The sequence below is a fragment of the Eschrichtius robustus genome, chromosome 8 (assembly GCF_028021215.1).
Source record: "Eschrichtius robustus isolate mEscRob2 chromosome 8, mEscRob2.pri, whole genome shotgun sequence".
Taxonomy (NCBI): Eukaryota; Metazoa; Chordata; class Mammalia; order Artiodactyla; family Eschrichtiidae; genus Eschrichtius; species Eschrichtius robustus.
The window spans coordinates 83,065,788-83,312,853 of NC_090831.1; the positions used below are offsets into that span (position 1 = coordinate 83,065,788).

Here is a 247,066-nt window from a genome sequence, read left to right on the forward strand (position 1 = left end):
TCAAGAAAAAGCCTTCACAGCCATCAAGTACTAAGTATAAAAATATGCTTTCATCCTGGAGTTTGAAAAATCATTCCTGAGATTTCAGCAAGACAGAAGCCCGGTGGCACATGGTCACTCTCAGATTTGTGAGGATAAAACTAGATGGAGAGCAAAGGATGCTGAGGTTAGGGGGAGCACATGGAAGAATTATATCGATGCTTACCTGTAGGAGGTCCTTTTCACTCGAGAGTCTCTAAAATACTTTGCAAAATGGAAGTAGAGAAGTAATATGATCTGAATTATACCAAGTTAGTAAAACAAAGAAATGAGGTTTTGGATCAGAAAGGCCAGGGCTTTTATGCAGCTCTGGTACTCCTGCTGAAACTTAGTAGAAACTACATAACCTCTCTGAGACAAAATTTGGTTTATCTCTACTATGGAAATGTCAGCATCTACCATCGAGTTGTTGAGAGGATTAAATAAAACAGTGTATTATAAGTACTTAGTGCAGTGCTGAATATATATAGGGGGTTCAAAACGTTATGCAGTCAATCCTAATTATTCATGGATTCCACAGTTTGCTAATCACCTACTCTCTAAACTTTATTTGTAACCCCAAAGTCAATAGTCGGAGGTGACTTCACGGTTATTCACAGACACGCACAGGGAGGGGAGAAGCTCGAGTCGCGTCACGCACACGTTCCCAGCTGAGGTTGAACGAGCAGCACTCTGCCTTCTCGTTCCAGCTCTCACGCTGTAAACAAGTGTCCTTTTCATATTCTATTTAGTGCCATGTTTTTCAAATTATTGTGCTTATTGTTGGTGATTTCGCTTCAGTGGCCTCCCCCCCCCCGCCAGATATAGTACTATAGTGCTGCGTAGTGTTCTTGAACACAGGAAGGCTGTGATTTGCCTTATGGAGAAAATGTGTATGTTAGATAAGCTTTGTTCAGGCATGAGTTATAATATTAATGAATCAACAATCTATATTAAACACGGTATCTTTAATCAGAAACACTAATATATAAAACAAAGTTATATATTAATCAGCTGACAAAAATCTTGTGACCAGAGGCTCACATGGGCCTAACCCTTTGTCTCTCCTAGGAGCAATGGTTCAGGTATTTGCTAACGCAGTGTTCATGGCAACTGTAAAGAACTTAGCTACCATGAATAATGAAAATCAGCTCTAAACTTATGGTTACCAGGGAGTAAGGGGGGGAGGGATAAATTGGAAGATTGGGTTGATATATACACACTACTATATATAAAATAGATAACTAATAAGGACCTACTGTATAGCACAGGGAACTCTACTCAATACTCTGTAATGACCTATATGGGAAAAGAATCTAAAAAAGAGTGGATACATGTATTTGTATAACTGATTCATTTGCTGTACACCTGAAACTAACACAACATTGTAAATCAACTATACTCCAATAAAATTTTTAAAAAATTAAAAAATTTGAAAAAAGAAAAAGGAAAAAGAGAATCCGTTCTATTCAATTTAGTTCCATATTAGGTTGGTTAAATATTAGTGGCTATAACAAATTAACTCCAAACTCTCCATGGCTTAACACAGAAGTTTATTTTTCATGAATGTAAAGTCTAATCAGGTGTTTGGCAGATGGCCTTAAAATGGTGAGTCAGGGACCCAGACCCATTACATCTGTGGCTCTGCCCACAGTAGAACCTTTGCTTCCAGCCAGTGGATTGAGGAAGACAGAAAAGTAGTGTATGGAAAGTCTTTATGGGCCAGCCTAGAGATAGAGCGCATCACTTCTGCCTTCATTCTGTTGGCCAGAGCTTAGTCACATGGTCACACCTAACTGTAAAGGAGGCTGGAAAATATGATCTGTGTGCTGAGGGGTTACATGAATAGTTGTGCCACACTTCTCCTTAAAATTATTTCCTACAGTCATTTTTCTTTGGATAAATGGCAAAACCCTTAGGAAAGAGACATTTAAGTTTTGTAAGTTACTCTTCTGAACCCATTACCATTCTGCACCAAGGGAAGCAAGTCTGTCTGCTCTCATGTGTCTTAGTTAAAAGATAAAATCCTTATATAATGAGACCATATTTTTTCTTGTTCTATTAATACTTGAGCCAACCCTTTATTCCCTGCTGTAAATTTTTGACTGAAATTATTTTGCCACTGAATTAAGGATCATATAAAGAATATACCCAACACCTGCTATGAAAGAAAGTGTTAAAATACAAACAACTGATCATTTATATTTGTTTCAACTAATCTGTGGGCTCACATCCAACTTGTTGCTTTAGCATTCAGCCAGTAAAATGACAACTTTGTCTGACCCTATGTTACTGTGTGTATTAGATTATGTAATAAAAGAATACTGATGCTACCTGGAAGAAGTATTTATTGTCCTCTGAGATCTCTGCCCAATTTTACTATGGTTTTATGCTGTGGACTCTGATGAGTATTTTTTTTTTCAGTCTTTCTGTCCTAGTTTTACTATCAAGGAAAGAGGCAGTGACATAGTAATTATCAAGCCCCTTCTTTCAGGGGAATACTTTATAGGACAGTTGTGGTCTTCTATAATGATCAGCTCATGCACCTCTTTGGAACTCTTAGGAAAACTATCATGGACTCTTTCTCCCCAGAATTGAACTTATACATATATTTTATGCCATTCAAAATGTCTATACCATTTTAGGGGATTCTAAAACAGGCCAGTACCGTATGATCCAGCAATTCCATTCCTAGGTGTATGTCCAAACGAATTGAAAGCAGGGTCTTGAAGAGATATTTGTACACCAGTGTTCATAGTAGCATTAGTCAAGATACCCAAAAGGTAGAAACAACCCAAGTGTCCATCGACAGATGAATGGATAAACAAAATGTGGCATATACATATAATTGAGTAATGAGGAATGAAATTCTGGTACATGCTACAACATGAATAAACTATGAAGACATTATGTTAAGAGTAATAAGTCAGATACAAAAGGACAAATGTTGTATGATTCCACTTATTTAAAGTACCTAGAATAAGCAAATTCACAGTAACAGGAAGTAGAGCAGAGGTTACCAGGGTTTGGAGGGAGGAGGAATGGGGAATTATTGTTTAATGGGTACAGAGTTTCTGTTTGGAATGATAAAAAAAAGTTCTGGGAATGGATAGTGGTGATGACTGTACTTGATACCACTGAATTGCATACTTTAAAATTGTTAAAATGATAAATTTTATGTTATGTATATTTTACCATAATTTAAAAAAAAAAATCACTTTGTAAAGAGTCTGGACGTGAGAGCCTGATAAGCCTGGCTGGGTTCCAATCCCAGGTCTACCAGTTACCAGCTGTGTATGACTTTGGGTAAACTACTTAGTGTCTCAGAATGTCATTTTCCCTACCTATAAAGTCGGGAATAAACTACCGACCTTAGAGGATTGTTGTGGAAATTAATGTGATTAGCCTGCCACATAATAGCCACTATTTAAAAAGGTAAAGAAAACTAGTATATATTAAGCAAGCAAAATCCAGTGGACTGTGTTAAGAATAAAGTACCACTTTACATAATTGCTTTTTGCCTCTAGGAGATCAGAATAGTAACACAGAATAATACAGGAGGGCAGCAAGTGAGTCTGTGGAGCCGCCCCAGGAGCCAGAACTGTCACATCCCCTCCTCTTCTACCTCCTGTTGCAAACAGTAAAGGCCCTTCGTACAGTTAAAAAAAAAAAAATAGAATAATACAAATGAAGTAGGATTTTAGCATTGAAGAAACAGAGGTACAGGACTTGCTCCAGCTTTCCAGTGACCAGAAGGACAGAAAGAACACAAAATTACCCTTGCCTAAGTCTGAGGTTTATTTCTGTTTCTGCTTAAATTGTTTTTAGATTCTCTAGGTTTTCCTCATTTTTGTAAACTGTTGGGGATTTTCTGCAGTATAGGTTTTAAGTATTTGCAGTGTGTCTTGATATAGATTTTAAAACACAAATCCATATACAAACCTATGCATACAAGCACACGCTCTACAGAGCAATGCCATATTTATCTGGAGATCAGACATCCTACAATATTAACTCTTTGGGACATAACCATTTTTGCAGAATCATGCCCCAAAGCCCTCCGTGTAGCAAATACCAGATATAAAGTCTTTGCTGAGAAGTGTCATGACCCCACGCAGATGACTGTATAGAAACAACAACAGAAAAACAGCAAGCAAAGTTAAGAGTGACAGCAGAGAAGGAAGCAGGAAAATAGCTAATGCCTGTATAAGCCTGGCTGGAGGCTGGCAACATGAGTAACCGTTGAGCCTGCCACATTCAGAAAAGGTTAAATTTCATTCCATTTGCTCTGCTTAGGAAAATGGGGGTATGTGCAGAATATTTTTAAATTGCATCCAAAATGATAAAAGTTTAATGCTTAAAGAGGTAGACTCTTACTTGCAATACTCATTGGAGTGAAATGTTGCTATTTATATATTAATATGTTCTGTTTATATTGAGACATAAATAGCTAAATTTTATCAGTTTTGTCACCTAATTCTCTCTAAAATCTGGCTATTTCTTTCAGTCTCCAGCACTTGACTGCCTGCCTCACAGTGAGCACTCAGTATTTATTGAAAGAAGAAAGAATGAATGAATGAACAGACAAGTGAAGGAATGAAACTACCTATAACATTTGTGTGCCTGCATGACGTGTATTACCTGTGCGTGAATAAAGACATCCAAGTTTAAACTCACCCTTTTCTCCTTTCCAGAGCAGAGACCATTCTCCTGGGACCATTCCTAAGGAAGAAACACCCACGCTGTGACATATGCCACTGCCACCGCCACTGCCACCTCTGCCTCCACCTCCCCCCAAGCTGGGGCCTCCTCCGCCTCCCCCACCATCAGCGCCCCCGGTAAGACCTGGGTTTTTTTTTTTCAGTCTGGTTTACTTGAATACACTTGAGCAGGTTTTAAGTGTTCAGAATCAGCCACCACCCAGCTCCTCTATGGCAGGCGGCATCTTTGGTAGCTGGCTCTACGGCTCCAGGGTCTAATTCCAAACCAGCCTGGCCAGATATTTTCCTCCCCGTTCCTTGGCAGCTCCCACCCTCTACCTCAGCGTCATCTACATGATTTCTCTTCTAATTCCTGCTGCTCGATACAGGCTTCCCGAGTCTCCCTAATCGACTCTTCCATCTCACGGGAAACCTCAGAGGGGAGGGAGGCCACGATGAAGTGCATAGCCAAGGAGGCGTGCTCAGAGTCAAGTTCCAGTGTGTGATCTGGATGGTGCTAACAGTAGCTTGGGCTTCGGTTGCCAGGTTCTGGGACCAAGTAAGAGGCGTGTCATATGAAATGCCACAACGAAATATAAATCTCTAAATGAAATCTCCCTATCTGCCCAAGACTGAATTCAGTCTATTTCGCTTTGTGTTGTCTCTCTTGGTTTAATAGTTTGGTTTGGGCTTAGGAGAGGCACAGAGAGTGGTTATTTTATTTTACAACAGGGCTTCTCACCCTTAGCACCATTGACACTTGGGGCCAGGAATAGAGCCTCACCCGCTATCCTGCCCCCGGGGTGCACACCTCTCCACAGATGCGTGGCTGACATGACCACGGGAGTATAGGTTATAAAGGGAGGGTCTGAGGCCCTGCTGCACAGTCACCAGCCTTGGTGAGAGCGAGGGTATGCCTGAGGTCATATGTCACCCCCTTGACATTAGCGTGGCACACTGACCATATCTGAAGTGCTGGGGCATACACCTTCCTGAAACTTGGCCCTTGCCCTTGAGGAGAGTGGAAGGAAAGCACATAATGTGAGTTACACCTGAAAGCTCTCTGGCCAATATATAGCAAGAATAGGAATCAATACTGAATTTCCACTGCCGAATTTGACACAAAGAAGGCATGGAGATGAGCAGTTTATAAGTGAAAGAAGCATACATGAAACTATAATGTGGGTCTCACACAGACTTGCTGGGCCTGAAGAAGCACAACTTAAAGTAACTCCCAATACCACAGTATGCCCATAAACTTAGCCAGAATAAATAAACTTATCAAAACCCATATTGTTGGGGACTTGGGGAAATAAACTCTTTTAAACATTGCTGGTGACATACCTGGGACTCAACCTGGGACTCAACAAATGTTGAATGAGTCTTTCCGGAGTGTTCTCTGACAAAAAACAATAAGCCTGAATATATCACCTTTTCCCCTGGTAATCAAGTAGTTTTATTTTTGAGACTGCCTTAAGAATTTAACACTAAAGGAACCAAAAAAGAATTTATACAGGATGTGCACAGCAAAGCTATTTATTCTAGTGAAAAATTAGATCTTAAATGGTTTATGAGAACTAAATGAACTGTATTGTCATGCTGTTAATTAAAAATTGCATTATGTTAAAGTGTTAATTAAAAATTACATTTATAACTGTGCTGATAATGGAAAGTAGATATGGAATGATGAATTAAAAACAATGCATGTTTTGTGCATCATGAAATCAGCTATATACGTAATAAATAGGAAACACCAGAAGAGAATTTTGAATGCTGATAATAAAATTTTAAATTTCATTAGGGAGTCTTTTTCTTTTAATATGCTTAAGTTCATAATAAACCAAAATAATTCTGCATTTGGATAACTCTTGCATTCCCTCCCCCATTCCTAAATTTTTTCTTTTTTTTTTTCTTTTTTTTGCTACCTATCTCATGGAGGAACTGATCAATTTAGGAGGAAAATAACCATGTAAATTTTAATTTTATTTTTTAAAAATTTATTCATTTATTTATTTTTGGCTGCATTGGGTCTTCGTTGCTGCGTGCGGGCTTTCTCTGGTTGTGGCGAGCAGGGGCTACTCTTCGTCGTGGTGCACGGGCTTCTCATTGCGGTGGCTTCTCTTTGTTGCGGAGCATGGGCTCTAGGCACGTGGGCTTCAGTAGTTGTGGCACATGGGCTCAGTAGTTGTGGCTCGTGGGCTCTAGAGTGCAGGCTTAGTAGTTGTGGCTCACGGGGTTTAGTTGCTCCGTAGCATGTGGGATCTTCCCAGACCAGGGCTCGAACCCATGTCCCCTGCATTGGCAGGCGGATTCTTAACCACTGTGCCAGCAGGGAAGTCCTTTAATATTTTTTTAAGACGCATTTTTCTGCAATCTGGGAAAAATATTTACAGTGCATATTATAGGCAAAGAATGAACAACCTGAGCATATAAAGAGCTCTTAGGGATCAATATGGAAAGGATGAGTAGAAAATGGGCCCAGGATATGACCAGGCAGAAGAAATACAAATGTTTCAACCTCACTATAATTGAATAAACACAAATTAAAATAATGAGAAATCATTTTCATCTATCAGTTTTGTGGTGGTACTTTTTAAATGTTGCCTGGAGTGTTAGGAACCAGGCACTTATAACATTTTTTTTTAGTGGTTTATTTATTTATGTACTGCTACAGGCACATCCATTGCCCCCTTTCCATTTACCCACCCCCACTGTACACAAGGTTGGATGATTTGATTCAAGAAGTCTGTGGCATGGTGGATGGGCTTTAGGTTCTTTTGGTTCTAACACTTATTTTCCAGGTGACCTATATAGTCATTTATTATACCAGGCACTTATACCTCTTAATAGGAGCAAATATTGGTACAATCCCCTAAAACACAATTTGTTAATATGGATTAAGTCCCTTTAAAAAGTTGTTGTACTCAATGACCTAGTTTCACTTCAAGTAATTTCCTTTCAGTAACTCATTATAGTGTACAGAAATATTTAGCTATAGATTATTAATGAGAGCATTATTGTGATAGCAATAAAAAAGAAAGAAAGGAAACAATCTAAATATTTAAAACCAGAAGATTCAATAAAAAATGATTATGTAATCCACAAAACAGTATTCTAGGTAGCACTGAAAATCATATCAAAATTATTTTGTACTCCCAGTATAATAATTGATTCAGGCAAGGATCATTGATGAAACCTAAAACCACTTAGGGAAATGTTATAGAGAACAGGATGTTCACAGGATCCCAAGTGTCACCCACAGATTACTTCTAATTACAAAGGGGAAAATGTACCTTTACCAGGGATCAAAGTGTCACCTGTCATAGAATGACCTTTGCACGGCCTTTTGCTGTGATGCAACAAGAAATACATAGCATCACCCTGCAGTGACCTGCCAAAAATTAGTGTTCTTTGAGAAAGCAACTAGGCACATCCAGAATGTGGGACCTTCTGCGACAAAGGTTGGCAAACTAGAGCAGAGCCCACGGTCCAGTTTTGGTACAGCCCTCGAGCTAAGAATGGTTTTTACATTTTCAAGTGATTGAAAAAAATCAAAAGAAAAATAATATTTTGTGCATATGAAAAATATATGAAATTCAAATTTTAGTCCATAAACAAAGTTTTATTGGACCACAGCAATGCTTATTCATTTACATATTGTCTCTGGCTGCTTTTATGTTATAGTGACAGAGCACCAATTAAACAACTTGTCTCCCCCCAAAGAATTCTTTTCATCTCACTAGTTGACCTGTGTTTTAAAAATTATATTCAATTATTATTATTTTGTTTTGAATTTCATCAATAAAAATTTTGTGGAAATTTGTTTTCTTTTTTGCTGTATCGTACTTACAGAACATCCATGATTTTGCCTCTTGGCCCACAAGGCCTAAAATACTTACTATCTGGCCCTTTACGGAAGAGGTTTGCCAACACGTGTCCTACAAGATAGCTGGCTTCATTCAGCCTTCCTTTTGTCACCAGCAGCCAGTGATCTTGGTACACTTGCATCAGATCATGTCCCCTTCCCCATCACTTTTCAAGGACTTCCCATCCCCCTCTTAACTGTAGGCCGCTCCACTTGCATGATCCGGCCCCTGCCTACCTCTCAGACCTCATATGGTGCCCCTCCCCACATGTCTTCTACTTCAGGACTTTAGCATGGCTGTTCCTTCTGCTTGGAAAGCTCTTTCTGCTCAGCTCAGCCCAGATATCCCTTCCTTGAAGCATCATTTCCTCACACCCCACACTGGCATTCATAACATACTTTTAAACCCCTCCTTCATAGCAGTTATCAGTTTTTAAGTTAGTTTTTATTTGACTGGGGTCCACATTTTCTGTTCTGTGGTCTTTTCTGTCCCTAGTGCCTGGCTCACAATAGCTACTCATTGAATGAATGGATGGATGGATGCATGACTGAATGAATATCTGTGTAAATAGCATTAGGAAATGGAGTTAAACTCTTCATAAGCAGTGTTCAGGACTTTAAACATCTACGCTCATGGACCAGCATGGCAGATTTTATTATATGTAATCTTTGCAAGGAGGGGGCATTTTGTGTGATATGTCTGATCAGGCTTCACCTGAGCTCTGGAAGATCTGGGGATTAGACCAAGGCTAAAAGTTTTTTGATTTTTCCCTCCTAACCTCTCACCTTTCCCCTTCCTGCCCCTCCCATCCTCGTCTCCTCCTCTCCCTGATGTGCATCCTTTGGAACCGAGAAAAGGGCTGATGGGCCTTGCTAAAATTCTGAAGCAGGCTCTAAGTGAAAGCCAGACAGCCCTTGTCATGTGGTTTCCCTTCTTTTCTTGCCCCTATTTCCCTGTCTTTTGAGCACTACTCCTTTGTCTCATCCCTTTGAAATCCAGAATCAATATCAAAATTGCCCACATGGTACATTGGTCCACTTATAATGAAATTATTGTTGCTTTGGTTACACGATGTAACTTTTTTTAAAAAAGCTAAAGAAAATACAATGGATTTGATATTTGAAACGCAGCAAAATTTTTACTGAGCTTTTGTTTTCAAATCTACTTTGGCCCCTTGGTAGTGTCCAAGATGTGAGAAGGAGCTCCTTGAGGGCCTGGTGATTTCTCTTTTTTTTTTTTTGCCACAATTGTGTAACATTGTCTACAAAAGAGGAAGGGACTCTATGGGTCTCTGACCAGATGATAAATTCTTTGGAGTTGGGTTGCCTAGGCAAAGCCTAAAAGAAGATTTGTAAAGTTTTATAGCATTATTTTTTAATGTTGCTGTTCAAGCTTAAATATCCCAAGGAGGCAACAGTACTTCTAGGGGAGACCTCTGTCTTATTATTTAAAATCAAAAGGAAAACTGGCTTGATAATCATTTATTTTCCATGATAAGCAAAACTCTAAGTAGAAAGACACCATGGATCCAGGTACTCCTCTGCCTGCCTGTTCCAGGGGTAACATTTAATAAAGTGCTGGAGGGAAATTACAATGAGAAGCATATTGTGGCCCCTCACGGTTCTGTTCCCTCGTTACTCTTTGCCAGAGTCTTTGTTTGCATTCAGGAAACTCAGTGAGATGATTTTTCTCCTTGCAGTGTAAGGATTGCATGATTCATGGGTGAGGTAGACTTCCCAGTGTCAGGAAATACCATCTGAGGCTTACATTGGGAGGTTTTCCCACCATCTCTAGGATGCAGGAGCTCATGTGGTATAAAAAACATGTCAATCTGTGAAAGAAAATGTGGAAAATGAAGTGGTATCTGAAGCCCCATAAGAGCCTCTTTTGGAGTTTTGCGTTTGCTGTGGTTAAAAAAAAAAAAGGCAGGGGTCAGGGGCCGTAGGTGGAAGGGGGCTCAGTAGAATTGCGTATTACCCTATATTCTGGAAACGGTAATTTGCATGTTGACTGGTGCATTTAGAATAATGAGAGGCTTAAAAAATCTTAAATACTGTCACTCAGATTCTCGTGACATTCTGGTGCTTTGATTAGTGTCACTAATGAGGGATTGGGGACGTTTACCCAGGGTTGACAGTGGCCACTGGGACAAGGAAAAGTCTTTTGCATTAGGCCAAGCTATTAGGATAGTACTAAGTTGACATTTGGTCCTTGCTTAAAACAGTTTGCAAAAGTGCATGTTTGTCTTCAAGTAATTTTAAGAACGAGATTCTCCCTTCCTCCTCTGCCGGTTTGTACCCGCAAGCAGTAACAGGGCTTCAGTGAAAAAACGAGGCAGTCTGCAGCAGATTCACTTGGTCTGCAAGAGAGGTGTGTCAGGACCTGCCACTCATACTTCCAAAGGGCCATTCAGCACGGTATTTAAATGTGTTTCTTTTTCACAGCTGTCAGGTAGGAGGGATGGCAGGAAAAAAAGGGGAAGCTTGCAGTGGTGTGCTGGGGGCAGCAATTGTGCCCTCAGAACGCCTGGAACTTGGCAAGAAAAGCCTGCGAGCGCTTGTTAAAGGCCTTTATCAAATTTCATAGGAGCCCAGGAGCCTAAGCCACTCACACAGCGTCTGAGCCGAGGGATATGGCAGGAAGCTGCCATGGGCCAGGAGGCCAAAGGGCAGCCCTTGAAAGCCTCAGCCATCTCGGTAGCCGCAATTACTATCTGGAGCTTTATTTTACACTGGAATCTGCTGGCTCTTTGCCTTTGAAATCTTTTACAATTACAGTGTAACTAACAATTCCTAGAAAAACTGCCGGTGAACCACTTCCCCTACCCAAGGGTTGTCTTTTCATATATGCACGGTTATACTGAGGAGGGCCACCTTGATTTGGAGCCTGCGCTCTTTGGGGCCATGTACCCCTTCCCCCAGACTGCTCTTTCCTTTCTTGCCATAAAAGAGAAAAAATTACCAACATCAGGTTGTTGCTGGCAATCAGATATCCAGCCCTGACCCGGTCAAGAACGCTGCAAGCGAGGGGTGAGGGGTGCTGGGATCTTGGGAGCACGAGCATATCTTTGCAGTGGGGTGTTGGCAGCTAGAAAAAGTCATGTTTCCTAGGATGCTTAATGAAAAGACAGGTAACATGAAGTGGAAAAAGCAGGCTACATATGGGTAATGTGGTCCCAACTCTATAAGACAAAACTCTGTGTACTGCTCATTTGTGTGCTCTCAGATCAAGACAGTAAGGAAATAGTACACATACAATGATAACATTGCTGGTTATCTGGGGGCCATATGCGTGATTTCTGTTTTCTTGTTTGTATGATTCCGCATTTTCTCAAATGTCTACATGGAACATTTATTACTTTTATAAATTGAAGAAAAGGTTTTAAGAAAGAAAAAGGAATGAATGATCACTTACCTACTGATCATGTAATAATGATCTACAATAATAATAACAGGCATCTACTGAACAGCTATTGTATACCAGGTACTGCGCCAGGCACTTAACGAGGATTATCTAAATTCATATTTACAACAATCCAGTGAGGTGGGATGATAGTGCCCTTTTACAGATGAGGAAACGGAGGCACAGAGAGGTTACTAAGGTGCCCAGTGTCATACAGCCAGTAAGTGGTGGAGGCTGGATTCCTCCCCAGGCTCTCTGAGAGCCTTACTGCTCTGTGCTCTACTGCTTCCAAATATATATACAGCTGGAATAAGCAGCACTGATGACCACAGCATCAAACACTTATGTAGTGCTTACTGTATGCTTTGTGTTGTCCTAAGGTGCTTAGCGCATAATTGAATTAATCCTCACAGTAACCCTTTGAGGCAGGTACTATTGTTATTCTCATGGATGAGTTAACTGTGGCATGGAGGGGAAGTGACTTACACTGGATCACACAGCTAGTAACTGGCAGAGCCATGGTTTGCATGCTGGCAGAATGGCTCCAGAGTCCCTGTTCCGAACCACTAAACCAGCTGCCCTTTGATGTAGACCTTCTCAGGGATTACCCCTACCCCTTGAATCTAAGAGCCAGGAAATCAATGGCTTCCCTTTCTCACACCTAGGACAGAGCTCCCAGATTTCTTCCTGTATCCCCAAGCCTCCTCCTAAGATTGCTCTTTTCTTTTTTTTTTTCTTTCCTTTTCTTTATGGTTCCATCATTTCCCCTCACTTGCTTATTGGTTTTTTCTCCTTTTTTTAATAGAAAAAAAACATTTTGCAAGATACCCTCTGAATAAAACCCATGGTTTAAAAGCAGAGAGTCAGCATTAAAGACGCAGTTACAATGCAAAAAATACCTCAGTTTTGTCTTGTCTTTAGTTTACAGCTGGGCTCTTTATGGACTCAAGAAAACAGGCTCTCTGCTAACGGTGCAGGGCACACAGTGGAGACAATAAGTGCCTCTGAGCTCAATGACTGCAGACTGTGTCCTTAAATTTGACCAAACCATCATGCTAATTTACTGAGCTTTTGCTGCATGGAATTACCCAGTCTCTGCCTCTGAAGAGTTTAGAACCTGAATCCAGGGAAGACTGGGCTCAGTCATGGAAGTGCTGAAAGTATAGTTGATTATTCCCAGACCAGAATATTGTCCCTTGCATTGCTTCTTCATTATGTATTTCCTGCATATGGGACCCTTGAAGTCTTAGCTTTAGAGAGCCCTCCTGTCCTCTGAATTAGTCACCTTTCATCTTCCTCAGCTTACTTCTCTGAGCATCGGGGACTAGGTCTTGCTAATGCTTTGGGTTCTCTCCTAAACAGACGAGTCGAGGGATGAGAGGATCTTGGGGCCAGTGAGCAATTAGTGAGTTACTCCGAGACAGGGATTCTGTGCCAAGGTCAGTACTAGGCACATAGTAGGCACCCAGTACCTAGCATGATTTCCTGAACTAGTGAGTTTAGTGAAGATATTGTAATTCACAAAGCAAACCCACTGTGAACTAACCAACCACTACTTTACATCTTCCACCTGTCTAAGCCCTGAAAGCCAGACACATTCTATGTCGTGTCCTGTCAGAACACCATTAACACATTCACGTTTTGCTAAGAATATTAGATCAGAAGTAACACATTCAGGGATAGCAAAAGTTAACACCTGGGTTTTATTTCTAAAGCCATAAAATGTCCTTTGGTACAATCCTCCCCTTTCCAATTTGTTATTGTTTCTAAGAGAATAGACTAATAGACTTTGTACCTTGGCTTTACATAAAGACATTTTAAAAAAACCCAGGGAAAGCAACAGAGTGTACCTGTCTTGTACATGATAACAATAGATTCCCATCTGAATAAGGTCTGTTCACAGTGGAGGAGTGTGAATGTGTTTTCGAGCTGGTGAAAGCAGGATTCCACCTGTACCACATAAAGTATTTAAAACACAAAGGTGAAAAGCATGTCTGTTCTTATGTCACCATCTGTCCGGCACTCAGTGTACCAGGCTGTCGGTTTCAGTAGGGATCACGTAATGATGCAGCGTGGTGTGTTCAAAAACAAAAACAAAGGCATGTGGGCTTTAGAGTCCAACAGACTGGAAACTGAATCCCTGCTGTGCCGTTTATTAGCTCTATGGTGTCAAGCAAATTACCCAGCAACTCTGAGCCTCAGTTTCCTCATCTGCAAATGGGAATAATAACCACCGCTTCCTAGGGCTCTGCCCTAGAGTGGAAGTTCCAGGAAGGGAGGGATTTTTGTCTGTTTTGCTCAGTGTATCCTCAACACCTGAGCAGTGCCTGCATGTAGTAGGCATTCGCCGTGTATGTGTTGAATGCACTGATCACGGGGTTGTTGTGAGAATCTAGTAAGATAACGAGAGAAGCAGTTGTTTGCCCAGTGTCTGCTTAGTCAATGGCAGCTACTCTTATCCCAGGGACCAGGAAACAACCGGGCAAGTAACCAGATATGGGACTAAGTTGAGGGCAAAGACTCCTGCAGTCAGTGCTACAGGAGGTCAGACACCAGAAGTCAAGATCAAGGCTGGGAGCCTGAGTTTTTCAAAGTGGGGAGTCAGGCCAGCAGTCTGAAAATAGTCCCCAAATAGGAGGGCAGAAGTTATCACTTCTAGGCTTCAGGGCTTCCAAGTCCAGGGTACCTGCTCCTATAGCATGATCTGAACAGCTGGGTGGTTTGCCTTTTCTTCTCTCACTGGCTCGCCCTGAGTTGAGTGGCCTGAGTCCATGGGGTACCAGTGGGAGGTACGTGGAGTCAACCACAGATGGGAGTAATGAGCCCTCAGCAGTGGGATCGCAGCTGTGACGGAGGAGTACATGGAGATCCAGAGGTGTCCTTTAGGATCCACTCCAGTGAAATGGCAGCCTGATTCAAATATCTTAAACATTTAGAGGAGGCTCTGTTTTCTCAGCTGCTGTTTGGTTTGTCATTTTACAAGCAGCTTTGACAGTATCAGGCCAAGAGCCTGCCTAGGGAAGGGGTACACATTTCCCTGGAAGTTTTTTTTTTTTTTTTTAACATCTTTATTGGAGTATAATTGCTTTACAGTGTTGTGTTAGTTTCTGCTGTATAACAAAGCGAATCAGCTATGTGTGTACATATATCCCCATATCCCCTCCCTCTTGCGTCTCCCTCCCACCCTCCCTATCCCACCCCTCTAGGTGGTCACAAAGCACCTAGCTGATCTCCCTGTGCTATGCAGCTGCTTCCCACTAGCTATTTATTTTACATTTGGTAGTGTATATATGTCCATGCTACTCTCTCACTTCGCCCTCCCCATGTCCTCAAGTCCATTCTCTACATCTGCGTCTTTATTCCTGTCCTGCCCCTAGGTTCATCAGAACCATTTAATGGTGATGCTTGTGCAAGAATTCTAGATCACCTGGCTCTGAGCCCCTATCTAAAGCAAAGAAAGATGTTCTTTGGGCTTTGGGGAAGCTCGGGGATGCTGAGATTCAAATGCTGTGTCTTGGTCTTTCTCTACCTGGTCCAAACTTTCATTTAAAACTCTACTGTTAGACCAGGGGAATTTGAACACTGATGGGATATTGGTTGATATGAAGAAATTATAGTTAATTTTATTTAATAATATTGCTACATTTTTAAGAGCTCTTTTCTTTGATATCATACAATGTTGCATATCTGTTTTTTAATAAGCAGGGATTTGGAGGGGAAAAGCAGGTCAGGGTAAAGAGAACAAGATTGGCTGTGAGTTGATAATTGTTGAAGCTGGATGATGGTACCTGAGGACTGATTATACTACTCAACTTTTGTCTATGTTAATGTTACATAATAAAAATGTTAATGGACATCAACAACCTCAAAATATGCAAAATAAAGATGATTTAACAGAACCAAGGAGGGAATTATATAGCATGCTGTCACTAATTCAAATGGAGTTTGAGACCAAATAGTACATGCTTTTTAATTTTAAAAAAAGTAAGCCCTATGTAGGCATAGAATGTCTGCTTAAAATTATCTATGTTGCCTCCTTCCCCCACATAATCTAGCTCCTGGTTTTCTAGGGATTAATGTTAAGGTTTTTTGCGCCACTACCAGCAAAGGTGTCATCTCTAATCATTGAGTGGATTTATGGAATTTTTTTTTTCCTCCTAAGACTTAGAATTGCTACAGGTGACTTTGAATCGGAGTGTCACGGAAACTGTAAAGCTGGCGGTCACAATCTCCCTTGCTACTTTTTATTTAAATAAACCTTGAGACCCAGTGCGAACACCAGATAACTAACAATGGTTTGTGAAACTGTTGCACGTACTGTCCTCTGCCTGGGTACAAGGACACCTCCCACTAGCTGGTGTTTTCTCCTCAGACAAAGCACAGAGGACATGGTGGGAATTATTGAAGCAAAACTTTCCCAGCCGGCAACTCTTCTCAACACCAAGGTCACCCAGATATGGAAAAATGTTCACCTTCAGCATTCTTTCCTCTCTAACTAAATGCCTCTTGTGGCTGTTTGCTGAAGGATTGCTGAGGATGGTGAGGGGAAACGACCTTTAAAACCCACTCTGAGGCAAAACCTTTGGCCGTGGAGATAGCTTGGAAAGTGTGTTATGGCTTAAAACAGAAAACAAAAACAAAACAAACTCTTGTGGGTTCCTGAGCAGGTGAACAGCTGTTCTCAAGAGGTCAGATCATAGGCACCCAGGGACTTTTTTAAACCTCGCAACTGTGAAATACAGATTTTTTTTTTAGCCCTTTTGGCATTGCAGACTGTCAGATTTTCTGGAAGATATTATTGGTTTGACTAGCAGAAAAAAATGTACAATAATGCTGAAGCTCAGATCTGTGACAGCAAGGGAGTACAGCCGCCCCTGAAGGCTGGAGACTCAGCACACAGGGCAAAAGGGCCCAGTACTACCCAGTCCTGTAGCTCAGGGGCCCCTTGTGCAAACACAACTGAGGGCTGGTAAATGAGTTGTGCTTTTTTGCCATTAATTCACAACTATTGCTAAAAAATCCTCACTGAAAGCACACTGTTGGATCCAATAGAAAGGATTTTTTGAAAAAAGGAAGCCAGTTGCTAAAGGAGAAAGGCTCACTAGAAATATGGCCTATCTTTGCTCACTTCTGCAAAGGCCACCACGGAGATTTGGACGGACCCAGGGGAGCATGTCACCCTCCTTCCCCACCTTGAGAATCACTGCGGAAACCTAGAGTGGAGATGGGGAAAAGTGGAGAGTCACCACCAATAATAATGGTGATTCCAGGGGGGCAGAGAGGACTGTGCCCAGTCGGCACACCTGTGCCACCCCTGAGCAGTGGGAGGACACCTGAGCTGGTGAGGGAGAGCCACAGGCTTCTGTGTCAGACGGACCTGGATCCAAGCATAGTGGGTACTGGAACCTGGCCAAATCCTTTTAGACCTGTTTCCTCACCTGTGACATGGAAGTAATAATACTCTGTGGGGTGATAAAGTAATTAATTGAAATGATACTTTGAAAACATCAGCCCAGTATGCAGCTCTGTTCGTGGCAGCCCCTCCCCCGTCCCCTGCACCCCGGGATAGAGCACAGGCTCCCTGGGTGTCACACTGTTCTCTCCAGGAGTACACTAAACCCCCCCTGGTCATATCCAGCTATGCCAGGCCCTGCCTTGTCAGTTTCATCCACCTTAGTGGGACTTGATCGAGGAGCCTTCAGTTTCTGTGCCAGGAAAGGCTGCCTCCCGAGGATACTAAGAAAGGGGATGGAGAGACAGAGATGGGCAATTTCCCTTTGCCCTAGAGCTCTCCACAGCAAGATGGGATGGTCATTTCCTGATGTCCAAGATTTTCTCTTTGGCACAATGGTTTTCCCATTTCCATTCCAATAATTTCTCAGCACATGCAAACTCACACTGCAGCCCCTCTTTCCCTTCTTGGGCCCATCCCTTTAGGCCAGCACCCTCCTTTTTTTGACCAAATTATTTCATTGATACAGCTATTCCTGCCCCTCATCTGGAAAAAGCCATGGCTGCTTCTCCTCACCAGGGCCATTCAAGACCACGGCCTCCCTCCACTGACTTATGTTAACATGAATAATATAGTTTTGTGTTCAAGGCACATAGATTTGCCACTAGTAACAGGGCACACTTGGTCTGTTTGGCTTGGATAAGAGCAGTGGTCAAATGATTGACCTGGAAGGCTCAGTAAACTTTGTGAAGTTCAACGGTGTTCCTTCCCGCTGCACTTTGGCACATAGGGGTGCAGTCTGTGGGCAAGACCAGCCACGTGCCCTTGCAGGTTAGGTGGCTCCAAGCAGGAGCCCCAGGAGCTGAGCTTCTTGCACATCTGCCTCACCCCTGCCCTCTGTGTAACCTTGGACTTCTCTGCCCTTCACCTCTCAGGCCGCACAGTTGGGACAGTCCTATAGGGGAGAGAGGTGGGGCCGGTGTGGATTTTATGTCATTTTGCTTTTGCTTTGTTTCATTTTAATTGTTGCTAGGTAATGCCTTAAGAGAAAAGCTCTTCGAAAGGTTTAAACATGTTCTTTAAAGACTGGATTCTCGGGTGCAAAATGGAGGGAGGTCAGGTAGGGGGAGAAAAAGGGACATGACCACACCTCACCAGCCTCCTAGGGAGAATACAAGGAACCAGTGAGATTCCAGATGAAAACTCTAAACTCACACGAAAGCACACGCACCCTTGGTTTAGCTCTTAGGCGAAATGAATGGACATATGGCAGCTGTATTAGGACACATCATTCTGGAATGTGTTACTCTAAGGCCTGGACCCCAGGAAAACCAAGACCAGCAAGAATCGCCCAAGCACCCAATTCCCTAACTCTCTGCTTCGATGTCCAGAGCACTAACCCTCAGCCTCCACCCCGACCCACTGTAACTTTTTGTGTATTGTCACCTTCCAGGTGATGGGTCCCTTACCTTCTTTACTTCAGGAATCAATGCATTTCACCAAACCTCTGGTTCTCTTTGTTGCCAAATATAGTTGCCCACCACCCCATATTTGGGGTTTCTGCCACAGACCCGTGATGATGGCTGAGTTTCAGGTTGGCAGGACAAACCTGGAAAAAAAGAGCGAGTGCATTCAGTCACTTGTTGGCATGGACACTTTTCCACAGTAATTAAAATTGTGCCTGTGTATTATTACTCAAAACAGCTTGACAACTGAACAAACACCTTCCCCTGGAGTCGCATTTGACCTTTCCACACCCTCAGTTAGATGGATCAGATCATTGTCTAATTTGGGATTTCCCTCAAAGTAGACTGGAGACAAGTGGGCCTAAAGTAGTTTATTTGGGAGGTGATTCCCAGAGGCTCTGGCAAGGGAGTGAGGAAGCAAGAGAGTGGAGGGAAGAAAGCCATGAAGAATATGCGGGAAACCAGGCTGCTTCCTGCAGGTGGGCACCCGAGAGCCTGCCTGGAGTTGAGCCACTGAGGGGCGAGGGGCTGGAGGTTTATCTACGGGCTCTTGTTCCTTTCAATACTTCCAGCAGTCCTGCAGGCGCGAGCATTCCCATCTGGGGAACTCCTCTGGCAGAGACCAACAAGCAGTTAGCACGTGTGGGAACTGTGAAGTCAGCCTCTGGGATAGGCTGAGCGGATATGCGCAGGGCACCGGCAGCATCTGCTTGTCGTACTTACCTCCAATTCACAGAGGAAGAATCTGAGGCACAGAGAGGTTAAATCTTTGCTCAGAGTCGCCCAGCTGGTGGTCCTTGGACTCTTTGACCTGCATTCTGTCCCTTGTACCGCATTGCCTCTGAGGCTGCGGTTACGGCAGAGATGGCTGGGGCAGCCCCGAATGGCCTTCTCTGATAGTGCTTCTCACATATTGATTTCTACAGCAGCCTTTGCATGACTGGTGTGGCCCTTCTTTTAGAGGCAACACAGCATAGTGGTTAAGACTTCTGAGCCAGACTTCCTGTGTGTCTTTTTTGGAAATTGTGTGGGCAAATTACTTAAACTTTCTGTGCCTTGGTTTTCTTCTCTGTTAAAATACTATCTACTTCACCGTGTTGATGTGAAGACTAAATGAATTAATAATACACGCCAAGTGCTTAGCAGGGAATAAGAACCGTGGATGTGTTAGTTGTTGGTGGTGTTATTGTGCATATGGATGCTCTTTTTCCTTTTTACTCACATTTCCCTGGCTTTAGAATTCATATGAAGTCATTGCAAAACAAGAGCTCACATTTCATTGCCATATTCATGTCTGGGAAGCATCTCGCCAAGTTTAAACATCATTACACTTCAGATGATTTGTTTATCATCTGTCTTCACTGCCTGTTGATAAACTCCCTAAGGACAGAGATCGCGCCAGCCTTGCCCTTCATGGAATGAGCAGTGCAGAGTGTGGTGCCTGGCCTTGGGCGCCGCTCTGGAAATTCACATTCAGTGAATGAGAGCGCACCCTCCCTGGCGCTCGATGGTGACAGCAAAGCTCATGTTACACAGCCAGGCCACCTGCTGGTGGTGACATCAACATAAAAAGAATTTTAAAAGTTGCACCAGAGATGTGCTCCTCCCAGAATTTTCTCTGTATTTATAGAACACTATTCTAAGGCCCTCAAAAGAATTTTCAGCTGTGGCTCAGTTCTTTAATCCTCAGTGAGATGAAATTGGAAGCTAAAATATGGAGTGTGGCATTCCGATGTGCAGTATTAACGTCTGCCAGTAATTATCAGTATTAATGTTTCATTATGGATAATGCTATGTGACAACAAGTGGGCTAATTTTAACATCTGTTTGACCTTGACACACTGTTATAATGAGTCAGGGACAAATTGGGTGTCCTGTTTTACAAACAAGGAACTCAGACCCACTGAGGCATTAAGAGGACCCTGAAGCAGAACAAGCAACTAAGCCGTGTTGCTTATTTACAGTTACCAAGTTCTTTTTGGTAAATGTCAGAGGCACCCAGTAGTGGGAAGTGGATGATGGTTATACAGCCTTGACACCATGTCATGGACCCAACATGTTATGGGCTGAATTGTGTCCCCCTCCAAACTCATATGTGACTGATACGTCTTTAAAGAGGAAACTAAGGTTAAATAAGGTGATTAGGGTAGGCCTTAATCCAGTATGACCGATGTCTTTATAAGAAGAGATTAGGACACAGACACACACATGGGGAAGACCTTGTGAAGACACAGGGAGGAGATGCTCATCTGCAAGCCAAGGAGAGAAGCCTCAGAAGAAACCAACCCTACCGACCCCCGGATCTTGGACTTCTAGCCTCCAGGACTGTGAGAAAATAAATTTCTGTTGTTTAAGCCACCCAGGCTGTGGTTCTTTCTTATGGCAGCCCTAGCAAACAAATACACAAGGCCTCTATTAGTAGGCAGGGGCAGAAACTGCTCACCAGCTCCCTTGGATCAGTGACACCCCTCCTCTGTCCTCTCTGTTGCTCCACCACCCTGGGAGGAAAGGTCACTTGGGGCAAATCTAGTTCCAGAGTCAGTCCTCCCCAGACAGAATCTGCATCTTGCATCTTCACTCCCTGCTGTGTGTGCACATCCTTTCCCCCAAGGTTTTCCACTTTTTTTTTCTGTTCCGTTCTTACTTGTTCTGTTTTGTCTTATTTTGTCTACTATTTAGAAAATGCAGAATCTCTGATTAGCAGGGGCCTTCTGTCTCTAAGACCTTGTTTAAAGGCCTTTGCTCCTAATGACATAAACTGCTGAGTGTGCTGCACAAGTAATGCATTTCAGAATCAATGAAGAGATAAATTCTATTTCTAGAAGCTTATAGGGAGAACTGTGTCTAATCCTTGCCACCTTAGATGGTTTTAGCATCCATTATAGGTTGGTCTTTCAGCCATCAAAAAGCAAATCGCTCTGCTTGCAGGCCGCACAGCATTTGTTAAATCCCTTCTTGGGACCTTGTTGTTATTGATTCTTGCTGGAATAATGGGGCTTAGTTATGGCTGGAGTGGATGGGTAGAACCAGGGTAAGCCCTGCTGGCTCTTAATAGAAAATGGGATCACACCCTTGGACAGAAGGTAGATGGGGTGGGATTCATATCATGTAAGAACCTCGTGGGCAGTATAAGAAGTTTGAGAAATACTTTTTTTTTTTTTTTTTTACTTCAGTTACGTTTCATTAGTAAATCTTAAAATCCACCAGTCAGTAGGCATATTACTCTAATGTCTGGGGTATTTTTTTCAAATCATTGTGCTAGGCTGTGAGATTCCCAAATCAGTGGAGCCTGTTGGTGTCTACCTTCAGATAAAACACATGAAAAGATAGGAATACAAAGTAATGTGTATCCATTGCAGCAAGGACAAAAGAGTGTAGGTTAACCAGAACTGAGTGATAACAGACCATGATCATTAAAGGATCGTGTTAAAATAGCTGCCTTCCTCACCAAAGTGGAAAACAGTGCAGGTAGCACCCAGGCACTCACTCCAGGCACTTCCATAACCCCCTCAGTTTTGCACCCTGGGAGCCTCTCCCACCCCACTCTTGTCCTGGCTCCATGACGTAGTGCAATTAAACTTTACTTCCTCATAACCTAGCATTTCAGAAGCTAAACCAAGTTGTTTCCTTTTCAAAAATAATCGTGACACCATTTTTCTCAATTATTTGAGAAAAATATAAATAAATGAATTTATTCTTCTTGATTTCTATTTCATTATGCTCCATCTCGCTCCACAAAGAGTTGACACAGCCATCTTTTAAAATTCTGCTTCCGCAAACATTTCCTAAACCCTTTCCACAGTACTTGGCTTCTACAGATATTTTTTCCTGGTTTATCAGGTATTTAATTCATTGGTTAACAAAACAAATCAAAAAGTTCTGTACAGGCATCTGCTAATTCAGTGGTAAAACACACCTTCCAGATCTCCAACTCCTGGGGACCAGCTGTTGCCATTGGTGTCATCTGAGGCATCCACTATTCCTTGACCCCCCTCTAGACCATGACTTTGATGACTAGAGTGCTTTAATATTACGATTTTCTTTAAAATATTCCCATATAAGCACTGGAATGTATCTGTGTGTGTATGTATGTGACTTGATTTTTTTTTTAATAGACTTTTTTTTTTAACATCTTTATTGGAGTATAATTGCTTTACAATGGTGTGTTAGTTTCTGCTGTATAACAAAGTGAATCAGCTATATGTATACATATATCCCCGTATCCCCTCCCTCTTGCGTCTCCCTCCCACCCTCCCTACCCCACCCCTGTAGGTGGACACAAAGCACCAAGCTGATCTCCCTGTGCCATGCGGCTGCTTCCCACTAGCTAGCTATCTGTTTTACATTTGGTAGTGTATATATGTCCATGCCACTCTCTCACTTCGTCCCAGCTTACCCTTCCCCGTCCCCGTGTCCTCAAGTCCATTCTCTGCATCTGCGTCTTTATTCCTATCTTGCCCCTAGGTTCTTCAGAACCTTTTTTTTTTTTTTAGATTCCATGTATATGTGTCAGCATACGGTATTTGTTTTTCTCTTTCTGACTTACTTCACTCTGTATGACAGACTCCAGGTCCATCCACCTCACTACAAATAACTCAGTTTCGTTTATTTTTATGGCTGAGTAATTTAATAGACTATTTTTAAGCAGTCTTAGGTTCTCAGAAAATACAGAGAATTCCCTCGTCCCTCCTGCCCCCCAGACACCCAGCCTCCCCAACTATCAACAGCTGATTTTTCATCAAGATTTAAATTCTGTGTTTCGTCCAATGTTCTTTATCTTGAAAACCATCCCTTTGATAGTGTTGTTACTCAAAATGAACAGAATAAGTACCAAAGATTAGTAGAATTTTAAAAACGTAGTTTACGTGTTAGTTTTTTACTGTCTTACATTCATGTAATGTAGTCATATTTTCTGCCAATAATACCAAGTATTATTGGTTCTTAAGATGGAATTAAATGTCTTAGAGATCAGAGTAGTAGCTGGCACATCAAAGGCAGTTAGTTTTTGTTGACTTCATTGATATTCTGTTCCTTAAAGAGTCTTGTGACTTCTGGATGCTTCATCATCTGAACAGACTTCAGCCTGGAAGAAGAATGGCTGCCATCACTGGTGCCAGTAGCCTGGTGGTCTTTAAATGGCCTTTCCCCAAGCAGGACTGGAGCCCCTTCCTTGGGGTGAGGGGTTGACTTCACTGAGATGCCAAGCAATCCATCAGTGCAAAGGAAGGACAGTAGACGGGGAGATATCTCAGTTTGCAGAAGCAATGGTTGCACCACTCCGACTGCATATAGCCTCAATCAGCAGGCCTAATTTTAGGAGATGTAAAACAAAAACTCAGTTGAGTGAAGTGAACTAAAAATAAACCCCATTTATTCTGTTATAATTCACTTCCTCAGATGATAGGTCTGTTCCATTTAAGCAAAATTCTTTCCCTGTCATAACTGTCATAAAGATGTTTCGATGATTATTAAGAACAATGAAAGCCTACATTTCATCTTGATTCATTGCAGCTGTCGTGACCTTCTATCTATTTCTGCTCTCCTCTAGAGTTGCTGGCATTCAGTGAAACAGATGCTACTGTATTTTTAAGGGAGGGTTTGAGGTGGCCCCATTTTATTAAAAATATACAAGGAGTGTCATTAATAAGAGTATGTTGTATGAGTCACACTTCGGTGCCCTGGCAGGCCCTCCTGTGATTCTCATGACAAAAATACTTGTTTTATTTTAAACTCACAGTGTATTTTCACATTAAATAACTAATTTTATTTTAGTGAATTTTGGGCAGTGTTTATTATATATAAGGTGTTGTGCTGAGCACTGGAAAGGTTAAGACATAATTTCTGCCTCAAGGAACTTACTTGGGGAGGACAGGTGCACATCAAGATGTGAAACATATGATCTCAGCAACTGGCACCAGAATTCTTCTTAAGGAGGGACCTGTCTTTGGGAACATGTCTTTATAAACTATGAAGAGGTGGGGCGGGGCATGGAACTTGAGGGCAGGAATGAAGCAATAACAAGAATGACTAAACGGCACCACACGAAGCAAGGGGAAGAATTTGCTTTGTTCCTAAGAGGTTGAGCAGAGGGAAAAGATAGTTAAGAAGGGAGCGAGAGAGGGGAGCCAGAACACTGGTTTGAGGTGGGTGACTAGGGATGCTGGGCCAAATGAATCCTCCTGTATTGGGATGAGGAGCGGCCATGTGAGGGCCAGGGATGCCCAGCGCTCGATGTGAGGTTGCTGCCGGGAATCTGGAAGCAAGCATGCCCATGACGCATGAAAGCCCTTTAAATTGCAGAAATCTTTGGGAGGGATTGGGATTCCCAAGGGCATCAAGAATGGCTCTGCTCTTAAGGGCTCAGGAAACCTCAGCTGATATCTGCATATCTGGGTTAAACTTCTAAAATGTATGGCGATTATACGATAAGTGGATGAGTTGAAATGCAAAGAATTAATTCTGACTCGGATTAATTTAGGCTTCTCCGGAAGAGGCTTTATAGCTAGGCCTTGGAAGATGCATGTGATTTTAACTGGCAGAGTTGGAGGAAAGGGGCATATCATCCAGAGAGAATGCATGAATCTTGACCTTAAGATACCAAGCGCATGACCAATACAGGGGATGGGGAACTGGGCCAGGTGGGTGGGATATAAAATGTGTGGGGTGGAAGGTGGAAACATGGACTGCGGTCAGATTCTAGAAGACCTTAAACACCATGCCAAGTGAGTTTTATCCTAATTCTGTGGATGTCTCATCTAGATCTAAAGAAGAAAATTGCAGGAAGAACATGAAAGGTTAACCAGAGAGTGGAGATTTTTGAAAGTGAGAGGCATATTGTGAGAGCATTTAAATCCATGACTCTCAGACTTCCTACCCTCACCTGCACACCTGAAGGCTGCTGACGTACTCCCATTGCTACTAAGGGAGCTGTGGTTTAAGTGGTGTGGGGAGAAGTGAAACATGGACACAAAAAGTGGAGGTGGAACGAGAAAGGGTGATAGGAATTTGAGACACACTTTGGAATTAAAGTTGCTAGTAGACAAATTTGACAAATCATAGAGCGTCAAGAGTGTGATACAGAGAGTTCTTGGTTTCGAGGTGGTTAACATGAAGGATATTGCTGAGATCCATATCACAAGAGGAGTAACAGGTGCACAGGTGTGTGTGCATGTGTATGTGTGTGTGTGCGTATGTGTGTGATTTGGGGGATGATATGGGGGAGATAGTGAGTTTGTTTTGGATGTGTTGAGTTTAAGGTGCTAGTGGGACACTTACATGGAGATGTTCAGCAGTCAGTTGGAAACATAAGCCTGGGGCTGCAAACTCAACTCATTTTGAGGTGACCTATGTATGTTGCATAAGTGCCAGCAAGGCCCAAAGGTAGACTGAGTAGATTCCAGGTGTTTCTGCTCTGCTGGCACATTCCTGAACCTTACCCAGCAAGTAATATGTCCAAGTGTCTGGCTTCCGCCTGCTCTGTCCCTGCCCATAGGAGACGTTCAATGAATTTTGCTGTAGAATGCATGAGAGCAACAGTCTCAGTCTGGCAATGCTAGAACTAAGGAGTTATACTTTTCTTGCAAATTATGGCATACAAGTACCTAATTTCCAGTATTTACTTATATTTGATGTTTTGTCCATATATATCTAGATGTAACAAATAGTTTCCTAATAACAAAAATATAACTTTACACAAGAGGTTTAAAAAATACATAGGGAAAAAGGCAGAGAGAAAGGTGAAAGAACCATATAGTCTTAATCCTGCCTTCTTTCTTTTGTTTGTTTCTTTTGACACATTACATAGTATTTTATACTACTTTCTCTGTTATTTATTTATTTATTTATGTTAGATATTGATTGTTTACTGTTTTTTCATTTTGGGGGAGGTGTATTTGACTCTTTACATTTCCACATAATTTTTTTCAAAATTGTAAATTTAAAAAAAGATTTTAATACAATTTTTAACAGTTACTTTCCATTTATAGTTATTACAGAATATTGGCTGTATTTCTCATGTTGTACAGTACATCCTTGAGCCTGTCTTACACCCAATAATTTGTACCTCCCACTCTCCTGCCCCTATCCTGCCCCTCCCCTCCCTCCCCACTGGTAACCACTAATTTGTTCTGTATATCTGGGAGTCCGCTTCTTTTACATTATATTCACTAGTTTGTTGTATTTTTTAGATTCCACATACAAGTGATATTATACAGTATTTATCTTTGTCTGACTTATTTCACTTAGCATAATGCACTGCAGGTCCATCCATGTTGCTGCAAATGGTAAAATTTCATTCTTTTTTATGGCTGAGTAGTATTCCATTGTGTGTGTGTGTGTGTGTGTGTGTGTGTGTGTGTATACATGTATATATATCTCACATCTTCTTTATCCATTCATCTGTTGATGGACACTTAGATTGCTTCCATATCTTGGCAATTATAAATAATGCTGCTATGAACGTTGGGGTGCATGTACCTTTTTGAATTAATGTTTTTGTTTTTTTTCAGATATATACCCAGGAGTGGAATTGCTGGGTCATATGGTAGTTCTAATAATGTTTTACCAGCTATCTGGGAATCCATTAGCCCAGTAAGCTGACACACAAAATTTACCATCACACTGTGTAACTTTAAAGAATACACTTTGAACTCCTGTTGTTTTGGGTCAGCATTTGACATTATGTTTGGGCCCTCTGTTTTGTGAAATGCAGTCATTGGTGCCCATACCATTTGCTCCATCTCTTTTCTATCTTCCACTTCCCAAATTTTCTTAGCTGTATTTTTTATTTTGTTTTTATTTTTTAAATTAGCATATAGTAAGATTGACTTTTTCAGGGAACGGTACCATCCCTGTGAATTACGTATAACACACGTAGAGATTTGTGTAACCACCACCACAATCAGGATACAGTGTGGTTCCATCACCCAAAAACTCCCCAGTGCTACCCCTTTGTAGTCACACCCTCCTCATCCTTTACCCCTGGCAGACACTGATCTGTTCTCTGTCACTATAGTTTTGCCTTTTCTTTGAAATATAAGCATATAAGCATATGGTATGCAATTATATGAGCCTAACTTCTTCACTTGAGAGTCATCCATGTTGTGTATATCAAGTGTTCTTCCTTTTTTTTTCTTTTTTCTTTTTAATTTATTTATTTATTTTTGGCTGCATTGGGTCTTCGTTGCTGCGAGCGGGCTTTCTCTAGTTGCGGCGAGCGGGGGCTCCTCTTTGTTGCGGTGCGCTGGCTTCTCATTGCAGTGGCTTCTCTTGTTGCAGAGCAGGGCTCTAGGTGCGTGGGCTTCAGTAGTTGTGGCACGTAGGCTCAGTAGTTGTGGCTCATGGGCTCTAGAGCACAGGCTCAGTAGTTGTGGCGCACGGGCCCAGCCGCCAGGCAGCATGTGGGATCTTCCCGGACCAGGGCTCGAACCCATGTCCCCCGCACTGGAAGGCAGACTCTTAACCACTGCGCCACCAGGGAAGCCCAAGGGTTCTTCCTTTTTATTTTCTTATTTTTATTCCATTGCTGGGTAGGATTTTATACGTTTAATCCATTCACTCACTGAAGGACATGTGGGTTGTTTTCTGCTCTTGGAGATTGTGAATAAAGCTGATATAAACCTTCAGGTACAAGTTTTTGTATGAACATATGTCTTTGTTTATCTAGGGTAAATACCCGGGAATGAGATTACTGGGTCATATGTTAAGTGTATGTTTAACTTCATATGAAACTGCCAAACTGTTTGCTAGAGTGGCTGTACCATTCCACAATCTTATCAACAATGTATGAGAGTTCCCGTTGTTCTTCATTCTCACCAGCACATAGTACTGTCAGGTTTTTGTTTTGTTTTGCTCTATTTAGCCATTCTAATAGGTGGGAGGTGGTATCTCATCATGGTTTAAATTCCCCCAATGGCTAACGATATTGAACATCTTTTTATGTTTTTATTTGTTTTCTATATATACTCTTTGGTAAAACACCTAAGTTTTTAAACTAGGGTTTTTTTTTCTTACTGTTGAATTTTGGGAGTTCTTTATACATTTGGATGCAAATCCTTTGTTGCATCTTCAATTTGAAAATATTTTCTCTCAATACATAGCTTGTATTTTCATTCTCTTAGTAGTGTCTTTCCCAAAACAAAAGTTTAAAATTTTTGATAGAGTCCAATTTAGTAATTTTTTCTTTTATAGGTTGTGCTTTTGGTGTCTTGCCTAAGAACTCTTTGCCAAACTCCAGGTCACAAAGTTTTCTCTGTTTTCTTCTAAAAATGTTATTGTTTGACATTTTACATTTAGATCTATGATCCATTTTGAACTAATTTAAGTATAAGGTATGAGGCTTAGGTTTAGTTTCATTTCTTTGCGTATAGATGTCCAATTGTTCCAACATCATTTGTTGAAAAGACTAGCCTTTCTCTATTAAATTGCCTTTGCACCTTTGTCAAAAATCAGTTGACCACCATTGTGTGGATCTATTTCTGAATTCTCTATGCTGTTCCATTGATCTATGGATCTACTCCTTTGCCAGTACCATGCCACCTTGACTACAGTGCCTGTAGTAAGTCTAAAAATCCTATAATGGTGAGTCCTCCAACTTTCACTTTGGCAAAATTGCTTTAACTGTTTAGTTCCTTTCCCTTTCTATATAAATTTTAGAATCAGCATGTCTGTATCTATTTTAAAATCTTATTGAGATTTTAATTGGCATTGGAGAATTGAACTATAAATCTATGTGTCTATAAATATCTATAAGTCTCTGGGTCTTTACTATGCGGAGTCTTCCAATTCATGAACACAGTATATCTCTTCATTTATTTAGGTCTTCTTTATTTCATCAGCATTTTAGTGGTATTTAGAATCCATATCCTATGCGTATTTTGTTTGATTTATGCGTAAGTATTTCATTTGCACTTGGACCTATTTTAAGGTATCATGGGTTTTTTTTTTTAAATGCCAGTTTCCAGTTGTTTATGAGTAGTATATAAAAATATGATTAATTTTTGTGTGTTGACTTTGTATCCAATAACCTTGCTAAACTGACTTTCACTTTTTGTGTATTGAAATTTTCTACATAGAAAATCATGTTGCCTATGAATAGGGACAATTTTATTTCTTCCTTTCCAATCTGTATGCCATTTATTTCTTTGCTTTACCTTATTGTACTCACTAGGACTTCCATTTATGATGCTGAATAAGAGTGATGAGAGGGAGTATCCTTGCTTGGTCCTGATCTTAGAGGGAAAATATTTCATCATTAACTACAATGTTAGCTATAGTTTTTTTGTTGATGCCTTTTATCTAGTTGATAAAGTTCCCTTTCATTCCTACTTTGATGAGAGTTTTTGTCATGCATGGATGTTGAATTTTTTCAGATGTTTTTTCTGCTTCAATGTATGTGATCATGTGATTTTTCTTCTTTAGACTGTTAATATGGTGGACTTTATTGATTGATTTTTCTATATTGAACCAGCCTTGCTTTCTCAGACTAAACCCCACGTAGTTGTAGTTTATTATTCTTTTTATATATTACTTGATTCTAGCAACTTCTTCATAGTTAAGGATAATAACATTTGCCTTCTGTTATGTAACCATAATTAAGTATTTCTTGTTTTGTCTCTAGAAGTTGAGGCCTGTAGAGGTACGGTAACTTGCCTAAGTTATGCCACTAATAAATGGTGGATCCAGGATCCCATCCAAGATGAGGGAACTCTAGAACCCTCATTTTTAACTGCAGAAACGTCTGTCTCCCACCGATAGAAGGCTGATGGGCCCCTCCATGGGTGACTCACTCTATCAAGACTGCTTGGCCCATGACAAACTGGACCCAGATGCTTCCGTAAGTGGTAACTCAGCCAGATCAGAATAGTACATTGTAGAACTGACCCTTGAGCCCAGCTCTTTCCACTATATCATACTGCCTTCTTAACAGCTAGCCAGCAAATAGACTTTTGGCAGCCCAACAGCACCAAAAGAAGTGGCCAGGGAAGAACAAATGATGTCAGGAGCATGGACCACAGAGACATCAGGCGGGGTGTAGAGGATCACCTGCAGGCCAAAGAAGGACTCCTTGGGTGCTAAATAGAGAAGGAAGGGCCTGCCACTCTTCATCAATGGGGCCCAGAACTGGAGTGAGGTACAAGGGTGATGACAGAATTATAGAGCACATATGCCGAGCAGACTAGGTCTGTTGACCTAGGGGCCTGACCCAGAGGGGTTTGAAAGCAGGTTCTGTAATGGATGAGAATATCATCGGATCCAGCAGCGAGACCCTTTCAGTGCTGTCCTTGAGCTAAGCTGTAAGTCATTGTTTCTCTAGGGTCCAATCCAAGTCCAGACCCAGAGGCTTCTGTTGGATTCTCCATCCAAAGGACCCAGTAAAGTGACGGTGAGAAAAGAAAGTCTAGATACATTTACATTATCATCTATAATAGGTGAAATACTTTGGAAACATCTTGAGCTTTCTAGAAATTTTGGAATTTCCCATCTTTTGATTATTTTTGTTACCTTTGTCTCCTTTCATATTTGAGCAGTGCTCATAATCTTTATTTCAGAGTCAACAAAGGGAGGCCATATGCTGAAAACCCTGCATTTTTCCCTGCAGCCAGCAAGGAAGTGTGAAAGGAGAGTAGCGGACCTAGGTGGACCAACAGGGTTGGCCCACGCAAGCTTCTGTGTTACCTGAAGAGGGAGTTTCAGATACAGGCTATTTACAGTTGAAGGCATCAGCCTCACAGCGTAGGGTTACTCTAAGCAGTTTCCATTTTAAGTACTCTCAGCCCTCTCCCCTGCCAAGACAGCTGCTGGCTCACGTTTGTTTTTTTTTTTTCTTTTTTTTAAACATCTTTATTGGAGTATAATTGCTTTACAATGGTGTGTTAGTTTCTGCTTTATAACAAAGTGAATCAGTTATACATATACATATGTTCCCATATCTCTTCCCTCTTGCATCTCCCTCCCTCCCACCCTCCCTATCCCACCCCTCTAGGTGGTCACAAAGCACCGAGCTGATCTCCCTGTGCTATGTGGCTGCTTCCCACTAGCTATCTATTTTACATTTGGTAGTGTATATATGTCTATGCCACTCTCTCACCCTGTCACATCTTACCCCTCCCCCTCCCCCATCCTCAAGTCCATTCTCTAGTAGGTCTGTGTCTTTATTCCCGTCTTGCCACTAGGTTCTTCATGACCTTTATTTTCCCTTAGATTCCATATATATGTGTTAGCATACTGTATTTGTTTTTCTCTTTCTGACTTACTTCACTCTGTATGACAGACTCTAACTCCATCCACCTCACTACAAATACCTCCATTTCATTTCTTTTTATGGCTGAGTAATATTCCATTGTATATATGTGCCACATCTTCTTTATCCATTCATCTGATGATAGACACTTAGGTTGCTTCCATGTCCTGGCTATTGTAAATAGAGCTGCAATGAACATTTTGGTACATGACTCTTTTTGAATTATGGTTTTCTCAGGGTATATGCCCAGTAGTGGGATTGCTGGGTCGTATGGTAGTTCTATTTTTAGTTTTTTAAGGAACGTCCATACTGTTCTCCATAGTGGCTGTATCAATTTACATTCCCACCAACAGTGCAAGAGGGTTCCCTTTTCTCCACACCCATCAGACTGTTCTCAGAGTCCATCATTCAGCCTTGGCTGTCCTTTCTGGCCCTGGCAAAGGCCTAGCACTTAGCTCCTTGGGCCCCAGCCTCTCTCTCTCTCTTTCTCTCTCTCTCTGCCCTTCTTTTTCTTCTGATGCCCTTCCCTGCCCCTTCCTTCCTACTCTGGCTGTCACACTCCATGTGAAGCAACATCTGCCATGGTCCTGGGCCCGAAGGCAGTCGGGCCACTCCCCCTACCGAGCTGCAGGCTTGCCATGTATTTCCTGGGTGTTCAACCATCACTATTTTCCTGGATGATGTCATTACTAAGGGGTTAGCATGGTGGTTAAGAGAGCCTGACTTGCCTGGGCTCACCTCTCAGCTCTCCACTTACTAGTGGTAGATAGCCTGCTTCCCCTCTGTGCCTCATCTGTAAACTGGAGATGATACTCATAACTAGTACCTACATCATGAGATTGTCCAAGTGCCCTTTAAATGAATTAATACACATAAAGTGCTTGGAACAGTGCCGGGCACACACAACTGCCTTCCCATTTCTTTGTGTTATTGCTGTTGCTGTCACCCTTTGCATGTTGCAGCTTACCTTACCCAGACTCCAAAGTCACCTGTGTGTGCATAGTAAAGAGAAAGAACCACATCTCAGTGAAAGTTGATTATTTCAAATGAAGGAGAGGAAGGAGTCACAGGTTTCAAGCTTCGATGAATGGGAGAAAGCCTTTGACAGAAATGGTAATGCTGGGAGTGATGAGCTGGAACTAATGACAGTAGGGCTGTCTCACTAGTTTGCAAATTAATCTGCTGGGATGGGAGCATATTTCTTTTTGATAGTACTTTTTGTCTAAAATAAATAGAAGATATGACACCTCAACCAGTTTTTGAGACAGTGTTCCAACTATGTATCATTTCTTAGCAGTTCCTAGCGCCAGGTCCTTGACTACCAATGCTAGGCTCTATTTTGAGTTTACAAGGTTGTTCTTTCCAGGTCCAACATAGGTTTTTAAAGCAGCCTTTCTTATAACTTTAATTTTAGTCTTGAAAGCCTGGGAATGTTGGCATTATCGAATAAGAGAGAATGGTGCTGAATCCCCATTTCTTGGGACAAAGTGACTAAAGGATAAAAGTGTGAAGACAGTTTGAAGAATCAGGCCTGTGGCGTAATCTCAAAGGCAGTGGCTTCTCTTCCCATACCTGCATGTTTTGTTGCAGCAGACAGATGTCAAAAATCTAGGGGCTTAAAGTTTATATAGATTTCACTTCAATAAAATACTGCTCACAGTTTTTTTTTAAAGCTGGATATGCTGGTACTAATAGAGGAATGGCTTATTTTTTGCATGCTAAGAGTTGCCACTCAAAAATAAGAGGAAAAGCAATATGTAAAAGCTATAATATTTGGCAAGATATGAGTAGTGCTATAGAGAATTACAAATGATGTGCTTTGGAGGGGCTGTGGATCATATAAAGAAAAGGCTAGTTGAAGAAGTTTAAAAAAAAAACATCTTGTATAGAAAACTGTTTTTGATGTAGAGCTTAAAGGAGAAGAAAAAGGTTGGGCAGGTACAACAGGGCTGAGGCAGCAGGAGTATTCCCAGAAGAGGCAGAACCATGAGCACAGGATTGGAAGTACAGTTGTAGGTAGGGAGGCATTGCTATACAGTGGAAATGCTTTATTACACTGGTGTGGGTAGAAAAATGTTGGCATTTATAGGTAAACTCTGGGTAGAATACAGAAATACAGTCAAGCCCAGCAGGTGATATTAATGAGGACTTTGACTTTTTTATCCCAAGGGAAATGGAAAACCATTGCAGGTTTTGAGCAGAGTCACTTGATCCGGGTGGCAGGGGCACTACTCAGGGTAAGCACGTTGTTCTAGGAACAAAAAAGGGCTCTTTATCTGGCCTTCCAGGATCAGGAGGCCTCCTGGAAAATAGCCAAGAGACAAGTGTGAAAAGAGCAGAGAGATTAGCTCAAGCTAAGGTCCAGAGGTGAGCTCCAACCTGGAAGGTTCAAGAAGTGGAAGGTCTGGGCTGGTCACTAAGGGCCTTGTGCAACATGACGGGATTTGAACTTGATCCTGAGGGCAGTGGGGCACCAGCAGAGATTTTTATGGAGGGGAGGGACATGGTAAGTGACATGTCCCTTATACTGATCACTCTGATGGCTGTGTGGAAGGGGATGAGACAGGAGGCAGGAAGACCAGGTGAGGGAATCCAGAAGTGCTGGTGGCCTGCATTAAGTCAGCATCACAGAGATGGAGAAAAGGAGCCAGATTCTAGAGTAATCACTCAGGAAAAATCAACAGGAGTTTGTGATGGAGTGGCTGTTTAGAACAAGGAAGAGGGAAGGGTCTGAGATGGCCTCCAGGTCCTTGGGAAAGGAAGTAGCTGCCAGCATATGGTAACCAAAGCGATGCCAGTGGGTGAGATGACTCTGAGGGATGGACTTCCTCATGCGTGTAGAGAATAGGACCAGACTCCCCTATAGTCTATAGCCCCAACGAAAGGGTCCTAACTCTGCTTTACCTCCTGATAAGCAAGTGGCACTCTGTGAGGCAGCTCTGTACTCCAGGTAACAGTCCTGGGTCTGTAGACAGTTGTTTAAGAAGCCAGGCTTTAAAAAAGGAGGATAGAAGGTATTTGGATTTCTGAAAATGAGAAATGAAACTGTTAGATCTCAAAATGCCTCATTCTGGAACAGCCTGGCTTGTGCATATTTGGGGTGCAGGGAACATTGTGTCAGGCCTGACAGGGGAAAGTTCATTTTCTCTGAAAATATTTCCTGTCTCTCTTTTGGATCTCAGGCTCTCTCTTCTCCTACATAAAGACAGTAGCAGCCGGAGGAAGGTAGTGCCAGTTCTGGCTGTCCTTGGGATTCAGATTTAGTAAAGAAATGCAAGTACCCTGGCGACTGATACCTGTCTGCCCCCAAGTTTGGAGGAAGCAGGAGGAGGCTGAGGGCTGGGTTAATGAGCAGGTTGTGTACCTGGAAACCTGAGTACTAACTTGAGGTTTAACAGCCACATTGGAGAAAGCCCCTCTGGGAGACTGCAAGGCTGGCATCGTACTGGAATGATTGGGTTTAGATCATCTTTGAGACAAACAACCTGCTAGATTTGGATCAACCCCCTAGATTTTGATTAGGGTTTCTCACAGAAACCAGGATCAATCAGACAGACGTAGTAATGGCATAGGGTGGCAGGGTCACAAATAGCAGGAGGACATGCATTTCATTCCATTTGGGCTGGACTGCCATCCCCCTCCCCCAAACTATACCGAAACCTGATCAACTGGCTTGTTGGAACGACAAATGGATATGCCAAAGCTTTTATAATTTATCAAGACAGGAGGACATCCTCACCCTTGTCCCAGTTAGTACTGTTTCTAATATTCCTGGTTCACTTCCGTTTTTCAGCCTGTATTTGGCAGGGCGATGGGCTAATTTGCATTACTGTTCTACTATTTTGCCTCTTTTTAGGATCCAGGCTATTCCACTGGAAGCTTGTTTTAGAAGAACTGAGTCAACAAAAGCTTTGTGTGGAACTCAACAAATTGTCACACTCGATAACAATGTTAAGAAAGAACAGGAGCAAACTTTGAAATGTTTTAGTTTTTTGTTTTGTACGTAGGGGGACGGGGAGGCGTGTTTGGTGGATATATTTGCCATGGGAAAAGTGTTCAGGAGTGACTGTCTCTCTCGATTATATTTTTAGTGAAGTTGCCAATAATCAGGATTTACATAGAATAAAAGACCCAGTGAATATTTGAAAATCTTCTCTTTCCTGTTTCTGTATACTGTAACCGCGGTAACAAGACTTCTTAGGCTTGTAGATTTTTAAGAAAGCAAATTACGGATGAATTGTTAATAAATATTGAAGATGGAGTAGAAACAACTGTCACGGTAAAATATGGTCTTCGATGTGCAAATGAATATGTCCTTAGATGTCCTTTTGTACAAAACCAATTAAGCTGTGGTCCCCTTAGCCATGAAGTTATTCGCTCTTTCCTACCTCACAGGAGAGGACTGAAGGATACCATACTAATATCAGGTGAGGGAGAGCCCTCTGGTGGAAAATCATCAGGGCAGACAGTGGCACAGGAAAAAAAGCAGAGAAGTCAAAGAAGGAATGTTAAAGTTAGTCCAGCGAGTTGAACTGCAAAACATAAACATGATGGGACTTGCCATATCTTCCTGCTGATTTGGAAGATATTTATCAACAAGTCTGTCATGTGGAATTGTCAGGAATGTATTGAGGCTTGTGCTAAGTAGGAACTCAAATTAAAATCATTATTCCAAGGATACACAATGTTCTTCATAGGCCTCACCTAAAAAGCTTGGGATGGACAAGGTCAGGGAGTGGGGGGTGCATTTTTGGTAATAAATTTAAAAATCTAAAGTAGATGAGACGAACACCGCCACCCCTACTCAGGGGTTGTTAGAAATAGGGTTCCAGTTGCTTCTTTAAACAGAAGAATGCAATTCATTGTGTTGTTTTTCTTGTAACTAGGAAGACAATTACAAAGCACTTTCACCCCCTAATCCCTGACCATAATACATGCCTGAGATTATAATGCCACATTTTTACAAAAATTTTCATAGTCTCTTGGCTAGGGTCATGATATTTCTGTTGGCCCTTTATTCTTATTACTAATTATTTGTAAATATGAGAGGAGACTTTAAAAATCTTAAAATTTTGCAGTTTAAAATGACTTACTGGCTAACTGTTTATAGAGAGAGATTTAAAAAATCATATTGTGTGGAAAATACCCTGCTGTACATGTGCATTCATACATACATTCCTAAAAAACATATATCGTTAGGGTTGGGGCCCCTGGCTTATAGCTCTGTTATTGACCATCATCCGTGAGCCCCTCTCAAGGGGTCAAAAAGCATGTTTCCAGGCAACAAGAAACTGACTTTGAAGCTTATGCCCTACAAAACCTGTGTAAGATGCATCACCAGTGCAGTAGAGTCGGCCGGTGAAAATGTGGACCCAGCACCTTTTACCTAAAACCACAATTGCCTTCATTTCCAGTCTGTGACACTGGAGAGTCTCTGACTGTCTAGTTGGCAAACCTGGTTTGTCCTTTTCTGACAAATGGCCGTATGGAGAAAATGGCTATAATAGCAAGAGCTTGTAAGTCCTATCTGTCCTTCAAGGACCATCTCAGTAAGGTCTCCTGTCTTCCTTGCAGCCTGAACTCTTGGGGTCTTCCTCTCTGTGAGACTCACATGGGTGCTAAGTCATATACTGCATTGTATGGTGGCTTAACTCCTTGCACGGGTGTCCTGTCTCCCTGGTAGATGCATATGCCCTTGAGGGCAAGGCCAGTGTGTCCTGGGTCTAGTTCATTCACACTCATTCATTCATTCACTCATTCATTCATCCAATAAATAGTTTTTGAGACTATCTGGGGCCAAGTTTTACTCTCTGGAGATGTACTGGTGAACAAAACGAACAAGATCTCTTTCCTGCCTGTGGGAGTGGTGAACCTTCAACTCATACCCACAACTGGAAATTTTCCACAAGGAAAGATAAATATAAATATATACACTGTGATAAAACTTAACAGAGGAAAAAAGAATATAGTGCCATAAGAGAGAAACCTGGGTGGCCTTATTTATGTTGGGGGTCAGAAAACACCACCGAAGTGGAAATGTTTAAGATGAAAACCAAAGACATGGTATTCCCCATGTACTAAAAAGTACTTCTTACTTCGAGAAATGTTTCATCAGCTCTCAGGTCACGTGGTATAATACTGCTAACTGCGGAGGATCCTCCTGCTGTGTCTTCCAGTGCGACCCCACCCTTCCCTTATTTGCCACCAACCAGTGTATGTTCTTTCTGGTGCTCCCTGATTCCGATAGCCCATGGAGACCCTACCGTGTCAGCACAAGCTATAGTGGAAGTGAAACAGTTGGACCTCAGTGTTACTTGCAGAGATAGGACAAAGGTTCTTCTCGTGAACATATTTACAAAGCATTTTAGCAGTCTAGAGAGCAATTATGCTAACCACAGCACCATGCCCTTGATCGCTGTAGTGCTTCAAAATAAAAAGCACGTGGCCTTTGGAATTCAGCAGATCTGGGTTTGAAGCTAGCCCTGTGACCTTGAAGAGATTATTTCATAGTCTGTTTTCTCATCTGTAAAATGAGGGCAAACTCACTTGAAACTCACAAGGTTTTGTGAGGATTAACATAACGCACCCAGACACAGAGGAAAAGGCAGTCACTAAACCTTCATTGCAATCCCCTGTACTTCTTTCTTTCTAGATTTGGTCCGGGAGGGACCTGGGGGCACCAGGCAGCGTAATTATTCAGAACCTGGGAGCAGGAGTCAGGAATACACAGACAGAAGCCCAGATAAGTGGGTGGGGTTCACCTAGGAGGAGAAAGAGGGGCTTTGCATTAGGGCTCCTTAAGACTTATGGGAGTTTGATCACAAGAAAGAGTCTGTTCTAGGTCCCCCAGGAGAGGGATGTGAGCCGGGCAGGAGGTAAGTTTCCCTCAAGACCCGAGACCCATAGGTAACTGCATTGGTGAGATGGGCCTTGGGAGTGGTGCAGGGGAGGGCAAACAGGAAAGGCAGAAAAGTATGGGAGGAGAAACTTACCTCAAATAGGACATACGGCTTGTCTGCAATTGTTATATGTGATTATAATCAGATCCTTCTTAATCCTTTACAGGTAAGTACAGATGCTTCCAGCTTGAGAAAGGCAGATCCCAAAGGTCGGAGTGCACTGTTGGCTGATATCCAGCAAGGAACTCGCCTACGAAAAGTCACGCAGATCAATGACCGCAGTGCCCCGCAAATAGACAGTAAGTGAGCATCTGGGCCAGGGCGGCTGAGAGCCAAGGGCAGGCCATGTGAGGCTCAGCCAGACACGCCTGGCTTGCTCAGGGCAGGAGCCACAAATGCTACCCAGGACATACATCAGGCCATCTTAGACCTGCTCAGTGTACAATTCACATGGGTGAGAGAATCAGAGCTACCCTTCCAGGTCTGCAGAGGGTGTATAGCATGTCTACCATCACTTTTCAAATGCTTAAAAGAAAACTTCATGGTAAGATAATTTTTTAGTTGTGATAAAATACACATAATATAAAACTCACCATTTTAACCATTTTAAAGTATCCAATTCAGTGGCATTTATCCATATATATTCAGAATGTTGTTGCAACCATCACCCCTGTCTAGTTCCAGAACATTTCCACCACCCCAAAAGGAAACCCATACCTATTAGCAATCCCTACCTAATCCCTCTATCTCCCTGAATCCCTGGCAACCACTAAGTCTACTTTCTGTCACTATGGATTTGCCTATTCTGGATATTTCATACAAATGGAATCTTATGACATGTGGCCTTTTGTGACTGGCTCCCTTTACTTCCCATAATGTTTTCAAAGGTCATCCATGTTATAGAATGTATCAGTACTTTACTCCTTTTTATTGTTGAATAAGAGTTGATTGTATGGATGTACCACTTTGTGTTTATCCATTGTGAGACAACATTTAAAGATCACTTACCCTGTGTCAACATAGTCTGCAAATTGAATGAGAGAAAAATTCAAGTCTCAACATTAACAAATGCACACAAATGTCCACAGAGCCTGGCAAAGTTTTTGTTTTTCACAAGGAAAAATATTTCTGCTGAATTCTCTCACAGGATCACATGACTGTATGTTTCTATGTCTTCTAGAGTATGATGGTGTAAAAGGAGCCCTGTGCCTGGGTCAGATGACCATGTTGAGTTCTGATTCTGCTACTGGGCAAATCAGGGAAGCTCTCTGAGGCTCAGTTTGCTCATCTGCAAAATGGGGAGATAATAATACCTGCTCTCTATTTGTCGAGATTGTTGAAGGCTGAAATAACATATGTGGAAATATTTTTCAATGTAAGGTATTATTATGTCTCCATATATTTTGCTATGATACATGATGGTAATTCTCAAAGATAGTCCTAAGATATAATTGTATCTAATATCTGTAATTATATATGTTAATGCACATGGATAGACAAATTATTTTAAGACATATTTTCAACATTGATTACAATAAAAATTAGTTTCTGGCTAGCCCCACTATCTAATTAGTTAAGCCCAATTAACAGATAAATCCATTTTATTGGAACACTCATTTCTTTATCATTCTAGTGAAGAGGTAATGTATAATGTTAATACTTGGAATAATCTGGCCACATTCATCCACCAGTGGGCACTGTGCCCTGATTTCTCTGTGCATATTAGCTTCAGGCTGTGAACATTTTCTGCCAGGAATTCTTGTAATCTTTCTCATTTTATGTAGTTGGTAATCACATACATCTGGAAGGCTGGAATTAGTGACACCTCTCCTCAGGGGCTCATGAGCTTTCTCTTCCATAGAAAAAAACCGGTGCAGGGAAGAACATGGGGCGCGGGGAGTGGGAGCTGGGGAGACAGAGAAGGAAAATGCCAAAGGAAAATTCACTGCAGACCTTCACTTCCTGCTTGCAAGTCCTGGGCCAGGCTCTGTGGACAAGAAGTTAAAATTATCGCCTGAATTAAATCTGTGGGTTTTCTTGGTCTAGTCCTCCCACAAAAACAGGCAAGTGAAAATGGGGTCAGCTCTATACCTACAGTATCTGGGTTTTCTAATTGGAAAGGTACTGCCAGTTCCCCCATTGGCATCTACTAAATGGCAGTATGAGGATGCTTTTTTTTTTTTTTTTTTATCCCTTTTCAGAGTGGTCACTACTGATGGTTCTTTGGTAGCTTGGAGAGGGTGGCAGACAGGCCTGGGCACATGAGTCTATAGGGTATCAAGGCAGGGGGTTCTTGAGAAAGATACTGGGTAGAAGGGTAACACTGGTGGTAGGAGAACAGGACGGCTGCCACAGGCAGTGTTAGACCACAGTCGGGGTGAGAGTTGGCCGCTCAGCTCTGCTCACAGGTCCACATCTACTCACCTCTTCTCTCTAAAGGTTCTAAAGGAACCAACAAAGAAGGAGGAGGTCCTGCAAACTCTCGAGGCGGGAGCACGCCCCCAGCCCTGGGAGATCTGTTTGCTGGTGGCTTTCCAGTGTTACGGCCAGCAGGCCAGAGGGATGCAGCAGGTAAGGAAGAGTTCAGACCGGCTACCCTGTGACCCTTATCTCCTTACCTTGTAGAACCAACAGGACAATCCTCACCTGCCAGTAAGTGACATGTTGAGAGTGAACAGTTATATGGTAGGAGATCACATATTTGGAAGCCTGAGCACTGGAAGTTTCCAAAACACAGAATTGTTTTTAAGGGATCTTTGAAATCCTCATCCTGTTTAAATCATCCCATTGTAATCACTGAAGAATGAGTTGCCATAGTGTAGAGTCTTTAGCAACAGTGTGATCGTGGCCCACACTGCAAAGTATGGATGTAAATCACAGTAGAAGATCTTAGTGGCATCACTGTGGACTCGCTGGCAATGGTGAGTTGTGATGGTTCTCCAGCATTATATCTGTTAGGTGTTGCTGTGTAACAAACCCTAAACCTGAGGGGCTTTGAATAACCATTTATTTAGCTTACAGCTTGGTGGGTTGGCAATTAGGGTGGCCTCAGCTGGGCCCCCTCTAGTATCTACAGGTTGCGTCAGTGGCTTTGCTAATCGTATATTTCTTATGTCTCTGGTGCCCCTGCTGGGACAACTGGCCTGACTGATCCCTCTGGTCTCTCAGGATCTAGCAGACTATTCAGGTTTGTCGTCATGGTGATGGCAGGATGGAGAGGACAGAGTATGTAAAGCCTCTTGAGCCTTAGTCTTTTTTTTTTTTTTTTTAATAAATTTATTTATTTTCTTTATTTATTTTTGGCTGTGTTGGGTCTTCCTTGCTGTGGGCGGGCTTCCTCTAGTTGCAGAGAGCGGGGGCTACTCTTCATTGTGGTGCACGGGCTTCTCATTGCGGTGGCTTCTCTTGTTGTGGAGCACGGGCTCTAGGCGCCCGGGCTTCAGTAGTTGGGGCACACGGGCTCAGTAGTTGTGGCTCGCGGGCTCTAGAGCGCAGGCTCAGTAGTTGTGGCGCACGGGCTTAGTTGCTCCGTGGCACGTGGGATCTTCCCGGACCAGGGATCCAACCCGTGTCCCCTGCATTGGCAGGCAGATTCTTAACCTCTTCGCTAAGGGAAGTCCTGGCTTAGTCTTGGAACTGGCAAAGCATCACTTCCTACCACAGCCTGTCGCCCGAAGCAAGTTGCAGGCCAGCTCAGAGACAAGGGTGGGCAAGAGACTTCAACTCTGATGAAAGGAACTGCGAAATCACATTTCCAATACCGTGGAATCAGGAATGCGTGGTTAATTGAGACCATTTTTGCAACCAGTCTACCGCAGTCGTTTGTGTTTTAACAGGTACCAGATGTTTTGAAAGCACTGAATTAAAATCGGGCAAATATATAATTATTATGTGCAAAAAAAGTGTTTTTCCTATTACTGTGCTCTTTAGTCAGAAAGATATAAAAAATCCAAGAATTTCATTTGTCTAGGGAATATCAAGCCCCAAACATTCCTGGTCTAGAGTCTTCTACCATGTGACTTCACTAACCTCTTCAATGGCCTCTGTGGCTGTTAGATGTTACAGGGTGCATTTGCTGCCGTCACTTACTGATAAAGTCCAGTTTGAACCTTTGGAGCCATTTCATTTCCTCATTTTTGCTGAGACTTTGGCAGATAAGAAGGTGCTGAAGTCCTCCTGAATAAAGAGAGCTGGCATTCCTCAGTGCCCACTTCTTTTTCAAAATTCCTGAGTTGGATCCAAAAACAAGTCCTCTAGGGTATAAAACTTCCACTGGTCTCTCTTCACACAAATAAAGATAGGAGAAATAACCGCCAGTGAGCTTTTAACAGGGACCAGCCAAAGGAAGTCAGCAGTATTCTAACTTGTCTCCAATAGGACACAAGTGTCAGATGTTTGAGCCACTAGGTGAAGACAAGAATTGACCTTTTTGGAGGCAACAAAGTCCATAATGAAGTGACTAATTATGCCTGTTACAGGATAGAAACTCAAGGACAAGCCAATAGGTAGATACACGGACTGGGCGTCATGTCAGAGTAAGACAGACCATGGCTTTCCTCTCTCAGAACTCTCCTATTGGCCCCTTTGTCATTCAGAGAAAAGGACTTCGGCCCTTGCTACCTGTTTCATCTTATTTTCTACCACTTTTGGCAGCCATGCTGCCCTCCTTGCTGTTCTTGCACATACCAGGCATGCTGCTACCACAGGGCCTTTGCACTGACCGCTCCTATGGCCTGAAGCACTCTTCCTAAGGTGTCCACATGGCCCAGTCTCCCTTCCTTCAAGTCTCCGCTCAAGTGGCAGCTGATCAACCTATCAGGGAGGCTTTTACTCATCATCTCATATATTGATAAAATATGAGTCCCACCCTCTCATTCTATATTCCCTCTACCTTGATTTATTTTTCTTATATTAGTTATCACCATCTGACATATTATTTATTAACTGGTTTCTTTCTTTATTTTCTGTCTTATCCCTCTAAATGTAAGCTCCATGAAGGCAGGAGCTGTGTTGTGTTCACTGCCTTACAAATGCCTGGTGCGTAGTGGGTGCTCAGTAAATATTTGTTGAGTGGAATGTGTGAGTGGGTAGTGTGGTTGCTTAGAGCCATCAGGCCCAGAAATCAGTGTCTAGTGCTCACAATACTTTTAGCGGCCTATGAAAATGTTTGAATTTCTTTTAAAATTTAAAAAACGTGAACTTTTAGGGTCAAAAATTATATTTGTCTTTATACCAAAGCAGTCAGGAAACATAATTTTAAAAACATTTTTTAAGGAGGAAGGGGCCCACAGAGGCAAAAGCGCCCAGGGTCTTTGAAAGTCATACATAATGTGGCCCTGGCTTAGAGCTCCGAGGGAGGGATCGTTAAAATAAGATATGATGAGTGAGTGATAAACATCACTGGCTTGTATAGAATGTGTAATGAGACTTCCATGCAATCCAGGTTCTCTTGGAAACATATACAGATGGAAAGAGGAAGCCACAGTTCATCTTTTGATAAACCCCAGGCTCTAAAAGCTGATTCCTTTCACATCAGTGAAGCCCCCTTGATGCTCTTGAGCTGGTCTTTTCCCACCCGCTTCATGGTCTCCTCTCGTGTTTCTAATTGGATATCTAGGGCTAGCATCCATGTTCTGAAGGAAAGCCTTCCTTCCTTCCTTCCCTTGGTGCTTGCTCACTCTTGGAGCCCTCTCTGCTGCCTGGTTTCCTCACCTGCACTGATGCTGATTCCTGTGGGTCTCACCTTGAATTCGTGCTGCCCAGCTCTCTGCTTCATCCTGGAATGGGCATGAACATAAGCTGGGCAAGGATTTGTGCTGTCCTTGTTTCTGCTGCTCACATTATGATAAAAAAAAATGGGTTTGCCCATTTCTCATTAGGTTGGCCACTTAAAAGGTTTTGGAATCTCGAAAAAAAAAAAAAAAAAAAAAGGTTTTGGAATCTCGGATACGTGGTGTTCTCAGACACTTAAGGGGTTGATTCTCTTCCTCAAACTCGTTATCCCTTTAAAGTTCATCTGGCAGATGGGCACAGAGGGAGGCCTTGCCTTGTTTGGAGAGCAGTCTGGGTCCTCCAGACTGGTTCTTCTCTGCGTACTATGGAAACAGGTTCGAGACCTTGGATGCAGGAATCCCTGAGGCTGACACCTATATAAAATGTCTCATGCTGGAGTTGCAGGTGGTAGATCCTGTCCCTGGAAAGGCCAGGTGGGGACCTTCCACTCCTGGTCATGGTCAGTCAGCCATTCTGGAAATGCCCGCCTTAGACCTCCGGTGGCACCAAGTCCGCCAGGGTGGCTGCATAGGTGCAAAGACATTATCTCCTCCACAACCACCGCAAAGAAAATTTCAACAGAGAGTAAGGACACCACCGCCCTGCCTCAAGCACAGCGTTCCACAGTTGAGACTTGTCCTGAGTCATGTTGTCCAGGTGGCTGTCACGTCATAGCCAGAGGAGGGTCATCTGTTTGGAAAGCCAGATACCGCGGTCCTGCTCGCTTAGTTTCAGCCCCAGGATCACCTCTCCCATATCTTGCCTTGATTGGCCTGACTTGCGGCAACAAGTACTTTTTTTTTTTTTTTAAAGGACAGGTGAAAGTAATTTCATTAATTTTTTTTCTTGAGAATAGGTTTACTTATTTATTTATTTATTTTTGGCTGTGTTGGGTCTTCGTTTCTGTGCGAGGGCTTTCTCTATTTGCGGCAAGTGGGGGCCACTCTTCATCGCGGTGTGCGGGCCTCTCATTATCGCGGCCTCTCTTGTTGCGGAGCACAGGCTCTAGACGCGCAGGCTCAGTAATTGTGGCTCACGGGCCCAGTTGCTCCGCGGCATGTGGGATCTTCCCAGACCAGGGCTCGAACCCGTGTCCCCTGCATTGGCAGGCAGATTCTTAACCACTGCGCCACCAGGGAAGCCCTCAAGTACTTTTTAGGCATGATTTAGCACCTGATTGGGTAAACACCCTGGAGACTCATGGGCTGAAAAGCTCAGAACCATCAACAGCTGCTGGCGTTATAATCTGATATGAAAGTTGTGTTTCCTATTCTGCAGCACCGGGAAGTTGGAGGTTTGAGAAGCAAACGTTTTTTTCAAGTGTTTTCCACATGTTTTCATGGAGATTATAAAATATAGGGGTGCTGGAATAGAAAAAATGTATTCCCCAAAATTCCTTTTAGGAAGAGCAGTGTATTTATTCAGAAGAAGTGTCTTAATATGCCTCCTGAGTGGAGAGTGATACTCCAAGGACATATTTAAGCGACTGCAGAACTTCTGTGCAGTAAACAGGGAGAGGAACCTTTTTCTCCTCAGAGCGACAGAGGGGGAAAAAGGGTAAGAAGTGGCAGTAGGGTGAGAAGGTGTGCAAAGAGTGAGGAGGCCCCAACCGGGGAGCGCCCTCCACCCCAGTCGTCCATGAAGTCCACCAAACACAGATGCTTACTGTGAGCAAGTCGTTGTTGCTGTTGCGTTCAAGAGGCATTGGATTTCAAGTTGGAGTTGATGTGGTAAAGGATCTATGGGGTGGGGAAGCCAGGTGACCAGGAGACAGAGAGCCCCTTAGAAATGGGCGCAAGTCTTTGGGAAAGGGAGCTTTGAACTTCCAGAGTGCATGGAACTGGAAGGTTCAAGGTCATTGGACCTGGATCCCCAAGGCAGGGTGTCTTCCCACTGACTTCCGAATCACCTCGTCCATTCAGGGAATCTTGAATCTTCTGCTCTCGATGCAGAAACAGAGTCCTTGCTCACAAAATGCTGGGAGGGGGGAAAACCTCCCTCGTCAGGAGCTTTTGGGTGGTACACCCGCAGATGTGGGCTGACTGGCCTAGTGGGTAACAGGGGATGAGTGTGCCGGTGGCCTTGAGATGAGGAAGGGTGAAGGAGGTCGGGGCAGTCCTGTGTCCTGGGCTGGGAGCCCGGAGCCCTGGGCTGGGAGCCCGGAGCCCTGGGCAGATGAGAGTGGAGGTAGAATGGAACAGGAAGGCTGGCGCCACACAGCAGACAACCTGGTGGCTTGAGCTGGGCCTCTCTCCGAGGAGGGGGACAGCGCGTTTATTCTGGTAAGGACCTTGGGGCTGGTCCAGCTGGCTCTCTTGTGTGATAGCTGCTGCGTGAGGCCTCCAGTGGACCCTCGGGAAGAGAGCATCCACCACGCGGTTCACTGACGTCGTGCTGGACGGCGTCCGTCACTGCTGCCCACACCCTTGGGTTTCTCCCAATTCTACCCGCTGAGCTAACTCAGAACTCGTTTCACTTTCAGGCGGCAAGACAGGGCAGGGCCCTGGCTCCCGAGCGCCTTCTCCCCGGCTTCCCACCAAAACTATCAGCGGCCCGTTCAACCCCCCTGCTTCTCCCAGGCTAGGCGATGTCTCCGAGGCGCATGGCGCGGCCTGGACGGTCCCTCCGCGCCCCAGCATGCCCGCCCCACCTCCCCCGCCCTTACCCCCGGCCCTGCCCCCGTCCTCCCCCGCCAAAGCCCCGCTGGTGTCCCCACCCGGCCCACCGACCAAGGGGAGCCCCCCGGTGCTCGCACCCCCTCTGCCCTGTGCACCGCCTCCTCCACCCCCGCCGCCCCCGGCCTTGGCTCCCAGTGACAAGGCGGTAAGGCCTCAGCTAGCCCGCTTGCACCTACCGCCCATCCCCCCGCCGCTCCCTCTCCTCCCACCTTGCGGGTACCCTGGGCTCAGTGTGGACGCTGCCAGCCCTGCCCAAGATGTGCCGGAGCCTCCCGCCCCGCCGCTCCCGCCGCCCCCACTCCCCGCTTACGCCCCACGCACCCCCAGAGCCTCTCTGCCTGCGCCCCCTTTGCCAGGCGCTAACGACAGCGGTGAAGCCCCACCCCCGCGGCCCCCCAAGTCCCCGTGCTTCCAGGCCCAGCCCGCCGAGCCCAGCGCGAAGGCCTTGCCGGCGCCGCCCGCCCTTCCGGGGTCTCAGACGTTCCCGCAGAAGAAGAGGCCCGGCCGAGGCCCTGGTAAGCACCCCTGTTCTTGTCCAGGATCATCTGGCTGTTGGCAGCAACTGGGGAGGTGCTAGGGACACAGCCAGAGGCCTGCTACTGTGGGCCACTTGGGAGCTCCTCGGGATGTCTTTCTCTTGGGATTTTGTTTTAGAACACGCCTGTTCAGTGCCCCTGTGGAGCACAATGAAAACTTGTTGTGTGGGACTTTATGCTGGAGGTATTCACGTTAGAGACAGGAAACCAAGGGTGAGGGAGGCCGCAAGACTTGTCCGAGATCGTGCAGACAACACGCCGGGGCTTCTGGCCTTCATCACCTTGCCATTACTAGCTGTGTGACCCAGGGCGATCACTTAGCCTCTCTGTGCTTCCTTCTCACCTGTGAAATGGGGATAGCAATAGTTCCCCCTCATGCGGTTGCTGGAACAGTGAGATCCAGAGAAGGGTTGTTTATTTTTACTATCACCATTCAGACCTCAAATCTACTCCCAGGGGTCGAGGTGTCTGTGGGTGCAGTTGTTTCCAGAACCCGCTCTCCTGTTTAATTTTTGCCTAAGTTATTATAGTCTGGAACCCGGCCAGAATCTTCACTGGTCTTTAGTAGATTAGCTTAGCATTTTGCCGTATTTTTAGCAGGTTCTCCAGCTGACTCAGGAAAACGGAGGGTCCATATTTTCAGGCAAACGTTAAAAATAATCCCTTCACGTATCCAGCAGAGATCATTCTGGATTGAATATACAGGCCCTATGACTGTGATATCCATGAAGTGATGAGGCTTCGATCACCTTTGGTGTCCTTCTAAATGGAAAGCACGCTACACATCCACACACACCCGTGTGCACACACACACACACACTCATAAACATATGCACACACTCATGAACACCCACATCCACACACACAGCCCAACACACATCCACAGTTACACATACACACACATACTCTTGGTTTTTTCAGAAAATCTTTTGATTCAGAAAGTTTCTTAAACGTTTACCCTTGAATTAAATATAATAGAAGCTCATTGTAGAGAAAATAGAAAAAAATTGAAATCACGCATAATAACATCACTCAGAAATAAAAACCGTCATCTTTGGATATGTTTCCTTTCTTTTTTTCCTGAATATATCTACATATTTACAGGGTTAATACTATTTTGTATATACTATTTTCTATTCTGTTTTTATTTAGTATTATATTAAAAACAATTTTGATATAATTTGATATTTGTCAAATTGTTAAAATGTATCTATAAGCATGTTAATATGATCATTGATATATACCATATTTCCAGCATTAGATATGTAAGTTGATTCCATTTTTTGTTATTATGAATAATATTGCAGGAAATACATTTATAGTAATTGTAGTCTACATTTTGGATTTTTTTTTTTAAAGACAGGTTCCTGCAAGGGAATTCCTGATACAAAAAGCAAGAATATTTTTAAGGCTTTTGGTCACAAGAGATAAGGTTTTAGTCATTCTCTTTTCAGCTGACTAATCACCATAAGGTCCAGCATTAGTACTCATGCGCCCCTTCTGATGCTTGTGATTCTTAAATGTTCAAGATGTGGTGAAAAAAACAATGCTTTAGATTCAGAGAGATCTGAATTCAAATTCTGCCTTCCCACCCACTCCAGTGTAACCTTAGGCCAGTCTTTTTTAATGCCCTTAGACCTTGCTTTTTTCTAATTTGACAAATGGAAATAATAACAATAAAACACCTTTCACATAGGACTGTTATGAATACTAAGTGAGGAAGTGTGCCTGAAGTGCTTTGCAAGGAGCCGGGGCTCAGCAGCGTGATTTCCTTTCCTTCCCTCTAACCAAGTGGAGGGGCAGCCTTTCACCCAGAAGAGGGGTCAGCAGCCCCTTAGCCTCTATAGTCTGCTTGTGGGAGCAAGTAAATCCTAGTGGATTCTGGTACAGAGGAAGGGAAGACCAGCAAGGGAAAGGAAGGGGACTGGGAAAGGAGAAAGGCAGAGGGCGGAGCTGAGAGGGGAGGTGCTCTGATGGCCTTTGGGGAGAAGAGCTGCAGCGGCCGGGTGCCTTTGCAGGCTCCAGAGCTGCACTCCCGAGGCCAGGAGTGGATGCTCGTCTGGCCCCTTTCACTGTGTCTTTGGACGTGAAACTTGGCTTTCCGTGAACAACATGAGGGTAATTTCTGCTTCAGGCCAACTGCAGGGAAGAGTAAAAGGTTGCAATTGTGAACATCTTGGCACAGATGATAAAGGAGCAGTTGTCATCACTTCAAGAGCGAAGTGAAGAGTCAAGTACCTGGGTTGATGTGCCAAGGCAGCGGGTTATTAATTGCCAGATGGGTCATACAAAAAAGTCTTGGCGAAGGAGAGTGAGCCTCCCACAGAGGTCATCAGGGAAGAATTGATGAAGTAGGTGAGATTTGAGTTGGGCCCTGGTGGGCAGGTAGGGTTTAGATTCACTGGAAGGAGAAACGAGGGTCTGCAGTGCAGGGAAACAAGCGTGAGCAGACCCAGGGGCAGGAGCAAGCCCCCGACACATTGTTCATCTAGCCCCCCTCTGAGCCTCACCTGCAGACAGTCCTTCCCTTGCATAGGACTCTGCAGTGGTTCCACTTCTTTGGGCTGTACCATCTGATGATGAGGGTTGATATTATCACAGCAGCTAATATTTATTTAATGCTTACTACATGCCACTTGAATTTTTTTTCTTTTTTTATTGGAGTATAGTTGCTTTATAATATTGTGTTAGTTTATACTGTACAGTAAAGTGAATCAGCTATACGTGTACATATATCCCCTCTTTTTTGGATTTCCTTCCCATTTAGTTCACCACAGAGCATGGAGTCGAGTTCCCTGTGCTATACAGTAGGTTCTCATTAGTTATCTATTTTTACATGCGACTTGAATTAAATCATCTCGCTTAACCCTCTCAACAAACCCAGGAGGTATGTATATTATTATTCCCATTTTATAGATGAGGAAACTGAGGCACAAGGAGGTTGTGTTATTATCCCAGCAGGAGAACTGGGGTTCAGTCCCAAGCAGCTTGGCTCCAGAGGCTGCCTTTTTATCACTGTATCATATTATATCCAAAGATCTCAATACCTCACCTCTCACGGAAGGTTATAGCATCCACCATGCCCTATCTGAAGGCCTGTATCTGAATACGCTGTCCTCTTCTCTGTCAGGGACCAGTGGGGGAAAGCTGAACCCACCCCCAGCACCCCCCGCGAGGTCACCCACCACGGAGCTTTCAAGCAGGAGCCAGCAGGCCCCAGCCTGGACCCCGACCCAGCAGCCTGGAGGTCAGCTGCGGAATGGAATCCTGCACATCATCGGTGAGCGGGGCTGTCAGTGAGGAAATGGTTTCCCCTGGCTCAGGGATGGGGGCGCGGTCTCTCAGCCCACAGTGCTGTCATTTCAGGGTGTGTGCTTCACAAGAACAGGGGGTTCACTCTAGCACAGAACAACCTACAGATTGTGTTAAATAGGGTTTCTCTTGAGGCTTTCTGGGAGGTTCTAGAACCCACTCTCCAACCTTCTTGAGACGAGAGAGAGGGAAGAAAACCAACATTTAAGCTGTGTGTGTGTGTGTGTGTGTGTGTGTGTGTGTGTGTGTGTGTGTGTGTGTGTGTGTGTGTGTGTGTGTGTGTGTGTGTGTGTGTGTGTGTGTGTGTGTGTGTGTGTGTGTGTGTGTGTGTGTGTGTGTGTGTGTGTGTGTGTGTGTGTGTCTCTCTCCAGGGAGAAATCAGGCATAAGCCTGAAAGATAGACTGATTTGGACAAGGTAAGAGGATGGATGGAAGGCCCACCAGCAGAGGAACAATGAAAGCAAAAATATGGAGATAGGAAGGAAAGTCATCTGGGGTCAGGTGTGACCAAAAGTGTTTGGATCCCTTTGTGGGGTGAGCTACTGTCACACGCAAAGCCTAGATCACAGAGCAGGGACTCAACTCATGAAAGGGCCACAAGACCCCTCTCCTCTTGCCATCAGGAGCTCAGGGCGGAACCCATTTGCTTTAGGAAGCCCAGGTCCCCAACTGCACACAGGCTGTGCTCCTTCCCACTAGCCAGGCTGAGGACTCCTGTTCTGTCCACCTCTCCCTGCCAGAGTCCTCCCCAGGAACACAAGAGGGGCTTCAGGCCACAGGGACTTTGCTGGTCCCTTGTTGCTGCCAGTTTCCCCATCTCTGACTCTGGAGCCTGGATAGGCCTGGGGCACTTCTGCGCCCTTTAGAAGTTTCCTTAAGATGCTGGTTGAAGTAAGTTGAGGTGGATGATGGGGAGAGTCTATGATTTCACTTTTCCTGATTCCACCTTGCCCCAGCTAAATAGTAAAAATTAAGAGGTGAATGATGTCTTAGGGGGGAATAGCTCTGCCATTAGAACCTTGCACTGGGCAGGCAAACCTGTATGCTCCTGGAAATGATCAAAACTTGGGTCCTCATAGTAACCAGAGTAATTTTGGCATTTCCGTGTGTGCAGATGACTTTGAGTCTAAATTCACGTTCCATTCTATGGAAGATTTTCCTCCTCCGGATGAGTATAAACCATGCCAGAAGATTTACCCCAGCAAGATCCCCAGAAGTAAGTACCACCTTGATAAGACTCCTGGTTTTCCCTGACCCTCCGGAATTAGGTGCTTGGGTGCGCTGACTGGCCACAGGCTGTGTAAAGTGTGACATCAGGATTTCACTGTACTATTGCAGGGATGCAGTGACGTTCATACTTCTGGAAGTTTCTGGACATTTATTTGCTCTAATCTCCAAGGGTTCACTTAGAGGTTTTTTACAGAACACCAAGTTTAGTTATTTGGCATCGGATTTGGATGCCTAAATTTACCACTGGTCCCTCCCCTCCCTGGGGCTTTTGACTGGGGAGCTAAACGCCCCAAGACAACAGCAAAATGGGATTCAGGAGCTTTGCATTAATAGTTGGGGAAGAACCCTAAAAACCCCCAATTCAAAACTCTGGCAGACTCTGAAATAGAGAATGCCTTAGGTCAATGGTTCCTACCTTAGCAATGCATTAGAATGACCTAGACAACTTTTAAAAATCTGAAGGCCAGGCTGCACCTAGCGCAGGTAAATCAGAATATCCAGGGTAGGACACAGATGTCAGTATTTTTGAAAATTGCCACGTGATTCCAATGTCCATCTAAGGCTGAAAACCTCAATCCAGTGAGAGCCTTCCTCCTCCCGATCTCATCGTGCGGCCAGGCTCCAAGAGAGGCCTTCACTTGGCTTACCTGCCCAGCCCTAAGAATCGAGGAAGACTGGCCGGCCTGCCCTTCATGGCCCAGCGGGCAGGGAGGCAGTACTTCGGGAGCATAGGAAGCAAAGAAAAGCACAGTAGGTGCTGACCACACAGTGATGCTGCCTGTTAACGTAATTAACGTAATTAACCTGATGCTGCCTGTTAACGTAATTCTTGTCCAGTGCTGATCCAAAGCAAGCGGGCAGGAGCTGGTAAGAGGGAGGCAGAACCAGCAACATGGGGTGAGGGTCCAATGTGTTTTCCACCCCACAACCCGAGTAAGGCCCCCAGCCCCAGACATCTGTAGACCAGCATGGAAAATCATCAGTATCCAGGCTTAGCCCCAGACCGGGAACCTGGCTCTTCGACCGTGTCCTTTCAGAGGGGCCTTGGTGAAGTCCCTTCCCCAGGGTTCAGCTTCCTGAAGGGCAGACCAAGGAGCACCAGCCTGCTCTCTGCTCAGGTGAGAGGTCCTCTCGGGATCAGCCTGGGCAGAGCTTTCTCTGCGGGCCTGTGGATTGCACATTTAGAGAGAAGTGACTTGTGTGTTTTTTTAATAATATGTAAATACCGTTGACCCTTGAACAATGCAGGGCTTCATATGCGTATGACTTATAGTTGGCCCTCCACATCCTTGGATGCGGAGGATTCAACCAACCACAGACTGTCGTACTGTAGTTTTACTACTGAAAAACATCCTCGTATAAGTGGACCCATGCAGTTCAAACCCATGTTGTTTCAGGGTCAACTGTACTCCTTCTCTGAATTGAGAGAGAGAGAGGAAGAGAGAGGAGCAGAATAAAGATTGATGAAGGGAAATCACCCCACCTGGGGTTTAAATAGACCATGGAGACGTGATGGTGGAGGAGACGGGTGCTGGGTCAGGCTCCCATTCTTGCTCAGTTCGAGCTCAGCAGATGGGCATGAATTGCCCACTGTACACTTGGCACCATACTGGCACCAGAGACTATGAGGTGTAAGAAACAAGGTCCCTACCATCAGGCCGCCAGCGTGCACACTTCCGAGATAGAAGTGTGAGACATTAACTAGATCACAATGGAGTGTCTTAATCACTGATTGTTTAAAGTGCAGAGGGCACCACAGTGGGCATGAGGGTGTAGGTGGAGATTGGGGACTTGAAGGCGTAGAGAGAGGTAACATTTCCACTGGGTGGAAAGGCATTCCAGGCTGAGCACGGCACACCCCCAGGAGAGAGGCACGATAGTGTTTGGGCCATTTAAGAATGACAAGCAAATCCTACATGGTGTGTAAGGGCACACAATGCCTGGAGAGGACCGCACAGGCTGCCAGAGATGTTAGGCTTCGTGGGGCAGAGGGTCAATAAATAACACTTCTTTTCCCGTCATATGAAATGTTCACAGGCCAGACGGATGAAGATCTAAGTGCTTTTATTGGAAGACACAGCTTAGGTAACAGCAAACTCTAATACTGCACCCCAGAAAGAGGCTTGCTGACTCCCCCAGGCCAGGGGATTTACAGGTGAGGGGACTGAGGCTGGCCTCCCCCTGCAGCCACAGAGCAGCCTCACAGAGCTTTCCACATGGCCAGGAGGGCAGGACGGAATAGTCCTTAATACACAGGCAGCCAGATTTCAAAGAGGGAACCTAGAAGGGGCCAGGCTGCACATGGCTAGTTCCCTCTGTTCAACTCACCAGAAAAAGAGGGCAGAGAGAGCCCTAGGCGTGTTACTTACCCTACAGGAGGTGCCCACCCACAAAGAGGACAAGGAGATGTGTTCCCTCCTAATGTGAAGGATGTTTTATCCCTTCTAAGGGATATAAGCAGAACCCATAAGCAAAGAACTGTCAGTGAAATACTAACCACCACCAATACAGTAAGTGATCCTGTCGTAGACCTGCTCAGATGTGCCTGGCATGGTTCTAGGTGCTTTGCAGACCTTATCATAAGTCCTTAATGTAGAAAGTTTTCACGTAGGGGAAAGGAGGTCCAGACAGGCCAAGTGACTTGCCTAAGGCCTCACAGCAAGTTAGAGGCAGAGCCAGGAATTTCAGACCCAGGGGTGTCTGAGCCACGCAGCCATGGTGAACTCTGAGAAGGGATGTGATTAGGTCTAGGTTGAGTCTGATAACTGGTGGTTTGATCAGAGGAGGTAGAGACCAAGGTCAGGAAACCTGTGGCTTTGAGAAGGGTCCATGCGAGGGAGGATGGTTGGGGGTGAGGGTTGCCAGGGCTTGGGGATGCAGGCCATGAGAGGAACAAGAGAAGTGGAGGAGGAGCCAAGGGCCTCTGAGTACCAACCTGGGCCTGGATGGATGGCGTGGCACCAAGAAGAAGGAGCAGGAGAGGAGCGGGTTTCAGGAGGAGACGAAGTGATGGATCAGGGCGAGTGGAGGTGCCTGGAGGGCTGCAAGGGGGAGATGACCCGGGGCAGGTGGAGCAGGGAGTACACAGGTCTTAGGCTGAGGGGTAAGGTCGGGAAGGGGAACTAGCCTTGTGGGTCATTAGTTTGGAGCCCTACCCTAAACCAGGGCTCAGCAAACATTTTCTTTAAAGGGCCAGAGAGGACATATTGAAGTTCTGCCTGCCATCTGGACTCTGTCACAACTACTCAGCTCTGCTGTGTTGACATGAAAGCAGCCACAGACAACACGTAAAGAAGTGGGCATGGCTGTCTTCCAGTAAAACTTTATTTGTGAAAGCAGCTGCTGGCTGAATTTGGTCTGCTGGCTGTATTTTGCTGATCTCTGCCCTAAACCACTTCAGAAAAACAGAGTCTTAAAAATCTCTTTGTTATACAGCCTTTCTCAGTAATGTGCTGTGGAGTCCTTCAATCTTCAGACTCAGTAAATTCTAAGTTACCTGCATTTGGAGCCCGTGGTGCCTAGCCTCATCTCTGAGAACAGAAGAAAAGCTTCACCCCATACAGCTCACCAGGAGGGCAGAGGTGGCAGTCTGTGCTGTGTTCCTCTCCTTTCAGAGAAATGTTCAAATCAGTGCCCACACCAAAATAAATAATCTCCTGAGGATCAAGAAGGAGCAGTTAAAAAAAAAACCCGAACGTACTAATGAATTGACATCCTGCACACCAGAAAGGGCATTTGCCATTTCAAAAAGAAGATATAGTTTTAGATTGATGTGGCATTGGTGGACATAAAATACTTCAGTAGCCTCCTAGCACAGTTAAATGAGCATGTTCCTGCCGTTCCTGCGAGCCGTGGGGGGAGAACCTTGTTAATTATGTGGGTGTAGGTCATGCCTATCTGATGACATTTCTTCTTACAGTTTTTCTCTTGCATTCTGCCATTGACCTGTAACCCAAGATTAGAGTTCTTCATGGTGTGGGAGACTGCGTTGGTTCCGTCAGATGAGGGTGTCTCCGTGCTCTTTTGTAGCAGTTCTGGAGCTCTTTCTCCACCTGCTTGCCTGCTTTCTCTCTGTCCTTTCGAGACACGCGCGCGCGCGCGCGCGCGCGCGCACACACACACACACACACACACACACACACACACACACACACACACACACACACACACACACACACACACACACACACGGCACACAAATACCCTAAGGCTTAGCTCTTCCGGTGCCATCCTCCCTGTCTCCAGTCTGCAAGTATAAGCCATGTTCTTTCTTTGGTAGATGATTTTGTCCAATTTTTAAGTGTTTTTAAAATGCATTGGGTTCCTCAATAAGGTAAACAGAATTACCGTATGACCTAGCAATTCCACTCCTGGGTGTATACCCCAAAGAATTGAAAACAGGTGTTCACACAAGAGCTCATAGACAGATATTCACAGCAGCACTATTCACAATAGCCAAAAGGTGACAACCCAAATGCCCATCAACTAGTAAATGGATAAACAAAATGTGGTGTAGTCATGCAATGGAATATTATTGGACAGTAAGAAGGAATGAAGCAGTGGTACATGCTACAACATGGATGAACCTTGAAAACATTATGCTAAGCGAAAGAAGCCAGACATAAAGGCCACATAAGAGTCCATTGATATGAAATATCTAAAATAGGCAAATTCAAAGACACAGAAAGTGAATTTATCAGTTGCCAAGGGCAGTGGGGTATGGAGAATGGGGAGTGACTGCTAATGAGTACGGGTTTCCTTTTGGGCTGATGAAAATGTTATGCAACTAGATAGTGGTGATGGTTACACAACAATGGGAATGTACGAAGTGTCATTAATGGTAAATTTTATATTTTATGTACTTTACCACAATGAAAAGAAAGTGAAAAAACCCTATCACTAAGAATCTTTGGGAAAAAATGAGTAGCTCACAAATATACATTAACACAATGATGGTAGAAAGAGTGAAGTCATCATCATATGGACAGATACTTATTGAGGCCCTCAGCTCTGGAGAGATTTAGATAAATGATCCCCCTGACCTACCCTTGAGAGATTCACATGTTGGTGAAGGAAGGGAGGAGAGAAAGACACCCGAACATTACATTTCAGTCTGGTGTTCCCAGCAAAACCATTCTCATCATGGTCAGTTCAGTGGGAAAGTGGCTGATTAAAAATTTGACCGTTTTCATCGCAACTCCTTTTTTCCTTACTTTTAATTGTGGTTAAAAAAGAACATAACATGGGGACTTCCCTGGTGGCACAGTGGTTAAGAATCCGCCTGCCAGTGCAGGGGACACGGGTTTGAGCCCTGGTCCAGGAAGATCCCACATGCTGCGGAGCAACTAAGCCCATGCGCCACAACTACTGAGCCTGTGCTCTAGAGCCCGCGAGCCACAACTACTGAAGCCCCATGCACCCTAGGGCCTGTGAGCCACAACTACTGAGCCCATGTGCCACAACTATTGAAGCCCGCTCACCTAGAGCCGGTGCTCTGCAACAAGAGAAGCCACTGCAATGAGAAGCCCGCGCACCGCAATAAGAGTAGCCCCCGCTTACCACAACTAGAGAAAGCCCGTGCACAGCAACAAAGACCCAACGCAGCCAAAAAATATATATGTATATACACATAACATGAAACTGACCATCCTAACCATTTTTATGTGTACAGTCCAGTAGTGTGAAATGCATTTACATTGTTGTGCAACCAATTTCCAGAACTCTTTTCATCTCACAAAATTGAAACTCTGTACTCATTAAACAACTCCCCATTCTCCCCTCCCCCAACCCCCTGGTAACCACTGTTCTAGTTTCTAGCTCTGTGGCTCTATGAGTTCGACTACTCTTGGTATATAACTAGAATTGTGCTATACTTGACTTTTTTTTTAATTTTTAAAAAAAATTTATTTATTTTATTTATTTATTTTTGGTTGTGTTGGGTCTACATTGCTGCACGCGGGCTTTCTCTAGTTTCGGCGAGCGGGGACTACTCTTTGTTGAGGTGCGCAGACTTCTCATTGCGGTGGCTTCTCTTGTTTCGGAGCACAGGCTCTAGGCACGTGGGCTTCAGTAGTTGTGGCACGTGGGTTCAGTAGTTGTGGCTCTCAGGCTCTAGAGCTCAGGCTCAGTAGTTGTGGCACACGGGCTTAGTTGCTCCGCGGCATGTGGGATCTTCCCGGACCAGGGCTTGAACCCGTGTCCCCTGCATTGGCAGGTGGATTCTTAACCACTGGGCCACCAGGGAAGCCCTACTTGACTTTTTGAGACTGGCTTATTTCACTTAGCATAATGTCCTCAAGGCTCATCCATGTTGTAGCGTATGTCACAATTTCCTTCCTTTTTAAGGCTGAATAATATTCCATTGTGTGTATTTACCACATTTTGTTTATCTATTCATCCATCAATAGACACTTGGGTTGCTTCCATCTTTTGGCTGTTGTGAACAATGCTGCTATGTACATGAGTGTACCAATAACTGTTTGAGACCCTGCTTTCAATTCTTTTGTGTATACACCCAGAATTGGAATTGCTAAATGATATGGTAATTCTATTTTTAATTCTTTGAGGAACCACCATACTGTTTTCCATTTTACATTCCTACCAACAGTACACAAGTGTTCCAGTTTCTCCACATCCCCTCCAACGCTTGTTATTTTCTGGTCTTGGTGCTTTGTTCTGTTTGTAGCCATCTTGATGGGTGTGAAGTGGTATCTCATTGTGGCCCAACTCCTTTTCTAAAATAGAGTTACTTTACACTTATAGCAAAACTGGCTACCATTACTTCCATTAGCAGAGAAACTTCTCCACCAGGCACTGCAGTAACTTTAACAGTACAGGGTGGTTCACATCATAAAATCAAAGGATTAGATGTTGCCAGACTGAAAGAATCAGAAGACAAAGCCAGTGCCAGAGTCTTTCGCCTTTGTGGCGGGAGGGCAGTTGAGCAGTAAGGACCTCTGTCCTGGCTGACTTATCTTAGCCACGTCTGATTATTACTGGGGACCACAGCCCTCCATAAGCTGTCTTCCAGCATCCCACTCTCTTACCACCTCCTGTCTTTCCAGGGTACTCCTTTATTCCTCTGAACCTGCAAAGATACTGTAATGTCTATAAATAATATCTCCCTTGGGAATTCCCTGGTGGTCCAGTGGTTAGGACTCTGCACTTTCACTGCCAAGGGTACAGGTTCAATACCTGGTCGGAGAACTAAGATCCCGCAAACCACATGGCACAGCCAAAATAATTTTTTTTAAGTCTTACCAGATATTTACATATATAAAAAAAATCTCCCTTGACCTCCCCTGGGCCATTTCTCTGCTCTTCTTACAGGCAACACCATCTCCTCTCCCCGTCCTCTCTGGCCTTCTCCCTTCACACCATAGAAGGAGCCCTTGGCAAGGCTACCAGTGGACCCGAGCATGGCCAGATCCAGGGGTCAGAGGCGTCAGCTGCAGTCCATCACACCCTCCTCCTGAAGCACTTCTTTGCTTAGATTTTCTGGCTGCCCTCTTTCTCCCCTCTCCTCCCACTGCAAGCCCACTGCTCCTCCATTTTTTGTCATACCCAAAACCTTGGAATCGTATTTGGCTTCTTTTTTTCTCTTCTGCTCCCACATCCAATTTCCCAGTAAATTCTGGGACCTCCTCCTTTGAAATGCATCCCCAATCTGATCACATGTCCTCTGTCACTCACCCCTGGCTGAAGCCACTGTCGTTTCTCACCTGGATGCTGCAAGCACCTGCTAACCGGTGTCCCTGCTCCACACGGCAGCCCGAAGTGATTCCTCTAAAGCCCAGTCACGCTGCCCCTGCTTACAATCCTCCAGTGAATTCCCGTTTCCCTCCAGGTCAATCAGAAATTCCTGTCATGGCTTCTAAGACCCACATGAACTGCCCATTGCCGCCACTCTCCCCATCGTCACTTCCCTCCAACAGCATGGACCACCTACAATGTGTAGAACGCTCCAAGCACACCCCCCACCTCTGGGCTCTTTGCACTTGCCCTTCCTTCTATGGGACACTTTCCTCAGATATCCGCGAGACTTACCCCCTGCCTCCTTTAGGTCTTTTATTAAAATAGAGTTACTTTATACCAATAGCACAACTAGCTACCATTATTCCCATTAGCAGAGAAACTTCTCCACCAGGCACTGCAGTAACTTTAACAGCTCTTGGTGGTTCACGCCATAAAATCAAAGGATTAGCTGTCCCAAGACTGAGAGAATCAGAAGACAACGCCAGTGTCTTTCCGCACCTTGTGGAGGGCAGTTAGTCAGTAAGGACCTCTGCCCTGGTGCGCTTACCTTAGCCACGCCTGATTATTACCGGTGACTGCACCCCTTCTTATGGTCTTCCCTGATGACCACTCCAGATAAAATAACAGCACTTCCTTTCCTATCACTTGTGCTCTCTTTATGCTGCCTTATCGTTTTCTTCAAAGCATCTATCACCTCCTGACATGTTATATATTTACCTGTTTTCCCCAGTACAGTATAAGGCCCTGGAGGGCAGAGACAGCATCCATTTTTATTCACTGGTCTATCTTCAGCTCCTGGCCTGGGGCCAGGCACACAGACACTCAATAACCACTTGTTGAATTAATAAATAACAATATCCACACGTATATACATTGCTAAACCATTTACAGAAGAAATTTGAAAACAGCACAAATATCCAACAATCGGGTTAAATAAATTAGTGCAGAGCCACAGGATGGAATGTTCTGCATCTGTTATAATTGTGCTGTTGAATATTTAGTGACATGGGAAAATGCCAATGCTACCTTGAGAAGTCAAAACAAAACAAAAGGAAAAAACCTGGTATACTAAAATTACATTAAATAAAACCTAAATTTAATTTTAAAAAGAAAATATTTCATGAATTTATATGGAGAGGGAAAAGTGGACCAAATAAAGGAAAGAGAGAAGAGGCTAGAAATATATCCAGTACGGTGTTAAGAGTGGTTATCCCTCAATGGTGGAATGCTGGGTGATTTTTATTTTCCTTATGCTTCACTATTTTGTCCAAGTGTTCTATAATAAATATATAGTACTTTTAATAAGCATTAAAACTAATTTTAAAATTCCAAATTATTGAGAGAGAGACTATGATTAGCCCCCCGCCCGGTCTGAGTGCCCCGAGGTGTGTAGGGTGACACTGTAAGTTCTCTACGAGGGGGACGTGGGTCCCTCAGGCCAGCGTCAACTATGGCAGTGACAGCGAGGAAGGAAAGGAAAGGCCAGATATGCAATTTCTAAGGCGTAGCTCTGGCAGATACTAGAATTATCATTGCCAATGAAACCCGTCACTTCTTTTAGTTAGAGACTGTGAGAGGCTTCCAGCATTAGAACAGGGAAGGCCCTATGAGGTTTTCCAGCCCAGCTCCTTCAGGTCGAGCTGAAATAACCGAGGCAGAAGTCGGGTGATCTGCCTCTGGTCACAGCTGGTGGCAAAGCCGGGGCTTGAGGTGAGGTTCTTTGTTCCATGTGACCTAAGAGAACCCCAGGCTTGTTCTTGATGTGGGCAGGCTGCCCAAAATACTGGAACAGCATAGAACCAAACCAAGGGTGTGTTCCACGCCTTCTTGAGTGAGGGGTCTCCATGCAGAGGCCTAGGAAGACCCCACTACGTGCCCTAGGCATACTTGAGAGGAAGGGATGAACTTGACATGAGAAAGGGAGCTACCAACAGAACTCAATGGCTCTGTATTGAAAAGGGAAAATGATGATTCCATGTTCCTTTTTAAAGTTCAAATCAACATCTTTCTGGATAAATATATTTTTTAGCAGAATATTTTTATTATTTTTAAAAGATATAAAAACAACTACTCCCATCAGTAGCAATACAAGGTTTAACATTTTAACCAGATTTTCTCAGGCCTTTTTCAGATACCTTTAGTAGCTAATTATTTTGTCTACCCCTTCTGTAAACAATCATCACACAGCATACAGAACCCTGGGGAAGACTGCTGAGGGCACCCTCACTCTGGCCCAGCCCATGTATTCATCCCCGCGCTGAAATCCGCACTGAAATCACCTAGTAACAATATCCTCCTCTGTTTTGCAACCGTTTCCTGTCTGTTGCGCTGCTTTTGGGATGGGAAGGGAAACAGAAACTACCGTTCCACTTAACGTCTGTGTCATACAGTTAGCGTTGCCAGTGAAATGTTCCCAGTCACAGAGAATTGTGCTTTTGATTCCGTATAACCATCTGCCCTTCTTGTCGTGGTCTGGCCAGCATTCCTTCTCTGCACGTGAGGCCGGTATATGCAGCATCCCATTTGTTTCAGATACACAGCTTGGTTCTCTGCACCATACCTACTACTCTCCACCTTATGCCACGTGGACCCTACCTTAGAGAGAGACCGAGTTGGCCCAGAGATGGTGGTTAGAGGTGCTTCTCCTAGGAGCCCACTTTCTCCTCACCCAGCCCCTGGAATTGTACTCCAAGACTGGGAGGAGTCCTGGGAGACCCAGCTTTGATGGCCAACCAAGTATGTAAATCCTTTCTGGGTGTTTTCCAAGCCCTGCAGTATTCAGCCTCTTGTTGGTTGGCTACAGAACGGATTTTTTTTTTTTTTTTTTTTTGACCTGAAAATATGTCTCTGTCTGAGAAAAGGTACAAGGCTGGCTTGGTTTACAAGTGACAAAAAAGAAAGTTGGAAACCAGCACGGCCCTCAGGCCTCTGCTCCTCCAGCCCAAGCACAGACTTTCTTCTTTTTTTTTTATTATTATTATTAGCAGCTTTAATTATTATTTATTTATTTATTTTTTGGGCTGTGTTGAGTCTTCGTTTCTGTGCGAGGGCTTCCTCTAGCTGCAGCAAGCGGGGGCCACTCTTCATCGCGGTGCGCGGGCCTCTCACTGTCGCAGCCTCTCTTGTTGCGGAGCACAGGCTCCAGACGCGCAGGCTCAGTAGTTGTGGCTCACGGGCCTAGTTGCTCCGCGACATGTGGGATCTTCCCAGACCAGGGCTCGAACCCGTGTCCCCTGCATTGGCAGGCAGATTCTCAACCACTGCACCACCAGGGAAGCCCCCTAATATGTCTTAGAGAGTGAGTTGGATCCTCATGGAACGGGGTCTGAGCTATGTCAGCACACACTTCCACTGCTTTTTTAAGCAACCCTAGCACGACGCCGGCACATCTGGGGCCAGGACACACAAGCGCGTCTGGAGCTGATGCCGTGTTCAGAGCTGAGAAGCTCGCACCTGCATTTAGATGAGAGGCCTTCATCACTTGTTCTCCTCCCAGCTCAGTGGACGTGACGCCTCTGTATCCACAGTGTGTGACATAGAGGCAGTGGGTAGAAACGCACAGTCTAGGGCCAGGAGCCTGAGGGTTTCAGGTTGACCGACTTAACATTACCCTTGGTTCCTGTACCATTGCCCTAAGTGCCGGTTTAGCCAGACGTTCTCCGTGAAGCACATAGCCGGCCCTGGGCCAGCAGATGGTGAGATGGCTCCTTTGTCTTTCAGGCCGCACACCTGGTCCCTGGCTCCACACTGAGGCGGCCGGCCAGAGCTCCGATGACATCAAAGGCAGAAATGCTCAGGTAACACGGCCCTCAGGTCTCTGAAGGTAAAACTGGGAAACCTCAGGGAGCACAGAATTGTTGAGGGTGTGCTTCCCTCTGAACAGCGTCCCGCTTTTCCTCAGGGAAAGCCATAGGGGTACCTGTGTTTCCAGCTGGGATGAAACACTCACAATTTCAAAACCTGAAGAGTGAAAGGGGGGAGCTTCTCTGGAATCACCACCACAAACAGAAGCAGCTCTGGCAACACAGAACCCCTTGGGAATCACTCTGCAACCATCACCCCGTTCGCCCCCATCATTCTTCCCTCGTTACCATGGCCTGAGAAGCCTGAGAGGAAAGCTCTGTAACATGTATAAAACATAATTTGGTGTTCTCTCTTGTCTATAGAATACATGGTTTCTCATAGCACCCTGGGGGTTTTTCTCCCATCAACATTATCATTTACTTATTTTTTTATTTTTTTAATTTTTATTTTATTTTATTTTTGGCCACACCGCACAGCATGCGGGATATTAGTTCCTCGACCAGGGATTGAACCCATGCCCCCTGCAGTGGAAGCACGGTGTCTTAACCACTGGACTGCCAGGGAAGTCCCCAACATTATCATTTCTTTTGACCAAATTCAGCCACAAATTTTGCTGGTGGCTAGAGGAAAGCTGGGGGAAGGGGATCGGGGGAACCAGAGAGGCGCTTGTGTCATAACTGTGAGTCTTTGAAGAAATGCCCTCGTGCTCACACGAGGCAACTTGGACACAGTGTTTTCTAACCTGGGCGGAGATGACATCTCTCACCGCAGACGACAGGGTCTCATCTTTAAAGGCCCTTCGTTTCTTTGAAGACATGCATTCCGTCCACCCTGGCCTCCTCCTGTTTCAGAGTGCTGTGTGACAAAAAGGGTGGCCTGCTGTTAGATCAGAACCTCAAGGAAAGGGATGTGAGAAAGAAGGAACTAGGTTACTGGAAGTGGGGATGAGTTTCCTGAAGGAGGACAAGCACGCTCTCCCCTTTCTCACCATGGCTAATCCAAGAATTGCAATAACCATTCTCAGATGATTGTAGGTTCAAAACTGGGTGTATGATTGCAGTTCAGAGAAAGTATGTCTACAGAGGAAAAAAGAAGACAGGAAGAATATACACAAAATTGTTCACAGGCATTCACTCTGCCAGCTTATGGCTGATCTTGACTTCTTAGGGGGCATTTCTGCAATTTCTGAATGTTCTATAATAAATACATTACTCCTGTGATCAGAAAGATATAGTAATAAAATAATATTTCCTACATTATATAGCTCTTTATATAGTTTAGATAACTTGCATGTGTTATTTCATTTGCTCCTTTTAGCAACTCTGTGGTATAAGCTGGAGAGATACCTTTAATGCAGACTTTTTTCACATGAGAAAACCAAGCTCCAAGAGGTTAAGGAACTCACCCAAGGTCACATTCCCAGACCTCTGACTCCTTGTCCAGTGCTCCTTCCACTGTACCTCACTGCTTTGCCTGGCATGTTAGAATTGACAGGACAGGAGTCGCCCTCCCCTTCAGACGTGGCAAGCATGATGGAACATTATGCACCGTCTGGTCCCAGACCTCATGGCAGGCATACATCTAAATCCCCGAACCCATAAAGTCTAGTCAAGGATGAATTGTTAAGTCTCTCTTGGGCATCCCATTGTCAAGAAGATCTTCTTTATGTCTAGCTGGACACCGTCTTAATTCATTTTCACTTCAGTGAGGCAAAAAGCAATCACCCAGAGAAGTCAAGGGGTTCCAGACATGGTGAACAGCACCCTGGGGGTGCTCTTCTTTTATGGGTACAGAGCCCAAGTGATCCGTGCAAGGCTGGGAGCCCTGAAATCTGAAAGCCTGGGACCCTTTCTCTGTTTTCCGTTGCCTTTTCTTGGGATCGCCACCAAGTTCTTTGCTTTTCTTGAGCTTCCCGTCAAGTGAGTCTGCTGGTGCTTGATCCCTTAAATGTTTTTGATGGGATTAGGTCCCCACCTGCCACAAGCTACACTTTCATTCCTTTTCCACCCACGACCTCCTGCGTGAAAATCAGCACCTTATGTATGATGGGACCATCAGACCCTGGCAGCCTTGCATGCATGAGGGAAAGCTTCACTGCCCGGCCCCGGAGTGTGTCATTTATGTGCTGTGAGTCTTCTGACCCCACCTGATAACACTGTCGTGTTTCCACAGTTATCCCTAAAGACACTCTGGTGAGAAGACAGATGAAGCCAATGTCCTGTGAGCCACCTGGGGTTCCATATGGCGGGGTGGACATCCCCAGGAGAACGTCAGACCTCACCATTCTCAAGTTGTAATTCAGTTGACATACAGGCTCTGCATGGAGCATTTATTTATTGTAAATATGTGATTTGCACAGGCTTTAAATCAGTATTATAGTCGATTTTTATTTGAGTAATTTAAAAAACACACACATCATTTCTCCATTGTTTAAAATGCATCTTGGCATTCATCTGTCAGCACAGATGAGAACCCTGTCCCCACCACAGAGTGTCCATTCCATGACTGTAAATACGCATGCAGGCTGGCCCTCCCTAGATTCGGAACCATTTTTAGAAGATTCCTTAGTTTCCCAAAGTCATAGTATCCACAGCAGTTTCTTACTGGCATGATTTTCTAGTCTCATCACACAAACTGCAAAATCAAACCAGATAATGCCTTATAAATGACGCGGCTCACAGACAGTAATGTGTCGCCACACGGCCTCCAGTGAACGAGATGCCACGTCTCGTTCCCGTCTTGCAGTACAGGGATTCTTCTGCTGCCTAATGTAAACATAACGCAAATCAAAGGCAAGAGCGGGCTTGGCCTCTCCAAGGCCGACCACAGGGCCCCTTTTGTGTCTGAATGATCCTGCAAGTAGCCAATGCTCTTACTGTTTACACCGCCCCTCGTGCCCAAGTCTGCATGGCGTTCCTCCTGTCTCTCCAAGTCCCCAGCCTCATCCTGGCAGACGAGGTGAGCTGTATGAGATTTCAGTATTTTCCCTGCAAGTTAGAAACCTGTGTAAGTCATCATGAGTAAATTCCTAATTCTGTCTCAGAGCTCTTTTTTTTCCTCCCCCGAGTGCAGGGTTTTCGTGAAAAACGTGACATGGAAAAGCATAGACTGAAATGTATTCTGAAATGTCTGCCTCAAATATCAGTGCCCCACGCCCACCCTTAGGGAGCCTGGAGCCACCCATCAGGCAAATCCTAGCTGCCTTCTGAGCCCAAGAGAACCTAATTGGTCTGAGAGTCCCCCAGTCCCTGTGGTGGCACCTCTCTAGGTGGGGAGAAGTGTGTGGGTTCAGCCAGCCCTGACTGGGGACCGGGTCAGGACTGGCTGTGACCTGTGACCGCTCCTCTCACACCCTTTTCCTGGAGCTGGCAAGGGAATGGCAGTGTGTTTTTGCTTGCTGCATGACCCCATCCTTGGTGGAAAAGCTGTGACAGGAAGGAGAGAAAATAGAAGGAAACAGACTGATCCCTCGTCTGTGCTCAATATAGCTGCAGATTAAAGGAAATCAGGGAGGCAGAAGTGAGAAGAGCAGTGAAAAATAAGTTTCCTTTGAAATAGCCCACTCATGCACTCACACCTCAAGGATGTAATGCCCAGAACACGCCATCCACGAAAGGTAGACCGTTAGGGGTGTTTTGGCAAACATGATACTACACCCACCTAGCTGCTGTCTGGAGTGGAGACTAAGATGGTGTCCTCCATCATTGTTATGCTTTCTCATTCCAGACAGAAGCCACTGAGCGAGGTCAGGTTCCCTTCCCTGGGGAATAAATCATGCCAAATTGTAACAGCTAAATCGATGGAAAAGAAGCTTTTGCAGGTCATCAGCTATGGGCATACCTGATTTGTTTTTTTGGTTCTGCAAGGTTTCCAGAAGGTCAGAACTTTTGTTTATTACAGTATCCACTCCACCTCTCTCTCAGTTGTACAGAATAATTACAAGGGTTTTAATGATCATGATTAAGGAGGCGCAAGACCAAGGCTGTTCCACCTTCAGAGTAGACTGCCTGCCCTGATGAGGTATTTACACATTAATGTTCTGCACTGCTGGGATGGAAATTCAAAATAAAACCATTCAAGGACAGAGGGAAGGAATGAGGAGAAACCAAAAATTGCAACTAGGGAGAAATTTCAGGAACCTGGGACCACATCCCTCCTCCAGACCCATCACTGAATTCTCGCCCTTTGAACTCTCGCAGTGCCAGCCTCCGGCAGGACAAATCCTTCACCCCTGGACCACAAACTCAAATGTAGCGCCCCTCCCATCCTCGCGTATTCTTGCTGGCGCTGTGGTCTGTGACTCCCCCCAGTGTTTCACGTGTATTTTATATTTATTGATGTTCCCTCTGCAGATTCATTTCTTTGTACCTAGTAAACAAACTTTAATAAGTGGGAACGCTTCTAGCTGTTCACTCGTTAAAGCCTATCGATGGTCACCAGCACCAACCTAAGCCAACCATTTTTAAGGATTAGAAGGGCTCATACAGGGTGCTGACACAGGACCCAACACTTGCTGTACCATTCTGTGTTAGAGATGGGGCCTTTCTTTTTGGAGCTGAAATTTCTAACTAAACTACAGCATGTTTCCCTGGCTTTTGTAGCTAACTAAACAAATGGGTATTTGGGAAAACCAACCAAGGGAAAAACTTTCTCAAATGCATTTTGTAAAAAGTAGATAACACTATGTTTACTCAGTTTTATTAATATCAAATGGGCAGAGTATTGTTTACAAATTACGCTGACTTGTGTTAAAATGGAATAACTCTCAACCTAAAGTGCACTGAGCACTGCCACCTCAACTAAGCAAACCCTCAAAAAATCTCCTCTATGGAAGAGTAGTCATCTCCATCTCCATTACAGTGTCTTCAGGTACAGGGCAGATGAGGTTTACCTGATAGGTAAGTTGGCTTAAGGGAAAACATGGATCTGAATTTCGATTTTGCATCTTACAAGTTTAAGGAAGTAACAATTTTAGCCAGTCTATGCCTCGGTTTCCTCATCTGTAAAATGGGGGCATAGATATGTATCTAAGCATATACTGGTGAAGATGGAGTAACATGACCCCTGGGCTAGCCTTTAACCCTTGGGTCATAGGAGACCAAGGTATCAGTGCACGCATGCGTACACACACACACACACACACACACACACACTCTAGGGTACAAGCGGTTTGCTTATTATACATCCAGTCACACACAGAGCTCTCGCTGGCTGCATTCCAGGCATGCCACTCAGATGTTCGCTGAGCTGCTCAGATCACTAGCTCTGCTGTTGGGTAAAAGGAGAGAGCAGTAATTAAAATTCACAGATGCTCCTGAAATAAATCTCATCTGTAAAGTAATTTCAAAGTTAGCTGCTACACACTTTGCATCTGAATTAGTTGAGAACCTGACTTGTTTTATCTGCTGTCTTATTAGTAGAAGCACAGATAAGCTTTTTCATGACCAAAAGGGCCCATCTGAGTGGAGGAAAAAAGCAATGGCCCAAGATAATCGACAAAGTGGAGGATGGACTTTAAAGCCATTGACTGTAGAGGTAGGTGAAGTGGCCATAGTTCTAGGCACCCCTGATGGAGTTCCGGGTGGGAGAGGTGGTGCCTGGAGGGGCGAGGGGAGCAGCTTAATGGGAAGGGCTATGGACTCCAGAAGCATGTTCCAGGTTCTCAGACTGTGCCCCAGGAAGCTTCGCATCCTTCATGAACCTGCTCTGTTACGAACTGAACTGTGTCCTCCAAAAATTCATATTTTGAAGTCCTCACCCCATACCTCAGAAGGTAGCCTTATTTGGGAATAGAGTTGCAGATGCAAGTTAAGATGAGGTCCTACTGAAGTAGGGTGGACCCCTAATCCACCCTATATGACTGATGTCCTTATAAAAAGGGGAAGTTTGGACACAGACACATACACAGGGAGGATGCTATATGAAGATGAAAAGAGAGATTAGGGTGATGCTTCTGCAAGCCAAGAAATGCTGAAGATTGCCAGCAAACCACCGGAAGCTAGGTGAGAGGCATGGGACAGAATCCCCCTCACAGCCCTCAGGAGGAACCAACCCTGCCAACACCTTGATCTTGGACTTCTAGCCTCCAGAACTGTGAGATAATAAATCCCTGTTGTTTAAGCAACCCAGTTTGTGGTCCTTTGTTATGGCAGCCCTAGCAAACAGATACATGCTGTGTTACATTGGAGCTTTGCAAGAGTTTACAGTTTATGAAAAAGAGCTGAGAATAAAGTTTAAAGAGTCAGCAATTCCTTGTCATGTAAATGGGGCCATCATCTACTCTGACCTTGACACAGGTCACGTTGCTGGTAACTAAGTCCTATTTTCATGAACAGACATTCAGTTGCATTTTGCCTGTCACGTGGAGACAAAATCATGGAAGCAATCTGGCATTTCTAGGTCACAAGAGTGGGAAGAGCTGGCTTTTTTCTTAAGTGGCATCCTTTCCTCTAGTGGAGCTTCTATGGCTTTAAAATAAAGATGCTCGGCATAGATGGCACCAGCCATTCTGATGATTTTTTTTAATTTGGTAAAATACACATAAACATAAAATTTACCATTTTTAAGGGTACAGTTCAGTCGTGTTAAGTACTTTCACAGTGTTGTGTGACTAGTCTCCAGAACTCTTTTATTATCTTGCAAAACTTAAACTCTGTACCCCTTAAACAGTAACTCCCCATTCCCCTTCCCCCCTAGCCCCTGGCAACCACCATTCTACTTTCTGCCTCTATGAGACTGACTACTCGGGGTACCCCATAAAAGTGGAATCAAATAATATTTGACTTTTTGAGAGTGGCTTATTTCACTTAGCATAATGTCCTCAAGGTTCATTTATGTTGTAGCATGTGTCAGAATTTCCTTCCTTTTTAAGGCTGAATATTCCGTTGCTTGGATATACATTTTATCCATTCATTCATTGACGGAGACTTGGCTTGCTTCCACCTTTTGGTTATTGTAAATAATGCTGGTATGAACATGGGTGTAAAAATATGAGACTCTGCCTTCAGTTCTTTTGGGTATATACTCAAAAGTAAAATTGCTGGCTTATATGCTAATTCTATTTTTAATTCTCTGAGGAACCTCCATACTGTTTTCCATATCAGCTGCACCATTTCATATTCCCATCGACAGTGCACAAGGGTTACAAATTCTCCATATCCTCACCAACACTTATTTTCTGTTTTTTTTGATAGTAACCATCCTGATGGGGTGTGAGGTGGTATATCATGGTTTTGTGTTTATTTTTAAAGAGTGAATTTATCCACAGAATGCATAAATGGAGAAAACGCTGAACGGTTGGGTTTTCCAAAGATTCCAGTCATAAAATATATCCCCCTTCATACATTTTCTATGTTGTGGCCAATGCCCACATCTATTAATGAAACACAAGATAGAAGAGGCCAAGAGACATTAATTTCAGTATTTTTTTATTGTATGCTTGATGTATTTAGAGACAATTCCAAGGGCAAGCACTGGTTGGGGAAGTTATCTGGTTTGTAGATATGTGTACAAAAGGCTATTAAGACTACACGGTCAGTTCCCACTGCAGGAAGCAGAAAGGTTTTCCTTTTTATTATTCCCTGCCCCTAGCATTTTCCAGCTCACACATCTGACTTCTCACAACATGACTGCAAACATGTACGTATTCATCCCCACGAGAGGTCGGCATGTGACATCTCGGGATGTTTGGATTCAATCAGATAAAGCACATTTGACACAAACCATAGGAGGGGAAGTTGGGACCTAGGACCCTATGGAATGAAATGCCAGGGCTACAGGGAAGCACAGGCACTGCTGGGTCAGCTGGTGCACGTGACCTGCCGCCCCTCCCCCTCCACACGAGAAAGGCCAGCTCAGTGGGTTCCCCTCCCTCCTTCCTCCCCAAAGCTGAGAGCTCAGCTGAAGACCTTCCCCAGAAATGACTTGACTGCTCCTCAGTCAAGAATGCTGTTAGTGGTTTCATAACAGACACGCTGGTCCCACCTGGCTTTCCTGCTGGGCTGGACAGAGCTGTGTAACACCTGGACCCATGTGGGATGACATCAGGAAGCAAAGTAGTTTGCCTGGTTGATAATTACTTTATATACCTAATAATCCACCCAATAGTGAAGGAACTTCACTGCTAATATCTAATAGGCATACACCTTCTCTATTAGACAGCTTATAAGAAAGACTCTTTCTAACAATAACACTGTCTTATGTTATTGGGCACTAAAGAATTACCATAATTTCAAGTATATCCTTATTCTACCTAAAATTCCAAACCACCTCCAAGGATGAAAGAGTACTACTTCTGCTTTGCTAATTTGCTTTTATTGGAGCTTCTGCCCCTCCTCAGAGGATGAGTGGTAAATCCCATCTACTAGCCAAGACTAACTAGCTTATGTTTGATTATGGGGTGCGGGGATAGGGGAGAGATTCTGTCCTTCACGGCCATGTCTTCTTTCTGCACAAGGCATACACAGCCCCCTCCCCCTCCCCCAGGTCTTAATGGATACACAGATGGTATTTTAGGAAGCTATTTACATGCCAACCTTTAAACATTATTTTCATCGTTCATCTTGAATATTCATTTTCCCCATACTGCCTTTAGAAAAGCAATCCCTGGTCAAGAAATTGTCCACGTAATGATAAGCATTTTTCAAAAGCAGAGTCTGTTAGGAGCATTTAAAAACAAACATCCCCCCAGCAATGGCGTACTCAAAATCCAACTACATGTTTCAAGCTGTTAATGTGTCACTAGAAGTGAGTATAGCCACATCAGCAGGCTCTTTGCTCTCTTCCTGTCTTTCCCCTCGCATCCCAATGCACAAAGACTCTGTCCACCGCTATTACTCAGGTTTTAACTGTACAGAGAACATCTCTGTACAGCCTGATGGAAGCATCCCAGCCCCTTTTAACTTCTGCCACGAAAGGACTGCCACACCCTCTAGTGGTAAGACCGTGGCATCACAACTGTGATGTACAGCGTCAGCCAAGACATCTCTCAGAGTTGGCCCTTCTTTGGGTTGCTGGAATAAGGTCAATGTCCCTAACAGAAGTGGCCATTATGTTTCCCACTGCACAATGGCTGGGTAATGGCATAAGTCTGGCTGGGTTATCCGTGACCTTTGCTTGGCCCATAATAATGAAAGCAGGCCTCTGTGTAATTTATTCTCACTAGACTTCTTTTGGTCAAACCCCTAATCACCCTGGGTATCTCAGACATGCCAGGTCTGATGACATGTTTCCATAATAGGGGGAGAGGATTCCACATGGTGAAATTTTAGAGTGGCTTTCTGCACTATCTTGTTTTAAATAAGCACTCAGCAGGTGGGCTTGGGAGGGGATGAGGTACATATGTCACCCCCAAGCCTCACCCTTCCCCACTCAGCAGCTGGAGACAGACGCTCTGAGTGGCTGCACCACCTAAGAGGACACCCTAAGTTCACCCACAGTGAGAGCCCAGGCCAAACCCCGACAAAACTCAGCAACCGCAAGTCACCGTGAACAGCTGCTGTTAACTCTGTCAGCACAAATATTCCTCCCATCTCTCACCACTTGCAGTTAGTGATTTTACATACAGAATTTGCAAAACTGCTGGGCAGAAAGCTCACGGTGCTCTTATGCTTACACCCTTACAGGGGAGTTGGTAGAAAAAAGGATTTGTTCCAGTAAAACCTGTGACCCTCAGTGTCCACGTCTGTGCGTGGGGCCCAAGTCCCTTCCAGCTTTCATGGCATATGATACACTGCAGCTGACAAGGAGTCACTAACAGGTGAGGCTGCATAATGAAGCCGCTGTCCTCCCTCCCACTGCTGTATTAACACACACACTTCTCAGTATCTCTGCCCCCTTCCATGTTAAGAGTGGTGGAGAGTTTCAGTAGCTGGAAGTAAGCGCCCCCCCACCCACCACCAGCACCTGCCCACTTCAGCTACCGGTCTGAAGGCAGCCAATGGGCCATGCAGGGCAAGAGGAATAAAGGGAAGGATTAGGGAAAGCCAGGTGCCTCCTCCACAGCTTTGGGGGATATAACAGGCTGGGTAGGAAGGGCGAGGGTGGGACTGTCACCGTGGAGCCGAATGCTTCTCCATCCATCTGTCCCCTTCCTGCCCTCTGTCTTCCCCGTGCTGGGCCCATCTGGTCTTCCTCACATGCTTTCCTGGGCTCTGCTGGTAAGTCAAATCCTTCATGCGCCCACAACATGGGAAACAAATCAGTTTAATTAAAGTCTCTGCTGAGATAATGGAGTGGCTGCTCAGATTCCAGCTACTTTAACTGGAATCTAAACAGCCAAGAGTTTCTCCTTTTCTTTCCCTCATTAGCTGAGAAATTTGCAGCTTCATGGGGTGGAACTTCTGCCGCAGGGCCATTTAATTAATCCTAAACTAGATGGCGGTAACCAGGCCCAGAATCATTTCTAGACACACGCACATCCGTGCGGCGGGTGAGTGGCCGTGCAGGGAGAGCCCCGTGCCTCATGGGAGAGCCACGGCGCGATCCAGGGACGTCACGCACAGCTGCCTCTGAACCTCTACAGTGGGCAGCTTCCAGCTCGCACGGCACGGGGAAGCTGTCTGTGGGTCCACCGCACACGAGCGCGGTGCACAGGTTCTTTCAGATCACAGGAATCGGGATGGAGCTGGGCCTGGAGAGGAGCCCCCTTTATTCCTTCCCACTTGTTTTGTCTCTCAGAAGACACAGCTGGAGACATTCTGCATTACAGGCCTGCGCTCAGTAGAAGGGAGGCCAGGCAGGGAGGCCTCCCTCAGAGCACACACACAAGAGCCCTGGGCCAAAGAAATGCCTTTTGTTAACCAGAAAGAAACCACTACTGAGAGAAAGAGTAAGACTTCAAAAGATTTTGCCTTCCCCTCAAACTCGGTGCAGTGGAGCCTGTCTTTCAAGGCTTGATGGACTCTAGTCCTCCCATGAAAAGGCTAATGTGTCCATTTTCACTGAAACACAATAAGAGCAGCTTAAAATCCACCATCAGTCATACAATCGCACAACAGGCAAATGGGATACATGTTACACTGCAGAAGGAGGGGATCTATGTTGCAGAAGAAGGGGTCGTTGTGAGATCCGAGGCAGAACACTAGGGAACAGTGTGACGTTAACACATCTGAACTTTCTCATTTTACTCGGACAGGAGAGCGGTTTGTTTTGCTGGTAATTTAGTAAGGTGGGAAATTTTAAATAAGAAGGGGAAAGGGAATGCTTACTTCACTTAAAGAACTTAATCTCCGTGTCAACACAGTCATAGAAGAGATCTCCCACTTCGGTGGGGTCCAGGGGGTCATTGCTGGTCAGGATTTCCTCCATGGCTTCCAGGCCTTGCTTCTCTAGTTCCAGCATCGTCTTCCTCAGCTTTTGACCTTGCTCCTGAGAAGGACAGAAACAGCGGGGGTCATTGCAATGGACACTGAAAGCCCCCCGGAGGGCCTGCCCCCCACCCCATTCAATCTGCTCCCCGCGGGACTGCCACGGGGATGGTTCTAAAATGCAGGTGTGGTGAGGTCGCTGCTCTGCTTGGAGTACTTGCCTTCAGGATAAAAATCCAGACTCCTGAGTGACGCTGGGAAAGGCCCTTTGTAACATACGAGGCTCCAGCTTGCCTCGCCTTTGCCACGCCTCCCGCGTCTCCTTGCTCTTCAGCCAGACCGAAATTAGCTGCATTCCTCCAGCCCATGATACTCTTTCTCGTCACGGAACAGGCAACCCTGCTCCCCTCAACACTCGGTCAGCTTGCGCCCACCTTCAGGCTTCCGTGAACGCCTTTCCTCTAGGCTCCCCCCATCCAATGCCTTTCCTTCTGCCATGGTTGTTCTCTTTCTGTCTTGCGATGGTCTGTCTACTTACCTGTGTCCCCCATTAGACCACGATCTCCCGGGGAGGGAGACCCGGGCTTATCTCTATCCTCCTGCCTGGGACAGAGGAGGCACTCCCAATAATGTCTCTTGAAAGAATAAATGGATCAATGAATAATCACATGGCATGTCTATCCCCGATTTACTTTTTTTCTGAGGGGGTGACATCTCTTCTTCCAAGTGGCAGTCGCTCATTTACAGTGGATGACGATGAGAAGCTTTTATTTGCCCAATTAGTCCCAGAACAGAGAAGCCGCTGTCACCACCCATCCACCACTTCCTAGTGCTGCCTTAACTCAAACCAATGGTCATTGCCAAATTTCAAAGCCCACCCAGCCTCATCAGTCTCATCTCTTTGAAATTTTGTGTAGGATACTTCAGAACACACGGCCCTTTCTACCCCTGCCCTCGTTTGCCAAATAGCCACAAAACTGTGCACCGGGAAGTGACATTTCCCCCCTGCTCGGGCTTAACTGTCATCCACCTAGAAAACATGCACCGTCAGCAACCGGGGGCGGGGGGGGGCAGCCCTGGACAGAACTCTGTGTGACGCAGCGGTAGCATTCACGGTTCCAGGGAAATGTCTGGCAGGGAGGGCAGATGTCAAACAACTGCGACTTTTACACGTCAGAATGGTCATTTCTGGGGCACAGAAGAGCAAGTTCTATAAATAGTGAGACTAGCCTTCTCAGAGATACTTTCTGAATTCACTTGGATTTCCTGCTGTCCTTTCTTGCTATCCTTTTTAGAGAGTCCACCATGCTGGATGTTAAGAAAATAAGCTCACCCAGTCCACGCAAAATGCACGCACCAATTTACCTATAAGATGTCACTTTCTTCAGGACAAATCGGACCTTTGCAAGTTGTTAAATAAATGCTTGGGAAGCAGATGAGCATCTGACAACCATGTTCCTTCCTTCTCCCTTCAGCCAAATAGAGGCTTGGATTTTATATGAAAGTCCACCACTAAGGATTGCTGTGGGCATATATTGAGTGTTTGTCTTGTTTGAATTGATGTCTTGTAACTTTATTAATCAAAACTTTGGGTGGAGGAGGGACGGTTGCACTTTGAAGAATAACTATTTTAAAACTAGAAACTTAAAAAAAAACTTTTTTGTATGAAAAAATATACATAACAAAATTTACCATTTTAACCATTTTTAAGTGTACAGGTCAGTGGCATAAAGACATTCACATTGCTGTGCAACCATGACCACCATCCGTCTCCAGAACTTTGTTAAAAAACAACACGAGGGGCTTCCCTGGTGGCGCAGTGGTTGAGAATCCGCCTGCCAATGCAGGGGACACGGGTTCGAGCCCTGGTCTGGGAAGATCCCACATGCCACGGAGCAGCAGGGCCCGTGAGCCACAATTACTGAACCTGCGCGTCTGGAGCCTGTGCTCCACAACAAGGGAGGCCGCGATAGTGAGAGGCCCGCGCACCGCGATGAAGAGTGGCCCCCGCTTGCCACAACTAGAGAAAGCCCTCGCACAGAAACGAAGACCCAACACAGCCATAAATAAATAGATAAATAAGTAAAAGCATGACACAAATTAAGCAATGTGAATACCATCAAGCTTTAAAAAACAAAACAAAACACCAACACGATTGCATCTTTAAAGTGCTGCCGTTACGTACACATTTTTACCCCTAAAAGTATACAAAGAATTTTCGACAACAGAAAAGCAGTTCTCCTGATTAGTACTGCACGTTTCTGTTATTTGCAGGTGAACAGTAAGTAAAAGAGGGAGATTCTTAGCCCACTGAGTTCTAGAATAACATCCATCAAAAGCAGAGGCTTGCTTTCACTGGCTTTCAAGAGGCTGGGAGGAACAACCACCACCAGCATTCTAGCAGGGACCTCGGGAGCCTGGGTTTCTGGAAGCAGACTTGCTGGAGAGGAGGAAGATGTCGAGCTTGCTAACCGCCGTCCTGCCTCCTTTCTAGGGACCCCGCCCGCTCCCGGGGCTCACAGCCAGGCTCACCTCGTCACTCTCCAGGACCGCCCGGGCCCACTCATGGGCCTTGTACAGCTCGTGGCGGCGGTCTGGCTTCTCCTGGAACCGAGGCTCCTTTCTGGCAGGGTCGTCGTCTCCGAAACAGGGAGACTGTGCTTTGGGGACGAGTTTTACATCGTCGACAAAGATGAAAGGCTTGAATATGGACCTGGAGAGAAAGGAGAGGAACTTCAGCCAAACCAAGCCTGGGGCTTGAGGACACCAGGGGCTGCCCTTTCCTTCAGCAAACATCTCCTGGGCCAGCTCACGGTGGCAGGCGGGTTCCTGCCGGGAGAGACCCAACTGCATATTTTAGTAACTATTTTAGTAGAACTAACTGCCGTTTATAAGCTGCAAATTCTTCTATTTGCAGCGAGGAGACATCAAAACAGACTGGCTTTGTTCTGGGAAGGCCATTCTAGAGCCCCTTTCAGTCACATGAAAGAAGGCAAACAGACACAGTGTTCTGAGGAAACGGTGCAATGGGCCACCGATTTGAGCGGGTCTTTCTCCACCGTGCTCTGCGGAAAGGGGTCTCCTGGAAAGGCAGGGTCTGAGACCTCATCCTTTTTTTTTTAGGTTCTACCTTATTTGAAAATGTTTGGAATATCTCTGACAGACTCAAGGTAGGACAGATTAAGACAGATGACAAAGAAAGAATCCCGGGGCCCCAGAGAGGGCACACCACAGAGGACAGAAGTCTGGTTGTGTGAGAGTGTGGCTGAGGGGATAGTAGGCGGCTGACGCAAGAACTCTTTGATTCAGCTCTTTTGGCACGAGGGATGTGTTAGGGGACATGGCTCTGTGTGTGTGTGTGTGTGTGTGTGTGTGTGTGTGTGCACCTGTGCATACCTGGGGACATTTCAACACGTCTCCCCAGACGCGCACACACCCCAAAACAGCCATGTGTCTAAGAAACCGCATCTTGGGATCCCAGGCCAACAGGGTCTGTGGTGACCACAGCTGACAGTAACGCTAGAGGGAGACAGCCTCACTCTCCCTGCTCTGCACCCAGAAAGAACATGGCTGGATCAAAGCAGTGCTCCTGGCAGAGCACAGGCACCTCTGGGCCCCGAGGGTGGCCTGTTTTCAATCACACCACGCGGGCACCTGCAATAACAATTGGAGAGAATGAGACACACACCCACACCCCGTGTGTATGGCTCAGGTTTGGGTTATTTCCTCTCCTCTTAACTGGTGCCTCCAGTGGGTGAGAAGTGAGCTGGGAGGTTGATTCCCTCAGCCCCGAGATGCCTGGACTTGAGGCGGCCAGAGCAGCCTTGCCGGTGTGCCACACAAACATTTTCACTTGCCACAACCTGCAAAGAACTGGAAACCCATGACCTTTGCACCCAAACTGTGTCCTTGGACTTGAGCGTCAGCATCACCCTCAGGCCCCATCCCCATCCTGCTGAATGGAACCTGCTTGTTAAGGTCCCCAGGGGACTGATGACATCGAAGTCTGAGGAGCATGACCAGAGACCACAGTAACTAGGAGTGACCTCTTGGGTTAGTTCCCTGAGGTTGTCAAGGGAAAGGGGCTCAGGTGAAGAAGAAAGACCCTGATCACAGCATGAAAGATCGGGCTCATCCTAATTTAATTTGAATATTGAAAGCAGTTGCACCCAAAGCTGGCAAAGTGGGTGGTACAGGTTAAGGATAAGTGCTGTTTTCTGCAGGTGATGCAAACGCAGGAGACTGAGCCCATCCACCGTGAAGCACAAGACATAGGCATGTGGGCTGGACCTAATTCCACAAGGCCGAGTCCTCCCAAGGAACTTGCCTCCCCAAGATGCAGTGGAGCTACCTTATACAGAGGGAACACACATTGCCACTTCCTACGGCCTCCTGAAAATACATCACTCCTCTTCCCTTCTCCTGAATGTTGAATGGGTGACTGTTGAAAGTGAAAGGAATTAATGCACAATTTTAAAGCGTCTAAAGAATTTTGATTACGTGAAGTTGAATTCTCCACTTGGTCATTTGGTTGACTCTGCAAAAGGGCAGTTTGAGGGTTCACTGGCAGATGGTAATTAATGGATGGGAAGGGAGAGAGGAGAGACGGAAGGAGGGAGGGAGGGAAAGAGGTGGAAGAGGACAGAGTCCAGCATAGAGACGTCCAGAACTAACTGCCTCTGTGCCCCTCTGGTCTCTGACAACACAGCAGCCTCACAGCAGGCAAGTGTCCTATCCTTCAGGGCCTGACAGCACTCGGGGTTTCCTGAAAAGTCAGTGCACACAACACACACCGTCTTCCAGCAGATGTGACGTGCAGCTTCCTTGGCCTGAGCTGAGACCCCCTGAGGGACACTGGGCCCGGGCTCCTGGCAGGCACCCCAGAACCTGCACGGTTCACACCTCCTCCCCAGGCCCAGTGCTAGGCAGAAAGGGTCGGAGCCGGGGGATCCCCTGCTCTTGGGCTTGGAGGCGGGGTGGGTGCAGGCTTAGCCATGGCGAGCCAGGGGAACTGCAGCGTCCAGCAGAGCTGCTGAGCCCGGGCTGCTGAGATTCCTTGGGACAGGGGTTCTCCCATTTTACACGGGCCCCAGGCCACAGGTGATGATCACTCGTGTGGTGCTACGCCATACAATCCCCCGCACTGCGCCTCTTTTCTCCACCCTTCAAAAGGCCATGTGGGAGTGATGTCTTCATTGGGAAATCTGTCATTCAGTTTCTGGAACCCCAGCGCTTTTCTTACCATGCGGCTCAGGACCATCCCGACACTGGCCCTGTGAGGGAGCAGGATGGCGCTGGGTCTTGCTGAGCGACCATCCAGGTCTGCCTGCCTCATGAGAGTGGGGCAGGGAACTGGGCTGGGACTCAGAATGGGGGGCGGGGGGTGTCCCCTCGTCACCTTTGACCAACTATGGGGCCCGTCATCTTCCCTCTGTGTCTCTCACTGGACTGAAGCGATCTCTACGGTCCCTTTCAACTTCTAAAGCTATTGTGTTATTTCTCTTTCGATGTCGTGTGGCCTGTGAACTTGTGTCTTCAAGAAGTTCATGCCAAGAACAATCATGGTCTTCTGCACCCAATATACAGGACAATAGCAGAGTAAAGATCAGAACCCTCTATGTGATGGAACTTCAAACCAGTCCACGCTCATTTTAACATCAGTGAGAGTGTCTGGTAGCATTCCTAAGACAGGAGGGACCATATGTTTAATCCATTTTAACTTTAAAAATAAATAAGTAAATAATATGACGAGGTTCCCACAATATTCTAAGGCAGCCAAAGCTCTCCAAGAGTTTTTTTCCAAAGTCTATAAGGAAGTCAGCATCCTCAGCTGCTAAAAACATGAACCATAGATGTGTCTGGTGGTTAAAGGAGGTTTTTCTTGAGATTGAATAAATAAAATTACTGCCAATAAGAAACTGCAATAATACTAATATACCAGGGTGTGGGAATTATCTATAACTCAGTCCTGATAATTTATGTCTACATATCCAGGAAAGGGCAACGTGGATAACTCAGCCGTTTCCAAATGCTCTTATTTCCTGCCAATCCTTCCAGAAAATCTCATTAAAAGTCCAAATAGGTGAGAAGATACTCTGACATCTTCTCACACTGAACCTCAGATGGTAGCTTCTTAAATGCCACTTGAGTAAATGTATGCTAATTAACGGCCCAGAAAGAGGAAACGACTTGCCAAGGCCGCATAGCCAGCCAGCCAGCGGCAAAGCTGAACTGCCATCTGGGTCGTGACCACCCCTCCCGGCCCACCCAGCCAGGGCGGTGCCCACTTCATCAGCCATGTGGAGAACCCGCAGAGGAGCCCGTGGGTGGCTCGGATGCAGGTGGGACACAGCTGAGGGAGCTCCAGAAGCTGATTCTCCTCCATCCTCAGAGCTGCCTCACAGGCTGACCTTCAGAGAAGCCCCCTAACCCAGAGCTCGCCCTGGTCACCCAGCCCCTCCACGGTGTGGTGTGACACGAATACAGGACGATAGGCCCGAAAGGGGAAGTGCTTCCACCAGCAAAGGTCGGCCCAGTAGCTGGTTAATGAGGAAGTTTAAAGGTGGCTGAGCTACGCTAAGGGGACCCTCGAGCAGGACAATTAAACAAAGAAAGCCATGAGCAACACGAAAGGGAACCCCGCCACTGCACCCGTCAGCTCCCGCTGAGACAAACCGAAGGGCCACGGCACACAGTCCGATGACACGAAGCCAGCACGAGCTTGCAAGGTCTGTCTCAGAGTCTGCAGGATTTTAGTCCTGGGTGACACGCTGAGCCACAGCCAAGAAAGGCACTTCACTGGAGGCATCTTTGCCTTCTCTGTCCCTTTTTTCTTTCTAAAACCTTGAGATGGATGCACCAAGCCAGTGTAAAAAATCAGTTTTCCTCTCATTTGTTCCTTCCTTTGGAAGGGAAACAAAATTGTCATGAAAGTTTCTAACATTTTATAATATATCATAATTTTCAAAGTGCTTTCATTCAATTCTCATGGAATTTCATTCATTCATTCATTCAATATGTGTGCAATGCTGAGATCCAGATACTATTCTAAGTACTGGGGATACAGCAGGGCAGCAGTCCCCAACCTTTTTGGCACCAGGGACTGGCTTCGAGGAAGACAATTTTTCCACGGACGGCGAGGTGTGGGGTGATGGCTCAGGCGGTAATGTGAGCGACGGGGAGAGGCAGCTGAAGCTTTGCTCGCTTGCCTGCCGCTCACCTCCTGCTGTGCGGCCCGGTTCCTAACAGGCTGCGGACCAGGGGTTGGTTGGGGACCCCTGCAGCAGTGAACAAGGCAGGGCAAAAACTTCTGTACCATTTCACAGATGGGATGACTGAGGCTCACAGAAGCTAAGTGCTTTGTCCACAGGCACATTCCTAATACGTGCCAGATGGAGAAGTAAATTCAGATCTTCTAAATCTAAAGTCATTTTCCCCCATTACCACTCACCCTTATATATCCCTTCTGTGGGTTTTTAAAAAAAAAAAAAAAATATATATATATATATATATATATATATATATATATATATATATATATATACGCATTATGCTACTGCAGAAAAGCAAAATATTTTTGTGCTTTGGGATTTGGAACTTAAGTATCAGTGGCCAGCTCACATTTCTGACTTCAAACATGGCTCTGTTCATACTGAAGATGCAGAAACTCCCTGAGCGATGAAGCTGGGCTTATCCTGTGCCCTGGAGTCCCCAGCAGATCCGCTGGCGCAGAAAATAGCAGCCCAAAGGCTCCTGCTTGGATGAATTTGCTAAACTTTGAACCAATCTGAAAAGGGCCTGGAAGCACCAGTTTCTCTCAACTGCAGGTGTCCCTCTGAATGGTTCATCCATGGGTAATCCCAGCTTGACTGTGAGTCACTTTAATCATATAGTCAAAGCCACAACTGGTGGAGAGCAGAACTTATCCATGAAGGGTGTTTTCATTTAGAGGGAAAGAGAACTAGTACTTTTGGAGCATGGGACACCCTTAGGGCTGGATCCAGATACTCTGGGAGGTCTTGAAAAGTCAAAACCGTGGGGTAGGAGAGAGGAAAAAGACAGTGTTGGGAGAATTGGGAATGAAATCAGAGGGAGTGCTATTTGACACAAGGCCCTCAGCTCTGTGTCTGTCTGTGCAGGCTGTGCCCCACACTGTATTTACATAGTAAACTACGGTGTCTACAGCCCCTAACATTATCTCCAATAATGAAAAGGTTCCACTTGTCACTAACATTTGAATTAACCAGACAAGACAGTCTCAGCTGATGCAATGTAGCCTCTCAAGCCTAGTACCTGGGAGAAGACAAAGAAAACACGCACACACCATGTCCCTTGCATCTCCCCATTCCCTGCCACTAAAGTGGGTCAAACACCCTCTTTTTCCTAGAACTTCCTCCCTATTTTCTGTTTCCCAGGCTAAAGTACACGGCCTAATACAATTAAAGAAATGGGTGGGGAAATAGCCTTCTAATATTTAAAATGGAAAATTTTTAATACTCTCCCCCTCTTGGTTTATCCATCCTGTATCTTGAGTATTTGTGTGTTTTCTCAGATGTGGGGGCCTCTCAGTGGTGAAAATAACAAGCCCTAATTCATGATGTCTGCCGATTTCCACGGTGTAAACACGCCCACTGGGGCCCATTTCAAGCTACCGATGTGATGTCACTGAACACAGGGTTGGGAAGAGATGACATCATCTGCTTCCACAGGCTCCGGCACACCACGAGACTCGGAATTTTACACTGTCTCAAAATGCGAAGCTACCTCTCTGCTATTTCCCTCTCCAATTCTTCATATCGATGAAGCTTTAACAAGTACTGCTTCCACGTAAGAAATGGCCTCCAAACGTCAGAACCGGTGCACTAAAGCCAATGAGTGTCACTATATGGATGACCAAGGCACCAGCTGACTCAACAGAATATTAATATGATGGAATTTGCCTGCTCAATAAAATTAATTAAAGGTCTTTTGCATCTCCCACCCACTCTCAAACTCTGACTTCTGCATCTGCTTCCAACTCTCAAACTTACATAGTACCTGGTACATATTAGGAGGAAGGGAGGAGAGAAGGGAGGGAAGGAGGAAGAAAAAAAGGGAATGTGAGAACAAGCTATATCGAGAAAAGGATCTATAATTAATGCAATGAGCAAAGAGCCAAGAAGTTCTGAAGCAGACAGACCAATAGTAAGATAATGTCCTTTGGTTTCTAACATTAATTGGGAAGGTAAATAATATAGTCTTCTTTGATCATAATCTTTTGCAAGTCCACTGCTCTGAAACTATTTCCTGCAAACATCTCTCTAATGTTTTTAGCATTAGCAGAAGCCGGTTAAAATTTCCCTAATTTTATTACCTAAAAACCCAAGAGTAGGTAATTATGCTTCCTGATGACAAAATACAAAATGTTGAGCACGCCCAATTACAGAGAAACATTGAAATGTTGAATAGGAGAAAAAATATGACATTTCTAGAGTCGCAGTAGGAAATGTAGCTCATTTAACCAGAGAAGATAAAAATGAATGTCTTCCGGGAAGCCCTTAATAGCCTTTAAGTTCTTTTCAATTAATTTAACCATGAATAACTTTCTTTTAAAATTACTTGAAATTCTCCATTTTAGATATTAGAAAGCTATTTTCCAGCTCATTTTTAGAATTGTATTAGGCCGTGTACTTTACCCTAGGAAACAGAATTGCCTTATCTTCACATCCCAGCAATCACAAAGCCCTGTCTTCTAAGCACAGTTAGAGCAGCTGTCTGAGACATCAGGAACCAAGGGGGTTGCTGTGGTCATTCTTCAGTTCAACCTGCTCCTTCAAAGGCTCCTGTTCCCTGAAGAACAATGTCTAAATACCTTGGCAGAGTGTTCCAGACAGACTCTAAACGCCTACGTGTACCCCTGCGGGCCAGCACAAAGTGCTCACAAAAGCCACCAGCAAGCGAGGTCAGAGTCCACAAGGGGAAGTCAGACACCAGGGAGAGGAAAGACAAGCCCCAGATCTGATGGATCAAAAAGGGGGTGGGAGTGGGGCCATGGAACCAAGCATTCAGAACTGAAAGATAAAATCAAGAGAAAGCAGCTGGAGTCAAACAAGAGGTGTGTCCTGAGAGGTTGCCTGGAATACTGCCCAGCGGGCGAGGCTCGCTGTCAGAGGCCAGCAGAGGTCCCACGCTGGGCTTGTGCACTGGGGGAGGGAGGGGCGGGTAGAGGAGGGATGGAAACATAAACTACAAGAGGATGCACAGCTGCAATGTGCGTCATTCTGTCTCATGCCTCTCTGCCTTTGCATATGCTGTTCCCTCTACCCAGAATGTCATTCCTGCTTTTAGCACCTAACAAACCTCTCTTCCTACAACCCCCAGTGCTCAAGAGTTCTTCCTCTGTGGTTTCCCCCATCATTGTCTCCTTCGTGCCACCTCTTATCTCGCGCACACTTTGTCTCTAGTACCCGACAAGCATAAGATTTGGTACACAGCAGGTGCCTAATAAGTGCCTGTTGAATGAATAATGAATGAATGAAAAACTAAGGATAGCTTATACTGAATTTAATAGGTCTTGTTAGAAAGATCTATTGATATTGGCAGTTGTGAGGTCAAAGGGTCAGGAAAGGTACTTGGCTTCTCCCCTGAGTCATCAAACAGTCCCTAGCTGGACACTGCCATTGTCTTGTATTCCTGAAACAATAAGGGGAGAGTAAATACTTTCAGCTGGAAAGGGAATGAAATCAAACAGCTACAGATTCCCTGATAGCAGAGTCAAAGGTTTGATACCCGATACTCAAATGATGATGGTTTTCAGCCAATGGGGCACATGAAAAATACCAGAGAACCTACTGGAATGGGCAGTCTTCTAGACCTCTCCAGGCTGAGGATCAGACTCACCAGACAGATTCCTAAGCCCACCTTAAAGATTCTGATACAATAGGTTTGGGTCAAGGCATCTGTATTTTTCAAAAACTCCCCTAAGTGATTCTGATAATTTAGAAATCACTGGATGGTTGTGTCTAAGCCACTGATGACATGATTTGTGGTGTGCATGACTGAAAGTTACCAAGGAGAAGGGCTGCTGTCTACCTGGTAGATCAGAGATAGTCTTAATAAATAATAATTAAACCTACTATGCATTTACTTGGATTATCTCATTTAATCCTCCCAAAAAGCATATAACAGTAGAGGCTGGTATTGTGTCCATTGTACAGGACAGACACAAGCTTGAAGAGGTTAAGAGACTTACCAGTTACTAAGTGACAGAGGTGGAATTCAACTCCTGGCAGTTTATTCTAGAGGCCGTGTTCTTAAACACTGTGCAGTGCAAGCCCTTTGCTGAAGTGTGTGGGCAGAAAGCAATACCCTAAAACACAATGTCTTAGAGAAGAGGCCAGTGCACTTGAAGTGGCTTCAATGTGCATTGCCTCTGGACCATTCTGTCCTCTAACTCATAGGAACTGGTGGTTTTGATCAATCTTGGGCATTCCTGTATCTTTCTGTCTCACTGGGTCTTATTTATCTTTGCATCCCTCAAATACAGCACAATGCCTGGTCCATAATATATATTAATAAATGTTTGTTGAATTTAAAACAATTGGCTTCCATGATTGTGATGAACGCTATGTGACAAAAGCCAAGAACTTCCCTTCATCACATCTCTTTGTGCTGTACTGGCCATGGTGAGATGACTAAAAAACGTGACTCAGCTATACAGCAGGAGGTGCAGGAACTCAGTGTGTGATTGCTGGGTGAGCTCTCAAGGGAAGCACACGCTTGCCACCTGTGTGACTGTGTCTCAGACAAACCTGGAAGGATCTGGGGTCCCAGTGAAGTAGTGAATGCATGGCGAGCTTCTGTTCTGAGGCAGGACAGACACTACACTGGCTGTGGTAAGGAAAGACTCGGAGTCTATACAGACTCCACTGGCTTTGTCCCGTAAGATGTCAATCATAGTCTGCACAGTGATGCTTTCTGTAAAGAAAAGAGAGAGGGAGGAGGCAAGCTGTAACCAAAATCCATCAGTCCTTTCCCTTTTTAGTAACAGAACCCCTGAAATTACAGCTGGGAACAGAACTGCCCAAGTAGGGACTATATTTCCCAGCTTCCCTTGTGGCTAGATGTGGTCACATGATAGATCCTGACCAACAGGAGGTGAGCAGAAATTATGTGGGCAACTTCCCCATTACATCCATAAAAAGGAATGTTTGCCCTTCACTTTTTTCCCTCCCTTCCTGCTGGCTGGGAGATGCCAGTGAGTGGACCACAAAAGGAAGTCACGTGTTGAGGCAGAATTACCCACCCACCCTGGACTGTCCATATACATCTAGACTGTAACATGGGAGAGAAATAAATTTCCATTTTCTTTAAGCCACATTATTCTGGGGTCTCTGTGTTACAGCACTTAGCAATTCCTCAACTAGTACAGTACACAACAGAATGATATTCATAAGAAAGTATGCAATCTATGCAGTGCACCAAGCAAGCTCTCTGGTACAATCTTGCTGGTTAGAGTCAATGCTATATTTGGAGAATGACCTCCCTGCAGTGGGAAATATACACAGAGAAGTATTTAGAATATTTAGAGCCATGAGGACTACTGGCTGTGACTTCAGATAAACGGACTAACAAATCTCTCACTACACAGGATCCTGGTTCTACATTTTCTCCCTCTGTTTATAATTCAATGAAACACTATTTTTTCAGTGTGTTCACAAAGATCAAATCAGAGCATCACATAGAGAAAAGGTGCCTTAAACTTCACTACCACGACTCACATCTTCTTTGTAAATCTCTATGAGTAACACATCACACCTAAAAATATTAACAGTAAGTCCTTCTGTTCTTCAACTATCCAGGGTTCAAACTTCCTCACTGTTTCATAAATGAGTTTACTGATTTAAACCAGGATCCAACAGGTTGATAATGTCTCTGAAAAGTCTTTTAATCACTGCGTCTCATTTTTCCCCCTTGCATTTTATTTGTTGGGCCATTTCTCCTGAGTTTCTCACACTCTGGACTTTGCAAGACGGACTTTGCAGATGGTGTTTTGAATATTTTCCTCCATCCTCTGTATTTCTGGTAAACTAGTAGCTAGATCCAGAAGCTTCATCAGATTTACGTTTGATATTTTGGCAGGACTACCTTACAACTGGTATTATATACTTTTACCAAGCTATGTTTTTTAAGTTAAAAACTTTTAGGGTTTTTTATAAAGTTCCCATTTTTAAATGGATACTTTCTTACCTTCCTACCCAGAATATATTAATTAAGTTCTATAGCACAAGTCCTAAAGCGTTCTTCTAGATTGAGTCAGCCAACTTTTTCTTAAAGAACCAGATAGGAAATATGTTAAGCTTATGGGCCCTATAATCTCTGCCATAACTTACCTGTCGCAGATACTCAACTCTGCCATGTAGCATGGAAGTAGCCATAAACAATAGGTAAATAAATGGGTGTGGCTGTGTTCTAATGAAATTGTATTTACAAAACAGGCAGCAGCCAACAAGTTATAGTTTGCCAACTCCTGTTCTAAATGACCAATGGCAAATATAAAACGTGGCCACTGTGTTTATGTGGAAGGGTTTTCCACTCACGCATAAAAGTAACAAGATATCCAGTCACCCACGTTTACCTAAACATGGATTCTGACTAAGTCAATACTGGGTGGAAGATAGAGGGTTCATGAAAGGAATTCAGTTCAACAATTTGACTCAACAAATGTTCATGGAACAAAGGACTATAACAAGCCTCACAAGGGGATCCTAAGATGAGTAAAAGACAACACCCCTGATGTCAAGACTCGGCAGGCTAATGGGAGAGGAAAATATATGAAGAAGATAAGTCAAATATTCAAATGCTGAGGTATAAGCAAGGCTGGAATAAGTATCAAAAAGACAAGCATGATGACATCAGCATTTAAAGGAGAAATAGGAAAAGGAAACATCCATGGATGAGAAAGCATCATGTAAACATAAATGCAAGTTGTCATCTTGCCTGCACAGCAAGGACTTTAGCACAAGTCGGTCTCTGTATACAAGGTCTGTTCTCTACTCTTCCTCTCTACTCATTCTCCTGAGTTCAAACAAGGTCTCTGAAATAGCTGCAAGACGAAGGGTATGAGAGGGAGAATTGTAAGGGATACACTAACTCACCTTCTTGCTTTTCTAAGCTGTCTTTGCCTGAACAGCAGGCTAGATGGTCATCAGCTGGAGAAAAAACTTCAGAAAAATTGAACTCGTCCTCTCCCATCCACCAGCCTTGACTCTGAGCATAACTCCTGAGTTCAGGATGCTCTGCGTCGATCTTAGTCGTGAGCGAAAGCTGATTGCAAATGCACTTGACTCCCTCTGTAGAGAGTGCAAAACCCAGTTATTTAGAAATAGACTTACAAAGACTTAGTCAAGAAATGGAAATTTACAAGGCATCTCTCCCCTGCAACTTGCCTCTAACTATAGGGAGGAATGGATTCCGTTTTTGAAGAGAGAAACAGACGATCCTTGGTTCTAAGATTTCCCAGAACGTGTGACCAGTCCTGACACATTTTATCACATCTTCAATGAGCAACAGTTACTTGATCTGGCGAACTAAACCCCAAGCATTTTCTACTCACAAGAGAAGTGAAAGGTTCTTTGAAAGAGGCACTGTGCTACTAACAAGACTCACGAACGTCGCAGCTCCGGAGATTCCTCCTCCCCAATTCAGTCTCACCCCACCTGAAGGAGCAGTTTACACTACTGCCCTCTGCTCAAATATATATATAGCTTTAAAAAAAATAAAATAAAATATGATACTTCTTCATTCAAATTTTTTTCAGGTCCCAACATTTAGAAAGACACAGTAGCCCTGATAATGAATTGTTTTATTTATTTATTTAGGCCTTATGGGATCTTAGTTCCCTGACCAGGGATTGAAACCGGGCCCCTGGCAGTGAGAGCACGGAGTCCTAACCACTGGACTACCAGGGAATTCCCGATAATGGATTGTTTTAAATTAATGGAATGTGCATGCAAATATACATGTGTCTGGGTGCATGTGTGTGCACAGGGGTGTGCATGAGGTTGAGAACAATCTCTGGGACTTTGTTTCTGTAACTAAGAATTGGGACCTGCCCCCAGGCAAACAGTCAATATGAAATGTCAGGAGTGTGCTTCCCAAGCACTGACATCCTTCACTCCAGGCTCAGGAAACCCCCGTTCCTCTCTAGAAGCAGAAGCCCAGAAAGGAGAGGCACTCCAGAGCCTACACGTGAAGCACAGAGTGTCTGCAACAGCAGCATGACTCCTGTAAGTCCAGGCACCATGGCCTCAGCTTTTCCTGTCCTCGAAACTCTCCACCGGCCACCCCACTCACCTGTGATTCTCTCCGCAGCCCAGTACTTCCCCACGGTCTCCAGCACCCAGGCTTCCCCACTGTCCACGATCAGATATGCACTTTGGAAGCTGTGGTAGGAGTTTGCATCTTCATAATAATTCCCTCCTTGTCCATGTTCTTCCAACAAGGCGACGATGACATCTAAGGCTTCTTTAGCTGTTGCCCCTCTCTCTAAACCAAGCCTGAAGTAAGAAAACCAGAAGCATACCTCTGTCACTTCTCACCACCTCATTATCAGCATAGGAACCAAAGGCTGGGACGGGGCTGAGTTATGAAGAACGCCAACGTGTGTAACTATGTTAAGCACTCAAGCCAATACGCAAACAGATAAACAGCACTTGAACTCAGATACACAACTGTCACACATGCAGTTCAAAATCATGGGGGTGTTTTCTGTCTTTGGACGCACCCCTTCCATAGAGAGACAGGAGTCAGGGGCCCAGTGGCTTCTCCCTCTTGAAAGGAAGCTCGGCCACCTCTCTTTCTCCTTTCTAATTCTGACTCCCCTGGAGCTGGTCAGCTCAGTTGCAGCCCTTAGCAAGACCCCCTCTCTGTGGCTTTTTCTTCCTCTGGTGGCAGAACCAGAATTAGAACTGAGGTCCCTTTATCTCTGAGTCATTTGTTTTTCTGCCATAGTGTGCTATGTCTGGAAACTTACTGATCACGTACTTGGTGCTGGGCCCTAGAGCCATGTATTTTTGCGTTCATTGTCTCATAAAACCCATCCTCATAGTACTCAGTGATGTAGGTATTTATTTTACAGGTGACATAAAACTGAACTTCAAGAATATTATGGAACTTGCTCAGGGTCACACAGAGGGCAGTCTCTGTGCCTGCTTTAAGGGGTCTATTAATTGGAAGGGCTGGGAGGGGACTGCTGTTTCACTTTGAAAGAAATATGTCCTTTCGGATGACTGAAGCTGTAAGCTACACCAGTAGAGGTGCGCTGATAGGTAGGAGGAGAATATGTAGAAAAGGACTGATCATGTACGAACCAGCCGCCCATTGCTAATGAGATTGTGAGGGAATTATATGCACAGAGGACAATGGCTGGCTGTGGAGCACTTTTATTACTAATCAAAATATCTGGTGTAGAATGATAGAGGTCAAGGCTGGGCTGGGGAGAGGTTTCCTTTTGCCCAGAGGCAAAGCCTCAGAGAGGGGGTCTTGCTAAGGGCTGCAACTGAGCTGACCAGGTCACCTGTGAGTTCTCACACTCCCCACAACCTAAAGACAACCCTTGGCCCTTTCCAGTGATTACACTGGCCTCTTTTCAAGGACTTTTGTGCCTTTTTATATGCTGAGGGTCTGATGGAAAGTGTCCAGAATTATAAGATGCTCTAAGATATTGGGATGGACTGGGTTTTAGTGACAAAGTTAAATGCAAACGGAGCAGCAAAAGTCAGTCTGCAGAAAACGAAGAGAATAGAGCAGTCATGCAAAGGGAAGAAGAGGTGTGAAACCTGAACGAATGCAGTGACGCACGGGGGCCAGCTGTGCCAGCTCGGAGCAGCCGGCTCTATGTCAAGAATTCCGATCTAGTTGTTAAACCACTGGTAGCCTGAAATCAGTCTTCGTGGGAGTATTTACGCCATGGAAACTGGAAAAGGCTACAAATCAGAGCTGACCCCCACCACCCCACTCCAGTCTGGTTATTAAACATTTACCAGAATGCCACTGATGAACGAGTTCTAAGGGCTTTCTAGTTCTCATCCAAGAGGCCAAGATGCATTATCATGAGAGACAGACCTTGGATTGTAAGAGAGCCCTGACCTCCAGAAAATAAATTCCCATTTTTTAGGCTAGCTCCATTCAGCTTCTTGTTACTTGGAACCAACCTCCTGAAACATGCAAAAATGGAGTATATGTGTTCATGTGCCTTTTCCCAGGAGAAAGGGATTCGTTGACAGATTCTCACAGAGATCAGTGGATCGAAAGTAGCAGATGTTACTTAACATCATAAACTGAAAATGAAATATAAAAACAGTATTGCCTAATGCTTGAATTCCCACAGCAAACCTCTAGGAAACACATACAAATTATATTTTTGTCTTAAACTCGGTGCCCAATAAAGTGCTACCAACGTTCACTTATGTCCCTTTGAACTGAGGCTGGATTTGACGTGCTGTTGGAAAGCACAAAAGATCAGAATCCATAGAGGGGCAGCCGGCCCTATATAATCTTTGAATAATCAACCCCAGGTCTAGCAAGCACTAGAAATAGAGTGTAAAATGCAAAGAGCTTGCTCTCCCAGGAGTTGTCCAGGAAAGAATTGGCATCCAAGCACAGCAGACAAGCACGGACAGAGGAAGTAGTGATCCCTCCAACAGCAATACCTTGGAGATACTGAGCCCAAACTGAGAGAACACAGCTCACGGACTGAAAGTTTCCTCTAGCACGCTGGTTCTCAACGCTTCATGTGTATCAGGAGCACCTGGAGGGCACGTTCAAGCACGGATTGCTGGTCCCACCCCCCAGAGTTGCTGATTCAGGAGGTCTGTGGTGGGGACCCAGAATCTACATTTCAATCAACTTTCCAGGTGATGCCAGAGCTACTGGGTCACCAACCACACTCTGAGACCCACTGCTCCGGAACCTTGCTACTCAAACAGTGCTCTGTGGCGCTTCAGCACCCATCACTTGGGAGCCTCTGAGACATTGATCTAGGAGGCCTTCTAGCTCAGGGGTCACTTTTAGCATTCGGTTAGTATGAACTGGCCCCTCACTGTCTGACTGGGCTTGGCTGAACTGATCATAGCTTGTATAAAGCTGAGACCCTGAACTCACAAAGAGCCACTCAAGGTGCAGACACCCGTGGCAGGGTCCTCTTCATACACCTGCTTTTATATTGTCATAATTGGACATGGGTGGCCAGGGAAGGAGTTAAGGTTAAATGACTATCGTTAAATTCACCCTATAGTCTACTCCTGACACTTGTTAGTGAACAGACCTTGGTAACGATCACAACCTCAATTATGTGCCAAGTATATCTTCTCGGTCTACATCCCACAGCGTTGTAGACCCAGGTCAAAGGTATCTTCTTCTCGAAGCATTCCTAAACAGACTCAGTCCATTATCATCTCTGAACATCCAGGGGTGTTCGCTGAGGGCCTGGGATTCTGTGCCATTCATGTGGCTACAAATCTCAGATTGCCTTGAGACACGTCTCTCCTTCTGTCATCTTAAATTGGTCTTAAAATCTTGCATTGCTCAATTTTCTGTCTTCTCCCTGCAACCAGACTAAAATCTCTTTGAAGTTTTTGAGCTTCTTCATGTGCCCACAGAGTCTAGCACAAAGCAGATATTCAGTAACTCTCGTTGCCTTATAGGTTGATGAACTTGAGAAGATACATCGAGGCTTCGAAGAAATTAAAAAAAAAAAATCCTTTTCTGTCGTCCCTTAGAAATCAACTGTTTAAACGGTGGTATTTGCCAGTTCTATAAATCCCCTGCCATAAAGTCAATGATAACTCAAAATGCAAGGCTATGAATGAGGCATAAAAGGGACATTATTTTTCATTGTTAACTCTTCATTTTTAGGATTTCTATTAAGCACGGAGGTAAAAATACTGGGACAACTGTCAAAACATAAGCTCAAAACTTGTTGTTATTCTATCTATTTCATTCTGTTGATCAAGAGAAAACTGATTATAAATATAAGGCTTTTCCCTCCTTTTCTCCAGCTCAGGGAATCTGCTCTTTCTGAGTTTATAATAACCAGGAAGCCTAAGGAAGGGTGAGGAAGGTATAAAGGCAATATGGCATCAAAGGGGTGTCACAAACAGACCTGTCCATCAGCTGGAAGAAGCTGTGGGCCACGGAGGTCTCTGTGTAGATGTGCAATTTCTCCCTACAAAACCTACAAAATGTAAAAACCTTTATTCCTTTTTATAGGATGTTACATGTGGGAAGCTCTCTGGAGGTCACCCAATCTAGGCCTCACATCGGACAAGTGACAAGTATCCACACTGAAAACCAAGACCTCCAGCTCCCAGCCCAATCCTCTTTCAATCATGCCATTACTCTATTGCATTTCAGTACTTCAGAAAAAAGGAAGCCATTTCAGAACGTTGTTTCATTCCCACCCACCGTCTACTTTAGTCATTCTTTCCAAACTCAGTCATTGATCAGCCACTACGTGCCAGGCACACAGTCCCTAGTGCTTGTGGCACAGTAGTGAACAAGGCGACAGAGACCCCCATCCTGCCGAGCTTACACGTCCGCTTCCCTCTGTTTCACTGTGGCTGGAAGGGGAGGGAAAGGAAGAAAAGATGACCAAGACATAGAGGGGAAAGGAGGGAAGTGATTTCTGTTCTTTTTTCCTTTATCTTTTATGTATTTTTTATATATTCTTTTTATTTTTATATATTATTAGATAGATACATTTCAAAGACCATAAACTTCGTCCATTTAAAAGTGTAGTTCGATGGTCTTTAGCATATTCATAAAGTTGTGCAACTATCACCATAATCTAAATTTAGAACATTTCAACACCCCAAAAAGAAGCACCATATCCATTAGGAATCACTCCCCATCCTCCACTCCAACCCCAGGCAACCACTAATCTACTTTCTGCTTCTGTGAATTTGCCTATTCTGGATATTTCATGTAAATGGAATCATACAATAATGACCTTTTGTGTCTGGCTTCTTTCACTTAGTATAACGTTTTCAAGATTCATCATGTTATAGCAGGTATCAGTACTTAATTTTTTTATTGCTGAATAATACTCCATTGTAATCTATTCTTTTTTCCATCACCTCCAAGTTTATATCAAAAGGCACAAGTCTTCTTTGGAAGGACTGCGTTACGAAGTATGAGGTTTGGAGGGAGATAAATCCCATCCCCACACCCCACCTGTTCTGGGCAGTTGTTTCAAAGAATCACCAGGCAGTACCTGACCAGATCCATCCCCAGTAAGGCTTCCGTTTCAGCGGCTGGTTCTCTGGCATTGATGGCTTCATTGGCTATGCACACTCCATGTTCATTGGCTCCCATTTCTGCCCCCCAAAGCCAGGCAGGTCTGCTTATCACGATGGCATGGGTCCTGGGAACTTGGTCGATTGAAATGTAAGTGCACTAAAAAATGAAGACAGGAAAGAAAGGGCCATCACCTGTCAGGTACCACTTAGTTTTCACCTTGGTACTTACATTAAACCACCACATCGGTTACAAACAGAGCCGAGAAATAAAAGGCCTTGCAAACACCCAGACTTAAAAAACACCACACGTCTCAAAGCAGCTCTAAGGTTTCCACAGTGAGTTTCAGTCTTGTCACTCACTCAGTTTTCTGTCTCTTCGGTTCAGGCCAATCTGTGCATAATGTTTACATCTACAGCAGTCCATCTTCTCGAACCAGGTATTCAAGCAATCTCTGCCCTGAATATTCTGTATCTAGCCATTTCAATGGGCACAGATGGCCACCAGCATTTTAAACAAGCATAGCTATTTATTTGCAAAACTCCTTCTAGATCAGTGGTTTCCAAACTTTTTAAAAGTTATAGAGTCGTATCTATAAAAGAAACTTTACCTAGATGCCTAACATAGAAAGCAGATAAAAGGAAAGATATTTTGTCTGAAGAAAAGAGGTCCCCTAAGCTTCCTGCAATGATTCCCTAGGGCTCCCTGGAACACAGTTTGACAACCCACATGACTGCTCTAGTGGTAGAAAAGAGAAAATGATAGTGATACTTTACATTTAACTAACGCATTAAATGTACACTCTCTTATCCATTGTGCTTCCTGGTCTGTCCCATTTGATTCCCACACTAAGCCCATGAGGTGGACATATAAGGAAACAGTCCCAGAGAGGCATATTCCTAACTGCTGTCACAACTGCAGTACTTAACCACTTAGAGCTGTGTCTTACCTTCTCCAGCCTGCTGTGTCTTTACCTGGAAAATGAATGAGCTAATCTAGATCAAGCTACTTCTTTCCAAGCCTCAGAACACTTCCTCCATACAAACTCTTACATAAAAGCATAAAGACAATAAAACTGGTCAAAGTGTATTGAGGTGAATGGAAGAACAGGCATGGGACTGGGGATAGATAACTCAGAGCCTTTCCCCTCCCCATACCGGGCCCCTGGGAGGACTCGGCTAGAGCAGTTGGAAAAGCACTAAACTAGGCTGTCCACAGGAGCCTCCTGACGCTGACATGCTAGCAGTCTATGACACACATACTCTTCCCGTGGAAGCTGCAGTATGGAACTCAGGGCTCTAAATTACACAGAGCTTTTTAGCTCTCAGGGGAGAATTTTATCAGCCACAGCAGCCATTTGCATTTTAAATTGGGCACCTGAAAGCACTGGATCAACTGCAGCCTTAGATCTTTTTTTTGATTCAAGACACACTTATATGGACTGAATGCAGGCCAGAAAGCTACTCTGCATTGATTTTCCATAATCTCTAAACCTCAGGTAAGAGCGGAAATGCACACTCACTGGTCACGTGACATCTGTATCTTCACAATCCACGTCAGGTATTCCTCTGCACTGGGATAACGTTATTTCATTTGATAAGTATTTGTAAACTGAAAGCTAATTAAACCCGGAGGTTGTCAAGAGACCTTTGAGTTTTTCATGGCAAACTGATAATAAAATATACTCTTGAAATGTTTTCCCCTATTCAGTTCCTGAAAGTTATTTATTGTTTAAAAAAAATGATTCTTTTACAGCAAAAAGCTGGCCAAAGCAGTAAACAGACTACGGTCCTCTGTGCTCTTCTAAATGGAATTGAAGTTTATATGTTAGAATTGTACTATTTCATGCAAAAAGCAGCATTGATCAATACTTTCCAAAACCCCTGTACCCACTGAGGTCCAGTGACAAACTCTATCTTGAAAAGACTAAGTAAATAGGGAAGGAATCTCAGATTCTTAAGCACAGATTTATCATAAGGTTTTTTTTATAAGGACAGGAAAAAAGCAAAATAGGAAATGAGCTTTTTATTTGCCCTCAAATTCATTTTTACACATTCGTTCCCATTTCACCAATTATCTACAGAGCACCGACCACACACAAGGCATTTCGTGCTAAGTGCTGCTGGCAGATAAATCAGTTAGGAGGCCCAGCCTCTGTCCCTTCAGTTGGGAAAGAAGGAGAAGGCACATACGCAGACTATGACCACAGGCCAACTTCAGTAAGTGTCACTGAGGCCTGTCTGCTTAATATGCACTGCATCTCGTCCCCTCCTCCCACCTTGTGCTCTGATCGACACCATCCTGCTCTTCCTTTTCCTTTCCCCATTCCATGCCATTTTGACCCTTCCAAAATACTATATAATTGACTTATGTATTGCACGTGCTGTTTATGTATGCTATCTCCACCAGCTAGAATGTAAGCTCTATTGAGAGATTACAGAAGGGAAGGAGGAAGAGATATTTGCTGTTTAGTTCATGATATATCCCAAATCTGGTATATAGTAGGCATCAATAAACCTTTTTTTGAATGAATGAATGGATAAATGAGTGAACGAATGAATAACAAAGGTCGGAGGGAGCATAATAGAGGTTCAAAGGAAAGGGAACACAACCAAGTGGGCAGAGGTTTTATCAAGTGAGTGACATTTGGGTTGATCTTGAAAAGTAGGCCAGACATCGAGGTATTCCAGACAGAGGTAAGAGCCTGAGAAGAGAAAGGTGGGGATGTCAAAAATGTGTTCACGGTTCAGGGAGGTCCTCCACCCTGCCACTTAGGGGAGCTATGATGGCATTGAGTCACAGGACTGCAAAAGCTCAATAAGTACTGACAGATAAAAATGTTGAACACGGAATCCAAAAGACCATATGGTCTCTGTGGGAGTCCAAAATACATGCAGCCAACCTGACACTTTTCAGGCCAAACTTAGAATCATGAGGAAGGAAGGAGATCCCCAACTAGCCAGATGGGCTACATCAGCGCCTCCCAAGCACCAGGCTGAAAGCTGATGCCTCAGATCTCCTCACAGGCCACAAGGTCGGGGAGCGGGAGGTGGGTGTGTGTGCACCCCAGCCTTAGTGAGCCTGTAACACATGCCCCTCGGGGCATCTTTGTCATGGACCACAGAAGTCTGGGCCTCACAAGGGCCCTTCTGTGGCTGCAATTCACACATGGTCCACTGAGTTTGAAATCTGTCTAATCACACCCAGGTGTGGGAGGGAGTGGGGAGGATGGACACACTTGTCTCACAGAGATCGGTTATTTAAAATCCCAGTTTGGGAGCAAACCTCACAAATAAGGAACATTTACACAAGATGTAACGAGTTAAACTTTGTAAAGTCAGCCATCTAGAACATGAACTCCGCAGGCAGTCATTTTCTTAAGTAAAATTCACTGACGCTCACAATTTCCACATTATTAACAAGGCAGAGAAAAAGTGGGATTTGAGGTAGCAGGAAAGGTTTCTCTGGGGAAAAAAATCCAAAAGTACCTGAAATTTTCTTTCAGCCTGGAAAAACAATTTAGTTCTAAAGTCAAAAGTCCTAGCCAAGTTTCTATGAGAGAAAATGTTCACCACTCAGAAGATCAGTCTTTACAGGGATAGTTCTGGCCTCACTTCGGTGATTAAGCTGTTCAAGGGGGCTTCAGAAAAAGAGGAGCAGTTTGTCTTGCTGCCCCATGGCCACACCCACCCAGCCTTTAATAAAACAAATCTGTCAGCTAGTGTGACTTCTGGGGGCCAAGGCCACACAACAACATAAGAATGCCCAGGGCAGGGGTCGTGGTGAGGCACACTTCTAAATGTCAGCCTTGCCTAATGCTAATCACTGAGGTTTTAAAGGTATTACCTGCACTGAGCTTGTCGCTCTCAGGTGGCTCCTGGGGACACATACCAGGTTGGAGGATGGAAAGATAAACCTTGACAAGGCCCCGGAGACAAAAACAAATGACAATTCTTCCTCAGGGCAAATCCTTTATTATTTTGTGTGATGGTGTCCAAAATGAAAAAGCAAAATCAGCGTCATGCTGTCGCCTACCCCTTGCACATTCCTGCACACACTATTTCTGGATATCACCCAGTGAAAGGGGAATAGAGACACTCACACAATAGACGTTTCAATTAATGAAACGCAATCATTGTGCCTTTCCTACTGTACTCAGATGGTGAACATAACCCTGGCACCACCAGCGAAAACCACTGTGAAATGAGTTGATGAGTCAGCCAGACTTCTTAGGGTGGGAAACAAAGGTAGGGAAAATGGGATGCTTCAGGGAAATAGTTTTAGTTTTAGAAAATCTGTGACTCTAAAGCAGCACTGCTAATTATCACTGAGGTTGTTCGTTTTTTAATTTTTTTTATTCCAGTGTCCTGCCTGCTATTTGACTGGTTTTTGAAAATGTGCCCTTAAGGCTCATATGAGTCTAAACAAAGACAAAAGAAGATGTTGACCACACTTTAGAAGAGCTGCTTTTTATTCCCCCGAAGCTGTAAGATCTTTGAGGATGGACAATGCAAAGGCCTGGCGTCAGAAACAGGATTGGGAAAGGGGACGTGATGGAAGGAAGCCCCCTGCCGAGCCACTCTCCCACGGAGCAAGGGAGATGCCCTGACCCCACAGAAGGCTGGGGACTCCTGCTCCTGGGGCTGAAGAGACGAAAACAGGAAAACAGGAAGAAAGACACGCAATCTACTTAGTGGCCATGGAGCTCTGGTCAGATTTCTTTGATTCCAGAATGACTTGTGCTCTCCTGCTCTAGGGGATAATCTTCAGAATTAACATTCAGGACCCACCCCCTGCCCACCATGTACACACATACTCCACACACCACAAATACCGCCACCACCCAAACAATGCTACTAACAACACCACCAGCTATCACTAATTGGTAAGTTTCTATTCTTCTTGCAAATATTTTCATTGGGGAAGAAAAGGGAAACGATCTACTAAAAACCCACCCCAATTGTGAAAGTTGTATAACCTTGCTGAGGATACTAATCCCACACTGAACTTCATACAATAGAAAATAAAAATAAATTAAAACTAACTTTCAAAGAAAAGCAAACAATGAATTCTAAAGGAGAGAAAAATGGAGGTGAGGTTTAATATATAATAATAAGAGAATCTTTCAAAAAACATTATGTATCAAACCTGACTTGGCTATCAAGAATTCTGTCTCCATAAATTGTGGTATAATTACTCTCTTGGGCACCAGGTATGACTCATGTAAACTGTAGCTGAATTCCATTGTTTTTCCAGGAAAATATTCTAATGTTGGATCCATTTTTTTCTTAACTGGAAGGTTTAACCATTTAAGAATAGACCTATACCCATCCATGAGCACAGATGCACATACACACACACACAAATGCACCCATGCACACACAGAACATCAGGATCCAGGAGATTATTCATCTGATTCTTCAACACCCCTACCCCTAGGGAGAAGCAGGGCCTGAGGCAAAGGGAGATGAGTTCTGTGACGCACAGTGTACAGCACCCTCAGAAAGGACACAGGGGCTTTCACAGATTGATACATACTTATCCATCCTACTCTGCAACCAAAAGAGGAGTTGTTAAAAACCCAGAATCCACAGAAGAAAGACTAAAGGACACAAAATAAAATGTTCCAATCTGCCAGCTGTGCAGCTGAACAAAAATGTGCAGTGTAATTTTAGAAACTGAGGAACTCTGTGCTTGGAGGACCCCATTTCTTATTCCTCCATCTCAAGCAAAGTGAACTGGACATAGAGTAGATGACAGATGGACAAGCAGACCGATGGACAGACTGAGTAAAAGATGAAGGGTAAGAAAGGGGATGAACTGGAAGAGAAGACCGCCTGGTAGGATGGACCAGCTGGAAGGGTGGGTAGGTGGGCAGATGAGCAATCACAGTGACTCTTTTTTTAAATGAAACCTCCATTTAAAAAAAAAAACCCACAATTTTATTTATTTATTTTTTTCTTTTGGCCGCGCCGCACGGCATGCAGGATCCTTTTTCCCCGACCAGGGGTTGAACCTATGCCCCCTGCGGTGGAAGCGTGGAGTCTTAACCATTGGACCACCAGGGAAGTCCCACAGTGACTTTTTGCACACGGTTATTCTCAGAAAATGGACTCCAGGGACTGCAACACTCATGTATGAGATTTCTAGGGAAACTGCAGACTATGTATGTTTAAAATGTCATGAAATGGCTGAGGAATAGATGGGTTTTTATGAGAAGTTCTCATTCTTCATAGTTAAACTTTTTCTGTATGCTAATGAGGACTATTATGAAAGTTACATTATAGTTATTGTGGCTCATAGGCCCAAATATGGAAAAGAACCCATCATTCTGTACTTGGGACAAAAACAGGGGAGGGAGACAGGTGTAACTGTTCGGGAATTAAAGGGATAAGAGTAAGTTTGAAAAGCAGATTTAGCACGTGCTAAAGATAGGAGTTTGGGAACTGACACCTGGAGTTACAGAAACTCTCAACACTGGTCAATTGTTTTTTCAAAAGAAAAAAAAACCTCTCTCTGCACAGTGTTCTCCTTGGAGTTTACAAAGTGCTTTCACATGTTAGCTCACATGTGCTTTACAAGAACCCAGGAAGGCAGACACAGAGGGTGCTGTGATCTCCTTCTGGCAAATGAGGAAACTGAGTCTCAGAGGCTCAAAGGCCCAAGATGCAGTAAATGGAGAAGGCAGGACTAGAACCCAGGACCCTGCCTCCTGAGCCAGAACTCATCCCCCTAGTTTCAGGTGACTGTAAATTTCAATTGATTTATAATGATAGAACACGCTTAAAATGCTACATGTTCATAGAAGGGTGGCAGGCTAGAGGGAGGAGGGGATATTGGTGCTGGGGCCTTGAAGCATGCATAGGAGTCTACCAAGTAGATGACAAGAGGGAAGAGGAAGGACATTCTCAGCAAGGGATAGAAAGAGCAAAAGTACAGAGAAATGCAAGAGTGCTGTTTGTTCAAGAAATGACAAGCAGCTCAATATAGCTGAGGCCTACCGTGTAAGTGAGGAGAGGAAAACTAAGTATGAGGATAAAAAAGTAAGCAGGAAATTGTACAACCCTTATGGAGATAAATTATTACAAAAAATTTATCCGAAGACCCAGTGATCCTGCATCTGGAAGTGTATCTAGTGACTGTACCTACACATGTACAGAAAGATTTATGTACAATGTTCTTCACGGCTGTACTTTCTAGACCAGCCAAAAGTCCAAGTATCCACCAAGAGAGGACTGATTCAATAAATTTTGGAGTATCTCCACAATAGACTACTATCAGCTGTAAGAAAAATAATAATAATCTCTATGTTCAGCAGTAGAAAACTCTTTAGAAAATGTTACTAAACAAAAAAAGCAAATTGTAGACCTTTTTGTAAGTTTGAAATTATACATTAAAAAAAATCAAGTCTCAGAATAGTGTATATAATGTGCTACTTTCATGAAAAAAGAAAAGAAGGCTACATATCCATATTTATTTGCAGTAGTTTGCACAAAACACTGAAAAGATGGGCAAGAAAATAATAGAAGGGATTACATAAGATGTGAATCAGGGGCTTCCCTGGTGGCGCAGTGGTTAAGAATCCATCTGCCAATGCAGGGGACACGGGTTTGAGCCCTGGTCCGGGAAGATCTCACATGCCACGGAGCTACTAAGCCTGTGAGCCACAACTACTGAGCCTGCATTCTAGAGCCCGCGAGCCACAACTACTGAGTCCACGTGCCACAACTACTGAAGCCCACACGCCTAGAGCCCGTGCTCCGCAACAAGAGAAGTCACCACAGTGAGAAGCCTGCGCACTGCAACCACAAGTAGCCCCTGCTCGCCGCAACTTGAGAAAGCCCGCGCGCAGCAACGAAGACCCAACGCAGCCAAAAATAAATACATAAATAAATAAACAAACAAACAAATAAATAAAAGATGGGAATCAGGGTAGACAGGAATAAGGGGAGATTAAGACTGCTTACTGTAAACCTTTTAATGTTATTAAATCTTTGAACCACACCAATATATCACCTATTCAAAACGTAAAATTACGTTAAAAAGTATCTTTACCCAAATCAGTTGAAAATTTATGCCCATACAAAAACCTACACATAAATTTTACAGCAACTTTATTCAAAATTGCCAAAACTTGGATGCAACCGAGATGTCCTTCAATAGGTGAAGGGAAAAATAAATTATGGTACATCCAGACAATGGAATATTATTCAGAGCTAAAAAGAAACATTCTATCAAGCATGGAAGAGACATGAATGAATCTTAAATGTATATTACTAACTGAAAAGGCTACATACTATATGATTCCAACTACATAACCTTCTAGAAAAGGGAAAACTATGGAGACAGTGAAAAGATCAGCGGTTGCCAGGGGTTAGGGGAAGGGAGACATGACCAGGCAGAACACGGAGGATGTTTAGGGCAGTGGAACTACTCTGTACGACAGATACATGATATTAGAAATTGTCAAAACCCATCGAATATATAACACAAAGAGTGAACTTTAATGTAAACTATTGCCTTTGTTAATAATAATATATCAATACAGCCTCATCAATTGTAACAAATGCACCATATTAGGGCAAAATGTTAATAATAGGGGAAACTGGGAGGCAGGGGGTTGGGGGGAGTTGAGGGGTTATATGAGAACTCTCTGTACTTATACTCATTTTTCTAGAAACTTAAATCTGCTCTGAAACTGTCTATTAATTTAAAAGAAAAGAAAGGAAAGTGAGCAGGGTGCCTATCAGGAAGAGTTGTGAATGGCATACAAATCAGCCTGGACTCTCGTCCTGTAAACAACCAAACATTTTTAAACAAGGCAATGACAAAGCTGTGATCTGGAAAGAAAATTCCGGTGACACTGCAGGGAACAGAATTCAGGAGAAAGAGACCTGGGCACCAATAAGCAGATTAAAGCAGAAGGGAGATGGGGGTGGGTGTGAATGAGCTGGGGGCCATGGAGTGGAGATGGGGACACAGGAGAGGAAGCAGCAAGACTCAGTGACAGCCACCCCCGTGCATCCACAGAGGAGTGGGGAAACGGGGGTCAACGCTTCTGTCTGGTTTCTAGATTAAACGATGCGGCAGACAATAGCGCTGTTAGAGGAACAGATGAGACGGGGAAAGTGAATTTGGTTTTGGATCCGTAGAGTTATTTTACCTGCAGAGTATGGATGTGGAAATGTGCAGAGGCAACTCAGAAAAAAGGTCAGGGCTGCCTTGGGGACTAACTCTGGTATGTATCAAGCTGCACTTATTTATGCAAGGGGACATGATGTAACCTATGGTGTATTTGAGCATTAACATACCATAGGTTAACTAGTGAAAGGAATCTAGTCTATTTCCTAAAATGATTGTAACCATGAGAGTAAAATACAGACTTATTTAATCTATTCCCCAAAAAAGAAAACAAATTTTTTCTAAAATATTTATTTCAGCCATATTTATAAAAGGCTTTGTGCAATATTGTAGTTACTATGGCTACTAAAAAATGACCCCAAATTTAGTGGTGTAAAACAACCGTTTATTATGTTCGTGAATTTGATGAGTCAGGAATCTGGACGGGGCACAGAAGGGATGGTGTGTCTCTACTCCATAGAGTCTGAGGTCCGGAATCACTGAAAGGTCATTCACTCACACATCTGGCAGCTGACACTAGCTGTAGGCTCTCCATGTGGGCCCCACCCCATGGTCTCTGTACATGGGCTAGTTTGGGCTCCCCCCAGCATGGTGCCTGGGATCTTAGGGCTAGAGTTCCAAAAGAGGGAGACGAGTGGAAGCTGAATCCTTTTATGACCCAGCCCTGGAGGTCACACAGCATCACCTCCGTCATGCTTCACTGCATGATGCCATCGGAAGCCCTCACCAAGATTCGTGGCAGGGGTGGGGGGCATAAACCCTCCACTCCGTGGAGGCGTGTCTATCACACTGTGAGAAGTACATGTGGAATGGGATTTGGTATAGCCATCTTTGGGAAATTAAATCTGCCCACATGAAAATCAACGTGTTGTTTCAGTTTGCATGACTCTCTGGGAAAAAGAAACATTTAGGGAAGACAGACAGGGAAGGTCAGTAACAACGCAAACCGAGCCAACTTCATCCATACCGAGTCCACTCTGTTCCAGCAACAGAAAGAAACATTCAGATCCAAACAACATGGACATTAATGAATACCCATTTAAAAGCTAGCATGAGCGCCAGAGAACCTAGCACTCTTTTCTGCCTGTATGAAAGGAAGGTCCCACTGAAGTTTAGGGGCTTGGACCAAGTTAGTGGTGCAACACGAGAGGCAAGTGGTTCTGGCGAAAATCCTGTGGGAGCCAGTCTGCCACTGCCTCGACCACAGACTCATGCACTCTGACTGTTCATCTCATTGTCTCTGTTAAATTCACCTCGCATAAGCAGCTCCTTGTAGAGTTCTGTTGTTCTGGTGGTGCTTAATGCTTTTAAAGGATCGAAACAGATAAAGATTCAGATAAGAAAATGAAATACACACTGATGAATACCCACTTAAAACCTATCACAATCACCAGAAAAATCAGTTTATTTTGTAAAGCATAGAACATCAAAGAATACAAATTATGTCAGGGGCAAGAGTTTGTTAATCTACTAGCCCCCATTTTTTTCATCCAAATTCTTCATCCTTCAACAAACAATTACCATTTAAACACATACAACTAAATATACCATAACCAAGAAGTTTATTCCATGAATGCAAAGATGGTTCAACTTATCATTAAATAGGAAGAAAAAAATCAGGGGATTATCTCCATAATCACTGAAAAGATCTCTAACAAAATGTAACACCTATTCTTGAGGATTTAAAAGCAATCAAAGTATGAACTGATGTATACTTTTTTAACATGACAAAACTATATAAATCTCTGTTCCAAAACCAGCATCTTACTGAATGTGGAAGCACTAGAGGCTGTCCCCCCTCAGGTCAGGAACAAAGGCAAAGATACCCATTATCTCCATCACTATTAATACTGAATCCAAGCTATAAGCCAAACAAATAAGAAAATAATTAGAGATGTAAGAACAATCAAACTATCACTATTTGCAGGTTTTATAACAACATACCTGGAAAACCCAAGAGAATCAATAATAAAAGCTGACACAACCAATAAAATAATTTAGTAAAAGAGCAGAATGTAAAACTAACATGAAATAGCCATCATGAGAGTCTGACAACACACTCTGGGAATATGAACAAACAGGCATTGTTTTACATTGCTGGTGGGAACGCAAAATGGTACACCAGCTATGGAAGGAAATTTGACCATATCTAACAAGATTACATACTTACATACCCTGTGACTCAGAAATCCCATTTCTAGGCACCTATTCCAAAGAAATACTGACTAAACAGTTCTTTAAGCACTCAAAATAAGAACTGGTGGATAATTTTTAACATGATAAAAATATATAAACCAAGACCAAATACTGTGACAGATGCACAAGGCTATTATTCACTTCAGCACTATTTGTAATAGCAAAAGACTGGAAAACAACCCAAATGTCCAGCAATATGGGACTGATTAAAGACTGATTACATCCACAGAATGAAACACTACACAGCCGTAAATGAGGAATGAAGAATCTCTTTAGAGACCAGATGGAGTGACCTGCAAGATACGGTTTTAGTTGAAAAGAGCAAAGTGGAAAAAAGTGTATATAGCATGCTACCATTCATCTAAGAAGGGAGGAAAGGGACTGGGATAAATATTCATATGGGTATGTATGTGTGTGTGTGTAGTTTATTCCATATATTAATATGTAACTTTTTAAATGGAAGGATAAACCCCCAAACTTCCAAAACATGATAACCTATAGGAGAAAAAGGAAATGGAGTGAATGATACAAAGGTAGAAGCTAGACTTCTATGAATATATCTTATTTCATAGATTTGACTTTGGAATTGTGTAAATATTTTACTTAAGTATAAAACATGGGCCATAGCAACGAATGTAGAATTCTCCATGTGACCCTGCTTTTAAGGCTACGAACAAACCTGAATGGAAACAGGAATCAACAGAACCCACATGACAGTTCTGACTTGTGAGCAGGCTTCCAGGTTAAGACATCAAGGTGCTGGGCAAAGCCAGAGAAAGAGAATACATGTTAACTGAGAGACGGTAACACGTGACTTACCTCAGCCTTGCTCTCGGGTTCATGATCAGCTGCCGAGAAATACACAATCTCTTGCACTTCATCCCTGGGCCGAGCTGAATTTTTCCCAAATACCACCAGACCGTCCTTCGCACGTGGTGGGAAGGCCACAAAACAGTAACTTGGAGGAGCTAAAGCCATCCTGAAAAGAGAGAGATGCCAGAGAGAGCATGTAAGCAGGCCTAACATGGAACATTCCACCGGTGAGTTCTTCAAACATATTTCACCCACTAAGAGAGTTCTAGTATTGAACTGTGTGCAGCGAGCTCATTAAGAGAGCCCAGCTGGCAAATGAAGGTGGGGTGTCTGGAGTAGAATCACAGAACCACTGACACCAGATATTGTTTAGTATTCTGTGGGATTAAAGGATCTCAGATTCACAACAGACCGCAGTGACAGCCAAAAGTGCAAGGACGCAGGAGAACGGAAAGGAGGTTATTGTTCCAGGCGGAAAACACACACGCTGCCATCTGCCACAGCAATACAAAAATAAATAAATATACCTTGTAACAGTGCACTACAGAAGTGCCTCTGATCTAGAGATGCATGGCTGCCATATGATAGTTTTTGGGGTGGTCATGGGGAAATGGGTCTGGAAATAAACTGAAAGATACCCCCCTCTTTTATATATATCTTTCTCTGCCTCAATGACATGACACTCAAGCACCTTTTGGCTTTCCTCCCGCCTCTCCAGCTGCTCCTGGGCTGGCTAGTTCTCTTCTACTTGGCCACCAAGCATCCTCACTTCTTGGCCCTTCCTTCCTCATTTAATGCTCTTTTATTTCTGGGAAAACTCATCCATGCCCAGAGCTTCGCTTGTCATTTACGAACCAGTGACCTACATATATAATTCCAGCTCAGTTCTCTCCTTGAGCTCCTGACCCACAGACCCAGCCTACCTGATATCCAAAGCTGATTTCATCATCTTCCCTAAACTGGATCCCTTCCTAAGGTTCCCTGTCTCAGCAGCCAGCTTCATCATCCATCCCACTGGAGCATCAGGAACTATCCTTACCATCTGCTTCTCCATTAAAATATAAATGAGAAGTAAAGCAATATTCTCAGAAAAGCAACTGGGATTCAAAACTCAGCCTCGTCACCTACTAGCTGTGTGACCTTGAGCAAATCACTTTACCACTCTGAGCCTCATGTTTTGCCCCAGCCCACAGATGTATCATGAGCATCAAATGAAATGATTCTTGAGAACATATTTTGCAACTTGTAGAGGCTACATGAGAATACAAGATATTTTCTTTGGGTTTTGACCACTCAAATAGAGCAGCGTCTCAAAATTTCTGTTGAGTAAGCCAATCAAACTCAACTCCCCTCACTCATTACTGGACCAGTTATCAAGTCACAGAGTCAGCAACATTCTATGTTTAGAAACATCTTTGTGAGGGACCATATTGCTAGGTCTACATCCAGGCTACTTCAGGGTAGTCTGTGTACACACACCCCGGGCTGTCAGAGTTCTTCCTGGCAGTGCTTATGACAGGTCCCTCCCCAGGGCACAGAGAAGTAGGTAGTCCATAACTCTGAAAATAATTCCCTCCTAGCTCAGGAAAATAGCCCCTAGCCCCTTTGGGGGAAAGAAAGGGCAAGAAGATAAAGAGACTCCAATTCTTCTTCCTCTTAACCTTTCCCATTTTCACAAAGCTACATTATCTTCAAACTTGAGGGGTAGAGAGGAATAAACCAAGACTCTGTATGTGTAAGGAAGACCTACAATAATTATAAGATAAAATGCATTTATAGAGGATTCCAAGAATTTGGAGGTGGGAAGAATTGCTGGCTGAGACAAATAAAGTGAAACAGACCCAGAAGAAGGTAAGATCGGGAAAGAACACGTTTTCCTGTGTTTGTATGACTCTCGTATGTAATAGCACTTCCCTTCTGCCCCCATTGCTGGGCCATGTCAAAAGTGCTGGTGTCTGATCTATGAGCAGAACCTTACTTTACTTGATCCTTAAAAACAGTAAAAAATCTGGGACTTCCCTGGTGGTCCAGTGGTGAAGAGTCCACCTTGCGAAGTGGGGGACGCAGGTTCGATCCCTGGTCGGGGAACTAAGATCCCACATGCTGTGGGGCAACTGAGCCCGCGTGCTACAACTACAGAGCCCACGCACCCTGGAGCCTGCGCGCCGCAACGAAAGAAGAGAAAAACCTGCACACCACAGCAAGAGAGAAGGCCACGCACCACAACAAGGAGCCTGCACGTCGCAACAAAAGATCCCGCATGCCTCAACGAGGATCCCACATGCTGCAACTAAGACCCGACACAGCCAAAAATAAATTAAATAAATAAGTAAATAACAGATAAATCTTTTTTAAAAAATAGTAAAAATCCACTGGTCTTGCATTTACAAGATGTATCTACAGAAAATAAACAACACGCATGCATTTTTTTTAACATCTTTATTGGAGTATAATTGCTTTACAATGGTGTGTGAGTTTCTGCTTTATAACAAAGTGAATCAGCTATACGTATACATATATCCCCATATCTCTTCCCTCTTGCATCTCCCTGTCACCCTCCCTATCCCACCCCTCTAGGTGGTCACAAAGCACCGAGCTGATCTCCCTGTGCTATGCAGCTGCTTCCCACTAGCTATCTATTTTACATTTGGTAGTGTATATATGTCCATGCCACTCTCTCACTTCGTCCCAGCTTACCCTTCCCCATCCCCGTGTCCTCAAGTCCGTTCTCTATGTCTGTCTTTATTCCTGTCCTGCCGCTAGGAGTTTTTGACAAGTACTTATTTTTCAGCTTGGACATCTGCTTGGTCAGCAGGTCATCTGAGTCACTTGACCATGACGAATACATAGGCAAAGGAAGCCCAGGGATGTGTGGGCCCAGAGAGGCTGGCTTTTCTGCTGAATTTTGGGAATGATTGGGAATGCCAGAAGGGAGCAGAATTTTTATGTCATTTTTTTTTAATGTTAGATGAACCCTTAAACTGTGTATCACAACCTGTAGCAAACTAGCCAAAGCTAATTGTCCATTACTTTTCCTGGATCACCATTCTACACAATGACTAGCCTCAGAGATGACTTAGCTGGATCCTTGTCTGCTCTCTAGATCAGTGCTGTTCAGAACTTTCTACAATGACGAAAATGTTCTATCCCCACTGTGTAATACGGTGGCCACCAGCCTCAAGTGGCTATTGGCGTGTAGTTAGTGTAATTAAGGGATTAAATTTTTAATTTTATTACAAATTTTAATTCATTTAAATTTAAATAGCCACAGGTGGGTAGTAGAAATCCTACTGAACAGAGCAACTTTACAACTTCCCAATAAACCCAGAAATGAAGACTTTCACATTGAGGTTTCCAATGACCCCAAAAGTATTTATTTGTAAAGTCCTCCACTTATTCTATGACAAATCGTGCTATCACCCACATAAGTTGAATTAGTCAAGAGGAGGTAGGACAATGCTACAAGACTGAGAAAAATAAACACAGGAAGTGGATACTGAACTCATCAGGTGAATTGAGTTTAAGCAAGCTCTTTTCTCCAGAAGCTAAAGGTGATCATAGCCCTAGAGGACAATTCCATTTCCCTTGATGTGAATCTCACATTCCTGACTCTGAATATACCCGGAAAGTGGCCCTCATTGCTACCTGGAAACCCCTTGTGTACTTTGTCTGGTCAATTCCTCTCTTTAACTCCTAAATGAACTTTTGAGACTTTCACTTCTCTTCAAACTTCCAACCACTTCCTCTAAGTAGATATCTCACTTCATAGTCCACAAAGGACAGATGGGCCGGGGAGTGAGACTGTTCCAGAGGGAGGCTTTGCAGGTTTGAAGGCCCTGTGGCTGGAGAAAGGGGAAGGAGCCATTACATCAAATAGCCAGTGTGGCTGAGCCAGAGGCAACGGGGAAGAGGCTGCAGACGCAGGGAGAGAGGCTAGTTCATGCTGGGTCTTGAAGGCAACGGCAGGGACTTTAGTGTCTGTCCCATAGTAAACACTAAAGCCACCAAAGGCTTTTAAGCCAGGTTTTAGGAAGGAAATGGAGCCAGTGCACACAGATAGCTTTAAAGAAGCTGGCTGTGATAGGGAGGAGACAGAGCAGTAGCTGGAAGGGAATTCCATTTCTGTGTATCTACTCTAAGGAAATGATCAGGAGTATGGACAAGATTTATGCACAGAAGTGTGCATTACAGCGGTATTTATACAGGTGAAAAACTGATGGAAACTTAACTGTCCAGCATCAGAGAAGTGCCTAAAAATTTATGCTGCATCTATATGGTAGAATACTATAAAACCATTAAAACGTTTGTGAGGAGTTTTAAATTGCATGGAGAAATGGTTTGGGGAGGTGGGGGGGTATCCAAAATAAATTATCTTAGGGCTTCCCTGGTGGCACAGTGGTTGAGGGCCCGCCTGCTGATGCAGGCGACGTGGGTTCGAGCCCTGGTCCAGGAAAATCCCACATGCCGCGGAGCAGCTGGGCCCGTGCGCCACGGCTGCTGAGCCTGTGCTCTGGAGCCCGTGAGCCACAATTACTGAGCCCCCGTGCTGTAATTGCTGGAGCCCGTGTGCCTAGAGCCCGTGCTCCGCAGCGGGAGAGGCCACCGCAGTGAGAGGCCTGCCCACCGTGACGAAGAGTGGCCCCTGTTCACCGTAACTAGAGAGAGCCTGCGAGTAGCAACGAAGACCCAATGCAGCCAAAAATAAATAAATAAATAAATTTATTAAAAAATAAAATTATCTTAACTACGTGAAAATATGCATGGAAAAAGACCAGAAGTGGTAGCCTGACCACTAAATTCTTTCTGGTTTTTTATATTTTCCTTTGTTTTCAATTTTCCTACAAGTATTTATACTTATATAATCACACACAAAAGATTAAAAAATAAATAAACCCAGGGGATATTACCGATTTAGGAATTTTATTTTAAATAAAAAATTTGGCTCTATTTCTATGTCCCAACATCTAAAATTTCAAAACTGGCAAATTCTTATTTGAGTTATAGTTAGGACAAGTTTTTTATTCAGCATTATTATAGTTATTCTCTAGTACCTTCTCTTCCTTTTTTTTTTTTTTCTTTACAGCCTGCCCAATTCAGAGTTACTCAGGGAGCACACAAATTTTCATTACTATTATTTACACAAATAGCGGGCAGGCCTCCTGCAGTCGCCTCCTTAAACAGGAAAAGAAAAACTGGCCCATCAGAAAGCCAATTTTCTGCTCACCCTGAGATGAAATTCTTTTGAAACTAATTCCAGGAATCTCAATTTTTTCCCCATTATTTGTCAAAATACTGGCTAACATACCAGATTAAAAAATCTGAAAAGTTAACTCATCTATATACTGTATAAAACATGCATTTTGAAATCTCTGTTTACAGGATTTTTATAAACTGTTAAATCATTCATGTATGACACAAAAAACCAACTTTACCATTTTTCTTCCTTTCCCTCTATAATCTTATACAGCATTATGAAATGTCATAATCTCTTCCACAAAGAAAAATAAACTAAAATTTAATTAACTCCCAATCACACAAGCTAATGAGGAAATTTATTGCATAGATTTTTTTTTCTCATTTATATCCAGCTTTGGAAAACAGTATAACCGTTCAATAATGAATTTTCTATAACTACACTCTACTTAAACCAGCATTAAAATCAGTGAACAAAGCTTACTCGGAAATAAAGCCATGATTGATGGCTTTTTTTCTTAACTTGCTTGCTTTGAGGCACAATTCTGAAGCTGTCTTCTGAGCCATGGGGATCCAGAGGTGGGGATGTGGGTACAGGGTTATACTACAGGCCTAAAACTGAACCCAGGAATATCTAAAGCAGTGTTTTCCAAACTGCATGTTGTGGCCCTTTTGTGGGTTATGAACTCAATATAGTGGACAAGGTCAGCATTTTTTAGAAAAGAACATGTGCATCTCACATAGTAAGAGTAAGCGCTGGTACAAGAAACTTTAAGTTCAGATATACACATATAAGTATATGTATGTACTGGGTTGCAATACAACATTTCTCTCTTACTATGGGTTTCAAGTAAAAATCTTTAAAAGCAACAGGCTTAAAGAGCAAGTCTACTGAATAGGCTTCTTTGTGGTAAATACCAATTAGGATTCTTGCCAGGTTAGCGATAAACTAACAGTTCCAATTAATGAAACACTCCAATTTAACCCCCATAGACAATTAAACTTACAGGTATTTCCTAGGACATATTTGTTAAGAATATTTCAAAGTACATTTATCTGTACTTTATGCTAAGTAGAATAAGCCAGTCCCAAAAACGCAAATACTGTGTAATTTCACTTATATGAGGTCCCTAGAGTAGTCAAATTCATAGAGACAGAAAGTAGAATGGTGGTTACCAGGGGCTGGACCAGGCAGGGGTGGGAGTGGGGAGGAGGACAGAGAGTTAGCTGTTTAATGGGTACACAGTGTCAGTTTTGCAGGATGAAAAATTTCTGGGGATGGGTTGCACAACAATATGAATATTCTTAACACAACTAAACTGTACACTTAAAAATGGTTAAGACAGTAAATCTTATGTTACGTGTATTTTTACCACAATTAACATTTTTTAAAAATCAAGTAGCCACATGTGGCTCAAGGCTACAATACTGGACTGGACAGCTTTAGATATCGTGCTGTCAGCTGTGGTAAAGTACCCCTAAGCTCAATTTCTAACCATCATTGTCCTTATCAAAGTCCTTTCAGGATTCATGACTTCCTCTTGGGAATTATAACTCCAGAGGCCCTGGAGCTCACAGCACAGGAGCTGCGTCTCCCAACATACACCCTCCCACTGGTGACAGGAGGCTGGGTACAGGCTTGGGGGGCTGCAGCACTCCACCTCTGTAACTAGGAGACTGCTTACAGAATGTCTAGACAAGGAGGGGGGAAGCTGCATGGGAAAGAAGGTCTTTGTCCTCAAGTTCAGTGAGTAGTTATTGAAGGGCATGAATGCTCCAAGCCAAGTAGGGGTTTTCTTCGCCTGAATGCCAAACTGCCCTGCCCTTTTATCTCAGTGAAGCTGCAGAGGGCCTCATTAGTCACCATACCCAGTAATAAGGAAGCCTTGAGTTGCCTGAGAGGAAGAAAATGACTGTCTATATAAGCTATAGGCTTATTAACTCTCTTGCAAATAACTGTGACAAAGTTCCTTTACTTGCACAAAGAAATGAAACCCAAATGTCCTTACTCTCCAAGCTCCCGGCTTCACTGAGAAGATTGGGTAAGTTTAAAGCCAACGTCTATGAATTACCTCCTTCCAGAAAAGCAAAGAAGAATGTATTTTATTATATTATATTATATATTATATTATGTTATATTACTTATCGATAAAGTCATTTTTTAAATTGTTGACATTCCCACTGAACTGAAAACACGACAAATGATACTCACTAATAAATTTATTTTCCTGTCCTATATCTGCTATTGAGATAGTAAAGAATAAATAGGTGTTTGGGTAAGGAATTATCTACCTGAATTGAGATGTAAACGCCAGCTGATAAAAGGTACGTAAATTAGCTCAGACTCATCAAGCTCTGCCTGAAAAAAAGAAAGATTCTTCTGTTTCACTGAAAGCTCAAGACAGTAGAGCATAAAGCTTTAGGACTCCACAGCCAGTGATTTCCAGCTTCTAACATTCTATGCCTTGAATGAGGAACTACCTAATGGAAGAAAGACCACATAGGGTATTAAGTAAGGAAGCAGGTTTTGGAGGCAACCTGGGTTCAAATCTCAGCCCCGTGTTACCGTTCTGTAACAGGGATAATGACAGGGTTGTGGTGAGGTTCAAATGAGCTGAAACATAAAGTGCTCAGAATGCTGTCTGGGACACAGTAAGGACGCATCACCGTGAGGGTGAAAAAAGGTACGTGATGAAGGCTGTTCCTTTGTCAAGGTCTGATCTGAACAGATGAGACTTCAGAAACTTGGCTTTTTCTTTACAGTATCTAAAGGCTCTCTCACCTTTTGAAGATGTGCTCCATTGTCACCTGATGTCTTTTAAGAGCTGCTTACTATTCCCTTTCTCTAAGGCCAAGGGCAACACCTACCTCTGACAGTTGACTCAGGCAGTCTTCAATGCCACTCTTCTGCAGACATACTTCCTAGGAGCATGGGGAGGTACAGGGGTGGCAGGCTGCACATTCGTTTGGTTTGGTCCAGAGCACTGGCCTAAACAGTGTGGGGTTTTTTTTTTTAAATCAGAATTAGCAGCTAACATTTTTAAATCTAGAGATTTTCCACAGAAATTCAGATGCTTAGCGTCTCTTGGAAACTCAAAAGACCTAGCAACACTGGATCCACATCCTTGCATGACAGCAGGATTGGAGCTGAGGGGGGCTCCTGCCACAGTCCTCTCCACTTCCCACCACTGAGGCCACTGGAAGCGCTGCCTATCATCACCCTTGGGCTATTGCTTTTTTTGTTCTTTCTTTTTTCAGTGTCAGGTCAATTGTGCTCATTTACAATGCCTGGTTGGCCCTGTAGCCCCATGTGTACAGGGGCAAGAGAAGGACATACTTTAGAGACAAACAGACTCTTGTTCATATCCTGACTCCACCCACTAACCGTGGGAAACAGGCAGGTTATGAACTCGCTCTGAGCCTGAGTTTCCGCATGTGAAAATGGGACTGATCCTCCATACACAACACAGCACATGTGTTTATCTGAGATCGTATGGAAAGTACCCAGTCCTGTGGCCGTATACAGTGGGATGCTCAATAAATGTTCCTCTTCCTCCCTCCTACTACTCACTGGGGATGGGTTTGCCACTTTTGCACCAATCCCTACTATGCTCGTTCACCATCTCACCAACGGTTTGCCCCTGGCTCATCAGACACACTCATGTTCCAATGTGTAACTAAAATGTGCTTAAAGGATCAGACTGGAATGATGGAGCCTCTAGATTGAACCATCAGTTTACAGAGAATACAAATGACACCATGGGGATGAAATCAGCAAAATCCAGACTATGAGAAACTCTATAGGACAAATCTGATTTCTTCAACAAAAACTGCAAGAAAAAAAAGATGAAGAGGCAAAGTTACTTAAGAGATGTATCAACCAACTGCAATGAGTGGAACTTAGTTAGGTCCTGATTTAAACAAACTGTACAAAAATTTTATGACAGTTGAGGGGAATTCCCTGGCGGACCAGTGGTGACGACTCTGCGCTTTTGCTGCCAAGGCCCTGGGTTCAATCCCTGGTTGGGGAACTAGGATCCCGTGAGACATGCTGCGTGGCCAAAAAAAAAAAAAAAAATTGTAATATTCCTAATATTTGGAGTTCCCTGGTGGCCTAGTGGTTAGGATTCCAGGCTTTCACGGCTGTGGCCCAGGTGCAATACCTAGTTGGGGAACTGAGATCCTGAACGCTGCGCAGCGCGGCCAAAAAGTAAATTTAAAACAAAAGACAGTTGGGAAAATATGAACGCATTGAATATTTGATGATACTAAGGAATTATTGTTAATGTCTTAGATACAATGATATTGTTTTTATGTCCGAAAAAAGGAGCCTATATTTTTAGAAATACATACTTAAATATTTCCATGTGAAATGATATAATGAAAGTAATCCAGGGTGAGGAGAAAGGGTGGGAAATTCAGATGAGACAAGATTCTCTAGGTAACAAAAATGACTGAAGCTGAGTGATGGGTACACAGAGGTTTATCATACTGTTCTCTTTACTTAAGAAGTAATGCATATGATAAGATGTTTAAAATTCTTTTAAGGTTAGAAATAGCACTGGACTGATCTAATACAGGAAATGCTTTCTTGGAGTCATAACTTATGAGTAAGTTATTTAGGGGCTCAGATATCTCTTTGAGGAAGGATTACTGGGGGCAGGGAGGATGGGGAGGGATTTCAGTTGTCTTGGTATATTAGCGCACTGGGGGAAGTGGCAAGCCCCTGGTTTCCTCTACCTTGCTATATCTCTTTCCCTCAAGTTTTAAAACGCCTGTCTCTGCTCTTTAGACTATCAGCCCCATGAGGGCAAGGACACGTATGTAAATCCTTATTTCCCTGACACCTCGCGCAAAGACTGGCACATAATAAGACCTCAACAAATGTTTGTTGAACAAATGAAGGGGAAGGGGTATCGATATTTCATCTTCAATGAGAGAAAAAGAGCAAGAAAATCTGATTCTGACAAGGTGCTCCCAAGCTGTGGTTCAATACACGGGATTCACATTTGACCACACATCAAAATGAAGGTCTGAGGAGCAGATTCCTAGACACCCCCTCCTTGGAGATTCTGATTCAGTGGGTCTGAGCTGAGTTCCCAGGAAGGATATTTTTAACAAATGCCCAGGTGATTCTGATGCAGTCAGTTCAGACTGGTGTGGAATATCCACTGTTACAGGTTATTAAACCTCTTTGCTTCTCGAAAGTAGTATTCATTTTTTTCTGCCCAGCTTTTTTTTTTTTTTTTGAGTGTGGAAACTTTCAACACACACATACAAGAGTACAATAAGCTCCCTTAAGGCAAGGGCCATCAACTTTCTGCCATCTTGCTTCTCAATTTTATTTCTAAGGAAACCATTTAATTTTAATTGAATGTTGCTGAATTCAGCAACAGCATTGGCAGCAATACTCTCTGCCTTCGAGATGAAGGTGGGTGAAACCCATCCCTGGGTAACTTGAGAGAAGTATGACAAAGATGTAGGAGGCTGTGTTTTCTTGGTCTTTGGCTTTAAAACTGGGAAATCAGACTAATCACACTACATGATAATCAGGAAGATTTGGATTATTAATTGTTACTTAAATGTTTTGCAGTTTTCACTATTTTAAAGAAATAAAGTCTCACCCAAATCTTTAAAAATACCTTTTTTTAAAAAAAAAGCGTTCTTCATTTAACATAGATGCAAGGTAAATCATTTGGTAATGACCATGACTCCTCTGCCTTGGATAGAAAGTAAGAATTTAAGCCAGAAAAAAGAAGAGCTAGATATTTTATGTAGCTGAATATTTCTAAATCAGTAGGACCTGCTAAGAGATATCCTTTGGATGCTTTTTTCTTAATGACTGAAATGATCACAAACTGATCTGCTCTTCCATTCCAAAACTACTGCAATTTAGGTGATTAGCTAGAGGAAATGAAAAGAGTGTCTATTTCAAATTTGTAAAACCAAAATTCCAGGTAATTAACAACTACTCAACTTCACCATAACCCCTGATAATTTAATGGACCACTGCTGATGCATCACCCTCTCCCAAAATACAGCCACTTAGATGATCATAAGAATCCAGAAACAAAACAAAACAAATGTATGATATGTAATTTGCTATCTATACATATCATGGAAAGCTGGGAAATATATCAATACGTAAGAACAAGCTGGTGAAATAAAAAGAGGTCACACAAATTATATACGGTATCATTCAAATTATGTATATTATATAGGTAGATGATGCAAAAAGATCATAAGGAAATGCAACAAAATTTTTAAGAGTAATAGTATTGCTGGGTTGCAGAATCACAGGCAATTTCTTAACATATATATTCAGGTACTTTCAAACATCCCACATGAAAATACAGAATTTGTAATGAAAATACTTTAAAAAAAGAAGAAAAGGAAGAGTTGCAATAGAAATAATCTATTTTCTCAATATATTGCCGCGAATAAATATGGCCTTGCAATAAGGCAGAGACTCGGGGATTAAGGAGAACCCCACAGCTCAGTCATGGCAAATGAATTCATTTTATCTTTTGGCCACATCTGATTCTGCCTCATTTTCAAGATATGGTGACAATGAGAAATATGAATAAAGCAAAATGTCCAACTTAATGAATGATTCACGTGACAGCTTAATAACTAAGGAAACGTAGACTTTTCTATAGTCAAGTGGAATGTTGTGCTTCAAAATCTACATTGCTTCGTAGGATAAATTAGGGGGTAACTGGTCACTTAACAAAAGTATTCTTCAAATCACTCTAGAATTTCTCTATAATGTGAAATATTCTAACATGTTTCCCAACTTTTTAACATCAAAAAATTTTCATAGACACCCCACATAAGAGTGATTGTAGTTGGTTGGGAAAAATATGTAATGAATATATGTTATGAATTTAGTAACACTTTCAATGCATTTGTATGTACTAACTGGTAATAGAATACATACACATCTGAAAAATAATGCTGAAGATATATATGGCTCATTATTTATTCTGTGTCCATTCAATGCTGGGACACATGTGAATTCAAGGCCCCCCTTCAAAAACTCCACTACACTCAGTGATCTGTTCATCACTCTGGTGCATTTAAAATATGGTACCACTTAAAAGAAAACTCAGGCTGCGTGAGTATCACTTTTGGCAGAGCTCTTAGGAATTTTAGAGTGAGGGGAAGAGAAGGGATTAGTTGAATGGCATCCATTTCTCATAGATACAACTGTTTTTTTAATGTAGGAAGGAGTAGATAAATAGTACAAGTGGGATTCATTTTTCATTCAAGCTAGCCAAATTAGAAAAATATAGTCAGATCAAGTTCACTATAAGGAAGATGTTTTCCAATACATGGCAGGTTGAAAGAGTTTTCCATCTTTTACAGTAATATAAAGAAAGAAAGAAAATGACTTACATCACATTAATAGTATACACTAGACCTGTGCAGTCAGAATAATCTATCCAAGAGGTTACATTATGGCTTTTTAAGAAAGAGTCAGATAGACCCAGATTCCAGGTGTAGCTCCTCCAACTACTAAGTTCTTCATCTATAAAACATGGCCATGATGTCTACTATGTACTGTTATGGGGATTAAATGAGGTAATAGATGCAGAGTATCTGGAATAGAGAAACATTCAAGAAAGGTTTGTTCTTAAAGATTCGGGTTCTGGGAATGTAATGATTATGGAGATAAAGGAAGAAGAATGTGTTTGAAATAGGCAGGTATGTGGTTAGCTGCCAAAAGCATTCCCTATGGGAAAGACCTGAGAGCTACTGAACAAGCCACATCCAGGGTTCTTTCATTTCCTTGTGTTCTCATTTCTGACATTGCTGCCATTGTGTCCACTAATTTGGCAAGGTTGCTTTGAATGATGACCTTCCTATTCCCACCATCTGTTTTCCTCTCCCATATAAATAATGGATTGTCTATTCTCATCTTTTCCCAGTAATATGATTTGATACATACCTGTTAATGCTGTAAACTGGGATTTTAAAAAATCTTCCCAATCACTCTTAAAACAGTGGTTTACACTCTGTCCCTGTAAAAAAATCAGCTAAACATTCATTTCCTACAGAAGAAATTTAAATCTTGCTAGTATGAAACCATAGGGTTACTTTACATCTAGCAAAATGGACTTAAAAACTACTTTGCAAATGCCCATTAATGCTAGACTCATTTGCTGTGTTTTTACCATTAGGAAATTTATCCCATTTTATTATCAAAAAGGAACCTATATACATATATACGAACATATTAGTGTGTGTATGTAAATACATATATATGTGGGTGTGACTATCCCCACTTATGCAAATATTTATAAGTATATACTATAGATAGATAGGAGGGAGGGAAGGAAGGAAGGGAGGGAGGGAGGGAGGAATGGAGGAAGGAAAAAAAAGGACCTGGAAGGATTAATATCTAACTGAGAGTTGGAAGTGGGACTAAATGTGGGCTATAGAAATAGAAACTTCACATTTCATCTACTTATGTCATTTAAAATTTCTTTATAACAAGCTCATATTACTTTATTGGATTTTTAATTATTTTTAAAAATCTGATTCCTTCAGTGCTCAAGAAAGGACATTTTAAGACATTTCATTTAATTCTTTCAGGTCGCTAGGCACTGCTAAGTGCAATTTTAAAATACACTAAGGTTTCATTTTGAGAGGAGAAAAAGATATTCAGAAGAGCCTTTGATCACTACATCATTTTAACTAGGACTTTTAAGAAGTCATATGAATTACCGATATGTAATTTGAGCCCCTAACCACCTACAAGCACCATGTGCAACCTAAGGGAAAATGGAGCTAAAAAGATCTTCTCAAGGTCTTCATCAACTAGAAGAAGAGGCACTCATGTATACAACCAAGAGAGGAGGGCAACAATACAACTTAAAACAATGATCAGAAATGCTTATGGGAGCCTTCAAGAACACCTAGCTCACGTTAGGGTAGTAGATTAAGCACTGGGAGATTTAGGTTAAATATATAACCATTAAGAAGAGAAGGAGAAGGGAACATTAACCACCTCAAGCTCCCTCACTCTGCTTCCAATGAGGCTCAAGCTGGGAGGCCCCCAACTTCCTCCCCTTCCAGTCACCCACCCAGTTCAGTTCATCGCCATCCCAGACTGGGTGGAGGCCCTGAGGATGCTGGGAGTTTCTGGGGGAGAGAGGACAGGTGGGTGTGATTGACATGTACATCACATCAGTCATTCTCCACTCACCCCATCTCCTCCCCTCCAGTGTCTATTCAAACTTCTCTCACCTCCCGCATCCATTTCTATGAACAGTATCACACACCGCAACCAACCTCCACTTTCTGCTAATGACCTAGACCGATGCAGCCTAATAGAAATATAATGGAAGACAGATGTGAATCACATATGTAATTTTATGTTTTCCAGGACCCACATCTAAAAAAGTAAAGGGAAACTGGTGAAATTACTTTTAATAACATATTTTGTTTAAATCCAATATATCCAAAATATTAATTCAAAATACAGGCATGCCTCATTTAATTGTGCTTTGCTTTATTGTGCTTCACAGATAATTGCATTTTTTACAAGTTGAAGATTAGTGGCAACCCTGAGTGAAGCAAGACTATGGGCGCCATTTTCCCAATAGCATTTGCTCACTTCCTGTCTGTGTCACATTTTGGTAATTCTCACAGTATTTCAAGGTTTTTCATTATTGTTATATTTGTCATGGTGATCTGTGATCAGTGTCCTTTGATGTTAGCATACAGAAAAGAGAACTCACTGAAGACTCACATGATAGCATTTTTTAGCAATAAAGTATTTTTAAATTAAGGTATATACATTTTTTTAGACATAATGCTATTGCACACTTAACAAAGTACACTATAAACCTAAGTTTTATATGCCCTGGGAAACCAAATAATTCATGTGACTTGCTTTATTTTGATATTTGCTTTATTGCAGTGGTCTGGAACCCAATTCGCATTATCTCCAAGGTATGCCTGCATAATCAACATAAAAATCATTAATGAACTGTATCTGAAATCCTGCCATTTGCAACAATATGGATGTACCTAGAGGGTATTATGCTTAGTGAAATAAGTTAGACAAAGACAGATACTGTATGTTACGACTTACATGAGAATCTAAAAAATAAAGCAAACAAATGAGTATAACAAAACAGAAAGAGACTCACAGATATAGAGAACAAACTAGTGGTTATCAGTGGAGAGAGCGAAGGAAGGAGGAACCAGATAAGGGTATGGGGATTAAGAGGTACAAACTACTATGTATTTAAAAATAACCTACAAGGATATATTGTACAACACAGGGAACATAGCCATTATTTTATAATAACTTAAAACGGAGTATAATCTATAAAATTTTGAATCACTATGTTGTATACCTGACACTAACATAATACTATAAATCAACTATACTTTAATAAAAATAAATAAATAAAATTATTAATGAAGTGTTTTAAATGTTTGAAATGTCTGTGTCACAGTTTGGTAATTCTCACAATATTTCAAATGTTTCCTACAAATGTTTGAAATCTGATGTATATTTTACATTCACAACACAACACAATTCAGACTCTCCATGTTTCAAGTGCTCAATAGCCACATGTGGTCGGTGGCTAGTGGCTACTGAATTAGACAGCACGAACCTAGGCTCTCACTCCAATGAAAATACCCAAACTTTCAGAATGAGTGATTATTGCTGAATAAAGGGATCATGGGTGGCTTTTTAAAAATAACCTTGGCTTATTTGTATTTTTATTGTTTTCCAACAAACACAGATTGCACGTGTTTACTTTTTTTTAAAACTTGTGATTTTAAATATCTTTGACATATTGGGAGAATTTCAATGAATGAACCTTCACATTCATGCTCTAATGCAAGTTATTGTTTTAATGGCACATGTGGCATTAGCATCTGTCTTCATTTCAACATTATCTGTCAATCCATACCTAGTTCCTATCTGCTTCACCATCATCAATTATCCTCTCAGTTCCTTGTAGCGCACCCACCTTCTCCTTCTGCAGATCGCCGGGTTGACGGTACAGAAAGCTCAGAAGAAATATTTCCCCTGTTCTCACCACCTCTGCACATATATTTACTAACCCACACACAATCTCTAGTTCTGCTTTAGTAGAGCTAGGGACACTGGTATATGACTCAGAGAACTCAAATTCAAATTCTAGAAAAAGACTCTGTCTTCAGTGCTGCTTCAAAGTTATTTTAAAATAGGTTTGTTATTTACTATTACTTAAAGTTAGAGATATTCAAAAGCTATTATATGTCCCACCTTGGTTTCTTTACAAAACCAGACAAGCAATACAAGCAACTAATTTTTTAATCAAAGAATGCACTTCTCGCCTCAAAGATTCTGACATATCCTAAAATGTAAAAACCATAAAATTATGGTTTTGGTGCTTAAATATAGAAGCAGTCTAGTCCCTGGAAAATGGGAACATGAGGTGGACACAGCTTAAGAAGTTAAATGGGCTTAAGTTAGGAAACTAAGGTGTGAGCACTTACTTTAAATACTACAGATTTTTAAATCATGTTAAAGTTTGGTTTCATGAAGAGTTTGCTATGCTAATAATAATAGGTTTGCTCTTTTCCCCCAGGCTTTGATAGGTGGCATGTGGAACCCTAAAATGGGGAGTTACAACACCTGGATATTAGTTCTCACTGCCAGCTGCCAACCAGCTATATGACCTTGGGTGCAGTCCATTCACCCCGCTGGATTCAGCCTCCTGGGCTGTAAAGAGGGGTTGACAGCACAGCGCTTTCTCAGGCTGCTTCCAGCCCACCATTCCTGACCTTTGCACTAATCTCCCTCTATCCCATTATCCCTGAAACATTTGCCTCCTCATGCATTTCCTCCTTGCTAAAAGAGAAGATGGCTGGCAGCACAGCAGTGAAATGGGGAAAAAAAGGCTGTTAAAAAAAAAACCCTAAAATGAGTCACCTTTCAAGAATTTACCATCCTCTGGTGCCTGAGTGCTTGCTCGTGATGTTAAATCAGTTCTTCCAATGAAACTTGCTCTAAGAACCTGGTATTTGTTATATGTACTGTTCTTGGATGATGTTTATACCAGACACTCATCTCTTTTAAGAGCCACTTGTAGGCACAAAACAGCACAGAAGTTATCAAACAGATATTGGCAGCCAGATGCATCAACTTTAGTGCAGCCTGTAGAAAATCAGATCAAAATCACAGAGAGTTTTAATCAGGTCTTTGCACCTGAAGATAATTACAACTCCCCAAACTTTCCACATAACCTCCCCAGAACCTTGCAGCACCCTAAAATCTAGCCTGCTGCAAGAATCACTTCCTATCCCTTAGGGCCGGCTGCAGCAACACCCAGGAGGGCCTCCCCTCCCGTAGATCCCCCCATCAATGCTTCAGTCAGGGGGCAGCTGATGTTAGCTCTGGTCTGTGTTGCTTCCGCCTGGCCTGATTTTTCATGCTGCCATTTTGAATTAACATAGGTTTCCTCTGCAACTGATGCATCTTCTAGTCAGGCTTGGAGCACAGTAGGCGCACACACACACACACACACACCCATCAGGAAGCTGGACTACAAGCGTAATCCAAGACACTTGCAAGCCAGAATTAAACAGCAAATCCAGAAAGACCGTATTATTTAACAGAATACTACCAGGACAGTTTTGGAGCCACAGCAAATGACTGCTTCTGCATTTGGGTTGAATGGACATCTTTAACCCCTCAATCTTAGTTCTCGTCAATTCTCTAAAGTTCAAGTGTCTCTCCTACTTTGCAGATCACACGCGTCTCAGACCTCAACGAGTGATGTCGCCCAATAATCCGTGCCCAGACAGACAAGCGAACCGAGGGCGCAAAGGCAAACTGAAGTGGATAATCATCTCAGAAATACGAGTGCCTTTTACCAATAAGTGCCCCGGCGCCACCGCCTTAACTTGCCCCGACACCCCCCATCCCCAAGATCCGCCCCGGGTGTGGCTTGAGGAGGCGGGCGGTGTTATGTCAAGTCCTTCGGCCCTCGCAGACAACAGCAAGAGCCGACGCGTTTGCCCTTAGGGGGAGGGTAGTCCTCCGGACACGACTCGGCAACCGCAACCGCAGAACCGGCGGACGCGGGGGCAGAGCCGGGCCAAGGGCAGCGGGCCCGCCAGGCAGCCATGTTCCCGCGAGCCCGCCCGCGCGGCAGGTGCGACCGGGAAGGTGCCAGGCCCGCTCCGCCACCAGCTGTGTGCCCGTACGAGCCGGGAACCCCCGGAGCGGTCTGGGGCGGGGGGAAGGCGGGGGCCGCACTGGGCACACACCCCAGCGGGCCAGCAACTGGGATACCAAGCAATGGAAACACAGGAAAAGCGGCCTGGGGGAGTGAGGAGAGTTCAAAAGAGGTGGTGGGAAGGATGGGGTTGGGGGGGGTGGAGAGCGGGGACAGGTTCCAACCAGGCTGCAGCGCCCGCGCCCAGGGGTGGGGCAGCCCTCTCCTGCGCCCCCGCAGCCTGTAGCCGGAGTCCCCCACCCCAACCCCGGGCTGAGGCCCCCTCTCTCCTGATCCCCTAGAGACCCCAGACAGCCCAAGCCAGCATCCGCGGGATTCCCACCCGCGGGTTTGGAGGGACAGCCGGAGGCGACGAGGCACAGGGGACGGCGATGGCGGATCCGGGTGAAGCCCGCCGGGGGAAGCAACTGCAGATTCCCTGCGCTCCCAGGGGTGCCCGCCACAGCTCACCTGCGGGGCTGCGGGCTCCGGGCTCGGCTCTGCGGTGCTGAGGCTGCGGCCGGCGAGGGTGCGGGTGGTGCCGCGGCTGAGATCACTGTGGCGACATCGAGGGCTGCAGCTGCAGTGGCGGAGGCGGCCGTCGGGCGCTTCCCCCTCCCCAGACTCCCCGCGCTCTGGCCCGCCACCCCCAGCTAACAGCTGGCCGGGCTCACGTGACCGCGGGGCCCGCCCCCGCCTCCGCCCCACGCCGGACCCGGGCCGCGCCGCGCCGCGCCGCACACGCGCTCTGCCTGGTCCGGGGGGGGCGCCTGGGAGCAGAAAGGGCGGCTGAGAAGACGAATCTCCCCGTGGAACGTGGCTCGCTCTTTGCGCGATTTTTATTTGTTGGTCACAGCGGGGTTGCGGCTTTCTGGAAAGGGAGAACTCGGGCTTTAAGGAGTCAGGCCCCGCTTTCTCCGGCGCCTCTCTCGGACTCCGCCGTCTGGGTTGCTACGTGCGGGCCTCTGTGCCTAAGCAAGCTTTCCCCGCGGAGAAACGTGTCCGGTACTTTGTTGACTCACAAGTCCAAGCCAACTCCCTGCCTGGGTTTAAAGGTACGGTTCTGCGCCATATTGACAAGCCAGACTCTATGCCCGATACTTAGACGCTAAAGCTCAAAGAGGTTAAGCAAGTCGCCCAAGATCACGCAGCAAGTAGCAAAGCCAAGATTCCAAACCTGGGTTAATAAATCCACAGACAGGTGACAGGTGTGTTGATGCTGGCGTCAAGGTCATTGGTCAGGACATGACCATCCGTCTGTTACCGGAGCACAGACTCTACCTTTTATAAACTAATAAGAAAAGACCATCTCAAAGGATATGAAGAGATAGTATAGAGGAAAAGAAAATGCAGTACCACTTAGGCACGTGAAAAAATATGCAAGCTCACTTAACTGCAAATCGAATACATATACAAAGTAGCATTTCCACCTGTCAGATTAGCAAAAATCAAAGTTTTATAAAGTCCGTAGAGGACAACTCGGCAATATCTCCCCAAATAACAAATACATATATAGTCTTTGACCTAAAGATTCCATTTCTGGAATTTATCCTACAGATATACCAACACAGGTGTGAAATGATATGCGTACAAGGTTACCCATTGCTACATTATTTGTGCTAGCAAAGTTTAGAAGCGTATGCCCATCAATAGAGAACTGTTCAAATAAATTACAGGACATCAGCACAATGGTATGCTATCCAGCTGTTGAAAAAATGAAGAAGATCTATCTCTATGTACTGATATGAAAGATTTCCAACCTATACTAAGGGTGGGGGGAGCCATGTCAAAAACACTGTGTAAATGTGTTATCATTTGTGAGGGAAAAAATATGCCTGTACTCATTTGCAAATGCGTGGACTATCTTTGGAAGGATACCTAAGAAACTGAAATAGTAGATGCCACCAGGGAGGAGAACTGGGTGACAATGCAGGGCAAGGAAGGAGACTTTTTTTACGTCTTTGAATGTTATGCCTGTGCTTGTGGTTTGCCAGGAGTGAATGGATAGTGGGAGAGGGCTGGGGGAATCAGTGCAGTTACTGCAGGATAGAGCAGTAGTGGTCATAGACTCTTGGAGCACAAAGGGACCTGACTGCATTTAAGGCCAACCAAGGAAACTGTCCTTTTACTTTTAGCCTTTATCTTTATATTGGATCTTGCTTTTCATTCAGTCAGATGCTCTTTGCCTTTTAATTGGAGTTCTTAGATCAGTGGCTCTTTAACGGGAGCAGTTTTGCCCCCAGGGGATATTTGGCAATGTCTGGAGACATTTTTGTTGTCACAATGACAGAGGTGAGGGAGGCCGCTACTGGCATCTAGCACATAGAGGCCAGGGATGCTGTTATACATCCTACAGTGCAAAGTACAAGTCCCCACAACTAAGAATTATCTGTCCCTAAATATCAGTAGCATTGGGGTTGAGAAACTCTGGTGTAGACCTTTTATATTTAATGTAATTATCAATATGATGGGTTTTAAATGTAACATCTTGCTACTTCTATTTGTTCTGTTCTTCTTTTTTTTGTTTTTTGTGTTTTTTTGCTCTTGCCTTTTTTTGAAGAATTGAGTATTTTTCATATTCCATCTTATACCCATTATTGGTTTATTAGCCATACTTTCTTGTTTTATTTGTTGATTACCCTAGGATTTACAATATGCATCTTAAACTTATCACTGTCTACCTTCAAATAATATAATTTCAGATATAATGCAAAACACTTTCAGCAGGATACTTCTATCCCCCACCCCATCTTTATTGATATTGCTGTCATCTGTTGTAGGTGCTAGTTAGATGATAATGAGCTCTTTCAAGTTTTGTCTGAAAAAGTCATTACTTCACTTTCATTTTTGAAACATTTTTATTGGATACATAATTTTTGGTTGAGAGCTTCATTTCTTTCAGCACTTTAAAAGTACCATTCTATTGTCATAAGACATTGTCACAAGACTTGCAAAGTTTCTGAAGAAGAGTCTGTGTTTGATTATTTCTTCCCCTGTACGTAATATGTCCTTTTTTCTCCTATGGCTGCTTTTAAGAGTTTTCTCCTTAACACAGATTTTGAGCAATATGATTATAAAGCACTTTGTTCTGTTTTGGGGTGTTTTTTTTCCTATTTTTATCCCATTGGGGCTAACTAAGCTTCTTGGATCTGTACGTTTATAGTTTTCATCAAATTAGGAAAAATTTTGGCCATTACATCTTTAAATATTTTACCCACTGTACCCCGTCCCTCCCAAATTCAGAGACTCCAGTTATATATATATTAGACCACTTGATATTGTCCCCCAGATCACTGAGAATCTATTCTTTCCCTCCCCACCCACCACTCTTTTTTCTCTCTTCATTTTGAATTTCTCTTGATATTTCTTCAAGTTTTCTTATCTTTTCTCCTGCAGTCTCTAATCTAATCTACTAATGGTTAATACTGTCAATGAAAGTTTTTTTTTTCCTCTCTTTTTTTGGTGACCCCCCCCATCTCCTCTCCCAGCATTTTTAATGTGGCAGCATTGTCTTTGTTTTTATTTTTTTCAAAGGGGTTTTCGCAGTTCTCCTGGCCCGAGGACTCCCTCAGTCCCTCTCCATCCTTAACAGTGGACGCCTCAGGTCCACAGACCTCACCTGGCCCGGTCGAGATCTGGACCTGACCATCTCCCACAGCTTCAGAAAAGTCCAGATGGAGTGAAGCAAAGCTGCACGGTAAAAGGCATTAACTGCCACTGCCTGTTGATGAACGTTTTATATCAGATATTTTATGCTTTATCTCTTTAAGTTCTACTTGGTTCTTTTATACCATCCATTTCTCATACACATTTTCCTTTAAATCTCAGATCATATTTATATTTTAATAGCTGTTTTAAAGTCTTTGTATGCTACTTCTATCATTTCTATTTTTAGTCTTTTATTGGTTGTTTTATCTCCTGCTTCTTTGTCTCTCTCATAATTTTTCATTGGATATCAGACTTAGTGAATTTTATGTTGTTGAGTAATGAATTTTTAAAAATATTTCTTTTAAAGAAAGGTTGTAAACTTTGTTCTTAAGAATCGGCTTCACCCATTTGAGACTTGTTTATAAACTGTTTACCACAGCTCTAGGGTAACTTTAACTCTACGACTACTTTAACTCTTTACTAAGGTATGACTCACATATGGGTTCTAATGAATGTTCCATGTAATCAGTAAGGTGATTCTGGCTAGTAGGAACTTGGACAATTCCCAGTTTTGTGTAAACTCTGGGAATTTTTTTGTGCACAGCTCCCCAGTAGTTGTTCTTTCCTCAGGAGTTATTCTTTGCCCAACCTTATGGTGTTTCACCATATGCCTGCAGCAATTGGTATTCACTCAATGACTCAAGGAAACCTTTATGCAAGTTTCTGAAGTTTTTTTCTGCTTAGTTTTCTCTTATCCAGAGCTCTGCCCCACAAATTCTAGCTGTTTTGACCTCCCTGAACTCTGATCTCTGTTTCCTCAACCCCACAAGAGAACTGGGCTCTGTTTTGTTTCCCTCCTTTTTACCATGTATAGTTCAGGAATTGCCTCCAAGCAGAAAACTGGGGTAATTGTAGCTCTTATCTCATTTGTTTCCTTTCTCTTGAGAATCACATTCCTGCTCTGCCAGTTGCTCATTGGTTGTCCAATGTCTGACAAAATTAGTTTCATATATTTTGCCCAGTTTTCTAGTTGTTCACAATAGGAGAGCAAGTCCCATAGCAATTCTTCCTTCATGGGCAGATGTGGAAGGCAAGGAACACTAATCTTAATGCCCCTAAGGAACCAAATGTCCTGATACAACTAGAGTCATTATTTTAAGAACTGAAAATGCATAGTTTACTTATGGAACTTCTTCAACATACTGATATAACAAGAGACATTTATTGGACACCTGTACCAGCAATTGCACTATTGCTACAAAGGTGAAAAAGGCATATCAGTCCTACCTCTCAAGAAGTCAGGGGCAAGCAGGGAAATTATTAAGTATAGAAGTAATATATGCATATATTGTATGTTGCTGTCAGGGTAACATAAGAGTTATGCATAGATAAATACATTAATCTAGCATGTTGGGAAATATAAACAAGTTTAAAAGATGATCATAAATGAGGGTTACCCAAACCTAGACCACTTAAAAAAATACATTGATGATGATTTTGCCTTTTCTTCTAACCAGTGTTATTGATTATCTAAAGAACCCCATGCAGTGATTTTGAGGAGCCGAAGTACATGTGTAATTGAGAAATGCCTTTAACACATTGCATATAGAGATATTTTCCACTTAGTACTTCTTTTAGTGTGTAATTATAGCAGGAGGAAAAGGATCTGTCATTGGGCAACTCTCATGGGGATGAATGACAGACAAAATTATGTGAATGAGACACTTATGTATGGGCAAGAAAGCCTATGTAATTGCGTTGTATGTAATCTTATGAGAACCAAAGAAAGCTGACAGGAAGCCATGGGAAAATGAGAAAGAAAAGCACTAGTTAAGATTAGTCAGCCATCTGCCTTTATCTTATGACAACCATGTTTAAGAGGTTAGTTTTCTGAATTTGGTTACCATGGTAACAAACCTTTAAAATGCCCTTAAAACAATTTACAGAATTATTGTGCATATTGAGTATAGGCAACACTGAGAGATTGTAAGTATTCAAATCTATTTAAAAATTATTTTTAGAATTTAAATAATCAATCAAGTCCTTTAGGTATGTAATTTAGACAACCATAAATTGTATTTTAGCAAAAAGGTGTAAAATCCTACTCATATAATTAGGTGATGGGTTTATCAGTTCAGTTATTCGAATGTGTCGTTTCAATGAGTGGCTCCTATTTAATTTTAAATAACAGTTCATGAATGTTCTGGACCTGGTTTCAGAAACAAATTATCATATATGCTTTACATTCATTGCTGCACCTCTAGGAATCATTCATGCGTTTAGCCAACTGTACAGATAATTTAAAGGACAATTGCTAAAACTTCGTCTTATGATCATCAGAGGGCAGACTAGAAGATTCTCTGATCAGACTTAGCAGTTTCAACCTAATCCTTTCTTGCTGATATGTTTTCCTAGTTTACATGTGTAGAAAAGGTTCACCTTATGCTATGTACGGTTTTAAAATAGGGCTTGCTTTTAATATTCTAGTGACACCTGAGGCCACCTTTTAATAGATGAAAGCTTATTTTGAATTGTAAATGTTGAGCCTTTTATGTTGACAATTTTAACACCACTGCTCACTTGAGATAATATATGACTTTATCAGAAGTTACTATTAGTCATTTTCCAATTCTTCAGAAAAAACAAGTTCTGTCTAAATTGCTGTAGGAATTTTAGTTTCAATTAAAGGAAGACTTCCTTCATGCAATAAGTGATTATAAAATGATTTCACCTGTTGAGAGAATGTGTGAAGTTTCTGACTCTAGAGAAAGAGTATTTTGTTTTGGGTGCTCTTCTGTGTTCTATAAAAGACCAAAAAACTGGCATTATTTCGTTTCTCGTTGGATTAATTTCAGAGAATTGAGAATAATCTAGATATAGAGAGATATTTTAGTTTTTAAATTCTTGATTATTCTTTACCCTCCTTTCCACTGACTTTCTACCTTAATCATAAACCAAGTCCTAGGTTTTTACTATTCTTAATAAATCTCTTATACCATTGGTTCTAGCTCTTACATTTGCAAAGGATTTGACTTTTTGCATATGTAGAGTGATTTATTCCTTAGACCTGGAATCTGCGTTTGGTTCTACTTGAATTTCAAAAAGCACTTCTCATATTTTATTTTTAATTTATTTTTGGCTGCACTGGGTCTTCGTTGCTGTGCGCAGGCTTTCTCTAGTTGTGGCGAGCGGGGGCTACTCCTCAATGCAGTGTGCGGGCTTCTCATTGCGGTGGCTTCCCTTGTTGCGGAGCACAGGCTCTAGGCGCGTGAGCTTCAATAGTTGCAGTGCGTGGGCTCAGTAGTTGTGGCATGCGGGCCCTAAGGGGCGTGGGCTTCAGTAGTTGTGGCTCTCGGGCTCTAGAGCGCAGGCTCAGTAGTTGTGGCGCAAGGGCCTAGTTGTTCCGCGGCATGTGGGATCCTCCTGGACCAGGGATTGAAACCATGTCCCCTGCATTGGCAGGCAGATTCTTAACCACTGCGCCACCAGGGAAGTCCCCACACTTTTCATATTTTTTGAAACAAAAATTGAAAGCAGAGATTATTTTACCACGATATGAATTTATCAGATCATTGATTTTTCTTTACCCTGAATATAAAGAAAGGATTGAGCTTTAAAAATTATTATAAAATTTCCAGAATAGCCAAATACATAGAGAATGTAGACTGGTAGCTTAGGGGATGGGGGGAAAGTGGGCAGTAACTGCCAGTGGGTATGGGGGTTTCTTTTGGGGATGATGAAAATGTTCTAAAATTGTGGTAATGGATGCATAACTCTGCAAATGTCCTAAGATTTATTGAACTGTAAAAAAAACTACTAAAAATTAATTCTTATAAAAAATGAAATAAAATACCCCACGTCAAAAAATATTTTTTGAAAACCAAAGAACATTGCCCAGTTCAGGGGAAATAGGTGAATGATAAGAGTTAATAGTTTTAAAGAATTATTGCCATAGTAGTAAAATGTTTGAAAAAAATTCCAGGGCGTAGAGTTGATTTACTGTTCAGTCTTAATGTGAGAATCAATTAACTTTAGTAGGCTGTTTAATTTTCTTTAAAGACTATGATTCAAAGCAGAAAACCTGGAATACTACTGTATGTGGCATGACATTTTGTAAAAGATTATATGTTATAAAATGTAGCCAAAATAGTGCAAGGAAAAACTTGTGATTAGTCCCAAGGAACCATTGGTATAAAGAAAACAGGAGAGAACAATTATGCTGGGAAGAAATTTGGCCATTCAAATGAGGATTTCATTGCAAGATCCTCCTTTTCATTGCAAGAACTTTAATTTCATTGCAAGATCCTCTTTAAGTTCTTCCCTATTTTCCCACAAGTAAAATGCTGTCTCTTATTTTAGGGCAAATCTCCCGTACTTGTACTACTCCTCTTCTTGGTTATTCTACACAATTATAATTACCCATTTCATTAAATTTAGCTATTAACTTAAGAACCAACTTTTAAAAATCTAGGATGTCTCAAAGAGAACGTATGCTGCACAAAATAGCTGCACAACAATTCCAGGAGACGTGATCACAAGGGCAAAGAACCAACAATACATGGTTGAATGTTATAATGTCCTACTCTCCTACCCAGAGGTAAAAATTAAATTCAGAGTTATATTAACACAAAATGCACTCCGGCAGAGTTAAGTCCAACAAATGAATGAGAAAATGCTATAAGAAATTGGAACTAAGCCCCAAAGGATCTCCCTACCCTTACTTCATTCTTTATAATAATGAAAACTATCCCTCAATACCTCAATTTACATTGTGCATGGAATTGTTTTTACTGTAACTGTTTACCGAAGAGGAAATTATCTTTATCCTACTGCCGCCTGGAATTCTAAATTAATAAAACGACTTGTAAATTCCCAGAAACCCCCAAGTGGGATATAATTTACCTGTTATTAGGGGCCAAGGGAACAGCATTCACTTTACTCTGGATTTTTAAAATAAGACCTCAGCTAACATCTCATGTCATTTGCTTTTAGATCATAAAATAAAACGGATGGTAGTCTAGCTCACAGGCACTTAGATTGGCTTTGTAAATTATTGGCTGACTCATACTCACTAAAGGCATCCATTTTATGCCAGAGGCTTTATTAGCAATCCAGGGACACAAAGAACTGGTAAACAAAGGAATCCACAGACACCATGCTGCGTGTTGCAGATCTCCGGGAATCTTCCAACAGTTTTTATCATTTCCCTAAAAATAATCTATGCATATGAAAAGGAGCCACTTAACCCCTTGGCAACCCTCAAGCTAAAGGGGTAAAAAAAAAAAAAGATTATTGTTGGTTTTACATGGAGAACTACTAGGAAATTTTACCTAAATTATAAGTGAAACACAGAAAATTGAGCAAAGTAGAGGATGACAGACCTCAAATTGACAAAAAGGAAGTTTGACTTCTTCCACAGTAAAGAAGTTTCCAGAGAGAGGAAATCATGTACTAGAGAGAGCATTTCAATGGCTATGTTTGGTACAAAACTATACACACACACACATACACACATATACACACACATACTATATACATACACATACTTTATACATACAGTTTATATACAGTATATAGTTTGCACTATATATATATATACACACACATATACACATCTATATATTTTTAAGAGAATAGTTTTATTTTTTCTAAATCTCAACTATATTCTTCTAAAGGGATGGGTTGTAGATAATTCTGAAAAAATAATATAGAAGAATAATTTGGGGAAAGTCTGGAGCTCTTTTCTCATTTCTCGTAGAGAAGATGTTCACAAAATAGATTTACTGACCATCTAACTTTCTGCTGTAAGAATTCATAGTCATAAAAAATTCCTAACCCTGGGGAAAATGGTTTCTACACACAACTTATCCTTTAACTGTATATTCATTTTTAGGCACAATTAGTTGTCCCAATGCCCAGTGTTTTCCAGAATGCAAAAAAGAATATTCGTAGAAGAGAAAAACATAGGAGACTGTATATTCAAGGGCAGAGAATTAGTGAAGTTAATTGTCTCTCAAATTAAGGTTTTTAGACCACCTGCATCAGTATCATCAATCAAGTGGGTTAAAATGCAGATTCGTGAGCCCAATCCACAAATTAATCAGAATTTCTGGGGAAAGGGTTAGGAATCTGCAGTTTTAACACATATCTCACATGATTGTAGCGTACATGAAATTTGGATCACTACTACATTTCTGTAGCCTTTAGGAACCAAAGCATGCCTCTCACTGTATTTGAAGAAGACTGAGCTATGAATCCAATGTTTGTTAAGGTCTCTTTCTCCTATTAGTCTGGAGCAAGGAGAGGGAGGTTGCAGAGGCAAAGCTGAAAGCAGAGGCAAAATAATATTTTAAAGAGAGAAAAGAATTTACTTCACATAAAGACTCCAAACCCATATGTAAGAATGTATGGGTTTCATTGTACTAAAAGGGAATATGCAAATCCTACTAAAAAGAATGCTATAGATATTAAGAAACAGAAGTACTATAATTTTAAAGTTTTCAAATGGGCATATTAATTTATATTCATGATTGACATTTTAGATTTCAATTCAAACTAAAGTGGGTAAGAAACAAAACCAAAACAAAACAAAACTCTTACGTCCAAGTGTTTTGCATCTCTGGAAAATAAGTCCCTTGTTATTTTTTCCCAGAGTTATTATTATAATGACAATTTGCTTTTGTTTTTTAATTGAAATATAGATTTAGAATATTGTGTTAGTTTCAGGTGTACAGCTAAGTGATTTAGTTATACATATATATTTTTTCTGATTCTTTATTTTTCATTATAGGGTTATTACAAGATAGTGAATATAGCTCCCTGTGCTATACAGTAAATCCTTGTTTATCTGATTTATATGTAGTGGTGTGTATCTGTTAATCCCATACTCCTAATCTATCCCTCCCTGCCTTCCCCTTTGGTAACCACAAGTTTGTTTTCTATGTCTGTGAGGCTGTTTCTGTTTTGTATGTAGATTCATTCTTATTATTTTTTAGATTCCACATATAAATGATACCATATAATATTTGTCTTTCTCTGTCTCAGTATGATAATCTCTAGGTTCATCCAGACAATTTGCTTTTTTAACAAGAGGTGAGAAGCTGTTATTTTTTCCCATAACATTTCACCAAGTTCCTTCTTCTTCTCTTGTAGTTTCCAAACAACACTGGGAAATCACCCATATCCTCAATTCAGTGGAGAGACAGCATACTGATATCTAAATAGCATTACAGGTGTAAGCAATATCGTATATCAAATAAGGTAAGAGGTACAAATTCATTTCTACAAGGAAAGATTCAAATGGCTAGTCACCCATCTGAATCAGAAATCATTGTTTCCTGTTATTTTTATGGCAACCCAGAATTTCACTTAATTACATAAGGTATTTTATAGCACTAATTTACTCAGTAGGCATTAATCATCATAATGTCCACCTGTGACACACAATAAACTCCTAAACCAAAACAATAATGATAATTACCACCAAAACAAAGCAAAACACCACATACACTTCTCCACTACCAAAAAATTCACCATTAACTATTGCCCTCAATGTTCAAGGTTTGATGCTTATTTCAAAACAATTTAAACCACACCACAGCTTTCCTTACAAATATATCTAAACAGAGTGAATAACCAGAGACACATTCAAAATGTCACCATACCCCTCTCCTCTCATTACCTGTCCATTTTCCTCACTTAATTTCAACATAAAACCTAGAGTAACAGTTAAGAAAATCAATAAAGCTGCTGAGGAAACTGGGACTTGAAGAATTTTTCACAAAACCAATTATTTCCCAAATAAACTTTATTTTGAAAAGAATACCACAACAGAGTTGTATAAATTTAAATATGACACATCTTAGCAGTATTACTGAGTCAAATTATATACAAGTGAAGTCACAGTTCATGTCTGATTATTCTTACGAATGAAAAGGTGCAAAGATGCAGCTAAACTAAAAAGGCAGGTAACATAAAAACAACCATAACCTATTTATATATTGTCATTTCATACTGGTGTCTACCTATTTAGGTGGGAATTGATCCAAATTCACACAAGATAAAGAAATATGCTACCTGAATAACCAAAATTCTTTTTACTTTACTTGCTCTACCACAGATAGCATCAGTAATGTTTATACAAAGTAGCACCCTATGACAAGCTACTTTCTTTCCCCCAATAATACAGACCAAAGCTTTCTGTATTGTGGCTTATAACACCTTCAGGTTGAGGAAAACAGCAGTGACAACTTAAGACTTTTCTAAATATAGGTGATTTCATCAGACAAAGGTGTTATTTATGTTCTTCTCAAGAACTTTATGTCTTAGTGGCAAAAATGTCAATATACAATTGGTGAAAGTAGTCTATATATGATGTAGTAATTGTTCATAAGTATTAAAAAAAAAAACAAAAACCTAGACGTAAACAGGAATGAAAGGACTAAGACACACACCTGGACCCTCTCACCCCTAGGTTTTTGAGGCAATTCAGTGTTCACCCCAAGATTATTCAATGAAACCAGAGCCATTTCTGGATCATGGGAATTCAAAAGCGCCATAAACAGCCAGTTAACTATCTTCAAAGGATAAGGACCCAAAGACAAAAAACAGAGTTGACTGCTAGGAGAGCAAACTGAAGAGAGAATTAGGCCCACTGAATTCAAAGAAAAATTTTACTTTTTCAATAGTAGAGGGCAGTAGAAACATACTTAACTTGGGGACTGAAATCTGGTTGTATAAGTTAGTTGTTGACCTTGGGCACAAGTCTCTCTTAATGACAATTCCCTCATCTATAAAATAGGTACATTAAGATCTACCATCTTTTTTCCATAGGCTTCAGACTAATGAGAATCAGACAATGATGCACTTGAGATCACTTTGTAAACTTATAAAGGATTCTTCTTAGCAAATGGAGATTTGGGCACTTTTTTAAAGTGTTAAGGAAAAAATTCCAATTTAAGATAAAATTATAAAATCATCAACTTTTTGATCCAGGATAGACCTGTATTCAATAGTAGCTGCTGTGGGTCTGCCTCATTTTTTTGATGAGGCAGAAACAGGAAAATTTTTATTGTATTGCTAATTTCTCTTATAAGACAATGTTACTGTAGTATAATACATTAGTTATAGACTTTATTAATTAAAGAACCAGGAAGGGTGATCTTCCAGCCTTAAAAAGTAAACACTGACTCAATACAACTCTTTACCTCCTCTACAATAATTTGACACATTTTATTATGAAGAAATAAACACATAAATAATTTGTTCTATTAATCACAATAGGTCATTCATCACTAGGAACCCAACCTTATGTAGCTTAAATCCCAGGCAGAATATTTCAATGTAAACATATTTATAAATTATTAACTTCACTCATTTCAGCTTTGCACATCTCCTCAGTAAAGCAGTAACTCTTAAACGTAGAGCTCAACAACCATTTTCCCCTTTTCCTCAAGCAGAGACTCAAAGGCAGTTACAGCCACACTGTTTCATTACAACATGAAAATAATAAGCCTTGGGCTATTGCAAAAGGCTTTTCAAATATCAGCATCTAACTTGGAGAAAATAGAGGGAAGAAGAAACAGAGGGTGCTGATTTGTGCTATAACCTGGTCTTATGTTGGGCATGCACCCAGTGGCAATATGTTAAAATTACAAGTAAGTAAGTAAAACTTAAGGCTTCATATGTAAAAGTGGAAAATGGTCCAGAAGTCTTCTATTCAAAGACAAATCAATTTTTTCTTCCTAATAACCTACCAGAAAGAAATGGGTACTTAGAAGCCCTAAGGGGTTCTTCTAATAATATTCAGAAAAATATATAAAAATAAAAACCAAAGCATGAACAGAACATAGTTAACAAATAAGACTTTCTCTCAAGATGGTTACCCTCTCTTTTAAGGATGGATGCTATATAAAATGGGCAGACGTGTGTCTATAATTCATCATGTTTATATGTAAATTCTCTGGCAGATATAAATCCATCTTTGTCTTCATCTTCTTTATCAAAAATATCCTCCACCAAAACATCATGATGACTTTCATTCACCACTGCACCATGCTTTTCAAACTCCTTCTTTAAATACACTTTAACCTACAAAATAATGGGTCACATTAATAATTCTAATTCATAGGACACCCACATCGAGCCAATCAATATCACAGACTGGACGGGTAGTGCATTTAGTTATATATAACAACTACTAAACAACTACCTTATGATATATTTCTAATGATAGTAAAAGAATTATAAGGAATTTTTCCCCTTAAAAGCTGTTGCTATAGTGCTACAGTAGAGACACAAAATATTGCTCAGAGGCAAATATATGGCTTATATCATGGGAAAAACACACAGTGAAAGCATATTATGTGTTAATCCGAGTCTAAATAAAGCCAAGCATTTGAAAGACTGCTATCTTTCAATCCACCGAATTATCCAGATCTTGTTTCTAAGAAGGGTCAGAATTCCAGATATTTCTCTTAAAATCAGATTAAATGATGGCCTTTTTAAATTTTAAGTAGGCGTCTGGGAATAGTACCTGCTGTGGACTGGCTGTAATCACGCCACATGACCTTCCAATCTCAGAAATTAAAGCAAAATCCAGCCTGATGAGTATTTAGACTAAAAGTTTCCATTTTTATACAGATATTTAAATATATAAACAAAATATTGCCCCCAATTACCTACTAGATTCACCATAATGCAATTCAACCTATATTTTCATTTTGAATCATATCCCTATTATTCCTCTGTTAGATCAGCACTTTCAAATCTTCTCTCCTCCCCCTACCACCAACATGCAAACATATAGTGTATATTTATTTTTAAGATTAAGGGGATTTAATGCAGTTGTTAAACGGGGGGGGGGGGGCAGTAATAATGAAACTCTATGGACTAATGTAGAACATGTCTCCAGGGTATATTGTGTGAATAAAGTGAGATGTCAAACAGTATGTGTAGTATGCTACTTCTTGTGTAAGCAAGGGGGAAATAAGAATATATATTCATGCTTGCTAGTATTTGCATAAAGAAACACTGGAAGGGTTTGTTAGAAACTAGTAAAACTGGATATGAAGGGGGAGGTCACATGGTAGAAGAGGATGTGGGTGGGAGAATGACTTCTTAATAAATCTTTTTATATTGAATTGATTTTTTTGAACCATGTGAATGTTTTTTATTCAAGATTTTTTTAATGAAAGGGAATTCAAATTTATCTTGGATAGAAAAAAGTCCATGACTGATAACAGTCTGAGTTGTTATGAATTTAGTAGCTGTGGATCATGACCCTGCGGTTTATAACAACATGTCTTAAGACTTAATCATTGGGACTTCCCTGGTGGCGCACTGGATAAGAATCCACCTGCCAATGCAGGGGACACGGGTTTGATCCCCGGTCTGGGAAGATCCCACATGCTGCAGAGCAACTAAGCCCCATACGCCACCACTACTGAGTGTGCGCTCTAGAGCTCACGAGCCACAACTACTGAAGCCCACGTGCCTAGAGCCCATGCTCCACAACAAGAGAAGCCACTGCAACGAGAAGCCCGCGCACCGCAACGAAGAGTAGCCCCCCTCGCTGCAACTAGAGAAAGCCCGCGCGCAGCAACAAAGACCCAACACAGCCAAAAATAAATAAATAAATTTATATTAAAAAAAAAAAGACAATCATTTCCTAGCCATTAGAATGAAATTGATGAAAGCATAAAAAGGGACTTGATTTCTGACCAGCCAAGCCAGAATGGAGAATACGGGTAGACAAAAAACATAGGGCTAGATATCTACCTCCACTTCTTTCCCCACACAAGCCAGACTAAGACAGGTATGTGTAGCAATGGCTGCAAACACCTAAATAAATTATAAAGAGAAGTCTTCTTCCTTTCTCCTTACTCTACACCAGGACCCTGTGCGGGCTAGGAAAGGTCTTCTACTGTGGAAAATCCAGACTGGGGTCTCCTAACCTGAGCAAAACTGAGCATGTGATCTGCTTGCTGATGCTAACTGCTAGAAAATCACTATGCAACTCATTTAACAGCCAGTCTAAAGTTTTAAACAGAAACTGTCCACGTGAGATATTTTGCAGGACATCTACGTTTCTTATATCGTAGCTCCAAAACGGGAATTGTCTTGGCAAAACAGATCTTCAAAAACTCAGGGCGAGAGCAAGATACACTGAACCCTAAGCATTAAGGAGAAAAAAAGCAAAAAATGAAAAGTCTCAATATATTTCTCTCCAAAACAATGATTTCCTATGAAAAAAAGTCAATTTTCAAAGCATCAGTGTTTAAGAAAACTTATAAATAACATTTTACACAAATAAAAATAAATTTTATTTTAAAATATATTTCTTAAAAAGTAAGCTAAAAGAAAGGAAGGGAGGGAGGAAGGGAGGAAAAAAGGAAGGGGGGGGAGAGAGAAGGGAAGAGAGAAAGGAAGAAAGGAAGAAAGAAAAAGGAAAGATCACCTCATCTTTAGAGAGTTTCCAGTCATCATTAAGATCCATTTCTTGGAACGATTCATGGGATCTTGGTCCATTTCGAATCTCTAGGAGATCGATGTTGAATATCAGTGTACTCTCTGGGGGAATTTTACCTGACATGAAGAGAGAGAGGGGTTAAGTTTTATTAAATAGATCCCAAAGTTTTGATGGTAGAAAATTTGTGGTACTGAACAAAATACTGTTTTAATTGAATTAAATAAAGAGCCTTTCTAAGATTGTCCCATATATAGAAATTACTTATAGTTTATTCAAACAAAATAAAGAAGGAACAATCCAAACTATTAGATCAAAAACAATGTGTTTTTGGCTTTGCAATTAAAAATTGTTTTACACACACACACAGATATGCCTCATGGTCTGAGTATTAAATTTCAAATATAATTAAGAGGTTACATATTATATGTCAAGAATGACTTAATGGGCTTTAGATAATTCAGAGTTAAATATAGTACAAATGACTTACTAACTTTGGGGTCAAAAAGTCCTGGCCTAGAAATACATATAGTACTGCCATTTCCACCACTGGGAGGCAGTATATAACTGAATGAGCTCTGGTTTCACACTGGGATCGAGGCTCACATCTGCCCCTCTTTAAAGCCTCAGTTTTCTCATCTGGAAGCAAATTTAACACATGTTGAGGAAGTTCCATGGGAGGGGAGACATTAAAGCAAATTTCTGAGAAGGGAGATAAAAATCTTTTAAAGTGAAAAGAGCTTGGTTAAAGCCCCAGGGACCTTAAAAAAAACCAAACCAAAACCAAAACAAACAAAAAACTTCTGGGAAACATGGACAATTTTTTTTCAACGTGTTTCTTTATAACTATATTTAACATACAGGTCCGGGTAAACATTACAAATATTTCTCAGTGCCCCACCCCCTCATCCCATTAAAGAGCATCTGTAAGCACCAAAAGAACAAAACTTACACTGTGTGCCGAAGCTTACCATTCCAGATCTAGACAGAGAAGGGCATGCACTAGAGGTCATCGATAAAACTGGTATCTTTCCAAAAGGAGGCATGCAAACATGGTACTAAAAAACTACAAAATTAGTGTTTTAATACGTATTAGCAGAATTAGTTTCATGGTATTCTGTTTGAAGGAAATGACTCAAATTCAGATCTCTACTTGTTATAAAATAAAATCAAGTCAAATAGCATATGGAGAAAGAGAAATGGACTAATACTATATACATAAATATTAAAGGTGAGACAAAGATACAGGAAAGTGAAAGAAATGTTTAAACATCAGAGAAACATTTTCTAGATACTTGACTTCTCTAAAAGGATCATTATTAAAATAAGAATTGAATTTTGTTAGTAAATCCTATTCTATGCATAAGATTTACATAGCAAGATCCATTTAGAATATGTGATACTTCACATATGACACCTATTTTCTTCTCAGTACACTGGGGCTAGGAAATCATAATCCCCACCTTGTAAATGGTTAAGCTTGGACTTCAGGATGCTGTGAAGTCTGTATTTCTACTACGTCAGAGTGGTTTTCTGTCTAGTTCTGATGACTTCTTAAAATTTTTTTTCTTCCTCATTATATAATATGTGCCCATTGTAGAGAATGTGGAAGAGACAGAACCAGAAATAAAAATAACTCCCAGAACCACTGTCCATTATTAACATTCTTATTTATTTCCTTGTGATTCACTTTGTATGTGTATATATTTTTTCCTAATACTTACTATCATAATATATATATATATCTTCATTTTCTACCTTTATAAATATAACATTATATCATACATATTTTAGATGTAATTTTTAAAATCTTTAAAATGCCATTTTAAAATAACTGGGCCATATTTTATTTATATACACCCTTTTCATTATACACTTAAGTTGGTTCCAATCTTTTTGCTATTAGAAATAACAAGTGATGGACATCCCTGTTTATGAACCTTTCTCCCAATACCAGACTATTCCCTTAGGTAAGATTCTAATAAAGGAATTACAGGATACATGCATGTAAACATCTTCAGGCTTCTTGTAAATAGCCCTTTGGAAAACTGCATGGGTTCCCACCTAAACAACAGGTGTTATTGGCTGCCCTAGAACATCTAGCACAAAGGCTCCCTGGACCAACTAGCCCACTTGCTTCTGCTTTATTAAACTCATTTCATGTCACTCCATTATTTATTTAAATAAATTATCAAAAACTTTATAAAACAACTTTAAAACAAAGATGAAAATTAACTCCCATAAGAGCTCTGTCGTGGGAGACTTCATTTGTGAGTCACACACAGCCCATATCTAAAACTGCATTTATTGCCTTAAAATCTATATTTCAAATGTTTGACTCATCAAAACAATTATGTTGAGTAGTCTTTCTTTTTGCATTGTGAAACAAATTGTAAGTTTCAACTGGGGAGGATAAAAAAGTCTTAGAGATGGATAGTGGTGACGCTGGCACAACAATGTGAATGTACTTAATGCCACTGAACTGTACACTTAAAAATGGTTAAAATGGTAAACATCATGTTATGGAAATAATACCACCATTAAAAAAAAACCACCAGGGACTTCCCTGGCGGTCTAGTGGTTAAGGCTCTGTGCTTCCACTGCAGAGGGCATGGGTTCGATCCCTGGTTAGGGAACTAAGATCCCACATGTCAGGTGGTGCGGCCAAAAACAAACAAACAAACGAAACCCGCCATATTGGTGAGCAATATTAATAATAGAGTTGAGATTACATAACGTTTTTCCTTATTAGCTCAGTTGACCATTTACATATTATGGCCTTAATTGGCCATTTCAAATGCTAATCAAGACAATTATATTTTCCTAAGATATACAAGTCCTCTATTTACTTCTAGAAAAAAATACATAGTAGTTACTAACTTCTATCCCTAATCCAGAGAAGAATTCTAATGCTGTAGTAAAAATGTAGAATTGTTATTACCTTTTCCTTCTTTTCCATAGCCCAAGGCAGGAGGAATGATGAGCTTTCTCTTCTCTCCTACACACATTCCCTTCAAGCCCTGGTCCCAACCTTTGAGAGCCTCCAGGATGCCCAGGGTAAACCAAATAGGCTGACCATTGTTATGTTTGTAACTACAGTAGAAAGAAAACACATTAGAACTCCTTAGTAACTTTATCATTTTTTTATTGCTGTGGTATAACATTTCCACCCATGACTGATTAATTTTATTAGTTTGGAAATTAATGAAAATAGCACACACGCACATGTCAAACTCTATAGTAATTCATTTCACTTCCTACCTTTCTTGATGCAAATTTCACATAGCTGAATTTGCTAGAGCTGGCAGAGGGAATAATAATAAAAACAACTCTTAGCATTTACTGTTTATAGGTATTATCCTAAATGCTTTGCTTCTTTTAAGTTTAACAATGATAATATAAGTACCATTATTACCCCATTGTACAGAGGAGTGTGCCAGTATCTGACCCAACTCCAAAGTGCAAAGTCTTAATCACAAAGTGATGCTGTCCCAGGAAGACCACTAGGATGCAGAAAAGGGATAAAATAATGGAAAATGGATGAGTTTGGGAAGGAGAATGAGAAGCTAAGAATTTACTGCCAGCGCTCACGGGTCCATGCCCACATGCACAGTGGAGTCAGGAGCGCAGTGTCTTATATCCTGCCTACAACCTTTCCTGATGTATAGCCTGCTGATGGCTCTGATAGGTGCAAGAGGCTGCTCTTCAACCCTGAATCCCCACTCAGACCCTGGCCTAGTTCTCTCCCCAGGCGTTTACTGTGGGGCTATGCAAGGAAGTCTGGAGGAGTGGCCCCTCAAGGACTGGGGAAGAAGGAAATGGTCAAGATATCCTGGCTCATGAGCTGGAGAGAGGCCAGCCTAAGAAAACCAACCTGCTGAGCTACTGGAGGGGCTTGTGGGCTGAGTAGTATCTGAGCCCCAGTTAGCTCCCTCTTAGTGCAATAAGGAAAGTGTCCTATTCAAGGATATCTTGTAGTTGAGAAACGAAGTCACTCTACTAGGCTTCACAGGTACCATGGTTACTAATTCTAGGTAAAGGCCATCACTTCTTTTCCTTAATTTCCCCCACGATCAAAGTAGCAAAATGGCAACCATAGAAAATAGGGGAAGGCTAGAAAAGAATAAAGAAAGAAGAAAGAATCTACCACCCAGCACTGCCTACAGTTTTGGAACATTTCTTGTCATGGTAAAGGACTTAGGCTATTTACCACATAGGCTACGGGTCTCGAAATAATGAACATGCTTTATAAACTGATCATTTGATGGTACTTCTTTATAATACTGAGAGTTAGCAGGTTTTGGCCATTTACATGGAGGCTGCATGACAATATTCCCCTCTTCAGGTACTAGAACTTTAGTAGCAAAGTGCTAAATAATGTCAAGTGGTTACCACCAGGGTCCACACAGGCTTTTGGTTCTGAGACCTGAAAGAAAGCAGGCTGGGTCTAAAAAAGATCAGACTAAAAATAAAAAATGTAATTGGAAGTTTCAAATGCAAATCCTAATATTGTTTACTGTCCACTGTGGCACCGGCCTTGTTGATAAAAAAGATAGGGCTGTTGAGAATTCTATGGCATGCCCTCATCTTGGAACTTTTTGCAAAGGCTAACAGAGTTCAGAGAAGAGTGCCACTGACTTCAGAACCTCATGAGAGACCAGATCGGAATGCCCAGTAAAGGCAGTTTATCAGAAAACGAGGTCTAGGAAGGGCCACGAAGCTTCACTGCTTTAGTTCACGCCATTCCCCCTACCTGGGATGTCCTCCCGTCCTCATTCTCCACCGAGAAACCTCCACCCATCTTTCAAGGCCCATCTCAGTTATGATCTCTGGGAAGTCGTTCCCTTTCCCCATCTCTCAGAGCATGATTATGTCCAGAGTTCATTATGCTTTGTGAGCACTTTGAACATTCTGTACTTTATTTTTATTTATTTATTTATGGCTGTGTTGGGTCTTCGTTTCTGTGCGAGGGCTTTCTCTAGTTGTGGCAAGTGGGGGCCACTCTTCATCGCGGTGCGCGGGCCTTTCACTGTCGCGGCCTCTCTTGCTGCGGAGCACAGGCTCCAGACGCGCAGGCTCAGTAGTTGTGGCTCACGGGCCTAGTTGCTCCGCCGCATATGGGATCTTCCCAGACCAGGGCTCGAACCCGTGTCCCCTGCACTGGCAGGCAGATTCTCAACCACTGCGCCACCAGGGAAGCCCGAACATTCTGTACTTTACATCATGAGTTGTCTTCCTTCCTCCCTCCCTCCCTCCCCTCCCCTCCCCCCCCCCCCCCCCCCCCCCCCCCCCGTAGACAGTGTTCTTCTAGAGGAGAAGAACCCACTCTTAGTCATCTTTGCATCCTCAGGGCCTGACTCATTAAGGATTTGATTGATGAATAGATGAATGAATGGATGAGGATGGAGAGAAGCCAGATTTTAAAAATCTCCCTAGTATCAAACAAAGGGCCTAACATAAAGAAATGTTCAGTAAATACTTTTGGAATGGAATTGGAGAATCAATGCCTAATTGGAAATCATTACACTTGTAAAAGTTTTCCATGTTGCAATTTCTTTCTTTATAAAACAGAAATAGTGATAGTGTAACCACCTGAAAATCCTTCACTGTAGGTATTGAATTAATCTCCCATAACCACACCCACACCCATCAATGAAGTCTTTGAATTTCTAGAAAGAAACAAATAATGAAACAAATCGCGGTCCTGTGCCTTGACCAAAGTGTCATCTATCAGAACAAAAGTTAGGTCAATGGACTAGCATTAACATAACCTACAACAAGCAAATAAATGATTGTATATTCTGCTCATGAAGTTGCTATGAAAAGTTTAAGTAAATTTCACCTACACCAAAATAAAAATGGAACTGAGTTATTTTCCCTCAGGGACAAAGTTTGAGAAATGAGAATTCCTTTAAGGCTTTTCTACTTATTGCCTAATTATACACCTAGATATTTCTACAGCATTTCAGAAATTCTAGTTCTAATTTTTATAATTAAAAAAATTACTGCTTTATCCTGACCACATGTTTCCAATAAGACCTTCAAAGGCCTTGTTATATAAGATTGGCTTTAAACAATTTCCTTTCCCCAAACTAAGAAATTAGATATTTCAGTTTTTTTCAATAGCGATAAAGCTGGTACACGCCACTGTTCCTGCCCAAGAGCTGGCATATGTGGGTGGGTTCTTTACTATTTTACCTGCAGGGTATAATTACTCACGTGGAGTGAAATAAGGAGCCGTCCTTTTCTAAGTAGCCTTCATAGTGGACCAACATCAAATCCCCTCCTTTGGTCTTGCGATGGCAGATGAACGGCTTCTGGAGCACTTCAATCTTCACTTCTGGTTCAGGGATCAGAGCCCCACTCAGAGAAGTGACTAAAAGCGTCAGGACCGCGTTCCACAAGAAAAGCCTCATGTTGCCAGGGCGGGAAACAAGTTGCTACAAAAACACAAAAAGGGCCCCCCGACCTCATAGAGTTAAGGATGTAGTTGAAGAGTTAAAGACAACAGCCTCTGGCAAGTTCATGACTCCCCCTTCCTAGCAGACGTGGCACATTCACCACCGACAACTTTTCCACGCACTGCGAACTCACCTCTAAAGAGTTAAACCCAAACCCAGCCCTTGACTGGCTCTTACAACACGGCCCCCTGGAAAGCGCGAGCTCCCGTTGGCTTGCGGTGCTGTCCCTCAGGAGCCTCTCAAGCCAATGACTCTAAACAGTGTAATTTACCACCCGGCCAAGCAGGGCGGTAAGCCCAGAGGCGAACCACCCGTTGAGGTCCTGGAGCCCGGAGGATTACAGAATTCCACAACCTCGGACTTTGAGAGAGGGGTCCTCGGACTTTGAGAGAGGGGTGGAACGCGGAGCTAACCGGAAACTTCGACAGATTCACAGCTGTAAAGAACCCAGCCAGGGTGTGAAGTCCAGGTCTCAGGAAAGACTCGTTTACCCTCACCGTTGGTGAGAGGCCCCCCAACAGTAATTGCTTATTATTTAACTTAGGATATGAACGATAAAGACTTTAACAGTGGTTTAGGTTTCACAAAGTGCTTTCCCGTTCTTCGTGAACCTCTCTACACTGCCGGTAAGGCAGATTCTTTTATCCCATTAAAAGATAAGTATATTTTGGCTAGGAGAGGTTAAGCGTCCTGCTTAAGGTTGTTCAGCCCCAAAAGCAGCTGAGCTCCGCCATCAAACCATCTTCTGATTCATTCTACAATGCCGCACAACATTATGGCTGCTAATAATTTTAGAGGACCTTAGCGTAGAGAGTCAATAATAGCTTCTATCAAGGATAAGGACGTGCAGACCTCCGCTTTCAAGAAGTAGTAATCACAGTTACGAGTTACACAGGCTCATCTGTCTTTAAAATTTTTAATTTTACATTTTTCGCATAATTTCAAAAGCAATACGTGTTCATTGTAGTCGATTTGGAAGAAACTGGAAAGCACTCGAGTTTCCAGTTAAAATAAAGGAGCCGAATTAAATTTGAATTTCAGATAAACAAAGAATTAATTGTTCTGTGTTTTTATTTGCTAAATCTGGTAACCTTACACTAAAGAAAAAGAAAGAAAGAAAAGAGATCTCCTGTAACGCCACCATCCAGAAATAATCATCTTAACATTTTGGTGCATGGTTTTGTGACATATGCCTAAAACAATTAGGATCCTATCGTATACTGTGTTTCGTAACCTGCTTTTACCACTGAATTTATAGTTAACATTTTCCCTAGTCAAATATCCTTAGCACAGTCCTTTCTCACACTTTCATATGCATAGGAATCCCCCGAGAGATCTTGTTAAAATGCAAAGTTCGATTCGGGAGTTTCCGGGCTTGTGGCGAGATCCTACAATTCCAAGAAGCTCCTAGGTGATGTCAGTGCTGCCGTCCGCGGACCACACTTCCTGTAGCGAGGTTTTCCAGTTTAGACAACATCTGTTTACGCTCGCTGGCCACACACAGTATTCTATCGTGAAATTCCCATCATCTCCGTACGCCTTATTGTTGGGTACCTCAATAGCCTTGAAGTGCGTAGGATTAATTAGCCTTGAAATAAGAATTGAATCCTGAAGACTAGGATCCAGGGGGCACCCTAAGGGGCCACGGTGGCTCCCAAACATCTGGAGATGGAACCCATCTACCGCACCATTGAGTCAGGACTGTGTTCCACCATTGTCCCAGAGGCCTCCCTCCTCCCGTCTCACCCTCCCTTTAGTCCCAAGCCTGCCTCCCAGGACTCATTTTCCCCGCGGGCCTCTCTCACTACATCAGCCATGGCGCCGGCGCCTCTAAACCCCGGGGTGGATTTTGGGAACATGCGCGCAAGCGGTGCACTGGGCATGCGCGAGCGGGCCCCGAGCTCCGTGGGTCGAGGACTCAGGTAGCGCGCTGTGGCGCCGCCAGCAACCAGCTCCTTCACTCGGGACACTTGGGTGGCTTCAGCCGCCCCTCGGACCCACCCAGTGCCTTTACCTCCTTGAGGACAGCGCGCCGGGCCCGCCGCGCCGGGCTACCGGCCGGCTGCGTCCTCACGTGCGGAGGCCGCCACAGTGACCCCGCCCCCGGGCCCGGGATGTGAGGCCCGCGGGGTGTCCCCGCACCGGGCCTAGGCGCCGGGAGTGGCCGGCTCGGCAGCGCCGGGCGATGGCCCTGCTGCCGGTGCTCCTCGCCTCCTGGGGCCTGGGGCAGTGAGGGGGCCGGCGGGCGAGGGCAAGGTGGCCGCGGGCGCCATGGAGGGGGTGCTGTACAAGTGGACCAACTATCTGAGCGGTGAGTGGGAGGCGTGCCCGGGTTCTGGTCCTTTGTCTGAGCCGCGGGAGGGTGGCGTCGGCACGCGCCTTCTGGGGGTCGGGGTCACGGTCCCTCCTGAGACCAGAGAGGCCTGCGCGGACCGGGAATGTTTCCCCACAGCAGTTCTGTGTCTCCCGTGCTGTATAGACACAGCCCCCTGTAGGGGCTGGGTGAGGGACGTAGATTTCCTCACTTCGAGGAAAGCTAAGAAATCCTGAGATGTGGGGTGACTTGAAAGGCACGATGCCCTCGGTGGCAGCGGGAGGGAGGCGCTGATTCCCGCAGTGGGGTCCTCTGGGAGTCTCGAATTCTGGCGAAGGAGCTGGTCTCGGAAGGTTTCAAATAAATGCCAGCAGTAACCTGGAATCCCAGAGGTGAAAGGTCCTTTTTCAAACAAAGTCCCCAGAGCAAGCACTTTCCCTTTGTCACCTGCAGAGTCATCCGAGTGCAGACCAAGGTATCAGAGTTCCGTCTCAGTTCCAAAGTATGCACAAGGTTTTTGGTTTTCTCACTGAGCATTTCTTTTTGTTTTACAGACTCAGAAATTACCGTAAAATAGAATGCAAGCATTAGCAACTCTTTTCTTGCCCTGCTGAGCAGAATGGCTTAAAAATAGTACCCCACCCCCTTTCCAATTTGTGGAAGTACTTCATATTTTGAGAAGGTCATAACTATTTTTCAGCTGCGAATATGATTCAGGACGAGCATTTTCATAAATGAGTATATAAATAAAAGCCTTCTGTGTTCTGGAAACTGTGCTAGGCACTGTTTTGAAATTAAACTTTTTATTATGGAAAATGAGGTGGGCACTTAACATTTTAATAGCAATGTATTTGAAATGAGAAATATTCCCAGTATCTCTTAGAGTGGCGGAGATGTATTTTCCCATCCTAGGGGACCATAGGACAGTTTTTTTTAAGGTTGTAGTGTGATTCTCTGGAGGTGTTTTAAGGACATTTGTGTCTGGGAGGAGCAGTTGGCATAGTGACTGATGAGGTTATAGAGCACAGCTAAAAGTGCACCTGGTGGGTATACCCAGAATTTCTTCCCTATGTATAGTGTGGTTACAAATGAGTTCTGTTTGTTTTTCTTGTGATCATTAGTAGAAACTGAGTGAGGAGGGGTGTTTTAGAAGACTTGCCCTTTGCTTCAAGGACCTTCATTTGATGTCAAGAGATTGTATTAGATGTGGATACCTCATGGCTGGGCTCCGGTGAATGTCAGAGGCTAACGTTCTCCTAACCTAAAGGGAGGGTGCTTGATCAAGTAATTTGCTTTTGAGGTATGTCTAAGCTCTAAGATGAATAATCTTATGCCCTTGAGTGAAATTTAGTCGCTGGTCTTGGTCCTTCCCCCCTTTCCATCACACACACCTTGCAACTTGTTTTCTTTCATCCTCAACACTCTTCCTTCTTTTGTTCCATCTCCCCCCTCCTTTTTTTTTTTTTTTTTTTTTTTGCCTCTTCTTTCTTCTTCTTCTCCTCCTCCTTTATGTACAAGGTTTAGTCTCTTGGTACTGTACCTACTTCCTGGTCATGAAATACCTTTTTTTCCCCCTGACTGTTTTTGTGTATCCTTCATAAAGCAAAATTTCTCTAGAAGGATCTTTTGGAATCTTTATCATGTGGTGCCTGTACCATCTGTTCCGTTGGAAAAGAGTCTACTTTTTTCTGCCCCAAGTAAGAGAAGTTAATTTTGTGAGTGATGCCATAGTGGAAGCCCTAAAGAAAAGGGGCGCTGGAGCCATTGCCAGAGATGACTGTCCTTACATCATGCTGCTTGTTCCCATGGCCCACAAGCCACCTCATTGTGGACAAACTGTTCATAGAAGCCCATCACACTGGATATACTTAGAATTACGGTTCAGCACATTCTCTTTCCTTAGGAGATACATTTACTTTGGAAAGGAATGGTAATAGCCTAGGAGGAGCAAATGCATTTTTGTTTCTTCCACCCTTCTATGCAAGTTAGTCTCCCCAAAAGAGCATAGTGTGAGTGTTAATGACAAGCTTTGATGAAGACATCACTAATTTTCTTCTCCTGAAGCAGGTTTTTAAAAGTAACAGTTTTTTCTTATGGTTTTGCACATAGTAATTTAAAAATACATGTAATATCAGTCTAAGTTTTTGTTCATTTTGAATTTTTCTCCGAAGGGAGTACCTAACCCGTTTGTGTAGTTTATTTCCGTCATGTCCACAGCTTGATATGGGATGCCTTATGTCCAAATTTGAGTGGAGAGGTTAGGGAAACAGTTTATCAGCTGATCCTTTGAATCCTTGGTGGATGTTGTCAATTTCATTCACCAGCTACTGGTGTGTTGGGCTCTGTGCTAGGTACAGGGCAAGCAGTGTTAAACAAGACAAACACTGCTTCTGCCTTTCTTGAGCTTACAGTCTGATGGGGGAGACAGACATTCATTGGATACATGGTTGGAAGCAAGTTCCAAGCGTGTGTGATTTGAGGGGAGAGGATGGGAGAGGCTAGTCTGGGTTGTTGGGGAAGGCTTCACTGAGGAAAAGATTTAAGCAGAGCCTGAAGGATAAACAGAAGCTGGGTAGGTGGTGAGGCCATAGCAGAGGTGCAGTTGGAGGCTGTAAGGAAAATCTTTTTAGGCTCAGGGAATGTCAGTGTGAAGGCCCTAAAGCAGGAAAAAAACTGCTAAGTGTAAGGAAAGGAAAGAAGACCCACATGGCTGGAGAGCTGAGAACAGGCTCCAACAAGACTGCAGGGATGGAGGGCAGGCCTGAAATTGCAGGACCCCATAGGCTGGTTTAAACACTGCAGAGTGATTGTGCATGCACGTGCATGTGTTTGTGTGTGTGGAAGAGAGAAATGGTGAGATTGTTTAAAAGCTCATTTTGGCTACATTTATTGTATTTTGCCAAATACTGTAGTTATTTTGTGAGCTTCTCTTGCCTCTTGAGTTAAACTGTTAGGTATCAATTACTGAAAGTTGGAAACATCCATCAAGCCCTGAGAATAGCAGTATCTAAATTGCTTGCATGAGTGTACTGCTAAAATACAGAAAGAGAAAGGAAGAAAAGTCTCTTTTCCCTAATATATTAGGCAAACTCAGGTACCCTGTGCTCCATCAGAGGAAAAGGAAAAAGGAAAAAGAGCTTCTGTGTATTTTCTTCAACATTCTGAGCCATCCTGCCTTTTGTGCAGTAGAACATTGGATATTCTGGGATTTAGTGTCCAGCCCTCTCTTCACATATTAGAAGATTAAGCCCGGAATGGAAAGGGGATGGATTAAACATTTCACAAACACCTACATTGTATGAGACATAACACTAGGCACTGTAAGTTTGTTATTTGTATCTTTCAAGCCCTAAAAGTTAGTCAAGGGATATTATACCTGCTTGGTTATACATTAATGCTCTATAGTAGAACACTAGTTGGGTCAAAGAGTCCTAAAGTCTAGTGGCGGCTCTGTCACTGCCAGCTGCAGAGTCACTTTATCATTCTGAGCTTTAGTATCTTCCTCCCTAAAAGTGATGAGATTTACCCATTAATAATTGTAAGAATAGTAAAAAAAAAAAACAAAAACAAAAAAACTTAACACTTCTAATGTTCCAGGCACTATTCTAAATATTTTACATGGATTAACTCATTTAATCTTTGCAGCAATTTTAGGAAGCAGTCGCCTTTATTATTCCCATTTTCCAGATGAAGACATTGAGGCACAGAAAGGTGGAGGAAGGAACTAGCCCAAGGTTACACAGTTAGTAAGTGGCTCCAGTATCTGTGTTCCATTCATTACATAATACTTGTAAAGGTCCTTCCTGCTTGATCGTTATATAATTCTAGCTGATTCATAATGTGTCTATATTTAAAGTATGTCGACCTAGAATAGCAGACTTTATTTGGGGGTGGGAGGTGGGGAGGAATTCAGGAGTACGGAGGACTTTGTCTAGTGTTGTGCATATGTTTTGTCACAAGGAAATTTTCTGAGCTGTGCTCTGAGCTTTCTGCTTTCAGTTTTAGGTCCCTTTCCTGCCCACTCAGCACACAGGAGGGCTGCTGCCATGAGCTCTAGCCAGTTGCAGGCTTCTTGGGCCCTTCCAGTGCATTAAAACACAAGCACATTGCAGCACTGCATTCCAAAAATAACAAAAGCTTGCATCATGCTCACCAGATGGTTGTCTGAGGAGGTGCTGTAATTTTGCTTACCCCCGCAGGTGGAAGAAGGTAATGCTTGTCCATATATGTTTGTACTGTGTAAACAGTGCCAAGAGGCCATCTGGAATGTGAGTGATTCAGAGCAAGATTCTCATGGTCTCACAACCACTAGGCAACCTTTTTTGTTGTGTTTTTTTTTTTAACATCTTTACTGAGATATGAGTTAACCTCTCATGAATTTCACCCATTTAAAGTATACTAGTCAATGGTTTTTAATATATTTACAGTGTATAACCATCACCACAATCAATTTTAAAACATTTGCATTATCCTAAAAAGAAATACCCGTTATCAACCATTCCCCCCACCCCCTCTTGCCCTTGGCAGCCACTAATCTGTCTGTATAAATTTGCCTATTCCAGACATTTCATATAATGGAATCGTACGTTATGTGGTCTTTTGTGACTGGCTTCTTTTACCTAGCGTGATGTTTTTTGGATTCATCAGTGTTGTAGCATGTATCAGTACTTCATTCCTTTTTATTAACAAATAATTTTCTATTGTATGGCTATATCATTTTGATTGTCTGTTCATCAACTGATGAACATTTGCGTTGCTCCATTTTTTTGGTTATTATGAGTAATGGTGCTGTGAACATTTGTGTCACATTTTTGTGTGGACGTGTTTTCATTTCTCTTGAATATAAACCTAGGAGTAGAATTGTGGGGTCATGTGGTAACTCTTTAACAGTTTGGGGAACTGCTAAACTTTTCCAAGGTGGCTACACCATTTTACATTATTGTTAGTAATGAAAGAAGTTTCCTGTTTCTTCACATCCTCACCAACATTTGTTATTGTCTGTCTCTTTTATTATATCTATCCTCGTGAGTGTGAAGTGGTAGCTCAGTGTGGTTTATGTTTCCCTAGTGACTAATGATGTTGATCATCGTTTCATGGGCTTATTTAGCCATTTGTACATCTTCTTTGGAGAAATGTCTATTCACATCCTTTGCCCATTTGTTAATTGGGTTATTTATTTTTTCATTATGGAATTGTTAGGGCTCTTCTAGATACAAGTTCCATATCATATATATTATTTGCAAATATATTTTCCTGTTCTGTAGATTGTCTTTCACTTTCTTATGGTATCATTTGCAGCACAAAAGTTTTAAATTTTGACGTCTAGTTTATCAATCTTTTTCTCTTATTTTTTGTGCTTTTAGTGTCAAATCTTAAACCTTTGCCTAACCCTAGGTCCTATTTTTTTTTCTAAAAGTTTTTTTGTAGTTTTAGCACTTACTTAATCTCCCTGAGCCTCAGTTTTGTGACAACAAGAATAATAGCCATACTAGGTTTGTTATAAAGGTGAAATGGATAGCATATATGAATGTGCCTTGTACATAATTCACTTCAGGTTAGGTTTTCCTGGTTAATGATACCAGGGAAAAAATCAGTTTGTATTGCCTGTGTGTGAATTGTGGCTCCTTACGGTTTCTGAGAGTATATGTATCCTGAATTCCTTAAATCGTCCTTTTGGAAGTTGGAGGGGTATAAATTATAAAGGAAAAGATTCAAATAAACCATCAGAATTTTGGAATTGACTCTGCAGTCCTATGACAGTCATCCTTGTGGATTAATGGTGGTTACAGATCATGTAATTCTGTGTACCACTGTTATGTACTTTTGCTCCCAGCAAAAATTTATTAATAATTTGTTAAGGAACATAAGAGATGTGAAACCATTGCCTCATTGCCACTGCATCAAAAGCAATACCCGTCTTCCCCTTGATTCTGATGTGTGATGTGACTGAAGGTACTAGGAGTGATCTATGGAGTATTATGTGATTGAAGTGGTCTGTGGATGGAAGAAGCCTGGGTACCATTGTTCTCGGACTGTACTCTCAGTGTTTAATCCTCACCACTTCTTGTTACCATTACTTTCATCTTATTTAGAATTGAGCAAAAAAGCTAGTTAAATTCCGTTAGGAATAGATTTGAGACAGACCAAAAAAACCAGCAGTGGAGCTATTTTTGTATACAAGACAGATGAATGAGACAATAGGGAAGGTGAGTCCAAAAATTACCATGATGGTTAAGCATTTTTCTCCCCAGATCCATTTTCAAGTTGGCCTTGGAGGGTATAAAAGTACCAGGAGAGAAGGAGAAATGGATAATACAGAGTTAGCCAGAGAGAGGGCTGACCGTTCTCAGTATTCCTATCACATCAGAGGAAGCAAAATACCATTTGCTTGAGAATCTATTCCATGTCCTTCAGTTCCTATATAGTCCAAGACAAGGATGACTCTGTTTTGATTTTTAGATATCAGAGAAATTGTTTCAGCAACCTACTTTTAACATGGTCTAATAGCCCCCACTCAATCAATCTTTCATTTACTGAGAATAAATGATAAAAAAACACTGCTTATCAACTTCTTACCAGACCCTATGTGGGTTGTTGGGAATACTGTTTTGAGTACGACATGATCCTTATTCTCAAGGAGGTCATAGTCCAGTGAACATCTTTCTCAACTACAAAAATGCCCTTCCAGATAAATTTGTGATTTTGACCTTGAAGCTTTTATGTGGTTGTTCTGAGACTGTGGCTTCACAAGGCTTAGAGGGACCACGTTGCATATAGCTGGTCCCTAGTTGTAGTTAGATGTTACCTATCACCCTCTGGTGTCTTTACTGGAATGTTAAAGGCAAATTTGGGGCACCCCTGACCAGCTGTAATGTTAGTCTTTGGTAATCCAGGTTGACACCACAGATGTCCTGTTGCTTTTCTGCCTCTGCTGGGCAGTATTTACAACTTGGATGGAGTCCAGCCCTTCAACTTCTGAGGCCAGTATAAGACACCAAAGATTAAGAGAGAAGAAAGTAAGAAAGTGAGGAAGGTGTAAAACTTGAGGAGACAGGCATACCTTTGTCAAGAAAAATGTAGAGAATCCTTTTTCAGGAGTGGTCAGGGAAGACTTCATGGAAAAGGAGGGACCAAAGGGTGGGTGGGATTGGCCTGGACAGAAAGAGTAATGTGTGAGGGAACAGAAGGAACCCTCAATGAAGAAACCAGCAGGACTAAAAAGGAGGGTTCTTTTCTGAGAGCAGGAGGATATACTGGGGTGTTGTTAGGATGGGATTAGATTATTAAACCAAGCCAAGCCTGAGAGTTTCGAGTTAGTATTGTAGGGAATCTCTAGGGGTTTCTAAATAGGAGGAAAGGACAGGTAGAAACAGTACTTCAGGAAGATTCAGCCGTCTGAAACATGATAAGGGAAGAGGGAAGGTTGAAATACAAGGGCAAGATGATGTGGGAAGGCAAGAGGGTAGGCATTGTTCCCCATTTCACAGATGAATAAACCAAGGTCACATGCTAAATACTTCACTTAGAACACTACTGCAAATAAGTCTTGAGCCAGGTCTGCCTGACTCTGTGTCCTTTCCACGACTTCATGCCCTGGTGTGGGCACGGTGGAACATTTGAAGCCGGAAGTAGAAATGAGGGTGATTGGGTAGGATTTAGCGATTGACCTGGAGGAATGGGGCAGAAATGACCCTCCGGCTTGGAGCTAGGATGGTAAGAGAATGCTGGGTTTGTTAAGAGAGACAGTGTAGTCTGAAGGAAGATGACATATTAAACCTTGGATACTCAAGTTTAGTCCATCTCTCTCTGTTTGTAAACTGGAAAATAATGCCCAAAGGACTTAAATGATGTGCTCAAGATGGCACATCTGCGACCAGCACTCACCCGCCTGAGAGGCTTGTCTGCTAAGCTGCTGGGGCGGGTGGGGGCTGGGAGCTGAGGCTCGGGCTTCGGAGGTCAGACCCCAGGGAGAGGACTGGGGTTGGCTGCGTGAACACAGCCTGAAGGGGGCTAGTGCGCCACAGCTAGCTGGAAGGGAGTCCGAGAAACAGTCTCAAACTGCCTAAGAGGCAAGAGACCATTGTTTCAGGGTGTGCGAGGAGAGGGGATTCAGAGCACTGCCTAAATGAGCTCCAGAGACGGACGCGAGGCACGGCTAACAGTGCAGACCCCAGAGACGGGCATGAGATGCTAGGCTGCTGCTGCAGCCACCAAGAAGCCTGTGTGCAAGCACAGGCCACTATCCATACCTACCCTCCCAGGAGTCTGTGCAGCCAGCCACTGCCAGGGTCCCGTGATCCAGGGACAACTTCCCCGGGAGAATGCACGGCGCGCCTCAGGCTGGTGCGACATCACGCCGGTCTCTGCCGCTGCAGGCTCGCCCTGCACTCCGTATCCCTCCCTCCCCCCAGCGTGAGTGAGCCAGAGCCCCCTCATAAGCTGCTACTTTAACCCCGTGCTGTCTGAGCAAAGAACAGACATCCTCAGGCAACCTACACGCAGAGGCAGGACCAAATCCAAAGCTGAACCCCAGGAGCTGTGCAAACAAAGAAGAGAAAGGGAAATCTCTCCCAGCAGCCTCAGGAGCAGCGGATTAAATCTCCACCATCAACTTGATGTACCCTGCATCTCTGGAATATCTGAATAGACAACGAATCATCCCAAATTGAGGAGGTGGACTTTGGGAGCAAAGATATATATATATTTTTTCCATTTTTCACTTTTTATGAGTGTGTATGTGTATGCTTCTGTGTGTGATTTTGTCTGTATAGCTTTGCTTTTACCATTTGTCCTAGGGTTCTCTCTGTCCTTTTTTTTTCTTTTTTTCTTTTTTTTAGTATAGTTTTTTGCGCTTGTTATCGTTGGTGGATTTGTTTTTTGGTTTGGTTGCTTTCTTCTTTCTTTTCTTTTTAATTACTTAAAAAATTTTTTTTAATAATTATTTTTTATTGTAATAACTTTCTTTTATTTCGTTTCATTTTATTTTATCTTTTTCATTCTTTCTTTTTTCCTCCCTTTTATTCTGAGCCATGTGGATGACAGGCTCTTGGTGTTCCAGCCAGGCATCAGGGCTGTGCCTCTGAGGTGGGAGAGCCAAGTTCAGGACATTGGTTCACCAGAGACCTCCCAGCTCCACGCAGTATCAAACGGCGAAAATCTCCCAGAGAACTCCATCTCAAAGCCAAGACCCAGCTCCACTCAACGACCAGCAAGCTACAGTGCTGGACACCCTATGCCAAACAACTAGCAAGACAGAAACACAGCCCCACCCATTAGCAGAGAGGCTGCCTAAAATCATAATAAGGTCAGACACCCCAAAACACACCACCAGACGTGGACCTGCCCACCAGAAAGACAAGATGCAGCCTCATCCACCAGAACACAGGCACCGGTCCCCTCCAGCAGGAAGCCTACACAACACACTGAACCAACCTTACTCACTGGGGGCAGACACCAAAAACAACGGGAACTACGAACCTGCAGCCTGCGAAAAGGAGACCCCAAACACAGTAACTTAAGCAAAATGAGAAGACAGAGAAATACACAGCAGATGAAGGAGCAAGGTGAAAACCCACCAGACCTAACAAATGAAGAGGAAATAGGCAGTATACCTGAAAAAGAATTCAGAATAATGAGAGTAAAGATGATCCAAAATCTTGGAAATAGAATGGAGAAAATACAAGAAACATTTAACAAGGACCTAGAAGAACTAAAGAGCAAACAAACAATGATGAACAACACAATAAATGAAATTAAAAATTCTCTAGAAGGGATCAATAGCAGAATAACTGAGGCAGAAGAACGGATAAGTGACCTGGAAGATAAAATAGTGGAAATAACTACTGCAGAGCAGAATAAAGAAAAAAGAATGAAAAGAATTGAGGACAGTCTCAGAGACCTCTGGGACAACATTAAACACACCAACATTTGAGTTATAGGGGTCCCAGAAGAAGAAGAGAAAAAGAAAGGGACTGAGAAAATATTTGAAGAGATTATAGTTGAAAACTTCCCTAATATGGGAAAGGAAATAGTTAATCAAGTCCAGGAAGCACAGAGAGTCCCATACAGGATAAATCCAAGGAGAAACAAGCCAAGACACATATTAATCAAACTATCAAAAATTAAATACAAAGAAAAAATATTAAAAGCAGCAAGAGAAAAACAACAAATAACATACAAGGGAATCCCCATAAGGTTAACAGCTGATCTTTCAGCAGAAACTCTGCAAGCCAGAAGGGAGGAGCAGGACATATTTAAAGTGATGAAAGACAGAAACCTACAACCAAGATTACTCTACCCAGCAAAGATCTCTTTCAGGTTTGACGGAGAAATTAAAACCTTTACAGACAAGCAAAAACTAAGAGAATTCAGCACCACCAGACCAGCTTTACAACAAACGCTAAAGGAACTTCTCTAGGCAGGAAACACAAGAGAAAGAAAAGACCTACAATAACAAACCCAAAAGAATTAAGAAAATGGTGATAGGAACATGCATATTGATAATTACCTTAAATGTAAATGGATTAAATGCTCCAACCAAAAGACATAGACTGGCTGAATGGATACAAAAACAAGACCTGTGTATATGTTGTCTACAAGACACCCACTTCAGACCTAGGGACACATACAGACTGAAAGTGAGGGGATGGAAAAAGATATTCCATGCAAATGGAAATCAAAAGAAAGCTGGAGTAGCAATTTTCATATCAGACAAAATAGATTTTAAAACAAAGACTATTACAAAAGACAAAGAAGGACACTACATAATGATCAAGGTATCAATCCAAGAAGAAGATATAAGAATTGTAATATTTATGCACCCAACATAGGAGCACCTCAATACATTAGGCAAATACTAACAGCCATAAAAGAGGAAATCGACAGGAACACAATCATAGTAGGGGACTTTAACACCCCACTTTCACCAATGGACAGATCATCCAAAATGAAAATAAATTAAGGAAACACAAGCTTTAAGTGATACATTAAACAAGACGGACTTAATTGATATTTATAGAACATTCCATCCAAAAACAACAGAATACACTTTCTTCTCAAGTGCTCATGGAACATTCTCCAGGATAGATCATATCTTGGGTCACAAATCAAGCCTTGGTAAATTTAGGAAAATTGAAATCGTATCAAGTATCTTTTCTGACCACAACGCTATGAGACTAGATATGAATTACAGGAAAAAATCTGTAAAACATACAAACACATAGAGGCTAAACAATACACTACTTAATAACGAAGAAATCACTGAAGAAATCAAAGAAGAAATCAAAAAATACCTAGAAACAAATGACAATGAAAACACGATGAGCCAAAACCTATGGGATACAGCAAAAGCAGTTCTAAGAGGGAAGTTTATAGCAATACAATCCTACCTTAAGAAACAAGAAACATCTCAAATAAACAAGCTAACCTTACACCTAAAGCAACTAGAGAAAGAAGAACAAAAAAACCCCGAACTTAGCAGAAGGAAAGAAATCATAAAGATCGATCAGAAATAAATGAAAAAGAGATGAAGGAAACGATATCAAAGATCAATAAAACTAAAAGCTGGTTCTTTGAGAAGATAAACAAAATTGATAAACCATTAGCCAGACTCATCAAGAAAAAGAGGGAGAAGACTCAAATCAATAGAATTAGAAATGAAAAAGGAGAAGTAATAACTGACACTGCAGAAATAGAAAGGATCATGAGACATTACTACAAGCAACTATATGCCAATAAAATGGACAACCTGGAAGAAATGGACAAATTCTTAGAAATGCACAACCTTCCGAGACTGAACCAGGAAGAAATAGAAAATACAAACAGACCAATCACAAGCACTGAAATTGAAACTGTGATTAAAAATCTTCCAACAAAAAAAGCCCGGGCAGGACGAGATGGCTTCACAGGCGAATTCTATCATACATTTAGAGAAGAGCTAACACTTATCATTCTCAAACTCTTCCAAAATATAGCAGAGGGAGGAACACTCCCAAACTCATTCTACGAGGCCACCATCACCCTGATACCAAAACCAAACAGAGATGTCACAAAGAAAGAAAACTACAGGCCAATATCACTGATGAACATAGATGCAAAAATCCTCAACAAAATATTAGCAAACAGAATCCAACAGCACATTAAAAGGATCATACACCACGATCAAGTGGGGTTTATCCCAGGAATGCAAGGATTCTTCAATATACGCAAATCAATCAATGTGATACACCGTATTAACAAATTGAAGGAGAAAAACCACATGATAATCTCAATAGATGCAGAGAAAGCCTTCGACAAAATTCAACACCCGTTTATGATAAAAACCTTCCAGAAAGTAGGCATAAAGGGAACTTACCTCAACATAATAAAGGCCATATATGACAAACCCACAGCCAACATCGTCCTCAATGGTGAAAAACTGAAACCACTTCCACTAAGATCAGGAAGAAGACAAGGTTGCCCACTCTCACCACTATTATTCAACATAGTTGTGGAAGTTTTAGCCACAGCAATCAGAGAAGAAAAAGAAATAAAAGGAATCCAAATCGGAAAAGAAGTAAAGCTGTCACTGTTTGCAGATGACATGGTACTATACGTAGAGAATCCTAAAGATGCTACCAGAAAACTTCTAGAGCTAATCAATGAATTTGGTAAAGTAGCAGGATACAAAATTAATGCACAGAAATCTCTTGCATTCCTATACACTAATGTGAAAAATCTGAAAGTGAAATTAAGAAAACACTCCCATTTACCATTGCAACAAAAAGGAATAAAATACCTAGGAATAAACCTACCTAAGGAGACAAAAGACCTGTATGCAGAAAATTATAAGACACTGATGAAAGAAATTAAAGATGATACAAATAGATGGAGAGATACACCATGTTCTTGGATTGGAAGAATCAACATTGTGAAAATGAATATACTACCCAAAGCAATCTACAGATTCAATGCAATCCCTATCAAACTACCAATAGCATTTTTCACAGAACTAGAACAAAAAATTTCACAATTTGTATGGAAACACAAAAGACCCCGAATAGCCAAAGCAATCTTGAGAAAGAAAAACGGAGCTGGAGGAATCAGGCTCCCTGACTTCAGACTATAGTAGAAAGCTACAGTAATCAGGAGAGTATGGTACTGGCACAAAAACAGAAATATAGATCAATGGAACAGGATAGAAAGCCCAGAGATAAACCCACACACATATAGTCACCTTATCTTTGATAAAGGAGGCAAGAATATACAATGGAGAAAAGACAGCCTCTTCAATGAGTGGTGCTGGGAAAACTGGACAGCTACATGTAAAAGAATGAAATTAGAACACTCCCTAACACCATACACAAAAATAAACTCAAAGTGGATTAAAGACCTAAATGTAAGGCCAGACACTATCAAACTCTTAGAGGAAAACATAGGCAGAACACTCTATGACATAAATCACAGCAAGATCCTTTTTGACCCACCTCCTAGAGAAAGGGAAATAAAAACAAAAATAAACAAATTGGGCCTAAAAACTTAAAAGGTTTTGCACAGCAAAGGAAACCATAAACAAGACGAAAAGACAACCCTCAGAATGGGAGAAAATATTTGCAAATGAGGCAACTGACAAAGGATTAATATCCAAAATTTACAAGCAGCTCATGCAGCTCAGTATCAAAAACACAACCTAATCCAAAAATGGGCAGAAGACCTAAATAGACATTTCTCCAAAGAAGATATACAGATTGCCAACAAACACCTGAAAGGATGCTCAACATCATTAATCATTAGAGAAATGCAAATCAAAACTACACTGAGGTATCATCTCACACCAGTCAGAATGGCCATAATCAAAAAATCTACAAACAATAAATGCTGGAGAGGGTGTGGAGAAAAGGGAAACCTCTTGCACTGTTGGTGGGAATGTAAATTGATACAGCCACTATGGAGAACAGTATGGAGGTTCCTTAAGAAACTAAAAATAGAACTACCATACGACCCAGCATACGACCCTGAGAAAACTACCATACGACCCTGAGAAAACCATAATTCAAAAAGAGTCATGTCCCACAATGTTCATTGCAGCTCTATTTACAATAGCCAGGACATGGAAGCAACCTAAGTGTCCATCATCGGATGAATGGATAAAGAAGATGTGGCACATATATACAATGCAATATTACTGAGCCATAAAAGGAAATGAAATTGAGTTATTTGTAGTGAGGTGAATGGACCTAGAGTCTGTCATACAGAGTGAAGTAAGTCAGAAAGAGAAAAACAAATACCGTATGCTAACACATATATATGGAATCTAAAAAAAAAAAAAAAGGTCATGAAGAACCTAAGGGCAAGACGGGAATAAAGATGCAGACCTACTAGAGAATGGACTTGAGGACATGGGGAGGGGGAACAGTAAGCTGGGACAAAGTGAGAGAGTGGCATGGACATATATACACTACCAAATGTAAAATAGATAGCTAGTGGGAAGCAGCCGCACAGCACAGGGAGATCAACTCAGTGCTTTGTGACCACCTAGAGGGGTGAGATAGGGAGGGTGGGAAGGAGTGGGACACAAGAGGGAAGAGATGTGGGGATATATGTATATGTATAACTGATTCACTTTGTTATAAAGCAGAAACTAACACACCACTGTTAAGCAATTATTCTCAAATAAAGATGTTAAAAAAAGATGGCACATCTGGATGTTATGAGTCTGAACTTGAAGCAAAGTTTCCTGACTCTATTTTTTTGAGTAAAGTGATGGTGGGACATATTAGAGGGCATTGCCTAGAACAAATAAATAAAACAAATATCTAGTTTGGTAGCCCAAAGCTCACACAGAAGAGGTGACTAACTGAAGATTTTAAAGAGAATTTGGTATCATATATTGCAGTTATAGTCTCCTCACCATCTGCATGCCTGACTCTCCAGAAGACTGTCACTCTTTGAGGGCTGGGATTTTCTTTTTTCTAAATCTTCATGCCTGGAAAATTATAAGTGCTCAAAAAAATGCTTTTTGAACTAATTAATGGTAAATTAAGGAGCCTATAATTTAGCTAATGCTTGGTTATTATCTGTTACTATTAGGGGTGCCTCTTCTTCTTTCCTCCCCAGCTGTAGCAAAACTCTTCCTGACTGACCTGACAGAGAAACCCAAAACTTTGTTATCTGCTGTCCTGTCTGGAGCTCCCCGAGGGAAGCTTAGTCATGATGGAGGGCTCTGATGAGGTAGAGTATAGCTGAACACCCAGGGCTGGACAGTGGACAGCACCAAGGCCATGGAGATCAAAGGTCAATAACTGAGCTTTGTTTCAATTTTAAAATGGTAGATTTTTTTCACCTTTAACATATAGATATAACATTCATAATATGTGAGTTATAATCATCATTTAATTATATGGATTATGAACACAGCAACCATAATTTGTGGTGAATAAATTAAGTCTTGACTCACCACTTGAGAAATATTGTCAATCCTATCAAGAAATTTAATCTTCCTTTGTTTGCTTGGCATTAGTTATTTTCTCCTGATTATAAGAAAGAATTGTTTCCTGTTACTCTGTATTAAGATAGAGGTTTACAGGTTTTGAAAGCTGAAGGAGACTACTAGAGACTATTAAACTCATGCTTTAATTCTGTAGAAAAGGAAACTAAAGCCAAAAGAAGTTAGGGACTTATTCAACCCTTTTGCTTCTCTTGTTCTATACCTGCTTAATTATATTCACTAGTTGTTTCTTCTTATGGCTGATGAAAAAGCACCTTTCCTTCACTTTTTTCTTTACTTTTGGCCTAAGTTTCTGTAATGGATTTTTTAAAATTTTTTATCTTTTGGCCACACTGCATGGCATGAGGGATCTTAGTTCCCCGACCATGGATCAGACCCGTGCCCACTGCAGTGGAAGTGTGGAGTCTTAACTACTGAACTGCCAGGGAAGTCCCATGTAATGGATTTAAATAGCTCCTTCTCATGTTTTTCTGCATTTCTACATGGCCTCATTTCATTATGGATTTTTTAAAATTTACAGTGTGTAAATGTTTTATTTTTATCTGTGTTTTCTTTTTCTGTTTAACAGTAAGATTGTAAACTTCTGGTTTCTCATAACACCTAATCAGCAAAAGTTCTGAAAAAGCTATGATGGGTTTATAGGCAGAATGATGTACCCTAACATGAGGCTGACGTTTCACTAAGTGGGCATCCCACTACTTGTTCTATTTGAGTGTTGTTTTTGGGCCAACATAGAGTAAGCCCACTGTAGCCTCTCTCCCACTGATTACAATTAAAAGCTCAGAACAAAGTACTAAAAGCAAGTACTTGAGGACTCTGAAAAGTATAACAACAGGCAGACTGGGGAGGGAAGACAAAACTTGAACGATCAACATGATAAAGATCAACACTCTTGAAACAAACAGAAAGGCAGAGATTTTGGCAGAGAAATATGAACTATTAAAAAGGACTAAAAGGTGGGTTCCCTGGTGGCACAGTGGTTGAGAATCTGCCTGCCAATGCAGGGGACATGGGTTCGAGCCCTGGTCCGGGAGGATCCCACATGCCGCGGAGCAGCTAAGCCTGTGCGCCACAACTACTGAGCCTGCGCTCTAGAGCCCGCGACCCACAACTGCTGAGCCCACGTGCCACAACTACGGAAGCCCGCGTGCCTAGAGCCCGTGCTCTGCAACAGGAGAAACCACAGCAATGAGAAGCCTGCTCGCCACAACCAGAGAAAAGCCCACGCACAGCAATGAAGACCAATGCATCCAAAAAAAATAAAATAAAATAATAAAATAAATTAATTTATGAAAAAATAGGACTAAAAGGACATTTTTGAACTAAAAAATACAATATCTGAAAATTTTTTTAAATCATTCAGTAGATGGGCTTAGTAGAATGCAGATGACACAGGAAAGAATCAGTGAACTTGAATAAATCAATAGAAAGTATCTAGTCTGAAGAACAGAGAGAAAAAAGATTGGGAAAAAAATGAATAAAATCTCAGGGACTTGTGGGACAATAACAAAAGGTCTAACATTCTGGCACTGGAGAAGGGAGAAAGGGAAAGGAGAAAGAAATTGGTGAAGAAAAGGGGTTTGAAAAAATAATAACTGAAAATTTCCCCAATTAGGTAAAAGCTACAAATTTACAGATTCAAGAAGCTCAGCAAACTCCAAGCAGTATAAACTCAAAGAAAGACATACCCACACACAACATAATGAAACTGCTGAAAGCTAAGAAAAAAATCTTAAAAGCAGCAAGAGTAGAAAGACACAATACATATAGGGAAACAACAATTTCAATATCTGGGATTTCTTTTCAGAAAGCATAGAGGCTAGAAGAAAGTGGAACAACATCTTTAAAGTGCTGAAAGAAAGGAATTGTCAACACAGCATTCTATATCCAATGAAATAGTATTCAAGGGTTAAGGCAAAATAAAAATATCCTTAGATGAAGGAAAATTGTAATAAGGAAATGCTACAGGCAGTTCTTTAAGCTGAGGGGAAGTGGTAACAGGGGAAGTTAGAACATCAGGATTAAAGGAAGAGCAACAGAAATGATAAATATCTGGGTAAATAGACTTTTTCTCCTTTTAATTCTTTAAAATGTGTATGACTATTGGAAGCAAAAACTGTAACGTTGTCATTGGGGGTATAGTGTTCATTGTATGTATATGTAATATATATGATAACTATAATTAAGTGGGAAGGCTGAAAGTACTTATATGGTTTTAGGTTTGTATGTTTTACTTGAAATGATAAAACAACACTAAATAGGCTGAAAGTTAGATATGTATTTCATAAGTCCTAGAGCAACTAATGAAAAAATACCAAGAGATACAGCAAAAACTCCAATAGATAAATTAAAATGGATTCATACAATCTGAAAGAAGGCAGAAAAGGGAAGAACAAACTAACCCTGCACCTCCCCCCCCAAAAAAAACAGGAAACAATCAAAAATAATAAAATATTGTCCCTAATTCCAACCATATTGATATCTAGGTCTATATCTATTAAGTGTAAGTGGTCTAAACAGATGAAGTAAAAGATACAGATTGTCAGGGAAAAAAAAGAAGACCGAACTATATGCTGTCTATGAGAAGCCTATTTTAGAGATCAAGAAAGATTGAAAGTAAAAGTATATATTAACAGATGTAAAAATTCTCAGCAAAATATTAGCAAATTGAGTCCAAAAAATATAAAAAGAATTGTACACCATGACCAATTAGAATTGATCCAGGATATGCAAGGCTGGTTCGACATTTAAAAATCAATTAATCTATCACATCAACAGACTAAAAAAGAAAAACCACACAATCGTATCAATAGATGCAGAAAAGGCATTTGGCAAATCACCCACTCATGATAAAAACTCAGTAAAATAGGGATAGAGGAGAACTTTCTCAACTTGATAAAGACTAGCTACAAAAAACCTACAGCTGACATCATACTTAATGGTGAGAACCTAGAAACTTTGCCACTAAGATCAGGTACAAAGCAAGCATGTCCCCCTCATCACTCCTTTTTAACCTCATACTGGAAGTCCTTTCTAATACAGTAAGGCAAGAAAAGGAAATTAAAACTATACAGATTCAGAGGACTTCCCTGGCGGTCCAGTGGTTAAGACTCCACACTCCCAATGCAGGGGGCACAGGTTAGATCCCTGGTCAGGGAACTAAGATCCTGCATGCCGCACGGAGTGACCAAACAAACAAACAAAAAAGTATACAGATTCTGAAGGAAGACATGAAACTGTCTTTGTTCACCAATGATATGATCGCCTATGTAGAAAATCTGAAAGAACTGACCAAAAAACTGGTACTAATAAGTGATTATAGCAAGGTTGCAGGGTACAAGGTTAATGTGCAAAAGTCAGTTGCTTTCCTGTATACTAACAATGAACAAGCGGAATTTGAAATTCAAAACACAGTATCTTTACATTAACACCCCTAAAAATAAAAGACTTAGGTATAAATCTAACAAAATATAGGCAAGATCTATATGAGGAAAACTACGAAACTGGTGAATGAAATCAAAGAAGCTTTAAATAAATGGAGAGATATTCCATGTTCATGAATAGAAAGACTCAGTGTTGTCAAGATTTCAGTTCTTCCCAACTTGATCTATAAATTCAATGCAATCCCAGTGAAAAATCCCAGAAAGTTATTTTATGGATGCCAACAAACTGATTCTAAAGTTTATTTGGAGGGGTGGGGGCGGGTAAAAGACCCAGAATAGCCAACACAGTATTGAAGGAGAAGAACAAGGTTGAAAGACTGACGCTACCTGACTTCAAGACTTACTATAAAGCTACAGTAGTCAGTATTGTGTGGTACTGGTGAAATAATACACAAATAGATCCGTGTAACAAAATAGAAAGCCCTGAAGTACACCCACATAAATACAATCAACTGATCTTTGACAAAGGAGCAAAGGCAGTACAATGGAGCAAAGATAGTGTCTTCAACAAATGGTACTGGAACAACTGGACTTTTATATGAAAAAAAATGAATCTAGACACAGACCTTACACCCTTCATCAAAATTAATTCAAAATGGATCACAGATCTAATTGTAAAATGCAAAACTATGAAACTCTTAGAAGATAGTGTTGGAGAAAACCTAGATGACCTTGGGTATTTTGATGCCTTTTTAGATAAAATCCCAAAGACACAATCCATGAAATAAATAATTGATAAGGTGGACTTCATTAAAGTTAAAAACTTTTGCTCTGTTAAAGACAATATCAAGAGAATTAGAAGACAAATCACAGACTAAGAGAAAGTATTTGTAAAAGACATTGGATAAAAGGACTGTTACCCAAAATACACAAAAAACTCTTAAAACTCAACAATAAGATAACAAAGAACCCAATCTAAAAATGGGTGAAACACCCTAACAGACACCTCACCAAAAAGATATACAGATGGCAAATAAGCATAGGAAAAGTAGCTCCACATCATATGTCATCAAGGAAATGCAAATTAAAGCAACGATGAGATACCACTACACACCTGTTAGAATGGACAAAATCCAGAACACTGACAACACCAAATGCTGACAAGGATGTGAAGCAACAGGAACTCTCAAACATTGCTGATGGGAATGCAAAGTGGTGTTAGCCACTTTAGAACAGTTTGGTGGTTTCTTACAAAACTAAACATACTCCTACCATATGATTCAGTGAAAGCACTCCTTGGTATTTATCCAAAGGAATCAAAAACTTAGGTCTACACAAAAACTTATGTTCACACAAAAACCTGCACAGGGATCTTTATAGCAGCTTTATTCATAGTTACTAAAACTTGGAAGCAAGCAAGATATCTTTTAGTAGGTGAATGTATAAACAAACTGTGGTACATCCAGAAAATGGAATATTATTAAACGCTTAAAAGACATGAGCTATTGAGCCATGAAAAGACCTGGATGTACCTTAAATATTACTAAGTGAAAGAAGTCAATCTGAAAAGGCTACATACTGAATGATTCCAATTACGTGACATTCTGGAAAAGGCAAAACTATGGAGACAGTAAAAAGATAAATGGTTGCCAGAGGGAGGGGGGTGATTGTTGTGGGAGATGAATAAGATGGGTATATATTATCATACATTTTTCCACATCCATAGAATGTACAACACCAAGAATGAACACTAAGGTAAACTATGGACTAAGGTAAATTATGGTGTGCCAATGTAAATGGTAAAAAAATGTACCGTTCTAGTGAGTGATGTTGATAATGGGGAAGACTATGCACATGTGGAGGCAGGGGACATGTTGGGAATTTCTGCCTCCCTCTCAATTTTGTTTTAAACCTGTAATTGCTCTAAAAATTGTAAGTCTTCTTAAAAAGTTTTTAAAAAATAGGAAAAGGTATACCATGCAAACACTAATCAAAAGAAAGTTGAATTGACAATATTAACATAGACAAAGTAGACCTCAGAACAGGGAAAATTGCAAGGGATAAAGAAGACATTGCATAATTATAAAAGGATCAATTCATCAAAAAGACAGGAATCCTAAATGTGTATCCAACTAAAAGCATATTGTCAAAATATATGAAGCAAAAACTGATAGAACTGAAAGCAGAAATAGATCCACAATTAAACTTGGAAACTTCAGCATTCTTCTTTGAGTAATCCATAGAACAAGTAGACAGTAAGTCACACAAAGATATAGAAGATCAGAACACTGTCAACCAACTTGACCTAATTGACAATATAGAAGAGTCTCACAACAGCAGAATACTGCATTTTTTCAAATGCACATGGAATATTCACTAAAACTGACCATATTCCGGGCATAGTAGAAACCTTACCAAATTTAAAAGAATGTTCTGTGTCTTAACAAAAAGTAAACTAGAAATCAATAAGAGAAAGATGTAGGAAATCCCCAAACATTAGGAAATTAAACAGTACACTTCTAAGTAACCTGTGGGTCAAAGAAGAAGTCTCCAAGAAAATTAGAAAATATTTTCAACTTAAATTGAAAACATAACAGTGGTCGGGCAGGGGTAAAGTGTGGGGGGAGGGCTTGGCTACAAAGGGATAGCACAAAGGAATTTTAAGGGGAGGATAATGGAGTTTTTCTGTATCTTGATTATTATGGTAGTTAGAGAACTATGAATTTATCAAAACACAGAACTGTTAACCAAAGAAGAAATTTCACTATGCATAAATTTTAAAATAAATACTAAAAAATTTAAGTGTCTTTTAAATGGAATAGTTTTTTATTTTTTATTCTTTTTTAAGTGATGTGTTTGGATGAGCTACTTGTCACAAGGCTGCTGCGTAAAAAATAAGGAAAGCTACAGTCAGACATGGGTATGACTCACAAGTAACCACTTTTTTTGGTTTGGATCTTTAAAGAAATAAGGGCATCTCTATTTAGAAATTTTGATTTAAAAATGGTGACTGTTGTGAAATAAAAAAGGAAGAAAATATAGTGCAAAACCAACATGAGCTATGCCATTTTAGATCCAAATATAAGTGCATTTTTTAAAGAAAATTGTGCTCATTGAAAAAATACATACTGTTCAACATTACTTGAACTGAAAAATGACTTGCAAACAATTGCTGTCAATTAAGTATAAAAAGACACTTGCACTACGTGAGAAAAAAGCAAGCTGTTAACAGTTTCAGAATAATGATCTTCAAATCTTTAATTTCTTTGAATAATGTTTTGTAGTTATCAGAGTATAAGTTTTACACTTCTTTTATTAAGTTTATTCCTGTTTTGTTCTTTCTGATATTGTAAATGAAATTATTTTCTTTTTAAAAATTTTTTAAATTTTATTTATTTTGGGCTGTGTTGGATCTTCGTTGCCGTGCGTGGGCTTTCTCTAGTTGTGCAGAGCGGGGTACTCTTCATTGTAGTGCGCGGGCTTCTCATTGTGGTGGCTTCTATTGTTGCGGAGCACGGGCTCTAGGCACGCAGGCTTCAGTAGTTGTGGCTCGCAGGCTCAGTAGTTGTGGCTCACAGGCTCTAGAGCGCAGGCTCAGTAGATGTGGCGCATGGGCTTAGTTGCTCCATGGCATGTGGGATCTTCCCTGACCAGGGATCAAACCCGTGTTCCCTGCATTGGCAGGCGGATTCTAACCACTGTGCCACAAGGGAAGTCCTGAAATTATTTTCTTAATTTCATTTTCAGATTGTTCATTGCAACTGTATAGAAGTACAACTGATTTGTGTATATTGGTCTTTTTTTTCCCCAATATCTTTATTGGAGTATAATTGCTCTACCATGGTACGTTAACTTCTGCTGTATAACAAAGTGAATCAGCTATACATATACACATATCCCCATATCCCCTCCCTCTTGAGTCTCCCTCCCAACCTCCCCATCCCACCCCTCTAGGTGGTCACAAAGCACCGAGCTGATCTCCCTGTGCTATGCAGCTGCTTCCCACCAGCCATCCATTCTACATTTGATAGTGTATATATGTCCATGCCACTGTCTCACCTCATCCCAGCCCACACTTCCCCCTCCCCATGTCCTCAAGTGCACTCTGCACATCTGCGTGTTTATTCCTGTCCTGCCCCTAGGTTTTTCAGAACCATTTTTTTTAGATTCCATATATATATGTGTTAGTATACAGCATTTGTTTTTCTTTTTCTGACTTACTTCACTGTGTATGACAGACTCTAGGTCCATTCACCTCACTACAAATAACTCAATTTCATTTCCTTTTATGGCTCAGTAATATTGCATTGTATATATGTGCCATTCTTTATCCATTCATCTGTCAATGGACACTTAGGTTGCTTCCATGTCCTGGCTATTGTAAATAGTGCTGCAATGAACATTATGGTACATGACTCTTTTTGAATTATGGTTTTCTCAGGGTATATGCTCAGTAGTGGGATTGCTGGGTCATATGGTAGTTCTATTTTTAGTTTTTTAAGGAACCTCCATACTGTTCTCCATAGTGGCTGTATCAATTTACATTCCCACCAACAGTGCAAGAGGTTTCCCTTTTCTCCACACCCTCTCCAGCATTTATTGTTTGTAGACTTTTTGATGATGGCCGTTCTGACCGGTGTGAGGTGATACATCATTGCAGTTTTGATTTGCATTTCTCTATGATTAGTTTTTGTTGAGCATCCTTCCATGTGTTTGTTGGCACTCTGTATATCTTCTTTGGAGAAATGTCTATTTAGGTCTTCTGCCCATTTTTGGATTGGGTTTTTTGTTTTTTTGATATTGAGCTGCATGAGCTGCTTGTATATTTGGAGATAAATCCTATTATCAGTTGCTTCGTTTGCAAATATTTTCTCCTAATCTGAGGGTTGTCTTTTCGTCTTGTTTATGGTTTCCTTTGCTGTGCAAAACCTTTTAAGTTTCATTAGGTCCCATTTATTTATTTTTGTTTTTTTTTCCCTTTCTCTAGGAGGTGGGTCAAAAAGGATCTTGCTGTGATTTATGTCATAGAGTGTTCTGCCTATGTTTTCCTCTAAGAGTTTGATAGTGTCTGGCCTTACATTTAGGTCTTTAATCCACTTTGAGTTTATTTTTGTGTATGGTGTTAGGGAGTGTTCTAATTTCATTCTTTTACAGGTAGCTGTCCAGTTTTCCCAGCACCACTCATTGAAGAGGCTGTCTTTTCTCCATTGTATATTCTTGCCTCCTTTATCAAAGATAAGGTGACTATATGTGTGTGGGTTTATCTCTGGGCTTTCTATCCTGTTCCATTGATCTATATTTCTGTTTTTGTGCCAGTACCATACTCTCCTGATTACTGTAGCTTTCTACTATAGTCTGAAGTCAGGGAGCCTGATTCCTCCAGCTCCGTTTTTCTTTCTCAAGATTGCTTTGGCTATTCGGGGTCTTTTGTGTTTCCATACAAATTGTGAAATTTTTTGTTCTAGTTCTGTGAAAAATGCCATTGGTAGTTTGATAGGGATTGCATTGAATCTTAGATTGCTTTGGGTAGTATATTCATTTTCACAATGTTGATTCTTCCAATCCAAGAACATGGTGTATCTCTCCATTTATTTGTATCATCTTTAGTTTCTTTCATCAATGTCTTATAGTTTTCCGCATACAGGTCTTTTGTCTCCTTAGGTAGGTTTATTCCTAGGTATTTAATTCCTTTTGTTGCAGTGGTAAATGGGAGTGTTTCTTTAATTTCTCTTTCAGATTTTTCATCATTAGTGTATAGGAATGCAAGAGATTTCTGTGCATTAATTTTGTATCCTGCTACTTTACCAAATTCATTGATTAGCTCTAGTAGTTTTCTGGTAGCATCTTTAGGATTCTCTACGTATAGTATCATGTCATCTGCAAACAGTGGCAGTTTTACTTCTTCTTTTCCGATTTGGATTCCTTTTATTTCTTTTTCTTCTCTGATTGCTGTGGCTAAGACTTCCAAAACTTTATTGAATAATAGTGGTGAGAGTGGGCAACCTTGTCTTCTTCCTGATCTTAGTGGAAGTGGTTTCAGTTTTTCACCATTGAGGATGACGTTGGCTGTGAGTTTGTCATATATGGCCTTTATTATGTTGAGGTAAGTTCCCTCTGTGCCTACTTTCTGGGTTTTTTATCATAAGTGGGTGTTGACTTTTGTCGAAAGCTTTTTCTGCATCTATTGAGATTATCATATGGTTTTTATCCTTCATTTTGTTAATATGGTTTAACACATTGATTGATTTGCTTATATTGAAGAATCCTTGCATTCCTGGGATAAACCCCACTTGATCCTTTTAATGTGCTGTTGGATTCTGTTTGCTAGTATTTTGTTGAGGATTTTTGCATCTATGTTCATCAGTGATATTGGCCTGTAGTTTTCTTTTTTTGTGACATCTTTGTCTGGTTTTGGTATCAGGGTGATGGTGGCCTTGTAGAATGAGTTTGGGAGTGTTCCTCCCTCTGCTGTATTTTGGAAGTTTGAGAAGGGTAGGTGTTAGCTCTTCTCTAAATGTTTGATAGAATTCACCTGTGAAGCCATCTGGTCCTGGGCTTTTGTTTTTTGGAAGATTTTTAATCACAGTTTCAATTTCAGTGCTTGTGATTGGTCTGTTTGTATTTTCTATTTCTTCCTGGTTCAGTCTCGGAAGGTTGTGCATTTCTAAGAATTTGTCCATTTCTTCCAGGTTGTCCATTTTATTGGCATGCAGTTGCTCGTAGTAATGTCTCATGATCCTTTGTATTTCTGCAGTGTCAGTTGTTACTTCTCCTTTTTCATTTCTAATTCTATTGAGTCTTCTCCCTTTTTACTTGATGAGTCTGGCTAATGGTTTATCAATTTTTTTTATCTTCTCAAAGAACCAGCTTTTAGTTTTATTGATCTTTGCTATCATTTCCTTCATTTCTTTTTCATTTATTTCTGATCTGATCTTTATGATTTCTTTCCTTTTGCTAATTTTAGTTTTTTTTTTTTCTTTCTCTAATTGGTTTAGGTGTAAGGCTTGGTTGTTTATTTAAGATGTTTCTTGTTTTTTGAGGTAGGATTGTATTGCTATAAACTTCCCTCTTAGAACTGCTTTTGCTGCATCCCATAGGTTTTGGGCCATCATGTTTTCATTATCATTTGTTTTTAGGTATTTTTTATTTCCTCTTTGATTTCTTCAGTGAACTCTTGGTTATTAAGTAATGTATTGTTTAGCCTCCATGTGTTTGTATTTTTTACAGTTTTTTTCCTGTAATTGATGTCTAGTCTCATAGCATTGTGGTCGGAAAAGAAACTTGATATGATTTCGGTTTTCGTAAATTTACCAAAGCTTGATTTGTGATCCAAGATATGATCTATCCTGGAGAATGTTCCATGAGCACTTGAGAAGAAAGTGTATTCTGTTGTTTTTGGATGGAATGTCCTATAAATATCAGTTAAGTTCATCTTGTTTAATGTGTCATTTAAAGCTTGTTTCCTTATTTATTTTCATTTTGGATGATCTGTCCGTGGGTGAAAGTGGGCTGTTAAAGTCCCCTTCTATTAGTGTGTTACTGTCGATTTCCTCTTTAATGGCTGTTAGCATTTGTCCTATGTATTGAGGTGCTTTTATGTTGGGTGCATAAATATTTACAATTCTTATATCTTCTTCTTGGATTGATCCCTTGATCATTATGTACTGTCCTTCTTTTTCTCTTGTAATAGTATTTATTTTAAAGTCTATTTTGTCTGATATAAGAATTGCTACTCCAGCTTTCTTTTGATTTCCATTTGCATGGAATATCTTTTTCCATCCCCTCACTTTCAGTCTGTATGTGTCCCTAGGTCTGAAGTTGGTCTCTTGTAGACAGCATATATACAGGTCTTGTTTTTGTATCCATTCAGCCAGTCTATGTCTTTTGGTTGGAGCTTTTAATCCATTTACATTTAAGGTAATTATCGATATGTATGTTCCAATTACCATTTTCTTAGTTGTTTTGGGTTTGTTATTGTAGGTCTTTTCCTTGTGTTTCCTGCCTAGAGAAGTTCCTTTAGCATTTGTTGTAAAGCTGGTCTGGTAGTGTTGAATTATATTAGCTTTTGCTTGTCTGTAAAGATTTTAATTTCTCCATCGAATCTGAATGAGATCCTTGCTAGGTAGAGTAATCTTGGTTGTAGGTTTTTGCCTTTCATCACTTTAAATATGTCCTGCCGCTCCCTTCTGGCTTGCAGAGTTTCTGGTGAAAGATCAGCTGTTAACCTTATGGGGATTCCCTTGTATGTCATTTGCTGTTTTTCCCTTGCTGCTTTTAATATTTTTTCTTTGTATTTAATTTTTGATAGTTTGATTAATATGTGTCTTGGCTTGTTTCTCCTTGGATTTATCCTGTATGGGACTCTCTGTGCTTCCTGGACTTGATTAACTATTTCCTTTCCCATATTAGGGAAGTTTTCAACTATAATCTCTTCAAATATTTTCTCAGTCCCTTTCTTTTTCTCTTCTTCTTCTGGGGCCCCTATAATTCGAATGCTGGTGCGTTTAATGTTGTCCCAGAGGTCTCTGAGACTGTCTTCAATTCTTTTCATTCTTTTTTCTTTATTCTGCTCTGCAGTAGTTATTTCCACTATTTTATCTTCCACGTCACTTATCCGTTCTGTGCCTCAGTTATTCTGTTATTGATTCCTTGTAGAGCATTTTTAATTTCATTTATTGTGTTGTTTCATGTTGTTTCATTCATCATTGTTTGTTTGCTCTTTAGTTCTTCTAGGTCCTTGTTAAACGTTTCTTGTATTTTCTCCATTCTATTTCCAAGATTTTGGATCATCTTTACTCTCATTACTCTGAATTCTTTTTCAGGTAGACTGCCTATTTCCTCTTCATTTGGTCTGGTGGGTTTTCACCTTGCTCCTTCATCTGCTGTGTATTTCTCTGTCTTCTCATTTTGCTTAAGTTACTGTGTTTGGGGTCTCCTTTTCGCAGGCTGCAGGTTCGTAGTTCCCATTGCTTTTGGTGTCTGCCCCCAGTGGGTAAGGTTGGTTCAGTGCATTGTGTAGGCTTCCTGGTGGGTGGGACTTGTGCCTGTGTTCTGGTGGATGAGGCTGGTATTTGTCTTTCTGGTGGGCAGGACCGCATCCGGTCATGTGTTTTTTGGGTGTCTGTGAACTTAGTATGATTTTAGGCAGCCTCTCTGCCAATGGGTGGGGTTGTGTTCCTGTCTTGCTAGTTGTTTGGCATGGGGTGTCCTGCAGTGGAGATTGCTGGTTGTTGAGTGGAGCTGGGTCTTAGTGGTGAGATGGAGGTCTCTGGGAGAGCTTTTGCCGATTGATATTATGAGAAGCTGGGAGGTCTCTGGTGGACCAGTGTCCTGAACTCGGCTCTCCCACCTCAGAGGCTCAGGCCTGACACCTGGCCAAAGCACCAAGACTCTGTCAGCCACATGGCTCAGAAGAAAAGGGAGAAAAAAAAGGAAAAAAAACCAAAATAAAGTTATTAAAGTCAAAAAATTTTTTAAATGATTAAAATTTTAAAAAGTAATTAAAAAAAAAAAGAAGAAGAGAGCAGCCAAACCAATAAACAAATCCACCAGTGATAACAAGTGCTAAAAACTATACTAAAAGAAAACGGACAGACAGAACCCTAGGACAAATGGTAAAAGCAAACCTATACAGACAGAATCACACAAAGAAGCATGCGCATACACACTCACAAAAAGAGAAAAAGAAAAAAAAATACATATATATATATATATATATATATATATATATATATATATAAAAAAGAGGAAGAGAGAAACCAAATCAATAAACACATCTACTAATGATAATAAGCTCTAAATACTAAACTAAGATAAACATAAAACCAGAAACAAATTAGATGCAGAAAGCAAATCCGAAGTCTACAGTTGCTCCCAAAGTCCACCTCCTCAATTTGGGATGATTCGTTGTCTATTCAGATATTCCAGAGATGCAGGGTACATCAAGTTGATTGTGGAGATTTAATACGCTGCTCCCGAGGCTGCTGGGAGAGATTTCCCTTTCTCTTCTTTGTTCGCACAGCTCCCGGGGTTCAGCTTTGGTTTTGGACCTGCCTCTGCGTGTAGGTCTCCTAAGTGTGTCTGTTCTTCACTCAGACAGCACGGGGTTAAAGGAGCGGCTGATTAGGGGGCTCTGCCTCACTCAGGCTGGGTGGAGGGCAGGGTACGGAATGCGGGGCGACCCTGTGGCGGTAGAGGCCAGCGTGACGTTGCACCAGCCTGCGACGTGCCGTGTGTTCTCCCGGGGAAGTTGTACCTGGGTCACAGGACCCTGGCAGTGGCAGGCTGCACAGGTTCCCGGGAAGGGAGGTGCGGATAGTGACCTGTGCTTACACACAGGCTTCTTGGTGGCTGCAGCAGCAGCCTTAGCGTCTCATGGCCATCTCTGGGGTCCACATAGATAAACGCGGCTCGCGCCCATCTCTTGAGCTCATTTAGGCGGTGCTGTGAATCCCCTCTCCTCGTGCACCCTGAAACAATGGTCTCTTGCCTCTTAGGCAGTTTGAGACTTTTTCCTGGACTCCCTCGCGGCTAGCTGTGGCACACCAGCCCCCTTTAGGCTGTGTTCACGCAGCCAACCCCAGTCCTCTCCCTGGGGTCTGGCTTCCGAAGCCCGAGCCTCAGCTCCCAGCCCCCAGCCGCCCCGGCGGGTGAGCAGACAAGCCTCAGGCTGGTGAGTGCTGGTCGGCACCGATCCTCTGTGCGGGAATCTCTCCGCTTTGCCCTCTGCACCCCTGTTACTGTGCTTTCCTCCGTGGCTCCAAAGCCTCCCCCACCGCCACCTCTTGTCTCCACCAGTGTGGGGGCCTCCTAGTGTGTGGAAAGTTTTCCTCCTTCACAGCTCCCTCCCAGACATGCAGGTCCCATGCCTATTCTTTTGTCTCTGTTTTTCCTTTTTTTTTTTTTGCCCTACCCAGGTACGTGCTGAGCTTCTTGCCTTTTGGGAAGTCTGAGGTCTTCTGCCAGCTTTCAGTAGGTGTTCTGTAGGAGCTGTTCCACATGTAGATGTATTTTTGATGTATTTGTGAGGAGGAAGGTGATCTGCACGTCTTACTCCTTTGCCATCTTGAAGGTGTTCCTCATATATTGGTCTTATATCTTGCAACTTTGCTGAACTCATTTATTCTAATAGTTTTTTAAGTGGATTCCTTTTTTTTTCTATTTTTTTTTTTTTAATATACAGGAGCATGTCTGTGACTAGAGGTAGATTTGCTTCTTCCCTTCCTATCTGGATGCCTTTTGTAGTCTAATTGCCCTGGCTAGAACCTCCAATGCAGTGTTGAATAGAAGTGGTGAAAGCAAGCATCTTTATCTTATTCCTGATCTCAGGGGAAAAACATCCAGTCTTTTGTCATTGAGGATGATGTTAGCTGTGGGTTTTTTGTAGATGCCTTTGTCAGGTTGAAGAAGTTCCCTTCTATACCTAGTTTGTTAAGAGTTTTTATTATGAAAGGGTATTAGATTCTGTCAAATGTTTTTTATACATTTAGTGAGATAATCATGTGATACCTTAGAAATATTACAGAAAAACCCAACTCAGGGTTGAAGTGAAAAATGGACATCTATTAGTCCATGTAACTGAAAAGTCCAGAGGGTATCTTATCTATAGGTATTACACAGTCTGATCGAAGTGTTCAAAAAATGTCATCTAGATTTGCTTCCTTTCCCTGCCTCCCTCAAATACTCCCACCCGCTTTCCTTGTATGTGTAAATCATGTTTAGGTCCATGTGATGGCAAAACGACTTCCAGCAGCTCCAGGTAAACATCTTTGAGACCAAAGAAAAAAGAGAGACAGTCTCCATTTCTTTCCACCTTTCCCCAGTCCCAGCAAAAGTCCCAGAATTATTTCTGGTTGGGTCCCTTGCCTGTCTTGGAACATATCATTGAGGAAAGGGGATGTGAAGCTCCATTTAAGCCTGAATCACAGGCCCACCCTGGGGCTAGTCAGCCCAACCCAAACTACGTGGATAGAGTGTGGAGAAGGGGGTTTTCAGGAACAGAGATGTGGGAGGTGGATGCTGGGTTGCCAAAAATAGATGTCCACTGTACCTTCTATAGTGAAATAATCCAAGATAATACAAAATATGTGATATTGGCATTTAAATACTTTATCCCCCTAGCCCATCCCTGGCAGCAGTAGCTTATATGAGCTAAAACTTTTCCCTGCTCATGGAAGTTTCTTGTCTAATCTTCTAAGCAGGGAGTTTGGCTGACACCACTTTCCATCTCTAGTAAGGGATGGCAAAAAAAAGGGAGTAGGGTTGGACAGGAAGATAGTCTAATGGTAATTGAATGGATCAGGGACTGGTATAGACCCACAGTTTTCATCTGCTCTTTTGTTACCTTGAATATTTTATCATTTTCAAGTGTATTAGGGTTCTCCAGAGAAACAGAACCATATATATACATATGAGGAGATTTATGATAGGAATTGGCTCATGCAGTTATGGAGATTATGAAGTCCTACAGTCTTTTCTCAGCAAGCTGGAGAACCAGGAAGGCTGGTAACACAATTCAGTCTGAGTTTACAGGCCTGAGAATCGAGGGTGGTGGATGGTTCAAGTCCTGGTCTGAGTCTAAAAGCCCAAGAATGAGGAGCACCAGTGTCCCAGGGCAGGAGAAGATGGATGTTGCAGCTCAGGCAAAGAGAGGAGATTCACCCTTCCTCTGCCTTTCTGTTCAGCTCAGGCCCTCATTAGATTGGATGATGTCCACCCGCATTGGTGATGGCAATCTTTACTCAGTCTGCTGATCCAAATGCTAATATCTCCCAGAGACCCCCTCACAGACACACCCAGAAATAATGGTTTACCAGCTATCTGAGCATCTGGTAGACCAGTCAAGTTCATACATAAAATTAGCCATCACCCAAACCAAGGTAACAGCATATTAATTTAAAACAGGAAGTGCATTAATGGCCTCTTCATCATGCATGCCTCTTTTCTCATGCAATTCATCCATCATTCCTGAGCTGTATCTGAGCTTCCCAGGACTGTACGTCGTGAAAGAGTAGTGTGTCTCTACATTACTCTGGACTCTCCATTGCTCTGCCATTAAATCTCAGATAATGGGAATGAGACTTCTGTGGGCTCTTAACATGCCTTTTGAAATTCTAGGAACTTTATGCTTTAAGGAGAAGTTTTTCTTGGTCATAGTTTTTATAGTTACAGACTACAGAATAAAATAATTGAAACTCTTCTAGTGTCATTATAACTTTTCCTAGATAAATACAGAACCTATTACAGAGAAGGTGTTATTTCAGTTACTATTATCATTTACAAGCTACTTTTAAAATATATTGCAGCTGTGCTGTGTGCGTTTGTGTGTGTGTGTGTGTGTGTGTGTTTGGGTTATTTAACATTTTTCAGATTCCTGTAAGATAAACCTAGTTTATACCACATTTTTTCAATTTTTAGGCATTTTTTTTCACATTCCAACAGCTCTGAAGTCAGGAAGCATCTGAGAATGAGTATCATGTCATTGCTTAATGGGCAGGTTATTTTTTGGTTTTTTTGCTTTTTAATTTTTATTTATTTATTTATTTATTTATTTATTTTTGGCTGTGTTGGGTCTTCGTGGGCTTTCTCTAGTTGCGGCGAGCGGGGGCCACTCTTCATCGCAGTGCGCGGGCATCTCACTGTCGCAGCCTCTCTTGTTGCAGAGCACAAGCTCCAGAAGCGCAGGCTCAGTAGTTGTGGCTCACGGGCCTAGTTGCTCCGTGGCATGTGTGATCTTCCCAGACCAGGGCTCGAACCTGTGTCCCCTGCATTGGCAGGCAGATTCTCAACCACTGTGCCACCAGGGAAGCCCTGTTTTTTTTTCAATTGAAGTATAATTGATTTACAATGTGTTAGTTTCTGGTATACAGCAAAGTGATTCAGTTATATATATATTTTTTCTTTTTCATATTCTTTTCCATTATAGGTTGTTAGAAGAGATATTGAATACAGTTCCCTGTGCTATACATTAGGACCTTGTTGTTTATGTATTTTCTATACAGTAGTTTGCATCTGCTAATCCCAAACTCCTAATTTATCCCTCCCCCACCCCCTTTCCCCTTTGATAACCATAAGTTTGTTTTCTATGTCTGTGAGTCTGTTTCTGTTTTGTAAGTTCATTTGTATCTTATTTTAGATTTCACACATAAGTGATATCATATGACATTTGTCTTTCTCTGTCTGATTTACTTCACTTAGTATGATAATCTCTAGGTCCATCCGTGTAGCTGTAAATGGAATTTTTTCATTCTTTTTTATGGCTGAGTAGTATTCCAGTGTGTGTGTGTGTGTGTGTGTGTGTGTGTGTGTATGTGTGTGTGTGTGTGTGTACACACCACATCTTCTTTATCCATTCATCTGTTGATGGACATTTAGGTTGCTTCCATGTCTTGGCTATTGTAAATAGTGCTGCTGTGAACATAGGAGTGCATGTAGCTTTTTGAATTAGAGTTTTTTCCAGATATATGCCCAGGAGTGGGATTGCTGGATCATACGGTAACTCTGTTTTTAGTTTTTTAAGAAACCTCCATACTGTTTTCCATAGTGGCTGCACCAATTTACATTCCCACCATCAGTGTAGCAGGGTTCCCTTTTCTCCACACCCTCTCCAGCATTTATTATTTGTAGACTTTTTAATGATGGCCATTCTGACCGGTATGAGGTGATAACTCATGGTAGTTTTAATTTGTACTTCTCTGATAATTAGCCATGTTGAGCATCTTTTCATGTGCCTATTGGTCATCTGTATGTCTTCTTTGGAGAAATGACTGTTTAGGTCTTCTGCCCATTTTTTGATTGGGTTGTTTGTTTTTTGTTATTGAGTTGTATGAGCTATTTGTGTATTTTGGAAATTAAGCCTTGTCGGTCACATTACATGCAAATATTTTAGTTTATCTTCAAATTAATGGTATGTGATGGTTAATTTTTTGTGTCAACTTGCCTGGGCCATGGGGTGCCCAGACATTTGACCTAACATCATTCTGGGTGTGTCTGAGGGTGTTTCTGGATGAGATTAACATTTGAACTGATAGACTGAGTAAAGTAAATCGCTTTCCCTAATGTGAGTGGGTCCCATCCAGTCAGTCAAAGACCTAAATAGAACAAAAAGGCTGAGTAAGGGGTAACTCTTCCTGCTTGATTGTTGAGCTGGGATACTGGTCTTTTCCTGTTTTCTCAGTCTCACTGAAACACTGGCTCTTCTTGGGTCTCAAGCCTGACGACTTTTGGACTGGAATTACAAATTGGCTCTCCTGATTCTCTAGCTTGCTGACTGCAGATCTTGGAATTTTGCAGCCTCTATAATTGCATGAGCCAATTCCTTATGATAAATTATATATAGATATACATACATATTATTGGTTCTGTTTCTTTGGAGAACCAAGACTAATACAGATGGGGTCCTAAATTTGATAAAATATGATAATTGAGGGTATGATGAACTCCCTCTACTTGAGAGTCATGGTGGATTTGGAGAGTGTTCACACCAAACATAACCATGGGAGTTGAGCTGTAAGGGAGAAGATGCTACTGTTCTATATACCAGGATAGCTTTCTAGCAGTGGGGAGTCAGGGTTTGGGGGTTGTTATGCCAGGAGGGACAGTATTAGAAAGACATAGTTTTCTTCCCAACTCTGTTGTGTACTTCCTGTGTGACCTTAGATAGGTCACTTAATCTACATGGGATTGGTTTCCTTCTCTGTAAAATGAGCTGGTTGGGCTAGGTGATTTCAAAGGCCCTTTCCGTTTCTCAGATTCTTAGGAATTGATTCTTCTGTTTCAGTGAGGGGAGATGGCGTAAGGTATAAATAATGACTCTCTTGCAAAGGGCTAAAATATCACTAAAAATATCTGACTCCAGGAGTGTTGATTATCTACTCAACAAGGCAATCTGATGATCAGTTTGATTTCCTGGATTGTAATGTTTGTGCCAAGAATAGTAGCCTTCGGGTTTGTGTTTCCATAGAATTTGAAGCCAAGGTCAGGAAGCATCACCTTCTGAAATAAAATTTTCAAGTTCACCTCAAGAGGTTTTCTAGCCAGTAATCAGCTTGTGGGGGTGTTGAGATAAGGCCATGGGGCTCCTGATGTCCAGTAAAGGGTCTAGGTTCATCGCTGGGAGGGAAGTCCCCAGTATAAGATGGAATAAGAGGAACATAAGCCATGGTTGTAGAATACATTACTCATCTTTGGTTGAGAAGGCTTTTAGGGAAGGATATTTCAGTGACTGGTATGAGGGTGGATATTGAGAATTGGTTTTTATCCAGTTTTGTTTAAGGAAGTGAGAGATGTGGTACCTGAGCAGGCCTGAGTGTTCTGGTTCCTAGAAAGCAGACCCTGATGAAGTAAATGATGAGTGAAACATCTTGCCTGCCACCTAACTCCTGTGCCTGAGCTTAGATTTAGTGCTGACCATTCAGCCTCCTGATTAAAAATGTAAGTTTCCCTGAACTATGATCTTAGGCTATGGGTGCTCCAGGAAGTGTACTAATCTTCTGTTATAACGTAATGAATTGATGCTGTTACCAGAAGGGGGACCCCTTTCAGGGCCCAAGAGTGGGCTCTTGTCTAACACCTGGGAATGAATTGTCCGAGGAGACACACATGCTGACAAAGCAAAAGACTTTATTGGGACGGGGCCCCCCGGGGGGAGAGCAGCAGGGAAAGGAAACCCAGGAGAACTGCTCTGCCACGTAGCTCACATCTCAGGTTTTATGGGAATGGGGTTAGCTTCCCGGGTTGTCTGGCCAGTCATCTTGCTTGTGCCCATATTTGGTCCAATTCCTGGTGACGCACGCATCTCTCAGTCAAGGTGGTTTCCAGCGTCAGGGTTTCCGGGACGTCGGCAGGACATATTATGGCTGGCATCTCCTCCCTCCTCTTGACCCCTCCCGATTTCTGCCAGCTGGTGGTAGCTGGTCAGTTCCGTGTTTCTTATTGAGACCTCCTGTTGTGAGATAACTCATGCAAACAGTTATTATTCTGCCTGGCCAAGGTGGGCGGTTTCAGTTAGTGGTTCCCTAACAATACTACTTTGACATCAGTTGGTGACTTACGCATTTAGCTGGTGTGAATCAATTCCCAAGGGCCCATCAGGTATGTACCTGAGCAGCCCTTGGGGCTCTGCGCAAAGCGCCTACCAACCTTCACTCCAGCTGTCTCAGCTGTAGAAGAGTCTAGTGAGAGAAATGTATCCTTAAAAGGATATGGCATTTCAGAGAAAGAAAAAATACATCTGATGAGGAGACTAACAAGGCTTATGCAGAGGTAGTCAGGGATGACATTTTAGGAAGAAGATCCAATTTGAGCAAAAGCCCTGAGGCAGGCAGGCAGCAAGTAAGTTTGGTTTGACTAGAACATAGGTTGTGTAAGAGGACTAGATAAGATGTGTGTTTCCACTGAATATGGTTCGTCCCCTGAAATGCTGTGAAGTAAAAGTAGTTAAGCCCTTGAATGTTTTAAGGTTATTCCATTTCAGTGGATCAATACCAAATAGTAAGTTCAAGTTATCTTTCCTTAGGGAACATATGACCCTAGGCAGGCTTATTAGACAGCACTTCGTATGATGTTGAAAGGGCAACATAATCTTTTATCTCATTTCTAGGTTTGGAATAATTTTTCTTAACCAGAGGGGAGGAGAGCAAGTATGTTAACAATAATCTTTGGAAAATAATAATCTTTTATCTTAGAAAAAGTAAAAACCAAAGATTACTAGTACTATATTAGTGGGGAAAAGGAATAAAAATCATAAGTAATCCCATTACCTAGAGAATCATCACCATATTTATTGCTGATCCTTCCAGACTTCTATGCAAAAATGAGATCAAACATACAGATCTTTTCTAACTTATTTCTTTCCCTTAGAATTTTCCCCCAGAATGTAAGTTCCTTGGAGCTAGAATCCAGCATCCTTTGTTAGGTCCTATTCCTGTGTCCTGGGAAGCAGTAATTGAGACCATGCTCTTGCTTCTGTTTTCAGGTTGGCAGCCTCGGTGGTTCCTTCTCTGTGGGGGAATATTATCTTATTATGATTCTCCTGAAGATGCTTGGAAAGGTTGCAAAGGGAGCATCCAGATGGCGGTGTGTGAAATTCAAGGTGAGAAGCCAAGACACTTGCAGGTTTTATTTTTCTTTCTGTTTCTCCCCCAAAATATAAAAACACTGGCTTCTGTGTGCCTTTCTCTGCTGCTCCCATAATATAAAGATATATAATGTTATGTCCCCCAGAAAAAGTCTTACAAGTAAGACCTAAAACTGCAGCGAGTTTTTACAAGGAGGTTGGTTAAGAGGTAGTCAGAATAAATGAGAGCAATGTGCTTATTAACCACACATCTAGTGCTCATTCCTTAGTCACCTGCTTACCTTGGGCTTGTGGCAGTTTGCTAAGATTATTTGTCTTTTTATTGCAACATCAAACACTTCTATGTTTAAATCACGACACATACACACCTTCTCACCACCACCATCATGCTCAAAACTAAACAAGCAAACACCTAACAGACCGACAAATAGCCTTTTCTTCTTGGTTTTGAGAATCTTGAGACATGCTGAGAGGATGTGGCTCCGAAACCGACTAGAAGGGAATTTGGGGCATGGGGCTTGGGGGGTGAAGGAGAGTGTGGCTTGCTTGTTTCTTCTCCTAAAGTGTTCTAAGGGAATTCTCACATTTTTGATAAGACTAGTGAAGGAAAGTAGAAAGGAAAAATATTGTGTTCTTGATTGCTTTTCAATAACCCAAGGAGATAAAGAGCACATCCTTACTTGTTTGCATCAAGCCTTTTTGGCCGCAGAGCAGCATACTTTACACACACACACCAGAAGAGAGATTTTTCCTCTCTCCTCTTACAAACGATCCTAAGGAGATTTAGGTGATTCTTTTTTAGGCCAAAGTCCTGGTGAGACCTTGGAGCCAATTGCAGAGTTTTCCCTCTCCATTAGCAGAGACCTCTAGGAAGAGATAAATAAACCAGGAGAAGTAGTAAGGGCTGACATCCTCTCTTGGAAGAAGCTCTCAGTGACTGGCGCGCCAGTTAAGCTCAAGAATTTGGGTGGAGTGGAGGCTACCCAGATAGGGCTTTTCTGGGTTTCTGACCTCCCTATGCCTTGCTCCCAGTTCATTCTGTAGATAACACACGCATGGACCTGATAATCCCTGGGGAACAATATTTCTACCTGAAGGCCAGAAGTGTGGCTGAGAGACAACGGTGGCTGGTAGCCTTGGGGTCAGCCAAGGCTTGCCTGACAGACAGTCGGACCCAGAAAGAAAAAGGCAAGTATTGATTGTCCTCTGGACTGGGAACCCTTGGAATCACCTAATGGCATCTCTGGGTTCCCATATTTGTTATCTTGCTTCTGACCACCTAGCCATAGCCAGCTTTTTATATCATGCAAGTGCTGTATATCTCAGTGGACCTTAAACAGTCTATACCTGACTCTTCTTTCTTAGCGTGTCATAGTAGAAAGAATGCAGGTTTTGGAGCCAGATACAACTGGGTTCAAATCATGGCTTTGTAGGGTACTGGCTTTGTGACCTTGACATAGGTCACTTAGCCTCTCTAATCTTCAGTTTCCTTATATTTTAAAAAGAGGTAATTACCTATCTTAGAAGGATTACCATGAGGTACCTCGCCTGGCACAAAGCTGACTTTTGGTAAAGAGTAGCTGAGCCAGAGAAGCCTTGGATCTGGGTATTTCCTGCAGTAACACCCCGCTTTCCCCTCCCTGTTCCTGGGGTAGATGGATACTTAATTGTCAGGTTGCTGCTGCTTAATGCTCATTAACTCAACATCATTAAGTCTCTTGAGAACCATGGCATAACTTTCTATTTTGCCTGGGTCACGAGTGCCAGGGCTTACTGCCTGAGCTCTGCCTTCCCAGCCCCCCAGCCTCAAATGTACACCTGAAAAGATTGGTGGGAGAGAGGGGCCTCTGGGAACAAGTGTTTCAGGGGACCTTTCTCATGACACGTATGGCAGATGTGCTTAACTCTTCAAGTAGACACAGTAAAATGACCTATTTGTTGGTTGTTTTTCAATGCTAAGTCGAGAGCAAATTCTAGACACTGTCAACTCTGACTCAGATCAGGTGGTAATGTGCAGCTTTTTCACGGAGAAGAAAGCAGAGGCAGTTATGATTGTAGCCGACCCCTCAGCGCCAGAATGGCTGGAGTGCCGTGCTAATGAAGGAGCAGCAGGTGTGCAGAGGGTGCCGTTCGCCTTGCCAGGCAGCATGCTGGACCAGTCCTCTGAATTCACGAGCTGTCTTATTAGTGGTAATTGCATGTTACAGAACACTGTTTCCCAGTTTTGAGCACTGGATAGATAGCTGTGACCCCATTTTACAGATAGGAAAACTGTGGCAGAACTCAGACCAAAACACTGAACCCTTGACTGTTCCCAGTTCTGACACAAGTGGATTAGAGGTATACTGTCTCCTTCTTCCTGTACTGGTGATCATTAAATATGTTGGCTCAAGAAATAATGTAGATTACTTCAGAAGACTAGAAATCTCCTTTTTCTCTTTTTCTTGCTCCCATAACTTCAATTATGTCATATCTGTAACCCATACTATAAACATCTGACTTTAGGCATAGATTATATTTCACTTATCTGTATAGTATGCTAACTAGTATATCAGTTATTTATTCTGGGATTTAAATTACATTTTCATCATTTTGTTATTTAGAGTTTGCTGAAAACACTGAAAACTTGAAAACCAAAATGTCGGAACTAAGACTCTACTGTGATCTTCTTGTTCAACAAGTAGATAAGACAAAAGAAGTGACCGCAACTGGTGTGTCCAATTCTGAGGTAAGATACCATTCTTCTTAGCCACGTAGCACCAGATATTGCTTACAGGTGCTACTTATTCTCACATAATCCCTACCTTGGAATTTACTGCTTTTCAGAGAAAAAAAGTGACAGACTTCAACAAAGAGAAGAAGTGTGTGCATTTCAGCATATGGAAGCATATAGTTGTCCTTCCTGGGATGAATTCAGGATTAATTAATTGATAATTTTGGAACTTTTAACTTTAGTACTGATGTACTAAAATGTGTCTCCCCAGTTTGCATAACTTTCTAAAATATAGCCTTAGCTGTCTAGCAGAGCCATTTCTATAGTACGCATGTGGCTCCTAAGGTGACGGCATCATGTCTGTCAGTAATATGTATCTGTCACCTCTGATGAGACTGTAACAGGATTTTATTTCACCGTAATAGATGTTCTGCTTGAGTAGAGACTACTGCTTTCACAGATAGAGACACAGCTTTATTTCTCTCCATCATCAGCAAGGATTGCGATTTTTATCATTTATTAATGAAATTGTTATTTACTCATTCTAAAACATATATTAAAAGATCTGGGCTTCCCTGGTGGCGCAGTGATTGAGAATCTGCCTGCCAATGCAGGGGACACGGGTTCGAGCCCTGGTCTGGGAAGATCCCACATGCCGCGGAGCAACTGGGCCCGTGAGCCACAACCACTGAGCCTGCGCGTCTGGAGCCTGTGCTCCGCAACAAGAGAGGCCGCGATAGTGAGAGGCCCGCGCACTGCGATGAAGAGTGGCCCCCGCTTGCCGCAACTAGAGAAAGCCCTCGCACAGAAACGAAGACCCAACACAGCCAAAAATAAATAAATAAATAAATAATAAAAACTAAAAAAAAAAAAAAAGATCTATCTGGTGTTAAGCTATGTATTGAATGGTTCACATTAACCAGAGAGGGGTCTCTGCTCTGCTCTCAGAGAAGTTATCTGAAAAACAGTGCCCACAAAATGAAGAATCTGCAGATTATAATTAATGGTTTTAAATTACTTTTCTTAGGTAATCACTATGCTACTAGTAATATGTGTGCTCTAAGTTTTTCTAATAAAGGTGGTTTAACTCACTTTCATTCACTTTTTAGGGGTCTCTCTTACTCATTCAGCAACTGCCTATTGTGTACAAGGTACTGTGCTGGGGGAGGGAGATGGGAGGGGTACCAAAACACTTCAGTCCTGCTTTTGGGATGTTAGAGCCTAGAGCAGTGATTCTCAACCCAGAGCAGTTTTGCTCCTCAGGAGACATTGGGCAATGTCTGAGACATTTTTGGTTGTCACTACTGGGGGAGTGCTGTTGGCATCTAAGGGGTAGAGGCCGGATGCTGCTTAATATCTGCAATGGATAGGAGAGCCACTGCCCCTATATCCCCTGCTCCAATAAACCAGCCCCAAATGCCAGTGATGCCGAGGTAGAGAAGCCGTGGTCTAGTGGGAAGGGAAAAAGTGAACACAGCAATTTTTAATTCTAGGAAGGGTTTATAGTAAGTGCCTTGGGAACTTGCTAATGAAACTGTGGTTGTGATATTGTGATTTATAATAAGAAATACATGTTTGGTCTTTGTCTAGTTTTTGGCACAGAGCTCCTAAAAAAAGCCCTTGGAATTTCCAGGTGATAAAAGTGTCTTTTGTTATGTTAATGAGGTGACTATTGGAAAATACTAAGGATGAAGGCTCTGGTTGACTGTAGACCCAAGCAAGTGATTAGAAGGTTGGAACTTTCATTCCTACCCCCTTACCTTCTGGGAGGGGAAAGGGACTGAAGATTGACTTCAGTCACCCTTGGCCAATGATTTAATCAATCGTGCCCATTTAACGAAGCTTCCATAACCCACAGCATGGGGTTTGGAGAGCTCCCGAGTTGGTGAATATGTGTTGACTGGGGAGAGTGGCATACTCAGGGAGCATGGAAGCGCCAAGCCTCTTCCCACATGCCTTGCCCTATGCATCTCTTCCATCTGGCTGTTCCTGAGTTATATCCTTTTATAATATACTGGCAATCTAATAGTTAAATGTTTCTTTTAGTTCTGTGAGCTGCTCTGGCAAAGTAATTAAACACAGGGAGGGGGTTGTTGGAATCTTCAGTCTAGAGTGGGTCAGTCAGTAGCACAAGTGACACCCTGAACTTGCCATTGGTGTCTGAAGTGGGGAGCAATCTTGTAGGACTGAGCGCTTAACCTGTGAGATCTGACACTATCTCCAGGTAAATTGTGTCAGAATTGTAAGACACCCGGCTGGTGTCCAAGAATTTCTTGGTGGTGTGGAAAAAAACCACACATTGTAATTGGTGTCTGAAAAATAGTGGTTCACGACCAGTAACATCTAGCTTGTTAGAAAAACAAAATTGAGGAAAATATAGAGGCTATGGTTAAAGAACAAAATTCAACTGAGTAAAATTTAGAGATCTTATCAGCTTTATTCAGCAATTCATAAATCGGGCAGCATCCAGTCTAGCAGATAGAAAGGAGCTGTGAAGAGCTGTACCAGGCTAGAGATCTTTATGGACCAAAGTGAGCAGGAACAAGGAAGTTATACTGGGCATTTGCTGAATGGTTAAAGCAGGGTTACTTTTCTTCTACGGAGCAAAGGGAAGTCTTGGAGCCAGGTCAGTACAGTAACTTGCACTGAGCAGGCAAGCACTGATTGGTTGACCTAGGCCTGCCTTTTCTGGGAGAGCCCAGCATAGAAACTTGGATAAGTTTTTGGTTTGCTGATGTGAGACTTAGCATGAGTGACTCCATCTTGGGCCCAATCTGGTAACTTTAATACCACTAAGATGTAGTTACCAAACTCTCTAGTCAGGGGGTAGCCTCAGTTTCCTGAACAACTTATTAATATCAATATCCAGAGGAAAAACAACCTGAGCAAGTGAAATAACTTGGAGAAAAACATGACTAGATATTCAAAATAATTCCAGTTGCTGAAACCTCTTAGACTCATCTGTACTGAAAGCCAAAAACTCATTCTGAAAGCAAACAATGGGTGATTTGTGGTTTCTAATGCTTCTATTCTAGAACTTCATTTTTACTCAGACAGTGGGAGACATTTTTCCATTGATCCCACTGGCCTTCAGTCCATGTGATTCTGTTTGGTGTCTGCCACCCCTTATAGACTGCAAACTCCACAAGGGCTCAGCGCCTAGCACCTGACATACTGCTGTCATATAGTGTTGTTGAGTCGAGAGAAGTCGTTGCCTTCGGTTGGAGTGGTGGGTGAGCATGAAGGGCAGATTGAGGGTAAGGCTTGAGTATGATTAATAGATAAGTTGGACTTGCTCAGTCTTCTTCTTTTATAACTGATACACATATTTGTCCACCAAAATAGACGGGTACATGATTATTGTTTTTACCCATTATTAGATGGATAAAACCTCTAAGGACATTCCACAACTGGGCTTTTTCCTTTTTGGCAAGGTAAAGGAGTCTTCACTCTGGTTGTTTTGTAGGAGGGAATTGATGTGGGAACTCTGCTGAAATCAACCTGCAATACTTTTCTGAAGACTTTGGAAGAATGCATGCAGATCGCAAACGCAGCCTTCACTTCTGAGCTGCTCTATCGCACTCCCCCAGGATCACCTCAGCTGGCCATGCTCAAGTCCAACAAGGTAACAGACCAGGTCAGCTTGGCTGCAGTAGGGCATGATGAAAAGTTAAGAAAGTGATATACTGAGCTAAGTTCTCCATCACCCTTTGGCAACTGAAAAAGACATTTTTGTAGTGGACTTTCCCTTATATCCACTATTATATATGCCCTTAGTCCCTTGTATCCAGTCAGTTAGTGTTGGCAGTTTTACCACCTGAACATGTCTCTCTCTGATGTAGCTAGTTTCTTCTCTCCAGCCTTCTTGTCCAGGGAGTCTTGCTGAGATTGGTGATAGCCTTCTAACTAGTTGCCTTCAGCTCGACTCTTCCAGGCAGCCTACGGTGTTTCTGTTCATGCAGTGTAAATTGGGCCACTTTACCTAAACCTTTTAGTGGCTCCCTCATTGCCTACAGGTTAAAGTCAAAACGTCTTAGCCCCTTCCCACATCGCCAACCTCTTTCTTTTTCATAACCTGGCTTGAACATATTAACTGCTTGTAGCTCCCCCGCTTCTTTGGGCCATTTCCCAGTACCAAGAATGCCCTTCTCACCTGTCTTTCCCTGGTTAGCTCTTATTCATCCTTCAAAATTTAATCTCTCTTTCCCTGAATCCCTTAGTTGGGCTAAGAGTTCCTCCTCTACGCATACCCCTATTTTAGCCTTATTCTATATTGAAATTACCTTAAGGGCAAGAACCCCATACTGTTTACCTTTATGCTTCCAGTGTTTGATACAATGCTGTATCATAGTTTGGTATTTAATAATATTTAATGAGTGTAATAGTAATTACAAGAAAGCTAACCACCAAGGGTATAAATATGGTAATTAGGCCCTTCAAAAGACCATCTTCCTTTTTCTTAGAAATTTGGGTACCCTTATTTGAATAACTATTAAAGACTGGTTGGGATCAATGACTCCTTTCTTTTGGGAAGACCTAAAATTATTCCTCTTGAGTGGGGCAGTGTGTGTTATGATCATATTTACCACTTTCGTATGTGATAAAACTCTAAATATATTCTGTTGGGAGTTTAACATGTGAATTTTCTTTTCTTTGCTTCTTTTAAAGATGAAACATCCTATTGTACCAATTCATAATTCATTGGAAAGGTACAGTAACATTTTTTGTTTTTTCTTCTTTCTAAAAATATAAAAATAAGGATATTGGTATTCCTTGTTTTTTTTTTTTGAAGAAGTTATGTGGTGGACTTCCCTGTTGGTGCAGTGGTTAAGAATCCACCCGCCAATGCAGGGGACACGGGTTCGAGCCCTAGTCCGGGAAGATCCCACATGCCGCGGAGCAACTAAGCCCGTGCGCCACAACTACTGAGCCTGCGCTCTAGAGCCCACGCGCCGCATCTACTGAAGCCCGCGTGCTCTAGAGCCCGTGCTCCACAACAAGAGAAGGCACCGCATTGAGAAGCCCATGCACAGCTACGAAGAGTAGCCCCTGCTCGCCGCGACTAGAGAAAGCCCATGTGCAGCAACAATGACCCAACACAGCCAAAATTAATAAATGAATTAAAATAAATAAATTTTAAAAAAAAAGAAAAGAAATCACGTGGTGGTTTTTCTCATGATTTGAGATCATACCAGAGGTGAACCTGAAGCACTGCAGATCTTTCACTCAGCACTGACTACTAGGGAAGATGTTTGCATTTCCCCAGGATATGGATCTCACCCACCACATCTAATAACTTTTCATTTCTCTGTTGTACTGAGTATTGGAACCTCCTCTCTTGTGAAGGAGCCGAGCATTGATTTAAGTGTGGTTTTATCAGAAAAGACAGTGCTATTTTGTTTTGTTTAAAAATAAAAATCTTAGGTAGCTTTACAGGTTGGAAAAAGAACGTAATATCAAAATCTGAACTACTGAAACAAAGTACACGTTTACACAGTTGTGTTCCTATTATTTAGGGTCTTTATTCAGTTATTATTTCATATAAGCATTCCTGTGTTTTGACATTGTCCATGTATTTGTCCTTTCAAGTTATTATTTAACATTTTCATCTCTTTATATACTGTTGTTTGTTTCTTTAGTACAAGGATTGTTCCCCAATTTGGTTAGTAATTTTCTCCTGATGTAAATACTTCTACTAGGAACATCTTTGTAGATTTTTTTTTCTTTTGAGGTATTTCATCAATATACTCCTATATTTTTAATTGCCAAGTTGAAATACGGTATTTTTTTAGAAAAACAAATGCTTTTCCTGGAGTCAACATGTAGCTTGGACCTTTTCCCTTTATTCTTATTAGAAGAAAATGGTTTTGTTCTAATTTGGCTGAGTCTAGTTATTTATAATAAGATGTTATGATTGTCCCTTTAACAGAATCAGTTATTTCACTTGCATGTTAAATAGCCTTTTATGTTACCCTAAAGAGCAACAGATCCTCAGGATGTATTGTGTCCTCCTGGGTTTTTTTTTGTCTTCCTTGACCACAGCTTGTGGCTTCTAGACAGTTAACTGCTAGGCAAACAAATGGAAGTGGCCAGTGATTTGAGAGGTGAGGAGAGAGAAAAAACCTTCCAGGGAGAAGCTGAGGAAAGTGAGAAAAAGTGTTGAATGTGGTACCTGTAGAAAAGCTGATTGAAAACCAAAGTGCTATCAATGAATATTTCCTGTTGCTGGTGGGGAGCAGGAAGTTTGAGTCAGCTGAGGGTGCGTGAAGAGCCATGAATGGCTCTTTGGTCTCTGAACTTGAGCCTGGAGACAGGCCTGCTCCCAGCACAGGAGGATACCTGCCTTGGAGGCAGGAGGGTGGGGTGAGAGATTTGGCTTGATTTAACAATTCTGTTTTTTAATCAGTGTTAAAAGGAGTTGGTAATTGTGGTTGTGGACCCTTCCCCATCCCTCAGAATAGGATCTATCTGTGCAGTCTATTTATGACCAAATAATTGGACTTTTTGGCTTTTTTCCTTTTAAAAAAATTTTAGGCAAACAGAGTTAAACAGTTGTGAGAATGGATCTTTAAATATGGACATAAATGATGATGAAGAAATCCTAATGAAAAACAAGAGCTCCTTATGTTTGAAACCTGCAGAGACAGATCGCAGCATATCAAGTGAAGAAAATACAGATGATAATATAACAGGTAAAAACAAAAAAGATGTGAGGCAAACCATTGAATAAAAGGATCATGGGGCTTTGATTCATTATCCATGATGCGACACTTGATAGGGATTGACCTCAAGACAGCGTGCTAGGTAGCTCCCGAGGCAGATGTTCGTAAGATAACAGAGTTCACTTGAAAACGTTCTGCCATCCCACCTGACCCCCCTATTGAAAAGGCAGAATGAAGAGGAGTTTCCCACTCACTGTTCTTAGCTGTGATGTTCACGGGCTTCAGTGAGCTGTAGCTGTCTGTGCTGACTTTTTAGAGAGTATGAGTATTAGGGTCTTCTGCTCAGAATTTCAAAGTCCATTGAACATAGACTATGATGTGAGACTTAAGAGTCTGCAGAGTTATGGCAGTTCAGTTTTCCATCCTTCTGGTTTCTGGTGAGGCCTGAGGATGTCCGAATTCACCAAGCACCATCAGATTTTCACCTGGCCGTCTCTGTGTTCATCAAGCCAAATCCCCAAATTTTAGGTAATAACCTGTAGTTGAAAGTGCTGCCCTTTTCGATTTACTAATTTCATTGGCTCTAACTACTAAAACCAACTTCAGATCAGTCCATGACAACCATCTTAGAGTTTTTAATTGTGTTATAAGTGTGTATTAAATAGTTTGAAAATAAAATTTTTAAAAAAGTTTCCTCCTCATCTCCTCTGGTGAGTGGGGGGAAGAAAAGATGCATTTTCATAGCTGTTAACCTGCAGCAAGCAATCCATACATCACTGAAGTCTTATCCCTTGAGTAAATAATAGACAGGAGAATTTCTATTAAAACAGTACTATTATTTATTTGACCCAATAATTTTTTTCTAGGAATTTGTCCTCAGGGAATAGTCAGATTTAAAGACAAATATATATGGACAGGGATGTCCTTTATGACATTACAGTTAATTCTCATTACTCATGGTAGTTTTGTTCTATAAAGTCACTGCAAACACTGAATTAGCAAATACTGAACCGTTGCTCCTAGAGGAAATACATGGTTAGGTTCCTGCAAGCCTCTTCTCACATTTTCATCAACTGATCAGAACATATTGTTGTTTTGTGTGTTTCTGTTTAAAGACACTTTGTTGGGGAGAGGGATAAATTGGAAGATTGGGATTGACATATACATACTACTATATATAAAATAGGTAACTAATAAGGAACTACTGTATAGCACAGGGGACTCTACTCAATACTCTGTAATGGCCTCTATGGGAAAAGAATCTAAAAAAGAGTGGATATATGTATATGTATAACTGATTCACTTTGCTGTACACCTGAAACTAACACAACATTGTAAATCAATTATATTCCAATAAAAATTAAAAAGAAGAGTCCCTCCTCCTAAACGAAAAAAAAAAAGATACCTTGTTTATATATATTGTTGACTCATTAACATTGAACCCACAGCCAACAGCACTGTAACTCATACGTGAACGAAGCTTATCTTATATAAGCTTATATAACACGTGTTTTTCCATAAGGCACATCACAGCCTTCTTGTGCTTAGGAACACTAGGCAGCACTACACTTGGGGGTCCTTTTAAACAGCAAAACCAACAACAAAATGCACAAGAATGCAAAAAAAGAATGGCACTAAATAAACACATTTGCATACAGTATGAAAGGTGAAACAAGAAGGCAGAATGTCACCTTGTTCGACCTCAGCTGGGAACATGCGTGTCAGATAACTCAAATTTTTTCACCACTCTGCACATATCCAAAATGACTGCAAGAGTGCCATGAACGTTGATTTTAGTATTACAAATAAACTTCAGCAAGTAGGCAAATCCACAAAGACAGAACACACTAATAATGAGGTTCATCTCTATTTATAATACTGAAATTTTAGAAACCATGTAAATGCCCTCCACATAAACATGATTCAATATTACATGGTCATTAAAACCATGTTTTGAAGAGTATTGAATGATGATGAAAATATTCATGATATACTGTTCAGTGAAAACAGGCTAGATGAAAATCTACATGTATTTAAACTCAGTTTTGTTTGTGTGTATATGTATAGTATTTCACTGATTTTTCTTTCTGTATACTTTTCTGTGTTAGAAATGTTCAACAATGAATATATATATATTAACCTTATAATACATAAATAAAAGGTTAGTAATAGGTATCTCCTGCTTTACAGTCCAAAGTGAAATGATAAAGGAAGATGGAGAGGAAAACCTGGGAAATCATGACAGCCACTTGGCACAGTCTGAATCACACTCCTCAAGCAGCTCTCCAGAAACCCACTGGGAAGAAGGCCAGGAAGTCATCCCAACTTTCTTTAGTACCATGAACACCAGGTATTCTGTACTCTCTAAACTCACTGACAGTTGGATACCAGCTTTCCTTCTGGAAAGTCAATCTTGGTGTTCCTTTCAGGGGATGGCGTATCCTAACAGAATAGAGAATGTGGCATACCAAGCGTCTGCTTTACTGTTCACCTTGCCTGAAGCAGTGGATAAGAAGGAATTGGATTGTGAGAGTATACTCTGTCAACAAGTTTTAGCTTGCTTTGGTGGATTATCTTTGGAAAGTGATTTTATTAGACTGTGTTATAATAGAAGAACAGTCACGGGGGCGTATTTGTGAGATGAAGCTAAATGATTTGACCTACAGAGGGGCAGCTGTTTTCATGACTGCCTCTGAACTGCAGAGCATGCTAATGTATTTTCAATCTTTCCTCCTCTGTATCACCAAATTGTTTAGCTTTAGTGACATTGAACTTCTGGAAGACAGTGGCATTCCCACAGAAGCATTCTTAGCATCATGTTATGCTGTGGTTCCAGTATTAGGTAAGATTGCTGGATTTGCCTTAAATTCATAGCCTCTAGAACCTGTTTCACTGCAGTTATTTTGTAGTAGAAATATGCTGAACTATGTGTATAGTGAGATGACCCTTCTTATCTACCTCTTCATATCACTAGCCACATATAGTTAAAACTGTGTGACCTGAAGCATTATTACATATTTCCATTTCATTTCTAATTATGATTAATATTGATCTTAGAGTTGTGTAATGAAAAAAGGAAATTCTGTTTTCTAGAAATCATACTTAAGAGCAAAAGTGAAAGTAGTTGAGGAACAGATCTTCAAATCTGTTGATACTATGAAAAAACATTTTACCAGCTAAAACTTTTTTCAGATTAAAAAAATTATATATATAACTTTATTTAAGTTTAAATTACATTTACTTTTTATAGAGCCAGTAGTACCAGGAATTGCTAATGTGTTGAAATTTGCTATATAATCCATTTAACTCTGTATCTCTTTTTTAAATCAAGGTATATCTTGCATAGAACTTAACTGTTATAATTCAGTGAGTTTTGACAAATACATCTACCTATGTAATCCACACCTCTATCAAGACAGAGAATGTTTTCATCACCCCAGAATGTTCCCTATGCCAGTCAGTCCACAACCTGTCACCCAGCCCAAGGCAACCATACTGATTTCTGTCACCATAGATTAGTTTTGCGTGTTCTAAAGTTTCATATAAATGGAATCATGTTACGTACTCTTGCATTATACTCTTGGTATAATGTTTTCACCTTTGTTGTTACATGTATTAGTAGCTCATTGCTTTTTATTGCTTAATACTATTCTATTAAGTGACTCTACCCCAATTTGTTTATTCATTCTCCTACTGATAAACATTTGGGTAGTTTCTTGTTTGGGGCTATTATAAGTGAAATTGCTCTGAACGTTTTTGTGTCTGTGGGCACATGTTTTCATTTTTGAGTAAATACCTAGGGGTGGAATTACTGATTCATAGGGTTTATACATGTAATTTCATAAAGAGTGGTTGTACCGTTGTATACTCCCAATAGCAATATATGAGTAATCTGGTTGCTTCACATCCTCACTAGCACATGGTGGTGTCAGTATTTTTGGTGTTAGCCATTTCTGTGAGTGTTTGGTGGTATCTTGTGGCTTTAATCTGTATTTCTCTGATGACTAATGATGTTGAGCATTTTTCATACGGTTATCGACCATTGCTATCTCTTCCATCGTGAAGTCTGTTCAAATCTTTAACCTATTTTTAAAAGTTGGTTAATTTTCTTTTTATTATTGAATTGAAAGAGTTCTATGTATGTTCTGAATAACATTTCATTGTAGACATACTCATTATGAATATTTTCCCCCAGACTATGACTTGTTCATTTCTTTTCTTAATGATGCCTTTTGAAGAGCAGGGTTTTTAATTTTCATTAAATCCAATTTATATATGTTTTCTTCTTTTATAGTTAGTGCTTTCAGTATCCTAAAAAATCTTTGCTTATCCCCAAGGTCATGAAGATAGTTTTCTGCGTTGTCTTCTACACTTTTTATTTTTGATTTTAAGTTTACATGTGTGATCCATCTTGGAATCAGTTTTTTATGTGGTGTGAGGTAAGGGTTGAGATGCCTTCTTTTTTTTTTTTTCCCTTTATCTGGTTGTTCAAGAACCATTTGTTGAAAAAGCATCTTTTTTCCCTTTTATATTACCTTGGCAGCGCTTTGAAAACCAGTTGACCCTGTAAGTGTGGGTCTATTTCTGGACTCTCTTTTGTTTCAACAATCTGTTGTTTTTCCTCATCTTAGTATTACAGTATCTTAATTACTGTGTAAGGCTTGAAATCAGATAATGTAAGTCTTCCAGTTTTGTTCTTCTTTTTCAAGATGTTTTGGCAATTCTAGGTCCTTTGCATGTCCATATAAATTTTAGCTTTTCAGTTTCTATTAAAAAGCCTGTTGGGATGTTGATTAGGATTACATTGAATCTGTAAACCAATTAGTAGGAAATTGACATCATAAACAACATTGAGTCTTCTAATCCATGAATGTGCTATATCTCTCATTTACTTAGGTCTTCTTTATTTTCACAATGTTTTGTATCGTGTAAAGGTCTTACACATCTTTTGTTAGGAATAAATTTTAGAATTTTGTGTTTTTTTATGCTATTGTGAAAAGTATTTCATTTTCCAATTGTTTATTAATAGCATATAGATACAATTGACTTGTACATTGAGTTGTTTTTTACAATCATGAATGAGTTAATTTACAAAATGTATTTTCTGTGTTTATTGAAATTATCATGTTTTTTTCCTGTACTTAATGTAATAAATTACATTGTTTGGATGAATTTAAGCCTGCTATCTTGCTGTCTGTTTCTACCATCTTGCTACTTATTGTCTGTTTGTCTCATGTGTTCTTCCTTGTTTACTCCTTTCTTGATTTCTACCCAATTAATCAATTATTTTTTGTATTCTGTTTTATTTCCTCTTTTAGCTTTTTAGCTACCTATCTTTGTTCCTGCCTTTCTTTTGGATGAGTCAAGTATTTTTTAGAATTTTATTATATTTTCTCTTTTGGCTTTTTGGCTATACCCATTTGTGTTACTTTTTTTAGTTGCTCTTATCCAACAAAAATATTCAGACTACATATATAATTTAAAATTTTCTGGTAGGCATATTAAAATTGTAAAGCAAAACAGATAAAACTAATTTTAACATTGTATTTTATCTAACTTGGTATATATATCATCTGAACATGGAATCAATATAAAAGAATTATTAATGAGATATTTGGCATTCTTTTTTTGGTACTAAGTCTTTGAAATCTGGTATATATTTATACTTACGGCATATTTCAGTTTGGAATAGGTACATTGCAAGAGCTCAGTAGCCACACATCTACTGGCTACCATATTGGACAGTGAGCCCTAAGGATTACAGTGCGCATTCTAAACTTATAAGGTTATCCTCACCTGCCCTTAGGCCCTTATTATAGTTACTCACTTCAGAGCAGTGCAGTAGAAAAAAACAATGAAAATGTGCCAGGGACATTTGAAGCTTATGTTTAGAAAATGATTTAAAAGCAAAAAATAAAAGTTCGGCGGGGGGTGGGGGGGGGCCTGTTAAATTCATTGCTACTATAAAAAATATTTTCCACTTGAAAAAATTGCTTTTTCAAAGATGTTTTCAATCTTTTCTTCTAGACAAACTTGGCCCTACAGTGTTTGCTCCTGTTAAAATGGATCTAGTTGGAAATATTAAGGTGAATATACTGGCTTGTCTCTGTGGAGACTGTATATTTGGAGGGAGTAGTTGCATGAAATCTCATTCAGAAACAAATGATTGTTGAGTTTTATACTCGGGATGAAAAGTATAGGCCAGCTGTAAGAACCTTTCTCAGAGGAAAAAATACTTTAAAAACAGTACTTTAAAACCCTCAAACTATTTAATTCTAGCTTAAGCCTAATAAGAATCCTCAAACAAATAAAACAGATTACTTGGAAAGCATAAGGAAGAAGGTTAAGAGAGGCTTAATTCATTTTGATTTCTTAGAGGCCTGGTTGACAAACTTATGTCTCAACAGTAAACTGACTTGCTTGATAGCTTTAGCGCTTTTAACTTAGGTTATTTCCCTGCTTCTCCTGCAGAAAGTAAATCAGAAGTATATAACCAACAAAGAAGAGTTTACCACACTCCAGAAGATAGTGCTGCACGAAGTGGAGGCCGATGTAGCCCAGGTTAGGAACTCAGCTACAGAAGCCCTCCTGTGGCTGAAGAGGTGAGGCAGCTGTGGTGGGGCAGCAGTTGAAATCCAGCTTAGTTGAAATGTTACCCCCCCCCCCAAAAAATTGTTATGCAAAAGAGGCTACTTCTGAGTGAAAGCTGTAACCCATGTATAGCCTTTTCTAGAAGGCCTGAAGAATAGAATATCAACTTTTTTTTGCCTCTGTCTTGATAGTGATAAACATTGTTAATATTAATAGAATGTATAAGATAGGAATCATAAAGGACAGTAAAGCTGATTCGTTTGTCTTTAAGTCAGTGGATCACAAACTGTAATGGCATCAGAATCACCTGGAGGGCTTATTAAAAAACGCAGATTGCTCCACCCAAAACCCAATTTCTGATTCAGTAAGTCTGGAGTGGAGCTCCAGAATTTGCATTTCTAACAAGTTCCCAGGTGATGCTGAAGCTGCTGGTCCTGGGACCACATTTTGAAAACCACTGTGTAGGTATTTCAGATAAGAATCGTCTAGAGCAAGCTAAAGGGAAGTCACAGGGAGGAAACTTAGGAAGGGCTGCCATGTGACTTGACTTGTTTATTGCTATGCACAAGACACTACTGCAAAAGAAGCTGATGTCTGCCATTTATTCATACCCATTCAACATAAATGAACTTTGAAAATAATATTTCTTCCTCTTTTTTGTTCTAGAGGTCTCAAATTTTTGAAGGGATTTTTGACAGAAGTGAAAAATGGAGAAAAGGACATCCAGACAGCCCTGAGTAAGTGTTATTTACATTTTGGTTGATCAATTGAATAAGATGTGGAATGGAGACCCCTGGAGGAGGAGATAGGGTGTGCTTTTCAAGATCTGATTTTGTTTTTTTTCTATTTCATTATTATTAATTGTTTGTTTCTTATATGCTTTGTTAAAAAAGAACTCATGAGATAGTGACCTGGTAACCTAGATCTAACTTATTAAAAATCAGTATATCTTAAAGAAGAGCTAAATTAATAGAGAGCCATCTTTTAATCTTAATAGGAAAACCTAATATTTTTAAGAAGTCAGTTCTTCCTAAATGAATCTTGAGATAACTGTATAGTTTTCTAAAATCCGTATCCAGAGAGAAGCTAGTTTTGGAGACCATAAAAGGGAGGGTGTGGGCAACCCTAGGAATTTGCTCTGAAGTGAGATGAAGGGCTGGTCATCGTCTTGTGTTCTTCAAGTACCCTACGTGCCCCATTTTTGTGGTGGTAGTTGAGACTCGGATGAAGGCCATGGTCAAAGGAGATCGTCCGTTATCTCCAGCATCTTAATGCAGTGACTGGAACATTGTAGGTACTTAATAAACATTGGGTGGGTGGGTGGATAGATGGATGGATCAACGCACCTATCGGACCACTTTTGGAAAACATTGAAGACTTGGAAGCATCCTCATAGTGCTACGAACAGACTGGCTAAACTCTCAATCTTAGTCTCTAGGAAATCCTTCCAGGATGGGCACTGAGGTGAGCAGGTGGGAGTGAGATTCCATATTACTTTGAAGCCCTGTATTATTATGATGTAGAGAAGCACATGGTCAGGCTCTAGGCAGTCATGATTATAAATAATGAAATGAATGAATTAGATGCTTCTGCTGGGGAGGAGGAGCCAGTGTTCACACAGCATTTTATCAGTGTCAGGGGTGAGTTCTTCCTTTTGTTAGTCCTCCCTTTGGGTCATGAGTCTTGAGGGATCCTGCCCCTGTGTGATTTTCCCAGGCCTCCCTGTATAGAAATTTGCTGATGTGCCATGAAACAATAAAAGCTGATATTTCTGTAACACTGTATAAAAAATTTAGACAACCTAGTCTTCACATCAATCCATTTTTACAGGTTAGGTAACTGAAATTCTGAAAGATTATAAGACCACAAAGGATCTGAAGCAGGGTCATTTTGGGATCCCCAGCTCTAAGGTCCTCATTTCTCCCACAGAAGGTCTTCTCCACCATCCCTGAGCTACCTGCATTTTGGGGTTTCTCATACATCCTTGAGTTTCCAGGACTGTCTCAGTTATATCCTCCCCTAAGTGTCCTGATTTCAGTACTAAAAATATATTCACCATGACTATTAGGACTCCCTAACCAGTATCTATCAAACTTGATGACTTTGTGGAGTGATTAAGGTCATGGGCTTTCTGGATAGTGTTGTGCCCTTAGGCAATTTACTTAGCCTTTCTGTGCCTCAATTTCCTCATCTGTAAAATGGGAATGATGATTTGATTTCCCTAATAAGATTGTTGTAAGATTAAATAGGTTTATGCATGTGAAAAGATTAGAAATTTGGTACATAATAAGCACTTAATAGAGGTTAGCTTCTATTGTTGTTTATATTCTCATCATCATGACACGTAAAAAGTTGATAACCTACCAGAAAATGGGACTTATTTGTCCCAAATCACAAATGGAAAGTTACCAAGCTCAGTTGCCAAGCCTGAAATTTCTCTCCAGACTGACTTCTTAGTATGGAAGTTTCACACTGGGAGGAAGACTCCACCACCTGCAGGAAATGCAGAAGATATGGGATTCAGCACTGTGTGCGTGGTGGACTCCACATGTCACAGGATGCTACTGCTTTCAGATGGCTGGCTGTGTGAGGGCAAGTGGGGGATGCTAATCTCATTACCCCTCTGCTGGAGCTGGGATGGAGGAGAACGCAGCTGCTTACCGGACACAGCAAGTGAAAAGAAAAGCTTTGCCCCTTGGAGGTGGAGAGACAGTTGAGGATATACCCTTTCTGCCCTGCCCCCATCCCTAATTCTGCCCCCTTTCCTCCCCTATCTTTTACTTGATTTGAAAGCTGGGCCTAGAGATGTTGACTTTATGAAGAGAGAGGAGACTTGAAGGGTAAATGCTGCTTCAAAACTGAAATAATCACAGCCAATCTCAGCTTTTCCTTCCCTTTCTTCCCCGCTGGACTGTTTTCAGTGGAAAGGAAAAGGGACCATAAATTTGAGATTTTCATCCTGATGCTCAGGATTATTTCAGAGGTTTTCATGATTTAAATCATCTTTGCTTATAGGGATCCCTAGTTTCCTGCTGCTGTTCAATGTGGAGAGAGAAAGCTCCCCTAACCAGTCCCCTTCCCTCTAAACACAGGCACAACAAGTTCTGTGCAAACAAATCAGAGATTTATGAGAAATGTTTACACATTAACTATTCAGAACCCATAGGCTGCTTGTTGCCTATTTCTTCTGGATTGCTGGCTTCTTTTTTCTCATTTTGAAATCACAGGCTTTATAAGCAGAACTGATATCTTGTCTAAAATGAGATAGTTTGGGTATGTAAGTAAAAGAGTGGGTATGTGCAATTTATATGCCACATATAGGCAAATTAGCTTGCATTTTTTATTATAAAATTGAATTTGAGTTATTGTAATAACAGCTACCATTTATAGAGCACCCAGTGTTGGCATAACACTAGGTTCTCCATAAGCATTTTATTTAATCTTCTGAGTACTCCCCTTTTACAGCAAGTAAACTGAGGTTTAGAGAGGATAAGTACTTTCCCTAGGGTCTCAGATCTAGATCAGTGGTTCTCAAAGTGGTCCAAGGACAGCAGCATCTTCATCACCTGGAGACTTATTAGAAAGGCAGACTACTGGGTCCCACCTGACACCTGCTGACTCAGAAACTCCCGAGGTGGGGCCCAGCAATGCGTGTGTTCACAAGTCATGCAAGTGATTCTAATCCATGCTCAAGTTTGAGACCCGTTCATCTAGAGCTGGGATGTTGAAGCTCACCTGTCACTAGGCTACATTTGGTTATTTGGGAATTTTGACTGCATCTAAGTAATTATTAAATAAGCAGAAATAAAAGTACTGAAACTAGTTACCCATAGCATCAGTTACTTTTGCCTCCTTTTCATGATAATTGGCTGGTTACCCAATGGCTGAAAACTTTTCCTAACCTAGGAAAAGCAAGACAATTAGTAGGGATAAATTAAGGATAAACCTTGGATGACACTCCCAAATTTGAAAACACTGCTTAAGAAAGGTTTTGAGGTAACTGCTCATAATTTTGGATAGTCTTAGTGGCTTTGAAAATGGGAGATGATATGTAACAGTCCTAAATGACACAATGGAAGCCTTGACATCTATTAACTCTCTGGAAAAGGCATGTATAGTCATTGTATTGCTGCAGTTCTGTGACCTAGAATGAGTTGTCAGCAATCGGAAGGAGGCCTTGGGCTTTACACTGCCCCCTTTTGCATTTGAGCCATCACTTGAATTCCCCATAATGATGATCAGAGTGGAATATTTTGGGTGGTCTCATGCCAAGAGCTGCTCTGAACTCTAGTGTCCTCTGGCATTCTCTAGAGATCACTCTAAGGAAAGAGTTGAGTACACAAGGCAAATGTGTTTAATGGTCCACCCTGTAGCTGAGCCCCTCCATTCACAGATGCCACATCAAGAAGAGGCTTTGGAAAGCATCTTTGTAAGTGAAAGGAAGAAAAGTTGCTCTGCCATTTCATGCACCATTGTACTAAATATTATGTGTTCTGCACTATTCCCTCAGTAGGATAGCATATTGCCACATCCCTCACCTCTGAATGATTCCATAAATGTCGGGTAAACATTAACCTAACCAAGATCTCTAGCACAGAATAGGAGGAAAAAAATGTAGAGGAGGCTACTTATGCATTTAATATGAAAGGCTTTCACAAACAAGGAGAGCTATATGAGAGAGATGAAGTTAGAACTCATAATCAGATATTTGACATCAAATCATAACTTGACTAATTATTCTGAAAGTATCGGGGAATGTGACTCAAGTCATGCCCTTTCCAGAACTATTAACAGCATGTGCCTCTAATGGCAGAATTGGCTTACAGTACAAGTTTTCATCTCGATGGTGCCTGAAGGTAACAAAGGATATCTCTGGGTACTTGTTCCATCTCTGTCAACGGGTTATTGAGTTGGCTTTTCTCCATACAATTCATTTTGCCCAAAGCTTAGTCACTGTAAAGAATTTGGGGGTACTTTCCTAGTAGTAGGTTTTTTAAATTATATCGAATATTAATCATTTGACCAAATATGTAAATACAATACCATCTACTACCTCATGACCCCGTTACTTCCAGAGAAGATCTTCATCCAGAATTTGTAGTTTATCATTATATAATGAATGTTTTTGTACTTTTACTATATATTTATGTGTCCACAAACAGTATCTAGTAACGTATTGCATGTTTTAAACTCATGTACATGGTGTCACGTTATACACATTCTTCCTTTTTCTCTCGGTATTTTCACATTTATTCACTGCTTATTCACTTTCAAACCTTTCTTTGTTCGTGATTCTTGCCTAAGGACTTCCTAGTTTAGCTCATTTGCAGAACTGAGATGATTGTCACTTCCTGAGCTCAGTGAATGATTGATTTCACCTTTTCTGGCTTTGCTTGTCTACTTCTCAAGCTGTCTCCTAAAGCTTAGATTTGCATTTCTCCTTTGCCCTCTCTACAACCCAAAGTAACTTTGCGAATTCTCACCAATTACAGATTTACAATAGAGAAACACTCTCATATATTCTGTTCCTGGACAGAATAGCTATCCACCAACAGTAATGGAAAGGTAGTTCTTGTTCAGGTGCTATGATAGGTTGAGGCATAATCTCTAAATACCTCATAGAAAGTTTTTGACTAACCATTAAAGAAATCAAATCTGCATTTTTATAAATAGAATAAGGTTCCAATTTTTTCAAGATATGGCTGGGAAAAGGCACATTTTTCATTTTCATTATTTTGTTTTATCACAGAGAATAAACATTAGTTTTGTCAAAATGGTTTAATGTGACAAGAATGCCCCAAGTTCTCATTGCTTTTAGCTTTGTGACCTTGGGCAGGTAACTATCTCTCTGGGTCTTCTGTATTTTCATCTGTAAGAGGAAGAGAATTGGGCAAGGTGATTGTCAACGCTTCCTACTTAGAAATTTTGACTCAGTTTCTAAGGAACTGACACATTTCAGAGAACTGGGAGAAGGGAATCATTTATGTCTTTCAGAGGCCAAAAATACTTCCAGATTATAGAACATGCATTATGATAATGAATGGGTATTATAGTGAAGATTAATGTATTTCATTATCTAATCTTCTCTAGGTAACCAAAATAGGTCAGTGCTTAGACTTCATCCTAATTTAATGCAGCCTCACATGGCAGGGATATTTGCAGCCCTAGAAGTCAGCTAAAGACTTGGGGCAAGTCTTTTTCTTTTATGAGTTTTATTTTATTTATTGGTTTTCAATTGCAGAGGTGGTCTTCCTAGGCCTGAGTCAGGACCTAGCCTAAATTCTCTGCCTCCCTCTTCTCCCATTAGACTTACTTGGCCCACATTTTGCCCAGTGGGACTCTTCTCTGGCAGGATGCAGGCACAGCAAGGAACAACTGCCTTCTCTAGAAGGGCTGGGGGGAGACACAGATCGTGGTGCTGTACAAACACTCTCTCTTCCTTAGACCAGGCTGCCCCTCTTACTTGGGCTCACAGCATCCTTGTTTTCTTGCTGTCCCATAGAAGGGAGCATGGAGAAGGGTTTCTGGGCTTTTTTGAGTGGTTGACTTCACAGGCAAAGTGTAGGAAAGGTATAAGGTCCCTGAGGTTGGAGTAGCACTGGACCCAGAGCCCTTGTAAGCAGGCAGTTTGTCTGCCAGATGAACTCTGGAGCCGAAGGCTCAGGGACCAGGACAGCGGTCAGCTGCGTTTGCTGCATACCGTAAAGAAATACTCATCTCCTTTTACTTCCCTACCACAATTCCAAATCAGAATGATCATGACTGTTAGTGGAAGAAAATAATACTATCTGTATAGGAAAAAAGACTTAAGAGAATATACCTCCAGAATGCCCTCTGTGGTTACCTCTGGGAGGCATGATTATAGGTTTCTTTAGTTCTTCCCTTTTTGCATTTTCCATATTTTTAACAATGAGCATGTATTGTTTGTGAAATCAGAAAAAAAGCAGTAAGTGTTATTTTAAACTACCACTGTGCCTCAGGTGGGAAGTTCAGAATCTTTGACACGGCATAAAAAAGGTCCTCACAGTTTGGCCCCAGCCCCAGTGATCTGCAGCCCTAGTGGACTGTTCCCCCTTCATGCCACCTTCTCTCACAACTCCATGTAGCTTTCTCTGTCTGCAGCCCCAGGTACCACCCTACTCTCTGCCCTACCCAGCCTTTGAGACTCCTTTGGAGAATTCTTTCTGTCCACTTGCTCCCAGGCTGGATTCATCTCTCTTTCTTTTCCTGTAGCACTGGATAGAGATCTCTGTTATAGCAGTTGGCAATTTGCATAGCAATGATTTGTTAAAGGCTGGCTCTCTTATAAACCCATGAACTTTCTGAGGGCAAGGGACTGAGTTTAAATCACCCAGTGATCCCTGCTGCCTTGCACTTAGTAAGGGGCAGTGGTAGACTCGCACTAAATTCTTGTTGAGTGGAGCAGCTGTTCCATCACAGATGTCTACGAGCAGATTGCAATGGCACTAAATTTCATCTACTGATTTTTAATGGCATTTGATACCTTACATGGATTAGGATCACAAGAAAGAAAGTGTTCCCAGTATACCTCTGTGACTCACCTCAGGATGTTTTCCATGGACCTGTACACCTTCTTACCAGCCCAGATGGCTCCTTAGACGGTTAGAAAGTTGACTGTCTTGCTGATTTACCGCAGAGGCTGTGCCTAGTATTTCCTCCCCGTCTGCACCTGTATGCTTTGTGTGCTAGCAACCCTTTCTTCGCTAAGGTCTTAGACACCATTCAAAATGTCCCTGGAAACATCTGTCCCCTTAGAGAATCAGTTAGGTTTTAAGTGTGGCTTACATTGAAGACTTGTATCTTTGACACTGTCCTAGCCTACAGACTGTTCTCCTAAGAAAAAGATTGAATTTAATCTTGAGTTCTCCTTTAGGCTATTTCTAAGAGTCCTTTCTGCACTTGAATTTATTGATTTTTATCATTTTTGCTTTGGCTTCACCACACTGGATGCTGGCATTTCAACCCATTCCTAAAACTTTAGATAACCAGCAAAATCTGCTGTTAGAATTCAAACGTACAGTCTTCTTTTATACAAAATATAATGTATTTTATGCAAACCTGAATTATGTAAAATTGATACATGGTATGCTAAAAGTATTAATAAAGCCTCACCCAAATTTTAAAAAAATAGAAATTGACAAGAATTACATCATTTCAAAGCTAGAGAGCTTGCATAAATAGTAAACTGTGTTCAAGCTACAGCCACATGGCAGTGCTGTTTTGCCCAGTAAAATGCAGATACCTGATGTTCTTCGGCAGTATTCTGTGAACCGCACTGCTTTTTACTGCATAGGAGCTTGTGGTTGTGGTTTTGGTGTCTTTTTTTTGTTATTTTAACATCTGCTCTTGTTATAATTTAAAATGTCATTATATCCTATTACAGTGTCGCCCAAGCATTGATTAAATGGTTGATGGTGGTGCTTGTACTAGTGTTGAAACTAGCCCATGAAAATAAATAAGTTTGGAATAAAATTTAGATGTGGCAAAACATGATAAAGAAGGTCAAACAACCCCCATGATTCTCTGTGCTGTAATTTAGGAGTGTGAGGACTCTGTAGACCCCTGGACATGATGCTGAGAAAATAAAATGGAGCATTGAAATAAAAATGCACTGTGGTGAGGTAGAGCTGTGCCCTCCTGAGAGCGCATTTATTCCTGTGGAAAAATCAGTTTTGAATTTTGCATATATTGAATTATTCAAAGCCTTCAGAAACACATCCCTTGAATAAGATGCAGTCATCTTGTTCTTGAGATTTTTGGGGAGTAATTAAAATTATTATATAGCAGTTTTTAAATCTCCTTTTAAAAAACTCATTGGGACAAAAATAATAGGTTTTTATCTCTAAAGTCTAGAATGTGAATGACTTCTATCAATAGGCCTCAGCAATTACTTTATATCTACCTTAATAACTTCAAGCTGTTCTTTCCATAATAGTTTTAAAGGTTTCTAGCTTTAAAACTGTATATCCAGGGTCATAGGGACATCTAGGACAAGCATTTGACATCCCAGAATAGAACGTTAGAATTGAAGAGAACCTTGGAGGTCATTTTACAAAGGGGGAAACAGATGGTTAGAGAGATCAGCTAAGGGACTGGCTCAGGATCACACAACATTTCAAAGAACTGCATTTTTATATCTTTATAGTGTATTTTAAATTGTATTTAGTCTCTATATTACAATATTTTTTCCTCCCTCTTTACTTCCTTATATGTATTGAATTTTCCAACCATGATAATAAGCTGAAGTTCAGATATGACACAGGGTAAGAGTGGATATACCAATTTTTCTTTAAAAAAAAATCTCTGTAGGCTTTTTTCCTCCTCAAGACTTCTGGGGTACATAATCTCATAATTCAGCTTTTTTTTAATCAGTTTCTAATACCAATAGGAATGTGCTACTACATACATTAGAAAGGACATGATACAAATAGCACATCAAATTCTGATGAAATTGTTCCTCATGGAGTTTTTCTTCTTTTCAAGATAATGCATATGGTAAAACATTACGGCAACACCATGGCTGGGTAGTTCGAGGGGTTTTTGCGGTAAGTAATCCTTCTGCCTCCTAATGTTCTGATGGTCACAGCAAGGTGTGTTGTTTTGCTTTGTGTGTGTGGTGTTTCTGTTTGTTTTTGAGAATAAGAACAAAATATTGCTTGTTTCATTTAAGTCTATAGGTCTTTGTTGTGTGGAAATGTTGGCAATAAAAAGTAAGAAAAGACTATTAGAATGTGCTTCACCTTATCTAGTTCCAGTGACTCTGAGAAGATTTGTCTCAGAAGTGGTTGCCTTCTGATACGGTAGTAAAGAGTGTCAGTGTAGAGATAGGCAGGAAGCTGTCAAATGCTCACCATTGAGGGGAAACCAGTGGTGGTTTCAAGCCCATAGCTCCCTCTGCTGCCTGTTAAAGTCAATCCTGTTAATTCTCAGATTTTAGTCAGTTTTTTTCCCCCTAAATTGAATTTTGTCTTGAATATTAACTGACCTGGGTTGCCAGTGGCTAGGACTAGATATCTCTTCTTACCCAGTTATTTTCTTTATGGAGGTGTTTGTATTCATATGTTTTGGCTCCTGTTAGCTACCGCTCCTTCCTTCCTTGCATGACCTAGGAAGAACACGCACCTGAGAATCATAGTGCCCTGGACAAATCACTTAGCCTGCTTTGTAAAATAGAAAGAGAAGATGGCCCCTTTATGTCAGCAGTAATACTCTGTTATTCTCCCATCTGGGGAGAGGTCAGCCTTAGTCAGGTGTGGCCATGAAAAGGCGGAGTCTCATGTAGTGGTACAGTAGGAAATGTCATAGAATATGAGTGTTGTTTGGAAGGTCGGGGGATTAAAAATAGCCTTGCAGATGATGGTCTTTTACTAATTTAAAGCATGGGAGACATCATTTGCCTAAGGTAAGAACTGTTCAGGTCACGATTTACTAGGAGGCAGGTAAAGAAAGTGGGAAGAATTTACTGTGGAAGAAATCAAATTTTAGTGAAAATGAAACATTTCTGAAAGCATAGAGATGACTAGCTCTATGTCCTGCTGTTCATTGGAATAGGAGCCAGACCAGTTGCAGCCACAGACTGCTCACACTTAACCTTCAGTGCATGTTTAATAACATAATAATAGTTACCATTTGGCTGTTGGACACTGACTGTGTATCAGGCACTGTGCCAGGTACTTCTGTGTTCGTTTATCTTTGGTAATCCTCAGGATTAACTCCCAGTATTTTACAAGTTCGGAACTGTTTGTTCCCGTCCCAGAGTGAGGCAGTGGCAGAGTCCAGGTCTAAACCCAGACCTGCTGTCTCCAAGGCCGGTGCTCATCCCACACATCACAGCTCTCCACAGTGAAGACAGAATAACTGAGAAACTGCTAGTGAGAAATTAGGCAAAGGACGCTGCTGCATTCATCAGTCTCCCTGAGTAAATACTGTGATTGCCTGCAGGTGCCTGACACCTGAGTTCCCTTGGTGAGATGACAAAGCGTAAAAGCACTGAGTTGCGCCGTTCATAAGAAACATAAATGTGGTTGGGGTTTTTTTTTTTTTTTTTTTCAGTATAGAGGGCAGAGTTTAATCCTGAAATATTATTGATGATCTGAGATGTTGCCAACAAGAATGAAGCTATAGCACAAAGTTTATCATAAGCATGAGTCTTTAAAAGAACATTTTCACTTACAGGATTTTTCCCAATATATAGTAATTTAGACTCATTGTAAAAAAAAATTTTTTTTAATTATGGAAGAATAGAAAGGGGAAAAATTAAAATTGTCCATAACCTCACCACTCTATAATAGGGATTTTTAACATTTTTGTGTTTTACCTTCTTAGCTCTTATTTTCGTATATTTTTACATATTCTTTTCAATAGTGTTCTATTTCATTTCATATATTTATATAAATGTCTACTTATATTTTTATATTTACATGCTTATTTTATGTGTATAATTATCTTTATTTTGTATACCTACTCTGTATATGCATATAAATTTTTTTGACATTTAGCTGGTTGTATAATTTTGTATTCTTTTTCTCCACTTTTTAATTTTTTATATTTTCTAGTTTTATTGAGAAATAATTGACATACAGTACTGTATGTTTAAGGTGCACAGCATGATGGTTTGATTTACATGTATTGTGAAATGATTACCACAATAGCTTCAGCTAACATCCATCTTCTCATATAGATACAATTTAAAAAAGAGAAAGGAAAATATTTTTCTCCTTGTGATGGGAACTCTTAGAATTTACTCTTGGAACAAGTTTGCTGTGTATCCAACAGCAGTGTTAGCCATAGTCTTCCCCACTTATTTTTAGGGACTGCATAATATTTCCCGAGTATGGAGGTACCATAATTTATTTGCCCAAATCTCTGTGTTGGAAATTTCAGCTGCTTCTAAGTTTGTTTTTACAGACAGAACAGCATTTTATGCATTTTTTATGCATGTTTTTATGCATTTTTGACTAAAACTGTTATTTCCTCAAAATAGGTTCCTAGAAGTAGAATTGCTCTGTCTAATACCGAGAAACTACAGCCACAACTTAGAACTGGAGCACTTACCATGCACTAGATGTTGTTTTAAGTGCTTTACTTACATAAAGTTATTAATCTCATAACTCTAAGGTAGGTTCTCTTATTTTCCCTGCTCATAGACAAAGAAACCTGAAACACATAGAGGTGAGGTAATACACCCAAAGTTATAGAGTAAGAACATTTTGAAGACTTGATATTATTGCCAATAGTTTTTAAAGTTGCTGGTTTTTAAGAAAATAGGTTATGTTGAGCATTTGGCAACAGCCTTATCAGTAGAGGAGCTACCTTTCAGTCTCTCTCCTGTTATTCTCTAAGTCATCCCTACTTTGGAAAGTTTATTGAGTTCTCTAATGTGCTAATTAAAATTATCAGGGGCAAATTCATTTAACTAATCCTGGTTGCTCAGGGAAATGGCTTTTATGCTCAAGGAATTTGACTCATTTACCAGACAAATAGTGAACGTTTATCTTCAGACAGTTACTGTCTGTGGAACTGATGCCCAGTCTAGGCTCTGCCTCTTTCTGTGGCTCCCTGTTTTGGCTTCATCTTCAGTTGAGTTCTGTCATTGTTTCCCAAATAGACCCGGCTGCACCACAGTCCACTAGGAGCCTTTGAGAAATCTGTAGTCCTGGGTTCCACTCTGGAGAAACTTTAAAAATTTTTATTGTACTTAAATATATGTACATAGAGTTTTGTTTTGTTTTTTATCACAGAGTCCAAAAAGGTTATAACAAAAAATAGCAGTTTGTTCCATACTTCTCAGACTCACTAAAAGAGGCTGCCACTTTCAACTGCTTTGACCATTTCTTCCAATACCTCCATAATTCTAAAACTATTTACTGTTCTTTGTGGCCTTATCAATTTTAATTACTGTTGATTTCTGTTATAGATTAGAAATTAGCTCTCTTAGACCTTACTGTCACTACCTCACCTCCCCTGCCTCCACCTTCCCTATATAATTATATCACAAGGTAACATGATGATGATGAGCCAAAATTCTATGATTTTTTTCATTCTTTCTTACATGAGTTTTACATTTTTCCCTGTACCATTGGATTTCTCAGATCACCATCATTCTGAACTCACGAATGTATCAGATTATCTGTATTTTTTTTTCTTGGAGTGTGCCCTTCCAAAACTTTCTAAACTCTTCTTCCAGTCTAAATTGTTGTACTGCTATTGCCCTAGGACTTTTCTTCACAGGTTTTCCTATAAGGCATCCCCACCTCATCCTAATTCCATTTCCCAAGTCCTATGACTTCCTATTTCTTGTTCCAATTCCTTTTTTTGATGGTATGCAAACTCTAGTAGCTTCCTAAGAAAGGGTGCAAGGGAGCTAAATTTTTGAGTTCCTGAAACTATCTTTATTCTGCCCCTTTTTCCTAGGATGTTGCTTTGGCTGGTTTAGAATTCTAAGTTAATAGTAATTTTCTCTCAGTACTTTGAAGACATTCCTCCGATGTCCTCCAGCTTCCAATGTTACTGTTGTAAAATCTAATGTGCCACTCTGTATAAACTGTTCCTCACCTCCTTCTAGATGCTTTTAGGATCTGTTCTTTGTGCCCACATTCTAAAATTTCACCGTGTTCTCCTTTTGGTCTTTATCATTCATTCTGCTGAGCACTTGGATAGGTCTTTAAATCTGGACACTCATATCCTTCAGTTCTGGGAGATTTTCTCACATTATATTTTTGGACAGTTGCCTTCCCTTCATTCTCTGCTCTCCCTGTACCCCTATCATTATTTGAGTATTTATTATGTGCCAGGCAGTGGAATAAACACATCCTACATGTCCCATTAATCCCTCAAATAAGGAAAGTGCTGTCAGTCATCTTCTATAGATGAGGAAACTGAGGTTCTAGGAGTTTAATCACCTTACTTAAATTCCTCAAGGTAATATGTAAAAGATTGGGGATTCAAGTCCAGGTCTCCTCACCCACGCCTGTGCTTTAACCACTGCATAATGCCAGTCACTTTCAGTTGCAAAAAAGGAGAGGGTTGATTCTCAAAAGACTTTAAATATAAGGAAGCTCAAGAAAGCAACTGCAGAATGATTATTCAAGATTCCAAAAAGTCCCCAGAGAACTCAGCAGAGCCAAACCAGTAGGTGCCAGATAGCAGATTTTAGCAAGCTTAGGGAACAGTTGGCCTGCAGAGGGAGGGGAGCTATAAGGAGCTTAGGAAATCTTACATCAGGGAAGCAGTGTGGTTGGAGGTGTAGTTGAAAAAGCATAGAGACGATTCTAAGTTCAGATCCCGGCCCTGGCGCTCACTAACTGTGTGATGTCTATCTGTCAAATAGGAATGTAAATTGTACAGGGTTCTTACAAAGATTAACTGGGATAAAATACATTAAAGCATCAGTGTACAAGCAGACAACAAATGTTAACCCCCTTCCTTTTTAGAAAATATTCAAGACTACAAAGGAAATATCCATGTAGGGGGAAATAGGAGACATGCAAAGAAAGTACGTGGAGATGAGATACAGATAGGATGGTGAGACGCCCTGCCAGGCTGGCCATGTGCCGACAAAGACTGTGGTAGCAGCATGCATGCAGGTCAACCTGAGCACTCACCCGGAAGAGGCTGGATCACTGTGAATGAGAAAGGAGCTTTCCTCAAACTGTTTTTCTCTCAGCATTCCCTGACTTGATGGGATTATGCATCCTCAAGATGGCCCAAGAACATACTTGCTTCTTCTAGCCTTAAAGTGATTTGGTGCTTGAAACATAATTTTAGAGTCCATGACCTGAAAGGGTGTATGCCTTTTTTTTTTCACTCTTGCTCCCCTCAGCTCTGTATGTGTGTGAGTGCGTGTGCACGCATGCGCTTGTGCATGAGTATAATGTGCAAGAGAGCAAGCCGTGGTGCAGCTTCTCATGGGCAATTCTTTTGCAGTTAGCTCTGAGGGCAGCTCCATCCTATGAAGATTTTGTGGCTGCATTAACCATTAAGGAAGGCGACCACCAGAAAGCAGCTTTCAGTGTTGGGATGCAGAGGGACCTCAGCCTTTACCTCCCCGCCATGGAAAAGCAGCTGGCGATACTGGACACTTTATATGAGGTCCACGGACTGGAGTCTGACGAGGTGGTATGATGTCTGCAGGGCAGCGCCGCCTCCTAACTTCAGGGAATAAAGTTCGCTAAAGTGTTTCGTTGCCCTACTTAATTTCCAGCAGCAGCTTCAGTCCTCTCCAATCCCTTACTTGGGGGGATGGAGAGGAGGAGGCAAAGCCTAGTGCTTTTATGTATAATTTTTAAAATGCATATATGTTTTGTGTGTTTAAAAATCAAGGTGCTATATATTCAGTTCAAAGGGCCTCCTGGAAACCAAATCATAGCTGTTATACAGACGTGAACGGCGAGTTATACGAGCAGATTTGACAAATGAATTTGTTAGTATTGTGTTTTGCTTTTAGTTTTAATGGGCCACCCAAACCCAAGCTGAAATTGAGCAATTTCTTTATCAAGGACTGTAACTCATAGCCAGTGTTTCAGTCAATTTAGAATTAGACTAAAAATTTAGAGGGAGCTCAGCCCCTTTGTTGAAGCTATTGAAATGTAGAGTTCGCTATTCCTAGACGTTCTGCAAAGAATCCTCTTCCCTGTGGCTCTGTGGGCCAGAAGAGCCTGTGTAGTCAGCGTGTCCGGGGCGTTGGTGTGACCAAGCAGTGCCATCCCTGTTTATGGGCCAGGAGACTGGCTCTGAAGAGATGAGTGGTGTGTCCTAGCCCCGAGCTGGAGGACAGTATGGGAGGGGTGGGACAGGTCATCTGAGGTGACCCCGTGCAGTGCACACCCTTTGCCAGCCTGCTTTCTCGGCATCATCTCAGTTGGACATCACAGCAAAACCGTGACATTCAGGGATTATTATTAAACTTCAAAAGGAAGGTTTAAAGGTTGAGGGATTTGCTCAGTCGCACAGCCACTAAATAGAAGAACCACGTGATTTCCATGTGTGATCTGGACCACCTCTGCATCAAAATCACATGGAGTGCTTGTTTGAAAAGCAAATTCCCAGGCCTTACCTTGACCTGAAGAACCAGAATTGTGGGATTGGGACTCAGGATAATAAACCTTGAATTTGAATAAACTTTCCAAGTTATTCTTGTGCACACAGGGTTGAAGAGCTACGAGATTAAATTCTAGTTTACAGAATTCCCAGTCTTCTGCATGAACTAAATGATGTGTCCTTTTTTTCAAAGAGGAAGAAGCTATCGTTGAAATGAAGTAGTTAAAGGGAGAGTGAGAAGTGGAGCAAGTTTACTCAGCAGGTTTCTTAATTGAGCCAGCAGGCCTTCAGGGGCCACGGTTCTGAATGTGCTCTCTGATCAATCTTGGCTTTATCACCAATGGTGCAGAGTAAGCTAAATGCAGCTGCTTATCTATCTTAAAAGCTCTGGGACTGTGTCACAGTTTAAAGGTGGGATTTAAGCCTTTCACAAAACAACCTTGTGTAGGCGTTCTCCTGAAGAGTGTGACGCCAGGACTGTGGCCCCAGTCTCTCAGTAGGCCAGGCTGCCAAGAGTGGGCGGCGGGGAGAGGCCATGGGTGCCTTCCCTGTCAGGGGCTACTCGCTTAAAGTAGCTGGAAGGGAAGTTCCCCAGGTAGAAGGTGAGTTCCTTTGAGGGGCACAGGTGATGCTGTCCCGAGGGTAAAGAGAACTCTCTCCTTAGGTGAGAGGTTAATGTAGGGAGGGGTATTGATTTTTTTTGTCTGTGTTTAAACAAATGGGCATTTGTGTAGCTCAAATTAACGAAGCAGATACTGTGTGCTCAGTAAGGACTTCTGGAAAATGCTTAAACTTTAGAAAAACAACATCAAATATTTTAAGGCTAGGGAGAAAAAGGGTGCTAAAGTGATGTTGATTCTTTTGTATCTTAGCGCTTGCTGTTAGCAGCTGCTAAGATGTGTGTGTGGTCTTCTCCCATTCCCACGAGTAATTAGTGCGGACCTCCATCTCTGGCTAGTGTGAACATGATGGCAGAACTAGGGGATAATTTAGACTTCCTGCCCTTACGGAGCCTCCTAAAAGGGAAAAAGAAAAAGCCACAGCCTTTGCTTTTCCTTGAATGAATGCACGTTAGACATTGCGCCATTGGGTGGGGACGCTACCAGGAGATTGTAAGTGTTGTGAAGCATGACCGTTCGGAGCAAATGCTGGTGCTCCTCGTCACCTCAGGAGAACTGGTGTGGTCTCTGGGAGAGAGGTGGGCACACTGAAAATACCTCAGATTTTCCACCGAGGCTTTGAATACACACAAAAAGAAAGCTGCTCAGCATGGCCATTTCGCGTTTCTATAGGTACTGCCTTGGTGTATATGACCCAGTTTTCTGGGAAAGAAGGGTTTCATATTATCCGGGATCTTTGAGAACCCAGATCAGAGTAACTTGACTAACTTGAATAAGTTGCATTACCTACTCAACACTTTTCCAACCCTACAGAAAGGGGGTAATGTTTTTTGATAGGTATTTTCCTCACTGGAGCATACTAAGTTTACCTAAGATGCGTAAAGCTCTGGAAATTGAACTTCATATTAGATGACAAATTCAACTTGACCTGACGCTTGGCACAGTCAGAGCTTCCTCCTGGACCTGCAGTATTTGCTTCTCCATTGTATTTAAAGGCATAATGTGTGCTAATTGGCATTTACTACCTAAGACGAGGACAAAGAGAAAAGATAAGGCTTTCTCTCCGTCATCCTCTAAGATTCCTGGGACCTCTAAGCTTTCTTTCTCTGACAATGAGAGGAGATGGGAAAACGCTAGTATGTTTGTTGGTTGCTCAAACGTTTTTAGGATTCCCTTTCTAGAGTAACCTTTAGAGAGATCCTGAAGGAAAAGAAAAGGTAATGTGTCTTCTAAGTATCATTAGAAGCTAATAAGTAGCATTTGGACGACCTCTTATACACATAATTTCATCATGTCTGCACTTCTCCCCACAGCAGAAGCCAGCCCTTACACTTAGGAGGGATTAATGTATATTTGTCTAACTGAACAAAATCCTTCCAATGATGGCAAATTTTTTTTGTCCTTTGAAAGCAAATTTGATTCATTATAGCTAATCTTGACAAAAGTGTTAAGTTAGAGGGATACCTTTTGGGGAAGAACCAACCAAGTGATTTTCTCATCACCTCTTGATCCAGCTCCTCAGGTAGTTAGTTCTAGAAGTGGGGCTCTTGGAATGTTGAGCACATCAGTCCCCAGGGAATTGATTTTGAAAGGCAGTGTTTGTTAGGATGTGTAAGTAGTGGCTTCAGGTGCCTTGTCATCATTATTTGCGTGTCATTCTGAACATAAATCTTCCCCAAATGTCATATTCCACACTGAGGGGTATCTGAACTCCATAGTTCAGCCCTGCTGCTTCTCTCTCCTCTTCTGTTACTAATGATTGCGAACAGTGCCCCCATCAGAGCACCAAATCCATCCCCTTTCTTAGCTGTTCTGCTCCATTCCTCAGCAGCAGCTTCTAGCACATATGTGGAGCCTCTGGCACAGACCTAGCCAGGGTCAGGTGCCCAGTCAGTGGGCATTCTCTTCCCCTCCCAGACTGCAAGAGCTTCTTAAAGAACCCCTGTTCCCATGTGTAGCTGTAAAGCAGGTGACCACATGGTGTGTAGCATCTAGGAGAGGTGATCTGTTATTAGATGAGTGCTGCTGGAAAGGTTTGCAGTCTTCTCTTTTTTGATTATTAATTAATCAAAAGTTAATGCTTTCAACTTTATATTTTCGGAAAAGTGTTTTTAATTAAGAAAAATATGTGGTAGGGACCAGTAAATAAATTATACTCTTCTTTATTAAATTTGAAGTAAGTAAAAGAGCTGAAGGAAGAGGTGTCTTATTAAGGAAACTTAATCTGATTGTGAAAGTCATATGTATGAAGAAATATCATTTACGTCAATAGGAAGAGTCAAAGTGTCGTGAGCAATACAAGACGATGTGATTTTGGAAACTTCGTGAAACAACACTTTTTATGTTTTTCTCTACTAAACAACCATGTCCTATAAGAAGTTGGTTACATGATGGTGCATTTCTGAATCATCGATTAAAATCAGTTGCTTCTGATATTAGTCATGGGTTTTATAACTCTTCAGCTTCCCTGCCCTTGTGTTTCATTTCTTTTTTTAAGGTGAACTATCAACCTTTAAAAATTTTTTTAGATTTAGAATTTATAAGTACAGTACATTTTAAGCCATTGTTCTGTTAGCTGAGCTAACGTGTTTGGTCTTGGAGGGGCTGACTTCCATGCCGTTTGTGATCTCGTGGAGCCTGTACATGAGCTTCAGTGTCTACGGCAACCCGTGTCCCTGTGACATGCACATAGAGTGCTTTACTTAGAAACACACTCTGCTTCTGGGCGGCCCTTTGTGGTCTGCAGTTGCTTACTCAGGGGTTCATAAGAATGACAAAAATACCCACTAGCTGTCTAATAGTATTTTAAGACTGCTTATCTATTACAAGGGTGTTAGGGTCCTTTCAGCAATTCCATGAACATACTGTTCACTAGACCTCCTCTGGAAATGTCCCCAGTCCTACTGTCAGGCTACTGTACGCAGTAGCCTGTGTACAGAAGCCATTTGCATGATTTCTTGTTGAGCTGCTGCATCAGGGCACTTGGAAGCGATCCTCAGCGGTACGGTTGACGCAGGCATTGATCTTTCTTCTCCACTGTTTCTATACAGCTTTTCATTAAAAGGAAAAAACATACCACTACTCTGCAAAGCAAAAGTTTTCAAAATTCTTTGGTTACCCTTTTTAATCACTTCTCTTTCAGCGTGAACAAATGTTTTCAGCTAAGCTATGTGAGAACACAACAGATCTTGCTTGTTTTAAGCACTGTCCATTCATTTTATATATTTTAAAGTGTGATCAGTATTTCTTCCCTGTACTTTATAAACAGAAACCACCCTGAAATGGTTGATACCCCTTGCAGAGCTGATCTCATCCACAGACTCCTGTGTATCTGTCTGTTTATAGGTGTATATGGAGTCAGTGGTGACAAGAAGGGTGAGCTAGAAGTAATTCTGTTGCTCCCCAGAAGGCTAATGAGCCAGTCTCCTGGCATGTTTGATGCATGAATCCCTTTGTGTCCTGACAATTTCACTAGAATGCCAGTAAACAGCCCAACTACCTCATATGAAATTGGCTGTGGACAATCTGTGTCAGATGAGACATGTGTTAAGGTTGATTTAATCTGGTTAATAGATTGGACAAAATGATGTCTCTATAAAGAAGAAAGATGTTAGACCAGATGCCAAAGGCTACAATGTACATAGATTTCCTTGGATTGCTTTTTTAAGTCAGTGTTTAATTCTACCCCCAGTATTCTCATCTCCATTTTGTGATCTCATAGATCCATGCACTTTGAATATCTGTCACATGCAATCCTGTGTTACCTGTTCTTGTTCTTCAGCATTTTGAATGAGCATCATAATGACAGTAGAAAGCAAGTGTCCAGTGGTTTGTTGATTCCTTAATTTTAATGGACCTTTACTTAGAATATAATGTGTTGGAGCCTTTAAGGATCAACTGATAAATGAGAATTTCATGTTTAGGTTTCATGTAAAACTCTGTCCAAGTTCTAACTCTGTATCTTGTGGGGAGGGGGAACAAGGGAGGGATTTACTTTTTTTGCAAAAATATTTGAAAACATCTGTCAGATTTTATATTCATTAGTTATAATAAACTTATTTTTAAAGTATTTTATCAAGTGCTTCTCTTAAAGATTGTGTGGGTTTTTGCTTAATGAATATGCCAGTAATAAGTATCATTTATGGAACACATACTATTTGCTGGGCATCATTCCAAGCTCTTTACAAATACTAATACACTTAGTCCTCCTAATCACTCTATGGGGCTGGTACTGTTATTAACCTCAAGTTACAGATGAGAAAACTGAGGCACAGATTGGGGAAGCCCCTTGTCTAAGGTCCCACAGCTGATGAGGAGTAGAGCCAGGCTACAAACTGAGGCAGCCTAGTTCCAAAATCTTTATAACAAACTATTTAAACCTAAACAAAAAATAATTTTGAAACATCAAATGACCACTGTAATGGCATTGCCCCCGGGTGTTCTAAGCACACTAGAAAGACTAGCTCCTGTCACAGGTGGCTGTGTTCTTTGGCCTGGTTTAATTCTGTTTTCAGAGAAACCACAAACGCAGAACAAAGAGATGAATTTGCTGTGCTTAACGTCTGAGTTGCTCTTTGGTTACATTCAAAGCAGATACTTTTTTGCCTAAATCACCTGGTGCCGAAGTAGGGTTGAACTTGTCAGGTTTTCACTCTCTGTTACTTGTTGGTGGATGTTAAGATGCCTGCAGATAGGTAGATACGTGTGGCTGGCCACGGGGTGCAACCCCTGCCCCCACGGCCTCCTCTCCAGCCACGTCTTTAAATACATGAGCTGGGCCAGTTAGAATTGGGACAGGGAGGGTTGAAGGAAGAGAGAGAAACCAGTGAAGTGTGGTAGGTGTTTGAGCAAAAGGGTCCTGTAGAGTCTGAGCTGGGGTGGCCATGTTGGGTCACGTGTAAGAGAAGGAAGAAGAGAAAGCCGGTGGGAAAGGAAAGGATGGTGCAGGCACACCGAGAAGCAAGGACGAGGAACTGTATAGTTGCCACGCACCAGCAAACTTTCCTTGAAGGCTGACTTTCCCTTTCCCACTTCTAGCTCCTGCCCTAGAATTCCTCCCCTTGCGAGCCCTGTACCTTTACAGTAAGACCCTAACCTTTTTTGCTTACACTGCTTTTAGCGGGCTTCTATGCCTTGAAACAATCACTATGACAAGCATGCGTGTCTTTATTCCACACTGAATATGGGCAAGTCCAGAAACACCCAAGTGATATACGTTGAAGAACCACCACCACCGTCATTCTCACTGTGTAGAATGGAAATGCCCGGCCAGACCTGAAGTCAGTCTGTATGGGCTCTGCTTATTCTATAACTCACGTGCAATTCCCCCAGAGAACCCCAGGGGCCTTTTTGTAATGACTTTGTTCTTATAACTCGTAAGCATCAGTTCTCCCAGAGACAGCGGTATAAGGGCCAACTGACCATCTCCTGCCTTCCGCCATACCTACCTGGAGCAGCGTGCTCAGATACGCGTGCGTCAAGGGTCAACTGCTGTCCCTCAGCTCCGCCCTCTGCGGTACTTGGAAACCGTGAAAAGATAAGCTTCCTGGAGGATGAACCAAGGTGGGTTCAAAAGAGACCATGTTTGGACATCTGTCCTGATTTCTGGTGGGCAGGAGAGCAAAGTTGCCTTGGGCTAATGAGGGGCCAGCTGAGGAGAGGCAATGTCTACTGCTTCCTATTCTTCCAGAACCTGAGAAGACTGGTACATTTTCTGTTTTATTACTATTCTACAAGAATGTGGATACACCTGGAATATGGAGTGTGGATAACCAGGTCCCTCACCTGGGTTGTGGTCTTGGAGCTCCAATCCAGACCCATCTGCCTCCTGATCATTGATCCTTAGATGTCTTACCTTCATCTGAAACCCCAATTCCAAACGTGGTTGCCCCTTAAGCTTTGCCATCTAAGTCAGTGACATCACCATTATTCTCATCTCTCAGGAAGAAATTCAGACACCCTAAACTCCCTCACTTCTGTGCTCTTTTCCCAGTTTGTTATGAAGGCCTGTCTCGACCTGCACACTCCCAGTGGCTACAGCCCTGACCTCTGAGTTCTGTGCTTTTTCAGCCTGTCACTGTCTTCCTGGAAATCCTTGATGACTCCATGCCATGGTTCAGGTTGCTTTACAGACTTGCATTGCCCTTTCCCCTTCCTGAAAACCCAGATTGAGTCTCTCCAGAAACTGCCCAGACGCAGTAAATCCCAGGCATCAATTTCACCTCTAAGCGCTTCCTGCACTTCTAAACAATACCACATAAATTAGAACTTGATGATGGGAAGTGTGACTACATGAGAACTGAACTAATTCTTTGGTGCATGTTTTGGTTATCAGCGTAGCCGCCTCCCTCACTAAACCATAAACTTCACTTTCTTCAAAATAGTGTGCCCAGCACCCAACAGTGCCTCCCTGTCCGTGGGAGGGTTCCGGAACTGTCTTAGAAGTTGGGCATTACCTCCGACGGTGTTCCCTGCTTCCTTCAGGTGTGTTACTACTGTTATCTAGCTAGATAAAAATATTTTGAAACAAAGCCATACACATCTCTTCTAGTCCTTCCTGCTTCCTTGGCTGCTCAAGAATTACTGACTGAACACTCAGAGTATAAATAATTTATGGTTTTTTTAGTATTTTGCCTTCGTTAATGCAGGTAATCAAATGTTTTTTTAATGGTGCTTATGTGTATCAAATTATGAACAATTAGAAGGCAAAGTCCAGCTCATGGTTCTCAGCCCTATTTGTACATTAGAATTAATAGAAGGACTTAAAAAACAAGCAAACAAAAACACTGATGGAGGGACTTCCCTGGTGGCGCAGTAGTTAAGAATCCACCTGCCAATGCAGGGAACACGGGTTCGATCCCTGGGCTGGGAAGATCCCACATGCTGTGGAGCAACTAAGCCCATGCGCCACAACTACTGAGCCTGTGCTCGAGCCCACGAGCCACAACTGCTGAGCCCGTGCACCACAACTACTGAAGCCCACGTGCTGTAGAGCCCACGTGCCACGACTACTGAGCCCACAAGCCACAACTACTGAAGCCCGCGCGCTCTAGGGCCGGCCTACCGCAACTACCGCGCCCGCGTGCTGCAACTACAGAGCCCATGTGCTACAAGTACTGAAGCGTGTGCGCCTGGAGCCCGTGCTCCGCAACAAGAGAGGCCACCGCGATGAGAAGCCAGCACAGCGCAACAAAGAGTAGCCCCCACTCATGGCAACTAGAGAAAGTTCGTGCGCAGCAATGAAGACCCAAAGCAGCCATAAATACATACATAAATAAATAAATAAAAAGTAAAAATTTTTAAATTAAAAACCGGTAAAAAAATTTCACCAGTGATGAAACGAAAGAAGGAGCCCAACCTTGTCATTGTGCCCTGAACTTCAAAAGATGATCACCAAAGAAAAAGACCAGGTTTTTCTGGCAAGGATGAGAAGAGTTCCTAATCCTGCCCTTATTGGGGGAATTTGCAAAATCCAGAATTCTCATTAAAAGCTCAGGTTTTGGAAAGAAGATTGAAGAGTTGGACAGGATGAGTAGACATCTCTTTCTTCCTCTGGGGCTGGTGCGTGTGTGTGTGCGTGTGTGTGTAGGTGGAAGGGGATTTTGCTGGGGAGAGATGGGTGAATAAGGAACAGGAACAACCAGCCCATCCCTGATTTAAAAGAAAAAGCCACATCCCAAGGGTGTTCTCCCCCATGATATAGTAGATAATCTCTCCTCTCCATTCGGAGTTCACACTGGTGCAGGACTTAATATAACTATCAGAAGGCAGAGCAGAGTCCAGTCCCTCCAATAAGAGCCTGTATACACAGCTCTTCCTCCTTCCCCCATGCAGACACACATAGACAAGCAGGGCTCAGGTTTGGCTGGTATGCACTGGTATGACTGTGCTGGTTATTAAAATACTGAAATGCTTCTATACCAGGAAGTAAATAATCACTCTCTGAAGTGACTCATGCTGCTTTGACCCCAGCCCCTCTCACGAGAACCACCCAACTCCAGACCACCCCACAGTCCGGTACCTAAAAGAATAACCTGTGGCCTAACGAGGAGCCTTCAGACCCCTGCCTCAGAGCTATGGTCAACCTGTTTTCTGCTTATTCAGTGTCTGTGTCATGCTAGTTATTAAATATTTTTAATATCATCCATGCAGGAAAGTATATAGAACACAAGCTCACAGAGGAAGAGAAATAGCTGTCAAATAAGATGGGAAATACGCCAAGGAGACTATACCAACACCACATCAAAGCAGATAAATGGTCTGAACAGACTTGCCCACCTTAAGCATGAGCAAATTTCAATTAAATGGCCTGGTAACCGCGTAAGTATGCTACAGGCAGCAAAGGGAGCAGAGTGGGGAACAGAGGAGACCAATAGGGAAGAAAAGCTAACCTAAGAAACAGAAGTTCCTACAGGTATATTGTGTTCTCAAAGAACATCAAAAGAACAAGAATTCAGTAAAACAAGAGCTCACATATGAGCTGATTAAACAAAATGAGATAAAAGGGCAGATTGCAGAGCTAAGGAAACAACTTGGCCAAAATAACACTATTGTAGGACAAATAAATGAATTAGAAATAGCAAGAAACATGGTTGAAAACTGAATTGGTAACATAGAAGAAAAGGCTTGAGATGACTGCAAGTGAATGAAGAATTTAAAAAACCAAGATTAATTCTTGAGAGGACAATTGTAGAAAGAAAAAGGTATTGTAACATTAATTGGTATCCAAAAAAAAAAAAAGGAACTAAAAAAGTACTGAAAGGTATAATACAGAAATGTTTTCCTGGAATGAAGGAATGAATCTTCAGATTGAAAAAGTACACTATGTTGTAGGGAATCTTAGAGAAAGCACGTGACACCAAAATGTATCCTGATGAAGTTAATGAACTTCAAGAATGAAGAAAAAATTCCTCAGTGGTTAGGAAGAAACACCAAAGGGTCTCAAACTTCTTTACCACCAGATTCAGAGATTCAGTGACAGGAGGCAATGGAGGAATATTTCCAAAGTTCTGAGTGGGAAAAAAGAGTGCCTTAAGTATATTTTTTTAATTTATTTTTTTTATTGAAGTATAGCTAATTTACAATGTTTTGTTAATTTCTGCTATACAACAAAGTGGCTCAGTTATACACCTATATACATTCTTTTTTATATTCTTTTCCATTATGGTTTATCCCAGGATATTGAATATAGTTCCCTGTGCTATACAGTAGGACCTAGTTTATCCATTCTATATATAATAGTTTGCATCTACTAACCCCAAACTCCCAATCCATCCCTCCCCAATGCTCCCTCCCCTTTGGCAACCACAAGTCTGTTCTCTATGTCTGTGAGTCTTGTTTCTGTTTCGTAGACAGGTTCATTTATGCCATATTTTAAATTCCACATATAAGTGATATCATAGGGTATTTGTCTTTCTCTTTCTGACTAACTTCACTTAGTATGATGATCTCTAGTTGTATCCATGTTGCTGCAAAAGGCATTATTTTGTTCTTTTTTATGGCTGAGTAATATTCCATTGCATATATATACCACATTTCTTTATCCATTCATCTGTCAATGGACATTTAGGTTGCTTCCATGTCTTGGCTATTGTGAATAGTGCTGCTATGAACATAGGGGTGCGTGTATCTTTTTGAATTATAGTTTTGTCTGGATATATGCCCAGGAGTGGGATTGCTGGATCATATGGTAATTCTATTTTTAGTTTTCTGAAGATTAGTATATTATTGCCAACCGAGTTGTCAAATATAATGTCAAGTACTCTTAAATATGCAAGAACTCAGAGAATGCAACACCCGTGAGTCCTTCTTAAAGAGACCATTTGATAGGAGAAATGAATCAAATAAAAGGACTGGTGGTGAGCATTGAATTTATATAAAGAACCAAGACCAAACTGGGAATTGTAGTTGTATTGTAGATACAGATTGCAAATATTATAAACCTTGATAATATAACTAATAAATTGAGAGTGGGGAAAGGGAGGTATAAGAGTGCCAATCTCCTCTTATTTTCATAGCAGAGAGCTGATATTGTCTAAAATAAAAAGTTATAAAGTATGTATGTAATGGTATTTTTTTTAATAAGCTTGAATGGATCTTGAAAGAAATACCTCTTGGGATAAAGAAATATTTAAAGTTTAGTAATGGCTTCAGTTTAGTTTCTTATCGGAAATACGAGCAAACTACCTGAATGCTTTTTAAAAAAATTAATATGATTAGAAATAAATATGAAAAAATAAGTATACATCTATGTTTATCAAAATATCCTCTATTCTTTTTAATCTGTATCTGTGTAAAAAAAAGTCAGGAATGATATTTAACTAAAGTTAATGATGGTTATTTTTAAGTGGGTATTGATTTAGTTTTACTTTTTTATTTGTAATTTATTATATTGCTTGACTTTTGTTTGATAACTATGCTATCTTTTTATTTTAAAATTAGGGCAGGAGGCCTAGTCTAAAACAAGGTTTAAAATCATCGTATAGTGTGAGTGGACCTCTGGCATATGCTGCTCCTTATAGTGACATTTGCTTTATAACTTGCAGCAAGGTACCTTAAAATTTTAACTTAATCTCACCACACTTCCCTTTTCCCCCTGGTTATTTTTCACTCATAAGCCGCTGTTTCTTTACTCATATATTATTCATCTAAATATCCCATCTTATACAGCTCACGGTGTTATATTCTTTGGGGCTAAGGGGGGAAAAATGGAACACCCAGTATGAGACCTACTGACTTGCCCAGTGCATCTGAAACATGAAAAAATAGAAAAAGAAGCCATTTGGAGTAGCTGACAGTCATTTTACAAGAGGAAGCCAAAAAGACTCAGCAACTTGGGAATTTTGCACATGAATTGGCTGCAGTCCATTGGAGATGCTGAAAGATTTCTTTCCTTGTGCTTCTGGGAGCTTGGAAATGAAACGTCAACCCCTTCCCTGCCCAAGTGAAATTGCTGGTCAATAGAACTGTACTTCAGTGTTAGCTTGTGCTGATCAAATTCAGCTTCCAGGGATGGCAGATGCAAGAATGCAGCAGTAACCTGTCTTCAGTAAGCATGTTTTCAGGACCATTCAACATTATGTTGGTGGAAACCCACGGGAGCCCTATAGTCTCTTGTGGCATGTGTGAGAGCAACTCAAGACCCTCTCTCTGTCACACAGTTTTATAAAATCCCAAATCTTTGACTTGATTAGTATAGAAAGACGATCACAGGATTGTGGAACTGGAAGACTCCTTCGTCTGTGGTGGTCATAATCAGTATCCCAAAAGGTTATCAGGATCCAATCAGGAATTGTACATAATGTGCACAGCACAGTGTCGAGCTCAAGGTAAGAGCTCCAAAAATGGTGGTGGTGATAGTAATAGTTGTTGTTATTATTACTGTTTTAACAGGAGGTAAAACTTTAAAGGCCATCATGCCTGGAGTTTTCCTAGCTGAATAAGCCTTTTCGTAATTTGGCCGCTTGTCCCTGCTCTCACAGAGGATCCAGTGCTGCCTCTAGGGCAGGTCCCCTCCCCGCACTGAATGTCATGCCACCTTCAAAAAGGAGACCTTCACCTAATCCCGTTTCCACGGAGACCGCGCCATTTCCTCTTCCTTGCCTGAGCTCTAGAGCCAGCTGTGATGCTTCATAGCTGTATCCCAGTTGGAGGAGTCCAGAAGAAGAGCTCACAGGGCATTAGGGTGGACCTGACGCTTTCTACAGGACATTCCCCCTCACTCCAGAGAACATCTAATACATTTTTCTGCCCTAATCTCCTCTCCCCTTGTTCTGGAACACACTCTTATTTCTTTGAGTGACAGCCCCTTCACTGCTCTGAGTTCTGGTTGGGCCCCCAGTCACAGTGCCCAGCCCTCTGGCCACAGCAGTGGGCATGTGATCCAGAATAGGCCCATCCTGGGACTTCTCCAGGATCATATATTTGGACACTGGGAGAGAGTATCCATGTTATGAACTGCGTGTTTGTGTCCCCCCAAAATTCATATGTTGAAACCCTACCCTCTGTGGGATGGTATTAGGAAGTGGGGTCTTCTGGAGGTAATTAGGGTTAGATTAGGTCATGAGGGTGGGGCCTTCCTGATAGGATCAGTGCTCTTGTAAAATGAAGGCAAGGGGTCTCTGCTGTGACCAAGAAAGCCCATGTGAGGACATAACCAGGAAGAGGACGCCCACCAAGAACCAACCAGCCTGCCCGCTGATCTAGGACTTGCAGCCTCCAGAACTGGGAGAAATAAACATCTGTTGTTTAACCCACCCAGGCTATGGTATTTTGGAATAGCAGCCCCAGCTGACTAAGACATCCCTTTTCTCTAGGGTCACCAACCTGCGGTGGCATAAGAATGACTCGTGGGCAGCCTGCCTCCCTTGGCTGCGTGTGGAGGTCTGAGACAGGAGGGGGTGGATGGGGGCAGCAGAGAGCTGAGGAACGGCAGCACGGAGGGCAGAGAGCCAGAGGATGTGGATAGACGCTGCTGAGTGCTGTGTCAGACCGTGTCTGGGGCGGGTCCACACCCGCCTCTCCCAGTTGTACAAACCAACACTTCCCCCTGCTTCTGTCACTTGTAACTGAAAGAAGCCTGAGCAATTTTCAAATGAGTCCAAGACATTTGCCTTTGGCCGTATTATCACCTTCTCTCTCAATGCTTTCCGCCTCCACGTGATATGTGGACACGCTCTTCTGTGGTTAATAGAAGGAAAATGAGCAACGTGCCTAAACGAGGGCCAGCTGGGGGTCCAGTTAAGTCATAACTGCTTGACTCTGCAGCAGCACCAGGACACTGGGCTGAGTCTTTGCTTTCTGTTAGTCTTTACCTCCTTCCTAAATTACAATAAATGAATCTTCATGTACCACCCAGAACTGTGTGAAGAACTTCGTACAAAGTATCTCATTTAACCCTCAGAATAACCCGGAAGTATATGCTATTATTATTAACTCCATTTATATATGAAGAAACTGAGGCTTAGAAATGCTGCTCTGTCCGCCCAAGGAGCATGCATGTGAGAGGTGGAACTGAGCCGTGAGCCCAGACAGGCTGACTCCAGAGCCCACATCCTCACCACTAAGTGACTGATGTAGGAGAGCAGACACCTGGAGTCGGATCCTAGCTCTGCCATCCCTGCCTGCTGGGCTCTGTGCAAGCTAGTTACTTTCTCTGAACTTCACTTTCTTCTCTGTAAACCAAGAGAATGAGGTGACACTCCCTGCTCTTGATTTCCTTGCAGGGATTAAATGTGTCAGCGTATGAAAATCCCCTGGCGTGTTGCCTTACTCACCTGGACAGGCACAAGCTTGCAGGTATTTTCATCATGGCCCACGTTTGAATCTCCTGGACACGTAGTGGGAGCTCACATTTTGTTCAGATCCTTCTGTACCCTTCTTATCTTCCTGGGCGTGAGGGTAGAAACTGCATGGGACTGGAATGGACAGATCTGGATTCTGGTTCTGTCCTTGTAATTTACACTGTGGGTCACCTTGGGCAAATCATTTAACCCCTTGAATCTTTATTTCCTTGTCCTTAAGACTGAGATGGTGTTGTTATGAGGAGTATGTGAGATGAACATATCTATAGCACATAGCACTGTGCCTGGCACATGGCAAGTACTAGTTAAGTTGTGGTGGTGGAGTGGTTAAAGAGGTACCTGCTTCTGACATGTAGTTAATTCCTTCTCAGCTCACTCTAATTGCACGTAGACAGAAAGGAAATTACATTCTCAGGAAGGAGACAGTCTTTAGACTGTACATAAATGTCATCACTTATACTTAAGGCTTTTTCTTTTAAGTTTCTTATAGTTATTTGTTTTAATCTGCTAAATATTCAGGATTGGTAGGAGAGGAAGTTTCTTTTAAAAGAAAATTATTTAAAATATCTTATGTTTTAGAAAATAAGATGTTTAATCACACACCAAAAATGAAATCTATCTAATATAGCCCCATGCCAGTCCCTGCATTGTAAAACTGAGTTCTGTTGACAGAAGTGTCTCCACAACCAGGCAGGAACTAAAACACTGCAAACAAGTGGGTACCTATGGTGTGCAAGGCACCGTGATAGGTGCCTTGCAGACATAGGAATGAATTATACACACCCTGCTCTCCAGGAATTTTCAGTCTAGGAATGGAGATAAGACATGTTCTTGAATTATTTTCTTTTAAAACAGAATGTAATACAAGCTCTACAAAAAGTGTAAACAAAATGCTTCGGGATCCCAGAGGGGAGAGTGTGTCCTTTTAGTTGAGGGCATAGCACAAAGGCTCCCTAGAGGGAGTGGCAATGAAGTGGGAACATAAAGAATGTCGTACCAGTTAGCACTCTTTTGGTTGCAAGTGACCAAAGACCTAACAAACGCTATCAACCAACTCAGCCTCATTGACATTTGTAGAAAACTACATCCATTTACAAAATACAAGTTCTTTGCAAGTACACATGGAACATTCACCAAGCTAAACCATGTGCTAACCATAAAACAAAATCACTGACTTGAAGAAAGATTCTGGGAAGATGGGAATGGCAACAGTATAATTTTTCAGTCTCTGAATTTCCACATAAAAGCAGACAGAACAACGAGAGAGCAAAACCAAAAATTCATGAACATCTTTTACTACAAAACTAGGTATTTTAGTTTGCTAGGGCAGTAGCAAATTACCACAAACTAGTTGGCTTAAAACAACAGAAATTTCTTCTCTCAGTTCTGGAGGCTAGAAGTCCAAAATCAAAGTGCTGGCGAGGTTGTGCTCCCTCTTCGTAGCTTCTGATGTTTGTCAGCAATCCTTGTGTTCCTTGGCTTATGGCAGCATCCCTCCAATGTCTGCCTTTATCTTTAAGTGGCTGTCTTCCCCTTGTGTCTCCAAATCTCTCTCTCTTTATTATAATGCCAGTCATTGGATTTAGGGCCCACCCTAACTCTGTATAACCTCATCTTAACTTGATTATATCTGCAAAGACCCTATTTCCAAATAAGGTCAGATTCACAGCTGCCAGGAATTAGGATTTAAACATATCTTTTGGAGGGACACAATTCAACCTGTAACACTGGGTGGCATTATACCTAACAGTATGAATGAATGTTTCCCCCGCCCCGCCCCCGCCAAAGATCAGGAACAGGTAAGGATGTTTGTTCTAACCACACCATTTCCATTCGTTATTGAAGTTGAGGTTCTAGCCAGTGCAGTAAGGCAACAAAAGAAATACAAGTATACAGATTGAAATGAAAGAAGTAAAACCTTTTATTTGCAAAGGATGTATGTCTTCAGCAGAAAACCCTAAGAACTCTACAAAGACAACTAGAGCTAATAGCTGAATATAGGATGTTTGCAGGAGACAAGATCAGTATAGAAAAATAAGTTGTATTTCTACATACTAGCAAAAAACAATTAGAAAATGAAATTTGAAAACCAGTGCCATTTAAAATAGAATAAAAAATGAAGAATAAATTTAATAAAATATGTATAAAACCTCTACACGGAAAACTATAAGATATGTCTGAGACAAGATATAGAAGACCTAAAATAAATTTTTAAAGTTATACCATGTTTATGGGTTAGAAGACCTGATATTGACAGGATGCCTCCGACGTGTGTGTGTGTGTGTGTGTGTGTGTGTGTGTACGTGTGTGTTTATCATGGCACAAAGCAGTTCTTTGACATCAGCTGGATTTCCTACAATTCAACTCAATTCAATTCAATTCTGACATTATCTACCTAGAGAAAACGTCAAATTCCACAGGTTAAGGGCTCAGTCCTGCAGGACTACCCTCCCCTGACTTCAGATGCCAATCACAAGTCCAGATTGTTACCTGTGCCTCTCACTGACTACAAGCCCATTCTTGGGTTCAATTAACTTGCTAAATTAGTTCACAGAACTCAGAGAAACATTTTACTTATACTTACCAGTTTATTTATTATAAAAGGATATAACTCAGGAACAGTCGGATGGAAGAAATGCAATATATTTCTTATTATAAATCACAGTATCACAATGTCATTTCTTCCAAAATTGATCTAAAGATTCAATGTAATCCCAGTAAAAATACCAGCATGTAGATATGATACCAAAAGCATGAGCAACACCAATAACAAATAAATAAATTGAACTTCATCAAAATAAAAAGCTTTTGTTCATCAAAGACATTGTCAAGAAAGTGAAAAGATAAACTACAAAATAGGAGAAAATATTTGCAAACCATATACCTGATTAGGGACTTGTATCCAGACTATAAATAGAACACATAACTCAATAACAAAAAGACAGACAACCTGATTTAAAAAATAGGCAAAAGGGAAACAGCCATTTCTCCAAAGAAGATATATAAATGGCCATTAAGAATGTGAAAAGATACCCAACGTCATTAGTCATTAGAGAAATGTAATGAAAGCAACAATGAGATATCACTTCACACCTATTAGGATGGCTATAATGAAAAACAAACAAACAAACAAAAAAATAACAAGGATTGGAGAGAATACGGAGAAATTGAAACCCTTGTAACATTACTGGTGGGAATGTAAAATGGCGCCAATGCTGTGGAAACAGTTTGTCAGTTTCTCAAAAAAAACTGAATGTAGAATTACCATAAGACCCAGCATTCCACTCCCAAGCATAGACCCAAAGGAATCTAAAGCAGGGACTTGAACAGACACTTGTATGCCAATATTCATTGCAGCATTATTCACAATAGCCAAAAGTGGAAATAACCCAAATGTCTATCAATACATGAACTGGTAAACAAAATGTCGTCTGTACAAACAATGGATTATTCAGCTGTAAAAAAAAAAGGAATGATGTTCTGATACATGCTATAACATGGACAAATCTTGGAAACATACTAAATGAAGTAAGCCAAACACAAAAGAACAAACATTGTACAATTACATTTACATGAAATATCTAGAGTAAGCAAATTTAATAGAGACAGAAAGTAGATTAGAGATTACCAGGGGCTGGGAGGAAGGGTAATGGCGAGTTATTGCACACTGGTTACAGAATTTCTGTTTGGGATGATGAAATTGTTTCAGAACTAGATATTGGTGATGTTTGTACTACATTGTGAATGTACTTAATGCTTACTTAAATATGATTAAAATGGCAAATTTTATATTACATATATTTTTCACAATTTTTTAACTTAATAAAGCAATATACCAAAAATCATTGCATGAATTCTATACTTTGAATTGCATACTTGAATTTTACTCTTGACTTGTAAACTTTAAATGGGTGAATTGTGTGGTATATGGGTTATATCTCAATAAACCTGTCTTAAAAAATACCAGTAGGATTTTGCAGAAATTGATGAACTAATTCTAAAATTTATGTGAAAATGTACAGGGCCTAGAATAACCAGAGGAATCTTGAAAGTTAACAAAGTTGGAGGACTTAACATTAGCTAATTACAAGACTTTCTATAAAGCTGTACTAATTAAGATGGTATGGTATAAAGAATCAAGGAACAAGAGAGAGTTCAGAAATAAACCCACATTTATATAGTCAATTAATTTTTGGTCAAAATATCAAAGAAGTTCAATGATGAATGGCAGATCTTTTCAACAAAATGTGCTGGAACAACTGCCTATCTATACGGGAAAAAAAATGAACCTCAACCCATACCTTACGCCACACAAAAAATAATTCAAGATCACACAACTGAACGTAAAAGTTTTAAAAGTCTAAAGGTTCTATGAGGAAACTTAGGGCACTATCTTTGTGAATTTGGAGCAGGCAAGGTTTCAAATGTATGTAAATCATATTTAAATTTTAAGAGTTATTAAAAACAAACAAACAAACATGTTCTAAGGAACAACAGCGTTAAAACAGCAGGGCCAACGTTACAAGGTCAGAAGAGCCAGACCAAAATGGCAAGTTCAAAAACATGAATTCCCTCAAATCAGTTAGAAAATATGCAAAACACAATAGAAAAAGTTACAAAGGCTATGACTAGATAATTCACAAATGAAGAAATAAAAATGGCTAAAAAAAAGGGGTTGATGAGCATGGTTTCATATGTTTACTGGACATTCAGGATTCTTCTTCCTGATACTGCTTATTCATACTTTTTGTCATTTTTCTCTTAGGTTGTTTATCTTTTTTTAAAAATTCTGGTTATATTGGTCATATGAGTAGCAAATATCTTCTCTTGGTTGGTGGCTTGTCTTTTCACTTTATATCTCATGGCTTTTGTTATAAAACAAGTTTTTAATTTTAATATAATCAAATTATCATTCTTCCTTTATGATTAGTGCTTGTTGTGTTTGGTTTAGAAAATAATTCCATATACAAATATCACCAGAACATCATTGATATTTTTCCCAATAATTTTATAATTTTTCACCTTTAGGCCTTTGAAATCACCCAGAAATTGTGTTATGAGGTGTAGTTTGGATTAATGTTATCTTTTCCTTATGGATAGCCACTTGTCTTAGCACCACTGGGGCTATCCTTTTCCTGTAATTTAAATCCCGCCGCTATCATATATACATGAGTTTAATACTAGAGTCTGTTCTATTCCATTTGCTTGATTGTCTCTCTGGACCAATACCACACTGTTCTTTAAAGAAAGTGATGATCTGTTGGAATCAGTTTCCTCCACTACACACACACACACACACACACACACACACACACACACCCCTTGTGTTTCCTCTTAAAAAGAGTTTTGGCTATTTTTCATCCTTTAATCTTCTGTAAGAATTTAAGGATCATCTTCTCAAGTTCTGAAAAATATCTTGTTAGAATTTTTATTATAATCATACTAATAGACTGATTTGGAGAGAAACTGCCATTGCTACAAAATTACATCTTCCCATCAATAAATATGGTTTATATTTCCATCTATTTAGGTATGCTACTATGTTCTTCAATAAAGTTTAAACAAATTATTTTTAATAATTAAAGTTTTATAATTTTAGTGATAAAAATCTTGTGCATTTTTTGTTGTATTTATTCCTAGTACCTTATATTTTAGAGTTGCCTTTGAAAATATATCTTTTTAAAAAATTACATTTTATAATTTTTGTTGCTGGTGAACAGCAGTGTTACTGATTTTACATTATCTGTTTTGCCTTCAATAACCTTGATAAACCCTTATTTCTAGTAGTTTGTAGATTCTTTTGTATTTCTTAGTTTTTCCTTTTCAATCTTTATAATTTTTATTTCTTTTTCTTGTATTATCACACTAGTGAAAAACCCCAGTACAATGCTGAATAGAAGTGGTGATAGAACAAATCTCCATTGTGTTCCTGATCTGAAAGGGAATGCTTTCAGCATTTCACCATTATGTATAATTTTTGCTGTGTAATTTTGAAAATTGCTATAATTTTTGTAGCTACCATTTACCAGGCTAAGGAATTTGCTTTCTACTCTAGTTTGCTTTGGATATTTGTGAAACAAGGTTGAATATTATCAAAAGTTTTCCTACATTTATTGAGATGATCATATGGTTCTCTCCTTTAACCAGTTAATATAATAAATCTTCTTAATAGACTTTCTAATTTTAATCATCTTTGCATTCCTAAGATGACTCCAACTTGGTAATGATATATTTTTAATAGGCATTTCTGGATTCATGTGACTAAATTTTATTTAGGATTTTTGCATCTATATTTGGAAGTGAGATTAGCCTTTAATTATTACTTTCTCATACCTTCCTTATCTGATTTTGCCATCAGAATTATTTTATTTCATAGAATGAGGTGAGCAGTGTTCCCTCATTTTGTATTCACTGGAACAGTTTGTTTCAGAAAAGAGTGATCTGTTCTTTGAAGTTTGTGTCTGGTAAAGTCTTCTGGGCTTAATGGGCTGTTTTATTCTTTCTTTCTTCCTTTTCTTTCTTGTTAAGAGAGGAAGGTGGATTTTAAAACTCCTGGTTCAAGTTATAAATCTAAGCCAAAATTATATTTCTTCTTGAGTGGTTTTATTAAGTTGTATTTTTCTAAGAAACCATGCATTTTGTGTATATTTTCAATTTACTGGTTCTGAGTGTCAAGTACAACCGTGCAAAAGTAACCCTGAGAGCTTACTCTGGGTAGACTGGACAAGAAGCCAGCTACGCCTGTACCACCTTCTCCTAGAGGGAGGGATCACACCCAAAATCAGCTTCCCACTGGATCAGTAGCTCCCTTCCTTTGGCAGGAGCGCCTGCAGCTTCCCACAGCCCACACCCCCAACCCCAGGTTTCCAGGTGCTGAGCAACTGGCTTTCTCAGCAGCTGCTATAAACATCAAGCACTTGAACCCAGGTCACTCTGCCAAGCAGCCATTTGCCTCCCGCTGACACACACTCAGGTCCTGACATGACTCTCCATGCAGTGATGGGAAGACAGTGCACCACATTTCTCATCTCTTCTGCTGACCCTTGTGTTGTAGGTTTCCCCCAATAGGGCCTGTTCCTTATCTCAAACTGTGTCACGTTGTGGAAGTCATCCTGAGCCCAGAGAACTTTCAGGTGGTGACAGTGAAGGAACCTACCTTGCACAGTAGTACACAATAGTTCTTAGTATTAGGTTTACACCTCCACTGTTTATAGTTTATATCCTATGTGTCACTCCTAACTATTTATTTGTGCATCCTCTACCCGCCCCCCCACCCCATATCTCTAGATCAAACGCACTAAAGGTTTGCCATGGTTCTGTTTTACTTTCATTTTGGAATAATTTCAGATTTATAGGAAAGTTGCAAAGTTAATACAGAATTCCTGTATTATTATCACCCATCATCCCTAATGTTAGTACAAAGATTATTCAGACTTTACCAATTTTTTCATTGTGTTCCTTTTCTGTTCCAGGATTCTGTTTCAGGATCCAGTCCAGGATAACACATTGCATTTATCTCATTTAATTTTTCAAAATGCAATCATATTTATATACCATAAAGTTCACTCATTTAAAGTGCACAATTAAATGGTTTTTATCATATTTACAGAGTTACATAGTCCTCACCATAATCTAATATAAAAAAATTTTATCACCCTCAAAAATAACCCTGTGCCCATTAAGCAATCATTCCCCATTCCTCCATCCTCCAGCCCTAGGGAACAAGTAATCTGCTTTTTGTCTCCATGGATTTTCCTATTCTGAATCTTTCATATAAATAGAATTATACAATATTTGGTCTTTTATGACTGGCTTCTTTCACTTAGCATGTTTTTGAGATTCATCCATATTGTAGCATACATCAGTACTTTATTCTGCTTTATTTATTGCTGAAAAGTATTCTATTGTATGGATGTGCCACATTTTGTTTATCCATTCACCAGTTGATGGGCATTTGGATTGTTTCCATTTTTTGTCTGTTATGAATAATGCCGCTATGAGTATTTGTGTACCGGTATTCGTGTGGAGAAACATTTTCATTTCTCTTGGATATATATCTAGCAGCAGAATTGCTTGGTCCTATGGTAACTGGTAACTCCATATTTGACATTAAGCTGTTTTCTCAAGTGGTTGCATCATTTTCTGATTTACCAGCCATGAATGAGGGTTACAATTTCTCCACATCTTCACCAACACTTGTTATTAGTATTCTTTTATTACTATAGCCATCTTAGTGGGTGCACAGCAGTATCTCATCATTTTGATTTGCAAATAATTTGATTGCCCTAATGACTAATGATGTTGAGCATCTTTTCATACGCTTACTGGCCATTTGTATATCTTCACTAGAGAAATGTCTATTCAAATCGTTTGCCCAATTTTAATTGAGTTATTTATTTTTATACTATTGCGTTGTAAGAGTTCTTTATATATTCTGGGTACAAGTCCCTTTCCAGATATATGACTTTCAAATGTTTTCTTGCAGTCTGTGGGTTGTCTTTCCACTTTTTTGGTGCTATCATTTGAAACTCAGAATTCTTTAATTTTGATAAAGTCCAATTTATCAAAATTTTTATTTTATTGCTTGTGCTTTTGCTATTGTATCTAAGAAGTCATAGTCTAAAATCATGAAGATTTATTCATATGCTTTCATCTAAGAATTTTATATTTTTAGATCTCTGATCCACTTTGAGTTAATTTTTTATATATAACGTAAGATAGGGGTCCACTTTCATCCTTTTTCATGTGGATATCTAGTTGTCCCAGCACCATCTGTGGAAAAAACTATTCTTTCCCCATTGAATTTTCTTGGCATGTTTGTTAAAAGTTGATTGACCATTAATATAACAGTTTATTAATGCCACACTATCTTGATTTCCAGAGCTTTGTAGTAAATTTTGAAATTGGAAAGAGTAAGTCCCCCAACTTCATTCTTTTTTTTTTAAGATTTATTTATTTATTTATTTATTTATTTATTTTGGGCTGCATTGGGTCTTAGTCGCAGCACGCGGGATCTTCCTTGAGGCACGCGGGATCTTTCATTGAGGCGCGCAGGCTCTTCGTTGTGGTGCGCGGGCTTCTCTCTAGTTGTGGCGTGCGGGTTTCCTCTTCTTTGGTTGCGACACGCAGGCTCCAGGGCGCGTGGGCTCTGTAGTTTGCGGCACACGGGCTCTAGTTGAGGCACACAGGCTCAGTAGTTGTGGCACGTGGGCTTAGTTGCCCTGCGACATGTGGGATCTTAGTTCCCTGACCAGGGGTCAAACACACATTGTAAGGCAGATTCTTTACCACTGGACCACCAGGGAAGTCCCCTCAACTTCATTCTTTTTCAAGATTGTTTCGGCTATTCAGCGTCATCTTATTTTAACTTTTTTAAAAACAACTTTTGTTTTTGTTTTTTTCATTCATTTCTGTTTTGATTTTTACTATTTCCTAGCTTCTACTTTTTGGGGTTTGTCATATTTGTTTTACAACTGGAAGATGGGCGTTTCTCTTATTACTTTTCGGGCTTTCTTCCTTTCTAATGTATGCAATTAAGGTCATAAGTGACTCAAGGTCTGCTTTAGCTGCATCCCACATGTATTATTATGTGTTATTGTCATTGTCCTTTAGTGATAAATATGTATTTATGTCCCTTACAGTCTCTTTCTTGACAAAGAAACTATTTAGAAGTGTGTTTTTAATGTTTTTTTGAGTTATCTTGTTAACTGATTTCAAATTGTAGTACATTGTATTCAGAAAACCTTGACTTTTTTGGTATACACTGAGTCATGTAAATTGTGTTGTTCAAATCTTCCATATTCTATTTTTGCCTGCCACATTCTAAATGTGAATTTGTCCATTTTTACCATGTCATTCTGTCAATTATGCTATATTATTTGGTGCTTAGAACATCAGAACTGTTGAATATTCCTGGTGAATTGTTCATGTTTTCATTTTGCAGTGACCTTCTTTATCTAAAAAATTTTTTAAATTTCGAAGTCTTTCTTGTCTAATATCAACATAATTACTGTCTTCTGGCCTCTGTTGTTGCTACTGAGTATGTGCTGTCAATTTTTTTTAAATGTGTATTTACCTGGTATAATTTTTTTGCTATTTCATTTTTTTTTTAGTCTTTCTGAGTTATTAGATTTTAAGTGTCCTTGTTATGAACAGCATATGGCTGGGTTTTTGTGTCTGATATCTGAGTCTATTTTTAAATTCATGGATTTAGTATATAAACATTTAGAACATATATTATATATATACTAATACAATATATAACTATGTCTATATCTATCCACTTCCATCTCTCTGATATAGTTTGATAGGCAGTCTTCTAAGCACTTTACATATATTAACACATTTAATCCTCACAACACCCCATTGATGTAAGTACCATTAATATTCCCATTTTATAGAGGAGGGACCTGAGGCACAGAAATATTAAGTGACTCACCCCAATTGACATGATTGTGGAAAGCAGATTGAACATTACAGAGGAGATAATCCTGGAAATTCTAAGAGGCAGGCAAGGTCAAAGGATGGAAGGCATTCTTGGGAGACCAGGGTTTTCAGCTCACAGTAATCAAGAAATCAAGCTAATAGGTGGTACCATCCAGCTAATGGGTGATAGGGCTGAGATTTGAACCTAGCAGTTTAGCTCCAGATTTTGTACTTGCAACTGTCATGCAAAGTGCCTTTCATAGGACTTGTTCTTTTTCTGGTGGGTTTTTTTTTTTTAACAAAACTTTTCTTTTTTAAAATTAATTAATTAATTAATTTTTGGCTGCATTGGGTCTTCGTTGCTGCACGTGGGCTTTCTCTAGTTGCGGTGAGCGGGGGCTACTCTTTGTTGCGGTGCGTGGGCTTCTCACTGCGGTGGCTTCTCTTGTTGCAGAGCACGGGCTCTAGGCACGTGGGCTTCAGTAGCTGTGACTCGCAGGCTCAGGCTCAGTAGTTGTGGCGCACGGGCTTAGTTGCTCCGTGGCATGTGGGATCTTCCCAGACCAGGGCTCGAACACATGTCCCCTGCATTGGCAGATGGATTCTTAACCACTGTGCCACCAGGGAAGTCCCTTGGTGTTTTAATTACATCGTTAAGGCCTTTTAAGACTTTTAAACGTGATTATTTTACATTCTCTTTCAAATTGTCATTCTAGATGTGTCACATATATACAGTGGAATATTACATCAGATCATGCCACTCCTGTACTCAAACAAACAAACAACAACAACAAAAACAAATTGTCATTCTATTATGCAGAGTTTTAGGGAATCTTTCGGTGCTATTTATTGTGTCTGCTGACTCTCATGGAGGATTTTGCCCTTCTGTATTTCATCATTTTTGTTTGTGAGCTCGTCTTTAGAGAAGGCTGTTTTTCTGTGAGACTCCCCTGTGGCCTGGGTTTGGGGTGTATCTCTCAAGAGCTGTTTTGAGTTTGCTACGGAGAGATCACCATATCTGGACCAAGTTTTTGGTCATTTTATCACCTTGGAGTTCAGTTAGAATCATGGTTCCTGGATCATCTGCAAATTTAAACCTCCAGAGTTGGAGTAGAAACAAACCTGGAGATTTTGTTTCTCAGATGGACATTTTTCCCACCCAGGGAAAAGCATACAAATACCTTTTTGTCTCTATGCCAGTGGATTAATATTTTTCCTAATCTACTCTTTCAGTGAGAGTACAACCCTTTAAAAACTGCTTTATTCAGGGATCCAGGCCCCAATCCCAGTTTCAGCAGCATCTCACATCCTTGCCCCTGGCTTTGCTATTTCTAAGTGACACACCTGGGCCTTCCCTTCTCTCTTACTAGTTCACTCAGGGATTTAAAATAACTTTTGCTATATTTTATCAAGCATTTCTAGGCAATGTGGCAGGAGAGCTTTCAGATTATCATTTCCCCTCATGTTATCTTATGAGATTGGAAGTCCCATTTCACCCTTTAAAAAAGGATGATGTTAATTATTTTCTCTTGATAAGAATAATGAAAAATTTGGGCCACGTGTTAAAATGTTAGGAGGAAAATGTAAACGACCCATGATACCACTACCTAGAAGTGATCACTGTTTACTGCTTCCATCTTTTATTCTTATATGTGTCTAGATACACATATATGTGTATGCGTATATATATATATATATATATATATATATATATATATATATATATGAATAACTGGATTCATATGTGTATATCTGTTTACTACTTTTTTCATGTGATATTATATTTTTATTATATCATTAAAATTCATTAAATTTACTTTTCTGTACCCCGTGACCTAGAAGTAACAAAGGGAATACTTACTCTAAGACCCCTATAATCCTAACTGATAGATGCATTGCATTTAAAGCATGACAATGTTGTGTCTCTCCCATAGAGCTGATTTTCACTGACTATTCTGAATAAGTTGATTATATTGTCTGGTCTCCAATTTGCTGCAACTAAATCTTAGATGCTCCCCCATTCTAGCTTTCTTGTTAGAAAATTGCTGTCTTAGTGAAGCTTGGAATGTCTGAAGTGGTCCCCAGCACAGTTGCTATATAAGGGCTGTGAGAGAACAGAATTTAATGGCAAGTTTCTCCATGGGCCAGGGTATAAAGATGGTTTGAAACCAAAGTTGGGGAATGATAAGCATGCGTGATGGAATGACATTCCTCTTCTCTCTTTCTAAAAGCAGCCTGGCTTCAGGAGAATGAGCGTTGGGTTTCACGTGGTCTTGCAAATGCAGGTCTAACTTTGGCTCACCCTTTCCATGTGCCCACCAGTATCTGTGCACCAAGTGACACAAGGATTGTGGAAAGCAGATGGAACATTACAGAGGAGATAATCCTGGAAATTCTAAAAGGCAGACAGGGTCAAACGATGGAAAGCATTCTTGGGAAGCCAGTGTTTATCCAGCTCACAGTAATCAAGAAATCAACGCAAATCCATGCAGCATGACAAAATGTGCATTTCCTATAAGTTACTCCTTGGCCCTCCCCAGTTAAGTCACCACTATGCAGTATCTCAGCCAAATGGATT

General features: G+C 41.6%; 4 protein-coding genes across 9 annotated transcripts; 2 read left to right on the forward strand and 2 right to left on the reverse strand.

Moving 5' to 3' along the window:
• Window positions 1–4,823: 4,823 nt before the first annotated feature.
• WIPF3 (WAS/WASL interacting protein family member 3) lies at window positions 4,824–64,502 on the forward strand (the record flags this gene model as incomplete). The annotated part of the gene is made up of 8 exons (XM_068549811.1): window positions 4,824–4,856; window positions 39,210–39,342; window positions 41,483–41,614; window positions 47,298–48,008; window positions 51,160–51,309; window positions 52,456–52,557; window positions 64,047–64,123; window positions 64,228–64,502. Coding segments are annotated over 8 exons (1,350 nt in total), but the record flags the coding sequence as incomplete, so codon positions are not given.
• Window positions 64,503–71,540: 7,038 nt separating this feature from the next.
• Window positions 71,541–126,927, reverse strand: SCRN1 (secernin 1). The gene is made up of 8 exons (XM_068549226.1): window positions 126,757–126,927; window positions 107,867–108,026; window positions 95,688–95,869; window positions 90,770–90,972; window positions 89,572–89,766; window positions 87,226–87,391; window positions 77,969–78,149; window positions 71,541–75,497 (listed from the first exon to the last, which is right to left on the reverse strand). The coding sequence occupies exons 2-8, from the start codon at window positions 108,023–108,025 to the stop codon at window positions 75,339–75,341; spliced, it is 1,245 nt and encodes a 414-aa protein (XP_068405327.1). The 5' UTR covers window position 108,026; window positions 126,757–126,927; the 3' UTR covers window positions 71,541–75,338.
• A 189-nt stretch (window positions 126,928–127,116) lies between these two features.
• Window positions 127,117–219,281, forward strand: PLEKHA8 (pleckstrin homology domain containing A8). Of its 5 annotated transcripts, XM_068549233.1 has the most exons (16): window positions 127,117–127,340; window positions 129,820–129,982; window positions 188,016–188,132; window positions 189,150–189,305; window positions 190,721–190,845; window positions 191,940–191,981; window positions 194,297–194,467; window positions 195,499–195,539; window positions 197,365–197,522; window positions 199,683–199,842; window positions 200,249–200,334; window positions 203,520–203,578; window positions 203,964–204,094; window positions 204,750–204,820; window positions 213,588–213,649; window positions 219,030–219,281. In XM_068549233.1, the coding sequence occupies exons 3-16, from the start codon at window positions 188,111–188,113 to the stop codon at window positions 219,225–219,227; spliced, it is 1,482 nt and encodes a 493-aa protein (XP_068405334.1). In that variant the 5' UTR covers window positions 127,117–127,340; window positions 129,820–129,982; window positions 188,016–188,110; the 3' UTR covers window positions 219,228–219,281. The 5 variants fall into 5 exon arrangements, with proteins under 5 accessions (XP_068405334.1, XP_068405330.1, XP_068405331.1 ...); XM_068549229.1 differs by lacking the exons at window positions 127,117–127,340; window positions 129,820–129,982 and adding an exon at window positions 150,761–151,171; XM_068549230.1 differs by lacking the exons at window positions 127,117–127,340; window positions 129,820–129,982 and adding an exon at window positions 150,761–151,171 and having other exon boundaries at window positions 194,297–194,455.
• Window positions 138,588–148,984, reverse strand: FKBP14 (FKBP prolyl isomerase 14). Of its 2 annotated transcripts, none has more exons than XM_068549227.1 (4): window positions 148,619–148,984; window positions 145,341–145,492; window positions 142,391–142,518; window positions 138,588–140,022 (listed from the first exon to the last, which is right to left on the reverse strand). In XM_068549227.1, exons 1-4 carry the CDS (start codon window positions 148,813–148,815, stop codon window positions 139,864–139,866), a joined length of 636 nt encoding a protein of 211 aa, XP_068405328.1. In that variant the 5' UTR covers window positions 148,816–148,984; the 3' UTR covers window positions 138,588–139,863. The 2 variants fall into 2 exon arrangements, with proteins under 2 accessions (XP_068405328.1, XP_068405329.1); XM_068549228.1 differs by lacking the exon at window positions 138,588–140,022 and adding an exon at window positions 141,573–142,105.
• Window positions 219,282–247,066: the final 27,785 nt, after the last annotated feature.

Coding starts and splice junctions, on each gene's coding strand:
- SCRN1 (XM_068549226.1), bottom strand. CDS start 108,025: ATGGCTTTAGCTCCTCCAAGTTACTGTTTTGTGGCCTTCCCACCACGT. Junction 87,392..89,571: donor CAGCTTAGAAAAGCAAGAAG/GTGAGTTAGTGT, acceptor TTTTCTTTACAG/AAAGCATCACTGTGCAGACT. Junction 78,150..87,225: donor GGGACCCCAGATCCTTCCAG/GTTTGTCTGAGA, acceptor CTTTCTCTCCAG/GTCCATATTCAAGCCTTTCA.
- FKBP14 (XM_068549227.1), bottom strand. CDS start 148,815: ATGAGGCTTTTCTTGTGGAACGCGGTCCTGACGCTTTTAGTCACTTCT. Junction 145,493..148,618: donor GGCTCCTTATTTCACTCCAC/GTGAGTAATTAT, acceptor TTTCTACTGTAG/TTACAAACATAACAATGGTC. Junction 140,023..142,390: donor GGAAACTCTCTAAAGATGAG/GTGATCTTTCCT, acceptor ATTATTTTGTAG/GTTAAAGTGTATTTAAAGAA.
- PLEKHA8 (XM_068549229.1), top strand. CDS start 151,132: ATGGAGGGGGTGCTGTACAAGTGGACCAACTATCTGAGCG. Junction 194,468..195,498: donor CCAACAAGGTAACAGACCAG/GTCAGCTTGGCT, acceptor CTTCTTTTAAAG/ATGAAACATCCTATTGTACC. Junction 213,650..219,029: donor TAGTTCGAGGGGTTTTTGCG/GTAAGTAATCCT, acceptor ATTCTTTTGCAG/TTAGCTCTGAGGGCAGCTCC.